This window comes from Chironomus tepperi, unplaced genomic scaffold, assembly GCF_022539635.2.
Source record: "Chironomus tepperi strain 1889 unplaced genomic scaffold, CSIRO-AGI_Ctep_v1 contig_364, whole genome shotgun sequence".
Lineage (NCBI taxonomy): Eukaryota > Metazoa > Arthropoda > Insecta > Diptera > Chironomidae > Chironomus > Chironomus tepperi.
In genome coordinates this window covers 3,031,037-3,316,670 of record NW_027226486.1, presented here as the reverse complement: position 1 = coordinate 3,316,670, position 285,634 = coordinate 3,031,037, and the positions used below count along the sequence as shown (strand labels likewise).

Genomic DNA, 285,634 nt, shown 5'->3' with positions numbered 1-285,634 from the left:
AATATTCAGTTCAATAGGAATTCCAATTCATTCATTAAATGAAAGTAATTTGATAAAATTGTTAGTCAATGGTATTTATATTGATTTGTATCAATGCTGTATGCTATATATGAGTACAGCAACTTGATAAATTTTTGAAATAATTCAACAAGTGTGTGGACATCCATATCTGACAATTTAATCCTATTAGACACACAAAAGAGTCAATTTTTATTTGCTAACAAGCAATCAATGCTAAATTTAGTCCAAAAATCCTTTAATTTCAAGGCATTAAAAGATTATCTTTACCACAAAATCTTAAACTTTTTTGGTTTAAACTCCACAATGTCTGACAAAGAAGAGCCTTGCCTCACAATTTTGGTATAGTGAAAAAAGACCATTATTTATTCATTGTCTGAGCAAATAAAAAAGTTTATAGTTTTTTTTTGTTTCGGTCTGTAATGGATTGAATAAAAGAATTCAGAGTTTGAGCATCAACTGTCTTCAAGTCAATTTATTTTCATGCTCTGAGGATGATGACGAGATAGAATTTGACTGATTTTTTTCAAAAATAAAAATGATAATAATTTGACATAGAATTTAAAGGAGCTTAAGACAGGCTCTTAAAAAAATGATGAATATTATGTCTAAATGTCAAGAAATTTCTATTAAATTGAAGAATATTCTTGAAAAGTAATGAAATTTTTTCGAGGAGAATATGCTAGAAATATATAAAGTTGAGCGATACAGCATGTTTGTTGGGACCAAGAGCGAAACAATCTCTTTGCCTTAGACTCCTTCAGTACACAAAGATCAATTGTAGGTACTGAGTTGTCCTTCTGTACTTTTAGAGCATGCTCCTTGCATGCTAGGATAAATGTTGACTTTTATGGATTTATAGCTTGTTTAAATATTGTCATATAGTTGACTCGAGTAGACAAAGAACCATTAGAGCTAGTCATGAACTAGACTTTAACTTGCCTTTAACTAGTTACTCGGATCAACCCACCTACTCGGGTTGCATTCAAAAATTGTCGAAAATTATCAAAAATTGTCAAAAAATTGTCAAAAATTATCAAAAATATAAAATTATGAAAAAATGAGAAATTATGAAAATGAAAGAAATTTGTATAATCAGGAATAGAATAAGTTAAGGACACTAAGAAGAATGTTAAAGTATTCAAAAAAAATTACCATAAGTAGATAGGCAAACTAGTATAAGCTCCATAGTTAGAATTGTATTAACAAATATAAAATCAGTAGCAATAGAATCTAGAGCCATAAGTTATTTCCATAGTCGAAAAATTTATTCATAAGATAATTTAACATGTGTCTTAAAATTACAGATGGAAATTGATAAGAATAAAAAATTGTAATTTTAACAATTTTAGCATTTAAGGAATCAAGAAGAAGCTCGAAAAATAAATTTTTTTTGTTATGTATTTTTTAGTTCCATAAATCAAATTATCAATGAAAAAAAAAATATTTTCTCTCAATAAAAAGACTTGATTATTTATTTGAAGCATATCATACCTTTTTTGATGGATTTTTCTTCCTTCACACAGCATGAATATCTATTATGTCTATATTTTATTACAATTTCTTTTCAGATATGGAATATATTTTTCACACATTTTTGTCATTCGCATATCTTGATAAAATATACTTTTCTTACCGTTTGTAGCAGTGATTTGCATACTTTGGTATCTGGAGCACTCACTCTGTGAGGTTGAAGCATCTGTTTACCTATAGCTGCTTTATTTGTACAATGTGATTACGGCTAGGGATTGGTTGTAAGCCTTACCTTTTGTAGTCTGATTGTGGAGCTGCCTTTGACAAGGAATCGGGGTTTTTATCTTATTCCACTAGTCTTATTGCGAGGGCAATGGGATTATTCAGATAATGTTTCGTCTTTAGAATGGATAGGTTTTTAATCATTTAATTCCGAGTGATATTACTTAGGGATAGATGTACATAGCTCGTTTTCCAGCGGTGTAGCTTATCAGCGAATACCACGAGAAGGTATGCACTTGACATTTGGTCAACTTCGGGAGTTTGAATTCGGCATCACCAGTTGCCCAATATTGAAAAATAATAGTGAATATCGAGTCATATTCAGTATCGAGACTTTGTGGATTGTAAGAGGTCTCAAGAAAGACCAAATAATGTAGAAAATAAGACGATAAAGTTATTAGCATTCCTAATAGGCAGATTCTAGGAGTATAAAGCCTATTTTAGACATTTTTTCTCTGCGGCAATGGACCTTTATGCCCTAGCCAAAGGAAGTATTGACGCAAATTCAGGTGATGATTTTGCGATGATTAGTTTTTAAGAGTTCTACTGTGGAGTGGGACTCGAACCCACGTCCTAAGATATACGGTCGCATCAACCACTGACTACGTTTCTAGCACTGAGCTAAAGGGGGGTTGTTATGGAGCGTGGCATAAAGCACACTTAAATTTTCTCCTTCTATCCACTGCTTATTACACAGCTTTTATCGTTGTATTAGATCATAGCAACATTTTTTTGATACAGAACTTGACAAATGATTAAAAATGAGGTTTCATATGATTGCCATCGTCTCCCTTTGTAACCAAATATTCTACATATATCCTTTGTGCACATGAATCACACTAGATATGCCAAATATCCTGAGAAACACCTTTTCTAGAAACATTTCACACAACATTATTGCTCCGATGTGTTACCATAACAAAGCATGGTACGGCATGTGTAAGACTTGACTATATATTCAAGGTAAATGTCTCAAAAAAATTGTGAATCGTGCAGAGTTGTTAAACACCAGATTACTCACAGATGCTTGATATATTGTTTTCATTCGGTATGAATTTCCTCACAGCAGCACAAATAAGTCTCACAATTTCCATTTTTCTTTTCTTTTTTTATTGAGTAGCATAAAATTAAATTTTTCACCTTTCAGACGCCACACCTCCTTCGCATACATGAGTAAGTGATAAAAATAATTTTTTTCATTCTTTTGAACTCTTTCAAGTGTAATCTTGTGACTCAATATGTATATGTATAAGTTCACATGTCAGCATTCATAAACTGTGATTTAATTCAGGCAATATTTACCATAGATTTATGCTGATAAAAAAAACTTGAATTTCGTGGAAAAATCAAAGCTTGGTAGATTTATTGTAAGCTTCTGCATCCGACATTTACTGAAAAATATGAATTCCTGTGTATGTGTCTTACATATTTTATAACATACTTCGTTATTTTTATTGAAATTGTGTTTTTTGTTTACTTCCTGCATGAAAATTTTCCATGCTTTTTTCATTTTTTTGTGAATTTTCATCGGAAATAAAAAAGACTGGAAATTGAGAACTGAGCTATATCCAAATTGTTGAGTTACGTAACATCCAGACGACCCCATCCCATCCACAATGAGATCTGTTGCAAACAAATTGAGATAATTTTGAATAAAGAGATACATCTCAAGATCTACAATGTCGTATACCTACATACATTCTATTATCTGGATTTAAATGCTAGTCATTTATGGAATTTAATGTTATATAAAGAATTCAATGGAAAATATTGTATGTTTATGCATAGACTCTGTAAAAGACAATTTTAATTTTTTTAACCTATTTGTCATGAGTGGGTTGTTATGGGGTGTAGTCAGGAGGTTAGAGCGGCCTACATTTGGCGTTCATGCTTACTTACTTAATTCCTTGGTTGAGGCGCACGAGGACACATTGTCGCGCATAGGAAATGTCTAAAGACAGCGGAATTCTTGGAAATCTTCTGTCAGTTCGAGATATTAAGGACTCTAGCGTTCTTTTCCAACACATCCAATCCAGGATTTCGTCCATATAACTTCCAAAAAAAGACATCAATATGGTGTTGAAACAAGAGGTTCAGCAGAGCTACGTGGCAGAGCTATGTGGCAGAGCTTCGTGGCAGAGCCTGCTTCATTTGAGTCGCTCGGGAAGGGATGGTTTTTCATTTTTTTTTGCATGGATCTTCAAAATTTAGGGGGAAAGTGGATGTACAAATTGAAAAATTCATTCCAAAAAGTTAGCTGGTTTGATCCGCAACCCACAAATCCGTCTCCCAATAAGATGCGTCTGATAGGTATACTGTGGATATTAAGTTTATTTCCAACAATTCGTATCGATCGCAAAAATTTGGGAAGGTTTTTGATTTTTTCATGACAAACTGTAGTAAAATGAAGAGTTTTTTTTCCAGCAAGGGAAAGGTTTGCCTCTTCCTCTTCCCCTGATACACTCTTGAGTAGTTCATTCATATTCAAATGGTTGAAATTTTGTCATGTTTGATAATTTTGATGACAAGTCGTTCCAAAACGTTGATTTACGTTTCAAATGCTATTGGAATTCTGCATGATTTAGCCGCTAATCAATCAGAAGCTTCCTAAAAGCTTTGCCTTTTATATTATTTCATCTGCAAACATTCCACATTACACATTATTTACGTTCAAACATATTTTCCATATTTTTACATTCATAAACGTTATGCTGCAAATATCCTTACGATTAGGCTCATATTATAAAATATTTATGTACAGTCATTTAAAATACTGAATTTTATTTCTTATTTCATGAACTTGTATTGTTATTGCTCACTAAAATATTCATTTAAAGGAAATGAAGAAAGCATCGCTCAATGCAAGGACGCAAGTGTAAAAACGGAAGTTAAGAAGACAAGTAATCTGAATGAAAAATCAGCTATGCGTGCATCGTCGAGGTTATGTTTTGAATTTTTCATAATGATATGCCATTCGGTTCTGATAAATTGCATCTCATTTTATCGCATTTTCCTAGATTTTAGATTCAAATTCTGTGTATTAATCAAATCCATTCTACCTACTTGCGATACAGCTATTTTTCAATCAATACACAATCAAATTTCATCATTCCATACCTTTACACATTATCTATGTATCACATCATGAGTGGAATTTTTCAACTTTAACCTTGACAAGCTTTCTATTTTCAATTTCCTCGATTTTCACCTTTACATGAATTCTCATTGTTAGTGCTTAATGCATATAGGCTGTTTTGGAACTGCAAAAAGGTTTTATGTCATGTTTTCTATTACAGCAAATGTGCGAAGCGAAACACATTATTCGTATGACATAGTTTCTAGAATTTTTAAAGATTTTAGAGATTTGGTATAGTGGAAATATAGGTCGTGGTAAAGGAATGATGACTTTGGGGATTTTTGGACTGTTGAGGTGAAGAAAGACAAAATTTATTTATTGATAAGTATAATTATGGAACTTCCAAATGGATTTAAACAATGATAATATTCCTAGAGTGCAAATAGCTTAATCTCAAGAGCAGAGTAAGGTATGAGAAACGCTCGTGAGGTTTCCTAGAATATTTAAAGTAAGCACGTTCTCGAGAGCTTGATCTTTGTCTGTTAGGGTGTGGAATGGGTCCAAATATCAAGACCGAGACCTCCAAAGTCTCAGTCTTGATCTCGGTCTTGGTCTCGGTCTTGGTCTCGTTCTTAGTCTCGGTCTCGGTCTCGACTTTGAGAATTTGTCGAAACCGAAACTTCGGGAAACCTTACTTCACCCCAGTAATCATGACATCCTATGAACTTACTACCTAAAGTCAACTTTAGATTTTTTTAAACCATTTTTGTTGCTTATGTCTGCTTTGTAATAAGTAAACAATCCACCAAATAAACCCAAACACTTCAAAGTAAAGCATTCACTTCTACGTCGCAATTTGAGTCGCTAATTTTAGTTACAATATTTTGTCAATACAAGGAAAAATACCAAAAAACCCCACAAACGTCATAAATGATATAATGTAAAAGATAAAATCGTATCGTATTCTATTTTTAAGAACACAATTAAATTTTTTTTCTTTTGACGGAAGTTAGATTGTTGTTGTTATCGGCGTATATATAAAAAGTGGGAAAAAGTTATTTTTTGTCTTCAAAAAATGATTTATTGATATTGAATTAAATCAAGTAGGTATGATAAAGAAATATAAAGGAATTTAGGGCATTTACCCGATTGGCATATATTTGAGTGTCGCAATAATGACGAAGAGAGTGCAGTATAGTTAGAATCAATTGGCAGCTAATCGGAAATATCAGTAGTTTTAGCCATGTGGCTCCTAATTGGTTTTAAGTATATACTTAACATACAAGAGCATACTCACATTAATGAGCATACTTAGAGCATGCTTTTTTCATACAAATAAGCATACTCTGATAAGTGAGTATACTCAAAATATGCTCTTTGTCTGTTAGGGTATAGTAGTTTGGAACGGCACGATTTAATTTCATTTTTTGCTTAACAATTAGCCACAAACAGCATTTTTCAAGAAGTCCGGGCACCTCAATAACTTGATGTCTACGCAGCCACATAGACACTACGTTTTACTGCTCAAGAATGATTCAATTAAGTTGAAAAATTGATTTTTGATCTTCTAATAAAATAACTTAAATTATCAATAAAATTAAGGACATTTCCATAACATTTCAGACCTTTCTGTCTTCTTACCCTCCTTCCCAACAAGTATGCAATGTGTAAATGACCTTTTAAATAATTTAAAAATATTAATATTAATTTAATGAATTTCAATAAAATTTAAATGTTTTCCATTTTCACAGACATATGCTTATGTCTCACAAATTTTTATCAAGCATAAACTCAATTTTAACGAGTTTTAAAAGATTTTTTAATTAAAAAATTCTTCAACTAAATAATTAGAAGACATCAAAATTTGCAATCTCAATTAAATTAAAAGAAGCATGTGATGTTTAAAAATTACTAAAAATGTGAATCGTTTTCCAAATAATCTGTAGTATGCTTAAGGCTTCCAAGTCAAATACAATGTTGAAAGCATTATGTCTAACATTTTCTTAAGGCTATACATTTCTTTTTACTTTCATTTTTCATGTCTGTAAGGAAAATGTGATGAGAATCAATCTGTAGAAATGAAAGACTGAAGGACTACAAACATTCGAGATGCTAAGGGGGGCTGATTGTGTGGTTGACGATGTTGTTGCTAGTGAGCTGATGTGACAGTGTTGTCTATGCTATTTTGTATGACGGGACATTTTGGTGGGAAGCCTCGACCAACAGACAAGCTATGGAATACCTTGGGTATAAGCCTAGACCAACAGGTAAGCCATGACACACAGTTTGGACAACACTGCGAAATGAACTTAAGTCAGTGATGAGCAGCATGTGTGTCGCGACACAAGTGTGTCGCCAAAATATTTTGGAAATGTCCTGAACTATATGCCGTTGCTGTCAAGGCTTACCACCAAGATGTGTCACAAAAAATAGGTTTCCCAACTCTGACCAGTCTCTGAATCAAGTCAACAATCCAAAAATACAAGAAAATAGATCAAAACCATTTAAAACCCCCACCTGCATCCCCCTTAAACTCAAAAATTCCACCACATCACCACATTCAAGTATCTCTTATCAAAACAGACTGTCTTCTTCCTATTTTCTCCATCATATGAGTTAATTTATTGAGATTCCTAAGTGATTTTCTCAATAAATAAGAAATTCTTATTTTTTCCATAGAAAATTTGCGAATGGATCCAAATCAAATCGGAATATTGGCAGTGTATGAATAAGGATTTAAAGGTGTATGTAACATTTTGGGATATAAAATGAAAACATAATCATTGCCAAAAAAAAAAAGTTTTTATTATTATTATTACGCTGTACAGCCGATCGCACACTTGTGGTGCTCTTAAAAGATTCAGAAAGTTTACTTCCGAGAAGGCTTTCTCTTTCCGATGGGTTCAGTTGTTCATTTGTTTATGGATGGTACTTAAAGTTTGTTTTGTTGTTGTTCTTACAAATTATCTATGAATTGTCCTCAAGATGAAGAAAATCCTATCCTATATTAATAATTCTGAATGGATTATTCTTGGAATTTAGTTGAAATTGAAATGAAGCTTATCTTTACAGTTGGTGTAGGATGAATGACTTAGAAAATGTCAATCTTGGGACAGAAATACTTGGGTGGAATCTACATACTTACATACTTGGCTGATTGTTCAGATGAATTACAATTCATGACTTACTTACCTTAGATTTCTCTTAAAGTTGGTTCTATCACTGGCTGCCGACTGGCAATTATCGATACCAATTGTAATTCTATGACTATCGATAGCTTTTCTCCATGAGATCTTGGAAATTCACAAAGAAAAAGAAGCCCTGGAGCTCCAATAGCTACACAATGTAGAACAGTGATGAAAGAACATCAGCTTAACGATGGCACAGAAAATTTGTAAAAAATAGGGGACAGAGCTTAGCAACCGAGTAAGATGGAAAGCTATTTGGTTCAAATTGAACTTAGTTCTACATAGAAGATGATTGGAGGATGTAATTAAGGAACACTTTACCTACAAGTTAATTAAATCACTTCTCTAATAGTGCAAATGCGTAACTTACTTCGAATTCCTTGGTTAAGGCTAACGCGGGTCAATTGCTTCATTGAGAGGACATCTTTAGCCAGCCGGCAAGTAAATTATTCGATCCAAAATCGATGTCAAACGAATGCCGGCTTGAAGTCGAATTTAAACTGAATCTGGCACCAAATCAATGTCTCATTGGCATGAGACAAGATTTTTGATCGATTAACTGGTTTTTGGCTATTTGAACATGTCCCTGGATCCAACTCTATATCAGTTCAACCATTTCTTCTCTTTTGATTATCATTTGTCCAATAGTAAGCAACTAAACGTGATTTTGATCATCATCCGTCCAAAATACATTAATTAAATGTGACTATGGTCATCATCTATCCAATAGTAACCAACTAAATGTTATTGCCAAAGCAAAGAATCCCAAATACTTATTAAATAAATTATGCAACATGATAAGATAATAATTGAAATTTATTAAGAACCATTTTCTCATCCAAGGATACTTTTGCTGAAAATTATTTATAATTTCAAGTTCAGACGATGAATAAATCACCTGAAAAAATACAACTTGATCCTTTTCAGACATAACTTTCTAAAGTCCAAATAAATGAAAAATAATACATTAATATTTCATAAAAGAATAGCATCATAAATTCATAAACATGCCCTAAGAGGTTAGTATTGAAGATTCAATCGACAAAACTTGTAAACTGTATCATTCGATTTGAATCTACTCAAGTTATCGTTTAAGGCAGGGCATGGGCAACCTTTATGGTTTTGAGGGCACACATTGATGATGAGTCTGGACGGTTCATAGCATTTTTTGGTGGCACATTAGTGTATCGCGGCACACATATTGCCCACCACTAGTTTTGAACTCCTTCAGAATAGGCATACACCAGTGGTGGGCAAACTGTGTGTCGCGGCACACTAATAAGCAGTGCTGTCAACAACTGTTTTTTAAAATGCCATGAATCGCATGCAGTGTACGGCTTCAGTAGAGGCCTAAAACCAAGATATGCCACGAACAATTAAAGGTTGCCCACCACTGACACAGACATTTATATCAAAAAGGAATGGATGATTGATTCTTCGAGTACCATAGAAGTCCTTTTCACTAGAAACAGCTTCAACTACAATCAATTTCCAAGTTAAAAGTGCCATACTTAAAAAATTGCAAAATTTATTGTTTCTATGCTCCTTACAACCAGCAATATGTAGTTATGAATCTACACAAAAATTCAATGCAAGTCTCCTAGATTTCCAACATCTGCCACTTAATTGGCCGCTGAAAAGGCAATTTTCCACATCCCATGCATGCTATTAAAGTCAATGATTATTCAGAATATCCTAAAATATGCACAGAAAATAGCTTATGGGTAAAATGGCTTTATAGCTTTGATCTTTAGTTTCTGCTGTTCCTGTTCACACTGCATGTGTCATTTTCCCTTTCTATATGAATAATTGAATTTATTGTCGTAAATATTTGTTGGATATTTCCTAGGAACAAATGTGGACCATCATATCGCTTCAATGTCATCTTTCGGACTAACTTTTCTCCTCATAACATTCAAGTTTCCACAAAAAGCTTTCATAAATCTACACGCATGAGCAGTTGAACTGCTTAGAATTTCCCCTGAACATATTCAACATTCAATTCTGTTTCAAGTTCAAGGACATAATTGTAAAGTTTCTTTAATCGTGGATGAAATTTAATGTGCTTTTTTTATTCCATGGACTTAACATCTGATTGATTCCTGCTTTAATGTTTATTTCCTTTGTTTTAAAATATTTTATTGCGAAGCTAAGCATTTATAGCTGGAATTTCTATAAAAATAATGATAAAATTCAATTAGCTGCATGCAAAATGTAAATATTTAGGTTGCTGATAAGGCATCGTTAATTAGGTGCAAGCAATTAAAAAATTAAGTATTGATGTGGATGTTAATGTGTCAGTTAATGGCATAGATGACCTGAATATGACTTGAAGTGAACGGGCTTTTGATGTGCTGGACATGTTATTAGAAGACCTTACTTACTCACTTACTTCCTTAGCTGGGGCGCACGGAAGCCCATTGCTGCCATTAGAGAACGTCTGTAGACAGCTCCATCTTTCTATAACTTTTGTTAGTTCGGGATATTGAGAACTCTAGCGTCCTTATCAGCACATCCAATCCAGAAACTGATCGGCTCTCGATATATCCCATAACCTAAAGATCTTCAAATTTAACTTTGTAGATGGTAAAAGATCTCGTGGACGACCAAATAACTATCAGAAAGAAGCTGTCGATGGAGACCATGTTGCATTTGGTATTGGTAATTGGCAGACGAAAACCAGCGATTGCGGCAGTTTTAGACATCATCTGAAGGCCATGGATCGCAATTGATCTTTTCAGCCAGCAAAGTAAGTAATTAACTAAGAACAAAGATTAGGCTAGACTGGAACTGAATCCAAAGTTTTCGAACTTCCTTTTGGAGTCTGACTCCAAAAAAGTTTAATCGTTAGAGATGGACTTTAGTCCAGTGGAATCCGATTCCTGGAATCCTGCGAATTCTGACCGAGACTACAAGCATAAAGAAACATGATGTCTAGTCTAGAAAGAATGCCAGTTAGATGTCAAAACTGAGAATTTGTACAAGCTTTGTGATAAAGCTACAACAGAGTCAGATAACATTTGGTAGACCAAGACGAAAGGAGTTTACCTAGACTCCAAGTCAGAGCATGGTTCCATTAAATAAGTACATCATATCTAGTTGCTCACTCGGAAAGGTAATTTAATTTACCAAAGTTTCAGTTCCAAAAAATTCGAGAACTCTTAGTATCGACATCAGAAAACCCTCAATTTCTACCTCTTACCTTCCTTTCCTCAATTTGACTATATCAAGTCTCGAAAATAGACAACTGTTTTTGGTGTGTAGGAATTAATTAACGAGGTAAGAAACAACTGCACCATTGAGACACATCAAACTTTTATTTTTCCCAAGAAGCTTGATTTTATTATGAATTAGATAAAAATACTTCATTCAGTAACACTAATCATTTGCCATCTTATGAATTAATTCCTCTATTGGTTTTATTCTATAAATAATAAATATCAAGGTAGCTCTTTGATAATTACTTTGAATGAGATATTCACTTGTCACTATGAATTATGGATTCCCCACGACATTTGAGATGAGGTGTCAAAATCAGTCCTGAAGGATTTCTTTCTTTTTATGCTGAAAACCTAGAAGCAATGAGTGTGGTTGTTTTATTGAGAAAAATGTGTGTAGGAATTGAAAACATTTTATTATTATCATGCTTGTTGATGGGGTGCATTTGGGGATTATATTTTTTTTAGGTCAATTCCTCATTAGAGCTTGAAGTCACACATGCAGTCATACTTTGAGCTAAGATACTCATTTTCTGTTGGTCCAAGCACAAGACTGCAAAAATGTGGCAGTGGCGGTTAGAAGTTAGAGTTTCGGCCTACCGACCCTAACGACCCGAGTTCGATTCCTGTTAAATCCTGCTCGAATTTGGGTGCTTTTTTGCAGCTTCTAGTCAAACAAAATTGGTTTGTGTATTCGAGACTTACAAATTGTGCCTTGATACATTGTATTGACATGCCCATGCTTCGAGTGACAGACATTTGCGCCACATTTGGAACATTTAGTCGATTTCGCACTTAAAGCCAATGGATCTAAAGTGTCATGTTGTTGCTTTGGTTCCAAAATGTCAATATGTACGGATTGCGCTAGCTCAGTGGTGGACAACTTGTGTGTTGCCAAAAATCTTTGGAAGTGCAATGAACCCTTATGTCAGTCGAGGCCTACCACCCAAGTGCAATGGTTGTCCAGCACTGTGCCAGGTAATTGATGCATAGCCAACAAAATGACTACACAGATTCATCCCTGATCTCTCAAAAATTGAAGCAATTCTGAAAATATAGAAGAATCCAAGCTAGTAGGAAGCTTTCCAGCGAAAGTCTCAAAGTGTTTTTTAATTGAAAATTAATTTACTCCTCACATCTTCTTTTACATTTCGAGGCTGTTTTTCCTAAAAACTTGACTTCTTTTTCATGACTTTTTATATTAATTCGTGAATATTCTCACCCTTAATTATTTGAAGAGCTTCAAGTGAAGCACGTGGATGTGAGAAAAATTTATTTACTCAAAAAATTATTTCGTAACGCGTACAAACAAGAGATTCTTTTCTTGGAATTAATGAATTGGATTTCTTAATGAAAAAAAAAATTGTAATTTATATCTTTTGAGAAATCTTGAAATCGGATGGAATTTGAGGAAGTAATAAAGTCAGAAGTAAGCAGTCGTTTTTTATTTTCTACCCACATTTTCCTCAACAAAATATCAACTTCAGTACTTCGAAGCAGCTGTTACAAAATTTATGTTTCAAAACCAAAAATTCCGATATCGGATGTAAAGGGTTAAGTGTCAGTGATGTTCTATGTTTATGGAAATTGATGAAGACTTCGAAGGATTCCCATGGAGTGTCGGTTTCGGTCTCGGTCTGTCTCTGTATCTGTCTTAGTTTCAGTTCTTCGATCTTCGGTCTTTGGTTTTCGGTTTTCGGTTTTCGGTTTTCTTCGGTATCTTCGGTCTCTTTGGTCTCGATTTACGGTCTCTTTGGTCTTCCGTTCTCTTCGGTTCTCTTCGGGTCGCTTCGGTCTCTTTGACTTCTTTGACCTCTTCGGTCTCTTCGATTCTCTTCGGTCACTTTGGTCTTTTCGGTTCTCTTCGGTCTCTTCGGTCATTTCGGTCTTATCAGTCTATTTGTTCTCTTCGGTAACTTTGGTCCCTTCGGTCTCTTCGGTCTATTTGGTCTCTTTGCTCTCTTCAGTTTCGTCTGTCCCGATCCGAATTCTTCAATCTACCATTTCAAAAGACGTAGTTAACAAACAACCCCCAAAAGCTTAACGACACAAAATGGGTTGTAGCTTGAAAAGTCGTGCAAATAATATCCCTGAAAATGAAATAAAAATCTAGAAAATTCACATCTTGTGTACAATGTTGCGGATACAAGTGAAAATACTTTCGTCATTCAATGTCATTGAAAATATTGCATGAAATGGTTCAATAGCAGCAAGAAAAGAAAATTTGATTTCCATAAAATTTTGTCATCGTACTTTTCTTTATTTGTTTGTTTTTTAAGGATACAGTTCATTCCTCACAAAGAAACTTGTCCTCAAACATGCAAATTTCTTCAAAATTTTGTCGAGAAAAATATAAAGTTTTTAGTTGGTGGAAAAACATCGTGAATTCTATCTGTATACTAGTCCTCACTCGACGTGCTTGCACTAGGATATAGGTGACGTTTGCTGTGAATTGATGGTAAGCGTGTCCTCACAGTCTTCACTTCAGCTCCCATCAGAATGTCAAATGAGTTATGCTGCGTTTGCTGAACATTACCTTCTATGTCGTGTTGTGTATTAGGTGTGGGAGACCAATCTGAACTTGATGAACTATCGGCGGATGTCAGTCTAAAAATAATCATCCTTAGCATAACCAATTTATTATGCTAACGGATATTTGTACTTACGTTCGGTTATAAATTGGGGGAAGTTTTGTATCATAAACCATACGGCTTTGTGTTCTCGGCACTGATGTGTAAACACTGGCGTGAATCTCTTGCTGATATATTGTATAAAGATCTCTCAACTCTTCTGAAATTTCAACTCTACCATCTACAAAAAGAGATTATATGTATTTATGTCAATGCTCTCAATTCCATTTCCTTTTTGTTTTCTTATACTTTATTTTATTTTTTTATTTACCTTCAATCAGCCTACGCTGTGTACTTATTATGTCCTCACACAATCTTCGTTGTCTTTCCGCCCGTAGCAATTGTAAATCCCTTCTTCGGAGTTCCGCTTGACGAGCCATTCGTTCTGCTTGCAATGATACTTTGTCTGCTTCTAGTTCATGAACTCGACACAATAGTGATAATAGTTCTCGTTCCTCATCGCTACTAATGCGATCCGGCAGTTCCTAACAGAGACAATAAATTAAATTGAGCTGAACTGAATAAACAACTTGGGAATAGTTTGTGAGTGACGTTTGGGAATTGGATGGAAATGTTTTAGAGCAGGAAGTGGTTTGTGGATCGATTCCTCCAATATGCTAAGGGACTGGTGGGCAGCCTGTGTGTAGCGGTACACTAGAACTGAATTTACATTGGGTAATCCTTTCAGAGGAGTTTTGGGTCAAATTCTTCAATATGGTAGGCGGTGGTGGGTATCCTGTTGGTCCCAGCATACTATCGCTTATGGCTTACCACCAAGGTGTACTCTGGCACACAAGTTACCTACCACTGTGCAAGAAGGTTTACCAAAAATCCCAAATGACACCCAGAATACGTCTATAACTGCAGGGATGCAGATCTACAGCCTTAGATAAGCTATATCTTACAGCCGTGATTTTTGGCTGAATCCTAGACACACCTCATTTACGAACCATCCCCAAATAAACATTTATCAAACTTACATCCTCTAATGCAACTCCACGCTTCCTGCAATCTTCAAGCTCCCTCTCCGTGTTGATACGTATATCTCGATATCTCTTTGTCTCCCTTTCAATGGCTGCCAACTCATTCCATGCATTCCTTAATGCTGAAGTACTTTCAGATTCTTCAGATGATTCATCTTCGTTGCCTTCATCATTCTCATTAAATTGCGTCTTCAATTGTGTCATGTTTGGGTCTCGTTCATAGAGTTTTCCTTTCCTTCCTTGCCAATGACTACACACAAAAAAATAAGACGAAAGTAAATGACTTTTTCTTGTTCGCAGGAAGTATATTTTTATGGAGATGATAAATATCTATGCTTAATGATATATTTTCAATAATATTCAGCAGTACTTGATATTGTTGTTTGTTTTCCAAAAAAATCAAGTAATCGGATCAATTTTTGATGAAATTCAATTGTAGCTAACTTACCTAATGACCATGTGCTGACGTTCAGCATCGAGTTCTAATCCAAGTAAATGAGATTCCGCCTCCAGTAAACGTCTTCTTAGTTTCATTTGTTGCTTAAATGTCAAAACAATTTGCTCGCGTAAATATTTTAGTTCTTGTTTTCGTTTTTGTGTGTCGGGATCTTCATTAATCAGCTTTTGTACAGCACTTCGGGGTCGATCTGAAAGCATTTTTGACTTTAATCTTCCAACTTCTTCACGTAATTCCGAAACCAAGTTTTGATAATGTTGAGTCGGAAATTCACGATTTTCTTCCAATAGCTGTGGATTTTGTAGTCGCGTGGTTATGTGATTTGCACGTTCAGCATAAACCAGCGTGTTCTTAGTCTCGTCACGATGTCTTGACTCTTTCGATACATGAGCAATCATAACAGTTTTACATTTACCACTTAATGCCTCTTTCAGTAATCGTGTGAGTTTTGAATCGCGGTAATTTACATATCGAGCACCTGCTGCTAATGCATTAATACAATTCCCTAAGGCAAGTAAACTCTTATTAATATGGGCGCCTTCTTGTAATCTTTTACCGCGATTCTTTGTCTTTTTTGCACGTTCTGATCCAGCTAAATCTGTCAAATATAATCGACCTTGCTTTGTTCCCAATGCTGTTGAATGGGTCACAGTAATACTTAATAAAGCATGACTTCGTGATGATGTCTGATTAGCAGCAGTCGGCTCAACAGTTCGCGCCTTATTTCCTTTAAGTAATAACGATATGACTTCATATCGACTTATTGCATTAATTTCAGATAATCCAGATACAATTTGATTGCCTTTGTTGTCTTCTCGCAACTCGAGTGGACCAGCTGATGGACGTAAAAGATCGCGAATGAGTTCATTGTAAATTTCCAAGTACGATATCGACACCTAAAAACATTGAAAAGTGAAAATGAAAATGAAAAATAAGGAAAACGGAAATGGAGAAAGGTCACGAGTTTGTGTAGCACGAAACATTTTATTATTCATTTCCTTTTTGTACTATTAATAATCTGTAAGAGTATAAATATTTAAGACAGCGTTAACTTTTTGACTAAATGAATACTTTAAAGGCACTTGAAAATATTTGGGTGAACTACATAACAAAATCCAATAATCAACGTTCACATCCATCCATATTTTATGGAAATTTTGTTCTACATTTATCGTTACGATTTTTGAGTACAACTGGGCCCTCATTTAAACTTTATTTCATGCAACATTAACTGTCAAAAGCTAAAGGGTTAATGTGCCCTATTAACATTCGCATAATTTTGACTGCCATATATATACATAAACACTTGTTGAGCTTTGAAATGGTACTTTTAATGAAATATTCATGTAATATGAGACAAGCTATTATCCCAAAATGTAGCATCATTCATGATTTTGTGAATAGGTATCCGGGCGGTATATATTCGAATGGTGTTAATAAAGTGACGACACAGCATCACATTTTGAAGCAAGTTGCAGTCTCTTGGAGAAAACAATCAAATCTAGTAGAAACAACCAAATTTGTCGAAAACATCCAAATTTGTCAAAAACAACCAAATTGGGAGAAAACAACCAAAATTGGAGATTACATCCAAATTTGTCAAAAACGTCCAAATTTGTTGAAAACATCCAAAATTGGTGAAAACAATTAAATTTGTTGAAAACATCCGAATTTGATGAAAATAATTAATTTTGAAAAAACATCCAAATTTGTCAAAAGCAATCAATTTTGCCAAAAATAACCAAATTTGTCGAAAACCGAAAACAATCAAATTTGTCGAAAACATCCAAATTGTCGAAAACATCCAAATTGTCGAAAACATCCAAATCTATCTAAAACATTCAAATTCTTTGAAAATAATCAAATTTGTCGAAAACATCAATTTTGACAAATGAATTCTTGGTTCTAACTTTGTTCTAAGAAGTCTTGTATCAATATTTCAATATGTGCGTATCGGGTTATGTACACACATGATAATGATGATATATGTATCGTCGTCATTCCTTGAAATTTACGGTCCTTAAATATAAAAACATTAGAATGTTCATGATCAAAAGACAAATAATATCCAAGGTAGCTAAAGTAGAAAAAATAGTAATAAATGAATTATTCAAGAACTTTGGTAAATATTGACCTAATAGATTAATTTAATATTGTTTTATTGGGGGACATTTTTTCCTTCTTTCAAACCAAACCAATAAAATATTGATATTATTGATGAAAATAAATTCATTTTTCATGTTTCTATTGACACTTCTAACGAAAAACTCAAGGATGTACCTTTTATTTGACGTCGTAGAAAAAATTAAACAGCTTCTAACTTATTTTTTCACATTAAATGTTAATTCAATTAGAAATTGTATCGGAAATCAGCTTTGATGGAAAACTCAAAGTCATGATTACGTTTGCGTAATTTCCTCGTCTTGATGATATTGATAGATTGGAGAAAAGTTTTGTTTTTTTGTGGCTGTTTACGAATGGCATGTTATTTCTTGAAAATATGTTTAGGCGTTAAGCATGTGTGATTTTGGGTTTACGGAAGTTTCGTTTTGGACAAATTCTCGAAACTGAGTCTGAGATTAAGAAGAAAAACGAGACTGAAACTGAAGCTGAGACCGAAATTAAGGCTGAGACCAAGACTGAGGCTGAGACAAAGACTGAAGCTGAGACCAAGACTGAGACTGAAACCGAGACTAAGGCTTGACCGAGACATTAACTTGGATTGAGACTACATGCCAATTTTTCCATACACTAAGAAGTCTTGGTCTCTGTTCCGTGAATCTTTATTTCAATTACCGAATATTGCAATTTGTTTATAAACTTAGTATTGACGCAAGATGACAGAATTCAAAGGAACGGATTTATAGTTCTAGGAAGGACAAATCGAAACTAAATATCATTGGTCGTCCTTAGATACTTGTTCACGTGGCGAAGCTAAAAATCACAAAAGTTACGAATGGTTTTTGGATTTTTTCACGCAAAATTCTAGAAAATTTAAGAATTTGTTCCAAAAAAGAGACACGAGAAAGACTGTCCAGCATATACCTTCTGCCTTGAATACGTTCTTGCTGTTCACTCGGAATACTCATCAATGTCGCGTTGATTGGACATCAATCAATATCTAAGCTCAATAAAAATTGTGATTTATGACGATTTTTATCATTTTTCCACGACATGATCAAGATACGATGAAACTATTGATGATTTATCAATGAAAATTCATGAGGCTTAGTATTAAATCATCTTCTAACGTCCTTTGTGTCAATGAATCATATCATAGCATACTTCTGGCATGATGTCAACATTGACTAACTAGATCAAACTTAACATTAAAGTTTTATCGACACTAATCCTTAAAATCATTGTTCTAATTCCAATATGTCCCAATAAATCTTTGAAATTTATATTACAGTTCATCACTAGCTTAATGACAAAAAACCCTGCAGGAAATATCTACAGTAAACTCAAATAGCAAGTTCCTTTGTTGTCATCTTCAATATCATAGCAATAAAAGAAGAGACATACCAAGAAAACTTCATTAGATCACCAAGAATGCTGATTCCTAAAATTCAATTTTCAGCTTTTGTTATTGAGTGATGTGTTCCATGTGTCATGTCTTAATAAATTGCATATTTTGCGACATTTCTTTTATGCTCGAAATATTCAATATCTCAATCATATTATTTTTGTTTGTTATGTCTGTCATTCAATTAGAACCTAAAATTGAATACGTAGGTATCTATTATTCCATAAATCGATCACTTTGAGTTAATGATTTTTTTTCTTCCATTTTTCTTCTTCGTTCTATACTCAAATACAGCCCATTCTTATGTATTCAATTGATTTCTCGCATAGTCCATATCTTCTTCATATCATTAATCATTTTTATATGATGAGCATGGCTTGACAGAAGGCTGTCGACTCATGAATTTTTTCACATTCTTTAATTTCCTTTGGTTCAGTGGTGGGTAACCTGTGTGCTGCGGGACTGCCAACATTTTCCAAAAATGCTATAAACCGTATGCCGTTGGCGGTTTTTGGTCGAGGCTTAAAACCAAAATGTGTCGCAACAAATAAAAGGTTGCGCAACATTGCTTAAGCAAAAGGCAATGTTCAGCAACGTGATACACAACTGGATGAATATCCTCATTTATCAACCTCATCACTCAACATTGAATATTCCTTTTAAAGGCGTTCAAGCAAATATAAAGACGAAAAGAAAAAAATTATGTCAGTATGTTATGCTGAGAATTTATAATGACAGGCATCATATAGAACCAGTGCGACATAAAACAGAACGAACAAACTTTTCTCTTTTGTGGCTTTTAACGTGTATGTGCTGTCAACCTTATTTTTATTTGTTGACAACAAGCACAAGTGGTCAAAAAACGGTCAGTATTAGGAATTGGCAGAACTTTTTCTTTTATCAGTAAACAACATGGGTCAAAAACATTTTTCAAGCAGTGCTTGTTTTTCATGCAACCAAAGCTACATATTGTCATGTAACAAAAATTGTCGCTGTTGTAAATGAAATTTGATTAGTAAGGAATGCAAAAATTGTTTAAAAATAGAAAATACTGGATGTTATTTTTGCGGATTTGGAACTATTTATAGCTTTTATCGTATTGAGTTACATACATAGTATTTTGGAAGGGATTATATGTATTGTAGATTGCTCTTGATTTACGTTTAGTTTCTATAGTCATATTTATATTTTTTGATGAATTTAGAACATTATTCATTCATTGTAGCTCAAAATTGCATCGAACTCGAATTTCATACAAAGTTTGGTCGACTTGCTTATAAAAATCCTAGTGAACGCCGAGATCTGCTCATTCTACTCATCACTTATTGGACGGTAATACCTGCTACTCAAGAAATATCAAACTCTCGCAATCAAAGACACAAAGACACAAAATCATGTTCCAGTCTGTCTATTTGCAGCTTGATTGGATTTTTTTCCACGGAATACATAAAAAGTTCCCTACAAAGTTCAATTTAATTCGTGCACTCAAAATTATATTTAGACCATCAATTTCAAATTTACAGAGTTTTTCGAGCGGTGCTATATAAATATAAATAAATTAATTCAATTTCCACTTCGATGCAAGATTAGAAAATATTAATGAACTCCTATTCTGATAATAGTTTTACATGGAAACGTCAATTGTCAGCATATATCTCCACATATTTACTCATTTTTCATAGTAATACTAAAAATATATCCTTTATCCTCTTAAATTACATTCATCGAACATTCTATAGATTTGTAAGTTGAGCTTTTTTTTCATCATGAATCATTCAAGAAGACATAAAGGTGTCCAGACAGATATAGAAGTCTTAATACAGAAGAAATTGACTTTTCACGTAGGTGAATAGCCAAAATAAATGGATAGACGATTTAAGAAATTCAAGAATATTCTATTTCTATCTGTAAGGATTTAATGATCTGTAAAATGATGTCCTGGGGTTCGTTCACACGTTTTGTAACGTTAATGCGTCAACCCGCCCACTTCTGCTCCTCTTAGAGCACTGATATCTAATTGTCGTGGCATACCTTAATAGTAAGTTACGTCCGAAGCCGCACACCAGTGTGTCGCAGCTCCATTGCCGTAAAGCATCACATAATAAGTGAACGACCCCCTATCTCATATTAACTGCTTCAATCTTAAATATATCGCACGTGTATTGACTTCATACATATAATATGTAGATACAGAGCACTTAACTTTGTTTACAATGTATTAAAGTCGGAAGCATAAAGCTCTATCTGCAACATCATATGAGATATGACAATCGATAGCAAATTTGATATGATGATGTTTATCGTAACTTGATATTCTATTTAGAGTTTTTCATAGAAAAATCATAAATAACTTAGGATAACAATGCACACGCATAAAGCCTTTATGTTTTGTTAAACACAGTAACCTATATAATCACGTAGCGCAAATGTTCTGGTAATTAACATAATACTAATATTTGTGGACGGTATGAATAAAAATTGTGTCAACGGAAGTTTTCCCTCTTTATGACTCGATTTAGTGTTCCTGTTTCTACATTTTTTTGGGACAACAGGACTTTGCGTGACCGAGTCGATGTTTTGCATCAAAACCGAAAAAAAATTTATATTTGGGGCAAAATGGCATGGACATAACATTGCAATGATTGTTTCTAGACTAATGAAATGAATTATTTGATCCACATACAACTAAACTACGTATTAATTCAAATGATATAAATTAATGAATTATGGACGAGTCATTTACTGTTTTTCAATCGATTCTAGCTTAACTAGAGGACCTTTTAATGCTATTACGAACATTATTTGTGACATAGTTAATAACGACAAAGCATATAAAGTCCACCAATCATAACATTACGTGTTATGTCACATGCGTGAATAGACACATATAGGCAATCGTAAAAGCGTTAAATGCACAAATAATGAAAGACATCTTTTGTTTAAATCACTGATTATATAAGATAAATGACTTTAAATAGATGAATGACTGTGGTTGACTTCAGTTGCATGATTTTCTGTTGAATTTATAAATCAAATATTCAATTTTGGTACTCAATGAAGCACAAGCTGAATAAAATTCAATTTTCATCTTCCTCATGCTGTGAATAGATAGCATTATTGATGAATGCACTCGTATTTCATGAGATAGAGCAGTGGTGGGTAAACTGTGTGCTGCGACATACTTGTGTGACTCTACAAAAAGTAATTGGAACCGTATGTCGTGTAAGGTTTTAGTCTAGGTTAACCGCCAAGGAGTCTCGCGAAAAACAGATAGTTCACGACTGCTTTAAACTAGGCAACCTATGAGTAAGGCACATTAGTGTGTTGCCAAAACCTTACGTCGTGCGCGGTTTTAGTCTAGGCTTACCACCAAGTTGTCCCGCGGCGCACAGGTTGTCCACCACTGCTTTAAACTGGGCAACCTGTGTGTCGCCAAAACCGTACTCCGTATACGGTTTTAATCGAGTCTATCGAAAAAGGCGTCCTGCGACACACAGGTTGCCCACCGCTGACTTAAATCTCTCAAAAGGTTACCCATCGAAACTTTCTAATTGTTATACAAAAAGCCTATTCGGAACCAAAAGTTTTTACTTTTCATTTCTCTTAATTCGTTTTCGTGCCTCGAATAACTTTCGTCTAATTGGCCATTTTTATTATTATTTCGCCATCTAAATGAACAATTTTCACTTTCTCGGAAGGAAACTTTTTTTTCCGATCCTTTTTCCTGTTCAAGCAACAAGCTTAATGCACACACAAATAAATAAACGACAAGCTACTTACGCGAAATTCCTGTGGATTTTCTGAATTCTCAACAAATTTGAAAATGTCGTCGATTGCCTTTACCATCAAGCCATCGCCATGAGATACGTCACTACCACTTGTTGAGGAGCCTGACGATGATGATGTTGCTGTGGAGGGTGTCGCTGCCTTCTTGGGATTTGGACCCAACATTGTATGTGTTCTGAAATGAAATTGCTGTAGCTTTTTATTGGCGATGATTAAGTTAAGGGTTTACTCACTTTCCTGTAGCAATCCCAAGTCACAGAACAGCATATGATGGAGATGAATGATGTAAGTAAACATAGTTGAGGATAAGCAATATTTCATACACAAGAACATTCTATACATACCCGATCCAGTCGCTCCATACGCAAAAACAGCAGCACTGATGCCATTAAGTACATCCTTTACCAAAGCAGCTGTTGTCTTTTGGTAAACAATCTCTTGACTTTTGGCATCATCAAACACATGATCAAAGACATAACGACGAAATTTATTACGACTACCACCGCCTTCGTCAAAAAGTATTGCTAAATTTGGGGTTACTTGTATACATGGTATATCATTTATGTCAAACAATGGACGAACACGTACTGCGACCTACGCAATAAAACATTGGATAAGTTGTTAATTATATCGCCGTTAAGTAGCGTTCAGTGCAACGTGAATTTTGTGTGTTATTTTTGCATAATTAAGTTGATTACTTGAAGGCTTTTTAATGTAGAATGCTGAAGAAGGGAAGGAGTGGAAATTTTTTATTAAGGATCAATTCCAGGAAGGTAGGATTTAAAACTTTTTCTTTACAAAAACAGCTCAAGGATTGATTATTGATAAGGTATCATGTTTCGAGGGATTGACAGGTGAATGAAATGAGATAGTAGCTAAGGATGTGGAACTGATTTAATCAAAATGATCTGGAATTGTTATTGATCCATAGAATTAAGAGATTTTGACAAGGAGCAAGCTTCATTGATGCAAGATATCTGTCAAATTATGAAATACTAGACGGAAGTGCAATGGATACCATAATTATGAAGGTAATCTGGATGGACAACTTGATATAATGTGTTCAGAATAGGGTTTGCCAAAATTAGATGCGCATAGATGCAGAAAACTGCAGGCCTGCGCATCTGGGCGATCCCTAGTTCAGAGCTTTACTAATTCTAAGGTTCTGAGAAAGAATTTACACTTCCTCACAACATAGCCCGAATAAGATTCGTACCAAAGTTCTACGAATTCCGGTCGCATTTTTATACCACTGAGCCACCAGGGGTTGTCAGGGAGCGTGACACAAAGCGCACTTAAACTTTTTAGAGCTCACTACACAGCTCTTGTCGTTGTTAGGATCACAGCACAAATTCAACATAATTTCTAGTTTATAATTAGACCTACGATCAAACTATGACATTTTTTCAGAACGTTCCATTAAGTATGTCATTAGTCAGGCAAAATGTCTAGTTTGGATATAGAAATTATGTTAGGTTGTCCTTGCTTATATAACGATTTAGCAACTCTAGTGTGAAACCTGCTTGTAAGCTTTAAAACCATTAAATTTAATGACAATTGCAAGAACCATGTCACGCAAAGTTCACACCTGAAAAGCATGTCGCGAACAAAAGCCATATTGACAGAAAGAAGACTCTAATCTCTATGCTATGTGCTATATTAATGAAAGAACATCATTATCTGAACATAACATCCACCTAGAAAAGAAAACTTTACTTTTCATCATCCCTAAAGGTGATAATATAATCTCGGGAGCTTAACAAAGCCTCGAGTATTTCTTATCTCCATTTCAGCACGTAATTATATAAAATTAAGAAGGAAGGAGTTCTTAGTATTTGTTAATAATGTAAGGATAAGAGACATATTCCCTAATTATCAATCTTCTATAGTAAATTAATGCCTACAAAAACAAGCACACGTGCGTATGTAAGTAAATAATAAACTAGAATACATACAACCAAACGCTCGTCAGAACTTCCATTTGACAAGGATGACGGAGTGTTTCCTGAAGACGATATATTGCTGTTGTGTGTCATTATTGTTTGTTGATTCCTTTAGAAAATTTATCAGCATGTAAAGGTTCAACAAACTGTAAGTCTTTTCATAAATACTCTTTTTTTTGTTGTATCCAAGTAATTATCCACAAATGACTGTTAGATAAAATTTTTCTTTTCCGGTCTTTATCCTAAGCAGATTGCTAAAATACCATGGAGAGAGAGAAAAAGTTTATCGTTTAGAACAAGGTTGTGTAAACTTTGTGTCGCGATACATTAGTGGATTGAGGAAATTTCACGAACTGCATGTTGTGTGTGGTTATGGTTGTGGTTTGTCACCAACATGTGTCGTGACACAATGATGTTTTGACAGTACTGAATAAGTACAGTGTTATCCAAACTGCGTTTCGTGGCACGTCAGTGCTTATGAAGTGCCATGAACCGCATTTTATGTACAATTATGGTTTTGGCTTATTACCAATGTGTACCGTGTCATAAAAAAAGTTTAGACAGCACTGTTTAATTACAATGTTATCTAAACTGCGTGCCACGGCACACTAGTGATTCAAAAACATCATGAATCGCATGGTGTGTACGGTTACAGTCGTGACACACTGTTTAGGTGTGTCGCAGCACAATAGAAGGTTGGACAACACTGGTTTAGGGCCGCAACACACTAATGATTCGAAAATGTCATGAAGCACATGTTTTATGTGGTTATGGTGTGCCATGACACAAAAATGTTTCGACAACACTAGTTTAGGACAGTATTTTCAAGTGTTGCATGCCGCGGCACACTAGTGAGTCACTGGAATATTCCGGAAATGCCATGAACCGAATGTTGTATGTGGTTACAGTTGTAGCATACCACAAAGATGTGCCATGCCACAAAAAAGTATCAACAACTCTGCTTCAGCTTGTAACAATCAGCAGCATAACTTCATACATCCAATTAAAAGTTTTATATACGGTATAACAACATTTAATCAAGGAAAAAGGCATAATTTTCTTATTTTCCTTAAAAGAATTAAATTTAATCGACTCGATATCACCACTGTGCATGAAATATCAATTATAGAGTTAATGTTTTTAAGGGAGAAAAAGGCAGCAGTTCCATAATAACACAATGAAAGTATAATCAGTCACTTTGTAAATAAATGATAATGCTTTATAATTCAATGCGCGCATATCCGTATATAAAGTAATTTTTTTTTTTTTTCGTTCTGCAAAATGCCCTCTGTTAGTCAGCAAATTATTCCTTTCGACTGATGACTTGTGAAATATCGACAACGGGAGGGGATATAAACAGCGAAAGGTATGAAAAGAATCCGTTGATTGAAAATCAATAGACATGTCATGGAAAATTAAATTGTTTGTAAATGAAAGTGAATTGAGGAAATAAGCTAATGAATAAGTACAAAGAATGTTATTGACATTGAATTGTGTTGTGGATAAAAAAAAGGGCGAGAATTAAGGGTTGCAAGTTGAAGATTAAGAGATAATTGGAATTATTGGATGAGACTTTGAGATTTTCTTAGATTGAGTTTTAGGGTTATTGTTGTTGGGAACTGATGCAGCGTTGTTCAAGCTTTGTAGCGCGACACACTGATGCAGTGAGTGGACCTTGAATTCTGTGTCACACTGGTACAAAAGGTGGACAACCATGTGTTCATGACACATGTTGGTTGTAAGACTCAACTGAAACATTAAAAGACATACGTCACACTAGCGTGTCGTGGCTTATAAGTTGCCCACCACTGCATTAGTGTGACACAGGAGGCCAGTGTTTTGCAGCCTATGTACCGCAACACAGAACTGTGACTTCAAATTTTTTTAAAAATGTCATGAACCACATGTCGTGTGCCATGTGTGGTTTTGACTGTGGCGTACCACCAACGCGTGGCATAACACAACAAAGACTGTACAACACTGCTTTAATTCCAACTTTTCAATCCTCAACTCTCTCTCTTTATTTGATGTGATAAGTTAACAACCTTCATAACTTTTAATGCTCAATAAAAAAGTTCATCGAGCACTTTTTCTTTCTTTACAAAAACACGGCCACTTCTTCTGCTGCTTCAGATTACTTTCTATTAAAAAAAAATCCCTCTGCAAAATTCTCAGACAAATCATATTAAAGCCATATCAAAGTATTAAAGTACAAATTTCATAGCACATGAACTTGAATGGATATAAATATTAATTTAATTTATTATAGTGTTATTTCTTGCACTCATTGCATGAGAATTGAGCTGGCAAGAGACCTCATTATTTACAAATCGGGTAATAGGGTTTTGTGCTTTAGATCTTAATTTCTATATTAAAATTATTTTTTGTCATGAACTACATAGAGGTAACATGAGGAAGAAATTTATGTAATGGGAATCATATCGCAGCAGTAGAAGTAAGAGCTGGATAGCAATCTGAGCAAATCACAGCTGTTTAATCAACTTGAATCTTTTATGGATAGATCCAATGCACAATTATTTAGCTATAGGATAATCCTGTATAGCACAAGTTGGATAATTGATTCGAAATCCGACATCAGGATGGCATGACTCTGACTCTGGTACTGGATTCGATTTGAATTCGGAACCATGTCAGAGTCGGGTACGGTTGCCCGAAGTCTACGTCTTGGGCAAATTCTCGATATCGAAACCCGGGCAGTCTCGGTATCGCCATCCGGAACTCTTGGAGTCACACTGACCTGGTACCAGATTTTTGATCAATTAACCGAATTGTATTATTCGGAAATGGCCCATATTTCCATGACATAACAAGAAACCCATCTAATCCTAAATTTACTTCTTATCTCTCTAAGTCTGCCAGACAAGAACAAAAGCTTCCTAATGAGCATCATAAAATAAGAAATGGATAAAATTGTGCTTTTATCTATCTCATCATTCAATCCTCTCACTCCATTACAAAGCTATTGACCGATATCCTCATCCTTTTTTCTCATTCAATTGAATGTTGTTGTAATTTTGTGAAAAGATTTACGATACACGTGGATAAGTAATCAAAATTACGTTCATTGTTTATCACAGACAATTTAACTTTGGTCGTTTCCTTCAGATTTTTTTGAGTAAAGTAATTCAATTAAATATTTTCTGTTGCTAAAGGATATATAATCATTGTTTTGGGTACTTGATACATTTTGATGGTAAATATTTTGGGTCTTTTTGATTGTTTCTGATCGAATTTCTAAGCTTTGGAAGCTTCCTCGTTTTAAGGCTTTGTTTGGCAATAGAACATTTGTTACAATTTGTTTTAGATTACACAGAATATTGGGGGATAATGGAGATTTGTATGATGTCTTATGAAAATAGCACAAAAAAATCTGTATAAATGGTCATAAAATATTGTGCAAGACGCAATAAGGTATAGCTAATTTTATATGAGAATTCGGAATTGTTGATTTTTTTAAGAAATTCGAAACTTCAAAGGAAAAATGCCAAAACGTAACTGCTGGAACAAAAATCCAGGTTTGTTTGAATTATTCGTGAATGAAATGTATATGCTGTCCTGGAGCTATCAAAGCTAATTGACGAAGACCAGTGATGAAATTATGTCATTCAACTTAATGTTGTAAAAGAAAATTTAAATAAATAAAGTCAGATATTTAAAAAAATCAGATAGAAAGCTTTTTGTTGTAACTTTTCATTGTAACTTAAGATTCTCATAGAAACATCCCTGCGAAAAATTCAATTTAGAAAATTCTAGCACCACGCCAACGGACCTAGCACCCACTTTTGTTTATTTTGGTGATTGCAGTGTGATATCCGAGAGAGAATAATGACTGTTGTTTAATGTTAATATTGGTAGAGACATCAGAGCACTTGGTATTAACAATTGGCAACTGATAGAGCTTCAAGCAGAAAATGTAATCTAAGAGAGGACATAGATCACAATTGTTCTGAACTAAGCGAAGTTAGTTAGTTTGGGGTTCGAAGGATAACCGAAAATGTCCTGGAGTTGTATTGATAAGAACGCTAGAGTTCTCAATATCCCAAATTGGCAGAAGTTAACGGAAGATAGAGCTGTCAAGACGTTCTTTAAAGGCGTAAACATGGATCCAATTGATTTAAGCAAGGAAGTAACTAAGTAAGTAAGTTTGGGGAATCTGAGATTAAATAATCAGGATGCAACCAGTTCAGTGCCTCGTGCATCTAGAGTTTAAAAAGAGCTCAATAGCTATCTTCATTAAGGCATGAAATTGACATTGCTCATTTATATGCAATTGCCAGTAACCCAAACGAAGCAAATGAAGAAGGCTTCAAATGGATTGAAATTTTGCTCCGAAATAGATGCTACACTGAGGCGAAGGAGTCGATCCCTATGAAGTTGTTAAAGGATCTTTCAGAACTCCTTTATTAACACCAACTGGAAGCCATCTCAGTGTTGCATCACTCAATTGTGACTACTCAAAATGATTAAACAATCAGATAGCACATCAAGCTTTTAAAAACAGCATTTTTAAACAATCAAATCAAAAGGACTTTTGTATTCAAATCAGGTACATTCCCCAGAGCAACGCCTTCCTCAAAACAATCCTTTTTCTTATTCCATATCACAATGTAACAACAAACAGAGAAAATTTATAATTTATGAATTGTCAATAAGAATCTTCAATGTTACTTAGTTGCTTTGAAAAGCATTTCCATGCTCTTTTGTTGTCATCCATGATTGTCAAAGTTGACAAAAAATATCATAATTGGTAATAAAAAAACAATCGTAAGCTGAAAAGAAGCTTCACAATTTCTCAAAATAATGAATTAATTATTATCAAATTAATTTTTACCACTGAGCATTAAATTTCAAGGTTCAAACTTTTTTTTACTATCTCCACATACCACACACACATGTCAGGGATGTAAAGAACAATTTATTTCTATTTTATATATATTATTTTGTAGTCAGACTTTGTATGTGCTTAATCGATTTTTATATCACGCGTCACTTATTAAGAAAAGCTTTTTATATTCCTCAATTATAATTTACTTTTAAGCCAAAATCCAATTTGGATGATTAATAAAACACGTCTAATGTGATACACTTAAGGACATACTTGATAAGAAGCTTTGATTCACACACAAAAATAATTTTTGAAACTTTTTTTTTTACTTTCAGAAAATAAAAACAAAAATAATTTTTCTTTTAAGGCTTTTTAAAGCTCCGACAACGTCGATATCACTCGCTATACTAAGTTTATTCAGTTCAATTACTATCCTTTTCTACTATGCATACCTTCACGCCACACAGAATAAAATAAAAAAAATTGAACTATTTAAGCTAGTACAAAAAAACTAGTTTGAATTTATTACATTAAAGTAAGTCAATGTTTCGTGCTTAAAAGAGCTTTTGGGTCAATCGTATGTGAGGTTCAATTGTGAATGAAATTGCGGACTTCCTTCATTGCATTCTGGTTGGGGTTTGTTAATGGGCTACTAAATATCTGCAATTTCCTGAATATTCTATGAATGGTTTTCGGTACTCGAGGTAAGGGAGGTTTCCCGATATTTTTAAGGGGAGGGGGGCTTTTGAGCTTTTTTTTTAAAAAATTTCCAGGGGCCGTACACTTGTTACGGTCCACAAAAACACGAATTTTTAAAAACTCTCCTCTCGCATTGTTGCATAATGTTTACTTTAAGCCATTCAAAATGCCTTTTTGTTTAAGCTGTTATAAAATAGTCGATCATCCTCTCCCTCCCCTTAAAAATCGAACGTAATAAGTGAACGACCCCTAGCAAATACCTAGTTGAAGAGCTTTTTTGTCAATTGGGGTTATGCCGACTAAATCCCTCTCCTGGCTTTATTCCTGCCATTTACAGATGAGCTTATGCTTGATGAATCTTTAGTACTGACTGTTAAGAGGAGCAACAACAAATAATCAGGAGATTGTTATTTATGTACCAAAAACCCACACCCCTTCAAAGGATTCAAACCTCTTCCAAAGAGGTTCTCGTACCACCCTCCCAGCCCCCTGCCCCTCTTTAATAACCCTAACAGGTAACGAAACCTCTTTAAGTACCGTAGTGGTCTTTCTGTTAGCACCTTAAGAGCTGCTTCGTCTCAATTAGCTCTCCATTGCTAATATAAGACTCCATTAATGAACGACCCCTTCATATTGCAATCAGGACAAAATACGCATTGAGCAAATTATAATTGAATTCTATGACACAAATTGAGATTTTGAAGCTGACTACGTCTGAAAAACGTGAGAAAAGGAACTAAGGAAAAGGAACCTTTTTTTTGTTGACAAAATCTTTTGCAAGATTTATTCAATAATTAGATTACTGTTCCTGTATGCTACGCAGTAGATGATGATTGAGGATTTACTCAAAACTCCCACAACGCAAATATTCTTGAGCGAAGCTTTATTGCGACATTGAGTAAATAAATTCGTGTGTAGGAAAAAAAATGATCAAAAAAATTCTTCTACGCATAAATGCATTGAGAATTTTCCAGCTTTGAGGAAATTTCGTAGGAAAATTATTTCTAGCACATAATTTTGAAGCTGTTGGATTTTAACCTTGATCTGGAATAAAGAGAAATTAAAATTGTAATTTTAATTCTAGGTAATGATCTTGGATGACGACGTTTCTGCAAACAGACAAAGAGATAAAGTTTAAGCAATTTATTTTGAGGAATTTCAGCAGTGTGATCTGCTTTTATATGGAAATAATCCGAGATTATTCATAAAATCTGACTTTTAAAACTGGGTCACCCGAGTGACATAAATGAAGAAGAATCCACCTCTGAGCTTTAAAGCTCTTTTATTAACACTAAACTAAAGAAACCTAAGGCCACATTCCCACAGTCTTGTGGACATGCAAATAACTCTTGGGAGGAAGCTGTCGATAGAGATAGTATTGTATCGGAAATTGACAACTGGAAGCCAACGATAGAGCCAGCTTCAGGCGACTCTTGTGGATCACAACTGATATGTGCGACCAGCGAAGTAAGTAATTAAGTAATGCCAAATTGCAACCACATGGAGTCGGCTTCCGAGTACTCGCGAGTGTCGCTCGGGTCAATAGCAAAATACAAACTTTAAAAGCTTTCAAAATGAATGAAAATTAACTGCTTCTCAAGCTTTATTTCAAAACTTTGCCCATTTCTGGCAAGGGCTCTTCTGCGAAGTATTTTAAATCAAATTATAGCAAATTATCTAATTAGTCCTATGTGATGATATCCTTTCTTTTGAATGGTTTGGTTGACAACAAATTTTACAGCCAAGAACCCCGAACAACGTCATAAATTTTAACCAAGTGGCATTAACCAATTGACGATTTTAGACGTTTTCATTAATTGTTTTCTTAACACTAAATCATAAAAGTATAAGAAATTTTCAAGCAGCATTTTCTTCTCTGTTTAAATATAATGTCATTTCGGTCCATGGTGACAATATTTTCAAAATTGTTTCATCGGAATAAAGACAAACTTTCATCCACAACAATAGAATCAATCCTAATACATTCCATCCGAATAATTCAGTGCTAATCTCGTCACATGTGAAATGACCCAAATGTCAGTTACAATCTGTCCCGAATAATACAAAATAGTTGAACTATCAAAAATCTGGCCTTAAACCGTATTTAAATCAAACACTGCATTAAGTCAGAGTTTGGATCAATCAACCGACTTGTCCTATTCTTGTGAATACTGTGAGTAATTCTCAGACCAAATAAAGGCTTTCTAAAAAAAATTAGAAGGTATAATATCACATGGCGCCAAAAAGCTTGCCCCACAATTCAAATAAAATGAAGAAGCAACATACTAAGCTAGTGATGTAATAATCGTTTAGAGCTGTTAGTGATAGAAACGATAATAATGAGATCTAAGCTTTCTTTTTCCTTAGATCAACAAAAAAATTATAATTCATAATCTGAAGGAGTTGCTAAGAAACACGAATATCAAAGGATATACATAATAATACATAATATTCCTAGAAAATCTCATTAAAATCAACCACAATTAAGTTTCCATAAAAATCTATTTAAAAATACATTAAGCATTCATATCAGCATAACACAAGCCCTGTAGGGATTCATAAAAAAACTTTTTTCCATACATGATTATAGAATTACTGTCAACTACTTCCATAACATCACATATGACGAATTTAAATATTTTATTTTACACATGCTGCCTACGACTTGATCTAGATTTTCCGTAACTGACACAAAAAAGAAGGTAATAAATATTTTAAAGTCGGTTCCAAAAAAGCTTGAGAAAAATTTTGTGAAAAAAGAGGCAATTCCAAAAATAATTAAATTAAGTAGCATTAAATTCTCAAAATGTTATAATTTATTCGTGGAAAAAATGTTAATGCTCGACTGTACTCAATGACCTTTGCCTTTTGGGATTCCTTAAATACAATTAAAAGAAGAAGATTGGAATTGTTTTAAGCTTTTTTACAGCTTGATGTTATTTTAATCTTTAATAAATTTTTAATTTTATACTCTTGGAAATTTCTGGGAAATGAATATTGTTATGCTTTACATTCTAGCGCTTTTATGTGCTGTACTGTCAAAGAAATACTTTCTGTTTATTTCTCAGTTGCTATGACGATAATTTAAAAGACTAGATTTTTATGAAAAAAGCCTTTAAGAAATGAAAAGTTCTTTAATAATTCGTTACTTTATGCTTAATTTTTTATAGAAAATATTATTTTATGCTTGACAGTCGCAGCTGTATTTTACAACTAGTTGTGCGCTTTATAAAATTATTTTCAATTACATAAAGCTATTTCCGAGTTGAAAATATTGAAGCTTCCAGAAATTTCCATTTAATAAATATTGGCAGCTGGGGAGTAACTAGATATTTATTAAGGGGAGGAAGGAAGAGGAATATTTGTAAATTTTGGGGGTTTTTTACGGAATTTTGTCTTGAAATATTCTAGGAAATTGAAGACTTTTCCTATACCTTCCTAATTTTAGATGTTTGATAATAATTTGTTGCTTTTGATGCATTGACATCCAGACGATATTTTTGACAATTTTTCATAAGTGACGTATTACTTTTTTTCAATTCTGCACAGTTACATGGCCTAGCGCAGTGGTGGGTAACCTGTCTGTCGTCAAAAACTTTTGGAATCGTCAAGAACCTTATACCATGTACGGTTTCGGTAGAGGCAAACCACCAAAGTGTGCCGCGAAAAATAATAGGTTTGTCCACCACTTGCCTAGAGTATATCAATGCAATGTACTTAGACACAATTTGTGAGTTGCGAATATACAAACTGAGTTAGTTTGACTAGAAACAGTGAAAAACAATCCGAATCTGACTAGACTTTGCTTAGGATTGAACCCGGGTATGCCGACACTCTAACCACTCGCTCATCTTTCTCACAGCCCTCAGCTTGTTATGCAACTATTATGCATGCATGGCACAATTTAAACAACACTAGTTTACAGCTCAACCCCAATCTTTCCACCCTCAACACGCTCCTGATCATCACTATTGAATTGCAACTTGTAAAGCATTTATTCATTAATGATGCATAACAGTTATCAACAATTCTAAAGCATATTTCAAAAATATAAATTTATTTTTTCCAGCATTGATGAAATGAAGTAGGTATTTATAGATGGGAACTTTTATTTCTGAATGGGAGAATATTTTTAACCTGTATAAAGGAACGAACGAATGCACAATTAGGCGTGGGATGTACTTTAAAATTCTAATTTGAAATTTTTAATGTACACTGCCTTTAAAGAAGATTACATCCGATCACAGACACAAAAATATTAAATTCTTGGGAAATTTGAACAAATATTCTTTTTTGATTCTAAAAATGTATTTTTTTAGAATCGGTAATGGAAGTTATTTGGAAGAGGACGAATTCGACTTGAATTCGCTCTGGTTGGTTAAAAACCGATTGAAATTTGGATGGAATTTTATACTTACTTATTTATTGTATCCATACTCCTATGTGGTGCTTAGGTTACAACCAATTTCTTCCCATTAGACTCTCTTGCTGGCTCTGTCACCAAGTTTGTAAAAATTCTCTGTCCGCACGTTGAGTTGACATTCTTTCATCACTGTTCCGCGCCATGTTGCTTTTGGAGCTTTTAGACGCCATTTCCCTTGAGGATTCCAACGGAGTATGGTGGAACAAACGTGTGTTTTTGTTCCAGTATTGGCTCTTTTCTTCCGAAGTGAAGAAATTTTATACTTCACAAGTACCAGCAGAAAAAATTCGTTTTGAACTGTGGCGAATTCAATTTGTCTTCAATCTCTGCTATTTGTCACCCAAAATGTACCAAATAAAGGATTTTTACCATTTTTAAATTCTCAAAATACCTATCAGCAATATGTCAGCTTATTTTTATTATGACATGTGTAAAGTTAAAAATAGAAGCGTAAATATATCACACAACCTCAGAAGTAGTGGGTTGTGATTTTAAAGTACCTTTTATTGTTAGAAACCATTTGTGGTTCGTTAAAATATAGCAAAAGCACCTACTTTTAATTTCGTTAAATTGTTAACCTCATCATTAACTTTATAAAAAGTTTGTAAGCTTATGAATGATTTTGAAGGATTTTTTGAAGGGTTTTGAATTTTCTAATTAATTAAGCAGTTCGTTGACTTGTAGATTGATTCGATTTTGTTAATTGATATTTCAATAAGTTGCTGCGATTAAAAATTAATTTATGATAATTTGAAAATTTAACGGTTTTCATAAATTTGAATTTTTGACGTCATTTTTTTGAAGAAATTTAAATAAAATTATTCAAAATTATTACCTACATAATAAAGGATTACATGCCTAATAATATATCATATACCTACATAAAACAGTTAAAGCATCATCATTTAAAGTCACATAAAAATGTATGATTTATTATTATTGGTATCTAGGTGATGTTAAAAAAAAATCTATTGTCGAATATTGTAAATGCTTAAATTTATGAACAACACAAAAAAAGCAGATCCTATTGAATGCTTGCAAATGAGAAATTTTGTTTATCAGCTTCACGTAGAATATCCTTCGGAATAAATCCTATTAATGCTCCAGCGTGCTCTTGAATTATTTTAATGCGCTCTTCTTCAACAATCTCTTGTCTGCAAAATGAATGTTGGCAGCACAAAAAAAGAGCACAAAATAGAAGATAATATGGAAATGAAAAAAAAAATAAGAAAAAAAAAGATTATTTGTCACATGAAGTGATACATAGAGTAAATAGAATGCTAATAACATACTTTCTCTTTTCTTCATCTTCCTCAATTTTACGCATTTTCATCTCGGTTGCCATCGCTTCAACTCTTTGAAGCTTTCTTTGTTCAAGCATCTCCTGTATAGCCTTGCGGTGTTCCAAAATTTTTTTACGCCTTTTTTCGTTTGATAATTGCTCAATTTTGTCACGTTCAGCTAACATTTGCAATTGTTTCTCGAAAAATATTTTCTCGTCATTCTCCTCCCGTTCCTTTCGTTGCTTCTGGTCCATCAACTGTTGCTCTAATATCAGACGTGCCTCAACGCGTTGTCTCAATTGGAATTCCAATTTATTTCGCATTTGTTCTTCGATTTTCTCATTTTCCTCGAATGCCCACAGTTCTTGGAGGAGATGCTCGCGTTCAGTCTTGCGTTCCTGTTGGAGATTGATTAAAATTTGAATATTTTGAAATAACGATTTTTGGAAATTTGAATTTGAAACCCAAACTTCCGAACCATACAACAGCAGACATCTAAACATTTGTAAGGTTCAAATCAAACAAGACTTCGCTTCCATTACCAAATTCAACAATATCAATGCCTTATCTGACCTTCACAGCCATTAAACAACAAAAACAAAAAGGAACTTTATGAAAACAAAAAACAAACCGTCACAGTAAGCATCGCAAATTAATAAAAACACATTTTTTCTTCATTCTGTTCAAAAAAAAGTTAGCAAAACAAACAAAGATGTCAAAATTCGACCGCACTTGTGACAGCGTTGAGGAATGGAGTTTCTTCAATTACCACAAAGACACATTAAAGAAACCAGATCCAAAGTGGCACTTTGATAAAAACGAACTCAATGCCATCGCAATGATTTACTATAAATTACAACGTGACGCTGGATGTGAAATAAGACAGAAATTGGAAAGTAAATCATTTGATACTGTGTTGCATAAGGCATTTGGTATGGCAGATAATGCATTGATTCAGAGAATGTTTGGTGCACTAAAAATTACAAGTACAATGTCACTAAAAAAATGGATAGGAGCTATGTCACTTTTTCTACGTGGTACATTAGACGAGCAAATTGAATATTGCTTTAAAATCTATGACTTGACAGGCAAGCGTGTTATACGTCGTGAACAAATGATTCATTTGATGAGAAAGTTTGTGTACAAGCATCAAGAAGAGGACGTGGAGGAAGCTGTTAAGGATTTAGTCGATATTGTAATCAAGAAACTGGATGCTGATCGTGATGGAATTGTGTCTTATGAGGATTATAAGCAGAGCATTCATAAACGACCGATGCTTCTTGAATGCTTTGGTCAGTGCTTGCCTGATAAAATGCATGTCTATGCATTCCTAATGACATTTACGGACAAAATAAAGTTTGATTAAAATTTAATCCTTGGATTTAATTTTAATCCGAAGATTTATTTAATCCAAAATTTTAATTTTCCCACGGCACATTTAAGCAGCCATAAAACTTTCCCACATAAATTATCACCAGACTTACAATTAATTCCGTTAACTCCTTAACCATTTTGGCATTTAAGCAGTCTCGCTTTTGTTCAAGCTCACGACAGCGTTTCTCTTCCTCCATTATTTTTCTGTCACGTTCCTCACAGTACTTTTTAATGCGCTCATTTTCTTCATCAACTTCTATCTGTCGTATCTTATCCATCTCGTTTTTGGCTAATTTAAATGCTTCCATTTCCCTTAATGTACGTTCTTTTGCATTTTTCCTTTTTTGTGCTTCTTCAAGCAATTCTTTTTGGATGAGACGAGCTATTTCATCCAAATATCCCTTTTCTTTAAGGAACTGCTCATAAAGAAGTTGATTTTGTTGATGTGCTGAGATTATTTGATTTCGTAAATCGTCACGAAGTTGCTGTTTGCGTTCCTTTTCCTTTTGTCTATTTACTTCCAATTGTCTTAAATGTTCAAGTCTAGCTTGCTCAAGGGCATCATTCTCTTGTTTTTCTTGTAACCTTTCCACTTCCTTCAAGGTTTCTCGTTCCTTTTTTTGTAATGCTAAGGATTTCGATACATAAGCAGACCTTAGTCTGGATTCTAGTTCACGTAATTCCTGATTATTCTCACGGATCTGTTGACGCATTTTCTGTTCATGGTATTGTTTCCGTCTTCGAAGTATTTCATCCTTTGATTGCTCTTGCTCAAGCTTCAATTGTTCAGCTTGTCTAGCTTTTTCCAATTCAATTCTTCTCAATTTTTCTTCCAATTCTCTTTCTTTCTGTTCCTCCTTGAGTAGTTGCTGTAGATGACGTGACGACGAGTTCCTTTGTATTTGTTGACTTGCATACTCGTAATCTTGATTTTTTCGATTATTGCTGACTGTTCGTGAGAATTCATCAAATTGAATTCGATGCTGTGAATTCTAATAGAATACGTGTCTTATTTAGTTTGAATAATTCATAGGAAGATGCTTTACTTACCATTATTTTTGGTTTCTGTCAGAATTTAAATGTTTTATAGACAGACACAAAATTGTATCAAAATAAATACATAACAACGGTTTCTATGCTTATTTTTGAATTTTTCAGTACTTTTCTAACGGACAAAACGGTTCAAAATTTGAAAAAAGTAAACAAAAGAATCATAAAATGTCTTAATTTAATTAAAACTCATTAAAAATGAAAGCAAGAGAACTTCTAATTGCATTAATCAATGCTAGTGAAAAGGCCGCGAACATTGCGCGTAAATGCAGAAGCAATCAACACTTGTTTAGTCTTTTAATTGAAGAGAAGACTGGTGATGAGAAGGTAAACAAATTTAATGCTTTTAAATTGCCTTTATTTAAGTTTTATAAACAAGGATGAGCTTAATTGACACAAATATTAAATAATTCATTCCAATTTGCATGTTTATCATCAAAATAACAAGATTATTTAATGATCCAGCAAAGATCCAGAAAACTATCAAGTTTATACTTCATTAATTAATTAATTTCTTATCTAATTGCATTTATTTAACAGAACGACCGTTTCTTCCATGACTTTAAAACACTGGCAGATGTCCTGATACAAGAGACAATTCGTTATGATGTTGGAAGTTTATTTCCATGCAGAAAGGACAGCATTAAAGGCGAGGAATCGAATAAATTTGAAAATGTTCTTGGAGATAAAGTTATAATTGAAATTGATAATAATCAGGAAAATACTTTTGAAATGCTACGAAAAGTGCTTGACAATAATGATGAAGCAGCGAAGGAACTAACTAATGAGATCCATAAAGTCGTAGATACAGAAGAGAAATTGAGCATATCCGACGAAGTGGAAATTGATTTTGATATTGGGATATGGATTGATCCGATTGATGGCACTGCTGAATATATCAATGGAATCGATGAATTAACAGAATTTCCAAACATCCAGAAAACTGGATTGCAATGTGCAACAGTTCTAATTGGAGTCTATGATAAATCAACAGAGCTTCCAATTATTGGAGTTGTTTGCAGTCCATTTGCAACTAAAGATGATGACAATTATGACAGTAAAATATTCTACGGTATATCCTTGAATGATATTAAATATTCAAATGTTCAGCCTCGAGTTAAGTCGAGGAAAATAGCGATAACATCATCATCAGAAGTGCATAGCAGATGCAGTTCTTTTGAAATTTCCATGGCTGCTGGGGCAGGATATAAAGCATTAAAAGTAATTGAAGGTGACGCAGATATTTATTACTTGAGTAAAGCTTCAACATTCAGATGGGATACGTGTGCATGTCAAGCTATTCTTAGAGCACTCGGTGGTGATATTGTGGAATTTAAAAACAGTATTATTGAGAAACAACCCATTCCGTTAAAATATCCTGATAATAATGAAGATAAATGTAATCGTAATGGTTTGATCGCTTACCGGGATGTGAATGACTTTTATAAGCTTGTTGGAGATTTATCGGATGCAATTAAAGTTTGAAACACTTTTATTGGATACTTATGCTGTCGTATTAACTGACAAGATGGATTTGCGTAAAATATTGGTGTCAATTTGTGTAATTTAATCCTAACGGTGTCCTGGAATTCAAATATTATGGTTTTTGACGGATTCTAAGAATTCAAAATTTTTAACGGTATTTTGAAATTTTGAATTTTCTAACGGTTTTTATGAAATTTCAATACTACCAAAAGTTCAAATTTTGAACTTTAAATTTTCACCTCTAAAGTTGCCAAATTTTAAAAATTAAAATGCCGTTAAATTTTTAAAAAAATTGTTTTGAAACAAAAACCTTTATTTTATTCAACATAATTCTTATTTATCTGTCATTTACAAAAGCGAGTAATTATTTTCGAAATGGTTTTCGCCATGCATCGTTTCCTATCATTAATCTAGTCATTATAATTAATCAATCATTCGATGTTATGTAATTATGTCCCCATAAATAAAATAGGACTTAACTCATTCCCAGACGATTCAAAAATGCGTGTTTTTATTATTTTTATACATGAAAAATGTGTTTTTAATAATTTTTTTTTATACAACTAGGACAACATAATATGTAGGAAACAGAAATAAATTTTGCATGTAGAAAAAAATTATCTCGATTATTTTCGGAATCAAAATTGATGGTTGGAATTAATTGCATTACGATTTTCCGCCAAAGCCTCCCATCATATTCTGTAAGCCGCTCATACCGCCTTGCTGTAACTGTCGCATCATATTTTGTAGTCCCGACATCCCGCCCATCTGTAAACAAATTGAATTTAATTTTTGATTAATAATGAGTGATGAAGATATAGTCAAAAATTAAGGATGAGAGCGCAGTTTGTGAATGATAAAGGCAAACTAGCAAGAAATTAGCAAGCAAAGTTCGAATTTGATTAATAACGGTCATAAAAAATTTGAAAAATAACCGTCAAAAAATATTTGAAAAACGGTTCAAAACGACAATTTTGAAAAATAACGAATTTTTTAGACAGAAAAGACAAACTTGCACAATACTGACTCATAATTTTGGCACAATCCAAAAATAGTTTGATTAATGTGCTAAAAATAATAATAAATCACATAACAGTTACCTGTTGAAGCATCCTTGGATCAATCATTTTGGCCATTTGTTGATTTAATTTTGCCATCTGTGTAGGATTTACGTTCTTAGTAACATCACCGCTCTTGAATAATCCCTTGATTCCACCCATTTTCTTTACGACCGCAGCGAATTTCGTATATTGTGAAATTAGATCCTGTACTTCACGTTCTGTTACGCCAGATCCTCTTGCTACACGAGATACTCTAGTCTTTTCCTTACTGAATAATTTAGCACCTTCCCGGTGATCCAATTCACCATCACACATACTATCCATCATTGTCATAAGTTTCTTTATTCGTGCCATTGACTCTTGTTCACTTCCTTTTGACATAAAGTCTTGTGAAAATCCTGGAATCATGCTCATAATTTGTGAAAATGGACCCATTTTCATGATATTCTGAAATTGTTCGTACATGTCACGGATTGTGAATTGACCATGCTTAATTTTCTCAAGCAGTTCCTCATTATCATCAAGTTTAAGTTCATTAACTTTATCAATAAGTCCCTCAATGTCTCCCATACCAAGTAATTTACTGATGAATGGTTTTGTCTTGAACGGTTCCAAATCATCAATGTGTTCACCAGTTCCAATAAATATAATTGGACTTTTTGTTGCAGCAACAGCTGATAAAGCACCACCACCCTTAGCATGACCATCTAATTTTGTAATAATAACCGAACCGACATTGACTTTCTCTTTAAAAGCTCTTGATTGTGCCTCACAAGCTTGTCCAATTGTCGCGTCCATAACGAATATAATATTGTCTGGATTTACAGCATTCGCGACAGCCAACATCTCTTCGAAAAGGGATTCTTCTTGCTTGTGACGTCCACTTGTGTCAACAATAATAAATTCAAATCCTTCCTTTTTGAACATTTCAACACCTTCCTGTGCAATCACAACAGGATCAACTTCTGTATAACTTCCGTAGAATGGAATGCGTGCCTTTGTGGCATTCTGTTTAATTTGATCGTATGCTCCAGCACGAAATGTATCAGCACAAACTAGACATGATTTCCAATTTTTCTTTTGATAATAGTATGCAAGCTTTGTACATGTTGTGGTCTTTCCGGAACCTTGAAGTCCTACAAACATAATGATATTCGGTCTACCTTTCACTGGTTGGTATGGCTTAACTCCTGAATCGACGAGCTGGAATGGAAACACAAAACATGTAAATTTGCTGTGTAATTGTGAAATTAATTAAGTTTACCTTCACAAGCTCTTTGAAAACAGCTGACTGGATCATTCGTCTTTTATTTAACCCGCCAGCCATCTCCTCAAAATCAATAACTGCTTTAACATTTTCACGTAATTGTTTAACTAATCTTATATTACAATCTGCTTCCAAGAGTGCAGTGCAAATCTCTTTTAGCATAGCATTTAAAACCTAGAAAAATTTAATTAGAAAGTGATGAAATTATATACAATTTTAGTAACTTAAACATCATTACCTCTTCATTGATGATTGTGGCCTTACTCAACGAGTGTAATGCCGTCGTTATTTTACGACCTAAATCCGCTAAAACCATTTTTTATTAGAAAATTTAATCTTAATCGTGAAAATTTCAAATTTTTATTTTTTTGTAAATATTGTAAATGTTGGCAACATGATCCGGTTCAAAAACGGTTCAATCGGTTCAATCTTATATTTGCTCGTATTTTATTGTTTTTCACAAGGGATTTTTGGTGTTTAGCGCAATTATCATTGAATAATGGATTTAAAACTTCACTTTGTCTGTTTTTGGATGTTTTTCAAGTCAATTATTTGTTCCTTTTCACAATTTATCGTGTGAGAATTTTACAATTGCATTTGAACGGTTTTGAAGCATTCGATACATTTGTATCGTTTTCAAAATTTTAAAATAATTTAATCCGTTATTTTTGCATTTCAATTTTTGCTTAAATTAATAAAACAAAGAATGCTGTGAATTCCATGAATAAAGTCTGATAAAACTTAATAATAGCTTCATGTTGCATAGAAAAATGCGCCATAAGGACCCGGTCAATGCACCAACGGGATATTCTGTACTAGTTTTGATTTTCTACTGGATCTATTGAAAATAATTTTTTTAAGTGGATTTTATTTATTTTCACCCATAAATAAGTGAAAGAAACACAATTAAAAGGCTGAAAACAAAGTATGAATAGATACTCTTACACCACTGGTACGTAAAAGTGCATGAAATAGTCGAGAATTGATGACTAATGCTTGTATACATAAATCTCTTTTTTTCACACCCAGAAAAAAAATTCATATCCCCTTGCTGTGCTTGTTTTTACAATTTATACTTAATTTAATCAATTATTTAAACCATTTTAAATAGATTCCACATATCAGGAGGGTAATAATAGTTCTCGTGTAGGTGTAAATACAATGGACGAAATTATAACATTAATTAAACAAGAATTGCCTGAAGGAAGGCAAAGTCTTAAAGATTCCTTCACTAATCTCGAACGAGTAGCTGAATATTGCGAAGATTCATATTATCGGTATGTTCTCACATCATAAAATGCAATTTATATGCTCCAATTAACTCATGCAATATAATTTACTGTATCTTTATTGCATCTCATTTCCAGTTCCGAAAACAAAAAAGCAGCTTTAGAGGAAACGAAAAACTTTACAACACAATCACTTGCGAGTGTTGCTTATCAAATAAATACATTAGCATCAAATTACATTCAATTACTGGATCTGCAAGCTAATAATCTTGCTGAAATGGAATCACAGATGAATCATATTGCCCAAACAGTCATGATACATCGAGAGAAAGTAGCACGACGAGAGATTGGTGTTTTAACAGCTAATAAGATTGCAGCACGTCAATATAAGATTGTTGCACCATCAAATCCAGAGAAGCCTATTAAGTATGTCCGAAAGCCAATTGATTATACATTATTAGATGAAGTTGGACATGGAATTCATCTTGGACAAAGAACAGGCAAACGAGCATCAAATCAATCAGTTAATATGATAGCTGTATCGGCATCAGTTCCACCGCCAACAACAAAACCACCAACACCACCAAATATGGGCGGAAGTGTACGATCAAGTACAGGCCCTAAAATTATTAGCAATACGGGTACATTAGGAAAATCATCACGCGGAGAATATCGTGCACCGCCTGTTGTAATTCCGCCTCAAGTTCCATCACATTATGCACCAAATTATCCAATCGGACATCCACGCCGACAAAGTAGTCAAAATTCAGATCGCGGACCAGGCTATAGTTCGCTACCAATGCCACCAAGTCAGCAAGTTGCTGTACATCTTAATACAAATCCACCACAAATGGTTCAGCCAATGACTCAGACAATGCAAAACTCACTCGGTATCACATATGATGATCGAAACAGCATGAACATGCCTCGTAAGTTCCACAAGTCAAATTCATGATTTTTATGGTAGTTAATTTAATATTGTTACAGCGCCTCCATCGCCATTAACGACTCACGAAATGCCAGAACCACATCACATTGGTCTACATACTTTATCAAGGAATATGCCTCGACCAGGATCGCAAAGTCCACCATTACCGCCTCCACCAGAGGAACAACATTTAGCTGATTTTGGACGTCCTCGAACGCAGCAGTCGAATAGTATTGTGGCTGCTATCGTTCCTGAGGATCGCAATCTTCCTGGCTGGGTTCCAAAGAATTATATCGAGAAAGGTATGGACTTAATCCAAAGTTTAATCCAAGGATTTATTTTAATCCTGGGATTTAACTTAATCCAAAAATTTGCTGATTCTAATTTTTGATTTTATTACTTCCAGTCGTTGCCATTTACGACTACTATGCTGATAAAGACGATGAGCTAAGCTTCCAGGAATCATCAGTAATTTATGTTTTGAAGAAGAATGATGATGGATGGTAAGGAACAAATTTTATTAATAAAATCACTGAATGTGCTAACAAATTTTGATGATTTTAGGTGGGAAGGTGTGATGGATGGTGTGACTGGATTATTTCCTGGAAATTACGTTGAAAGTTGCGTATAAAGCTCCAAAATCTAAAACTTTTTCACTCTATTATAATTATTGAGACATTAAATTTAAATATTAATATATCATAGAGCCTAAATATAATTCTATTGGAAGTGCATCACTCATGTGATCTATATATTTAATTTATAGACACACGACTATTGCATATTCTACGATATAGACATTACACATGTTGTAGCTTCAAGACAAAAAATCGATTTGCCAGTTTAGTTTTTTTGGATTATAATGATGAGAAGCAGTTCCCTTAAGAAGTTTAAATTGTTATATTCTAAGAAGAATTATGTGAAGCTTTAAATGAAAAACTTTAAAAAAATTCTATATTAAGGGTCGATTAGAAATGACGTCAAGCAAATTTTAAGTGCTGAGAAAAATTTAAATTTTCTAAAAATAAGCTGTTTGAAAAATAACGGTCACAAAAAATTTGAAAAATATGGCTCAAAACTGAAGTTCAAAATAAAAACGGTCAAAAAATATTTGAAAATTCTAAAGTTCAAATTTTTTTTTGAAAATTAACGGCTGAAAATTTGCTTTTCGTCAGTTATGATCGATTTCTAAGCATTAATCTGAAAAAACACAAATGATGTTCATTGAAAAATCAACAATAACGATCAATATGATTTAGAAAGTATAGTTTTTTATTAATTTAATAAAGTTCATCTAATCGAAAATAGAATCTAATGTTTAAAAATCCCCCAATTTTCGCTTAAATATATCGTATTATAATTTAAACAAATTATATAATTCAAGGAAAAATAAATGAATTCGTATTCACTAAAATAGAATTGATCTGTGCCTTAATTTAATTCCTTTAGTACGTTACGAGTCAGTGGGAATGGTAATCAAGTTATAATTTCGGTGCCTTATTAGTCAAGAACCATAAAATGCCGAATAGAAATCCTGGCGGACTTGTATGCTTAGTTCCTTGCTTAATGATCTCCTTGGCTTCGTCTAATGGAATTTCAACAACTTCAATAATTTCATCTCCAACACCGCCGCCACTTCCTTCAACTTTATCAGAGTCAGTTACTTCACAATAATATAAAGTCTGCAAAGAACCAGTGGTTCCAACACCGCTTCTAAACTGCATGACCTCTTCAATTCTGTCTACTGGAACGTCATAGCCGCATTCCTCTATGAGTTCTTCTCTTGCTATTTCATTCGTTGGCAGATCTTTGTCGATAATTCCAGCACAAAGTTCCCTGTAAGCATAAAAATAATTGATTAACAACAATGCACTCCAATTTGCATAAATCACGAAAATTGCAAACTAATACATCCACAACATGAAGAATTGACCTTCGGTACTTTAAAATAGTTTTGCATGCTCGCGTCACTAAAACGTCATCAAATTAAAATTCCTTACATTGTAATGGCATCTTTCGGTGGAAACTTTTGCAGATCAACCTTTCCTGTCTTTTCATACTCTTCAGCTACTAGTCCGTAGTAAACTGCCGGTCTAAGGATTAAAGTCATTTAGGACATTTACTTACAACATCCAGAAATTATTCATACCTGAATTGTTTGACAGCTATTAAGACATTCCTTGTCTTGTTAAAGACGATAATTGCAACGCTGTCATGAGCTCTAATAAGGTCTGGAATTGCATAATGATGAGACTTATAAGGAATTTGCACAAAAATCAATTATTAATTTGCAGAATTTTACCCCAATTCTTCTCTTTTCCATTTTGGATATAATACAGTCTGAAAGGTTTCATGTAAGGCGAATCAGCTGGAAGAGGACCAACACGAATATTCTCAACACTATCCATAATTATGTTTAATTCTTTTAAAATATATTTAATTAAGTTTCTTATGATATCACAAATAATAAACAAAATCTGGTAACGGTTCAAAATAATTAGAAAGAGACGGATGATATTTTGAACCGGTTCAATACATGTGCTGGATTTTACAGTAAACATAAAGTTGCAAATATATTGAGTTCTCCTTAATTACAGTGAAAATGGTGGCTGTTATAAGCAAAAATAAGAAGAAAACATTAAAGAAGAAGGGACCGGCTAAAACGGAATCGAAATTCATATCACAAGCTGTAAGTTAAGCAAATTGCTCATAAAAAATTCCATCGCACATGTTTATACAATAATTTTAATTTATTTCCAGCTTATCAACAGAAAGAAGTCAAAGGGAAAGAAAAAGAAGCGTCCAAAAACAAAGGGATTAGTTTATGTCAAGAACCTACCTCATGGATTCTTTGAAGAACAGCTAAGAAGTTATTTCTCACAATTTGGTGCTGTAACACGCATACGACTTGGACGATCACCAACAACCCTCAATTCAAGAGGATATGCATTCATCGAGTTTCGTTATCCTGAGGTTGCAGAAATTGCAGCACAGGCCATGAATAATTACATCATGTTCCATAGAATCGTCAAGACTAAATTCATCCCACCAGAACAGATTCGACATGATTACTTCCGCAGTAGTATTATGTCTATTAAAAAGGATGGTCAGAGAGTAATGACATCGAAAAAACTTCTCGCCAGACAGGCTAATGTTGAGAATACAAATAAGCTTATGACTGACGTAGATCAAAAGCAACGTGTCGATAAAGTTAGGACCAAGTAAGTATTATGAGTAATTCATTAAAATTTGTCGAGTCATTCTGGATTCAAAATTAATTTGGGTCTCATTCAGTTCCAATTCTAATATTCTATCTCATTTATTCCATCAATCTCCAGAGTAAGCAAGCAAAAAGCAAAACTGGCTGCACTTGGAATAGATTTCGATATAGATTCAGTCGCAAAGAACATGGGCGAGGAAGTAATAGCACCAAGAATTTCTCAACAAGCTATTACAATCGATGATATAGCTGATGAGGAATTAGATGGCGATAATGACGAGACATTTGATCCTTCTAAATTCAATATCGATTCAGGTGATGAATTTGAGGATCATGACTACGATTCAGACGCGTCTGCAAGTGACGAGGCATTAAACGAGGTAGAAAAGAAGACAAAAGCAATTGAAGCTGCAAAAACCGCCAGCAAAAAGTATAAGGAAACGAAAGAAAATAAGAATGGAACTGAAAAGAAGTCAAAAGTTGAGAAAAAGGCAGTCAAAAATAAGAAACCAGCACAAAAAATTGACGAATCTGAAAAGCCTGCTAAGAAATTGAAGGTTTCTGATGAGAAGCCAGTAGTTGTGACGAAACCTGCTAAAAAATCAAAGGTTGAAGCTGAAGAGAAGCCACAAGTTGAGTCCAAACCTAAAGTTACTAAAAAATCAAAGGTTGAAGCTGAAAAGCCAGTAGTTGAAGAACCAAAATCAGCAAGAACGTTAAGAGGAGCTAAGAAAGTTGTTGAAAAGCCACAAGTAATTGCAAAACCAGCAAAAAAGCAACCCAAAAAAGCTGTTGAAAAAGTTGAAGAGGAGCCAGAAATTGCTCCCGAACCAGTAAAGAAGCAACCAAAAAAAGTTGTTGAAAAAGTGCCAGCAGTCGAGAAAAAAGCTGCAAAGTCTAAACAAGTCAGTCAAAAAGAGCCAAAACTTCCAGTTGAGAAGAAATTGGCTGAGAAGAAGATTGTTAAAAAGGCACAAAATAAATTGGAAGGAGGCACTGAAAAGAAAGTCACAAAAGTGCCACAAGCAAAGGTAAAAGCACCTTTAACAAAAGCAAAGGAATCGCCCAAGACGAAGAAAGTTACAAAAGTAAATAAGAAAGCAGCAGTAAAATAAGAAGTAAAACGCATTTACAGATATTTTATTGGATTCATGGATTATTAAAGATAATTAATAAACAAATTTTTAATAGAACTACTTTATGGACTTTGTGATCCTTTTACAGCACGCTTAAATTTCATTCGACGATTTTGGAACCAAACTTTTACTTGTCGTTCTGAAAGATTCAGTGCTACAGCAATCTCGTACCGTCGCAATCTGGTAAGATAATTTGAATGATTAAATTCATTTTCTAAATCCTTCACTTGTTGCTTCGTGAATGCTGTACGTTCCTTACGATTTGATACTAACGTTGGTGATGAAACTAATTTTTCTGTGAAAATGGAAGTGATAAGAAAATTGAGAATGTTAGTTTGAGGAAGTTAATTATTTATTAGGGCAAGTTTTATTGCCTTCTCCATAATTTTAGGTATGGAGGGAACTTAGTAGCTTTATTGTTGAAATTAGGATTCGTTTTATGAAGCTACGTTAAATCAAGGCAATATCCTACTTGATCATAAAGTAACCCTTCATAGTTTAGTGGTAGAAGCTTATTGGAAGCATGCGTGCTGTCGAAAATCGTAGAATTCAAGATCAGTTCCTATCCGAGGAACAGTTGATCAGAGTTATACTTATTCCTGTCATTTTGTCAACTATCCTTAGTAATTTACACAGATCAGAGCTAGAAGCTTGAGCAATTTGCAATATCTGATCTCCATAACAACAAGACAATGAGCATAATTACCTTAATGAGCGTGCTTATATAGCATATTTACTAATTTACTTCCCTGACCATACAGATCAATTGCGATCCATAGCTTAAGAGAGTATACTCAATCAATGTACTTGAGTATGCTGTTTTGTCTGATCAGGTCTATTGGATCTTTGTGTATTACAGATCAAGACTCCTCTACTAGATTCAATCTAAGTCAATAATGATTTTCGTGAATGCTTACTAATCGGCTTCAAAATTCAAAAGCTAACCAAGCTCTAACCCCTTAAATCCACAAAATTCTCTAATCTATTAGCAAGATCAATGAGGTGTTCATAAATTGTATCACAAAAGAACTTTAAATAGTCTGCATTGCTACATTAACAACACATTTGACTACTCAATAACATAGTCTAGCCGTCGGGGTAATCCACATATGTATTTGCTGATTTCAATGCAAAATGTCAATAAAATTGTGAACAGAACTTATTGCCTGCAATAAAGACCATTTAATCTATTGTACAATTGCTAAACTGTCTGGAATGGTCATTGAGCTTTATTGTATGGCTAATACCTTAGGCATAAATTGTTATACAGGAACAACTGAACTACTAATATGTAGCTACAAGTTGAAAATCTATCAAGTGCTACTCGAACATATGTGATGGATTTTAGGAATTGATTCTATGTCGCATGCATGCTTCTAACACGGATATTGTCAGGGATTACTGAGGTATGTGATCAAATGTCAAGCTTAAGCTGCATTACCAGAGATAACCTACCTAAGTCACTTAGCTCATCACTGCTATTAAAATTTTTCTCACTCCCTTTAAGGCTTTCACTTTTCTTAACTTTATCATCTCCTTTTGGACATTTTACTGACTTCCTTTCACTATCCCAGGTGTCAAAATTCTCATATGATTCCATATAGTTATTATTATTTGTTGGCTCTTTTTGAGTCTTACTAGAGCTTATCAAACTATCACAATAGAACTTATCTACATCTGTACTAATCTTTTCAACCGTCTTTGACGGATTAACAGTTTGTTGTGGCACTTCAAATTCACAATAATCTCCTGATGTTGAAATATTTGAACTAAAAAATTCCTTTTGACTATCGCACTCGTACTTCTTAATCCAATTATTGTCGGTTGTATTTTGATAAGGATAGTCTTGCAAATTATGGAAATTTGGGTAATAATAATGATGATGATGATAATTTGGGTTGTAATTGTTATAAATATTTAGCGGTGTTTGTTGATAATTTGGTACATCTGATGGATATTCAGGATAATTAATGCCTGAATATGCAGATTCAAAGGATGCTGTTTTGTGCTGCGGTACACAATGCTCCTGATAAAAATCATTCCTTGTTATGTCTGATGAGAACATCTTAGAAATTACTTTTTTCACTGCTTATTATGACTATCCGATTGCGTCAACGAACTGATCTATTCTGAACAGCAGTCAGTCTTTTGAAATTTCCCTTTGCTTCTTGCTTTTCATGCTGTAGCCAATGAGATTCGAAAGATCCAGATGTGGGCGTTTTCTTATGATCATTTGTTTTTGTCTTCGGCACATGCAGCATAGATCTGTATGTGGTTTTTGAGTTGTTTTTGTTGCTGAGTGTGAATTTTGTTGGATACTTGCCTGTAATTCCTTATTTTCACAAAATCAATGCGGTTTTAATCCTTGTCAATTAATGAAAATCCATGAAAAAACTATAAAATTCAATAAAATTCAAATATTAAAAGTCCGTTAATTTGAAATTTAGTTCAATATTCAATATTAAGTTGAATTTTAAAGATTCAAAGACATTACTGATCTTAATGACCTCATTTTCAAGATATCCAGTGCTGAAGTCAGCAACAAACTCATGAATTTTTATGTCCCCGTCATAGAAATGTTTTGTCGTTATTTTATGATTAAATTAATTAATGAAAGATTAATTACCATTCTAATATGACTTTTTGTTCCTTACAGTGGAATATTTTGGAGATTCTGTAATTTTTGTTTTAACAGATTTTTTCGTCACTTTTGTGGGAAAAAAAGACTGTTTTGATTTCTTTTCCATCGATGACAAGTTTCGTTCTCTTAAAAAAAATGTATCGCATCATGTCTATGTGAAAATACTGACATTGGACACTAAAAAAATATTATAAAACAGACATAATCATGAGAAGTGAGAAATTTGTCATGAAGACAACGCGACTAATTAGTCATGAAGATGAGAATAAAGGGAACTACTTTATTTATTTAAGATTCTTAAGTTTCATTCTTTTTGACTGTGTTTTTTTGACTGTACAGAAGTTATTTCCTTTGTTTGACGAGTATTGTGGGTGAGATTGGGAACACTTGGGTTGATTTGTTGGTAGCTGGTAACTTGGAAGGTTCTATTGAGTATCTCGAACAGCACAATGTGTTTTCTTGGGCAATGAAGCTCTGACACGTCGTTGTATTGAAGGTAAGACGTTAAGTTAACCTGATGGCATCGAAACGACTCATTTTACCACAAAAAATGCTGTTCGTCGAATTATGTTGCTCGAGTATTGAAGTTCTTGATCTTAACTGTATGAAAAACAGTATAAGCTTGACTAAATTCGGCCTAAATGACCCAGATTTGTTATGTGTTCGACTTTCGGTACTTTGATAGATAGATAGAATAAAGATTAGAGTCCGTCGAAGACGTAAAGGCACTGCGATCTACGATCAGTTGTACCATCTAACTTTGATACTTAAACACACCTAATCATAGCAATCATGGCAAAAATTTCAACTGAACACTCTTTAATTTGCCAAAATATCAAACAACATCATAGGAAATAAACATAAAACAAACAAGCTATGAGCAGCACGCGATGGAAAAAAATTCACAACATAATAAATATTGCAAAAAAAAATGTCTATCGTAAATGACTCTAAAGAATAAGAAAAGACATCATATTTATGTAAATTTACGATCATTTTGCATCAAATGAATGGATGCTTTATTGTTGTATAAATATAAACATTAATCATAAAGGCACAATCAGCCGAGAAACATATGTGACAGACTATGCCGCTAAAAAGTGTTCATAAACAATTAAAAGTCTCATTCACGGTTACGCGATCGATTAAGAAAATTGAAATGTAAACGTTTTATTACTCAGAACGGAAGATCATTAAAATAAATTAATTAATATTATTATTATGAAGATCGTAAACGAATCTCTAAGGGAAATTAGTAGTGAAGTTCAAGTTGTATGCTGTTTTGATGCGCATTCTACTCCAAAGAGGAAGTTTTACCAAAGATCAAGCATATGATCCGTTTATTAGCTGTTGGCCTAAGTCTAATTGGATACTCAAGTGTCAATTTTGGTTAGCAGCGTTAAGCAGTCATCAAGACACTTCTAAATCATCCGTAAAACATTAATTCTTGATCACAGACTTGACTGAGAACAACTGAACTCACAGTTTGTTGGAAAACTGCATTCTCAATCTACATCCAGTACTCCCACAGCAACAGCCAGTCTAGCAGACAAAAGTCTGTCATTTCATGACTGAATCAATCCAAAACATACTCAATTTCTTCAACTTCTAATTCTCAATTTCATATTTCTATAGTTCCAGCACATACGCAATGATAAGTTGTCGAGTGATTTATGGATATTGGTAACCATTTAAGAACAACACATGAACTCACTAATAAGAGCTATTTGTATTAATTACGTAGAACTTATGACTGCTGTGAGTTTGAGAAAAAAAGGAGGAAAAATATTTATTTTGTTTCCGCAGAAAAAGCAAATAACAAGAAATTTCCTCTCACTTTACTCCTTTTGCTTCTTCCCATTCAGAACTTACACTTGAAAAAAGGACACGTGTTATGGGATCGTAGGATGTGGTTGGATTCATGTGACGATAGTAAATTTGAGATTTATTAGTGCCACAATAATCCACTTAAATCATAAGAATGTTCTCTAAATACCTAACAGAAATTTCTCTGTAAGCCAAAAGATTTCTTTTTAACCGTTTTTTGGGTTCAAATGAATTTATGAAGTGAGCCTTAAGATCTTGCATTTGTTGTCTTTATGTTTCTACATTCAAGTGGGATAATAACTCAAATGAAAGGTGTTTTGTCTTAGATAGGAAAGTGTTTATTGTGTGGTATGAAAATTTAGAATTATTAGGGATTAGAGTTTCGGATAGAAAAGCACGAGCTGAGTTTTATTCACCACTGTTGAGGTTTATAACGCAGTAATCAGCTATGAATAAGTATAATTAAAGAACATTCACTTGGATTTAAATTCACAAAATTGATAAACTTCCCCTTGTTGGAATCCACAAGAGAAATGGCGATCAAGAACTCCAAAACATACTTGACGCAAAACAATGAAGAACAGTTGTGCAAACTAGTTTACATTAAGTAAGTAATTATACGAATTTAAATAATAATAATGATGTTTATTCTTCGGAGTCTAAGCACACAATGAATATTTATATGAAGGGGCTTTAAGCTATGAAGGGGAAAACAGCTGATTCTAGTTCAAAATATAATTCAAATAATAAACGACAGTTGATATTATTCTCAATCAGAATTAAAGGTAGATTAGCTTTCATCTGTCAATTTCTAGTACCAAACGCAATACTGTATCGATAGTTCCTTTCAAGAGTTTTTTAGTCGTCCTTGAACTCTTTTATCATTTATTACTCGAATTTAAAGAATATTTGTAGTTTAACCTAGAATCATGTACATATGAGACAAAAAATTCTCATAAAATTTCGAGTAGCATTGCCAATAATTTTTGTTCTACATGCTGTCACAAATAAAAATTTATTAAACGTACCGAAAGTGTGTCATATTTCTGTTAGGCAAGAATTATTTTGAGTCACTAGAACAAAAGAGATTGCAATGTGAATTAGCCATTGTAATATGACGACAAAAAAGGACATAGAATCTTTGTCACATATGTTGACCGAATCCTATTGAAATATTCTTGTTTTGGTTCTCTTTTCTGCATGAAATGATATGCAAATTGAGTTTTTTGGTAATAATTTGGAATTTTGAAGCTGATTTAATTTAGATATGAATTTTAAGCTTAATATCAATCCATAATTTGTTTAATGTCCTTCAAAAATTATACCCAATTATCTAAAAGATCGCATTCCTTTAAAAACAAAACATAAACAAATTCCGTCAACTCTTATCTTTAGCCATAACTGTCCCTTATTTTCTTTCACATTGGATATCCTTTAAAAATTTATGTTTCCGTAAAAAAAGAGAATTTACGCTAGACAGAGCGTCGACGTCAACTGATCCTTTTTCTCATTCCAAGAATTTGACACCTTATGGACATGACATTTCTAGTATGCATATGAGATGAAAACTTACGCAATCTGAAAAACATAATTCATGTGTCATTTGCTTCCTTTCCTTTTTGGATGTTTTTGAATTTTTATGGATTTTTTAGTTCTTTTTGTTCTGATTTATTTTTGTTTGGAATTCCGAAAATGTTTTAGATTTCAATAAATTGCATAACATTTGCAGCAGATGACTCAGAAAATAACGGTTGAAAAATATTTGAATGGATATTAATGAGGTAATTATATATTGCAGTCAACTTCAGTCTTTATGTCTTATTCAAAATTACATTGAAAATGTTTGGATTTACTAACTGATTTTTAATGTAATTAAATTCAGGTTACTAGACTGAACTTACTGATTCTTCTAAAATTGACAGTCTTGTTTGTAAAACTTCCATAATTCCAGTTCTCATACATACTTCATAGTATTTTTCCTATAATAATAAAATCCATCCATCTATAATCCAATTATGCTTGTTTGAATATACTAGGAATTAATGAATGCTGGTTTTCTAGAAAATGTCAAGATCATCATGTCAATTTTGCAGTGGTTTTCAAGTTTTAATCCTTTTATAAAATTCATTGATGAAAGTTTGTTGCTGCTTAAACCACGAAGTCATCCCTTGTTCATGTTAATTTGAGAATCTTTCCAAAAATAGCAACATGAACTGCTTTAAAAATGTTTTCGGAATGTTTTGGACAGAGCTCGAAGTAGACTAGGATTTCAAATGGAGTCTAGTAGAGTTTTTCATGCAAAATCTGAGTCAACTTCGAGTTCTGGATCTTTAGGTTGTTTTTATATTCTTCTAGATCCTGGTACTCAATCAAATTACGTCTTATTGCCTTCAAAGCACTTAATCTAGTGACTCGGCTTATGCTGCTAGGGATTAAACTGAATTAATCCAAAGAACATGCTTTCATGGTACAGAAATGTCACTACGGTACCTAAAAGCGATCTCTTTGTCTGTTAAGCAAATGAATAATTTGACAGATTAGGACAGCATTTGTACTGAATTTAAATCAACTTTTTGACATATGTATACTCATGGAATTACTATGTGAGCAACGATTCAAATGTGCTGGGAATTAGAAACTTCCAGAAGTTATCTAAAGGCAGGTCCAGCTTCCGACGGTATTTAAATGCGTCAATGGGCTATCGTGCACCTCCACCAAGGAAGTAAGAAGTAAGTTTTTGACACACTGACCACAAACTAGAGCTACATATCTGCACTTACACCTTATGACTTGCCATTACACATTCAACTGACGTCATTCTAAAAGCTCAGTATCTAAACACATTTCCTCACTGCATTTTCCATCTCTTATCAAATAAAAAAAAACTTTTCTTAAGTATAAGGATGCTCAATTTTCCATCAAGTACAAGCATAATCATCCTTACTTCATAAATTACCCATTCAATATCGTTATGCAGACAATTCATGTCGTGATTCACGTAATATTGCCACATCAATGTTATAACGATATGTGTATGTTTGCACAACATACGATGGGAATTGAAAAAACTTGAGACTTTCGTGTTTGGTGCGAAAAAGAACATTTAAATATGTTGTCATGCTGATGCTTCTACGTAACCTTCAGCATCTCTAAGTAGGATAAACAGTCTTTAAGGAAAGAATTATTGGATGTGAAAATGTCTAGGAATGCTTTAATTCCAATGAATGAATGTGATGCGAAATTCAATAAGAGAGAGATTTAGTTATGTGTATCGGCCGACAATGGAAAAGGTTGAAAACCTTCATACTTCCTTTTTTCTCGTCTTGCATCCTTTTTGGGGGTTATTTGACATTGATGTCAATAAATTATGGGATTTTTGGACTGTATGTTGTGTTTGCAAACAAATTAGCTGTCGAATAAATCAGTGTGTGCTCAAACTATGTGCCGCGATGCATTAGTGTGTCATGAACTACAGGTCGCATGTGGTTTCAGTCGTCACTTACCACCAAGGTCTGCCGTGGCTCAAAATAGTATGAACCAGGGTTTGAGCAACACTTGTATAGGTACAGTGGGATGGGATTGGTGTTCCCACCAAAGTACTGGATTTAAGGATCATTAACCAATTAAAGAACTTAAAAATAGGAATTATCTAACTCCTTACTTACTGATGGACCCTCAACAGACAAAAAGCACGGTCTTATGTACAAAAATACCACTACAGTACCTAAAATCAGTCTTTTTGCCTTTTAGAGCACTTCCTGTTGGACGTCATCAACAAACCACCCCCACAACCCATCATCCACAAAAATTATTTGCTAAACTGAATGAGCGAGTAATTTAGTTACATAATAGAGATAGAAAAAAAGTTCCAATATAGTATGGAATGTATGTGAAGTTAAGCATACTGCTTATGTACTTACAATCATGAGAGATATTCACACATGTTGGCAACATTAATTTATACATTTTAGTCAGGATTTTGACTTTAGCTTAAAACCCTCAACATGAAACTTTTTACAAAATAATTGGTGTTTTAAGACGATTAATTATAAACTTTATGCTGGAAACTTTAAAGCATTAATTAAATTGTAGTGTGAAAGATTAATGAAAGTCACGATCGAAACCGAAAGGAATTCAGTATAATGATGCAATAATTGAAATACGTAAGAAAATTCCTCAATTCAAGCTACAATGTAATTGTACTTATTCATTCTGTTACTCAACACAGCTACAGACTAGAACAATAGGCGCTTCGTGATTGACGGTAATGAATAGATTCCTTCAACTCAAAAGGAGAAGAATTGAGATTGATGATGAAATTATTATTAAAATAAGAAGAGATTGAGAAGAGACGTTGTTTGTGGATGTAAGTGAAAGTAGATGATTTTGTCAGCTGAGGATGAAAATGGTTTAAAGAGGTATGAACTATTATTTAATGTTTCTAAGTCATCAATAAACAACTCCATATCCTTTATTGATAGATGTTCTATTTGCAGAAGTAAATGCTATGAATCAGTAAGTTATAAGTGACTCGGTGGAGGAAAGGTTTAGTCATTCGGTACATAATTATTGGAAGTAACACAGCGATCATGAGTTCGAGTCCTTTTTCGAATCAAATGTAGTAGAAACTCGACTTACAGCCTTCCTTCTATAGGCAACAGGCGGTAATATTATCAATAGAAGCTGTAGTTCTCCTGAGTGCTGATCTGTCGAACCTCAAATTATTAACCATTAAGCGTTCTACAGCAGCTCTGGATCTCAATGATCTGAACTATAGCCATAGCTTTCTAGGAATCAAATCAAATTTAAATCTTGTTCAAATCCGTTAATTTGTTTATAGAATTCAATTTATCAGAGTCTAAGATGTTAACCAGCAGGTCCAAAAGTATGTATCCTCTGCTTCTGAAAGACAATCGTTTGATTCTCACTAGAATCTTCTTAATACTTCCTAAAATTCACTATCGATACATATAAAACCAACATTCAAAGCAACAACATCAACAAGAACTTCAAAGAACCCATTATTCATTCTGTCGTACAAAACAGATTCCAATATTCTGAGCATGATGTAGATGAGAATTTAATACTGAACAAGACATATGTCAGTTCTCAATACCATGAAAAGCTTCTTCATTTCGTAGAATATTTATCTAAATTCTAGCCTTAGTTGGATAGCAATTGACACAAGAATTCTAAGCTTTTATTTAAATGATTATTGATTACATGCCTAAAACTAAGGAATTTCGGATTTGACACTCATGATGAGGGATTCGGATTGTGAATTTTAGAAAAATCGGAGGGTTGAACTTTTATGGAAATGTTGATGTATTGAAGGTTTTGATTGTTTTGAAGGTCTATTGCAGTGGTGGGTAACTTGTGTGGAGCGACAACCTGCGTGCCGTGACACATAATCGTCGTGACTTTACCATCAAGGTGCGATTCAGGTAGAACCGATTCCTATATTGCAGTTTCAACCTTCGTCTAACGTCGTTCGAGAACCGATTTCTATAATACCACGTCAGTTCTCAGACATAAAGCACCAGTTGTCAATCTTGGCTACAAACTCAAATTCATAGAACAACTCAAATTCACACAACATTAGATCCTCAATTCCTTACAATTCCTAATCCCTCACATGTAAATGACCCAAAATGAAAGAAAACCCTAAAACCGGCTCGTTCTAATTTTCCAAAAACATCCATAAATCATGTCCAACTTACGCTTTAAATACTTTTAACAGTTTAGAGAAATTACAGTTCAGAAAGCTTAGTTCGCGTATGGCTGGCAAAAATTAGTAACAATAAGTGATTTATATGAAAACTTTTTATTCAAATATTTTTAATGGACATAATAAATTTTCCGACAGTCGTTATTTTCAGTCGTTAACAATTCCTTTAACAATTCACAAAATTTTTGTTTCCTCTTCTTTTTTTTCGCCAAAAGTATCACAATGTGTAGCCAATTAAAAACTTTGTCGTTACAGAGATATATGCAGTCGAAGCTGTTTTGATGGTCAATGCTTCTTCTTTGTGTTGCTACGAAAAAAAAAGTTTAACTGCAAAGTGTCAGGAATGAATGATAAGAGAATTAGAGAGTAAATATTTCAATTACAGAATTCATTTCCTTATATAGCTGTGCATCTTATAGCTTAAACATTTAGTGTCATTTCATGTCATCGTAATTTAATTTAAGTCAATCTTGATGCTTTGATAAAAAAGTTGGAGATTCTACTGTGTTTAATTAGTTTCTGTAATTTGTAATAGTTTGGAAAGTTTAAAGTTTTAATTAGGGACACAGTTTGTGAACTACTTGGAAAAAGCTGCGATTGGTTGACCTAATGACTTAACATTTGGGTTACTTGACATCTGTTCAGATTGTCATGCGACTTTATGGTTTTGGAACTTCCCATACAATTTGAAATTTTTCATGTAACTTGACATGCGACTTGACATTTGTGTAACTTGTCATGCAACTTGATATTTGAGTAACTTGTCATGCAGCTTGACATTTGTGTAACTTGTCATGCAACTTGACACTTGTGAAACTTGTCATGCAACTTGACATGCGACTTGACATTTGAGCAGTTTGCCATGCAACTTGACATCTGTGTAGCTTTCCATGCAACTTGGGATTTGTGTGATTTGTCATGCAACTTGGGATTTGTGTGATTTGTCATGCAACTTGACATTTAAGTAGCTTGTCATGCAACTTGATGTTTGCGTAACTTGCCATGCAACTTGACGTTTAAGTAACTTGCCATACAACTTGACATTTAAGTAACTTTTCATACAACTTGACATTCGTGTAACTTAACATGCAATTTGACACTTGCATAACCTACCATGCATGGATTCTATGTCTTATTTCTGCCATGTTCTTCTTCTTTGTGTAAAGTTTAAATTTTAATTTAAAAATTCTTAATTAGTTCATGTTGTATTGAATTTCATATTGAGTAAAATGATACACAACTATCTAAACATGAACACATCATGTTTTAATAACATGGCAATGATAACTTAAAAAGTAATATAAGAAAACTTTTTCGACAAAGTTTGATACAAGAAGCATACATCAAGTGTTCATTAAAATGTAAATGAGTTCCTTCGCAATTTTGATGATTTCAGTAGTTATGTAACTAACATGCTCTTATTCAATCGAGTATAAAATAACGAATTTCACCAGAAACTGACTATTCCAGTTCCTCCTCTGATATATCAAAAGATCTTCATTAATCAAAAGAAAAAGAGGGAGGAAAAGGAATTTCAGGATCTGGAAATGACATGAGTATCTATCAATACTTTTTTTGTTCACATACTTCCAAAACACCACATATGCTGCTGTTGTTGCTACTTATATTGGAAAATTAGATATCATCTGACTGAACAGTCTTATACATTTTACTATTATGTAATGTTGTTGCCAAGAAATCAATTCAATAAATACATAACTTGCAGATATTATTGAGACCAAGTTTAAGACAGTAAGCAGAAATAAAGTTATGAAAGAGAAATAAGATTTCCTTGACTACTTTTGTAGAAGAAGATTCATTCAGTCTCATTGATTTAGTTTCATATCCAACTGAGATTCTTGATTTCAATTAGTTTGATTAAAAGTCGGAAGAGCAAGCTTGTTGAGGAATGTGCTGACAAATTTGCTTCTTCAAGATGTCAAGTGCACAACCTGAATTATGGTTAGCAGCACGTCACGGCAATAGTAATCATATGGTAACCATGCGACTTTGTTGTGTAATAGACTTGTGGTCGGCAACATGTGTGACATTTGCTGTGTGACAGTCATGCAGTTTAAACCATACTGATCTCTCGGCACCAACGTTGCAAAAAATTGACACTACGATGCTGTAGTATTGTCGTAAAATTGTATTGCAACCACATTGACACAGTCACATGTCACACGACACATGTCACACAACACTGTCACATGGATATTACACGAAACTCATTTGCTGATCGGAATTCCATCCTATAGACCAGTGGTAAGCAACCTTTTTTGTGTCATGGCCCATTTTTATGATAAACCACGACCGACCGAAACTGCACAAAACATGTGATTCATGACATTTCCTAGTGTCATCTAATATTGTGTCGCGACACACAGACCGCCCACCACAGCTATAGACTCTCCATATCTCATAAATATTTCAATTAAAATCCAATTTGAAATGACGAAATTTCCACGAAACAATTTAAAAGCTTTCCTATTTTTATTGATTGATAAATAAATAAATTGTAGCAATTTTTATCTCATTTTGTTTTTCTCAGAATCAAGTCAATATGGAATCCAAAGATTTTTTTTGATTGTTTGAGATCTGAATCCAATTTTAAATTCCACTTGAGTCTGTTTTGTCTACATTTGTAAAGATGTTGTTGATTTATTATATATGCTGTTTTAAATTATTGCGTTGAATCTTTTATGTGAAAAAAGATTATTTTAAGGAAGACATAAAGACATATTTTTCTAAACACAGTAAAGCTGCTTAAGCTTCCAATCTTGTTTGTCACTAAAGTCTGTCTTGTTTTGTGTATCGAAAGATTTGCTTTTTGGAGATCAAATGAAATGCATGAATTTACTGAATTTGATAAAATGTGACACAAATTCTTGTGTTGGGATGATTTGGGGATGTTCATTGATGACGTCAAGGATTTAGTGGGTTTGGATCATCGGGGTAGGTTGCTAGAGCATCCTACGACATCATAACCTCAATTTGAAAATTGAGGGACAATTTGATCGTGCGAACTAGGTTTTCTAGAGTATTAGGAACATATTAGAGCGTTAGCCACATCTAGTTTAACTGTACCAATTACAGACTTCAATTTCTCGCGCTGGAGAACGTCAATCCAAGCCACATAATGACATAGAGGGGCAAAGTCGAACGAGGCTCTGGTTAATACAGAATGCGTTGGGCTGACAAGCTACTAATCTTATCTACAAAATAGACTAATAAAATAGAAAGAGAATGATTTTAGGTGGTTCAAACATGCTGTCTACGTCTCTGTTGGGTACTGTGCCTTAAGTTGCTTTAGAAACCGGCCGATGTATACCATACGCTGTGTACCGTCATTAATAACCAGCCCATGTGAGAATTATTGAAGATTTTTCGCATATTTACAGCATGTGTATGTATATCCTCAAATACCAAAAGTTTTCAAATCAAAATATGTTTTTTATTCCAAAACTTTCCATTTCATTTATGGTCAACAACTAAATTACCCAGATTTCAACCAGCAATAAAAAAGCATGAATGTCCAGAGGAATCAATGACTGAATTCATAAATTTTAAGCAACATGTTTACATTCTTTTGTATTAAACTTATTAAATACACACAAAGGCATTCAAAAAAGGGCTTCAAACACACAATTTATTCAGTTCCAACTTTATCATTTGTGAACGAGGAACACAAAAAAAAAAAAAAACAGAATTGCCAACAGTGGAATACTAAAAAATATTTGCACACCGCAGCAATAAACAAATTTACAAAATTTTTGTTCGATAAACTTTCCAACAGATGTGCTTTTTTGAAGTTGTTCAAAAAATCATTAATTGATAATAAGAAGAGTAAAGGTACAAGCTGTTCATGATGCTGTTTTATTGGATGTGAAAATATGGTCAATGGTCGTGTATTGTTTGACCTTTCGAGTACCTTTTATTCGTGGAAGTAGCTTTTAACTTGTGATATTTGGACTGTCAATTATAAATGCCTGTAATTTGAGTTGTGAACTAGACGTAAGGGTGATGTCATGGTCAGATGGTTTCGCAGAACTAAAATACATGAGTCATGACATGACTTTGTTTGTTAGCATTTCGGAAGCCATACGGAGTTCAAGTGACCTTCCATTTGATAGGCGCATGAACTTCATATGGATTCTTCTTGCTATTTTGTGTCACTTGGATTAGTTAAAGGAGATGAATCCGGAACAGGAGCTAGACAAGGACGTAGTTAATTAAGAATCTAAAGGAAAATTGCCTTCTAACAGCGACTAATTGTCTATCTTTTGCTGTTTACGTCGCATATTGTGATGGTCAGAGTTTCAACTTAAACAGAAGCAGTAACATTGTGAGAAGAAAAGGCATAACCAGAAATTGCATGGATAAAATATAAAAATTTCAGATAATACAAGATTTTTGCCTTAAAATCTCTAACAATTGAAGAATTAGTCGAAATAAAGCTTATTTCCCCCTCTAAATGCATTTTCGGTCAGTACTGAGCAGATAATCATGCAATTGTTATATTAATAATCCGCTTTTATGTACGAACAATTGAAATAATATTATAGAAAAGCTATTATTGTAACGGTAATTTACGATGATAATCGTTTTAATAATAAGCATGGGATTCACTGTAAATTACGCAGTTAATTTTGTAACAGAAAGAGTGTTTAATTTGCTCATCCGGGCTGCACAATTTGTGCTCTGGTGTATCCTAGGACACAGCTATGTGACCATATGAATAGTAAGACGCGAAGTTGGGGCGTATTTAGTGGGGTATTAGGGTCAAACTAGAGCGAAGTTGTCCTAAAGGCATCGTAATGGATGATTTTGATCCTATTTGAATAGGCGAAAAATTGCACTAAAAATTGATGAAAAATTCACCTTATTGTGTCACTCGGTCTCAATATAAAGGATTAATTTCCAACAGTGGAATTTATTACAGCCCAATTCAAATTGCTCTCCATGTAAAAGAATTTTGGGCAATTTTTTCATTGCTCGTAAAGAAAATTTGGGTCACTAAACTTTTTCACGTGCCTTCCACGTTCTTCTTATCAACATGCTGGTCTGCTTTAAAAATATCTTAATAATAATCTGTTAAACGTACACACAGTCATCCCAAGCGGAAGTAATTCCAAAAATATCAGCCAAAACTTCTTCATCAGATTATGATAATGTTCATCTTGCAAAGTTTTTCGCAGTTAGCTTTGAAAAAAGTTTTTGATTTCATTAAAAGATTTCCTTTTTGTGTTTCTTCCTCTTTGACGCAAATAAAATGAATTTGGAAGTCGTTAACATATCACTAAAGGATGGAATTATGCCTAAGGAATTCTACTGGAACTCACTGCACATAGATTGGTAAAATTTTCTCATTTAAAATTCAATTTCAAACTTAATGAATTGATTGAAATGTGAAAAATTTGTTGAAAAATTTTCTATTATAGCTTGAATTACATGCTCGCCAATATCCAATCTAACGATCCACAAACCTTTGAAATGCACATTCCACAAATGCCATTACATTCAACACCGCTTTGTATTGCATTCATCGTCCAAAATACATCCGATACAGACGATAGAGAATTAAAAATATTCAAGCGAACATCGTGTGACTGCTCATTGAAGCATAATCGTGCTAGAAAGAATGGAAATAGATTCAAATGTCCACATCGTAATATTGCAGATCTACGACCATCAAATGTACAAATTAAATCCAATAATTCAATAGTATTGGATATGGTTTTTCGGTATGAGTTGCTGGGTCAACATGATATTACATTTCATATTGTGTGAGTATATGTAGAACAATAGATGTTTTGATTTTGGGGATGATTGGAATGGATTCTTGGAATTTGAAATTAATTTGGCTCAGTTTCTTGCATTCCTGTCTTTGGTTGCTTACCCATTGAATGTAAAGATCTATTGTGATGCTCGACCTTCCTCAGATGGCACCTAAAGCTGGTTCTGTCACTGGCTTCCGTCTGCCAATTTCCAATGCCAAATGCAATACCGTCTCTAACGACAGCTTCCTTCCAAGGCCCGAAATGACAAAAATACATTAAAACTGATTGATGATAACTTAATGTCCATTTGATGACTAGTTCTAACGTAATTCTGTCCACTCCAAATTCTCACATTCCCGTCCACAAACTAAATATATCCAATTCTTCTTCTACTTCCAATTAGCTCATCGCAGTATGTTATTAAGCTTAAATTAATAGCCTCAACATCCGAATTTAACCCAATGGCAATGTTATTGACAAACAAATTAACCCCTGTGGTTATTGATAACGCATCCTACACGCAACAAGTAATATGGCTATATAATCCATACTCAAGTGACATTGAGATAAAATTAATTAGTTATGATGCTAACTTAACGTTTCCTAATGACGTAATATTGGCCAAAAATCATATCCATACAGCAATTTTGGTCAACTTTTTGCCAACTTACGTTGGATGCTATGAAGTAAGTAATTAGACGTGACAAAAAAATTGACACCATAAAATTTAATGACACTTTTGAACTCTCTAGATGGAAATTGGAATTATCTTCAATGGATGTGAATGTAAAATGAAAATTTATGCTGAATGCACATCCTACTCAGCATGTAACAATGACTGTTCATGGCTCGTTCACAACTCCCCAAACAAAAATATTCCATTGCAATTAAATCCCTTTGTAATACATGGAGATAATTTGTGTATTGTGATTCCGCAAAATTGTATTTCGAATGAAAATTTAATTGGTTTACAGAATAACTCGAAACATTGCATTAAATATGAATGGTATGATTTTGATTCATTACATTTACCATGTAATATCACAATTGTGCCACATACTGGTTATATCAAAGCTGGATTTACAAAATTATTTCATATAATTGTGAAGTCGTGCGAAAATGCTGTGCAATTGCATTTGATACCAATGAAATGTAATATTTATCGATATGATGATGATATTTTTCGTGAATATTTAGTTCCTGATGGATATTTTGAGTATAATGACCGTGGATATTATGAAAAGGTGAGATATTGATTATATGTTGAGTCCGGTGAGCACCTGTTGTAGAAATTCTTTACCAATTCGGCATCCGGTTAGTTTGAAGCTGGGTTGAACATTGTACTGTCATCAAGTTAGCATGATGCTGTTCCTACTCTTCATTTTGAGTCTTTTTGGCACTTTCTTTATCTGTTAATTGCGATTATTGCAATTTAAAATAGACAAAGACATCCATAATCCGAGTGGCACAATCTAGTCGTCAGGAGTCAGCTTCTTAATCTAATTAGGAATTCCTATCATACCTCTATCGGAAAAGGACGGTTTATCCTAAGTAACCTTCTTTCTCAACCCTAGGATACCTAGAATATGGCGGGGAAAGATATCTTGGAGCAGCTAGGATAGAGTAGGCGGGATACCCGGCGATATCTAGAATAGAATGGGCTAGGATAACCTAGGATAGCTAGAATTGAACAGGTTGGATACCATAGGATACCTAGAGTAGAGTGAATAAGGTTAACGTAGGATAACTAGAATAGAGTGGGTGGGTTGCCCTATAATACCTAGGATAGGATGGGGTAAGGGAACCTAGGATAGCTGGGATAGAGTAGGAAGGATTCAGTTGGGTAATTAGGAGAGGATAAATGCATAATCTTACGGAGCTATAGGAAGATTGAACACTATAGACTATAGGTATCATCATACGATAACCAAATGAAATATGCCGCAATGTGTTACTCGGGCAAATAATCCATATGAACTATTATTAACTCATTATAATTCTAAAACCAAATGCTTCCCTAATCAATATGACCCTTAATGCCAGTTGAATACAATAATAGATTAGAACACCATATTGCATAAAAGAACTATTGTCATTCGATTAACCATAAATATTTTCCATAAAACCATTCAAAACTTTCTCTTCTTCTTCTTATCTCTTCACCTCTTCAAGCCACAACAATGGTCGCCAAAGTGTTTTGAACTTGTGCATACACTTTACATTAATATGAATATCAAAGTGTTGAGCTGTAATGAATTTTCTCGAGCTTTAAGCAGCTTAAATGAAAAAGGAGATAATTGTGATACCTTAATACATTGGATCTGCAACAATACTAATCCGTGTTGTGAAAAATTGAAAGAAACTCAAAGCAACACTTTTAATAAAGAAAAACTTTCAACATCTATGCTGCACGAAGATGATAGCGGAAAATGTTTGGTTGAGATGATAATCAGGTGAGTGCTTTTCCTCATTTTCATATTTTTTAATAACATGCAGGGTGGATTGGAGCTTGTTGCAAAATATAAGTTTTAGTGTTTAAAGTTTTGCGTCATTGAATAAAGTTTTTGTTACATAAGGTTGAATTAAATTGAATTTTTAGTGACATTGCGTCATCAATATGTCTTGTGGGGTCGAACGGTTATTACGTAACGCTCTTAGGAGAGGTAAGGGAGTTGAAGATTTGCTCGAGACTTTGGTACGTCTCGAGGAATGAGAATATTTGATACAAAAGGGTTGAAATTAGATTTTTGGTATTATGTACTAAATGAAGCCTGTTCTAATGCTAAGCTAGTGTCAAAAGATTATTAAAACATAATGGCGTACCTTATTATTCATAAGAACTTTCATTAGTACGCAAACGCATCCAATTACATGCATCTTACATAAATCATTAAAAATACATGAAATATAAGTAAATATGCATGTAGTGTTACATAGAACAGTTTTGAATTACTTATGTTAACAACTTGGTCGGAAGTTTTGAAGAAAATTATACAATTCTGCTACTTCCACTTCTAGTTCAAGGGAGATTCTGAGAACGCTGCTTCTTTTAGCATTATGTAATTTCCGAATTTTCCTAAGCTAGGGGTAAACTCTGAAGCGGTTTGGTTGTAGACAAACACCTCATTAGGTCATTAGTACACCCAAATTTCCTCACAAATTTTAGCAATCCATACAAATAAGAACCAACCCACTTTCCACTCTCAACCCTGTTTGGATTAGGACGAACCGCTTGGCAGTGTCATACGGTACTGGCATGGTCTGTGGCACTAGCACATAATTTTCCCCACATTTTAAAATTATTTTTATAATTTTTTCCAGCAACTGCATGGAGAAAACTAAATGCATGCATCATCAAAAGCAAATTCCAGATCATAAGAATTTTCTTCAAAAGTTTTCAATTGACATGACAGCTGAATGTCATAAGCAGAAATCAGAAAAGAGAAAATTAAATATGTAAGTTAAATTCGTGTTATTTTTTTGGTATTTCTTGAAGATTTTTTATTAATTAAATTCGTCTACCCTTTTCAGACTCCTTCAAATCATGAATAGCTTACTTTTTGAAAGTATTTCTGAAATATCAAAAGAACATCGCTTCATTCCCTCGTCATGGTAAAAGAAAAAGGAAGCATAAAATTAAATTTTTCTTCTCTCTTAACAACTTATGACATTTTTCTCACGCATTTACATGCTGAAAACCTATTTTTTCCATAACTTAAACAGAAGTAAAAATTTCGAGTGCATTTTTGCATAGTAATCCAAAACTTTATTTGTAAAGCATTAAAATTTGATTTGCTTTACTTCATGTGGAAAAATTCATAAGTGTCTTTCATATTGTATGCAGAAAAACATTGAACAACACTGCTCAATGAGCAAACGTGCTGTATTTATGTTGTTGTTGTATACTGAACAAGAAATTTTAATTATAGTTTATGCGTTATTTGAACCTTTTAAATGCCCGCGCCGCAATAACTTTGATTAACTGATGTGTTTAAAACTATGAGTCTGATGTCTAGATATGAATTTTGGTTTGATCGTCAGCCGAACATGAACAAAGTTGATTTATTAGAAACCTTTTGTTTCAAAAATGCGTTAAAAAGGAAGTTTAAAGATTCTTCAGTGGAACCAACTTATGACATTTTTCTCAATTTACATGCTGAAAACCTATTTTTGTCCAAACTTAGTGCACGTATAAAATTTCGAGTGCATTTTTGCATAGTAATCCAAAACTTTATTTGTAAAGCATTAAAATTTGATTTGCTTTACTTCATGTGGAAAAATTCATAAGTGTCTTTCATATTGTATGCAGAAGAAGAGATTGTGCTCTGAGCGAGTGCATATTTATGAACTAGCAAGAAATATTTTGAGTTTTTTTATTCAACCTTTTTGAATTGCATATTTGATTATTATGTGTTTACTATGACAATTGGTTAGATATGAATTTTGGTTTGATCTAGGGTAATGTGGTGTTGTTGAACAGAAACCTGTTCAACTGCTTTATTATCGCCCTATGATTCGAGGGTCCATTGCAAAATTTGAAAATTACGTTCTGAAATTACCATTATTAGACTCTCCAACGTAAGGCTTTGTATTAAAATCATGAACCAAAGTTTGCACCCCGTAGCAAAATTCCAGGTATCTATTAGGATCCCGATAAGATTAGTTTCGGGGGACAACTGAACGAGGCCATGGATCATAATTGATCTGTACAGTCAGTGAAGTAAGCGCGGTTCTTTAGGAACTTTTGTTTCCTTACTACTTACTAACTTACTTCGCTGGCTATATAGATCAATTTTGATCGATGGCCTTCATAAGAAGTTGTCTGAAATTCGCCCTAACGCTGGCTGCCGCTTGCAAATTTTCAATATTGATTCCTTTTAACATCGAGTACATAGGAACTCACTTCCAGTAATCAGAAAACCTGCAGCAAATCTGCAGCAAACCTGTAGCAAGCCTGCAATAAACTTTACTCTATTCTATGAATAAAATCAGTAAAAGTCAAGCTCTTCTTAAAAAATACTTCAAAAATTCTCTTTATTAAAGCTACACAACATAATGCACAATAAAATCACAACCTTAACGTTAAACTACAACTGATGAAAATTTCATTACATGCTTCCACTCCTGACATAATTTTCCCTAATATTCATGCATTAAATATGCACTCCATGCAAAAAAATTATTAGTGCAATTTATGTACAGCATGAGCATACATATGAAATAGCAAACATATAAAAAATTTAAATAATGTCAAGTGTCTCGACAATGTGTTTATTCAGTTACGGAAGAACCTTCTTATGAAAGTATGAATGAGCATGTTTGAGACAGAGAGTAATAGTGCCTGCATTTCAGCAACAATGTAAACTTTTTTCTTTTTTTTTTTGATAGTAAATTTTTTCATTTCCTTCTTTTGGGATTGTTATAAAAGTTTCTATTCAACGACGTAGTTCCTTAAGATTTTTACTCTCTCTTTATGCTGCATCACAAAAGAGACTTTAAGGTAAAATGTCATAAGTTTCTATCAACATACTAGAGATTGAGGGAATACTTGCAGTAATTTTGGATGTTTCTAGTCTTTCGGGAAATCAAAAACTTTTTTTCAGGGTTTTTATCCCTGAATGTTATGCATGATGTGACCTTGTAGATAATCCAGTGGATATCTAGTAGTAAAATATCACAAGATGATTGTAAGCAAGTATAATAGATTTGTCAATTTAATGCAACTATGCTGCAATTGCTTCCTTCTTCATTTCAAGTAAATATTTGCGTACTTACATAAAAAAATGCTTAAGTCTCAACTAAATGTTTGGATTTATGATGAAATATATAAACTAAAGAGGATGGACTTGTTTGAAGCTGAAATGTTTATTTGTTGTAAATTTCAATTTAAAATAAAAAATGAGATAAATATTGGATTATTTGTACATTTCTGACTATAATGTTGTGGAATTGAGTTTTTCTTTAGCAACAATTGTAGTTCTAGATTCTTCTGTGAGTACTGTGCATAGGGATGCCTAGACGTGCAAATAAGGGTATTCTGAGGCAAAATTCGGAGTGTCTGACTTTTGACAATTTCGACTTAAATTTTGAATGAATCTTGTACTTGAATATCAATTAGAAAGCGAATAGAAATGTCCAAAATCTGTTGACTGATTTGAATCTGATCTGAGACCGGATTTTATTGAATCCGACCTAGAGCCTGAACAGTTTTAGCTGATGTAAATAGAATACTCATTTTGACCCGAGTAGCACAGATACGTTGAATTACATTTTCATCTTAAAAATTAGTCGAATTTTGTTGTCACGGCACCATTCTGAGTAGACAAAGAGCATGTTCTTGAGACTATAATCAATTATTGGATTCAATTATATTGATCAATCAACTTATGCTCATTGTCTCTTAATGCATTAGGGCGTCTATGAGCTTTGCCGTAAAATTGACGATGGAACGATACTATAGCAATTACATTGCACTGTTCGGGTAGGGTGAATGGCAGAAAAACTCAACTTACAAGAGAAAACAAACATTTCGCTTAACAGCCTTAAGTGAAAATCTCTGAAAAACACTAATAAACAGCAAAACTCAGAACAAAAAAAACTTTCTCAAAACTAATGAAAAAGTAATTTTAATTAAAACCATTTCACGTAGACTTAAAAAGCATAACCAAGAGATTTCTAAAGAGATGTCATGGGAATAAATTTGTGGTAATTATTATAAAATTTGTTTGAAAAAAAAATCCGGAACCGCTTAAAAGCATTTAAATAATTCAAAATTGTATAAAAGTCACGTATTCATATTTTGAATCTCACAAGTCTCTAAAAATTCTTTGTTCCTTTCTCATGATTGAAAAACTATAAGAAGAACATCAGCAAAAAGTTTTGAGTGATGTGAAAAACACTTCTTATTTTGCACGTAAGAAGTTTTTATTATAATTTGTTGTTAAAGTGTCATAAGAAAAATTGAGGATTTTGAGCTTTAAGTTCTTCTAAGATCTTATCAATGATGATGCTGAATGAAGCAACAAATAGTAAATTAAAAGCTTCTGCTATCTGATATCTTAGCCTGAATAGCACACGTTGGTTGATTGATCCAAAATCCTACATCAAATCGACGTGACCCCCCGGTCGGAATGATTCTGACTTGGTAATTGATTCGCTTTAAATCTGGCAAAATGTCAGAGTCACTTCTAGTCTCAGATTTTTGAACGATTAACCTACTTGTACTATAGGAATATATTACCTTAATAGGGAACAGTCGGCAAGGGTCGTTCAGATCGGAAAGAGGTAATTACTCATGTTACTCAGCATTCTTCCATAGATGCTCTGTGATGGCATCATGGTCCAATGTGAGCATGTTCATTGTCTGTCCGGGCCTTATTGATTAGAGATTAGAGGCCTATAGTCTAAGACTAAATTAGAGTTGCACAAATCCTCTCAATTACACTATACCTTAGAAACCAAAGAACGTGCCCTTAAATCCAAAATAAGCTGTGTGTAGCTCTCGCGAGCTCGAAAACATCCTCTTTGCCTAGTAAAAATATTACATTAATACATAATTAATTCAAAATCCATACTATTTAAACTCATATTCCAAATATTTCTAATCTAATTCATACAAAATAAAAATTTACGTGTCATTGGAAGTAACACAACATGACATCAAAATTAAATATTTTTTCAATTTATTAGTTTTTAATCTCTCATCACTGATTAAAAATTTAGTATCGAATTAATTCAAAAATTATGCTGCTGACACTGGCTTAAATAAACATTCAAAATTTGGTTTTAGTTATCAAATTGGAAAATTATGAATAAAATTGTATAATTTTTAGTTCTGTGCTTCATGCAGCAATAATTTTATGTGGTTAAAATAAATTAAATTTTTAATGAAATAATCTAACCAAATGTATGAAAATTTCGTGAAATGTGATATGTCCTGGTCGCACAATATCGTTTTGATGACGCTTAAGCTTAGAAATTTGAGATGAAAAAAATTGTTTTGAATTTATGGAAGATAAATATTTAGTGATATTCTCTCTCTAGACGTCATATCCAACATAAATCATTCACTGTTTTACGGCAATGAAGAAAAAGCTTCAGTCTATAAATATACATTTCTCATACTACAACTACATGGATGGTCGTTCAATTATTACGTTACGTATAAGTGGGTGCTTGAAGCTCGCTTAACTGTCTTGTTACAAATTGTGCCTACAACTCACTCATACTTAAAATTTGAAGGTAAAGTTCTGTACTTCATTTGTGGGTATCAACTTGATTCATGCAATTGGAATAGGTTTGATTATTCGATCTTTATGATCCTTTCGGGAAATCATTACTGTGGTGACATGACAACTGTGATATGGAGTTTTAATGCGCTAAAGTCTTTAAGGTTGTTCAATCTTTCTGACAAGACATCTATGAATTCAATTGAAATAGAGCCTAATCGTCTAGACAAGAGAGACGCTTTTAGGTACTGTAGTGGTATTTTGTTCCACGACAGCATGCTCTCTGCCTGTTCGAGTCATCTCAATTTCAAAAATCCTCAAGTCCCAGACATCATACTTAAACGACCCCGATAGATGCGGAGATGAATAAAAATTTGATAAAAATAAATGTTGCAGATAAAAAATATTTTATTTGAAGAGAAATTTTTTCGTAAAAGCATTAGGATGAAGGCGAAAAAAATTTGTGTATATTTTATGCTATTTGCATAACATTTTTCGAAAGTCAACAAACGTGAAGCTTTCAAGATGCAGCAATTCCCATCAGAGTGAGAAACAACACATTTTTTTCTGTGCTGTTTTTGAAATGTCAATCATATTTTGTGTTCTTGCTAATACACATTCTCATGAGAATAAAATACTCCTGTTAAGGATATATATGATGTGTGTGAACGGTCTATGATAATTCCATCATATTTCATCTACGGCACCAACTGTTTATTTCTGTAGGGTTAAAAAAAAGGCAACAATTTTTTATTTTCTTTTCACCTTAAAAGCAATCGAAAAATTTCTTCTTGAAAAGACATGAATAACAGCATGTTGATGGCTATAACAATTCCATTTACTATTGACATAAAAATGATGGGGATCATAAAACTGTAGAAATTATTGATTATTGAATTTTTTGTTACCTTTAATGCATTAGGTAGTGCTTGGCATTTAAGCATTGACGCAGGAAGTTCTTCTCTTTAAAATGAAAGAAGATTGGTTCAATTAGAATATTTCCCTTTAATAAGCTTTAATGAGCTTAAATTAGTGATTTAATCCCGAACGACACATATTACAAAAACAAGTGACAGCCACTTACAAAGCAAGTTTAGTTCTTTTTGCCAAATTTGATTGTTTTCTCTAAATTTGGTTGTTTTCGACAAATTCGATTGTTTTCACCAAATGTGGTTGATTTCACTCATTTTGGTTGTTTTTGTTAAATTAAGTTTGTTTTCGACAAATTTGATAGTTTTTGATAATTTTGTTGCTTTTGCCAAATTTGGTTGTTTTCACTAAATTTGGTAATTTTTGTCAAATCTGGTTGTTTTCGCTAGTTTTGATTGTTTTCTCAAAATTTGAATGTTTTCACCAAACTTGATTGTCTTCTTACAATCTGATTGTTTTTGTCAAATTTTGTTGTTTTCACTGAATTTGGATGTTTTCGTCAATTTTGAATGTTTTCTCTAAATTTGTTGTTTTCATCAATTTTGAATGTTTTCTCTAAATTTGGTTGTGTTCGCCAATTTTGAATGTTTTCCCTAAATTTGATTGTTTTCGTCGATTTTGAATGTTTTCTCTAATTATTTTTGGTTTTTACCAAAATTGTTTGTTTTCGTCAAATTTGGTTATTTTTGCAAATTGATTACCACTTGCTTCTACGTTAACTACCGCTTAATTTACTTTGTAGCCATGATGGCATCACTTCAATATGTGTCAATCGGTGATTCTCACTTAAATTAATTAATTCCCTATTAAAATAATAATAATTTCTAATTAAAAACTTCAAAGAAAGACTTCAAGACTTTTAAGAACTGCATATTCTAATGCTCATCACTATAAAAATGACAAATTACCCTTTCAAGTTTTGAGCTTCATTACGTTGGTGCAACGTTGGCGTGGAAATTTCCTTCAATTCATTTTACTGCAAATTATGTCACGAGTCGCAAATTGTGACTCTATTGCACTAGACCACTACATTATTGCACTAAATTGAAACTAATAACATGCATCAATCTCTACACAAAACCATATAATCATCAAGTCAAAACCAACACATCAAGTTCAAGGTAAATTCATACAACAAAGTTTCTGGATGCTATTTCATAACATCAAGTTACAAAAAAAAAGAGAGCAAAACTTCAAATGCTTTCCATCATCATAAAAGTCTTTGTGTAAAGTTTTTCTTTCCGTAATAATACATGTCATAACAAAAAACATTCTCAAAAAAAGGTTTTTTTCATTTTGTGCTTCATGTATGACATTAAATGCCACTCGTCATTCAAATTTGATTTTCCAACCGGTTACATTGATTGAATGTTTTATTTACACAAATATATTCTCTTCATATGTTAATTTATTTCTGAATATATCTTGAGATATCTTTCAATAATGGTAAAATTGGGTTTTAAGGAAGGTAGGTAGAAGTAGTTCAATGATACGAAAGGGGTTGCTTGATGAGAAGCATTCTTGATGTGCAAATGAAATGAATAACATGGGATTATTGTAACTGATATTAAAATTGTATATTGTTGCTTGAGTGCTTGCTTGAGTATTAAATAATATGAAGACAGGTTGATGCTGCTTCTTTATTGATTTAATTTCTTGAGATGTTGAATAAAATTAAATTGGAAAATTTCTTGATTGGGGATGTGTGGAGGTATTGTGGATGGGAAATGTTGATTCCAACAAGTAAATTTGTATGATGGAACTATGATAGACATTTAGATATAATTGAGTGTCCAAAAATGCAATAGTCCTTTAGAATTTATGTATTCGAGCGTCAGATGTGTAGATAGAGGAATTATGGACTTCGAAGTTGTTGGAATTGGATTCCTATAATAGTATTTCAATGATGTATCATTGGGAGTGCAGTAGTAAAGGAAATACATTAAGTGTATGATTTTTCTGATGATTTGTATAGGACAATTCGCAATACAGTCGAGTAACCCTCGAAAGCTCAGAAGTATGAACAGTATGCAACTGGAAATCATAGGGAGTGGGTTTAAGTTAACTTGAAATCCGATATTCATTTCTGTAAGGTCAACAGAACTCGATGAAGCTTCCAAATGGAGTCTAGTTTATTTCAAAGATGTGAATAGACTGGCTAAGACTAGTGTAGGTTACCATTTAGTTCTGATTTTCATGCAAATTCGGATTTCGTCAGTTCCACTCTGATCCCAAACGGATGTTGTTCGACATTCTGATCTTCAGGGTTATATGTGCATCCATATTTCAATCTTCTTGCTCAAACTCAAGTTATGAACAAAAATATTGATATTTCTAATCTTTAAATCAGTGGGGAGCAACCTTTGCGCTGCGACACATTATTGTGCTGCCAAAAATGTTTAGAAATGCCAAAAACCGTGTGTGGTTTCGATAGTGGCTCACCAAGGTGTACCACAAAAAAGAAAAGGTTTCTCACAACTGCTTTAAATTTTCAAGGTTCTTATCAACATAAATAACTGCAACATTCATTAACTCTTCAATAACTACTTCCAGTTTTCCTTAATTTACCAAAATAAATATTTGCATATTTACATGTTTTCAAATGCTTTCCAAAAAAGTTTAATTAAGCACTTCATTTTGAATGGAAACTCATACAAAAAATGAATGCAAAAAAAAAAAAATTCTCAGGCATTTCAAACAAACTTATTATTTACACACATGAATGTGAAAATTAAAGTATCTTCATTATGCGAGTTCATTTCACATCTCAAGAGCGTGCTGTATTTACATTCCAGAAACATGAAAAGTGAAAAAAAATTCCTAAATATATTTAAAATAAAAAAGACACTAAAACCCGCGAGAAAACACACAAGAGGGAATTCGACATGTTTACATAGGCTTACAAAATTGATTCTCGTATATTTACATCATTTATTATTTACATATCATGTGTATGTTGGAATATTCAGGTACATTAGCGAGACAAATTGAATTTTTTGGGTTAAAAATCTAATTTTTGGATGAAAAAGTAAAGCTTTTTTATGTGTTTTAAAAGAACAACATTTTAAGGATGTAAATTAAATTCATGTAATAATATTTGGTGATGTCTTTTTGATCTATTTTAAAGAGTTTATCATTTAACCTATAAGGTAGATGGCGTAGAAATGGTGAAAATGTAGTTAATCTTGCGGATTTTCATTGAATTCAGGTCAATATCAGAATCATGCCGGCCAGGAGCTATTCAATGCCGTGTGCCTTCCTGGGTTGCTATTGAGGTCTATTAAGGGCTGCCAAGGCTTTGATCAAAGCAACACAGTGGATAAAGACTTGAAAACCAGCTTTACTAGGCAAATAGACTGCTATTAAATGCTGCATCCATATTTCTGTACCATGAAAGCATACTCTTTGCCTGTTAGGGCAGAGCTTGATGTCAACTCACATGTTGTATGGAGTTGAGTCGACTTGAGTCTTGAGTCGACCTTTCCATCCAAAATCTGAAGTCTCAAATCTATTCGATTCCTTACAAAATCCAAATCAATTTCCAGCTCTCCTCGAATCTATTTAAAACTCATTTACTTGAAGTGATTCTTGTGAACATAATATTAATAACCAAAATGTTCCTTAAATGTATTACATTAATGTTGCTAAGGTACATCACTACATACAAATGATAATAATTCAACAAATCTAATTTTCATATTTCATTGTGGTAAACTGTGCGTTAAATTATAACAATTTCCACAACTTATGTTATAAAAGCCATAATTAATCATATACCATACATTATGAGAATATCAAGATATGCTAAAATACAACAACAACTATGAACGTATGGATAGTAAAATTGTATTTTAGAACAATGCAATTGCAACATGAATGTTAATATTAATTTACTTGGAAAAAAAAATTATATATTATTAAGCATACATAAAGCAATTTGGTAATAATAGAAATTTGCGTTAAAATTTCAAGTATTACAAAATGGATTTGATTAAACATTGACCTCAAATAGCCGAGTACGCGCGGGTCTATACATGTTGCATTCTCGATAAGGCAGCTTTTTTTTTAACTTATTTTCGAAAAGGTAACTTAATATTGCATTTTGTTCTTGTATTATGACTACCTTGACTTGAACTCAACTGGATCGTATTCTTAACAATTAATTCCTTTGTTGGTCGTACAGATCGTCCTGATCGTACTCTCAGGCATTCCTTAAGATTGGATCTGTTGATGACTTCCCTCTGACAATTAACGATACCAAATGCAATGCTGTCTCTATCAACAGCTTCCCTCTATGAGTTCTTGGTGCTTCCTTGTCAATTCTTTGCGCTCTTTTACGTGATGGGCAATTTCTTTTGTGCCATGACGCACCTGAGATGCCCATTACTGACATATCGTAAAGCAAATAAATATAAAGCTTAATATTTAATAAAAATCCCGATAGACAAATGAAAAAGGCTCACAAACTTATAAAGTTCTGTGGTGGAACAACTTAGAGTGCTGATAAAGCAAAAGATGAAACATAAGCAAAATCATGACATAGACGTACGTCAATTTCCCTTTTGCATCATTGACTATGATGAAAGGAAAATCTGTAAAGTAATAAAACGTGTGAAAAAGGAAAATGTATTCAAATGGAATAATTAAATTACATGTTTACGATCCTAGAATCTCATCTCCTAAATATACTCAATGTCATAAGTATCTACACGTGACATTTATCCGAAAATAATAATAATACGCTTGAGTATCAGCTCGACACTTCCGCAAAAGTATTTTTTATCAGCAAATGTATTTTTTATATTTTTGACAATAACAGGTAAAATGTCATCAAAAAAGTAAGTCACAACAGAATATCACATAAAGATTATGGTTTAATGAGGACAAAAATGTGATACGTGATGTGACTGAGCAACTACAACAAAAAAATTTGTTATTGCGTTACTATGGCAATGACGAGAATTTCCAAAATAATAATCAGCATATTATTTCATCCTTACTCATTTAATATAGTCATGTTAATGTTATGGGATAACCCAAAAGTATCTAAATCATGTCATGTGCATAGATTATTATTTTTGTCTGTTTAAACACAAGCTTAAAGAAATTTTTTGACCTTATAAAAGAGCATAATGGCGATTATGAGAATATGTGAGGATGGTTTGTTGTGGATTTTGAGGTTGGATAAGGTTTGAGTCATGTTTGGGTATGGTTTTGGGATTTTTAATGAAAATATTGGATTGTCTACGTTGTCGCGTACTACAAATTAGAAGCTAAGATTCAAATTGAGGCTATAAGGAGTTCTAGTGGACTACAATATTCCCTATGACTTCCTAATTGCTTCCAAATGAATTATTGTGTCTAAGGAATCATATTGAACATTTTAAGGGTTCTCGGTGTCAAACCAGGTCTTCTGGGTGTTGTAAGTCCCAAGAAACAAGAATTCTTGGTCTCGGCAAGTCCAAAGCCTCAAGACTTGTCGAGATCGAGACTTCAAGATACCCTAGATCATTTGAGTAATTTTTATTCTTTCTAAAATTTAATTTGTGCTTTTATATATCTTACATGCTTCCAAAAAACAACTGTAACTAATTAAAATTAATAAGCTATTCCCGAGCAGCACAACATACATGCATAGTTAGCGATTCACCTTCCCAAACAGGCAAAGAGCATGCACGGTACCTAAAAGCAATCTTGGCTTGCAAGAATTTCGCTAGAAGGCAAAGATTATGCTCTCAAGAGGAGAGTATGCTAAGATCATGCTCGCGAGTATGATTTACTTGTATATTTATGTACAGCAAGCTCTTGTAAGCATGCTCTTTGTCTGTTATGATGATGTCTGATGTCAAATCAACAAAATGACATAGAGGTCCTCTAGTGGCACTGAAAAGGCAATGAACCTTGAATTTTTGACCCATTTTGATGACAAATATTGAATTATACAGGATTCGGCATGAATTTGCATCATTTTAGATGCACAAACTTGAAGTTTCCGTCAATAACTTACAGTTCTAAGGTTGCAGATCTGCAGTTGGAATATTGTTATAGTTCGGGGAGAGACACAAGCTTGCTTTACTGCCCTTGGTTGGAATTTACCAACAGAATCAGATGGAAAGGATTTTGTGGCAGCCTAGGCTCTAAGTCGGAGTATGGTTCCGGTAAGTAAGTAAGTAAGAACTGTAGTTTCGCACAAACCCTAGAAATATCCCAAATCATGTCGCTCGGGATTTATTCAACGCTTTATAATATCCTAAAGTTATAAAAACTACAACGAAATTTAATTTAAATATAAGCATGTTTTATTTCCATAAAATAAAATTACACGCTCAACCACATCAACAAGTTCATTATTCTTGTTTTATTTTACCATGATAAATGCCAAAATCGATATAACAAGCAAAACAATAGAAGCAGATATATTGTTGGCAAAACTAGAGTTACAACCATCTGTTATTTTATCTGATGGACAGCTTTCACAGTGTCCATACGAGCAAGTATCCGTACTGAAATCTGCCAAGCATCCTCGTACAACTGCCAGAAAAAAAGTTTGTTGTTGTTAGAAAATTATGGATTTTTTCCAGCACGTGGACTTACCTCTGCCGTCCGAATATGTTATTTTTACGCAATTTTCAGGACTCTTATAGCTTTTGCATGGAAGTGTTTCATTCAAATTTGTCTGCTCTTTACCACAATTCTCATCTTTGGCACTGTCACAATAGTAACAATTTAATCTCTTAATAGGAATTAATTTGTTATTTGATCCTTGACCAGATGATATTAGACATTCCGATGAAATTGAGTTATTTCGACAATTATTGATATCCGTTGATGTAAGTGATCCTTTACACCCCCTCTGAGTGCTACCATCTAATTAACAACAGAAATATTATCGTGAAATTGATATCCATCCGCAAATAAACTGACTATATCAATTACAGCATGACATTTTTCAGGGTAATAAGCATTAATAATTAACAATTTACCACTTTAATGGATAGTTGTAGATTTTTGAATTTAATGATTAATTTGGGAATGGATAATGATGAGGTCAGGTGTAGGCAGAGGGGTAGGCAGAAGGCATTTGAAGCTGGTTTTGGGATTTATGTCTTAAATGTCTCAGAAAATTAAAGAATTGTGTCCAAATATGGATGAATGATCCAGGGGCAAATTCAAGAGGTGAGGGTCTTGGCAGGGTAGTTTGACCATCATGGCCAATCCCCTCGGATCCTCTTGGATCCCAATATTCCCCTAGATACGCCTCTAGACATAATAAAAGGAAGTCATCTGTAATGAAACCCAATCGCCAATTAATACCACAGCTAATAACAATCTACCCAGCCTCTCTCTGCCTCCTACCTCTCCCTGTCTCTCCAGTGACCCAAAAAAAGAAAGTCAATAGATAATCATACCTGATATTTTAGCATAGCACTCTCCATCACTTGGCAACAAGCATCGCTCTGCTGATAATTCGTGTGGTTTTTGTGCACATTGTGGATTAATATCAGATTTACATACAATGCAACTTTCATCAGGCCTAACATTATTCGTGTTACAATTGCTAGTGGAACAAGTCAAACATGTGTTATTATTTGCAGAACATACAGTTTGGTCTGTCGTGGATTGATCAGCATAGCAGCCTTTCTTATAAACTTGGTCTAAAAATGAGAAAAACACAATTAATGCTGATTACTGCAACAATGTTAATATTGTCCTTACATCCATTAAATATCGTTACACATGCCTCATTTGCTCTGTGCCTTATACAAGACATTTTTGTTGGATGAATACAGTCCGTAGAGTTGTTGCATGTTAGACATTCCATTCTGTTATTTGGATAGTTAATGACATTACATTTATCAAAATCAGCACATGATACACAGTTTGTAGCATCAGTACATGTTGAATTATTTAAGTCTTCTAAACATCCACGGTACAAGTCACCGTTCATGAGTCTCGTGTAACAGCCTCTGTTACAATATTTAGTAGGCACAGCTTTTGGATTCAATACACAGTCCTTATTCGATATTGAGTCACAAACAGCGCACATTTTAGAACTGACAGATGTTATATTATTGCAGCCAGCAGTTCCACATTCAATACAATTTTTATAATTTTGACTACAATAAAGATTATTGTTTAAGGAAGAAGAACATCCACGTTCTATAACTTGATTATCAGCATTAAAAACTGACACACATTTCTCCTGTTGACCATGATTTGGACAGTAATTGATATTGTCATCTGATACTATTTGACAATTGTTTGAATCATGACATATGTGACATGATAGACGATTAGTAACTGGATACATAATTCCATTACAGAAATCATCTTGGCATGAAATACATTGGTATCGACTATCTTCATCGGTGCCACATGTACGATTTGAGTATGATGCATAGCAACCACGCACATTTTCGCCATAACTATTTAATCCAACATAGCAATTTGCTATGCAATCGATAACATCAGACGGATGTCTTGGTACGAAACAGTCACTTCCGCTACACTTATAGCACTTGAAACCTCTTCTCGATTGATCTGTATTACAGTTACTTCCTGATGTACATTTTGTACATGCTATATTTGTAAAATCATCACAAACATCTTGAGTACCAATTGCAGCATCACTATAGCAACCACGATAAATGACATCTTGTCTGTCAGCAAATATTGTGATGCAACCTTGTTTCTGCTGACTAAATAATGAACAACGTTTTGTAACTGTTGATGTTTTGCACTCATCACCAATGCAATGTCTACATGATATGAGATTTACAGGATATACAATGTTATTGCATAATGAACCATCACATGTTGTGCAATTTGTACAAACGGGATTGTTGCTTGGTAAATCAGATATGCAGCCTTTTTCTATGTAGTTCCAGTTATTTTCTGCAGGTATTAATCTTGAATAGCACTGATTTGTTGTGCATGCTTTAGTATTTGGCGATGAGTTGATAGACGTGCAGGTTGGATCCGTCATTGAGTTACATGATACACAGAAGTGCTTTTCATCTCTTGAATTTTGTAGATTACAACGATTTGTATTGCATTTTAGGCAGTTAGTGCTGTTTTGATTGCACATGGCAGAGCTTTCGACGGTCGAGAGGCAACCTCGTTCAGTGATTTTATCGTCTGCATTAAATATCGATACGCATCGTTCATTTGGACTCAATTGTTCACAATATTTTTCATCAATTGAAATTTCATCACATGCTGTTCCATAGCAATTCATACAAATAAGACGATTCTCAAGTGGATAGACGATTGCATTGCAAAAATCTTTATCACAAATTAAACACGTTTTTGATGCTTCCGTGTCAACATTGACTGAGCAGCTACTGATATTTTGATAGCTTGATGCACAACCTTTATGAGTTAAACCATTGATATCAACACCTACATAACATCCACCTGTTTGACAATCGACAACATTTGCCGGATATCCGGATGATAGACAGTCAAGTCCTACACATTGTATGCATTTAGTTCCGCGCCTTTCTCTCGCTGTATTACAATTGTTTCCGTTACATTTTGTGCATGAAATGTCATTGGAATCGTCGCATAAAGTTTGAGTTTCTTTGCTGACGTCGCTGTGACATCCTTTAAAGACGACTTTTGAGTCTAGATGGAGGAAAGAAATGATAAGTTTATTAGATGTGAATGGGGAAGTAATGACTGAGACTTTTAAGGGATGTTCATAAATGACGTCCAAGGTTTGTTTCAGGATCCAGCAGGATCCAGGTCACTTCCATATCTACAAAACAAGATCCAGTAGGATCCAGATCTCTTCCAGACTTACAAAACAAGATCCAGTAGGATCCAGATCACTTCCAGACCCTAAAAGCAAGATCCAGTAAGATCCAGATGACTTCCAGACCAACAAAACAAGATCCAGTAAGATCCAGATCACTTCCCGACCCACAAAGCAAGATCCAGTAAGATCCAGGTCACTTCCCGACCCACAAAGCATGATCCAGTAAGATCCAAATCACTTCCCAACCCATAAAACGAGATCCAGTAAACTTAAAGGTTAGTTACAGATGAGCAGGGGAAGTAAAGTCACACAATGGGCATCAAAGAAGAATTAAAGCTTGATAAATCCACTTCCACCTGGACATCACTTACAATCAACCCAATTTACATTACCTTCATTAAATATCGTCAGGCAAGCAGTGTCATTTGCAATGTAAGTCAAGCATGGTTCCTTCATCATATCTAAATCACTAACGTCACAATCACTTCCAATACATTTAAAGCACGTAAGTCGATTTGATGGAAAATTGACTGAATTACATCGTTCGCCTTCACACTCGACATAACTGCCGATCGAATCACTACATCCTCTCTCAATAATTTCATTATCATTAACTGCAAATCGACTATAGCATTTGCCTTTGCATCCAATTACTGAAGATGATTTTGGATTTGTCACGCAATCGCTATCAAATTTTGAATTACATGAGACACAATAGTTCGTTTGATCGGGTGACGTTTGTACATTGCAATTATCAAATTGACATTGAATGCAATAAGCTTGATTATTTGTACAATATTGTGCACTTGAGAGTGTCGATAAACATCCTCGTTCGGTTGTTTGATTTAATGAGTTGAAAACAGTAACACAAGTTTCGTGAGTGCCGAAAACTTCACAATATTTCGATGAATCAATATTTAAGCAATCACCGCCACTACAGCTCAAGCATGATAGTCTATTATGTTCTGGATAGACGATACCATTGCAAAGATCATCATTGCACTTCATGCAACTCGAAGTACTATTACCGCATAATGAAGTGGCATCGAGATTATTAGCACAACCTCTCACAGTCTCTCCATTTTCATTAACACCGATGAAGCACTCTGATAAGCAATCGACAATATCGCCGATTGTGGGATGAAAACAATCAATTCCCATACATTGGAAGCACTTGTTACCGCGACGTTTAATGACTGTATTGCATAATGAGCCTGAACATTTTGTACATTCAATATTATTAGGATCATCACAAATTACTTGAGTTTCATACGGTACATCGTCATAGCAGTCTCTGTAAATGACTTGATTGTTTGTTCCAAAAAATGTTATACATCCCTCATTATTAATATAGTTTGTGCAGATTTTATCCTTAAGCGGGCCATTTGAACACGAATCGCCAACACAAAATTTACATGACATTCTATCTTCCGGAAATATAGCATTATTGCAATTAGTTCCAGTACATGATTTGCAGATGCTGTTATTGCATTCTGTTATGTCTGCTAAGCATCCTCGTTCAAGATATTGATCGTATCCAGAATTTGTTGGACTAGACACTAATGCCGTCCTTGTAAAACATTCATTTGATGTGCATCGCTTGACAGTCTCAAAATTATCACCAATACAGGCTGGTTCGTCAATTGAATTACATCCAATACACGAGAATTTTTGAGTCTTTGAAGTATCGTTATTGCAGTTGTCAGTTGAACACATTAAGCAATTGGTGCTATTACTTGTACATTCATTTAGCGAATCTACATCACTTATGCATCCACGCGTCTCAACAGCATCAACATCAGGAGAATAAATTGTTACACATTTCTCATCCGGATGATATCTCGTACAATATACCACGTCGTCATTCGATGGCTGACAAAACTCATCGAGGCATGTATGACATTGAAGTCTTCCTTTTATTGGATAAAGAATTGCATTGCAATAATCGTTGTCACATGTGAAACATTGATTAATTGAATTTTCATCTTTTGAACAGCCTTTTGTGTCACCATAGTCACTTGCACAGCCTCTTGTGATAAGGCCGTTTTCTATGTGATAGGAAAAAAATGCAAATAAATTCATTAGATAATTGATCGATGGGGAAATTGGAATGATTCAGTAAGGGGTGAATGTAGTTGAGTGTGCGGAGGACGTAAGAGTGCTTAAAGTAGTTAACCCGAACAGCACAAGTCGATTGAAGGTCGAAAATTCAGTTACAGGCCGGTGTGCCTTTAAGTAAGTGCCGAATTCAGTTAAAATTCGAATCCAAGACCGAGTAATACCAGCCTGTTACCGGATTTCGGATTTATTGACCGACTTGTGCTATTTGAGGAGCAGACATAAGATATTGAAGGTTAAGATCTGCTTAAGAAGTTCTCTTAGTGCGATAATGTGTCACGTATGGAATTAACTAGTGATCAATAAGGCATACGACGTTGAAATGTCCCAGAATCTGCGCCAGGCCAACATAACTCTGACCTTTGGCAAGATTCAATGAAATCAGGCTTCAGGCCAGAGTTAAGTCAGCCTGTGGCCAGATTTTCAGCCATTTAAACGTCATGTGCTTTCCAGGAAATATCACTTGACAATCACACTTATAACTTAATAAATCATCACATATCATTCCACAAAACTAAATTCCCCAATTAAGGCTTCATCAATTTACCGTCTATTCCAATATAGCATGATGATTCACATTCAACTTCAGCAGCTTCATTTTCTGCCACATCTAAACACTCAGCACCATAACACAAATAGCATATTCTATTTGAAATTCGAACAGCACTAGCTACAATAACTTGATTTGTATCATTTAAGCAATTAACAGAGTTTAAGGCATCACAAGTTTCTCCATTTGTATCAGCATAAAGGCTAATTGATACTAGGACTATCACTAAATATTCCACATTCTTCATTATTGCACTTCTGTCATAATCTATGTCACTTGTCAAATACTCAGAATAACTACTGAGCCTGCTGTACATAATTTCATCACCTTTTATTGAAAATCTTTTCCTATAAAAATATTGGCACTTGACTTTATTGAATATAAAAATATTTACACATGATAACTCCCACTGTAATAAATCTGATGATTGATATTGTGTTGCTTCTCACAAGTAAATCATTCGGTTGTAAAAAAATGAATTGACATATACTTTGAAGCTTATTTTATGATACATCAAATCACACTTAAAAGTTATAAATACAGATTTAGGTGTTTGGTGCACGCCCTTGCTACTAGCTTAGAATATCAACATTTTTGTTTATTTATTCTGCATTGTTGTAGCCCGAGAAGCACAACTTAACAGGCAGAGAGGCCACTTTTAGGTACCGTAGTGGTCTTTCTGCAACATGAAAGCATGCACTTTGACTGTTAGGGACCAATGAAGTAGGCTCTGTCACGGAGCTTTTAAGGTTCCGCTACTGAGCTTCTAAGGACCGAAATGGAGCTTATTAGGCTCTCCTAAACGAATCATTAGCTATTCAGATCATTAAGATCCAGAGCCGCACCAGGGTGTTTTTACGGCTAATTATTGTTTAACAATTGAGGGTTCTTCAGACCACTGAACTCAGTAGACCAACAGTTAATAGTGGAATCAAAACCACTTCTTTGATGACGTTATTATCAGTTGATTGTCTTTATACTACAAAGAGAGACTGTGAGCCGCATTTGCATTGCCTATAATACGAAAAAACAGGTGAAAATGTTTCTCCTGCCGAGTCTCGAACCCATGACCGCTTGGTCGGTGACACAATAATTAGGTAACAAAGTACGAAATCATTCCACCAATGGGACACTTTGACTCACTTCATTGACTCCGCTAAACCTCTTATATCAACAACAAATGAAGGCTGCCTCCGTTTGGTGTCCATATGATGATTATTTCCTATTGATCCACTGTGAATTGTAGGGCGTAAATAAAGCGGCTGAACAGGTTTATGTTCCTGTCTAAAACGGCTGCTTCTGCTAGTTTCTTGTGTTGTTGCTCTACCTCTTTCATTAAGATTGCCTACAGTACGTCCTTACGACTGTCATGGCTCCGTGGCCTTGTGAATCTATCGCTACATGACTCCATGGCTTCGTGACTCCATGGATCCGTGGCTCCATTGCTCTGTGGCTCCATAGCTCCGTCTTCTTATCTTGTATCTCTCGGTACATAAGATTGTTTGGTTAACTTTATTGCATTTTCTCTGCATGAATATCTACAAGTTAATTTTAGATGAGTTCTGAATTTCCGACTAAAAGAGCATCAACAAAAGCTCATAAAATAAGATAAAAGCTGAAGCTTTTTCTTTTCCAAAAAATTTATATTCATCCATTGAGATGCATTAAATTATTTATCTACTCGTAAAATTTGTCTGGTTTTCCTTAAAACCACAAGTTTTATAACCAAAATTTATTTGGTTTTAGAATTTTTTTTTGATAAAAATTTTATTCAAGCCACAACAACTGGTTCTATATAGTTTCTATTATATGTGCTATTAGGAAAGTTAAAAAGTAAGTTATCATTTTGAAATTCGAATTGAAACCACATGAATGACTTCCTTTTGTTTCGGTTCCTTTTATAGTTTCTTGTAAATTATGAGAGAGATAAAGAAAGTTCAAGGAGGATGCAATTTAATGGATATCTGCATCATGATTGTACGTGATCGAGCGGAATATCATAATAGGATAGTATGCATTCTTACTGGATATCCTGGCAGAAGGATGCAAGTGTTTCAATGGACTCTTAAATTGCCGTTATTAAAGCTTTAAATATTTACTTATTTTTTGATTGGATTGGGACTGAGACGGGGACTGTGACTGAGACGGGGACTGAGAATGAGACGGGGACCGAGACGAAGACTGAGACTGAGGCTGAGACGGGGACTGAGACTAAGGCGGGGACTGGGACTGAGACCAAAACGGGGACTGGGACTGATACGGGTACTGAGACTGAGACGGGGACTGAGACTGAGATTGAGACGGGGACTGCGACTGAGACGAAGACTGAGACTGAGGCAGAGACGGGGACTGAGACTAAGGCGGTTACTGGGACTGAGACCAAAACGGGGACTGAGACTGAGACGGGGACTGAGAATGAGACGAAGACTGAGACTATGACGGGGACTGAGACTGAGACGGGGACTGAGACTGAGACGGGGACTGGGACTGAGACGGGGGACTGAGACTAAGGTGGGGACTAGGACTGAGACTGAAACGGGGACTAAGACTGGGACTGAGACGGGAACTGAGGCTGAGACGTAGACTGAGACCGAGATCGAGATGGGCATTGAGACCGAGACGGGGACTGAAACTGAGACGAGAACTCATACTGAGACTGGGACTGAGACTAAGATGGAAACTGAGACTGAGACGGGTACCGAGAACGATACAAATCACTGATGCTGGAAATTGTTGATCTTAGTCTCGAGAATCATTAATTGCAATCATATCTGACAGTATCTCTAAAGTGTCTAGCCTTTTTTACTGATTGGACCATAGAACGCATAAGCATAAGAACTCTGCTTAACAACGTTATGAAGCACCATGTGCCGTCCGTTGATATGGGTTCAATTTACATCAGATATTATTTGTCAATGCCAATGTCAACATTGTCGATGTATTAACAAGTCTGCACAGTATGTTCCACATTGATTGCTTTGTCTGGATGCTGAAAAGCTTCAAAATTTAAATCTTCAACTTTAACTCCCAAAACTCTTTTAAAATCCCAAATCAGCAAAAGCATTCAATGATTTATTCCATAAATCCATTTCCTTGATTCGTCACTTAATTTTAAGGATGCTCATTTTTATCCATTCTAAATTTTTTTGTGCCAAGGAAAAATGCCACATTTGCTAAACAAAATGATATGCAATGTAAACTGACAGGTTTTACTGACGGCATACATATATTACCCAAAAATTAGGTGACATAGATATGTAGACACATCATGATGGCATGAAAAGAGTAGAATCGATAAGGGTTAAGTAATGAAATTCAAGTCATTTGAAAGTCTTCATTTTACATGCTGGTTTAACATGTCAGGATTTAAATGAGAAAATTACCAAGATTGTATTAATCTGAATAAGAAGAAGTGCCATTTTTGGAATATTTATAGCCACAGTAAGCATGAGATCATTCACCTTAAATAGCACCCAATTTACTAAGTGCGTGACAAACTGGAAGCAATACATTACATGTTACTGTCACTTTACATTTACTCGAATATCAGCTTTTGTACTCTGTATTTTTAGACTAATAATCACATTTACCATGCTAATCTAGAAGCAAATTAGATCTAGAACTTAATTATTGCTTAATTTTCTCATAGTGCATTGCAGGGTTTGGTATATGTAGACTCGATTTTGGACAATATTCTGAACTGTACAATGCTCCGGATCATTAAGGATTTGAGGAACAACACGACGACATGGCAATGCTCCCCTCTATCCTCTCTCTTGTCTCTCTTTTGTCTCTCTTGTCTCTCATGTCTCTCATGTCTCTCTTGTCTCTCTTGTCTCTCTTGTCTCTCTTGTCTCTCTTGTCTCTCTTGTCTCTCTTGTCTCTCTTGTCTCTCTTGTCTCTCTTGTGTCCTTTTTCTTTCTTGTCTCTTTTGTCTCTCTTGTCTCTCTTGTGTCCTTTTTCTCTCTTGTCTCTTTTGTCTCTCTTGTCTCTCTTGTCTCTCTTGTCTCTCTTGTCTCTCTTGTCTCTCTTATCTCTCTTGTCTCTCTTGTCTCTCTTGTCTCTCTTGTCTTTCTTGTCTCTCTTGTCTCTCTCCAACCCCTAAATTTAAACCTCTAGTCCTTGATGTCCACTTCCTTTTTTCATAAAATTGAAATTTACACCCCTTAAAATTTAACTACATTGTTCTATGCCAACACTTTAATGCACGACTCACATCACCAGCAATACGCAAAAAAACACAGAATTTTCCATTTCATGTCACATCATATTTTCATATCTAGACGGGAAAAATTTTTGTTTTATCATGATCATATTTTAAATTTAATGGATCAAAAGTAATATCTATTTATTCACACACTTCTTACCATGCATTATGCTTATTCGCATGCAAAAAGCATTGTTCGGGTTAATTTAGATAGTGATAAAAAAAAGTATTTTTAAACGAACAAAAAAGCTGTGCTGAAGATGAAGTATCTCAGATGAGCATCATAAACCGTAAAGTGGAAAGTTTTTTTTTTTTCAAACAGTATGAAGCATGTAGGAAAGGGTGTTAAATGTAAAATATTCATATTTTGATATGCTATTCATCTCACTTATGTCTTATATATCTATGATAACAGCACAGATGGGATGATGTTGAGTGTATAGACACGTATGGGAATGTGCGTATGGAATTTACGTTTGAATAATAAGAAAATTTGAATTTTCATTGAAATAAAGGATTCAATTTTAAGTTTTAACTATTTTTAAAAATTTAAATTTGTTAACGGTTTTCTCAAATTTGAAATTTTTAACGTTTTTTTCAAATTTAAAATTTTAAAGAATTTTTAAAATTTTTAACGATATTCTCAAATTTTAAAGTTTTAACGGGTTTTAAAATTTAAAATTTTTAACGGTTTTCACAAATTCAAATTTTTAGCGGTTTTTTCAAACTTTTGACGATTTTCTTAAATTGAATCTTACGTCATCAGGTCCAATATTCAACCAAAAACCATAAATATCCATGAATATGCGAAGTAGAAAACACAATAAAACTTTAAGGCACAAAAAAAAAGGAAAAGTAGCCTTAAAATTTTTGATTTGTATGCTAATCAAATCAGACGGTCGAAAAATGACTTCTTTTTCTTCATCACCGACATCCTCCATTTCAGATACACAAAATAATATGATAAAGTAATTACGTTTATGAATATTTAATGTAGACCTCAATTTGTATACTTTTTTTTGTTGTAAGGATTCTATTAATAGGATATAAACGTCAGAGAGACTTTTTTTTTGTGGCTTTGAATGTTTTGGTTCCAGCAATGTGCGTATATACAGCCACAATAGACAATCTTCTTGATTTTCGTTTTGCATAACTTGATGGAATTTTATTTGCTAAATTCTGTGCCTAGTTTTCATTATCATCATTGTAATTCAAGTAAAAACAGAAATTCTGAATTTATCTATGCATCAGTGGTGTGCAACATGTGTGTCGCGGCACACCAATGTCATGGAAATGCCCAAAAAAGCAAACAAAAAATTCAAAAATAAAAAATACGTTACAAAATTAACGGGTTTTCAATTTTTGAAAGGGAGCTCCCTCGATGCCCCCACCGTCCCTGCCGAGTGCAGCCCCAATCGACTCAAACCACCAATCTGCACCCCGAAATGCCAAGATTCCTCACAACTGCCAAACAGACTTAAAGCACATCATTGAAAGATCTGGATTATTGTAGGCTGTATTTTATGTTCCATTTCACTCTGAGTCGATGATCCATAAAATCCATTTCCGCTCAATTCGAAACAAAAGAAATAAAAAAATAAGAGAATTGAATGTTGCTGCTTGAATTTTTGAAAGCCGATTTTCACTTATCAATTTGAAAAAATTATTTTTGCAATTCATTGGAGTAAACGACTTTAAGTGGATCTTTGCAAGGCAATTTCATTTTTGCTGAAAATTCAAGTGTGAGCAATTGTTTAACAATTATGGAATTTTTTGGAAAAAATTGAAATTTTGAATTGTTTGTTCTTAGATAAAGTTTTTCCATGTAAACCCGAACAGCACAAATCGTCTAATCGATCATAAATCCGGCTTCAAACTGGCTTGACTCTGACTTGGTACCGGATTCGATTAACATTCGGCATCATGTCAGAGTCACGTCGGAAAGTGTAAAGTGGCTGCCATTTGACCAAATATCCATCCAAATCACCCCACTAGTTACGTCAGAGTAATGCAAGATTTTGGATCAATTTTCCAATTTATGGTATTCTGGAGAGAGATTAAGTAAATTTCAATCAGTCAAATAGGTCTAGAACGAATTTATACAGATGGCCACAGTAAGTTAGCAGCAGATACTTTTGTTAAGTTTTTATAGATTTCCAATGATTAATGAATAAAATTATTAATAAAAATATATTAAGATAAGAATGAGTGTAAGCTGCTGATGAGAACACAACTCGGGCGGCAAATTGTGACCGTCACAGTGTTGACAGGGCCATTCTGCGTTTTACGATGTAGCTATAGAGCGATGCCTGAGCAATTGGAAAGAATATAGCAGACAAGTCGAAATTATAATTAGAATCTAGCGTGACAGTTGCTTCTAAGTAACTAGCAAGATGATTGCTGTATTCTTGCTCTAGAAATGGAGACACACTGAAAAAAATATTCATTCTTCCATACCAAACTTAATTATGCATGTGAAAAGTACCAAATTCAATCCGAACAGCACATTGTGTTTGCTAGGGTACTGCTTAGCAGCCATGTTAACCATAGGATGCGAAGTTACCCTGACGATACAGTGTCGGCTGATTCTAACCCATTTCTACAGCAAAAATGCAGTTCACCACATTGTGGATTCGCCGCTCGGATAATTAATTTAAATCTCCACAAAACTTACTTGATCATTTAGTTCCTTGCTAATTGCTAAGTTTGTCATGAAACAAAAACTTTTCCTTTCTCAGCAAAGCTCTGCAAAAAAAAATAAGCAAAAAACTTTTGATTTCCTTAGGCAGGTAGCCAACCATTAAATGCAATCCACACAGATTACACGCAAAAATGATTTTCATGGTGAAAATGTGGCACAAAAAAAAGGGTTTTTTCACATTCAGCAAATGCACCGAGCTGTAAATTAAGCGATAAAAAGTGTTAAGGAACAATTGAGTAAAAATTACGGATTTTCTTCTTCATATTTAACATAAATTTATTTAAGACCTTTAGTGTTGATTTTTTTCACATAACATAAATTGAAAATAATAATTGTGCTGCATGCTGCATGCTGTAAACGATAGAAAAATATCAGCTCCTTTTTTACATTATTTTATGCTAGAGTAATTCCTTTACATACTCAAAAATATAAAAATTTCATTTCATTTACTTAAAAACAATATGTTAAAAAAATTTTACAGCTATAAAAATTCATTCGGTTCTTTCATCATCACCTAGACGTCGTTAGAAAAAAAGGGGAAAAAAAGATTTTTTTCATTTTGTTCTGTGAACAAAATTTCATGCTTGGCGCAACATAAAGATTGCATTAATTTGAGTTATGTTTTAAATGTTCATTTATACTCATATGAAATACGTTAATTTTCATTTTGATTCTTCGTTCGTATTTGGGGATGGTTGTAAAGTGATGTGTACGTTTTTAAATTAAATCAGTTATATCCACCTAATTTAGTGATTTTTAGTCTAATTTAAGTTTTGGAATAGAAAATTTTGACTGACATTGTTTCTTCCTTAACAGACAATGAACATGCATACATGGAACATGATCAGGTTGAACCGAAATCTCATAATGAGCTGTCATTGTCTATTAAAGAAGAATATGAGCTATTCAACCCGAGTTCCAGTGTCACTAACTGACTATATTCAGGCAGAAATGGTCCCTATTTAGATATTAGCTTCCCTGAAACTAGTTATGTCATATTGTTGTCCACTCGGAGTATCATTGGATTAAAGGATGAATTTGAGATTAGGAATGATGTAATTTGCACGATTTGATACTGAGTCATGCATCTTAGTCGAATTTGTGAAAGTTCATATGAATTTGATGACATTTTGACAATTTAGTTTACCAAGTTACACGTTTTGCCATCAACACGGTGACATAGCTATATAGATCGTGTGTGATCCATTGCCTCCCAGATGGCATCTGACCCTGAATCAATCGCTTTTAACTAGTATTGTTATTTGCTACCAAAAAATACCTAAGCAATTTTCTAAGAATCAGATCAATGAACAATACATCAGCTAAATACAAGTTAATGACTAGTTCTAACGTCCGTTCGGTTAAAATGCTAAAAAGGACCTAAGGTTGTCGAATTCTTTTGAGTACCCTAACAGTCATCCTCCTGAGCACACTAATTTAGGTGAGTATTCTCATTGTATTTTAGGATATAAACTCAACATTAACAATTTCAAAGCTACACAATATGAAAATGAGCCCCACTTTCATACAACATTCTTCCTCATTCTATAAATAAAATCATTTATAACAAAAAGTGTACAACACAAAACGGCACAAAAACTGAGCTTTTACAAAGCACAGAAAAGAACATTTTTCATTAAATTTTTGTTCAACATTTTTAATAACAATTTTTTTTTGTGTAATATGCTTTATGGAACAAAACTAATTTTGAAACTAATTACATATATATCTGGATGTATGTTAGGAAGACAGTCATGTTCGTTTGATGTTCGTTTTTCAATTAAGAAAACCGAGAAATTCTGGGAAAAATCTTTTGCTTTTGAGCATTTTTGTCTGGATAGTTGAAGTTATGGAGTGGGATATTGAGTGATTTTGTGGAGGTTGATGATGGTTTTCAGCCTGGATTGGACGGTGAGGGGTAAAATCCCCGAAAAATATTATTCCCACAGCCCAGCGGGATAAAAACCCCGAAAACCGCAAATTTTTATATATTCCCTGCGGGATAATATTCCCACTTAGAAATGTACGTGGGATTATTATCCTGCCGGGAAAATATTAATCCCACATATATTTTCAAGTGGGATTTTTATCTTCCAGGAAGATAATATTTCCACTTACATTTCCAAGTGGGAATATTATCCTCGTGGACCACGATTAAAATCCTGGTTTAACTTAAATCCGGGAATTAAAAGAGTCCTTGTGTATAAAAATTCCACTTGTATTTTCAAGTGGGGTTTTTATCCTCAAAGATTTTCACGAAGATAAAAATTTCGCTTAGTAATTAGACAATTTATGATTGTTTAAGTAATAAAAAATCCCTAGAATTGTCATTGATATTTTCTAGAAATCTTAGTCGCTAAAGTCGGTGGCTAAATGTTCGCTTATTTTAGCGAATATTGTAGTATTGTAGAAGGTTTAATTCCAGATTTAGTTCGTGGAAGTGACTTGGACTCTACGCGGAAGAATTGTGTCAACAATACTATTTTATGGATAGGTAAGACAAGAAGGAAGTCAGAAAGGATTGAGGGGAACACTTGGCTGGAAAAGCGCAAGCTGCTGCTGACTGTGGTAATATTAGCGGCCATTGTAATACTATTAAAGAGCTTGGTAGACATTCAATAAGAAAACAGGCGCCAATAAAATCAAAAGAGGGAAAAGTCTTGTTCACTTTTGATGAGCAGACTGCTAGGTGGAGAGACCACTTTGAGGAAGGAACAAAGAAATGGAACAGTTGTTGAAACAATCGACAGTCCCCAAGCTTTTCCAATTAAGACGAAATCAGCAAGCATGAAAGAAATAGTTGAGGCAGTCAAGAAATTGAAAATGGTAGCAGATGGCGATTCTATTCCTTCTGAAATCCTTAAAGTGGATGCAAATGCCACGGGAAAGATGCTCAAGCCATTTTTTGATGAGATTTGGTTCCTAGAGCAGTGCATAGAGGATTGGAAAGACAGTCAGCAGAAGCTTGCGCTTTTCCAGCCAAGTGTTCCCCTCAATCCTTTCTGACTTCCTTCTTGTCTTACCTATCCATCAAATAGTATTGTTGACATAATTCTTCCGCGTAGAGTCTTAGTCTCTTCCTCGACCATAAACACAAGATCCAGGAGAGTCCAAGTCACTTCCATGAACTAAATCTGGAATTAAACCTTCTACAATACTACAATATTCGCTAAAATAAGCGAACATTTAGCCACCGACTTTAGCGACTAAGATTTCTAGAAAATATCAATGACAATTCTAGGGATTTTTTATTACTTAAACAATCATAAATTGTCTAATTACTAAGCGAAATTTTTATCTTCGTGAAAATCTTTGAGGATAAAAACCCCACTTGAAAATACAAGTGGAATTTTTATCCACAAGGACTCTTTTAATTCCCGGATTTAAGTTAAACCAGGATTTTAATCGTGGTCCACGAGGATAATATTCCCACTTGGAAATGTAAGTGGAAATATTATCTTCCTGAAAGATAAAAATCCCACTTGAAAATATATGTGGGATTAATATTTTCCCGGCAGGATAATAATCCCACGTACATTTCTAAGTGGGAATATTATCCCGCAGGGAACATATAAAAATTTGCGGTTTTCGGGGTTTTTATCCCGCTGGGCTGTGGGAATAATATTTTTCGGGGATTTTACCCCTCACCGGATTGGACAAGGTATAGAAATGGTCGAAAATCCAACACCAGATCAACTTGATACTTGTCTGAGACCGGATTTCATTGAATCTGGCCTAGGATGAAGTCATGCTGCTGTAGGGTAAGAGTTACCATGGCCTGGCGTCAAAATCACGCTGACTTGGGACTGGATTTTAAGTCAATTTTGCTTCTGAGAAGGGTTTTTGGAAGGTACTTACGAACTAGTAGCCTAAGCATCTGTTTCTTGACATTTCTAAGAATATCCTGTCCCCGATTGGCACACGGAGTAAAAAAAAGTCAAAAAATGTGGCTTCAAGCCGACATGACTCTAGCGTTAGGCCAGAGACAATGAAATCCAGCCCCTAACCAAACTCACACTGGCCTGAAGCCGCATTTATCACCTTTTCTACACCATTTGCCTTTCAAGCATCATTTCCAATAATAATTCAATTTCAGACACCAATTCATTCCACAATAATCAATAAGCATCCTCAAAGAAGCTCATCAAGTCCTTTCAAGACTTATTATCGAACAACATTCAGTCATTCTTCTAAATCCCCATTAAAGCATATTCTTGGAAATTTCACTGACAATTTAACAAGATCGATTGACATTTTCAAAAGGTCAAGTACACTGAGATTTTCTCTTGATAATCTCTTCCAAACATTTCTGTATTAATTCATGTCACACACATAATTTGCGTTCCATTGGAACGAAATGGATACAAAAATTGAATATTTGAAGACATTTTTTTTTGTTGGTTTGGATGTGCTGCTCGAGGCAATAAAAATCGTCTGGTTTAGATAACAATGCTTGGTTGTATTCAAGGTTTTGTTTGTGAATCATGTAATAAATGCTAATGATGTGCTGCACGATTGAAAATTGAAAATGGAATGAAGAATTTGTTTTGTGGATCGTGAAGTCAGTGACTGTGAAATTTAAGGATTTTTTGTGGATTTATTAAAGAAATTTGATCCAAAACTGCTCAAACTGCTCAAAAATTTGAAGTCACAACATCCATATCCCCAAAAATCTCCAACCTCACTCCACTCTGTATCTTTAATGATTCCAAATGTTCCATATAAATTAGCAATGCTGAATAAAATTTATCTAGCTATTAAATCGCTTTCATAAATTATATACTCGACCGTTTTATATCTAAATGCTTTCTAAAGGTACATAATTTATCACTATCATAACCCATCCAAGTCCATAATTCTTTCGCCATCCTGTATGCAATTAAGCCTCAATGAAAAATTCAAAATTTTGCTTTATGGGATCTTGTTTTGTTTTGTTGGCGAGATAATTTAATGTGTGTGTTTAGGATTTCGTATCTATGAAGGTTGAGACTTTAAGGAGTTATTGTAGCCGAGAGACATAAATGGAAAATGCTCAAAAATGACTACTTTAAGGTTCCGTTAAGAAGATTGTCGTTTGTTAGCATTTAACGGCCAAATCATATGACCACCATAAGGCTTTTGAATAGATCCAGTAGCCGTTTTATGTTAATCTGGCTAAAATTGTTTATTTTGCGTTAAATTATGCAATATTGAAGAGGATGGAGTCTTTGTTAAAATTAATTCAGACCAAATGTTGAATAAGAGGTCTCAATCATTTTAATAGTCGATTAGGTTTAAGCAGAGCTCGTAGTCGACTAAGATTTTGTCGGATTTCGAGGAATTAGAATTGACTTTTAGGATTGTCGAGGCACAACGGAAAATCCACTGGAAAAAGCCGGGCAGATGGTTTCTATGACCGGCACCCGACTTCAAGCTCTGGATTTTAAACGTAGATAATATATTCGACACCATACAAAAACAACACTGTCTATGCCAAATGTAAGTCTGTTCTTTTATCTGACTGAGAAGTGCCCCGAGTAGACAATTTGACATAATCCCTAGTTAATAACTAGATCTACGATCGGCTAGTGATATTTTCTTCCGGAAAGATCCGTAAAATATGTCAATTAGTTGACCGTAGGTTTAGTTATTAGCTAGACAAGTAATCCACTCATTTGTAGAGCTTTTATCAAAATTTATATCTAATATAAATATTTTGCAATTGCTGGTTAAAGTCACAAGCTCACCATGAGTGACACATCATGATTATGACGTCGTAAAACCATTTGTCGCGATTAAATCGATGAACAAATTGTAGAATAATCATCATTTGATAGCTGTCGTTAAGAATGCATTTATTTACAACGTCATCGTCATGATGTGTTGCTCTGGAGCGCGCACTGAGTTGTTTGCTGTGCTAAACCGATTCTTAAATTACAAATAGACGATTGTCATATAGCATTTAGTCTCTCAGGAAGTGCCAGTTTACCTATGTATGCTTATCACGTTCCTAACTTGAATTTAAATTGATGCAAATTAAATAATTCAGAAATGAATATTATTGAGATTCTGTAATTACGATCACAGGCATGTATTTCAGGATCTAATTATATATATCTTTAAAAAAAATGTACAAACACAATAAGCCCATTCAAAAAATTGTTCAGAATCATTAGCGAAATAAAAGCCATTATTTGAATAACAAAAGCCTGAATTCCATTAATGATAATTAATTACCATAATACTTGAAATAAGCAAAAGTTTCCTTTAAGCAGCATAAAAAAAATAATTTTTTGCCCCTTTAACAACTGAGCAAAAAAAGAAAAATTTTCTTCCATTTGAGAGCTCAACAATCGGTATCACTCGCCCACTTTGTAATACAATTTTTGTTGACATTCTCATTTCCTTTATTCAGGCAGTAAAAGCTGAATGTAATTGAAAAGAAAAGGAAAATTTTCCTTCTTTTAATTTCTGCTAATAGAAGAAGAAACTTATAGTTCTGCATCATTATGCAGTATAAGTTTTCATCTAGTTCAGTGGTGGACAACCTGTGTGATGTGGCACAGTCTTTGAAATTCTTGGATATGTCATAACCTACATGGCATGTGCGGTTTCAGTCCAAGCTTACTACTAAGATGTCCCGCGAAACACAAAAAGTTGCGAACCACTGATCTATTCATCTTAAACAGTGGTGGACAACCTGTGTGCCGCGACACATTAATGTGGTGCCAATAATTCTTTGAAATTTCATGAACCTTGTTTCATCAACCGGGCTTACTACTAATGTGTGTCGCGACAATTTAAAAGTAGAGCACCACTGATTTATTCATCTAAAGCAGTGATAGGCATCCTGTGTGACGCGACACAGTAGTTGTGACAACAAAAATTATTGGAAATGCCATGAACCGTTCGTTATGAACCAAGCTTATCACTAAGATGTGCCACGAATATTTAAAGGTTCCCCACCACTGGATTCTTTTCATTCATAGCAATTGAATTGTGCTAGTGTTGGATGGAAGCAAACCGAGAGAATTTTTATACTTTTCACCTTCTTTTTTCATTCCTTTTGTGCTAATAAAAATTATTTAACTTTGAAGAAAAGTTCCTCACTTTTTTATATCCTTTTTTTTACATCTTATTTAACACTTAACAGATAATTTATACATACAGCTTCATTTTTTTGATGGAGTTGCTCACTATGTGCGATAATCTTTGTACAATTTTTTTCTACAATTTTTTTTTTAAATAACAAAATTTAAGCTAAGCTTTAAAAAAGTTTATGTTCAGCATTAAAAAAAGTTTCCAGAGGCTCTTGTTTAGGCAAGTTAGGGATGGTTAGTTGGGGAGTGGGACATGAGTTGAATGAGCTAAACTGGTCATACATTTTCTTCTGTTTGATAAGAACCTGGTTTTAGATAAGAATAGAATAAAATTTTGAAAAAGTTTATTAAATTTTTGTTGAGTTTTTGGTTAGCTTTAAATTCAGGATTGTTGGGGGGATTGGAAGCTGAGTCGAAATCTAAGCTGAAGTCACTTTGTGCTAATAGTTTACACAGGAAGAATGAAATCTGTAGCAAGGATGTAGCCAATGATGACTACCAATCTTCTCCCTACCCTGAATATGCCTCTACTAATTATCTAAATTGAACATTCAAAATTTGTGCGACTATATACTCTGAACATCATAAGTTAGTCTCAAAAGCAAGTCTACCCGAGAAGTTACACTCTGCACCGTGTCTGCCCCGTGTCTGCGTGACTCTAGTCGAGTTAATGAAATTCGGCCTCAATTCATCTTTACCTAGGTTTCATCCTAACTTGACTCTGATCTCAAGCCAATTTGAATTTTATCCCAAGATTACTTGATTCTAGTCTCAAATCAACTTGACTCAAGTACGAATCCAACATGACTCTAGTATCAAGACAGAATAGAGTTTCATTCTAAAGCCAACTTGATTCAGATCTCAACCTAATTTAATATTGGTTTCAAATAAATTTGATTCTAGTCTCAAGTCAATTTAAGTCTGGTCTCAAAGCAAATTGACTATTGTCTCAAGTTAACTAAACTCTAGTTTTAACCCAGATTGAATCTTGCTTGACATTGGTTTCAAGCCAACATGAATCTGGTCTCAAGTCAATTTGATTATGGTTTGAGGTTGAATTTCATCGAATCTGCCCTGGAGCCAGAGTGAAGTCAGCCAGGGGCTGGTTGTTTTAACAATTCTACACTTTGAAATGAAAAATGAAATTTGCCACATTATGCCTCTCCATTATCTGATTAATAAAAATCAAAAAACTATAATCTAACTGTAAATCCTTCAATCTTATTACAAGATTATCTCATCAAGTGAGACACTCCCATCATAATTCTTTATATTTACTTACTCAGTTACTTATAAAGTCATTTGTATGGATAAAATGTATCATAAAATTGAATTCTAATTTACTTTATTTAATTACAGATTTATTTATTTATTACATTAAACTTCCTTTATATATATTTCCTTGTACTCATCATCAATAAAGCAATCATTTTTATGGGGAAAAAAGGAAGAGAAAGTTTCGAGCTGATAATTATTTTTAAGTATTTGCAACACCTAAGTTTTAATGCGCAATTTTTCAAGACATTCTATCCAAACAAATAACTATTAATGGATTTACTTTATATAGTTCATTAAAAGTTTCATTTTTATCACCATTTTTGATGCTCTCGTCTTCAGTTCTTATGTATGTCTGTATATAAACCATTTTTTTTTATGCTTTACTTTAATTTTTTCATTTATTTTTATTTTAAAAAGTGTGTGAAAAAAGCCATTAAAATATATCCAGTTCCAATTTTTTATACAAATTAAATTTTTTTCTAATTCATATCCATGTTTTACGATATCTCGTTTGATAGTCAAAAGGACTTTGGCCATTATTTGTGTTGACCGGAGTCAAATCATCAGTGACTTTAATGCTGTCATTCAAATTAAGACTTAAATTTCCCCTGTTGACATGTCAAGATAATGATGTACGTTGACCATTACCATTTAAATTTCTTGTTGTCGCCCATCGTTGACTACTATTTGTTGTTGATTGTAGTAAGAGATTATCAGATGTTGTGACATTTGTCTCATCATTTCCACTTTGTATCGTCATATTTGTATTGTTGTTGTTATTATTATTAAATGAATTCATCGAGAAATAAGTGGAATTTGTGTTGTGATTACACTTTGACATTTGCAGTGGCACTCGAACGGAGCCTAGATTGTGATAAATGAAAAAAAGTAAAGGAAATGATGATAAAAAATTACAAAAGTTCTCGTGTTATTAATCGAAGGACTTAAGCGCATTTTTGTCATAGCGATCAGTAATTGATTAATAAGTCACTTTCAGACCTATAAAACAAGATCCAGGTCACTTTCAGACCTAAATAACAAGATCCAGTAAGATCCAGGCCATTTCCAGACCTAAAAAACAAGATCCAGTAAGATCCAGGAAATTTCCAGACCTAAAAAACAAGATCCAGTAAGATTCAGGTCATTTTCAGACATAACAAACAAGATCCAGTAAGATCCAGACCATTTCCAGACCTAAAAACCAAGATCCAGTAAGATCCAGGTCACTTTCAGACCTAAAAAACAAGGTCCAGTAAGATCCAGGTCACTTTCAAACCTAAAAAACAAGATCCAGTAAGATCCAGGTCATTTTCAGACCTAAGAAACAAGATCCAGTAAGATCCAGGTCATTTTCAGACCTAAAAACCAAGATCCAGTAAGATCCAGGTCACTTTCAGACCTAAAAAACAAGATCCAGGCCATTTACAGACCTAAAAACAAGATCCAGTCAGCCGAACAGACGACCAAACATACAAAGCGTCTTATTAAGCTACCTTTTTGAAAATATTTCAAAAATGCGCTAAAAAAATGTAATTATAAGCTTCATGTATTGATGATAGCTTTCAATTTTCTCATTTATTGCTTCACTGAGCATCTTTCCGATTCTGATTGAAAATTGATAATGAAAAAATAATTCCAAGATTTTCTTTCTTTTTTCTATTCATCCAGAATAATAGGAAAAGTAAAGTTGCTTCCTTTTACAATGATGAAGGAAATATTTTTAAATTGAAGATTATTATTTTATGTTTTTTATTGCCTTAACATTTCCTTCTTGACCTGATTTGAGCGGTAAAGGAAAAGAAAATCAACTTTGTTGTTAGTATTTGTGGAAATGCAGGAAGTCTGGAATACTGAGTAAGTTTGATGAGTTTTGACAAAGCAAACAAGTGATAGATTGGCTCATTTGGTAGTTGTTTGAAAGTAAAGCTTAAAGTTGACTCTTATTTTGTATGGAAAAGTCGATTCAAGTTTACTCAATTTCATATAATATTGGAGTCATCTTCGAACTCTATTTGAAAGTCATACGGAGGTTTTATGTATGTGTTTATTTGACAGACTCAGTCACTCATCTGAAAATTGTCTGAAAATTGCAGAATTTCCCAATTTTCAATTGAGTTTCTGATGATTTTGGCTATTTTGAGTTACTCTGGATAGCTTGTCGCTTCTAATCGAATGATACAAATGATAAGGCTCTGCCAAGGTTTCTCTAAGGTTTTTTTGTGACGCTTCCATGTGGCATTCACATACATGCTAGAAGCCGCTTCCATTAGATGAGTGGTACAACAGATCATCGATCGCAGTGCCATTGCTATAAGCAAAGCCTTCATTATATTCCATTTGATGCTAATAAACAAACTACTGTGGAGCCTTAAAACCTCCGTGACACAGTTTTCTTTATTCATTGTCATTCAATAATCATGTCAGAAAAGCTTAACATGAAGTTAAATTCCATTCTTTCCTTAATGAAATATGCTGTAATTAGTGGTCGTCTGTATGCTTATTTATAAACTTGACTTTTCTGAAACTTAACATGAAACGTCAAGTTTAAAGCAACAAATACGATCGACTAATTGCAGTCTTTCTACCAGGCAGTAAGTATATCAGAGCCAGAGTTTGAAGTTGACTCAGATTTTGTATGGAAAAATGGACTTGAATCGATTTGATTCCATACAAAATTTGAGTCATCTTCAAGCTCTGGAGCTTACTCACATAATTGAATGAACTCAATTAAGGTAATTAAGCATGCTCAATTTAGTAGACATACTCATGAATATGCGTCTTGGCTGTTCGGATCTCTTTCACTCGGATTTGTAAGCACAAACTTAACAAGGCTCAGAATTTGGAACAAAGCTTTGAAAATACATCAAATAATCAAAATAATCCATTCTAGAATTCAATATGGATTAACTTTCATTTCATTAAGCAAAAAACCAAATTTTGAAGAATCCACAAATCACAAATTCCTCTACAAATCCCCGAAGTTAGCAACAATATGCCAATTCACTTGAATTTACGTAAAATATCTTCATACATATTATGAAAGGAAATTCAAAAAGAGCATAAATTGAATCTTAATATTTATATCTTCATGTTGGTACTTGAAATTTGATACTTAAAAGAATTTCTATGTGCCATAAAAAAAGTATCAATTCTTGGTATGAAAAAATGTATAAAAATAAGAGAATTATACTTTGTAAAAAATCCTCTTAATATCTGTAAAATGTAAAAATATCTTTACATAAAGAATTTTTTGAACCAGTAAAGATGAACATGTTGTGTGTTACTAGAGGCTAGAGGACATTTTGGAGCAATTGGTAACAGGGTCGTTAGCGCCCCCTGAATAGGGAGAAAAAGGAAAAAGAGGGGGGTTGGTTGGGGATTTTGTGGGGGTTTTGTGGAGTATAGGGTGAATGATAGTTTGTAGTGTAGGTTGAATGGTAGGATGGGTAGTAAAGTGGGGAGTCGTTTGAAGGATTGAATAAACGGTCGGGTGGGGGGTAGAGTGATGGGTAGATGATAGAGTGGGGTATAGAGTGAAGTGTAGGGTGAATGGCAGGGCGTGGAGTATAGGGTGAATGGCAGGATGGGGGGGTAGTATGGAATGTAGAGTAAATGGTAGTGTTTTGGGTAGAGTGGATGTTAGTCTGGAGTAGTAGGATGACAGGTACTGTGGATATTAGGGTACAGGTAGTGTGGAAAGTAGGGTGAATAGTAGGATGGATTGTATGGTGAATGGCAGGATGGATTTTAGGGTGAAGGACAGGATGAGGGGTAAAGTGGGCGGTAGAGTGGAGTGTAGGATGACAAGTACTGTGGAGTGTAGGATGAATAATAGTTTGGGGTTGAATTTATGTCCTTGTCTTTGAGTTTTTTTATGAATTGCAAAAATTTTGAGAATTTTCCACGAAAAATTGTTGCAAATTGAGGAGTTTTTCCAAAAGAATGATTTAGGGGTCAATTCCTTCCCACCCCAGCAAACTCTTCTGCTTTGGAATCTGCCATGGATTAATATAGGCTTTGCTCATCTCAATGACATAATCTCTTGAACATTTCCAGGATTATTTCGAGTATTTTTGAATATTTTTTGATAATTTTCTCGCAATTCTAAAAATAAAGCTCTTTTGTTCTAATTTACATGACATAAACATTCAGCTTGGTCTGGCTTGCTCCCGTATCTTCTTCTTTATGATAAAAAGTTTTCCGCTTCTAAATTAATTTTTTTATGCATACATAAACTTTACATTTAAATTTTTTTAATCGCCAAGTTTTGTTGCTCAAAAGCAGAAAATATGTTTTTTTTTTTATTTTTATCCACAACAAAGCCTTAAATCCAACTTTTATTTATTCATAAAATATGCTCGAGCTTTAACAAAATTCTAAAAAAGGAAGTAAAAGATTCTTCTTTCCGCTGTGCGATGTTATTGGACCACAAACATGATAAAATAAAGCTTAACAAAAAAATAAGCATAAATAAGGTCTTTTTTCCCTTTTTTTCTTGAGTTCGTCAACCGTGGAAACTCGAAGCATCCGTAGAATTTTGAAGGTATATTGATTTTTTTATATCAAGTCTATAGATGACGACTTTATTTTTATCGTGAAATAAAGAAAGTTTTTCGATATAAATTTATCAATAGATTAAAACTTTTTGAAATTTTATTCAATTTTTGAAGGGGCTGATTAGTTATTAGGTAACATGAAAAATTTTCATTTTGACCCCTGTTGCTTAGGACATACAAAATCTCAACACCACTTAACCCCCTACCCAAGAATGTGCTTTTTAGGCAAATTTTGTAGAAAATAGCTGAACTGTGATAAGCAATAGACCCAAATTTGTCCCAAATCGCACAAAAGTCAGTTTATCGATATCCAGAACTCGGGAGATGTCACTCAGAATTGGTGCTAGAATCGGTTTGAATCCTGCCCCATACCAGAGTAACATCGGCGTGGTTTTGGATGTTGGATCAATTTCCCGTATTGTTCTCTTCAGAATTGCAGAGAATTGTCTTTCTTAAAGCATTTCGTAAAAGACTTTACACAGTTTGGAATTTATTGATGCAATTTCGATGTCTGGCGCTGTTGAATTCAAGTTGTTTAATAAATCTTACAAAAACGGATTTAACAGCAATAAAACTGAAACTTTGGAATTGATGGAAGTGTTAAAGAGTCTGACTTGGTTACAATACAATTCTATCACGTTATGCTTCTAACAGACAATGAGCATTTTTGCCTAAGCATGTTCTTTATCTGTCCAGAGCGCTTTACAGCATATGGACTTTTAAAATAGAATTTAAGATTTCAGGATCAAATCCCGAGTGACACACATGGAATATACTAGCCATGGAGCTTTTATAGCATCACAAAAGTCGAATAGAAGCAATTTCCATTTGATGTTAATAAAAGTGCCATAGAAGACCCTCAAAAGCTCCTAAGACAGAGCCTTCTCCATTTATGTCACTCTGTAACTGAATAAAATCTCAGATCTCCCATCACATACCTTACTTAAAGCTACGCACACTCTATGTCTCACAATAAACATTGCAACTACCTTCTGTGTGTGCTTTCAAGGTCTCATAAGCACACTGTAAACATTAATGTATTCAATTTATCAGTCATACGTGTTCTTAATAAACAAAAGAAGTGAGAATAGCATAAAGAAAAGTCGTGATTGACAATTTTTACTGTTTCATATTGTACTTTAATCTTTTTATAGCATTTGATGGATGAAAATCAGGTTTGAGGGGAAGGAATATTTTTTTCATGATTATCAGAGTGTGACATGTGTGATTTATGAAACCGTGGATTTGCAAAATTGGGAATTTTATTTAAATTAGGCATTTTGTTGGTTTTGATGAAAATAGCTAGAAATATCGCAGGAAATCAATAATCAGCTCTTAATTCATTTAGGATTTAGAGACGGAATTGAGACAGGAGAGTATCCAGAGGGTATTTCGGTACCCATCCGACGCAATATTGCACAGTTGAGTGTTTTAAGCCAAAATCCTCAATTCCGCATCAATTTCGCGTATCCATCAAAATTAAGACGTCCACAAATCAATACCAAAACTTTCTCAATGAAATCCTTTTATTCGTCTTTTTTCCAAAGAGTTCCTTTACTACATGAAAGAACTTCCATTCCATTATATGAAAACAATATTATCGTTCAAAAGACGAAATTTTGTTCATTGAAATTTGATATGATTTCAAAGCAAGACTTGAATCAAAGGACATAGTAACGTGAATGCTATCTGTGTCTATGTTACAACATAAACTGACTTTGATCTTTGAAAAAACTCATAAACCTTTCATACATTGGATTGTTTGAAGACAATGTTGTATCCTTTAGGAACGCGGAAAAGTTGTCGTCGTCGGAAAGATGCTTGGTGAAAATTTTATGAGAAAATTGTTAAGTGATTGGGGATTATTTATTGATGACGTCTGAAATGACGTCTGTCCCTAACTAGTACGAATATCACAAGTCGGTAAATCGATCGATAATCCAAATCTGAGCCGACGTGTGGCTGACTTGATCCAGAATCCTAAACAGGCATGGAGCATGCTTAAATGGGAACGTAATTCCAACACGTTATCATGAAAGCCGTCACATAGAACTAAAATCTCTTCACGGTACCATGAAAGCCGTACTCACATGGGACTTTAATGCCATTACGGTCGGTACCATGAAAGCCATGCTCACACGGGACTGTAATTCAATCACAGTACCATGAAAATGTCATCACGGCTTTCATGTCCCTGTGACGGTTTTCATGATAACGTGATGGCATTACAGTCCCATGTGAGCATGCTCTTTGTATTTTGGGAATTCTTTTCGAATTCCACACAGTCACGTCGACCGTTAGGCTTTAGCATGGAGCAGAGTAACGCGAGCCTAATCTCGGATTTAAGCCGTATCAAGCACCAAATCAGAGTTACGTCGGTCTGGTGTCAGATTTTGAGTCGATTAAACGACTTGTGCTATTTGGGTAGAATTCGTCCAAACAATGAGGATCAGTGGTACACAGACGTGCATTTCCTGCATTTATGATGAACAGACCTGTCATTTTGGACCAAACCCTGCAAATAACCCCCACAAAAGCCCCCCAAAACACCCTCAAATCCCCTCAAAAACAATTTCAACTCACCATGTGATTTACGATGACCTTTTGGTGAGCCAGAGCACGAATATAAAAAGGACCTTTCCGTATCTATATGTTAATTTTAAATTTTTAAAGAATTAAAAAAAGAAGAATAGAAGGAAAGAATCGGGAAGAGAAAGAATAAAAAGAAAAAAAAAACAGCGATACAATTCTTTGCTGTATCAAATTTTTTCTTTAAAAGGTGATTGATAGGCGTTTCGTACTTTTACCATTTCTTACAATTCGATGGTGATCGGGTGACCCAGAACATGAATACCTCGATACAACTTCTCGTCGTGTTAATACTTCCGGACCGACGTGAATGAATGGACACCATCGGAAAAATTGTTTAAAGCCTCTTCGGAATCTGTAACAAAAAAATGTGGAAGGAATTAGTATAAAGGAACATAATTATTCAATTAAGGACATCTGTAGTTTAACTAACTGAAAGTAAAAATCTACGTGACTTCATAAACTAGCATTAATAATGGAACCTGACTTCAATTACTGATTAACCCAAAAAAAAGCCTCATTAAGGAACAATAAAAAAGATTTCAGCAGTAGATATCTAAATTAGTAAGGACAAAAATGTTTGTTAATTGATTCGAATGTCTACGACAGACAATTAAATTTGTATTCCCAGGATAGCATTGACTACGGTCTACATTGAGTATATACAGCATTGTTTCCATTACTTAAGTGCTCGAAGGAATCGCATGTAACAATTTTCACAATAAATTTTCATTGCATAAGTTCAAGGCGTTGCATTTTAATTCCATATACGCCCACTGGACATGAAGCATGCAAGATATTCAAGTGGAAAATAATGTCGCTGTTAGAAGACAGTAAGTGGAGTTATTATAAACTTGACATTCCATGGCTACATTCTACGAATGTGAAGGTTGCAACTAGCTGGAACAGACAAGTAAAAGAGCTCGAAGTAGGCAAAAGAACTCCTCGAAGGAAGCTGTCGATAGAGACAGTATTGGAATTGGTATTGGCAACTGGCAGGCGGAAGCCGGCGAAAGAACCAACTTTAGGCGACATCTGAGGGAGGCAATGGATCACAGTTGATCTGTACGGTCATCGAAGTAATTAAGTGGAACAGACAAGGAAATGGATCATGAGTCAAGACTGCAAAGCTTCATTTCTTACATTTTGCATGAGCAGGCTTGCAGGTTTGGGCTGCTCAATCTAGTTCGTCCAAGACAGCAGGCCTGAGCTTTTGGTCTGCTGAAGGTCTGCAGTTTTGGACGATCCTTAGAAATCTGGCATGTTTATGGACTAGAGTGATACAGTGATAGAGCTAGCTTCAGGTGCCATCTAAGGAAAGTCATGAGTCACACTGTATGACCAATGAAGTAAGTCGCTTAATACCCTTAATATGATTATGTAAAATCCATTGCTTCCAACTACCCAACTGTAACTAATTCTTACAATTCTTAAATTTTTAAAACAAAAAAATCTCTTTAAAAACTTTCTCATACATGCAGGCATTTCCAACAAATGCTAATTCTCAAAAATTTAATCAAATAAAAAATTAATCTCCAACTAAGTCTGCCTGTAAGTCAGACCATCCGAAAACTTCATTGCATAAAATTTTAATACAACATTCGCTGACAGGTCTGAAAAGGCAAGCTTCCGTTTGTTTTCGTTCACTCAATGCAGTAAACAACCGTCATGTAATTGTGAAGAAGAAATGGAATAAGTTTTGTGAAGGAATTGTCCTTAATGTTAAGCATATCCTCAAAGTTAAATATTTTATGCTTGGTCATTGCTTATGCTTAAGGAAATTTCATATATTTTTTTTTTCGGCATGAAAAGGAACATAATTATTGAATGTCAATGAAAGTCTTTCCTTACGGCACAATTAGAACTGACATAAACATCATCATCGTTTACATTTCACATCCCTTAAGACACTAAAGCAAGATTCTTCTTTGTCATGCTTATGAATTTACCATAAGCTTATGTATATATGCTTTCTTTTATTTTGCTGTGGATATGGGAATGTACATCCATTTCTTCTTTTCATCTAGCACTCAAGCTGTTTCCTTCCTCGTCGTCCGAAATGACCATGTAAGCTGAAGTCAATCGTGCATTAAAATGGAACACAGTCTATTTTTGTGCTTTGGAGAGGAATTGTTTATGAATGATGTCAATTGTAGTTGGAGTGACTTTAAGGTTAGAATCTATCAAAAATCTCAGGTCTGTTGCTTTATCTCAAAGATCAACGTGTGTCTTGCCCCAGATCAACGTGAACCTTGCCCTAAGTCGATGTGACTCTTGCCCCAGGTCAATGTGACTCTTGCCCCAGGTCAATGTGAATCTTGCCCCAGGTCAATGAGAATCTTGCCCCCAGGTCAATGTGACTCTTGCCCCCAGACCATATGAATCTTGCCCCAGGTCAACGTGAATCTTGCCCCAGGCTAACGTGACTCTTAGGATCAAGTCGACCTAGGGCCGCATCTTCAGTCATTTCTGCACCATGTACTTTTCAGGTATATTGTCCTATTCATCACCATGAAGGCACAACTTCAATTTAGGCTGATCACACAGGTAGGTCAATTTTGCAACAAAATTTTAAAAATCGCTCGAAAATGAGCAAGTCTGAAAGGAACATCACTCACGAACAACCCCCAAAAAGGATATGCCAAAAAAGACAAAATACACAAAAATAATAATTTCTTTCTTTCCTTTTTTTTGTTCATCCTCATAAATTTAGTTATGTTCTGTCTCACATTCACTATTGATTCAGGGAATTATAAACAACACAAGAGAGCAATTTTCATTGGTAATACAAGCATTTATTTGGTACCATAACAATTTATAGCAACAGACATTCCATAAGCTAATTGAAACGAGAAACAGTTTATGGTAGTTAGCCTCATATACAATAAAAAAGAGTTTGTGGAAATGTGAGAAATGAGTATAACATGAAAATTTATTGCTATACGTGAGTTTTACTTGGAAAAACTTAGAAACTTGCTTTTGCTGAGCATGAACTTTTTTTTTTTATAGAGAAATGAGATGAAGGAAATTACAAATTAAATGCAATTTATCGGATGTTTTTCAATTTTATAGGAAAATGAGTTAAGATGTAGGATGGGCTAGGCTATAAAAATTTAAGTTGGAATTGATTTTTTAATTGCTGTAATCATCAATGTTTAAAGTAGAGATTTCTAGACTGAATGCGGAGGAGTGGCTTACTATGCATTGTTGGTCTAGGATTGCCTGACGAAAGCTCTCTTTGGACTGTCACTAGCCTGGTATTAAATTCTGAGCAGCTAAAGTCAATTTCATGCGTCAAAATGGTTAATTTAACAAGGACGGAATCAAGATGTAGATACACTCCTCTTGATGACTATTCAATACTTAACGCAAACAGTGTTCATTAGTTAATCAATCAAAAATTCGATTCCAGTCCAGCATTACCCAAAAATGATGCTGGATTAGGCTTGATCCGAACTGGCATCATGCCAGAGTCACGACAATCTAGTGTCACAATTAGGATCGATTGACCGTCTTGTGGTATTCGGGTAAGAACTTATTTACTTCGCTGGTCGTACAGATAAGTTGCAATCCATGACCTTCCACAGAAGTCGTCTGAAGCTGGCTCTATCTCTGACTTCTACTTGCCAAGTTCCGATACCAATTGCAATACGACTAAGAAGTTAGTGACGAGATAATACCCAGTTGTTACGTAGTTTTACCCACTCATTCATATAGAGTTGCGTTGACTTACCCTAACATACAAAGTGAACGCTTTTAGGTACCGTAGTGGTATTGCGGTACCATAAAGGCAAGTCCATTGGATTATTCATACAAAATCCGAGTGGACATAAAGCTTTGATCATTTTCATTCGACTTTGTAAATGTTCAGAATCAATATTCAGAACAACCTGTCAATCACCATCAAACAGCCCATAAAAGTAATCAATATCACTTTCCGTGTGATAAATAATTAAATTTAGTAGCTGGTCAAATAAACAAATCAAGCATATAATTATCATACCTTAACGGAATGAATTAAATATTGTCATAAAATCATTTCTGCTTGATATGCTTGTTTGTGTCCTTTATTGTACACATTTTTTAAGAGAATATTGAATACTGATAATTTTATGGAGAATTGATTAAGGTATGATAAATTATTCCAAGGCATACTAAGTATACCTTTGGATATTTAATATTGTGGACGTGTCATTAAGGGGGCTGTTGGGTTATGACGTAACTTAAAAATGGGTTTTTTGAAGCTACTCGACAAAAGATTTCTGGCTATGCTGCTGCTTCTGAAAGAGCAGATTTAATCTCAAGTTAAGGAATATACGACAATTACGTAAAACGTATGTTAACTTCGGTGACAGAACCAGCGTCAGTGTCAGATGGAAAGCCTTTTGTTACACCTTTAGCTCCACATAGGAATGCTCCACATATGTAGGCTACATGATCACATTCTAGCTCTCGTCTCTTTTGTCTCTCACTACATTTCAAGTTTTTGATCCGTTCCCTAATCCTTCGATGCCCAGAGCTCCAATTTAGACTTAATCTCATACATTGCTGGATTGCCCCCACTAGGCTATTGTTACGTAAGATATAAACGGTCCCTAAGACAATTGAGATTGTGTACTTATGAAGCCAAATACAGAGTTTGAAGGACTTAATTGAGGAGACATCCAGACAAAACTTTTTTGGAATCAGAATTAAATTGAAGCCACTTGTGTAGATTTGCAGTTGTTCCTTTATAGAAAATAGCACATTTGTGCTGCAAACTGTCACTTTTTTTTGGCTCCATTCATCATACCTAAAGCCCTCCCACAAATAATAATACAACAAAAGCATATTCTTCCTCAAAAATATCATAATCTTAAGTGCAAACATAGCACGTTCATGCAGTGCTAATAGCGCTAAAATAATACATTACACGTACCAAGATTTCTTCTTTAAAAACATTTTTTGAAAAAATATTTTCACAATTTTCAGCATAACACTCGAAAAAGCATGAATAATGAGAATGCATGAATGAGGATTATAAGCATGAATATCCTCACTATGAATGTGCTTTTTTGAAGAACAAATGTTTGATTAACATCCTTAAAATGGAATAATAAATATGTATAAACATATTGTTGTGTGAAAATGCATGCTACACGAGACGAGATGAGGATAAAGATGAGGAACATTCAAACAAAAACTCTCTATTCACAACATGTAATCCTTGAAACACTAATGAAAAGTGCAATAAATGCATCAGTTGTTGTGTAGTGTCTGTTGATTACTTGTTCTGCTGTGAATAATTAATTTATGTAAAATAGAAGGCTTTTTTGGGGAACCAGATTCTTGAATCAGGATATATATACAAATTCTAGTGACTATCCGGGAAGTCCCGGTCTCGGTCTTAATCGAGACTATCTGGGAAGTCCGGGTCTCGTTCTTAGTCGAGACTATCCGGGAAGTTCCAGTTTCTGTCTCGATCAAGACCACCCGAGAAGTCCCGGTCTCGGTCTTGATCGAGACTATCCGGGAAGTCTCGATCTCGTTCTTGGTCGAGATTATCCGGGAAGTCCCGGTATCGGTCTTAGTCGAGACTATCCGGGAAGCCCCGGTCTCAGTTTTGGTCCAGGCTATCCGGGAAGTCCCGGTCCCAGTCATGATCGAGACTATCCGAAAAGTCCCAGTCTTGGTCTTGGTCGAACCTTTCCAGGAAGTCCCGGTTTAGGTTTTGGTCGAGATTAACCGAGAAGCACCGTTCTCGGTCCACTATCTTCCTTGAATAGCATAAGTCAGTGATGCGAACAATAATCCGGCACCAGACCAGCATGACTCTGAATTAAAACAGAGTCCGGCACTAGGCTATCAAGACTCTTCATTAAAACAGAATCCACTACCAAGTTAGTGAGCCACACTGGTCTTGTGCCGGATTTTTAATCGATTAACCGATTTGTGCTGCTCAGTCCAATAAAGAGGATGACTTTATCCATTTTAAAGGTAGCCAAGGGAGCTGCTTTGACAATATCTAGACATTTTACCAAAAACACCAGACAACACCCCCAGATTGTATCCCCAAGCAACATCACCTCCATTCAGTCTATCTCCAAAAATGGTTTGAGAATAAATTTTCATTCATGTCCTTCTTATTCCTTTATCTTTCTGTGTATTTCCTTTAAGTAAGCACCATAACAACATATCATTCTTATCAAGCCACATGTCTTGTTTTGTAATCTACCTTTAATTTATGCTGCATACTTTAAATGAACAAAGTACGAGTATCTAACTGCTGAAATCTATTTTTACAGCACCACTTGTTGATATTAAAAATTGCCACAACCTTAATGTTTATTTATTTTTCGATTGAATAAATTGCAAAATCCATTGAGTAAGTCCCAAAGGCATAGAATCAAAAAACCGCAGTACAGACAATTTTGCTAAAGTTGAAAAGCATTAAACAACCACAGAACAGATATAAAAGTATAAAATAAGACACTTACCTATCTGAGTATATGCAATATATAATTGGATTGTACATTGAGTTGCTCATCGCAAGCCAATAAATGCCCAGATAAATTTCCTGAATATATGGGTATGTTGTTACCGATGGATAGTAAGATGTGATGATGAAATAAACATTTTGTGGTAGCCAACAAACGGCAAATATCAAAACGACCATGATCATCATAAGAACAACCTATTGGAGTAGAAATGTAAATTAATGTTTATTAAAATAAATATCAATGGAAATTGTGGGGACGTTCATTGGTGATGGATATTGTAAAATGCGATTTTTGGATTTTTAAGGGATTGTTTTCAAGTGAAGACTACTTTGTGTTGCTCAAAATATCAACATGAAATGCATACGAAGTCCTTAATGACTCCGAAGTACGTGTAGCTTTGAAGTGGCTGTCATCTGACTGTCTTACATTGGACAATGGACACAACTGATCAAAAATAATGAAAAGATGTTCTAAAATTATCAAAATTATTGATCAGTTCTTGCTCCATGGAACATTTCCGTTGAACATCAAACGGCAAACTGCGATCAATCTCATTATTTGTCTTCAAAATGAGACAAAAAGTGTCCTTACGATGCCGTCAGGAGAACTTTTACGTCATTTGGGCATTTGACCATCTAAACGACTGCGTTGCTGTGTTCTAGCAGTCTTGTTGTTTCTTTTAGGGAAGCTATTAAGTCTAGACCAGCTTTAACTTTATGTCAAACATTATAAACAATCGAGCTAGTCATGTAACGTCATTTATTGATGACATTCAAGACATTATTGGAAATTGGCAAGCGGTAGCCAGCCATAGAGCCTGTTTCAGGCGACACCTGACGAAAATTATGGATCACAAAACCCAGCGAAGTAAGGCAAGTAAGAAAAAATGGAACATGGAAGTACAAAACCCTTCAATTTTACAAAACATCATTAGCAAACGCCCCCAAAAAATGCAGAAAAAGAGAGAAATGAGAAAGAAAATGTGAGATGATGATACGGTAATTTATTCTATTACATTTTCACATTTAGTATTCATGTTTGGTATTCAATGGAATTCAAAAGAGAAGAAAAGAAGGAAAAAATGGTAAATGGTTGAAAACAGGAACATACAAGAATGGCATGAAACATATTTATTGTAGATAATTTCCACTCAAGAATTTTTCATTTAGTCTTCACTTTTAATTTTCTCATGTTGTGTCTTGTTGTGCATAGATAAAGTTTCCCACTTCTATTGTTAACAGCTCCTCATTTGTATCCTGGATTTTTTTAAGCCATTAGAATTATGAGTATGAATGTAAATATCTCAGCCTCATTTCTGTTAAGCCACAAAGAAGGATTTTTTTGTGTTTTGCAAATTACAAACCAGAGGGAAGTAAACCACATGAAAATTTGGAATTTCTCACATTTTTTGCATTTTTCATGAGGTTTTGTAAAGGTTGGTGAGGAAGTGAACTATAATGTGGGTAGTTTTGTGTTTAACACAGCTCAAGGTTGATTCCAGTATTATGGTAATTCAGGGAAACTCGATTTACACATTTATAAACGTCAAATGGATGAGACGCCCATTTAGAAGCTATTTGTGTTGCTCAAAGAATGAGAAATGACAGGAATTTTTGATTAATTGTTGGATTTTGTACATATCTTGTTTTAATACAACGATAAGAGCTGTGCAATGAGCATTTTATAGAGAAAATGGCTTAAATAACCATTACACCGCACTATAGCAACTCCCGATAGTTCAGTAGGTAGGAGCACAGGACATGAAGTTGAGAAGCGAGTGGGTTTGAATCAACCTCGGGCTTTGATGTGGGAAAATGTGCATTTTATCAAATAACTTGGTATTCCAAAAGCGCACGACGTAGAAATTTCCGAAAATCTGGCATCAGGTCAGCGTAACTCTGTCTTCAGGGCAGATTCGATGAAATTTGGCTTTTAGAAAAGTCCAGAGTCAAGAATTACAGAGATAAGACAACCTGAGGTCAGATTATCGGCAATTTCTACGCCTTGGAACTTTTGAGATAGGAGTGAGATATAGAATATTAGATAAATCTAATTTCTATGTAAATTTGCATCAAATTGACTCTTAATTGTCAAAAAATATTCAAATTTTGGTCAATAAATTAGGTATTGATGAAGCGCAAGTCTTGATTTAGTGTATCTTAATTGCGATCACAAATTATGGTGGTATCCAAATGACAGCCACTTGGCACTCATTTGGATGCCATTTGACAGCCATTTGGACAGTTTTCAATTTTTTGCTGTACCTCACAGTTCATCCAAGGCTGCAGACCTGCATTCTTGTTTGCAAATTTCTCTTCAAATTGAAACTTATCGACTCAATCTCAACAACTTTCCATCCCCTCCATATAGTTTCAAAGTTCCTCAACGACTACCACCATAAAAACTTATTTGATTGCAATAAAAACTTATGCCTTGAAGCGCTCATTTGTTGAAATTGAACGAAGTTTTAAAAAAAAATTAAAAATCTATCAAGAAATTTTTTCATCATTGCAGAAAATAGCAATAAAGGAACATTATAAACGTGAAGATATTTCAAAAAATTGAGCATTGAATTGGATGCGCATGAGATAAATGAGAAAAAATCTTTTTCTGGAATTTTTTTAATTAAAAAATGTTTTTCTCTTATTGGAAATTGAACGATCAATTCGTGACGTAGTTGTGCGTATAGACATTCAGCATTGACAAAGTTTCTGGTGATAAGCAATCTTGATGAATAATTCATTGGATTTTTTATGTTCTACAAGAGAAAAATCTGGAGTAATATTCATGGATTGTAGTGGGAGGGGGTTTCTATTAGGAAATATGGGGTATTTATGATGCATTCCTGTTGATGTTGTAGATGTATAATTTATATGTCTTATTAAAAAGCACTTTGAATGCAATTCATGTAGAAAATGGTGAATAAATTCTTTAATAAATAAATAGTAAAGCATATAATCAGACAGTATGAATGCAGAAGAGCTGAACATCACACAAAATAATTTTCAGGCAACAGTTGGACGTCTTTTGATTGTCTTAGACTTTCTTGGATCTTTATTTTCCCAAGCGACACATCATGACAGTGATGTTGATAAGATAAATGCATTTACAATGTTATAGGAATGTAGTGTTGCTCGGTTCTTAGTTGGTGCAAATTATGATGGCAGCCACATCACAACCACCACGAGACTACCACTTAAACACCACATGACAGTCACTTGGACGAAATACGAGTGCTTCTTGAACGCCAGTTGGAAGCCACATGACAGGAAATTGGGCGTCACATGACAGCAACTTAGAAGTTTACATGACAACCACTTGGAAGTCACATGACAGCCACTTGAACCTCACATGACAGCCATATGACAGACCATTAGAAGTCTCATGACAGTCACTTGGAAGTCACATGACAGACCATTGGATGTCACATAAAAGACAATTGGACGCCACAGGACAACCACTTGGATGCCATATGACAATCACTTAGATGCCATATTACTTGGACGCCACAAGACAGCCACTCTAAATTCTACTCTACAAAATCCTTCACTCTGCTTTTATCAATTGTCATCATTTCCTTGAAATTCATAATCAATTCCAAAAATCTGCTTACTCAATTTCGTAAACAGAATTACGAAAGAAAATAATCCAATTTTCAACAAAAAAAAGAAAGCCACATTCTGTTTGTCTGCTCGAAAAAAAGTCAGCATATGTGCTGCTTGGCAAATGTTGCGTGACTTTAAATTTCATTTCCTACAACATTGATTCTGACAGTTTGCTTGTTATAAAGAAAAAATGTTGTGTAAAAAAAAGGCTAAATTAATTTTAATAATATTATAAATCTTAACACGCAATTTAATACAGTAGACTATGCAGTCATTTCAATGTGTTACTTGGTGGTTCAAGGGTGGAATTACGAAATAATTTAATTGTCGTGTGGGAATGTGGTGTGTTGGACAAATGAAGGTAAAGGTGGGATATTAAGGTCAAATGTGAATGAATTTTTTGTATGGTGGTGGAAATTATTCAAAAATCTAGCGGAAAAGTGTGTTTTGGTCGATAATTTATGGAGCTGCTGGTTCCTGAATGGCGAATAACTAGCTCTAGACGTTGCATTTGATGGAATTTGCATTAAAACTGCTTTTTATTCCGGTTGAGTCAACCGTAAATGCACATGACATAGAAATTACCAAAAATCCGGTTTCAGGCAAAAGTTCGAATCCTATTGCTGGTCAGATTCGATGAAATCCGGCTTCAGACCAGATTTTATTGGAGATGAAGCCAAATTTTTGGTTATTTTATGCTTCATGTGCTTTCTGGGCAAGGTGAAAGCAATAAATCAAGTTAGTTCATGTCTAGCACTTGCATAGTATTAAGGGAATTTCATTGCCAGAGCTCAATTCCGACTCGTATTTAGTATGTAAAATTCGACATTTCTCCATAAAAAAGTCTAATCGACTTCCAGTTCAATTTACCAGAGTAGCAGACAAAGCCAGATAGAAACAGATCAGTATAAGCAAGTTTCTAAGTCAAAGATACCTAAACTCGTCTCCAAATGCCAATTTTTCCGAGATTTCCAAAAACATTTCCACCCACAACCTCCTTAAAGCTACATAAAAAACAATACGAACCTTTCGTTTACTCTTAATATTATCTAATTGTCTTTGTGTACACTCTCCAATACTTTGTGATCCCCAAAGCTCAAGACCGACACGTGTATATGTATACGTCATCGATCCAATTGGTACAAAATACGTAAGAATCATAAAAACTACATTATATCTAGAAAGGAATAAATAAAAAGAGAAAAAAAAGATGGAAAAAGACAATAAATATAAAAATTTATGAAAAATATTACGATTGAAAATGAATATTTTTAACAATCAAAATCAATAATGGTTGTGTCCATAAGCGAAACGTGTTGTGGAGGGGTTGTGTTGAGGCTATGTGACGTTTTCAGCATGGGATGAGGTCATTTGGGTCTTTTTAGATTCATTGCAGTTTTGAAGATCATAAATTACCCGACAGATGTTAAAAATGAGAAAATCAGAGTCTATAGGTTAGGTAGACTCTGATATGCGGTCGGATTCGGTCAAATCTGGTTCACAGTAGTGTCACGCCGGTCTAGGTTAGTTACAGGATGAAGTATAAGGCACAATGTGGTCGTATAAGCTCCTCTTCTCCGTTGTGTTAACTGCAAGACGAGAATTCACCATAAATGCCCTAGAGACGTCGTCTATGGCTGATATTGACCCTTTATCATACCTATGCCACCCAGTCAATTCACGTCTACCTTCACCTCATCTCTAAATGATTCCCACAAGTAAAAATCAATATCAATAAAAAGTATTTTAATATCTTATGAAGAATAGACTCGTGCATAAATTTCCTTCTGTTTCCTTCCAGCACAGGAAGTTCATATAGGCTATATAATATAAAGAATGCTCTTCCTTGAAACAATTTCGAAGGATATCCACTCCATAACAATATTAGGCATTTAAATTGCTTCCTATTCGACGAAATTTATCTTTTTTTTTTGAAAAATGCCGAATCATTCAACACGAGCCATGAAAAAAGTTCAGTAATTGAATATTTTCAGCACTACTCATACTATATCATTCAGCACTAACAGATAAACTAGTTTGAAAATTTACTGTTTGTGTAAATTCATCCAGAATTATGTGATGATAGTAAATAAAGCATTCACAATACGCTCTCATCTGTAACATCAGATAAAATGACTTTATTTAATGATTTCCACGAGCTGAGAATTTTTTTTCTTTTTTTTTGTGAGCTTGGGTGAAGTTTATTTACATATTGAGGGAATCTAGTGATGACGTAGCTTAATATTAATACTAGAGGGAATTTATAGTGCTGAACTGCAGTTTACGGAAGCATTTTGAATCAGAAAATGATTTGAGACCACCAAGAAGCATGATTTAGCCGCCAGGTAGTCACTAGGGTGTTCTTGCGTTGTCCTGTTGATGAAAATATGTCAGGGTGTCTTAACAACTGCCTGATACCTAATTTTAACCTATTTTTACAACAAAAAATTGTGTAAATTTGACATAACATGCTGTTCGTGACTATTTATTGATCCTGTAGTGTCCTCAGACTGAGAGTGCATTCAGTAGCATGAGAAACTAGTCCAAGTTGATTACTTGAACAACGCAACGTGTTTGCTACATGACAGTATTTCCGACACGATGTTTTCCTTGACGGCTGATGTCATGAGTATGTTTACGGTGGAAAATAAGGTTTTCCGCATTGAACTGACAGGGTCATAGGGAGCTAACCTCTAAGGGGAGTAGCTTTATGCTACCTTGAGTGGCATAAGTTGATGTTTAACTTGACTACGATGGTCTAATAAACTCGACAATCAATGACAAGTTCCACTGTACAACTAGACATAACGTCGTCAAATCACACCCTATTCCATTCATTGACATCATTTCCTCACAACCCCTAATTTATTTAAAGTTCTCTATTCATATATTTTCCCCAAAGTCGCGCGAGCAGTTTCTCCTCGCATCATCTAACATGAATTAGACTATAATATTTATATTTAGAGAATAATTCAGACTATGCGGAATAGAAAATATGAAGAATATTAAGAAAATAGTGCTAGACTATAAGTCGGGTAGGATTTACATAGATGAACAGAGAAATTCAATTCCCAGAACCGATTCGCTTATGGATATTTTCTTCATTTTCTGTAATACCAGAGAAAAAAGGGCTGAAAAAACAAAAAATCTGTTTTTCGAGGAACGGATTTTTATCTTTTCATAAATAACAATTTTTGGGCGGGAGTATCATGTCTTATTTTGATGGCGGAATAAGCATGTTAAATTGGATGTGAAAACATTTTGTGTTTAGTCATTTTTTCGGTTCAAGTTCCATTGGGAAATGGATTTGAGGAAGTTTTTAAAGACTTTAAGATGCAAAGTTTGAATTTTCAAGCATTTTACGGCATTTTAAGCCTAGTCTAGCTGTTTATGGCAGTTAATATCAGTTTTTCGGGTGTAATATCATCAAAGCTGCCATATTGACAGCCATAAAGCTTCACAATCTTAACATTTCGACCATTTAACATGCTTTATTCTGATTTCTCATCACCATCATAGCCGTTACTCCCTCCACTACCATATTTATGACACATTAATCTCCTTACACATATTCTTGTATGCTATGATTTGTTTCACGATCTGCATCAGGCCATTCCGCATAACACACCACTCTATCTTCCGTTGGTATATCAAATGTTGTAAAAAAGAAGAAATTTGGACATGATGAAATTATACCGATGATCTGTAGGATTAGAGGCATCGTTAAACACATGAAAAATATTATTAAATTGAGCAGGCTTCTTACCCATATAAGCACAGCTATACAAAGTGTTAACTTCTTCCCCATTCTAGGTTTTAAAGGATTCATTATAGCCATGTACCTGTAAAGTGCGTAAAATGAGATTAATTTAATGGGTAAATTGAAAAAGATAAAGTTGTTAAAGGAAATGCTATAAAATAAGTCAAGGTGTGGGAACTTTTAAGATTTTCAAGTTTGAAAATTTTCAATTCTTTCAAATTCTTTCAAATTCTTTCAAATTCTTTCAAATTCTTTCAAATTCTTTCAAATTCTTTCAAATTCATTCAAATTCTTTCAAATTCTTTCATCAATTCACAGCAAGTTGATCACACCTTGACAGTAAATGTTATACGACACAATAAACAATCACACAAGACAGCTTAAAGCCGTTTATTGTATAAAATCCATGCACGACTAACACACGCTCCATGCAATTCACATTCACATCATATTAAAGCGTATCTCATACAGTTGCTGACACTGCCAATATTTCACGTGATATTGACGGAATTTCCATTCGATAAGGTGAAAATCCGACATGTTAAAACGTCACTGACGATAGTCATCAATTTCTACAAGTCAATATATGTATTTATTACATGCTTCTCCGACATCTTGATAAAATTCAAGGAAAATCAATCTTAAACAGCATATATATCGACAAGATGTGAAATAGAAAAATCTTAATGCATAAATTTTACTTTTTTTTACGCTCATTTATATTGATTTAAAGGCTAAATAGGAAGAGATGTAAGATGTATTTTAAGTCTATTTTATTGTTTGCATTACGTGAAGAATATAAAATGTTCTCAAAAGTGTTACATTGCAGAACCTATTAATCTCACTTCCATTCCTTATTACATCTTTTAAAGTTTCTCTTATTTCTTACTTATTATTGTTGTAGGTGTTTTATTACATCTGTGGATATTACTTTTACTATTATTGCAGAGTGAAGGGGTGGAATAATAAATTGATCAGGATTTTAATGCCTTCTTTTCAGACATGAGGTATCAATTGTGAGGATAAGACCGTGTAAAATGGATTATTTAAGTTACTGTGAAGGATGCTGTGCTTGGAAGCATGGTCTTAGCAGTATAGCACAGCTGTCTTATAAAAATAAGGTTTGAAGAGGCTAGTCTTATGAGTTGTAGGCACTGCGATTGTTAATCTGTTGTTTCACATCCTTTAGATTTTCAGGATCTAATCTGAACCATTTGCAAGCTCTGCACATTGCAAAGACACGAGTACGTCATAAGACCTAGTACAGTACAGTTGTTAAAATCCCAAACTGGCAAAAGTTACCAAAAGATAGAGCTGTCTACATACGTTCTCTAAACGCGGCAATGAGCTCCCATGCGTCCCAGCCAAGGAAGTAAGAAGTAAGTGCGCTATAAAACCTGATGGACCCTTCAATATACCCAGTTACAATTCATTCTTGTAGTAAATCCTATGGAATAAGGACTCGTGGAATCATGGGAAAGGAGCTGTAGATTTAGATAGTATTGCATTTGGAATCGCGCAAATGGAAGCCAACGATAGAGCTGGTTTAAGATGACATCTTAGCGAGGTCATGGACATTTATCCCAATTGATCTATACGGCCAGCAAAGCTAGTAAGTACCTTGTATACCTAGACATGTCCTGGGATTGAACTCAGGATCTGTAAGACCAACGCTCTACCATTTAGACCTTACTTACTTACTTCGCTGGTCGTACAGATCAAGTGTGATCCATGGCCTCCCTCAGTTGGTTCCTGAAGCTGGCTCTATCGCATTTAGACGACTGATGCCATTTCACCTTGCCCTGTTAACTAACATGATTTGACTTAGCTACCTAGCATGATTCTACACATTTTATCTTCATAATAAGACTAATCACAGCACTTGCAACTCTGGAAGAAGAGCTTATCATCAGATTACAATTTAATATCATACAACATTGTCTTTGCGCTACGAGAGCAGCCTGATGTTGCACACTAACATCACAACTAACCCCCATCAGCCCATATGAGCTGAACATCATCCATTACATCAGTTCATACACCCTATAAAGTATGAAAATTTATGACTGAGACTTATCAATATTTGGGTCAGCATCATAACTTTTTTTCAAGATAATCTCACAGCTCTTTGAATTCCCAATCGGCACCCACTAAAGAAGAGAAAAGGTTTAAATTTAATTAAAGTATTAATCCATATATGCAGCGAATGTAGGCCAATACTGATTTATTGTAATTCTCCATTGTGAATATTCTAAAGATAAATCTACAGATTTTTCACGAGGGATTAAGAGACAATGAACTTATTTAGAGGAAAGCTAGTTGTGTAGCAAATAGACACAGTTCTATAGCTGAATTGAAAATGACCAATTAAGCTTGATTTACAGCTTTAATGAATGAAGGAAATTAGACTGTTTTCATATGTCTTTTATTGGATGTAATCAAAAGTTCTGCATGCTTCAATTTATATAGGAAAAGTTTCTCCAAGAAGCTAAAGGTTGCTTCATTTTAAATAACACAAAAGTGCTTTCATCAAGGGAATTACTGCCAAATTATGCTTATTCATAAAGCACAAATTTGCAGTATTTACTTACAGGTACAAAAAAGAACTAGCATAGATGTTGATGATAAGGTAAGTGAAAAGAACGCATTTTTTAGAATGGGTCGAAAGCAGTCATTACGGTGGCATCAGGGCAACTTTATGTCTTGCGGTTAATACAATGACGTAGCGGTGTCCTAGCGAACATGAAGTGTTGCTCGGGACTAGCTTTAAATTAGCATTTTGAGATTTACTGATCATAGTGCAGCCCCACATCTACGCTTATCCGTCATAAGCCCTATAGCCCTACATTTAGTACCATCAAGTGGAAATTACCTACGTATGGCTTTCAAATGGCTGTCACAGGTAGGTAGATCGCATTTTGCATTTATATCGCTCGAAAATTGGAAGGAAATTGGAAGGAAATTCTTGATGAAATTCAAGGTTACGAATGCAGACGAGCCTCAATGCAGACGGACCTCCATGCAGACGAGCCTCAATGCAGACAAGCCTCAATGCAGACGAGCCTCAATGCAGACGAGCCTCAATGCAGACGAGCTTCCATGCAGACGAGCCTCTATGAGGACGAGCCTCCATCAAGAAGGGCCTCCAAATGGAAGCTTGTCACCTCTAATTTTACGTAATGTAACCTAATTTACTGCTCCAAATTTTCCAAGCAGACACACAGACAGACAATTCATGAAATTTCAATTACCTCCCCAAAAGTATATGACAAAGGATCTTGCTGTCTAAAATTAACTCAATGCACATCACAGAAACGACATGATGGTAAATATGACAGTAAGGCATTTATTCAAGTCAAGTCGAATTAACGTCATTTGTTAAAATTAAAATGCATTTACAAGATGATAAATCTCAACTAGACGGTATATACAATACAATACAGCAGTCAATGTTGAGGATGAAATTTTTCTTTTAAGTTTTTTTTTAAAACTTTATTGCTTTATTGTATTTTACGGTACGGTTGGATGGAAGGAAATAAGAAGCTTAAAACATCAGATGAAGATGGAAAAGGAAGGATGTTGCATTGTATAGTTTGATACCGCATTGAAATATATGACCGCACGAAGATGTAAGATAAATTGTAAGCAGTCATTGTAGATTGTTAATTTGATATGAACTGTTGAGAGCTACTCCTGTAAGTTCATTAAATGAATAAAGAAAATTAGAAAATTAAGTTCAAATTGCAATCTGTTTCCACTTCAGTTGCTATTAAACGGCACTAAATCCACTCCAGTGAGCATTATTGCTTTTGAGTGCACTGTTAAGAGTCATCGATACGATTTATTGCACTGCTTATCAATTACTGTAAAATTATTAATTTTGTAATTTTAAAGCTGTTTAGCCTCCTAAAAAGTCAAGTCTTTACTTTGAAGTCAACAGCAGTAACAAATCATGTGTAGTAAATTGAATAATTTTCTCAGTGAACGCATTCATGTGCAGATAATTAATTTCATACACAATTTGTATTGAGATTGTTTGTACTACATTGTTGACGTCAGGGAAATGGAACTGGAAGATGTTGGCAAATGCAGTCATTTGTAGAATGTATAATCATGTAAATTGCTTAAATAATTAAATTATAATATTTTAAAAGCTTTCTTGAAATTGCATTAAGGAAGAATGAGACGCAGAAGCTTCGCTTCAAAAGTATATTCAGTAAAAGAAAATGACGCAGAAATTTTGCATCAAAATTGCGTTCAGTTAAAAAAGTGTCGCAAAAGCTTCGCTTCAAAAATGCGTTCAGTAAAAAAATTGAAGCAGAAGTTTCGCTTTAAAATTGCATTCATTAAAAAAGCAAAAATTTTGCTTCAAAATGGCATTCAGTAAAAAAGGTGTCGAATAATTTTCGCTTCAAAACTACTTTCAGTAAAAAAAGGACCCAAAAGATTCTCATCAAAACTACATTCAGTATAAAAGTGACGCAAAAATTTTGCTTTAACCGTGCATTCAGTGAAAAAAAGATGCAAAAATGTCGCTCCAAAAGTGCGTTCAGTAAAAAAACGCAAATATTTTGCATCAATTTTCGCATTTCTTCATATTTAAAAAGCTACAATTTAATAAAAATAAGTCACAAAAGTTCAAATTTCAAATCATATTTTCCCCATTGTTTCTTAAAAGACTGTCAATTAATTCATAACAAAAAAGTATCATGACACAATAAAATGTAGAATAAAATAAAGAAAAGAGCGAAGAGCATGACTTTTCATAATTCATAGCTGCTTTTCTTTTATACAAAATATGAATTATTAAGTAGCACATCTTTTTATAACATCTAAAACCTTAATACGCTCAGTAAATATTTATTTGGAAATCTCATCCAATAATTGAGATGATTTTTTGCATCATTTTACTTCTCCCAACAGTATAGGAAGTTGAGACACAAAATGTCGTGATTTTTTAATGCACGCGTCATTAGGGATTATTAACTGAAATTTATATTGAATACGACATGAGTAGCTTTTCCACTTTTTTAGAAAGTATGGAACAGATTGATTGCGGCAACACTTTTGAGAACGTCGTTCCTCCTCATGCTGTATATTTAGAAATTTCTCTTATTTTTCTGTCATGTATTTGTCAGAATGTGTCCTATTTTATGACATTCTACTGCTCATAGACTTCCTGACATGAGAAAATTTATTACTTTACGTCAGTTGAGTGTTTGGAAACTTTTTTAAACAAGTCATTTAAGCTTTTTGTCTTTGTGTGTCGCTGATGAAAGATGTGTAAGAGTAATTGCGTCATTACTTATTCCGATCTGTGCATAATTTAGGGATTATTTTAAAATTACGTCTTTTTAAATTGATTTTGGTGAGGAAATTTGATGACGTAATGGATTTTGTGATTTGGAACTCAGTAATAGCGATGTTGAGGCAGGTATCATTGGTTCAAGACCAAGCCACGGAAAATAAAAGTCCTACATTGACAAGCAGCTCAAGACATAGCAAAGAGAATTAACAGCTTGTACTACATTGACAAGAAGTTCAGGAAGCCTCCGACATCTAGAATTTCATAGTAATCTCACTGTAAGCAGCTAGTCTTAGGACCTGTACTGTAGAACTACCAATCCTAGCCTCATGCCTCTCAAATAAATACATTCAATTCATTTACCCGAAAAGCACAATGTAGGCAATATTGCTGCGTTGACATTAGGACGTGGAGGTGTTCTTATAGCATGGGCGAAGCTTAATCGAATAATTTGTCCAAAAAGAGTAGGAAGATTGTGTCAATCCCTGCCTGACAGCATAAAAACGTCGCTAATTGGTCAATTTTGATGACAAAATATTGGACCAAGTCACCCAGGTTACCCCTCAGTTCCTATCCTTATCCAACATCACTTCCTTCAATTTCCACCGTCATAATCCGTCCCCGGAACTGAATTCAAACAGCATAATAATTTCACAATGACAAGAATTTAATTTTCCGGTGAATGACAAATTTAATGACACAGACAGCAAAAAATAGTGTAAAAAATTCTCAGACAATGCTGAATTTTAAGCTTCTTTAACATTCCTATAGAAATAAAATATTGAGAACAAAGAAGCATCATTCCATGAGATTATTTCATTCAACATTTTTATAATAAAAATAATTTCAGGAAAGAATTTCATTTTTTTTTTGAGTTGAAAAAATACTGCTGAATCATAGGAACTGAAGATTCATGTTTAATTAATTTAATTTTACTCCAATCAATAAATTTCAACCCTCAAAGGAGAAAAAGTTCAGTTTTGCTGAACTATTGCCAATAATGTTTTTTTTTTTTTAGTATAGTTCGGTATGGGGACTGTTCACTTATCACGTAATGCTTTTAGGTTCTGTTCATGAAAAACTCATGCAAATTGAAGAATTTTTACTAAAAACTTTTGGGAATTGTCTCAAATGGCTTGGGATTGACCCAAAATGGTGGAAATGAACCTAAAAGAATGTGGATTGATCAAAAAATTGGGAGTTGATCCTAAAGGATGGGGGATGATCTAAGGAGTGAAAGTTGACACAAAAGAGTGGAAGTTAACCAAAAAAGTGGAAGTTGACCTAAAAGGGTTATAGATTGACCCAAATAGGATGAGGATTGACCCAAAAGCGTTAAAGTAAACCTAAAAGGATGCGGATTGATCAAAAAAGTTGGAGATTGAATTAAAAGAGGTAAAGGATGACCTAAAAGGGTTAGGGTTGAACCAAATGGATGGAAATTGATCTAAAAACGTTCAAAGTGACCCAAAAAAGCGGTGGTTGATCCAAAGAGTTAGAGGTTGGCCAAAAAGGATGAATGCTGACCCAAAAGGGTTAGAAGCTAACTCAACAAGGTGGAACATGACTCTAAGTAGTCAGGATTGATCCAAAATAGTAAGGATTTATCCTCTAACACATCCAATCCTCCCTGTTGGTTGAGATTTTGTTACGTCTCATCCAATGAATATGTTTTGGATAAGACTAATCAAATGTAACGCGTTACATAACAAGTGAACAACCCCCCAAACTATTTTCCATTGTTCAATCGCTGAGTCTTCAAAAAAAAATCCCTCAATTGTCTTTTTCCTGCAATATTTTTCATCTAATTAATTTTCAAACTTTTTTTTTCGTTCTCATTAAACTTTATCTTTTAATCCCAATAGAATTACAATTTTTTATATCACTCTGCATCATTCAAATTCATTTATCCAACAAGCATCGCACATTAAAAACGTTCCTTTCAAGTAATTTTCTGCATAATTAAATTTTTCGTGTTAATTATTCATTACAAGTTGCGGTTTTAAACTCGTTTACGTGAATGATATGAATGTTGATTTAATGAAAAGCTTTGCTTATGTTTACGGCATGTATCATTCGGATGTGTTTAACGTTGTAGATAGTTTGATGGAATCGATAGGATGAGAAGGTGTAACTTTTAGGTAACATTTGGGAAGCTGTGTAGTTGAAGAGTAAAATGGCTGTAAAATCCTAATTACTGGAACCATGCTCCGACTTGGAGCCTGGGACGCTAAAAAATGATTTTCATGCTGGCTGTATCACAAAGCTTGTACAAATTCTCAGTTTTGACATCTAACTGGCATTCCCTTATTGCCGTTCGACGCTATGTTGCTCTTGGAGCACCTGGACGCCTTCTCAATTGTGGAAAATACTAATTGACACTCTAAATCGGTGTTGTCAAAGCTATTTTGTGTCACGGCACACCTTAGGGGTAAAGCGCGACTGAAACAGCACAAAACATGCAGTTCATGACATTTCCAATCACTAATGTGTCGCGGTACACAGTTTGGACAAGACTGCTCTTAAATGTTATTCAAATGATAGTCAAACGGACAATGTCTAGACCAAAAAATGTCTTAGGCTAGCCATGCCTAGGTCTAAATGATGTCGGAGCTTATGTCTCTGTCTTGACACAGTCAGACATCTATGTATCTAACAACTCTGATTTCAATTATTACGTATGCTTGGATTGTGTGCAGATAATGATTAAATTTGTGCTGATTGGACATGATTGGCATGATTGGCTCAGGAGCCGACTGAGGGAGGCCATGAATCACACTTTATCTATACGGCCAGCGAAGTAGGTAAGTAAGGACATGATCGGCTTGAGAAATTAAAAATAATCATGCCTTAACATAGAATTTTTGTTTCCTGATCTTTGCTAAGCACACAAAATATCTATTCAGACCCAATTCTTATCATAACTAGAACAATTTTCCAGACAGAATCAATACAAATCTAGGTTAGTCTGCCATGATGTTTTACTGCGCCAAAACGCCAAAACAAAGCTATATGTCACGAACACAACGGGGTAAATATCCCCGGAAATCCGAAGAAAAACAAAAAGGCTGCAATAAATTTGATAAATTTATTCCTCTAACCAAATAAATCCTCCCAAAAAATTTTATTTTTTTTTAAAGTCATTCGAATGTACAAGATTAGCTTGATCATCGTAGTAGTTGTACGAGTCATCATCCTGTGAATCAATAGCTTTATTTTCACCATCTCCACTTCCAGGTTCTTCGTCTTCATCTCGCAATTGCGTCATGTAATGTCCTGTAACAACTTGTTGCTGCACAACTTGACCTGGAACAACTTGTTGTTGTACAACTTGACCTGGAACAACTTCCACGGACAATTCACTACCTAAAAATGCTGGAGTTTGACCTTGTATGCTTTGAACTTCCTGTACAAATGCTAAGCGAGTTTTAAGTAGACATGCTGTTGCCATAGCTCGATATTTTATCTTAATTTCATTCAATTTTCTAGCAAGCCACATTTTGTATTGGATTTTATAAAGTTGCTGCTTAACAACTTCACATTGATTTGGACATTGAGGATTTAAGCGACATCGTCCAGTACATACAGCATCACAAGGCTCATAACAACGTGATTCACATTTTGCATAAAGTGGAACAGTCTCACATTGATCCATATAACAGCATTGCTTTCGTTCTTGTCCAACGACCATAACTTCTGGTCTAAAAAAGATGGCATGCGATTGCGGTTCTATCACAATTATTTCCGGTTCTGCCATATCAAGTCGTCTCGTTATTTCATCTATTGTCATAACTGGTGTGGTTTGGGCCAAAATTATTGGACATTTTGCACAATCTGGCATGGCTGGATTCATTGGACAAATTTTGTTACACAAATCAACCAACATTTGTGGTTGGGCCTGTACGACTGGTATGCATTTTTGGTAGCATTGATATTGAACGTTACCTTGAAAAAATGACGAAAATTTCCATATTGGTCGCATAGATGTTGTTGCTGATGCTTGGGTATGAAAATTACAACTTATTGGGGATATCTGTTGGTGGTTTGAGGGGAAGACATTGGCATTAGATTTAGTTTTGATAGGATTTGGAGTGCATTTTTATGTTAGTTTGTGGAAGAGCTTGTGAATAGATCCGAAAAGCACAAGAAGACACATGACGTAGAAATTGCTGAAAATTCCGAAATAGTCCAACTTGACTCATGCCGACTTGACTCTAGTCACAGTCCGACTTGACTCTGGATTTAACCTGACTTGATTTTAGCCTCAAGCCGACTTGACTCTAAACTCAGTACGACTTAACTCTAGCCAAAGGTCTTCATTTAAACCTGAGGCTGAATTCAATTGAATCTACATGAAGCCAAAGTCACGCTGATCTGGGGTCGAAATTTCAATAATTTATACACTATGTGCATTCCTGGAAGTCGGGGAATGAATCAAAAATGAAGCACCAGACCGACATGACTCTGGCATGGTTCCATATAAACTGAATCTGGTACCAAGTAAGACATGACTCTGATTGGATGACCCAGACCAACATGACTCTGTCATGACCAAGTCAGAGTCATGTCTTACTTGATAGCAGATTCAGTTTATGTCGCGCCAAGTCAGAGTAATATTGGTCTGGGGTTGGATTTTTGGTCGATTAGCCAAAGCCGTTTACAGAGACAGCAGTTGGTTTGTGAAATTGGGACGTGGTAGTCAGCGATAGAGTCTGTATAGTCAACAAAGCTATTAAGTATCAACTATTTAATGCTATTCAAGTGAATTTGATTCAGATTTTGAATGGAAAAGTTGACTAAATTCGATTCTTTATGAAATATGAGTCTACTTGGAGCTCTAGTTTTTAGGAATGTTATGCAACATCCACCAACTACCCACAAAATCATTTAGCAACCATAAAATAATTGAAATTAATTTTTAAAATAACTTTTTCTTCAAAAATCTCAATTTTTAAATAATAAATGCACTCCAAATGATTCAAATCAATTTCAATATTCCATTCAGGCACGTTCCCAGCAAAATCACTGGGCCACTCAACGGAAATTGATATTTACCCTCATTAAGTAAATTATCAGTATTGCAAAAAGGTTTTTATTGTAATTTATCATGATATTGTATGTTCCTTAGCTCTGCTATATTCAATATAATAGATGAAGTAGCTAAGCAGCCTTATCGCACACGATTATTCCAAATTTCCTTGCCAAAAAAATAATATATTATTTGCACAAAAAATTTCACTTTTCAACCGCACGTCTGTCACGCGAATGCCAATTGAAAATGTATTTTTACTTTAAATCGACTGGAAATGATTCGAAAAGGTTTATGCAAATAAATTTAACATATTGAATGACTGTTTACATGAAAATGTTTTAGATTTATTGCATGGCTATCCATTACTTTAATGTGATTTAAGACCGTGTAAAGAGGCCGATTTTGAGTGAAAAAAAATATTAAAATTGAAGCTTTTAGTGGTCATTTATCTTTGATATTGCCGCTTTTTTGCTGCTTAATTATTAGTGTCGGGTTTTGGATTTAAAACTTAATGTGTGGAAGCTGTTGAAGAAGATATGCTATTTATGTTGCTGTTAAGTTATTGTAAGTATTAGACAGAATATGAACTCATCATATCTGAATTCATCTCCAAATTCATTACTGATGATACAAAATCCTCAACCCATAATAAGCAATTCTGATATCAAACATATAATGCGCAATATTGGCAGCATATTTATATAAAATCATCATTAACTTAATGTCAAAATTATCGTTTTTAATAATACATTAAACAGATTAAAAGAATATTGATTCCATTCCAAACTTTTACCATCATTATCCCTTGAAATTACATACATTGTGATTTTTAACGATCTTTTCAATGAGTCCAATATTGGTACATAGATGCATAATATTCATATTAATCATGTTTATGTGAAAGTTAAAAATTTATGTCCCTTTAAAAATTATGTGAAGCTGTGCCAATATTTGCTAGGATTTATGAAGCATAAATTTTGTCTTCATCTTGCCATTACTTACTTGCCAATTCCATAGAAGCCACAAGAAATAATTTGCCTAAATCATACCAAAATGTTTATTTTCTTACAAATGTGTGTGTTTGTGTGTAGGATGAACATCAAGCAGAACGACTGCAGTAAAATTGATGATAATGTATTGAATAAATACACAAAAACCTAATGCAGATATTATTTGAGTATGAACATTTGCGAAAATGTAAATTTTATACGTAAACATATGCAGAGACTATATTTAGAGTACATAATTAGTTCTGTTTATTTGGATATGTAAATTAGCTTTAAATGTATTTACATTTAATGAATAAAGTGAGGTAGAAGATGTAATTTTCTGACAATTTTTCATCAGCTGAATATGTACTTATTTTAACAATAGCAATTCTGTCAATTTACTTCTTACTTTGTTGGCCGTACAGATCAATTGTGATCCAAGACCTTCCAAAGATGTCGGATGAAACTGGACCTATCGCTGGCAATCGCAAGCCAATTTCTAATGCCAAATTTTGCAAATTACTATGACTTATACATTCTAGATCCTTCCTTTCTGCTCTCAAAAATGGAAACTACAAAGCTATTAAAACATTTTAGATTCGAGACACATCAAACACCATTTTTGGAAGACTTTTTAGAACATTCAACTCTCAAAATACTGGATTTGAACTCAAATTCAATTAAATATGGAACCAACCTGTGTAAATGATAATTAAATCCTAATATTTGAAAACCATAACTCCAAACAATCATAACTACCGAATTACCCCTCAAGTCACTGATTAGCACTCAATATGCACAATATTACACACAATAATGCATCATCCTTCAAATCCATAATGTTCAAAATGTAATAAAATGTTTCTATTTGATGAGATTATTGTGGCATTCACAAACTGAATTATGAGTTGATTTAGCAATCATTTCCACATCAGTGACTAAAAAGTACCAAAAATTTAATTCTTCTTTGTATCAAAACAGTTATTTTAAGTAGATTCAACAACTGAAAATTAAAATGTAAGCCAAAATGTCGGTTCCAACAAAAAAGAGAAAATTATCAATTCCAAACGCGATTGCCAACAAAGCCAAAATACAGCGTTCAATTTGACTTGAAATGTAAACAGCATAACAAGCATAATGATAATGTTGAAAGCAGATAGAGGATTTATTGACATTATATAGCATAACATACAGTAAATCTCCATCAAATCGCATCTCTCTCTCTTATTTTGAGTAATTCAATTCTCCTTAATTCATTTCCTGATTTTTTTTCCCTTTTTGTCTTGTTTATGTTAGTTCGTAAATATGTTTATATGAGATGCTCTATTGTAGTAAATGATGGAAGAAGAATAAAGGCAATAAAAAATAAAGAAAATATATCTTTTGAGCATATATTTTTGGGAAGTGGAGTGGAAATGTGTAGTTTTTTCTTTTACGACTTTATGAAAACTAGAGTTTACGCTTTATACATACTGATTTAATGTTTTTGCTCCAATTGCGACTCGTAGTTTTCGATTTTTTTGGGAATGAAGGAACCTTGAGATCGAAATAAATGGAGGATGAATGAAATAGATTTGGTATTTTGAGTAAAATTTTGTTCAAATCCTTCAATTTTGAGGAAAAACTGGTTTTTCATACCATAGGTATAATCTAGTCCTATCAGACAATCAGCGTATATACTTACTTACTTCGCTGACCGTACAGATAAGTAAGTACTCACTTTTGTGAGATGGACTCTTGACCATGTTCATTATGCGCGTATTATACGCGTATTATGCGCGTATTATGAATTGTGCGGATAAGGCCAGGTACCAGATTTTAGATAACTTAACCGACTTGTTCTATTCGAAATAGGTAACTATTACACAAAAATGCTCACAATTCCCCACATAACTCATCTATTCACTCCCCAAACTTACTTTTCTTTTCTCCTATTTTTATCGTACCCAATCAACATTACTTGCCTCAAGGATATTAAAAGAATAAAACACAAAATTAAGATCTTATCATAGAAAAGAACAAGAAAATAGATGATAAAATGTAATGTGATGAAAACTTACATCCTCAATAGGTAAACTTTTTCATAATTGGAAAATTGTTGAGGAACAAAAAAAAAATGTTTTGTGTTAAACATGCAGAAAAAGCTTTAAAACTTTACGATTCAACAATTCCACAGAGAGAAAGTTTTTCGAAACGTAATTTAAAGAACATGGAGATTGAGTGAGAAAAGTTGTCCTGTTTTGGGTGAGAGAGAACATGGTCATTAAAGATCCATTTATGCTATCAGCACCAATCCTAAAATAAATCTCATATGAACAATAAAAATTACAAATTTTATGGACATTTCATGAGAAATATTTAAATCATAAATTTTACTTTCTTTTGTTCTCTGTTCTTTACTTTTGCATTGTTACTGGACAGGGGTTTTTTGGACATTATGTCACTCAAAATGGAGATGTTATACATTCAAGGTCAACCTACCAGCAGAGGCATTTCCATTAGGTGTCCAAAAATCCCAGTTTCGACGAATTCTTTAGATTGAGATTGAGACTGAGACTATAGCTGAGGTCGAGGCCGAGGCCAAGATCGAGATAGGGACTGAGACTAAGATCGACACAGAGACTGAGACTGAGACAGAAGCTGAAACTGAGGGCGAGATTGAGTTTGAGGCTTAGTCTGAGACCGAGACTGATACTGAGACCAAGACCTAGTCTTGGAAGTCTTGGTCCTGAGAACTTTTTAATGTCTTTAATTTGGGATTTCTGTCTAAAAATCCTTGAAAATTGAAGAATAAGACAGAATTGACTTAAATATTCCTTAACCAAAATTTGACTCTTGTCCCATAGCAATGCATCCCTGTCCTCCATCAATAAAAAATTACATACAATCTGCTAAGAATTTCTATTATAGCCACCCTCAACACCTTACTATCCCCCAGAAATGAAACGTCATTTTTGCTCCGTAAAGATAAAACAGCCACAACAACAAGCTATGTGTTGAGTAATTTGGAAATGACATCTTCATTTTTCACTTCATAAAAGATTCTTTTGTTGGGAAAATTTATCATTTTTTTCTGTTTAATGTTTCAGCTACCTTATAAATGATGTTCATGAGTCATAAAGGTTTTTGTGTCCAGAAATAACTTTACTGTTTCAGCTATTAGCTCCGGCTATTAGATGACGGTCATTTGACGTCATGATTATTGCATCTAAAAGATTTTTCGCTCAAGATTCACTTAAGTAACTCTGATATTATTCGAATTCAAATTGTCCATATGAATCCATTACTAGACATATCCATGAACCCATCAATGTCATCTCTTCCATTTCATGCAAATTCATAGAAATTTTTATCCCAATTAAATGCCTTTTAAACATTTTTTTTTGTTAAAATTAAAGCAATTTCACACAATTTCGTCCCATCACTCAATCATGTCAACTCAGTCATTGTATGCATTTTTATTTCACTTTATAGTCAAAGAGCTATTCAATATATAAACTGAAAGTGTAAATGAATTTCAGAGAATTCACGATAGTCACTTTGTTGAAATTTGTTTTTAAAAATGTCAATATATATTCAGGCTATTTGTATCTCAATTATTTTAATTATTTTGATGCTTTTGATGTTTTAAGCTTCAAAGAGAGAATTGTTCTGATAATTGTCAAGCTGGTATTCGATACTCGTTATTTAAATGATGAAAGTGGATGGAATGGCAACTCAAGGGCGATTTATGGTTGATTTTTATAAGAGGGGAATTGAATATTTGAAAGGAATTGGGGATATCATGGGATTTTTGTATCAAAAATGGAGAATTTTGTCTTAAACGAAGAAAAAGAGTGGGGGGAGCGAGGGGGTCTGGTGGATGTCAACCCATGCTCCTCTCCCTTATGCACATCTATGCCAACTATTCAGAAAGTGTTTCCCTTAATTGCTTTGAATTTCAAGTCTTGTTGTTAGAAGCCAGACGACGTAGAAATGTCCAAAAATCCTAGGTCGACGTGACTCTGGCTCTGGGCAAGATTAGGTTAAATTCGGCCCAGCCCAAAAGTCCAAAAAGTTGACTCAGCTATGGAGTCGCCTCACAAAAGTATTGTCCGGACTTTAGTGGAAGCGCCTCCAAATTTTGGAGTCCTGCCAACTCTGCCCCTAAATCCTGTCGTCAGAATACCCTCAAATCTTAGCCGGACGAGGCTCCCTTCACGTTTTGCCATCAACGAGGCACCATTCCTTTGTCCAAGCAACCACATTATGCTACTCAGTAGAATCATAACCAGCTCTATTCATCTGTCTAAAAAATAATTTTTCCACTTTTTTTTTATTATAAATTAAATCATCCTACAGAACTTAATTATTTTGCACACATTTCACATAATTTATTATACCCAAGTTTCCATAGCAATTAAAAATATTCTGTTCCTCATTCCCATTTTGACAGACGAAAAAGTTTATAAAAGCACACTAATTACCTTTGTGATTTAAAAGCATCAAAATTAAAATTTGCAACTTTTATTTTACGCGCTTAAAATTTGCCATTTTGTCCTTCATAGTCACAAATCAAATATTTAACATTATGACTTCATATGTTGACTGTTCATCAATCTCTTAATTAACATTGCAAATGACATGACACTGTTGGTAATTTAAATCAAAAATTTTTAGTATGAATAGGATTTATTTATGGTTTTAAGTTACACTATAATGATGTATTCAAATGAAACAAGATATTTTAATTAAACTCATAAATTTTATGGAACTGATGGCTTTGATGATGAGGATTATAGGATGGGTTATGGGTGCTTAAGGTCATGTCACTTCACGTTGAGTGAATAGATTATTATTTAAGTGTGATTTTTACGAAATTCTAGTCTACAATGACAGTCTATGCAGTAACTAAATGCTGTTATTGGAAAATGGGCTTAGGAAGCTACAGAAGAGGACATGAGGTTCTTTCCCGGGTTACACAAAGCGGTTAATCGATCAAAAATCCGACAACAGGCTGTGACTCTGATTTGAAGTCAAATTCGACCTGGAACCAGCATCATATCGACTTCTAGTCGGGTAAATCTAAACAAATATGAACTAAACCTAATGCTGCATCAAATTAGAGCCACGCCGGTCTGGGCTGGGTTTTGAATCGACTAATCGTCCTGTTTCGTCGTAGTAATGGTACAATATTGACGATAGAGCCATTTGAGAGAGGCCATGGTTCACAATAGATTTGTACGGCCAGTGAAATTAGTAAGCAATGGTTTGAAAGCACCATTTACGGCGCCTTTTGTGTCTCAATGCTATATTAACTTGAATGGCTCTTTAAAGCTGTTTCATCCTAATTAAAGTAAATATTTATAATTTTGATGAATTAAAGGACATGAAGTTGACACTCATCCATCAAGTATCCCTTTAATATCCTTCAACATTCTGGATTTCATTCATTCATTCCCGATTTCATCTCGCCACGCGTTGTAGATTCAGACAAAGATAAACATTTACCTTTACGCATTCACTCGAAAAAAATTTAATCGCATTCATCCCCTTTTAGTCAACAATATCCATACACACATACCAAAAAAAAAGAAACATATGCTTGCACATCCCCAATATTTATAATAGGGACACGAAACTTAATTACCTATCGATAGCAATGGCCATTAATGTAAATACTGAAGCACATATACTAGTATTTGCAACAAATTGTGATATTTTGCAGAACAGCGTTCCGAAAGGCCAATTTGAATTCAACATGTATACAAAGTTGAGTGCGGTATTTAATGTAGATACCATTGCATCAGCTATTGATAAATTTACTGTAAAGAGAGTAAAATGTAAAATTGGAACTTTATTAGTTTTGTTTGACTTTGGATAGGTGGATGAATATAAATGATGGATTAATGGTAATTATGGATTGTTTATTATGCAATGTAGCAGGTGGATGAAGCAATTTGTAGGTATTGTTGGATATAGAATGAGGATTGTTTATACATGATGTCTGGTTTTTGAGGACGATGTGGATTTTGGGCCGTTTTCTTGGTATACATCAACTATCTACCTCTATACTTGGGTGTCCAAGCATTTACTTCAATCCAGGGTATGCACCTACCATTAATCTACACCTAACCTACACCTAACCTACACCTAACCTACACCTAACCTACACCTAACCTACACCTAACCTACACCTAACCTACACCTAACCTACACCTAACCTACACCTAACCTACACCTAACCTACACCTAACCTACACCTAACCTACACCTAACCTACACCTAACCTACACCTAACCTACACCTAACCTACACCTAACCTACACTTAACCTATACTTGACCTTCATCTACCCCACGCCTATCAAGTGGAGATGCCTCCACATTAGAGTCTGGCCAACACTAGCCTCGACATCATTTACAAACATCCCCAATCCCCATACTAGAAATCTCATTAAAATTAATAATTAACCAAGAAATTCCAATTCAATAACACCCCAAAAAGCCCGCATCACATCTGCATGAACAGCTCCAAAATTACTCAATGAACATCAAAACTGTTTGCAGTGTAATTAAGAACCAAATCCAAAGAGGCTTATACTTAATAACACTATGATACCTTACAATACATACCTATAAAATAATTTGTTACTGTCCTCATCCGCTTATGAGCCAATACTATCCATATAACGACAAGATTGCCAACTGTTGCAACCGCAATCATGCCAGCAAATAGTATGCTCCATACTATTTGTCGCCATACTGGTAAAATGTAAATATTATTCAGCACGTCTCTGTAACAAAAAAGAGAAGAGAAAAAACATGAACAATTTTTTTTTATCAAGAGGTGGATTAATGAAGTTATGTATTTTATGGCTGCACACTTTAATGGATGTTGGAGGAAAGTTTTTGTCTGTGTTTTTTAGATGTGAGAGCTTTTTTGGCTTTAAAAAAGAGCTTTTTTTTGGATAGTGGTTAAGTTGAGGGTTGGATGCTAGGATCCGAGCTTCCGGTAGGTGTTGACATGACTTGGTGCCGATTCGACTCAAATCTGGTGTCACCTGTGCAGGATTTTGGATCCGATTTGTACTATACGAGTCAGATTTAAAGCACAATTTAGGGTTCGGAATGCAAAATTAAGGTTGTATCCAGAGTGTGGCCGTCTCAAATTCGAATTCTTCGACATTCGAAAATCGAACATTTCGAACTTAACTTATTTTGAAATAAAAATTTACGTTACGAAGAAAAGTATAAGTAACTGTCAAAAAAAATTTTAATTTTAGCGACAAAAATATTTTTTTTGAAAAAAATTAACAGTCGTTTTTGAGAAAGCCACACTCTGGTTGTATCTAGCAGTTTTATAAGGAATGATCATCCGAAGGTTGTCAACTGGATCATCAAAGGCATTTTGAACGCCATAGCATCCCGTGACCTTCAATTTCTCACGAAGCATACCATTTAAGATCCTTATTTGTATTTTAAATAGATCAATTCTAATGAAAACATTTAAAAAGACTCCATACACCTAACAACTCGTGACATTAGACACAAAGCCTCAGAACAAATGCCTCCTATTGTAATGGACACCCAGCAACAAACTAAATTTTAGGACTTCTCCAAAAAAAAGGTAGGCACTCAAGTGTAACAAAAAAGAAATCCCATTGTGAGAATGACTCATGAATATTCAACAGTTCATTGATTGCTCTTTTGACGCCAACTTTTTTATCTTCCCTCTCACTTGTTTAAGCATCAAAAAAATTGTGATAGACCCACCCCAAAAAAAAAATGGCAATTATTTTTTGAAGTGATTAATGCCAATAGAGCATTTTGAATTCTTACACAGTTTAAATAAGGTCAAATGTTTGCTGATGGAATGAAAATTAATTGAATTTCTACCCACGAAATTTATGTGTTAATTAAGGACATTTTTTTTGAAGGATGAATTCTTAAGAAAATAACCTAAAAATTGCTTCAGCTTTTTAATGAACTGAATTTTTTATATCAAACACACTTATTAATTATGGGTGATAAATTTAGCAACAAGGCACAGTTACCCAGATATAGAATATTTATTAAGTAAATGTTTTGCTGGCATTTGCTGTTTTTTAAGAGTCTTTCTGAGGGATAATTCGGACAGTCCATTAAGTGCGCACAATGCGTATTATGTATACGATGCGTATTATGCATACGATGCGCATAATGCATGCAATGCGCATTATACAAACGATTCACGTTATGCATACAATGCATATTATGACCACGGTGCGCATTATTTACACGAAGTGCGTTATGAACATGATGCGCATTATGCACATAATGCCCGCACCGTGCAACACAGTGATGATTGATTTCAAAACAGTTTTCTATCCAAAATTGCATTGTTCAGGATGTTGAGGCTTAATCTGATTTAAATAATGCAGATTCTAAGAAATTCACTGTTCAATTTTGATACAGAACTTCAATTCGAATCACCAAAGAGAACAGAAAAGTATTAATGAAAATCCAATAATTCAATCATAACAAGACGCATACTTACTAAAGCTTATAAATTTTCCAATTGAAAGAGATTATCGAAAGCTTTTCTTTTTTAATATTCCGGATAATTTATAAAATCAATTTAAAATAAATTGAAAGAACATTTAGCACCATAGGCAATTTTTAATATTTATTCTCTTTTTTTCTAATAAATCTTCTTATTCCTTCTTATTTCCATCTACATTTTCTATGAGAATTAAATCCAAACGATAAAGTTTTTCTGAGCGATTTTAAAAGAAGAAAAAGGAAAAGCTTTTTGAATCACAAATGAAGTGAAAAATATCTCGGAACAGAAATTTTAATAATTGTTAAGATATTCTATTGTGTTCATTTTATTTATGGTATGAATTTAAAATTTTATGATAAAACTTTCTCACAGTTGTTCTGATTCAATTTAACAATTTGTTGTTGTAATTTATTCTAAGCTTGAAATGAGCTTAGAGATTTTGGAGTTTTGTTTGTTTTTCGGGCGGCACAAAGTGATGAGCCACTGTTTTTGCAAAAAATGTTTTGAAATCAATTGTCACGGTCCTGTCAAGATGCAGTCATAAGTGTAGAATCCTATGTCTATCCATGAACAGCAAAAATGAAGAAGGTTCCTCCCTTTGTTTAATTTAATCATTAAATCAAAGTTTCTTATGCAAAAACAAACCATTTTTCCTTCTCATAGTCTTTACTTTAATGTATGTAAATGTTCCTCCCAGGAACAACATCCATGCCATTCATATTCATATATATCAAAAAATATATAAAAGAACTCGACGATAAAAATAAAATAAAATATCTGACATGAAAAAATCACATTTAATTTAAAGTATAATATATGAATGTGTCATCATGCTTCTTTTTTCCATTTTTTGCATGTGGATATGAATCCCTTGATATATGCTTGAATCTCAATCAAAATGAAGCATGAAACTTCTTTTCATCATCCATTAATTGAATTAATTAACTTTTTTTTTCATACAATAAGTTGTATTCATCCACTTGAGCAGTTCCTTTGCTTTCTTTAATGCTTGTTATACAAAACAACAAAGCATTTATTTATTATTATGAGCATACGTACAGTTATTGTATGATTTAATAAATATGTGGATTAAAAATACATAATTTATGTGGGTATTAATAATTTTCTAGGTTGTTGGATTCATGAATATGAATTAAATATTATATGAGGATGTTTACATTAATGAAGGATTATTTAAAATTAATATTTTTTTCTGTATATTGTTTATTTTTTGGCAATAAGTTATGAGATTGGTGATGAAATAAAGTCACGTAAGTGTTGCTTTGGGTTAAAGGATATGAGAGAATATGTGTGACGATGGGATCAAATTTACTTTAAGATTTTGATAGGAGATTGTTCTTTGTTGATATTAAAAATATGTTTTAAAGGAGAAATTGGGGTTATAGCTGTAGTGAACGGAAGATAATCTTAAATTATTATCTCGAAAAGCACAAATCGGTAGAATGATCCAAAATCAGGAATCTGGAAGACGTGACTCTAATTTGGTGTCGGATTGGGTTTGAATCGATCTAAATTAAACACTAGGAAGGTGAGGACATCACTCTGGGTTGATGTCGGATTACGATTTAATCGATCCAAAATTCGGCTCCAGAACGACAACACTCTGCTTTTATGCTAAATTAGGTTTGAATCCAAGACTAGGAAAGTAAGGCTCTGGCTTGGTGTCGGAGTATGATTTGATCGATCCAAAATCCGGCACCAGACTAGTAAGATACTGAACTGATGCTGAATAAGGCTTAAATTCTAGACGATACTAGAGTTACGCTTGTTGAAATGCTGGATCGAAATCCAGGAATTCCCCAGAGTTACAAAATTGATGAATGAACCGATCTTGGTTATTTAGGTACAAAATCTGGTTTGAATCTAGATTCCCAAACGAAAAATAGCGCCTAAAGTCTCCAAAAGCTACTTGGTGCCGAACAGTGATGAAAGAATGTCTACATATTGTGCGGATGGAGAAATTTTTCTAATTAGGTGACATATCCAGAAACAGAGTCAGATGGACAGCTTTTTGTTGTTACTAGAGTTCCACATAAGAACATGATCTCAGTAAGTAAGCAAGAAAAATTTGATATCATATGAAATGCCCAAAAATGACCAAAAATTATCAAAACTGACCAAAAAGCTATTAATCTGCTCAACAAATTTAGTCTCTGACAAGAATTAAAACCATAGATTGCAATTTTGTTGTCCATCCAGATTGCCAATAGACTTATAAGATTGCATTGGTAGGTTTGCATCCACATGATCTGATTCCTAAAAATCAATATTCATGCTTCAACAATCACATTGAACTTGGATCCATGGCTAATAAAAATCCTTAAAAATTTTATGCATTTGAAACGTTTCTCATCATCCCTTTCAAGCCATATCAAATATTCTCATATACATTACATCATCTCCAGCCATCAGATGTTCACATCTCAAAAAATATGACACAATATATTGAAAAATAAAATGAAAATTTCATCTGCCACTGATGTGGTAAAAAAAATGACAAATTGAATCTTATTTCCTCGTCTGCATACAACTATGAATATGATGGAAGTGAAATATGTATGTTTGTATCTATAAAATAATAAGAAGAGAGCTTTTTTATTACATTTTGTCTAGGAAAGTCTCTTTTTATGATCACATTAAAGAACGGCAATATGAAATCGAAGAAGAAGTCATGAATAAAAGTTGTTCATCATCATTTTGTATTTCACACTCTATTATTCACAGTTGTGGGCAGTTTGTTAAGCATGGCACACTGACAGGCTGGAAAAATGCTTCGAAATGTCTAAAAATTGACGACTTTTGAGCTACTTTTTGAGACTTTGGAGCTAAAATGTCGTGTCATGGTTACACTTAGGTTTGTCGTGCTACTAAAGTCTTTGGTGTGAAATGACACAGGCAAGGTTCCGTTTTCAGAAGTATTCATTAAACCAAGCTCCATTACCGAGTTCTCGACTTATTTCCATACTTATTTACTTCGCTAGCGGTACAGATCAATTGTAATTCACGACCTGCCCTTGATTCCACCTGAATCAAGCTTTATCGCTGGTTCCTGTCAATTCCCGATTCCCAGTGCAATTAACATCATATTCACCACCAAACTCACTAATCCAACCCCAAAATCATAACTTTAACACAGATTCATCTCATCCTCATAATAACCTACTAAAAAATAATCTTTTATTAAGTTCAAGTCATGTGTGAATGTACATAAACTTTTATGGCGGGAAGTGCAAAAACTTTCCGGCATTTTCGGAAGCTTTTCTTTCCATCTACGCGTGAAAAAACTTCTTTAACCCCTTTTTTTTCATTTATTTCACAAGTTTGTGGCACAAATAAAAGGCATGGAAGTGCCAACAAGAAGAAATGAAGAAAAAAATTCCCCATACGATGTTTCATTCCTTTTGTGTCTACACAACAGAGGCTCGGAAATATGACTGTAAGCACATATACACAAAAACACAACACAAAATATGAATAAAAAGTTTTGTTACAATGTTTTGACATAGTTATGCTGTACATCCCCAGGCAATTTTTAAGCAACAAAAATAAAAATTTAATAAAATTTATGAATAAAAAACAATCACAAAAATTGAATTTATTTATGCTTTATGCTTCACTGCTATATTATTTAGTCGTGTGAAAACGACATGGAACAGTATGGAGTGGACAGCATCAAATGAGAATAAATTATGACTAATTGTCATCTAATTAAGTTTTAGAAATTGTGAATACTTTTTTTTGGACACATAATGAACCGTTTCCTTTTATCTTATTTCCGTAATGATAATCAACAAAACAGCAACACATGTTTGACATTATCACTTGATAAAAATAAACAGAACAAGTTTGAATGACATTTGTAAGCGGGTTTTGGTGAATTTTATAGGAGTGTCATGAATGGACAATAGGTTCAATACCAATAGGACAACGTATTGGTAACTGCATCACTACGTCACCGCATGAACGGCAAGACGCGAATTTACCATAACGTCTGATTATGACTCTTTTTTTACAGTGAAAATTGCAGTTCCGCCTCATTGTGTCGCTTAAGATCTAGACACCATTATTCATTCTTAAAACTAATTGTTTTGGCCATATTAAGGTCCCAGTTTAGTTGGTTATTTGATGTCAAAATATAGATTAGTACTACAAACTATGATTCTAGGTACGAGTGTAAATATCGACGACAAATTCAAACATTAAGAGTGTAAAGTATTTGAATTTAGGTCTTCTTGAAGTCTGGGTTTCGATGAATTTTCTAGACCGAGACCGGGGTTAGCATCTCAATCTCGGTCTCGGTACCAGGAGCCCTTATTTGAATGTAAATTGGGATTTTGCCTTTGGCTATCAAATACGAGTAGAAGAGAGTGAATTTAACTTCCCGAGCGGTACGAAATCAGTCTTTACTGCGCCATCAAGGCAATTAAGTGTCTTACTATTGATTCGGCTTATTGGTAGTGACCCAGCAATCACGTTATTCTGTTCAAGCTCATACAATTAAGTTGTAATTTAGCAAATATAGTTCAGTTTCAGAACAAAGTTTAATTATAGAATAAAATTGTCTTAAAAAAGCAATTTTAATTTACTCATGAGACATGAACCATTTATGCATCCTTAATATATAGATTTTAATGAACCTTGTTGCTTGAATATTGCTTTAACCAAACTTATTTGAAGAATAATTTGATTACAAAGTTGCAGTACAGCAGAATGATATACTGCATGATGTAATTGCAAAGGTGTATCAAATTTATAAATTAATTACAATTTCTTACAGGTTCATGTACAGCACATGAATCCAGAAAAAATCTCAACTAAAGTAAATTCACAAGAAAAAATTTCAATTTTCTGAATGTTCATTTCAGTATGAAAATGTTCCTAATAGTTTCATTACATAAAGGTTCAATCAACATACTCATATCATATGGAATGTTGAATGCTGTAAGTGCATTCGTTGAAAAACTGATTACAGCTACCATGCACATGTATTGTTAAGCAGTAATGCAATCACAAAATTTCTAAAATTTCATTTCAAGAAGCACTTGTCGTGTAGAATATTATCAGACAAATAGACAAAGAACTGTTCACATGCTTCATATGCTCAAAATTAATGAAATAAGAACGAGTAAGTTTGAAAAAAATTAAGGTAAACATAACAAGAATTCAGTATACGTGCAACTTTCATAATGAAACTTCAAATTTTGTTTGTTTTCCTTCTGTATATCCAATTTTTAGCAGCAGAATATGCACCTTCGGTAAGGTTAAAGAAATATTCTAGTCATAAAGCCAAATCAATGTCAAAAGCAATTAATGAAACGTTATGCCAAGAGCAATTGGATTTCTTTCATCAATCCTTCAAACGAAATGAGATTTGGGCTTTACTGTGTAAGTTCAGTGATGAAATCTTTTAAGTTTTTGAGTCGTTCATAAATGACGGATTGTGATTTTTTAGAGGAAGATGGTTTGGCCTTAAAATTGGTGACATTTCAATATTAATGTGGAATTCTGCTATTTTGACTAGGCAGACATACCAGGTTCCTTATTCGACTGGGTTCATTGTCTGACTTTCAACGATCTGATAGCCAGATTGTCTTAATTGAACTAATAATTCTTTAACTTCCTTGCTGTTTGATTGTCGGACTGTCTGTCTTCTTGTCTACCTGACTACTTGAATATTTAACTCACTGACTGCCGGATTGCCAGATTCCTTAACTTCCTGATTGTCTGATATCCTGATTACATTAACTTCTGACTCCTTGACTCTCTAACTATTTGACTGCTTTACTGTCTATCTACCTAACTGCCTGAATATCTGACTACTTCAATGCATGACTCTCTGACTGTCAGAAAGCCTGACTGTCTGATTGTCTTATTTTCTGGCTGTTTGAACTTCTGAATGGTTAACTGCCTGACTACCCAACTGAATGACTGCCCAACTGGTTAACTATCTGACTACCAGACTGCCTAATTGATTGACTGCCTGTTTGACTAAACGTTATATTGGTAACTGTCTTTTTAATTACCAAATTGATTGACTAACTGCCTGATAGCTAGCTTCTTGACAGTCCGAATGACCATTCACAATGCTGAAGTTGGTCATTCCTGACTGCCTGACTTGCTGACAACCTAGATCTTTGACTATCTGATTGATTTGTCGTCTATCTGCCTATTTACCCGCTACCTGTCCTCTAATAGCCTGACTGTCTAACTCGTAGAATGTCTAACAGCCAGCCTGTTAACTATTGATATGCCTAACTTGATAGATCAATTGACGTCATTTAAGAACGACCATAAAAATAAATTTAACTCAACAAAAACTCAATTTTCAGTTTTCGATTCGTGGTCAAAAATCCAATCAGGATATTTTGCTGGCAATTACATCGATTTGGGTGATTATGATCAGTGTATAAAATTTCAACTTCCAACAACTCATGTTGGTACGATAAAGGGAAAACAATGTTATATGTCATTTGAAGCGATACCGGAGGCCTCAATAACTGAACATGATAACGCAATAAACAGCTCATTCGATTGGACTGTAATGTGAGTTTTTTTGTGTGCCTTGATTGAAATTTTATCACCAAAAAAAATTTATTTTTTATTTATTTTTATAGTTCAAGAATCGCTAGATTTTTGGATACACATCTGATAAATTCAATATGCATGCCGGCATCATGCTCAGTTGAACAGATCATTGATTTTATGAACAACGACTTTCGATTGTTGGAAGATTTTATTGTCGATGGTACTTGTATGGAATTGGATGATGTTACTGGCTTACAATCAGTTGATGTAGCATTGATGTGAGTTGCATAAATTGTTTGAGTGGATTTTTTTTATTATTGAAGCATAAAAACAAATGCAGGGAGTTGACGGGGATTATATTGATGAGTTTATGCTTTTGGGGAGGGTTATGGGGTGCTGAACTAAGGTGGAATTGGATGTGCTACAGTCAGTATAAGCCGGAATTGGGGGAATTGAAGGTCATTTGAGTTGACTCGGCTTAAATTGAACCTAGTCTTGTATTATCTAGAATTGACTTGAATCAAGTCGATCTAAATTAAATCAACTTCGAGTAAATGGATTCTGATGTTGGTTCAAGTCCTATTTAGTATGTCAATTGGTATCCTAGCTAGAATTTAAATGATTCTGAAGCCTGTACTACAAAAATATGTTTAGTTATCAATGATTCTTCAGTTTTAAGTACTAAATTACTCTTAAGCCAGATTTGGCTCATTCCTGGGTGAATAACTTACTGGATTTGTCTAATCAATGTCTAATTGCATGGAAGACTGATCGCATTAGAATGTCACTAGACGTCCTAGTAACTAGACAAATCATTAACCCGAAATAGCAAAGAGCGTGCGCTCAAGAGCAGATTAAGCTGAGATCAACGCTCACGAGCATGCGCTCATCCAGTATATTTCAGTAGATAATGCCCTAGCTCTTGAAAAATATTTTTGCCGGCTAGGGTGGTGTTTTTCCCTTCTTTTTCTACAATCTTGGTCATATCACTAAGGCAACCCTGTAAATTGTTGTAAAGTGTCTTATGTGTCATACCCAGGCCTCCTCATTTCCATTATCACTCCCAGGATCATTTAATCTTAGGACAAGATCTAAACATACCAAAAGACACATCTAAACAGGGTAAACAGTGATACCTCATAAATCCAACTCAAGCAGAACAAATCAATCAACAAAAAACCCAATCCACATCTCATAATCCCCATCAGCATAAAAAGCACAACTCAAAATTACTCAACAAAAATCCATCATTCCCGTTCATGCATCCAAATCAAATAAATCAAATATATTTATTTTTTTCACAGTTTGATATTCGGTGTATCAATCATGTTGATGCTTTTGAGTACAATCTATGATTTATTTATGCATCAAAAATCAAAGGAGCCAAACAAATTGCTAATATCATTCTCCGTCTATACAAATGGCAAAAAACTGTTCGACATGACTGAAAATAAATCCACAATCAATTCACTTCACGGATTACGTGCATTGTCGATAATCTGGATAATGTTTGGACATCGTATTACGAATCAACTTGGTTTACCATATCGAAATAATAATGAATTATTTGAGTTTTATCAACAATGGTACAGCGTTATTGTTTATGCATATTCAATTGCTGTTGATACATTCTTTTTAATGGGTGCTCTACTCTTAACTATGTCAACATTACGTGCTATTGAGAAAAATAATTTAAATATTTTACGGATGATATTTCATCGATATTTACGATATACGCCGGTACTTGGTGTTGCGGTGTTGTGTACGATAGCACTTCCGAGATACTGTACTGGTGGACCATTGGAATTTGGTGATTTTCGGGAAAAGTGTGTGGATTATTGGTGGTCGGCGTTATTGCATGTGCAGAACTATGTCAATCCTGATAAATTGTGTTTGAATCATACTTGGTGAGGATATTTAATTAATGCTATGGATGTTTCAAGACATCCAGTCAGATTTTGCTCTACAGGAGCAAAATATTTGAAAGTTTAACGATCGAAAAATATTTGAATTTTTAACGGCTTTGAAATATTTGAATTTTTAATGGTCAAGAAGGACATTTCAATGCATAACGGTCAAAAAATATTCAAATTTTAAACGGCCAAAAAATATTTGAATTTTGAGCGAAAAAGAAGAATATTTGAATTTTTAACGATTATGAAATTTTTGAATTTTTAACAAATGAAAAGAATTTTTCAAATTTAACCGGTCAAAACGCAGTTAAATTTTTAACGGCCACCAAATATTTGAATTTTTATCGACTAAATATCATTCAAATGCTCAATTTTGTAACCTTCTCTGAAATATCCATAGCATGCCCATCCTAACTCCATCCATCATGTATTCTCTAACATATTGATTTTCTCCCATTTAGGTATCTCTCAGTTGACTTCCAACTATTCGTTATTAGTCCCTTTTTAATCTGTGGTATTAAGAAATACGCCAAACTAATTCTAATAATACCAGTCTTAGTCATTCTATGTTCCATATACATCTTCATGATCTCTATTGTTTTTGATGTTCATAAAACGCCGCGTACATACGACGAAGGTGAAATTTACCATAGATGGATTTATCATCCAACTCATGCCAGGTAAGTCAATAGAGGATTAACTTAATGATTCCCTTCATTATATGTGCTTCTAATTTTAGAATTCAGTCATGGCTTATTGGGATGTCACTCGGCTATTTATTACACAATAAGCGAAACGAAAAAGTCAAAGTCAATTGCATTATTGATTCATGTCTGCTGATTATATCCATTCTTGTATTAATAGTAATCATATTAAGTGCACATATTTTTTCAACACCGTACATTAGTAGCAGTTCAACGATTCTATCGAATGCAATTTATATGTCATTGCATCGTATTGGATGGGCATTAGCATTGGCATATATTATATTTAGTTGTGAGAATCAACGACGAGGTTCAATTATACGATGGTTTTTATCGCATCCATATTGGAAGCCAATTGGAACAATGGGACTTAGTTTATATATTACACATTTGATTTATATGATGTTCACAATGATGAATACGAAGCAAGTTCCATTTTTCTCGTTTTGGACGACTGTGAGTATTGAAGGTTAAGGTTCCGATTGACATGTGAGTGGCATATGGTAGTTGGATGGTTGCTGATTGATGGGTAGTAAAATGTGATTGACTTGAAGAGCTGGGAAAGTGATGTGTTAAGTGTCAGGCGTGTGAGTCGGTTGTTTGGTGTCTTAAAGAACTAAAAAGAGTATCTTAAGGCACTTCTAAGCTATTAATGGCTACTGACTTAAAACAGTTTAAGCTCCAAAGTGTAAATAACATGAACATCATGTGAATATTTGTCATATTGGCATGTTTTGGAATAATTGAGGTAAATCGGCCTCTGGTAGGAATCAAACCCACGTCCTCATAACAGAAGAGGGTAGCAGATATTCGGTCTGATGCTTAACCGGTCGACCGCCGAGGTCTTATTCGCGATATGACAGATTCACCTATACATACTCAAGATTCCACTCTAGTTCGACACAAAAGAGCATCCTTCAAGTCATGCCAAGTCACTAGCCCCAAGATATCATAACCGTACCAAACCAGCCACCAACCATTCCAACTCCCACTACCACATACTGTCAACCGGGACTGTTGAATTGAACTTGATTAATCTTTATCACCTTGTTATTGTTTTTTTTTTTTGTTTTATAGCTGCATACATTCTCTGGTGATTTATTCCCATGTATTTTGATTGCTACGTTCTTTTATTTGGCATTTGAAACACCATATCTGCTTATTGAGAATTATTTTTATAAAAAGTTCAATAAAACTGAATAAATTATTATTTTTTGGAAGGAGTTTCGAGGGGTTTTATTGGGAATTTGAATTTGGGAGTTTAAATTTTATTTCCGCGAGGATGTATGGATGCTATGGAAAATAATGAGCATGCAAGGCCAGATTCGATGAAATTCAGCATTAAATCGGAGTCAAAACTACCTGGAGCCGGATTTTTCGATCATTTCTATGTCATGTGCTTCCCGGGAGGTATAGTTCTGTTTTGATAAGGGACAAGACAACCTCGAAAGGCACAAAGCGTGAAAAATTCGAAAAATAATGTGTTGAGCTCAGTGTAAATGTTGAAGAAATCAATTAAGTGCCTCGTTGGTGGAATAGGCAAGGGGCTAGGCTCAAATTTAAAAAAGTAACACGAAGGTTGTCGGTTCAAATCCCAAACCAATTTCTAAATTATAATTTTATCTTTAATACTTGTTCTTTTTTGGTAGTTTAGATACTTTGACTGCTTAATGCAATGAGATTTAGCCTTAATTGGAGCTCTAGGAATCGTTGGATATAGGAACAGATCAAGAAGTTGAAGTATATCCTAAAGATTGGAATATTGATAGGACAGATCTGAAAATGTCACAGTGTGCCTAATTTTACCATTCAAATAAGAAAAAACCGTTACATGAAAACCTAACCAACCCCCACTTAAATCAATGACATTCCATGCTATTTTAATTTAACAGTTGCCCGCACAAAGAAGGATATAAATTAAAGGATATTGTTACAGATTTTAATTTTGAAGTCCTCAATACTTGTAAGGCTCAAATTAAAAGAATCGTAATCGGATCAAAAAATATCTTCGATAATTTCACTAGAAGGGTCTCTAACAATTGTGTCCAAATTTAGCTAGCTGAAGGCAATAAACCCACATTCAATCCTTTCCCCTCGAACACAATTCCAACAGCTTTAAACCATTAAAAAGTTTTTAGAAAGAAATTTTTCGGTATCGATTTTCTTCTTTAATTAAATTCCATACTTTTCCAATTCGTACGTAATCATTACACAGCAGTTCTTATTTTACACAATCATTTAGAGTAACTTAATATTTTTTAAGAAAAAAATTCAATTCTGGGAAGAGCAAAAAAAAAGCACTTTTCTTGTATCGTCTCATGAGATTATCACTAAGCGGATTTGAAAGCATCTAAAGTGTCAAAATCTAAGCACAAGAACCGTCAAAACAGAAAAATCAATTACTTTAAAAATATTTAATCTATTTCACAATTTTTTTTTCTGACATGCACTTCCCGTCTTCAATTTTTTTCCACTTTTTGTCAGTCGATAAATTAAATGGGTGTGTTGGAAGTAGGGGTTTCAATCCCGGGATCCCGCATCCCGGGATCCCGGGATCCCGGACGTTTTTCCGGTCCCGAAATCCCGGGATTGGAGAAGCTTCAATCCCGGGATTACGGGATTGAGAATTTATTTGATGTTGATACAAAAACTTCAAGTTTAAAGTTTAAAATTTTAATAAATTTAAGAACCACACGTTTGAAAATCATGTCTAATAATAAAATATAGTAGTTTCATCCACAATTTTTGAAGTTAAAGTTAAAAATGAGGCTTTACAGTATCAAATAACAAAAATTGATTGAAACTTTCTTTAAAAATTCATATTAAATTGTTAATAATTGAAAGGCCAGAAATTAAATTTATTTGTTTGTAATTTCTTAAAATTCTGTTAAGGCGTACCAAATTTCTCAAAAATTTAGGCAAATTCTGTGTTAATTATGCTTTCTTGATATCGGGATTTCCCGGGGAATCCCGAATAATCCCGAGATCCCGAAATTTCTATTCCCGATCCCAAAAATCTATCATAATTGGGATTTTGAGAAAGCATGATATTGACATCTTGATTTCGGCTTTGAAATCACAAATCTTGGCAATTTTTTGTCATTAATTTGTTTTGTTTACTATTTAGAACACATTTTTGTGTACTGGAAATGATTTTTTCATCCTCAAAATTTCTAATAAAACTATTAGTATTACATTTGCACTTGAATTCGACTAAAAACTTGATATTTTTTTCATCATCCAATCCCGGGATTAATCCCGGGATCCCGGGATTGTGATTTCAAATCCCGTAATCCCGGGATTGAGATTTTGTCCCGGGATTGAAACCCCTAGTTGGAAGTGTGAAAAAGATGGCTAATATTTCGAATAAATTGACATTTTTTTTGTTGTTGTTGGAGTGTGGATTTATTGCAAGGTTGACAGTCGATTAAATAATGAAGGTGTGCTGCAGACTCTCTTTTTCGTTCGCTAATTTGACAGGGAAAGAAGGGAAGATTCTTGATTTTTTTTTTGAGTTTGTGACATTGTCGTTGTGTATTTGGGAGGTTTGGGAGCGTTTGATTTTGAAATATAATTCTTTTTGTGAGCTTTTGGATGGGAAGGTAATCGCAATGGCACTTGGGAATGGAGATGCCCAGGATATGCATTCCGAATTGCACAAATCGATTAGTTGATCAAGAATCTGATCCCAGGCAAGCGTGACTCTCATTTGGTACTGGATTCAATTTAAGACCGGCACAATGCCTGAGCCATGCCGGTCTGACTCCGACTTATTGCTGGATTCGTTTAAAATCTGTCACTATGTCAGAATAACAATGACTTGACGCCGAATTTTGGATCGATTAACTGATTTTAACTTAACTGAATTTCCGGCGTTACTCTGACTTGGTGCCGGTTTTGATTTAAATCCCAATCCATGCCGCAATCACTTCGGCATGCTGTTGGATTTTAAATCGATAGACCAACTTGTGTTCCTCAAATGGTAGATACACCTTGAATTGAAAATGGTAGATACACATTGAAATTATTGTAATTCCTCAACATTTTGTTCTATACTATGTCATCGTTTAAATGGGCGTTAAAATGTCACGTGAGAAATGAGACTTTCATGTCAAGATGTTTCAATAGCACTTATTTCAAGGAAATTTCAAATAATTCTTAAAATGAAATCAAATAGGACATTCATAATATCTTTAAAAGCTAGGATAACACTTTTCATTTGAAACTTTTAATTTATTTTATATCTTAAAACTGCTACTGTAATATTTTTAATCTCTAGATATATGTATTATTCTTCTAATGTTTAAACTTAAATTAATGTCACCCTTTGTAGACCTAAAAAATTGTAATTAGCCAATAATTTCCAAGAACTTTGAAGTTTCTTCAACGGCTTTATGCCACTGAAACTTAAGTAATATAAACTTCTGTAATTTATAACGTTGATCAAAGGTTTTTATGCCTTTTTAAGTGTAACTTAGACACTTAAATCGGCTTTTCCTTTGTTTGAAAAGAAATATAATAAAATAAATAAATAATAATACTATATCAAGGTCATTTATGATAATTAAGAATTCGGAGACTAGAAGTCTTGAGACGTATTCTTGAATTTCAATCTCAAAAGCAATATTGAAAAGCTACTTGCCCGGAAAATGAAGTCTTAGTCTGACTTAACTCTGACCTGAGGTCGATTTGACTTTGGGCTGAGACCGGTTTGACCTTGGCTTCAGAGCGACTTGAAATTGGTCACAAAGCGACTTGATTCAGGTCAATTTGACTCTGACCTTGGGCCGCATTACATTAAGCCCCGAAAAATGGTTCTCAGACACCCTTACCACAATCAACAGCAAGGACTTGAATCTATAACTCAACTTTAGTGTCATATAAATCAAATAAAGCAGCAAGTAGGCAAAAACTAAGAGAAAATTAAGTCTGCCTAATTGACCGATTCCCAATTTTCTATATTGCCGATATAAATTTACAAGAAAAAGTATAACTGACAGAACATCAATTAAACAGGAACTAATGCCGAAATAATTGAATAGATATTGCCAGTTCTCTCCTATCAATTTGAGAGCCATTTATACCAGCAATTTAAAAGAACAGATCTATTTGTTATTCCGACAGAAATGAATGCTGTTATTTTAATCGACGGTCGGGGCCATTTTGATGTAAAATTTTGTTAAGGTTCATAAAATATGCAAATCAATGAAGTATAGAATACTCGAGATCAATAATGGACTCCAATTTCATTCAACTCATTTAAATGTTATATCCATTTTGACTGCCAAAAAAAAATATCAATTTTTGCATAGCGAAAAATCCTCACTTTACAATAAAGAATGCTTGAATAGGTTCAAATTTCGTGTGAAATCTTCATCCTTATAACCTTTTTTTTGGAGATCATTTAAGGGATCAATTAAATTAATGATGAACAAAATGAAATTTGAGGGAATTGAAAAAAGATGTAAATTTTTATGTTTTTGAGGCTTATTTTTAGGAGGGAAATGGGGGGGATTATGAGAAGATTTGGGCATTAAGGATGGTCAATTTATTGGAAGAATTGGTGATTAATATTTAGAATGAGATTTGAAATTGTAGGCTGTTAGAGCAGTATTGTCCAACTTTTCGTGTGGTATGGTACAACTTGGTGATGAGCCACGACCGAAATCGCACTCGGCATGTGACTCATGACACAGTTTGGACAGCATTGAATAAGAGAATATTGCAAAATATTAAGTGGACGGAGAGGAGGGGTCGGTAGATGCCCCTTAATACGTTCCTAATTTAGAGCCTAAAACGAAAGGTTAAGAACGGTTCAAGGTGTAGCACATCAAGCACAAAGCGAGTCTCAATTAATAAACACAACATCAGACAAAAACCACGAAAAATTCCATTCTGATTAAAATTTTATAAATTCTTAATTCATCAAGCGCTCGTTCATCACTTCAGCTACAATATCCTGAAGAAATATTTTAAATTTCATGAAAATACCGACGACCAAATCAATTTACAAAGCTCATTAAATTTTTACAATTTTCTCCTTTAAAGTGCGCAGCGCATTATGTGAAAATAAAAAAAATATTTATGAAAGCTTTAAGATTCAGAAATTTAATTCAAATTTACTGAATTTTATGAAGCTTATTAAAGTAAAAAAAGTCTACTCACGTGGAATTTCCAGTTGAATTTCCATCCAATTCGGTGCTGGTTGCATAGCCTTCACTAGTATCATAAGGATATGTCACATTATCATCACTATTATTATTATAGATGTCGAATGACAAATTATTATTCAAATGTGAATAATCTAAGGTTGTCATGATTTGTTATTTTATATATTTTTGCTCTAAACTATAATTCTTAATTGGATATACATTTATGAAAAATGTCTCAAACTTTTTTCTATCACTTGATATAATCCTAACCTACCACATCTCAATGGTATCACATGTTGATGAGGAACGACCAAAAAAATAAATATTTTTCTTGTGCTTCACGAAAAAAAATAAAAAAATTAAATTAAAAAGTTCGTTGTGTTAGCACTTTTGCCATTTCTGTGAGCATAATGTGCTTGCGGTCATTTGAAATGAAATTTTATGGGCAGAGCAACAAAAAAATTTCGTTAGGAATGGGAACAACACAAAAAAGCACCACACTTTAATTTCCGTCGCACGAGATGAAAAATGTCATTAATTGCTTGTTCAACTTCTTCCTACAACTTTCAGTTTTGCTTGTTCCACATCCGACAAATGATCAACATCAACAGCAGTCAGATAGTAATTGTCATAGCTGAAAATGAACAGAAAAAAATAGCAATTAAAAGATGGTTCTGGGGATTTATCATTTAAATTAGTGGTGGGCAACCTGTGGGGTGCGGTACATCCTAAGAGGCATACAGCATGCTTTCTTGGTACCCTAAAAGTCAAAAAGACCAGTACGGTACCTAAAAGCGGTCTTTTTGGCTATTAGGGACATTTTGGAACCACCGAGGTGTACCGCAAATGACACAAGGTTGACCACAACTGAATTTGAATTTTTCGCAACATTAACCATCATTTATCTCATATAATGTCCCAACAGTTATTCATCTCCTCCCCACACAGAACCTTTTGATGATGAAAAAGTATTTAGCATCCACGCCTCAAATATTTTCCATGTCTATGGCCTAAAAAGCCCAACGAAATGGAAAGAAGAACTTCTTCGCATCAAACATTTAAGGACCATCGTCACTATGTCATAAGCGAAGGAGTGGAACTTAATATAAACTCAGTTAATTTTCCTTTTGAGTGATTTCTATGTTAAGCGATATGAGATTTGTGTCAGAGATAAAAATTAATGAGTAGCACTTTAGCTAGTGCCAATTATCAGAGAATGGAAAATATTAAATATTTAAATATTTGTTAAATTTTCTAGTCACGCACTTTTTCGTTTTAGAGGAGTTTTTGTGATTTTAGTAATTTTATGAATGTCAATCATTCATAGATTCTTGAAATTGAGACGGAATCTAGACAAGATCTAGACAATTTCGGATATCCTCCTGGAGAATTAGCATTTTGGACATATATTCACAGATTAGTTGACTGTCTTAAGAGACCTATAGGGATGAATTTTGTCATGGAATCTAGACTTGGCATTATCCACCGAAGACACTATCCGCAGTTGCCATTTTTAGCCGATGGCCCATTTTGCAGGTCGTAAGGGAATGATTACGTCGCTAAATTAACGGTAAGACGCGGCGATCAACCTGAGGGCTTCGTGACAGATGATTCCGACCCATTTTTATGGAAGGAAATCCATATTGTTCGCTAGTGGTTCGCAGAATTGTGCCGCCCCCGCTAAGCACTTAAATAATATCAAGAACACCCCAAAAATCCAAACAACAGAAAGTTAATCAAAACACCTACAATTTATTTTTTACTCATCAAACAAATCCGCAGACTTCTCAAGTAATTCAAACACCAAGCAATTCATAATAAATTATATAACATTATTCAGTCATTTCTACTTCCATGAACCTCTTTCGTCATTAAAACTGTTGATTTCATCTCACTCTGCGTAAAGGAAGTTATATCCTTTGATCATGAACTGTGAAAAAAAAAAATTCTCATTCACTTTACTAGGAAACGAAAGCTAAAGCTCAAAAGACAACTAAAACCATAATTTGAAAAAAAAATGAATTTAATGTCTGTGCTCTACGATGCAAATTTAATTAATCAAGTCATTAATGCTGTCAGTCACTACAATGTTTTATTCATTAAATCCTATTCTTTGTTTTGTATATCTACCATGTAAAAAAGGAAGGAGAGGAAGCAAGCGTCTCTAGTGACATGATATTATATAATGAGGATGTATAGCAATAAGATGATAAAAAGGACTTGGTGTGAAGTGTATTTTATGAATTATTCATATTTATATCATTTTTCATGCTTTATGCCTAGGCAAAAGATTTATTCACTAGAATTTAGTAATAAAAAAATATTTTTTTATGTCTTTTTATGCGTCCATCTGTGTAGGCAGTGTTGATGATTTAGATTTTTTGAGCTTGATATAGATCATCAGTTTTTGGGAGGATTGTGGCTCATCTGGACGATGATTGGCTGAGAGTTTATATTGATTAGACTAAGTGTTACAATCTAACCTTAGTAGGGTCACAACCAGAGGTGCAAAATCAGGAGAATCCGGGCTAAAAGCCCACTATCTGGAAAATATTGTAACGATCATGTGCTGCTCGCTCCTAAGGTGGCTACTCTACTTGAGCTAGAGTTAGAGCTTGCTAGAGCTCTTTAAGAACCAATGACAAGCTCAAAAGTCCCGAAAATGCTTAATTAATCTCCATGTAAAGCTTAATGGCGATTTATGGACTGAAAGTTAGCTTCAGTTAGCTTTCAATCAATTTTTATCAACATTTAAGTAGTTTAGATTATTGTTGATATTTTGTCTAGACTTTAGACTAACCTAACAGCTACACAACAACACTGAACTATATCATATCATCATTATCATGTATATCATCCATAAAGGACCAACTTTAATTCAAAATATAATGAAGAATGAATTTTTAAATCAACATTCATGTCTCAAGTGACAACTTCTTATCCCACAGCTACTTCTAACCCCATAGTTACTTCTTACTCCACAGCTTAAGGCAGCCTTTCGTGACAAAATTTTCTAATCATATTTTTGGGTGTAAATTATTACACAAATATATATATTTTGTCTGACCTTTTCTATTACATTGGAAATGATTTAGTCTTTTTTATTGAAATCTAATAAATTCTATAATAGATCAATAAGATGTCAGATTTTGATTGGAAAAAGTTGATGGATTTTTTGGAGAGTAGAAGGTGACATTGAAGGACTTTGAAGAAGAATATTTATGAGAAAATTGACAATGATTCTTCTTTTTTTGAGGGAGATTTAATGCGGAGATGAAGAATTGGTGTGTTAAAAATTCAGAGGAATAATAGAAAATCACGAAATTGACTTCAACAGGATGTCTATTAAGTTACAAAGTTCAGAAAGCTAATTCATCAATTTCCAGGCAAAGTTGACCCAATCCGGGTTTTGCCATCTATCAATCCAACTTTCGACAATGGCAAATGGCCAGTCCTTATCCACAGGTTGTCGCCTTTTGCAGATGGTCATCTCGAGACGGCTGCAACCTGCGGAAGAGGTCATCGATGGAAGAAGGCACCCTGGAGTAGAAGAGTCCCTATGCGGATGACGTGATTCGGCGAGCTTTCGCTTATTATTTATACCCGCAGAGTTAGCATTCTGCTCCCAGATATGCCAGAGCATTTCAGAGCAGCCCAGCCAATCCCTTACTAAATTTGTTCATCCACAAACCTCTCAAAAAACTTCAATATTATCAGATCATCCAAAAATACTTCTCGAAACTTTGTTATTAAAAATTTTCAACCCCTCGAACAAGCTGAAAGTATTAAGGAAATTCGAGTACAATGCAAATATTTCATCATTTAACCTTTGAATTCTCTTCATCTCCAAAAAACTTTATAATATACTTTTCTCAAAAATTGAACTTTTCTAACCCAAATGTTTGTTTTTGTTGCTCCTTTCGATGAATCATATAATAATAATCATAACTGTAAAATGAGGATCGTGTTTTGAGAGTAAATTTCCTCATTCTGACACCAAACACGTGTTTTACCAAATTTTAAACTGTTGCTTGACGACGAGAATTGAATGTTGACGGCTGTTTGTGTTGTGTCTTAAAACAGCATCAATAAATAATTATTTTAAGGCTGGATTTTCGTGGAAATGATGAATTTTCGATTATGGCGCAGTAAAAATTGAAGATTTTTAGATAAACCTGAGTGGTAAAATGTGAGGAATAGGAAATTTTGAAGGAAAATTGAGTCAAAGGCAGCAGTCATGATGGTGTCAAGGTAATTTTGAGTATCAGGCAAAGTTGAGCGGTAAAATATAAGGAATTGGAGTTTTTGAAGCGAAATTGAGTCAAAACTAGCTGATATGGTGCTATCAGGGCAATTTTGGGTCTTGCCGTTAAAACAGGGATGGGAATATACCCTAGACAATTCGATGTCCTGTATGGGATGCAGCACAATGATCGCAAGAAGTAAGGATGCCCAAAAAGCAACGTTATCGCTGAAATTCATCCAAATTTACAACAAAAATGAATCTTTGTGCTTCTTGCTGTTCAGAATTCTTACTTACTGGGGTGTTTGGGTAATTACTAGACACATCCCACTTCCTCCCATCCAATTGCAATCCATTAGAATGAAAGATTTAATAAATGAAATTTAATAACGCTGCAAAAGCCAAAAATTAATTTCATTCTTCCCACTCAAAAATTGAAAGTGTTTAAAATTGCTTCCTCAAATTTATGTATCCTGCAATATGCATTAACTTTGATGTTGTAAGGATAGACTATGCAGATAGTAACATCATAACCATAATAATAATGATGATAGTTTGAGGAAAAGAATGAAAAAACTTTTCAAATTTATCGTTCCTTTTCTTTTTTGCTTTAACACAAGTCTATGTGCTGCTTTTTTACAGCCACGAAACTTTTTCAGAACTTCATTCTTTTCAGCTTTATACTTATCCTCACAAACTATGTAAATTATTCCTTACTTTAGTGCTATAAAAAACAATTTTGCATAAATCAGTTTAATTTTTATGAATTAATCAAGCTTTTAATGTTATGTACATGAATGATGGTGTTGTGGTGCAGGGTTGGAAGGTTGGTCTAGCAGTAATGTAGTCACCTCAAGTATTGTGGTGTTGTAGACAGAGCTGGAAGCTTGCACGAGCAGTTAAACTGTCATTCTTAGCTTAATGGTGTTATCGACTGTGCTGGAAGCTAGCCCGAGCAGTAAAACTGTTAAACCGAGCATGATGGTGTTGTAGACTGAGTCGGAAGCTTGCTGGAGCAACAATTCAGTCACCTTGAGCAGCACAATAAGACAAATCGTCTTTTTTGCCTCAAAAAAGAATCAAAATCAGCGGTTACGGTGTCGTCAAGGCAATTTCGCGTCTTACCGTCAATTTGGCAATGCACCCAATCGGACATGGTGTCGTCAAGGCAACCTCGCGTCTTGCCGTTCATATGGCATGCCAGCCTATCAGACACATCATGCTGCACAAGCACTAGATCACTAAAACCTTCAAAAGACCAACTCTGCGTCTCACAACAAAATATGCATCCATATTAGCTTAAACTTTTTACATTTATTGCTTTGTGCTGTCGAGAAAAATATTTTTCTTTGAGATTTTTTTTCTTCAACATCATCTTGTCATGCTTGGCATCTTCAAATGCAGCTTATGATGAAAATGCAATAACTTATATTGTCGTCTGTGAGAAAAATTTTTTCTCATTTTGTTCTGAATTTTAAATTCAAATAAAATCAAAGCTTTAAGATTTGCTCTTGTCGGTGCTAGTTAAGTCAATGAAATTCAAATTCAAAGTAAATTCGTAGATTTTTTTTCTATTTGTTATGGCAATAAAAGTTAAAATAATTCCATAAATTTTCTTTATAGATTATGTAACAGCGTGATGGGAGTGGGTTTGCGTGTTGTGCATGTAGAGTCTGTGAGAAAAAATTGAAAGGTAACAGGAAGAAAGTTGGAAATTATTTTGTGACAAATTGTTTGTAGGCTGGAGGAAGCAAATCTTGTGTGGGAATGTGTAGTGATGTTGGATTTGGTATGGAAATAATGATAGTTTTGGAAATTAGAGCTGAGATGGGATTGGGATCGAGAATTTGTTAGAGTATAGACATCGACAGTTCTTAGAATGGGTCATGAGACAGAATTTCGGACTACACATTGTCCTGACGGCACCGTGAAAACTAATTGGAACTTATTTTTATGGCAAACCTTAGCAAATTTGCTTTTACGGTACAGAAATTCCACTACGGTACCTAAAAGCGGTCTCTTTGCTTATTGGGGGACTGTATTCAGTTCGCCGCATTGTGCTGCTCGGATAGAGGGAGTTAGTAGTCAAGACAAGCGTTGAATGGAGCTCTTAATGGGTTCTAGAGAGTCCTAGATAGTCCCAGAGACTCCAAAAACAGTCAACATCTAACAAAATTCTATTTTTAAACAAAAATAACCAGCACAAGAATTTGTCACTTAAAATCCTCTCAAAAAAAGTCTCATCAATCAATGTCACAAACTTAGCGCGTCACCCTCTGCACGCCACCCAGAAATCTGCATGAAAATTGTTGTGTTAAATGTCGAATTTAATTACTGATTACATTGATCCTTATACAGATACATAATATCTCAGATGAAGGAGTACTAGAAACAAAACATTTGTTAACTGTGCGTGGCATGCAAATTAATTAATATGAATTAAATTGTGATTTACTTCTGAATAATCTGCTGAGTAATTTGCATGATATTATTCTGGGAATAGTAAGTTTATTGTTGGAGGCTTGTCGTAGGAAGCTCGAGAAAAAAAAATTTATGAATAAGTTTTACATAAAAGCAGAAGCGTTAATGTTGAGGATTAATGTTCCAGTCAATTTTTAGATTGTGTCAGTCTGTTTAAAGGTTTCAATCAGCTTTAATTCACTTTGGGGAATTTTGAGAGTCGATATTTCTGTGACGAAGTTATTGAACGATGGAAAAATTGGCTCTTGACAGGTAATTTATGGGCTTTCAGGGATGAATACTTCTTATGTTATTGACTGGGGAGTACCTTTGGTGTTGTTGGGTTCATTGCCGTGTGTAGAGAAGGTATGAAGTCGGTTATTTTCCTTTTTGTATCAATTGAGTGAATTGAATACTGTAGCTTCCTTTTCTATCCATTTCAAGAGTCGTTTGATCTTTCTGTTGAATAAGTTGCTTGCAATAACTCATATTAAGGTCTAATACAGATTTAACAAAGCAGGAAACGTTGTGGATGGTAAAAGTTTGCTAGAAAGACGCTAGAGTTTCTAATAATCCAGACTGACTTAAGGTATCGATAGATTCAACAGATTTCTGACATTTTCTATGCTAGAGTTCAGTCAGCCTGTCGCCAGAGTTAAGTCAACCTAATGTCAGAGTCAAGTCAATCTCATATCAGAGTCAAGTCGGCCCCATTTTAGAGTCTAGTCAGCATCATGTCAGAGTCAAGTTAGCCTCATATCAGGATCATGTCGGCCTCAAGCGCAGCAATGGATCCATATGCACTCCAGTCAAGAAAGAGTAAGCATATATAGATCTAGAAACAGGAGTGCACGAAGCAACCTTGCAACTTAGATCAATACCAAAAATGACACAACCACAACAAGCCAACTTCCGCACTTCTAACACGTCATATGCCGTCATATCCAACAAAAAATCCCCACAAAAATTCGCATTGCACGTAAAATTTCCCCATTCAAAATATTCTTCATTTGAGTCCTTCCGACATTGTCTATTCGTAATAACATAAATTATTCCACTAGGTCAATTACTTTGCATATTTCCAAACCGTTCCATCAGCATGGTAAAATGTTTGACATGTTATTTTCACATTAAAAGCCTTTTAGCGCTCGCATGGAGAAACGTAAGTAAAAAAAAATTGTACGACTATTAAGGAGGTAAGATAGCACATGACATTGTAATGCAAAAAGTAAAAACATTTATTGATGTGTCTGTACGAACGTGCCTCATTTCTGGGTGTCGTGATTATAGGACATAAAAATAATAGTTTGCAATAATAAAATTAATGAGAAGGCCAACAAATTCAATGTATGTTTTTTATTCCACATGGAAAAATTTATATTCGTACAGCTGATGTGTTTGCAGAATGGACAAAAAAAATAATTTTTTTCTGTTCTAAGAAAATTACGCTCGTGTGGGCAGGAGTTACTGACATAGTTGGGATCAATAAAATTTTACTTTTGTGTTGTGATTGAGTTGAAAGATGTGGAAAAAAAATTGTTAATGTGGAAATTTTGAGACTTGAAGGAGGCTGGAGTAGGTTTAGTCATGTTAGGCCGTATTTCAGCAGACTTAGAGGGGCTGGATATGTTATTAGAAGACCTGTGAAAGTTTAATGATGTAAGGTCTTGAAGACTGACTTTGCGGATGTCAAGACATCACGCGAGGGGCCAATAAACTCAAGGAAAGAAGCTGTTGATAGAGGCAGTATTGCATTTAGAATCGGAAATAAGCCATTATTTTAGAGGACATTTATGGGAGGCCTAGGATTACAATCTTAATTCTCTATGGCATTTTCCTGTTCTTTCTTCAAGAATGATCCAAAAGCAGCTACCATGGTGCTGTTAGGACACCCATAACACCATTCCCTCTTAAAAGCGTTACATAATAAGCTAGTAGACTCAAAATTAGTAAAAAGTTTGATAAGTAACGTGATTTTGAGCACTATTGAGCCATTTTATGGTATTAACGAACTTCATCCTGTTTAGCATCCAAAAGGTAACAAAAGGTAACAAAAGAATTGTACAAGATATGACTTTTTACATCAAATTTCAAGCCCTTAACTCAGAATAATGATCAGCTAATCCTTGCACACCATAAATATGAGCAATCTCCATAAAGTAATTACATCTATTGACGAATTAACACTCAAATTCCCATTTCTGAAGCTATCAACAGCAATAAACATAATCAACATCAATAAACTCTCCAAACAATTTCAATTTACTCAACTAATTTCAATTTAACCATTCAATTCCTCCCTCCTTTCCCTTCAATTCCACCTAATTCCACTCAATATATAATAACATAATTGCTGCTAGTCTAAATATTGAAACATCATTTTCGACAGTTTATCAATATCAATAAAAATCACTCTAGCCGATTAGATCTATGTTCATTCATAATATGTATTTGCCCTTTTATTGCTCTCTTGTTGCTGAAATTGAAGTTTGTTTTCCTTTTATGAGTTATACTAAAAATTAAGGCTAATTATGTCATGGTAGGATTAAAGCAAGGGTTGTACAAACTTTTTTGTGTCATGGCACGACTTTGTGGCCAACACAACCGAAACTTGGCCGAAACCGCACAAGACATGCACTTTATGGAATTCCTTGAGCAGCTTCGATGCCATATTAGTTTATCGCGTCACAAAGTATGGACAGGACTGATTTGCGCGATGTAATAAATCATATTATCGTTGTTATATTTATTTTGATCGGTACCGGAGGAGTTTATTAACGTAGTTTATAGTTTATTTAATAGTGAGATTTATGTTGATTTGTAATCATGTTTATAGCTACTATCAAGCATTTATTGGGATCCATTAACTCGAAAAATCGACTTTTTGACCATTCTCTTCTACCCCTCTTTCTGGTTTATTCGCGAGTCGACAAAAATACGTTATAATTAGTTAATGTCTAGTTGATGACTAGTTCTATTGGTATTTTGTCCAGTCGAGATTTTTTGAGGCATAACACAGTCTCAACTCCACTCCTTACAGTTTATTTTAAATTTAAGTTGCTTTCTTTGTACAAAATGATTTCGGAGATGGTCGATGGTAAGCCTTAACATGCATAAACTGACTGTAGGGCTACTAGCCTTCAGACAAGGTGCTATAGATAGGCTTTTAAACTATCCTTTAATTTACTTATTTCGGCACATAGCTCGGTCGTCAGCGATGTATTTAACGATATCAAGAAATACCACGAGAAAGTGGAGGCACTTGACATTTGGTCAGCTAAATGGCAATGGTCTAGTTGGTTAGGAAGTCGGGCAATCAATTAGTGGCTAGGGAAGTTGCATTGATATATTCTGAGTCATGCACCTTACTGACATTTGGTCAGCTTCTTAGTGAGGCTTCGACTTCCTCATTTTCCCAATAATGTTACGTATTTATTGGACGACTCCTTTCAGGTATGTATTTCAAGTTCCAAAATTAAAGCTAAATTTACAATAAAAATTCACCCAATTTAATAATGACTTGTTCTTGCTACTAAGCTTTTGTTCGTCTCATGCCTAATTACGGTATTTCCTAATGATATTTTCAGTTTCTTCTTTGAAAAATTTTTACCTCAATTTTCTTTTTTCGAAAATAAAAAGATCCAACATTTAATTAAATTCCAATTAATCATGAGTGACTGGTACGTAGATACATGTGAATGTTATCATCGGAACAACTTGTAAGTATTTTTTTTATATTCTCTTGTTTCTTGCGAGTAATTACAAGAAAAATTTTTGCCAGACTTTTTTTTTCTTCATGTGAATCGATAGTATGACTATTAAGACTTGGAAGAAGCAAGTCATGCTGATGATGTCCTGGGGTTGTGGTGAGTTTTTATATGTAATAAATTTCATTTTTATAGAGTCTGTTTTGACATTTTTTCGTTGAAGAATTTTAAGATAAGAAATTGAAAGGAATTGGCTATGTGCTGAGGTAGTTAAAGGCAGTTGAATGATGAACATTTGGCAAAAAAATGGTGATGTAAATTTTGGCAAAAAAAATTATTTGTCCATCAATGTTCAAAGATTTTGAAACAATTGGGAATCGAACCCACAATTTGATAGAAATTTTGACTTATTCGTCATATTAAGCTTGACATAAATTTGATTTTTGCTGATTTGTGTTAAATTGACAATTTGTCATACAATTGGAAATAATTCTTAAATTATATAAGGACGCATTATCCAGGATGAGGAGAGGACTGTGTGTGTGAACTAACCCCATTGTGAGTGTTGGCATGAAAGTTAACATTTTTGAGAGGAAGGAGAAGAAGGTTGTGATCCCTAAAGAAGGTTGAGGGGTTTGGTAGTGGGAAGGAGAGGTTTGGTAGTATTTTGGGATTGTAGTCTTGAAAACCCTGTCAAATTGGCGAATTTGGTCCAAAATACATATAAACCCTCCTAAACACGCACCTGACCTTCCACTATCTTCCAAAAATCCTTTGTCTTACCCTCCAATTCAACATAATCCAATTATTCCGCTATTTCAAGCTACAATAACTATAATCCACCAAGTCAACAATTCACCAGTCATTCCCACATCCCACCATATCATTTCCCTATCCAAACATCATAAAGTCTATAAAGGAAGTCAGTAAATATGTAATTAAGTCTCTTTTCTGATATCTCATTTGAATATTCTCAACTCAAACAAAAAGGAACTTCCATCGTCCTCTAATGTACCGAAATAAGAAACTTATAAGCATAAACAAATTACAGAAACAAAAAGAAGAATGAAAATAGATTTGGTAAAGTTTAAACTTCTGGTGGTCTAGGGGAGAATGAAAGATATTAATTTGTTCATTTGTGGTTGATGTTCTCCTAACTGCTCACAACAAAATTGTGTGGCAAGAGGACTAAAAATGATGTAAATAATAATGGAATTTCAAAACTTTTTTTTATGAGAAATTTCTTATTAAATTTTATGTTGGAAGCTCCTTTTTTCGGGTATCTTATTTCAATAGTTATTCATATCTTAATTTAAAATCTTTTTATCTGAAAATAATCGTTTTTCTATTCAGCTAAAGCAGCTATAGAACGGGTTGATGCTTATTTGAAAGCATTTTTATGTTCACATCGTTACATTATCGACAAAAAGGAGATAAAGTTTTGTGACAATGACACTGTTTTGAATTGTATTTGAACTCAGATGACATGGATTAGAGTTTTTTGAGTTGAGTGGATGAAAGTGGATCAGAAAATAAGATTTGAGAATATTCTAAGGTATTGTTCGGAGAAGATTTGGATTTCAACCGTCAAAAAATATTTGAAATTTAACGGTCAAATTGAATTTGAAAAATGACAATAGATAGAATTTTGATAGAAAAGATTTTCATTGCCCTTCAGCCTGTTCTACACAAGCATTTACTCCTCGTACTCGTGCTGCATTATGGCTATCCTAAACCATCAAAAGGGGTAGTTTTGAGTGTTACGCCTGGTGAAGCCATCCTCGTCAAACACTCACTAGCCTCAAAACGATAAGGATTTAGATAGATCTTAGAGAGCCTTTAGATGTTCTTAGACTAGCATGACATTAGATAGGCAATAGATAAGTAAACGAATCCTCCCAATCCACACATCCTGCTTATAAATATTCACAAAACAATAGCAAATTTTAGCCATTTTTTGATAGTTTTCTTACGATAGTATTACTCTATTGTTTTGCCTTATAGATGTCATTACATGAAAAGCCCATTAGAATTATCTAAATAATGGATGACATCTTATATGACTTAAATCCTTTGGGATTAAACTAAAGCACGACTTATGAGTTCACAAGAGTCATATTGTTTGATAAGAATACATAAAATTGAAAGAAGATATCCTTTTTGCGTTTTTGTTTGTTGTGTATCAGATTTAAGCAACATAAAAGGGGAATTGGATGAATAAAAAATGTCTTATCATTTTTTCTGGCCTTCGGGATTTAGCTTTTGTTCTTGGGATTTGGATGTGAAAAATTTATTAGACGACCTCAAAGTGGCCTTTTATCTTTCTATGAATTTAGGGATGAATTGAAGTTAAGGCTAAAAGATCAAGGGAGAAATACTGTGTGAATGACGTGGGAAATTCAAAATTTTTAAGGATTTGAAGTTTTTTTGTTCAAATTTTGAATTTTCGTTGAGTTTTTCGTTCAAATTTTGAACTTTATTATTTTTTTGTTTAAATTTTGAACTTCCGTTGAGTTTTTCGTTTGAATTTTGAACTTTCGTTGAGTTTTTTGTTTAAAATTTGAATTTTTGTTCAAATTTTGAACTTTCTTTGAATTTTTCATTCAAATTTTGAACTTTCGTTGAATGTTCGTTCACTTTTTTGATTTTTTTGTGAATTTTTGGACAAATTTTGAAATTCTGTTAAAATTTCAATTCAAACTGACATTTCTAGCTCCTAAATATCCATTCCAACTTATTACAACCCTCATTAAAATTTCAAATCTCCAATTAACACAAATTCTTTTTCACATCTTTCAGACATAAACATCATTCATACATTTTCACCTTGTACAAATATTAAAGGGCTTTTCCATCAATTTTCTGAGGCTTAAAAAGCATACTTTGTACCAATAAAAAGAACTCAAATTAGAATCTAGCATTCAAAAATCCAATATTTCTTTAAGCCTATCCCCAGAAGCGTTGTTGCTGTTTTTCTTTACTAAGCAAACATTCAAGTCTCATGCATGAAAAAATAAATCACAGATTTAAATGTTCATAAAAAGTGTATTTTTTGTCATAAAGTAAGACGTGTTGTGGCAGGTCAAGAGCAAAAAAAATCTTTCAATTCCCATTTCAGCTATAAATTTTGTAAAAATAAGACTTTTTTATTCCAATAAGTCAACAAAGCTAATCAATTGAGGAAACAGATTCTTCTGAAAGATTGATTGATGCGATTGAAATGGAATCGGATTTTTTTGGGCGATTTTCTTACTTTTTTGAATAAATCCTTGAGTTTAAAGATGGATTTTATGTAAAAAGTGCCTTTTATGGATTTGAGGGTCACCCCGTCACCTTCCACACTATAAAAGAAATCCATGCTGGCCGTACGCCTTTAATCTTCATAATTAAATCCACTTTCAAGTACATCTGATGATATTTTCACTGATAATAAATTGCTTTTAATGCATTCATTACTGCTGTGTAATGATAAGACCTCCTATACATCCACGAAGCAGCATAGATGTAAAAGATACAATTATCTGTACAAACTTTACCCGTGCTATCTCAACCTTCTTTCATGTACAAAAGTAATAACTATAATTAGAGCATTAATGTAAAGCTTTAAGAATGTGTGAAAAAAACTTAATTAGTTTTTCTTTATTTTTTGTTTAATTCTTTCATGTGTTGATATTAATGATGATATTTTTCATGCTGATAGAAGGAAAACACATCTTAAATTGGTGAAGAAGTTATGATGGAATTTTCTTTGCAGGGATGGTAATCTTGATGTGAGGCTGATGAAATTGTATGGATCTTTGCAGAGTTGCGAATTCATGGTCAAAGTTCAAAATTAGTCAAATTCAGTGACAGATTGTAATGTCGTGAGTACGTGCAAGTCCTTGTCACATCGACAGCATCCTACATGATAATAATTATTGAAAAATCAGTCTCTGATAGGATTCGAACACGCGCTTTTAAAGCACAGTAATACAGATATTCAGTATATTGTCTAATCACTCGACCACAAAGGCCTGACTCTCGCACTGGCAGGATTGTCTACATATGGCTCAATTTAGATTCAATCAGACACAATTGCGTCACCCTATATCATAGGATAGTTGTATAACATCAAAAAGATGCTAAGGTTCTCTAATTAATTCATGAAGACTAGGAATTCGTCCAGTCACTTGGCACTTGATGTCACAAATTGGTTGAACGATCAAAAGTCCGGTCCCAAGCTGTCGTGACTCTGACTTGGTGCCGGATTCGGATCAAACTTGAATCCCAGATTACATCAAAGTCACATTAGCTTCGTATCAGAATTCAAATAGATTAATCGATTTATGATATTCGAGTAATCATCCCTTTTGCGGATGTAGGCATGATTTCTATTAAATCTGACATTTAATATTCTATAGAAACTTTCATTACTACTAAGAAGATCTCCAAACATCACAACAAGATTATTGAACTCAAACCACCATCTGTGGAATTTGAAAACATTTCCTATATCTCTATAGAAGTGTACAAACAAGCATAAGTTATAGTAACACATGATGAAAGCAGTATGTAGACATCAATTTATGTCAGTTTATGCATAAGATAAGGAAGGAAAACTTTTAGATACATCAAGCATTAATTAATGATAATAATTTATGAAAAAAAATATTCTTTTGATGAAATATGGAATTCCAACAGTCAGAGGAAGTTCTGATCGTTAAGATGTTACATTTATATTATATACCATTCCGATAGCTTAAAGGAAATTCGGAAGCATCATTTAATGAAGAAAGAAAAAAAAAAGTACGAAATATTCATTTCCGTTTTTTGCTTGGATATCTCCAACAAAGTTATAATAAATCAATTTTTCATAGGAAAAACGAGAGTAAATATGGAATGTCGTTGTTTTTTGGTCGTGTCTGTGAGTATTGTAGCTCAAAAAAAGTTTTGTGTTGTTTTTTATCTGTAAGCTGTAAAGTTTTGTGTCGTGGATGAGATGTTTTTTGAGTTTTTATGTTGTGAATTGAGGAGTTGAGGTGGATGATATCGATCTGATTGGGGATTTGGGGATGCAGTCTATCTGACTTGGTAGCTGACCGAATATCGAGTGTCTCGCCTTCCTAATATCAGCACAGGTTATTCACTAGAACTCTGTTACGCTACTGTGTTGACGGCAACTAACGAAGGGCCCCAGATGGCGAGGTAACAACGGTGCCTTGAAGTCAAGTAACGAGAGTGCTTCAATATCAAGGAACGAAGCTTGCCTCACGTCAAATAACAAGAGTGTCCCGATATCAAGTAACGAGGGTGTCTTGACGTCTAGTAATGAGAGTGCTCTAATGGCAAGTAATGAGAGTGCCCTGATGACAAGTAAGGAGGGTACCCTGATGTCAAGTAAGGAGGGTATCCTGACGTCAAGTTAGGAGGGTATCCTGACGTCAAATTAGGAGGGTACCCTGATTGTAGTTTGGGGTAGGGTTGGGGTAACGTTCTAACTGGGGAGTTAGAGCGGCTGTCGATCTGACTCAATGACTGACCAAACGTCAAGTACTTTACCTTCCTGGTGCTACTTCCTGTTTCCCCTATTAACACTGATTCAACAAATTGCCTTTAAGTGCCCAAATTAGACGTCATTCATAACTGACCCATCAAATATCATCTCAAATATTTGCCAAATCTCTTTTCACCGAAAAGCCTGTAAACCTCATAAATATTTAATAAAAACTTAGTTCTGCATAAAATGAGACCACCAAGTGTGCTTTAAATTTTCATTAAAAAAAAATCTTCTTTACTTCCTTTTTTCTCCCACCACAAATTTGGGATGCTTTTTTTTCTCTTAATGGTTTTTAATATAATTTGTAATTAAAAATACCAAGACAAGTCTACAGGCCTTCGAGCTATTATCAGTGCTTGAAAGATCATAATTCAACATAGAAATACGTAAAAAATGTTTATTGCTTAAAGGTATTTTTTTTGTGGGGTTTCTGAAGAAATATGACCTGCCGTTACAATAAAATATTTTGACTTGCTTTGCTGTACATATATTGTTGCTGTTGCTGTAGCATAGCAACTTCCGAGTAACATAATGTAGTCGGTAGTGGGCGGCTATGTTGCTGAGTAGACGGAAAGTAATGTGGATGCCCTGTTGGCTAGTATTGAGGATGCCCTGATGGCTAGTATTGAAGATGCCCTGGTGGTTAGTATTGAGAATGCCCTGATGGCAAGTATTGAGGATGCCTTGATGCCTAGTATTGAGGATGCCCTGATGGTTAGTATTGAGGATGCCCTGATAGCTAGCATTGAAGATGCCCTGATAGCTAGTATTGAGGATGCCCTGATAGCTAGCATTGAAGATGCCCTGATAGCTAGTATTGAGGATGTCCTGATGATAAGTAACGAGGACATCCTGACGGCAAGTAACAAAGAAGCCTTGACGACAACATCGTGCTGCTCGGTTAGCTATCTAACCTCACGTGCAGATTAATCTTTGTGGTATATTATTAATTTTTCCATTGTTTCCATTATATCTGTACGCATTGAAACACAATATGTTGCCTTACGTCTTAAATGCTCTCATCATTGTAATCTTATCAGATAAATAAGAATGGAAATGATTTAAATGAGAAAAATTTTCCATTATTTTAGACGAAATTCAATCGCATTTTATCATTTTTCAAAAAGGGAAAGCCCAAAGCATTGCCAAAAATGCTTTTTTTTTGTTTGCTTGAGACATAAAAGCCATCTCCGAACCGTATTTATTTTGACAACGAAATTCGATGCTATTTTGATCTCATGAGAGCGGTTTTTGGGAAAACCTTGAAGAAAAAATTTATTTTCATTTAAAAAGGATCAATTTTACACCTCATTAGACGGAGAAGATTTAGTATATACATAGCAACAATCAACTTGAAGATTTTTATGGTTTTTTAAGAGCCACTTTTTTTGTTATTGTAATAAATACTTTGAGGTGTTGAAAGTTTCTAGTGGAATTTTAGGAGAAAATTTGGAGCAAATGATGCTTAAAATGTTTTTTTGGAGATTTTTATGAATGAGAATATTTGTGTGTGGGAGATGCTGAATAGAATTTGAAGTATCGAGACATATGTAGACGAATTTGTCAATCGATTGAGCATTTTATAGAGTGGCTGTTGATATTGATATGAATTTAAGCAGAATTTAATAATATTTTGTATTTTTGAATGAAATCTATTCTGAGTGGTTCTTACAATTCCAATATATCTTGAGTGATTGTTCGCTTATTACGTTTTAGAGGTAAAGAGGAACAAAGGGATTATTGAGGGGAGAAAAGCGAAAGAGAAGGGAGGGGGATGGAATGTGGGGTGTTTGTCACCTAGTGTAGCCTGATTTTTGTCTTACAAAACCCTAGCAAATCAAAAAATTTTATCTAAAATAGAGAAAGTCGACTGACGCATCATATGCGTCCCTAGATTTGCGCTGGGGTAATTGAACCAGTAGGTAAACTGAGGGCTGGGTTTGGGTTGGAACATCAAGAGATTTGGAGTGTTAAATGACCAGTTCCATAGCAAATCGAATGACTTTGAGGAGAGTCAACTACCATGACACATCCGTATATACCCGCCCCGGGGTAATGGTCTAAAATTTCGTACCAAGAGACGCTCCAGTGACTAAAATACCTCAATACTTCCTTCATGTATCCAAGAAAACACCTCCTTTTATTGAACAACTGCACGCTTTCAGCTTCAACTTTACTTCATCATTCCATGATTCAATTTGTAAGCTTTAATGATTCCACGAGGCTCTCAATTGTATCGTTTTTCGTGTATGTACTTCACATCTTATTTCCTTTTTTCTTGACACAAAAGGACCATTTCTGATGAAAATATATCGCATGTATTGTACGATACCCAAATCGTATCAAATCTCATAAAAATATTGTATTTCTCAAAAGAAAAAATTCCCTAATGTAATAAAATTTTATAAGGGGGCATTGGTTGTCGTTGGAAGATTACGGTTTATGGACCCAGATCTATTTTCATTGAAATTTGTGAGAGACACTTCCTGTAACATTTCTCAGAAGGTTGGGGTTATTGGCAATATATTTTTTTAAATAATATCATAAAAATTCCTTGAATAATAAAGAAAGTTTGACATATTATTAGATTATAGAGATTTATGTTCTTTTTTTAAGCATCGCGTGGGGTATGTTGAAGAGAGGAATTGGATATTTCATCAATATTGAATCGATGTTGTACAATTTGGGATCAAATTGTTATATTAGAAGAAGGTATTGACAGGAGAAAGGGTGAAGGGGGTCAACAACTTTGGAGGCATGTCACCTGGGTGGTACGGACTCTGGGACCGTCAATAAGTGAGTTAAGATCAGATTGGTGAGACAAATCAACAAAAAATTCAAATTCACCCAAAATTCCATCAAAATTACATCTTAATTCCCTAAAACTACATTCCCAAATAATCCACAACTTTAAAGTCCACATCCTTAAAGACAAAAGGTCACCTTCCAGCACAACTCCTTTTTAAATCAATAAATTCCATCTCAAATATCTCAAACATTACTCAGAAAAATTCCTACAACCGGATATTGAGAATATTGAATGCGGAAGTCAAGCACGAGTAGTGTTATTAAATAGAACAATCTCAAAAAAGTTTGAGATAAAATCAAGTTTCACATTCAACAGGATGAAAATATTCAACAAGTTGGAATTTTTATTTAAGGTATTCAGCTATTCACCTATTCAGAATTCAAATATCTTTTGTTCTCAATTGAATCTCTATGAACCTTTTTTTATAAAATGGCATGAGATTTCATTTTCATGACATGATATTGTTTGGTGCTTGACAACTTTAATGTTTATTTAACACGTTTCACAGAAATTTACTGGCGTGACAGGCTTCTGTGTTATGTGATGGATTGCTGGAGGTATAGATGGGTGGTATGGGGATGGATTGGTGAGGTGCAGCTAGATGGTCTGGGAATGGACTGCTAAGGTGTATCTAAATGATCTTAGGATGGTTTTCTAGTGTATTTATATGTTTTGAGGATGGATTGATTGGGTGTAGTTAAATTGTCTATGAAATGGGGTAATTTTCGGACTTTATTGACTGTTTGTGGTACCCGAACCTACGTCAACTGGGAGTTAGTGACATCCTAGGGCATCTTATCTGTCTTGACTCCTGTCTCAGTCAGTTAAAGGTAGAATTATTTAGAATAATTGAAACTGAGGATAATAGGATGAGATGGAAAGTACACCCTAGGAATGCTACAGTAAAATAGAATGATTTATCCCGAATAGCCCTAGAAATTGATCACAGAAGGCTTAGGTGGTTCTGAGTAGACATGTGTTTATTTGACCAGATGTACGTCTACATCTTTGAAACTTCGAGTTCTAACCAACATTTTCTCATTTTTAGACCATAATACTTCCCTCCCAGCTCTTATTAAGATTCATAAAATCTAATTCTCTCTAATTTACACCCCATAACACTCATTACCCCCTAAATACATCCTTTTCAACAAGTACATCAAGTAAATGAATCAGCTTTAACGTGTCTCAAGTAAGGTGTTACTGATTATAATGTTCATGCCATAGACACTCAACCATCATTGTAAAATTTTCATTTTCTTGATTTATGTCGACCCTAAGGACTATCTATGTAGTTCAACAAGCAAAAAATAAGAAACTTTAACAATTTTCATCACCACAACTTAACAAATTTCCTTTAATTTATTTTCCTTCTTTTGGCATAAACTAAAGATTTAATATTGAGCAAAAGCAGGAAAAGGGAAGTGAAATCAATAGAAAGAAGAACATGACATTTATCACCACTGAATAATCTAAAGGGACGAGATATTGAAATGAATAAGAAGAAGTTTTAATTAAGATTACGAAAGCACTAATGACATAACGAATGGCTTTAGGATAAGTAAATGAGTTAATTTAATTATCCTTTTTTTTTCAAACCTTATTTAATTATCCTGGATAAAAATGCAAATTTAAAAGTAGTCCTTGAGTAGTCGTATGAAGGTTTTTTTTTTTTGAAAATTAGATTTCCAAATGGAACCGCATTGAATAAAAACTTTTTTCATTTAATTTGAATATATTAAAAACTTTCAGTGGCTTATACCTTTTTTTATTTTATTTTTTTTTATGGAAATTAATGAATAGAATGGAAATTTATATGCTGGATTTTTGACATTGGTTATGTCCTACGATACATATTCTATATGTATAGGAGAATTAAATGGTTTTTAAAGCTGTGGAATCAATGGTTCTATTTAAAGTTTGATTGAATGTGGGTTTGAAAGAGTTTTTATGTGGAAAATTTAGAATTTGCAGTTTGAAAAATAAATTAAACTCACCAATATGTTACATAGTTCTAAGCTGATTGCTTTATTTGAGCTTCTAGTAACTTTGTATTACATTTTCTTTATTTCTTAGTTCTTTGCTGGATCTTAGATTCTTTAAAAATTGTAAAAATTCAATTTTCCTTAAATTTCATCTCTTATGTTCAAATTTTCTAGCTCTCTTACTCTTTTCCTCTACTATTAGACCTTTATGCCTTAATTTTGATTCATAAGATTGTCTTAAATACTTAATTTAATTAAAAATCACTTAAAGTCACTCAAAAATGCTTTTCTCAGCTTAAAATTCAAATTAACTAATCCGACAAACTTGAAGTTGACTCCAACTTTTGAGCAACTGATCAAAATAAAATTTGAATTCCAAATGACAGTTTAAATAGTCTTCATCTTATTTGTTAAATCTGATAAAACTTCGACACAATATGGTTGTAACAGCAGTAATAACTTTAAAAAACTTAATAATAAACCCTATTAAAAATAAATGAAGCATAAAAGAGGGTATTATACGATACTGAATCGAAGAAAAATGCCAAAAGCCCTTCAAAAATGAATCTATTCTTACCACACGACCTTATTGAAAAATCTTATTAAAGAGCTTTACATCTCCATCTTAATAATTGAATTGAATTTTTTCTTTTTTTAAGCAGAGTTGGGAATTAGTCGATGGTAATCGGGGAAAGCCCGATATCATCTACAATCAGTAGTGAACAGAGACCGGCCGACGTCGGTGGAAGGCCAACAGAGACCGACTATTGATCGAAAGCTGATCAACGGCTGCCGACCGACTGGCAACCGACTGGCAGAACATGTCAATGGTCGCCGATCGACTGCCGAATGAAGATGTCAACGGCTGTCGATCGACTGCCAGTGTAATGTGTCAACGACCACCAACAGCGGCCGACCATCGTTGACTGCCCATTAAACTCGAAGACAAAGCATGACCAATGAGAGTCGATTCCCAACTCTGATTTCAAGAGTCCCTTTCAAAAATGACTCAGCATTATCCAGAAAATTGTGAACAAAAAAAATCTCTTTAACAGGACAAAGAGAAACATGAATAAAGACTTTTGTTTGCCGCCATCAATCATTGTCACAATCTGCTTAAACAATCCTTGATTTTTCCGAGGATTTCTGGGACAAAATTAAAAGCTTTTAAGGAGGAAATTTTTATGTAAATGACATGAAAAAATAAATGTAACAAAATATTTGCTTTTTTTTATCCCGACCGGAACGAAAAGTTCGCTTTAATTAATAAGAAAATCGAGCTTCCATTGAATAAATATCATCAACAGAAGCGACACCGTAAAAAATTTACGATGAATCAGAAGAAAATAAAAAGTTTCAGTTTTTCTTATCATTTTCCTTTTTTCCCATGTTCAGACACATTCAATATACGATCATTAATTAAAATTTTTTTTGCGCTTATTTAGTTCCTCTTTTGGGTATGAAGACTCTGGCCAAGAATTAATGAGTCGTGAAAAATTGGGACATTTTTGTGTTTTTGTTTGTTTGCTTATGATATGTGCTAGCATTAACAGTAATCTGTTATGGTATTACAATGTGCTTATCGACTGTAATTAATAGAAATAACAAAAGGAAATGTGTGCTTTGATGAATTAATATTTGATGTTTAATTGAGGAAGGATTAATAAGTTAATGTTCGTTAATTTTTGAGGTTATGCTCTATAAATGCAATGATGTGGAAGAGAAAATGTTTTTGGGAATTTTAATTTATTTTGTTATTCAATAAAGCTTTTTTATGAACCCTTAGGGTCTGTGTCTTAGAGAATTTCCTGATCTTTACAACATAGTCGCTAACCCAAAGAGCATACGGCTTGGAAATGGATGAAATTCTGGCCCCAAGGAGACTTGACTATGGGATAAGAAGCGAAACTCTTCGAATCTAGCCTGAGGCCACAATATCACCAAGGACAGAGCCTAGTTGGCCTTATGCCGGAGTGTGACTTTGATCTTAAGCCAGATTGGATTTTATTGGGCGTCAGACTAGAGATAAATCGGTCTCGGACAGTTATTTGGTAATTTCTTCATCATTTTTGCGGAAAAGACTCCACATCATCACTGTGTAGAGAGCAAAAAGTCAAAATGAGGCAAAAATTGAAATTAAGTTGGATTTAACCCAGTGTGTAGCTCAGGTTTTGAGATTTAATCAATATTAACCTGCTTTTATAACAATTGCGTCGGATAGCAGCACACTGCTGCAAATTTCACTTTTTGTCTCCAAAATTGGCCAGTTTGTTGTGCCAAAATTCAGAATTAGTTTTGATAATTTTATGTCCTTCTATGGTGTTCTTTATTGGATAAATTTGGAATAAATTCAATTAATTTTTTGTGTCAAGTTAGAGAGTAACCCTCAATGAACTACTTACAATTTGTTTAAATAACACCAAATTTCAACCCTTTCTCACTCTTCACAATTCCTCTGTCTTTTCCTCCAAAACAATTCCATTTTTGTGTTATCTTTAATTTTCCTTCAACGCAGAACAAACTATTATTTCAGTCCAAGGGGCAAAAGAAGCACGAAAAATATTTGCATTCATTTTCTACCTCTTCGTTCTTAATGTCATTCACTTAAATGTTTCCGTAAACCAATTTCACTTTCTAAAATAGACAAAGGGGTTGGTTTACTAATTACGTCTAGTAACAAATGGACTGTGTGACACTCCCTACCCTACTCTTCAGATTTCCAGGGGGTACCTATCAGATGGTCCGAATTAGGGGATCCACTCAAAGAGATTCTCTCATGAGGAACCGCCCCAAGGGATCCACCTAAGGCAGTCCATTCCCTTTAGAGCGTTATACGTAATAAATGCACAACCTCAAAGCTTATAAAAAGATATTTTATTAGGAGTCATGATTGTGAATAAATTTTATTGCCTAACCTTTTCCGTCCATCCCCAAAAGCAGAAGAATGTTGGTATAAAGTGTAGCAAATTGCCCCGAGGACAAGAAATGGGGCGACATTGGCATGTACACATAAGTGAAAATAGAAAGGTTAAAGTGATTGATGAGTAGGTCATATAAAGTTTGAGAATACTGGATACGATTGCCATAAATTATTAACGTTTAAATAAACCCATAAAAGTTCATAGAATTTGATGATAAAATAAACAATTCATTTGATTTATTCGCTTAATAATTTTCTTTTTAAATTAAGTGCCTTTATGATGATGCTGAATATTTCATCCGGTCATGCTTCTTTGATAAATTTTGAGATTTTTAAAACAAAACAATTTTTAATGGATTGCCGATACAATTGCCAAAATAAATATTTACATTAGATGTGTGTTTTAAAAGAAAACCAAAAAAAAATCAGCTTAAAGAGCTGTAATTGAGAACGATATTCAGCATAGCCATAACACTAAAAGTACATCTAAACATTGCGCAATCATTTTTTTCATTTTTTTCCTTGACTTTGAAGAATTACTGCTGATTAATCGTGAACGTAAATGCGTTGAATTAAGGTTTTTGGGGATTGTTTGACTTGAAATTTTATATCCATTGCTTTATGGGTTTTTATGTATTTTTCTGAAGGTGCGTAATTAAGAGGTAATAACAGTTAAGGGGATAAGATGGTGCAATATATTTAAATCTAAGAATTGAGATGGATTTTGATTGTTTTTCAGGATAGCTAGGTGTTGACTAGGTGTTGTAAGATTTATCATAGAGTTTGTGGGTTAAAGTATGAATTTTAGAGTTTTTACAGTCAATTTTATTATGCTTTATATTGCAAAATATTGAAGAATGCCAATTCAAGGGTTTCCAGAAGTCTCGGTTTCGACTGATTCTCGAGATCAAATCTAGAAATCGAGAATTCTTCAAAATCTCGACAAATCACATGACCGAGTCTAAGAAGTCTCAGTTTTGGTCTAAAAAAAACTTATCCAGTTCAATTTTAATTAACTCTTAACTAGTTTAAAACAATTTTAATTATTAACATCGCTCAAATTCGACTCTTGTCGACAAGACTCGAATCAGCGTAAGTCTGCTCTATTCTACAGAATTCGACTCATCTGAGGTTAACTCTAGTCATCAAGACTAGACTCAGCTCATGTCAAGAGAACTCGATTCACCTCAATAAATGAAACTATAAACAGTTCAAGTCTACTCCGAGTAGGGTTCGGCAAATATTCCAAAAGGATTTTGTCCAACGCTAACTCCGAGTCTACTAATTTTTTGATCGTTTTCTGACAGTCTCGAGTCAATTTGACTTCGATTTCTGAATTTTAGAGCTAGGCTAAAGGGAACTATGAAACAGAATTGGAGCCAAATGGTACTTTGAATTACAGAAGGTAACAGGTTATCGAATCCAATTCAAAGCCAGAGTCATGCTGGTCTGTGGACCATATTTTACATCTCATAATGATGTTCTATCCTAAATAGACTTGGGATGATATTTAAAATTTCTAGCAAATCATGCTCTTAATTATGGTCATTAAATCAACATGTGCTTTGTATATTACATAACATAGAGTCAATGAAACATGGAGAAACCCTAAAGGCTCAAAAATTGCTATTTCCAAGCCGTTTGACATAGAATGATTCTCAGAACATTCTCAACATCTATGATATATACAGCTTATGAATCATTTTCTAACACAAAAATTCTTAGAATTCTCAATGACGCACGTGTGCCTTAAATTCCTTTGAACACCAAACTCAAACAAACTCATAGAAAAACCTATTTCTGTTTATCAAATTCATCTTCCAAGAACATTCTTACAAAATTCTAATTTTAAGCCTATTTTTTCCAATAAACATCGATAAAAGAGAATTTTTCTAAAACATTTTTAATAAAGCAACAAAAAAGCATCAATCTGAATCATATCATGTCCTCATTTTATATCTCACATTTTCCTCGAACTTGATAGACATCCTACATAAAAAACACAATCGTACCATGAATAATTCCGTTTTTTTCATCTCTAATAAAACAAATATTCAAATTTGCAAGCTTCAATATTGACGAAGATTGATGGCTTCCAACAGTTTTTTTTTCCTTTTCATTCTTTTCTATTTCATCAAATTTTTATGCCTTTTTTTTTTTGTTATTCATTGTGCCCTTTTGAGCGATGATGATGAGTATGAGAGGGAAAAAAGGATGAGAATCAGTGCTGGGCAACATTTTATTGCTGTGGTCCATGTTGCTGGCCATTTTCACCGAAACCTCACATTACATACTGCTCATGCCATTTCCACTAGTATGCCGCGACACACAGGTTGTCCACCACTGCCATAAATGAATCTCAGTTGTCCAACAACATAAAAAATTCAATGCAGACATGACATTGAACAAATATTGAATTGAAATTTTTACTTGTTGCTTGACACGCTTAAATGAGTCTACTGGCTATGGCTGTTGAAAAAAAATATATATATTTTTGGAAGTAATGTTTGAGCTAGTGAGTCGAATGTTGAGTTTATTTATAAATAAATATTGGATTATTGTTCACTGTTTTGGGGGGGTCGTTTGTAAGTTACGTTCATATGATTGAAGATGTGAATCAATTCTACGGATTTTAAGTCGGAATTGATAGAATTTGGTCTAATTTAAGAGCCACGTCGACCAGGGGACATTGTTTGTCGATTTTTTATTTCGTGTGCCTTTCAGGTCTCTAGAAACTAGCCCAAAAAGTACAATTCGATTAATCAATCCAAAATCCGGCACCAGAGCCTGGAACGGGAAGGAAGAGGGAGGAAGAGGGAGGAAGAGGGAGGAAGAGGGAGGAAGAGGGAGGAAGAGGGAGGAAGAGGGAGGAAGAGGGAGGAAGAGGGAGGAAGAGGGAGGAAGAGGGAGGAAGAGGGAGGAAGAGGGAGGAAGAGGGAGGAAGAGGGAGGAAGAGGGAGGAAGAGGGAGGAAGAGGGAGGAAGAGGGAGGAAGAGGGGAGAAAGAGGGTGGAAGACCAACTTGACATCATCACCAAACAACCCCCACTATTTAACCATCACAAACATTCAGCTCCAAAATCACATTTGATGCTCTTTTAATTTGCAAATATTTTGTCACCTTCCACAAAGTTCTGGGAATTTTATGTCAAAAAAAAAAAGTAATAATTTCCTCGCGAGAGTTTAATGATGAAATGTAAACAGTGTAGAGTTTGTCATGCATAAAAAATGTCGATGTGAGCTTTGAAAAATGAATGTTTTGAGTACTCTTTCATGTGAATATGTATGTATGCCTTGATCACATACTACAAAGTGGAAAAATTCATACTCTTTTTTTGTGCTGTTATTAACTGAAATATAAATTCGGAATTAAAAGTTGTGAGTGTGAAATGAAAAAAATTTTTTGTTGAATATGGAAATTATAAAACAAGTGTGAGTTATTTAAAAGTAATACCAAAAAATGTGAAGCATTATGAGAATTTTGGCGGGAAATGTCTTTCCTGTAGAAAGTTTTTCGTATTTCATCATTTCCATATTGAAAAATTCTTTGAATTTATTTGGTTTTAAATTTAATTAACATGATTTTTCTCATTGCCTGTAATTTTTGTACAATTCGGTAGGTATGATGCTACCTGGCAAGGGCGCTGCCAAATCATTTTAAGGGGGAATGTAAGCAAATTGAATTTTTTTTGGTATAAATCGCAACTTTTTTCACTAAAAACTCTAACAAATTGAAGATTTTGTCCGGTTGACCCTCAAACTCACCACTCCATCCTCTCTGAATGACTCAAGGGATTGATTTCGAGCCAGATCCACAAATATACAGTACTATACAGTTCTGTGCTTTTGAAGTGTCTGACCTTGTGTTTGACATTATTTCGAAATGCACACTTCGAGAAATAGACGGAAAATAGTCTACACAAGCCAGCATGGCTCAGCTTTCGAGTCCAATTCGACCCAAAACTACCCATCAAGACACCATGATTCCATGAATTTTTCAAGCCATGTGCCTTTCGGGGTTAACCTCACTCACTACTTTGAACTTGAGCTACTCAACATTCTTCTCAAAAACATTGACTTAATCCTCAACTCTCAAGTCTGTCAAGCTTCTTTATAATTCACGATGAAGCACATGACTCAGAAATAAAAGTAAATCCTTAAAAGCTGTTCAAGTATCAAAGTCTTCAAACCCCCTTTAAAAAAATTTGCATCGCAAGTTCATTGAAGTGTCTTTTTATCAATAAGTAGAAATTCACATGATTCATGTCTGCATAAAGCTTTTGAGTACACAATCATTTAAAATGTTATTAAAAAATGTAATTTTATACGGAGAATATTGTTTATTGGTTTAAAGGATTAAAATAAAGCAAGAGCAATATCAAAGTCATCAATAGTCAACGGACGATGTGTCTTTTTAATTGGTATTTTTTAATTAAATTGGATTCTTGGTATTTTGTTCTGTGTTTCTGGTCTTTCTGGTCTGTTTCTGGTATTTGTGGATTTTCTGGTTTTGCTGGTTTATCTGTTCAATCTATTCTATCTGTGCTTTCTTGTCCTATCTTGTCCTATACTGTCCTATATTGTTCTATCATGTTCTATCATGTTCTATCTAGTCCTATCTAGTCCTATCTAATCCTATCTAGTCCTATCTAGTCCAATCTAGTCCTATCTAGTCCTATCTAATCCTATCTAGTCCTATCTAGTCCAATCTAGTCCTATGTAGTCCTATGTAGTCCTATGTAGTCCTATGTAGTCCTATGTAGTCCTATGTAGTCCTATGTAGTCCTATGTAGTCCTATGTAGTCCTATGTAGTCCTATGTAGTCCTATGTAGTCCTATGTAGTCCTATGTAGTCCTATGTAGTCCTATGTAGTCCTATGTAGTCCTATGTAGTCCTATGTAGTCCTATCTAGTCCTATCTAGTCCTATCTAGTCCTATCTAGTCCTATCTAGTCCTTTCTAGTCCTATCTAGTCCTATCTAGTCCTATCTAGTCCTATCTAGTCCTATCTAGTCCTATCTAGTCCTATCTAGTCCTATCTAGTCCTATCTAGTCCTATCTAGTCCTATCTAGTCCTATCTAGTCCTATCTAGTATTATCTGTCTATTCATTAGCATTCCAATCACATCTTAATTTCTATTAGATTTTAAATGTTATAAACTTGACATAAGCATAATAATAATATGCATTAATGTCGATACACAGAAGTAATTCAGACATATCACATAAATGTACATTCAAATGTCTCCTTAAAGACATGTTTCAGGGGCATGTCCTTAGGATGTCATAGCTCATTCATAAAAATGCTCACAAAAGATGAGGATCTCCTCAGAAGTACTCAAACACCCCTGACAAACATATAACGACAATTTGTAAAAGTATAGCATGTGGGATTCCAATGGTTTTAATATTGCATAAAATTCTTCTTAGATTAATTTTCAAACATTCCAATTCAATATCCAATTTGAATCCTTTTTCCATATATTTTATCGATATAAAAATATTTTTAAAACAAAGTTTTGCTTAATAAAATCTAATTTTCCCCCAGTTTTTGGTGCTTATTCAACTCTACCGTCCTCAATTCTGTTGCTTATTCAAAACCATCAGTAGTGGACAACGTTTTGTTTTGCGAGGCATATATTGATAGTTAGGCTCGACCACGCCTTGCGGTTCAAGGCATTTCCAACAATTTTTGGTGGTTAACTAGTGGGCCGCAGCACACAGGTTGTCCACCCCTGACCTCCATCGTCAAATGAGGGTTCGTAATTTTTACCCTTTTCAATACACAAATTAAAAAGAGAAAATTTCATCCAAAAGAGAATGAATATTAAGAACTTACAGAGGTTGCGCCCCAGCATAACAATCATAACGAAAAGCAGCGTGATTAAAGGAGTGACTCGAGAATCACATCTGAATGTTTAACATTTGAGAAAATGAAAAGTTAAATAATTTTTCTGAGCATTAGGAATGGCAAGTCATAAATAAAGTTTCTCTTCCTCATTCCTCCTCTATACTTCCTTTCATCTGAACTCATGTCATGTCAAGGATGAAATAAAAAAAATATGAAAAAATTATCTTTTTTTTTTGTATCATCCTGATGTGAAGGCATTCATGTTTGATGTGTATCATCATAACATATATCATGACTATCGATTCTAAAGGTTGACTCATGGAAAAAGAGACAATGAATGCGTTTAAAATGTCGTAAATTGATGGAGAGTTGACGATAAAATTTATGGAAGTTGTATGACTTTTATGTTTTGTGAATGGAACTGGAAATGTGAAATTTTGATGAACTTAGAGATGATCGTTAGGACTATATAAAGAGATGTGTTTAGGACTGTTTTGAAGTTGATTATTCATTATCTGAATAGATGTCCCTTAGAGACAGTCAAGCACCTAAATGAACTTTCTCATGAGTATACTCAATCAATATAATTGGACATGCTCAATGTTATAAGACTACTCATAAGTATGCTACTTATCAATTCGGATCTGGAATGACATTACACGAGTTTTCGGAAGGGTACGAATAAAGGTTATATCGAGAACGTCATTAGAATTGGCTACCCCAAACTTAAACTTATTTTCTAATCAGCAGGACTTTATGTTCAATTCAAATGTGAAACAGAGAAGCCAGACCAGATCAATCTCCACACTACATTTGTAACCGTTTTCTTCCCGAATACTCCACTGATTCGGATTTCTTAATGATATCTCAAACAGAATTGGCAAGACTTTAGAAGTCCGGACTACAAGGCGCCTCTGAATCTGATAATTCCTTCTATGAAGTCATGTCTTAAATATAATTGCAGTCGTCTCCAATAAATTCTAGACTCCAGTAGAGGCACCGCCACAATGAAGTCCTGCATACAGTGATTTCATATCAGCTAAATACTTATTATTGTAATTCAACCCAATTCTTCCCGCATAGTTCATTTGATATCCACAATTCGAATTAAGTTTCTTCAATCTCCACGAATTCCTGCAGTTTGTTTAAAGCAGTGGTGGTCAGTATGTGTACCACGACACTCCTTAGTGGAAACTCACGGCCGTACAAAAAATGCGGCTCTTGGCATTACCAAGATTTTTAGCGATACATTAGTGCCCCGCGACACAAAGTTTGGGCAACACTATAAAGCTACAATCGACAGCAAATACACTCAATTTCTTCCCGTCATGTTCAAATATTCGTGGAAAATTGACATATTTTATCAGATCTTGTCAAAATATTCAAATTTCGTGCTACATATTTTGGGTCAATTGTATATGATGTCTATTGAACATACTTCCTGCTTATCATTTCTCAAAATATGCATTATTATTCCAAATAAATGTTCAGCATGTCAAGCACCCCAATAACATCCTAATACATAAAACATTCACATCATTCATGTACAACACCACTTCCTGTCTACATTTGCAATGCATTTGAACATTCCAATTACAAATAATTGATACAATACAAGAATCGTATTATACTTGAATTACATTTATTCACTACAAGACACCATTAGAATTGAACACGAAAATTCAAAAGAATTTTCATTCCACTTTCGAAGGAATAAAAACAAGTACATGAAATTCCATTATGCATAACTTCAACAGCATCACTGAAAATTCATGAATGAATGGAGACACAAACTTCCATTTCCAAGATTATCATATGTATACAGTACAGTACATTTGGGAAAATATTTTTAGATATATTGGAATGAATTTTTGTTAGGTATTGACATCATACATATCACTTGCTTATTCTTTCACCGTAAATGTCAAAAAAGAAGTCGAAGAAATTTTTTGCAGTTTATGCATATCAATGATATTCACGGAATATGAACGGTTATCATTGATATCATAATGAAGTCAAGTGTCAGCATCATGTTGATGCTCTATTGGAATTTTATTGATGCTAACTTTTATAAAGGAAGAAGAAGAAAAATTGTCAATTGGTTTAAATTTCACTTGCATAAATGTGAGAGACGACATCGAGCTATGTCATTTTAACGAGCTGAAGCTTGCTTATTATTTTTTTCAAAAATATTACTGGTATCGTAAAATATTTCTGTCATTATTGAATGAACGAAGACTTGGAAAAAGGGAAGTCGTTCCTAGTTGACGTCCTTCAAAGAAATTGATTTTTCTTTGGTACTTAAGTGCAGCTATCGTAAGTTATGTGCAGTCCTAGACGATACAGAGACTATTTATGTGTTTAATGCAAATGGAAGGCAAACGTAGTTTGAAATTGTGAATATGGAGACAGATACACAATTATGGATACAATGACAAGCTTGACCTCATATAGAGCCCATATTGAGTCTATATAGAGCTCATATGGAGTCTATTTAGAGCCTAGCATTAAAAATTAATCAAAATGGTCATCAAAAATTATTAAAATGTCAAGTCTGCACCCTTTTAAGTATTCCATAAAGCTGCCTTTACTTTCTTAGTGAAGCTCGGGAATAAATCGAACTATTTGTCTCATGTCACATCTTCCAGTGTCCTAAATTCTCTATTTTAAGCCACTAAGTTCTGAACAGAATTGGTTAGCAAAGGTTCTTGATGGTGAGTCCGAGATTTCCCGAACTTGGTCTCGAGATTTGCTTCAGGTCAAGGCTTTGGGAGGTCCTAGTTGGCATGACTTTGAGATTCCGGACTCTAAAAGTCCAAAAAAGCACTTCCGCTCTAGGAAGCTTCAAGAAAAAGTAGAGTCGTCTCGATATGAGTCCAGACGCTACTGGAACTCCTTACAAAATGTAGTCTTGTCAACTTTGATTCCGATTCACTAGATTCACTCATTAAATCCGTTCTTATTAAGGTTTTCCATAGTCTTGGTGTTGAAAAATTCTCGAGACTGAGATCGAGACCACGCAGGACTTGATCTTGATCTCGGGCATCCTTGTCTTCTATGCTATATGCACCATGACTCTTCTGTTCTTGGCCACCCTTCCATCATTTTCCATTTAAGATACAATCAAACAATTTTATGACTTAACGTAAAAATCTCAAAACTTCTCATTAAAACATCAAATTTATAGCATTAAATATGCAAACAAAAATATTATCTTTAATTAAGACTGCAGCTGCTTAAGATTTTAAGAAGTAAAAGAAAGTCAACAGACTTCTCGTGCATAAATTTTCCCCCAAAAAAACCCTTTTTAACCGTCTTTTTTTAGCTTTCAGCGATGTGTCAGCACCAAAAGCTTCATTATCAAGCTGTTCTTAACCTTGAAGTTTCTGTCATTGACCTGCTTAAGATTTTTGTGCATTGTTTTTCAACATACTTGGTAGTTTTCCTTCAATTGTGTATCTTTTTAATTTAATATATGCAAATGTGTGTTTGAAGCTGCACAGGATTCTAAAGGAATTATGAAAATTAATCCACATCTCCTTGGAGCAAGTAAAGTTTTTAAATCCTCAAACATGAATGTTGCAAAAAGTTTTTTTTTCTGAGCTTTTCATCGTTAAGTAGACTTGACATTTTAACAATTAAGAAAAAAAGTTCAAATGTAATGTAAAATAAGAAGTAATAAGAAGGATGTCAACTTTATTATCAGTACATTTAACTTGGGAAATTAAAAAGTTTACCTGTCAAGTATTAAACTTATAAGATGAATGTCGGCATGGCAGTAATGAGGTCCTGATGTAATAAACTGTTATGTCATTTAGTCAGTTCAGCTGAGAGGCTTAGACTGACTTATGTTCTGTTTGTTGAGATCGACGCACACGGAGGTCGACGCATACGGAGGTCGACGCATATGGAGGTCGACGCATATGGAGGTCGACGCCCAACGGAGGTCGACGCATACGGAGATCGACGCATACGGAGGTCAACGCACACGGAGGTCGACGCATACGGAGGTCGACGCATACGGAGGTCGACGCATACGGAGGTCGACGCATACGGAGGTCGACGCATACAGAGGTCGACGCATACAGAGGTCGACGCATACAGAGGTCGACGACCAACGGTGGTCGACGCACACGGAGGTCGACGCCCAACGGTGGTCGACGCACACGGAGGTCGACGCGCAGCGGTGGTCGATGCACACGGAGGTCCACGGAGGTCGATGCACACAGAGGTTAAGAAATACGCTCACAAAAGATCCCATAATTTTATCCAAATCAAACATTTTACGATCTTTCCTAAAACATTTCTGGCACCACTGCACCAATTATCAACAATTAAAAAGCATATAAAACATCCAAAATGCCATTAAACTTCTCATTTTCCCTTCAGCAACACAACAACAAAACTCCTAATTAATTAAATAAAAACTTAAAATTTATTATATCTTTTCATTTCAACAATGTGTCCTTAAGTCTCTCTCACATTACTTTTCCATACAGCATGCAGCATGTTATTTAAGTAATTAAAATCACTTCATACAAAGGAATGAAATAAAAAACTTTTTTTTTCTCTGTGATTTTATTAAGAAAGTTTTTAATTTTTTATTTTTGCTGTCAAGAAGTTTCCAAGTCTTCTTGTTATTTTCACACTTGATACACATCGCAAAGTGATATGAGAAAGCAAGTGTATGTATTATAATTTTATTCACACATACGGTGTGATGATAAATTGTTACTGCATGTGAAGCAGTAAGTTGTTTGAATTTTTTATAGTAAAATTTAATTTCAATTAAGTCATTAAATGTTTTTATAATTATTGAGTTATTTTCTATATTGCCTTTAGGAGTTCCGAGAAAAAGGTATGAATTATTAAATAATAATAAGTTGCTGTTAAAGGCGTTAAATTATGGATCAATAAAATTTGGATCGGTTTTAAAAACCAGAGTTTGAAGTCGGGTTAGTCAGAAAAATGAGTCAACTAGAGTCTACTATTCCTGAGTCAAGTGAATATCAAGTTCTTCTTGAAACATCAAAATATTGTAGAATTTCGTCAAAATTGGAACCTGAGGGCATCCTGAACATGCTCATGTGTTCATAGTCATTAAGATAAATATTTCGAAATTAACGTGTAGTTCAAAGATCAACTGAAGCCGTAAGGATGGAATACAAATCGGTTAGTCGAAATCAAGACTTCCCAGCTTTACTCTCAAGATTTGTCGAGATCGAGACTTCGAAGAATTCCTTGAAGTCTCGGTCTAGGTCTCGGTCTAAGTATGGGAAAATTCATCAAAATCGAGATTTCAGAAAGCCTAGTCAATTCGTGATGGATACTCAAATCGATTATTCTTCCATAAATCTGGTCCCATGCTGGCATCACTATGATTTAGTACCAGATTAGAGTTCGTGACCTTGATATGATACTGGATTCATACCGAGCCTAGAATCAAGTCGGAGCCATTCAGGGCTATGCTATTAAAAGAACCAGTCTAACAAGACATAAATGAGTATATCTGGGGTTAGTATTGGAAATTGAGGAATCTCTTTGCTAATTTTAGAGTGCCTTCCTAATTTCATTGACCCACTCAATAATCCAACTGAACTTCTAAATTCAACAACTCAAACAATTCCAAAAATCAAACAAAACAATTTCACTAAAAACTCCTACTTCCTATAATTCATTCATAAGCTTATCATCAACCTCCAAAAAATCATTTCTCCTCTCAAATCAAGCATAAAGCGATCAAAAATTCATCACAAAAATGAGGAAGAAAAATGTAATAAAATTTTAATGAGCTACAAAGTCTCAAAATTGTACTTAATTGTGTGCTCTTATTAATATTTTTATTATTAAAAAAATAATAAAATTTGAATTAATTTGAGATGAAAGGAGAAGTCATGACTTGTCGTTGAGCTTTTTAAATAATAATGAAATAATTTTCATACGTAAATTAATTAATTTTTAAAGGCAAAATGTTGAAGATGAAGGATGAAGGATGGAGGATGATGAGGAGTCAGGATTGAGAGTGATTTAGGAATGGATTTGAGGAAATTTTTGAATTTTTCTTATCAAAGATTTCAGCAAATTTAAGAAGTTATTTGGTCGAACACCTGGTTTTGACTAAAAATCTCACTTCCTTTGCTCATGAACTTGACTTGAATGACACAAATCCACCATTTGACAAGTCTGACATTTGTGGAACTTGGCATGAAATGTGGCGAGTATGTTACTTGATCACAGCTTGTTCCACTCGGAATATGGAACTTACATGAAGCTTAAAGTTGCCTTTGTATGATTCGTGTCACTCAGCTGCTACCCGGAATAGGTCAAATCGGTTAAATTATCAAAAATCCGGCTCTTAGTCGGAGTGACTGAGGAATGGTATCGAGTTCGGATCAAATCTGGAACGATTTTCGAGTCAAGCCGGCTCCTGGCTGATGTGACTCTGGCATGTCATTAGATTCGGTTCAAATCTATCAGCAAGTCAGAGTCACGTCGCTCTAGAGTCGAAACTTAAATCAATCTGCAAGCATGTGCTTTCTGGGTACTCATCAAATCACTCTAATCTCCTGAGAACTCAATTAATAGATCCAAAAATTCATACTAAACCCTAATCATCAATTTAAAATCCCTCAGTGCTAAATTAATTATTTCCCCACAGAAATTTTAATTCCTCATGCTCAATTAATTAATTACACGTATTTATTAAAACTTGATATTCAGCAAAAATCAGTAATCAAAAATTAATTTTATTCAAAAAAAAAAAATCAATTTTTAAACACCTAGGAGGTAAAATTAATTTACTGCATGTGCAAATGCTGTATTGTATTCAAAAAATCATGTGTGCAGTATAACGTGAGATAATTATAGGTTTTTTATTATATGCGAGCTTAATCATCACTTTTATTCTCTCCATATTTCGCTTACTATTTTTCGATATCTTATTCCATATGTGCGATTAGATGCTGTGTTTATAGATTTGTATGGGAGTGTAATTAGGTTGATATTTGATTAATTTTCTGCTCTTTTTGGCTTGTTTCTTAGATAGTTCTTACAAATCTGAACTGTGGATAAATTGGAAGGTTAATGGAGGCCACAGAGAGTACCAAGCGAAAGCCACAAGAAAGGTACGTGAAAGCCACATAAAAGCCACGTGAAAGCCACATGAAAGCCACATAGAGGATCAATGAAAGATACACGAAAGACACATGAAATTTATTCGAAAGCCACATGAAAGTCACATCAATGCCACACGAATGTCACATCAATGCCACATGAAAGCCACATGGAGGCCACAATAAAGTGACACGGAAGCTACTCAAAAGACACGCTGCGACATTAAGAACCCACAATTTTCTGTCACTTGCCACCTGTTCCCCACCAATCTTAACTTCCCTACATCCATCTCTGCATCTACAGCATCAAATCAAAATCAGACGAGAGATTTACTGCCTCAAATAGGAAATTCAACCTGAAATGTTTTTCTTATAAATACTCAATGAGATGATTTTGTTTGCATTGCCTGCTGCTGACTATTTCTCTCTATGTTAATTTATAAATAATGTCTGTAATTTTACGTAAATTTAAAGACCATTGTAGCTTAATTAAATTTGTTGTCACATAAAAATAATAATATATTATTAATGTAATCAGTGTCAACAGCGTAAACACATATTGAATTATTAATTTTTATTTTTTTTATTTCCTTCCTGGAAAATTTGTTGCTCTCGTAATTAAATGCTTGCGGGTGATAATTTTTAAAAAAAAATTATTTTATTCAGCATCTGGCAACACTGTTATTTGATCATCCTGTTAAGTGAATGAATTATTGTTCGTGACATTCAATGGCAAGCAGATATTTTTTTTATAAAAATAATATATAGGATTTGCTGCTGCATTCATGGCACGTGCGCTAGACAATGAAAAATTTTATTGTCTTAATATTCGTATTATCTCGTTTTAAATAAGTTGGATAGTCTACGGTCAACAACTATGATGATGAATTTATGTTAAACTTATACTCTAAATCAGAATTGTAATGTTCAGGGGCGATGCCTAGTTCTTGGAGATGAGTTGAAGTAGGACTCTCCCCACTTTCAGAACATATATAATGCAATGACTGTTGCAATTACTGTTGGAATCACTGTTGCATCCATTGTTGCAATGACAGTTGCAAGAAATGTTGCATTGACTGTGGTAACAACTGTTGAATTGACTGTTCTGCAATGACTATTGCAACAACTGTTGCAACAACACTTGCAATGATTGGTTCAACAACTGTGGCAGATACTGTTGCAATGACTATTACAACAACTGTTGCAATGATTGTTGGAACAAATTTAAAATGCCTGTTGCTTCAATTGTCGCGTTGACTCTTGCAACAATTGTTGCTTCAACTGTCGCAATTACTATTGCAACAACTTTTGCCACAATTTTTGCCATAAAAGTTTCATCAACAGTTGCAATGAATGTTGAAATGACTCTTGTAACAACTGTCTCAGAGATTGTTGCAGCTACTGTTGTAACAACTGTTGCAACGACCTATAACACTCCTAAAGAAATTTTAAAAAAATTCATCCACTTCTTGATAACAGAAACTGTAGATAAAAAAATATCTTCCATTTTTTATCATGCTAAATAAATTACAATAATTACAGAGAACCTGAGCACTCAACAATTTAGAACGAATGTAATCGCATTTTCTGTAAATGAATGGCAGAGAACAACATTAAATATGTCTGTTTTAATTTTCATGATATGTCAGATTTAATTATACAAAAAATTGTTCACAGCATAACCTATTTTTTCTGTGCTATAGTACGAGCCGAGTCGGTGATTAAAATTTGTTTTCATTAAGGATTTAATATTCATGCTTTTAGTTATTTTTTTTATTTCTGTTCTACATTAAAATATTTAAAGTACCTTTTTTTTCCTCTTTAATTCCCTCTTAAAATCATTTGATTCTCTATCACTTTTTTGTGTGACGCAGACATTGAATAAAAGCCTTTAAATTTTCTTCATCGATTTTGCCGACAAGGATTCACGATAATACGATACAAAAATAATTAACGGGTATTAGTGCGGGGGTGTTTTTCTAATTTTTCTTAAAATAAAATACTTTTCGTAATAATCTGTATTGTTAAGTAGTTGTAAACATTTTTTTGGAGCTTTTTATGCTCGAATGTTTTAATTAAACTTTTTTTTAATTAATTAAAAATGATAGAATTACCCAAAAAAAACTTGCAAAAAACACCGAAAAAAATGTTGTGAAATGATTTTTTGCTCTATTTTGAGGACGACATTCTTGAGGATTGTAGGGAAATTATGCAGTGTTTAAGAAAAGAGCGAGGCGACCCCCTGAGGTTGCTGGGATTGTATCCTAATCAAAGTCTTAGTGAGAGGTGGGAGGCGGTTATAGTTTTGTCTAAAAATAACTTCAAGAAAATTGCAATATTTTGTCTGCATAAGCAAGTTAGCTATCCTAAAATTAAATCCGTCCCTCCCACTCCTCCTTGGAGGTTTCTAACACTTAATCTTAATCCTGTGAATGTTTTATGGAGAATCATTTTGGAGCCATTACTCCAGGGCGCAATTATTCTAACCAAAAAGTCACAAAATAGCAAAAAGGGAAAGGAGAATCGCTTATCAACCACTACTCCGGGGCGTCAAAAAGATCAAGATGCTCATCTTAATTCTTGCATCAGGGCTGCATCCAAATTAAATTCCATAATCCCCAAATAACTTCTTATTCCTAACATCAATTAATATCATAACAAAATAACACAAAAATGTTCATAAGCATGACACAATAACACAAATTTTGTTTGTGGAAACAGTCATTATACGGACAGTGAATTTCCGTCACATAAAAAAAGCATTTTTTTTTTCCTTTTGAATGGACAATATTAATTGTTTACAATCGAAGTCATGTGGCTGACGAGTGGAAATACAAATGGATCTATAAAAAGCAATTTTTTTTCAAACATTACTCAAATAATTCACAATCATCATTGGTGGTCTGACTGACATATGGAATAATTTCCTCATAATAATGCTGATATCTTTATATTCATCGTTAATGCTACTAACTTCTGTTCTCGGTTGGAATTGGAACAATACGAAAAATAAACATTAAAGAAAATGAAAATTTTCTACAAATAGCATATCAATTTGACAACTTAAGCTTCATGGGATTTTATACGAAATAGCTTTGAACGAGCTCTTTTTGATGCATCTTTGCAGAATAAATGGTAATTTCGATTAGACTGATACTTTAATGATTATTTAATGTCAAGGCTTTAAGTAATTTTAGTTTGAAAATCAGATGATTCAAATCTTCTTAACCCGAGTAGCATAAATGAATAAGGCTGTGGACGGAGCCTTACTAGACGGAGTCATGCTCTGGACGGAGTATTGTCCTGATCGAAGTATTGCCCTGGACGGAGTCATGCTCTGAACGGAGTATTGCCCTGGACGGAGTATTGCCCTGGACGGAGTCATGCTCTGGACGGAGTATTGCCCTGGACGGAGTCATGCTCTGGACGATACACTAGTTTTAACTCAAATAATTCACAATCATCATTGGTGGTCTGACTGACATATGGAATAATTTCCTCATAATAATGCTGATATCTTTATATTCATCGTTAATGCTACTAACTTCTGTTCTCGGTTGGAATTGGAACAAGACGAAAAATAAACATTAAAGAAAATGAAAATTTTCTACAAATAGCATATCAATTTGACAACTTAAGCTTCATGGGATTTTATACGAAATAGCTTTGAACGAGCTCTTTTTCGATGCATCTTTGCAGAATAAATGGTAATTTCGATTAGACTGATACTTTAATGATTATTTAATGTTAAGGCTTTAAAGTAATTTTAGTTTGAAAATCAGATGATTCAAATCTTCTTAACCCGAGTGACATAAATGAATAAGGCTGTGGACGGAGCCTTACTAGACGGAGTCATGCTCTGAACGGAGTATTGCCCTGATCGGAGTATTGCCCTGGACCGAAAATTGCTCTGGACGAAGTATTGCCCTGGACGGAGTATTGCCCTGGACGGTGTATTGCTCTGGACGGAGTGTTGCCCTGAACAGAGCATTGACCTGAACGGAGCATTGCCCTGAACGGAGCCATGTTCTAGAATGAGCTATGCTCTGGACTAAGCCATGCCCTGAACGGAGCCGCCCCAGAGCCTTCTTCATTTGTGCCCTCCGGGCAAACACTAATAAATTATTCAAAAATTCAGAATTAATAAATTTCAATCATCCAACAAATAAACATCAAAAATAATCAATTAACCCGAATTCAAACTAATTAACAAATCAATTTGTGTTTGCTTTCCAACAGTCATATTAATGTATGTGGGTCGTAATCCTGATTATTAGCATTATCAATCCATCAAAGAGAGTTTCATTAGAGGTTGTTGACTTGTAGCAACCGAATTAATTAAATTAGGAAAATTAAAATATCGTTCAAAATGACAGGCATTATTTATAAAGTCGATTAATCCTTGCAGTCTGTAAATTGACTGTGAATACCTCAATAATATGAACTGTAAATTGTAATATTGAGAATTTATGAAATGATTTATGATTTTTATTAGTTTGAGTATAGCCCGGAGTTGCTCATAAATGATGTGCATTTAAAAATTGCGATTAAAATGTGATTTTCAGACTTGGCGTCCTTTTAATCATGATAATTAAAATGTAGCACCTCCAAAGGCGTATCTTGGAAGGGATAGAAAAGTCTCAAAATTCCTCTGAACCTACAACTTCTGATTCTTCCTGATATTTTGAAAAATCCTACAGAAATTCATGTTCCATTTTTGCTATTTGCTGATTAAATTTCTAAATAAGAGATTAGCCCACTCTATCTGTCTATTTGTCAACATCCTACTATACTCTAGACAATAGAACTCTCATATGACAAATGCTTTTCCATAGCAGCTTATAGATTTAAAAGAGAATGGAATGAATGAAATTTCCAATTCAATTTCGGGATGAAATTCATTGAATATTTCATGACACATAGCAAATCCTGAAGAATTTAGTAGCTTTTTTTTCAAAATCTTATTTATGTCATTAGATGTAAATGAATTGCGTTAATTTGAACAGTTCATGGACATTTGAGATTGTTTAGCAGTTGTGGGCAACCTTTTATTTTTTGTGGCACATTGATGGTAAGTCTCGGGTGAAACCGTAGTCGATATACTACCCATGGAATTTCCAAAACATTTTGGCAGCACACAAGTTGCCCACCCCTGCTCTACAGCATTCAATTCCCAAGATTTCTATATTGAACAATAATTCACTTTAAATTTGCAATCTTTTTTGACATTTCTATACCATTATTTCGTCTTACAATAGATAAGACACAGTTGGTTGCTTACAGATACGATAAGAAAATTGTTGAAAAAATTTATGCCAGAAGCATTAATTTTTATGCGGCAATAAATTACAAAAAAAGAACGTAAAAAAAAATTTTTCAAGTTCAAAAAATCAGGCATAGAAATATTTCCAGGCGGATATTATGTATCATTAATCTTCTATTTTCTTTTCTCTTCTTCTTCCATCAATTTGTGATGAATTCATAAAAAAACAATATTAATTCCTTTTTTATTTTTGATTGGAAAATGTGTGTTATGCTTAAAATGAAAATAAAATAATAAAAAAAATTTAAAATTTCGAATGAATAATTTTTCAAGGTTAACAGCTCTCGACACGCACGATGAAGTTCCGATAAATCAAAATAGAGTGAAGGAGAAAATGTTTATTTAATAAAGTATGCATAATTCATTTTTTAGACTATGTGGACCTTCGGTACCGAGAAGCACCTGTTCTCAAAAGATATGAGTAGAGTGACGCAGGAGCGTATTTAGAAGAGGGGGAGGGGATCTGGGAGTTGAACTCTCCAATTTTTGGAAAAATTTGGGACAATGAGACTCTTATTGGCATGAAATGACCCTCAAGATATAGCTCGAATAATATCGTTAAGGTACCAGTTCCTGTCTCGGTCTCAGTCCCCATCTCGGTCCCAGTCTCGGTCTCAGTCCCATTCCCCGTCTTAGTCTCAATCGCAGTCCTGTTCTCAAACCCGGTATCAGTCCCAGTCTCGTTTTCGTTCCTAGACCCGTCCTCGGTCTCAGTACCGATTTCGATTTCAGTCCCGATTTCCAAACCAGTCCCGATTTTGGTCCAAATCCCAGTTTCAGTCCTGGTCTTGGTATCAATCCCCGTCTTGGTCTCGAATCTAGTCTTTGCACCGGTCTCAATCCCAGTACTGGTCTCCGTTCCGTTCTCAGTCTCTGTCTCTTTTTCGGTCCTAGATTCACTCTCAGTCTCAGTACCAATCTCGATTCTAGTCCCGATTTCGATCCCAGTCCCGGTTTCGGTTCCAGTACCGGTTTCGACCCCAGTTGCAGTCTCGGATCCAGTTCTGATGTCGATCTCAATCTTGTTTTCGGTTTAGAAAGTCGAAATTGAGAATTTGTGAAGCTCAAGATGTGACCTGAATTCACCTCATTTTCATGACCCAGAATTCTACAAGATATAACCTCACTAATGAGTTATACCCAAAAAATAGCACTCAATAAGTTCCTGAAAAACATATTTTATAACAATTCTCTTTAAAGAAAATCATCCAATAATTCAATCACTTTTGTCCGATCTTTAAACACCTCCACAGAATCAACACAAAACAAAAATTTCACGACCTTGACACCATCCCATATACTGCCCGGAGATTACAACTCGATAATAAACAAATCGTGTATTTTTAATTAAATGCTTTTTAAAATGCTACCCAAATGAGATGTTTGTTTATGCAATCGAAATTTAAAATTTTTTTTCAATTTTGTGGCATCGCTAAAATGTGTTCAACACGAACACAGCCGAGTCGATAAGAAGATAAAGTATATTGGGAGAAAAATTCTGTTTTTTTCGATGGTTCGAGGAGATTAAACAGAGATAAGTGATGGTAATTAATGCAAAAATAAAAATTTCTATAATTCCTGTATTAAATTTTTGTTCAATGAAATAACGATCAAAAAATGCTTACCTTTTTCGAAAATATCTGACGCTTCTGCTTTGCTGGAACTGAATATTTTTTCCCCAATTTTTATTTGCTTTATTTTTAACACTTTAAAACTTTTTATCTCTTCTTTTTTTAATTTATGTCAAATTTATTTCACTGTAAGTAATTTTAAATGTAATCATCAGCACTATTGTATTATTTTTGTCACTTTGAAGGGATTAAAGGTGATTATTATTGAGTTTGAACCGGGATTTGAACGAGATGAACGAGGAAAAATTTTGAATTTTTGTTTGTAATTTGAATTCACGAAGATTACTTTGATTTGGATTTTAGTGATTTTTAAGTAATATCTAAGCAGGTATTTCAAAAAATTGTGAAATTTTAATTATGCTGATGTATAATAAAGCCTTTTCTATCTACTTAGGTGGAGATGGGTAACTCACTCTCCAAACCAGAGGGGAGGCATGGTGACACAGTTTCCATAACCGAGAGGAAGTGAGTAATCTAAGTTCAAACTAACCCAATCGGCATTCTTTGAAATGTTGCCACCGGATTTGACAAGTGGCTGCCACTTGGTTCCTAGTATACTACTATGTCGTGGCCGTGGTGGCAACATTTCAAAGAGTGCCGATTGGGTAAGAGACTTTCGGACAATTTATTTCGAAACATTCTAGCAAATCAAGGAATTTTGCAAAAATATAGAGGTATTGACATCACCAAAGAGTGTCTCAAAATGGGGAGCAGAGTTGCAAAACAGACATCTGTGACAGGCAAAAACTGTGCAATTTCTTAATAATGAATATTGTTTTCTTTAAAAACCTTAAAATTGTCAAGAAATTGAACGTTTTTTGCCTGTCACGGGCTCCTGTTTTGCAACTTTGAAGTTAAGTTCAATTCAATAACTCCCATCACCCTCCTTGTCCTCTGACATCGCCCTGCACAACACTCATAAACACTAACATCTAAAAGAATTGTTCATTCTCTCCAATTACTTCATTATAACTTTAAAAGACTCCTAATCAACTTTACATTATTATAGCTTCAAATATGCACTAAAAATATCCAAGTCCATTCAACTGCTAATTAAACATTTTAAAATTTTTAATAACATTTTAATTAAATTAGACCAATTTGTTAACTTAAGTGAAAAATTGAATTTATTTAATAGGTGCTAATTTATTTAACACATTCGACAATATTGACGTTAAATTGTCTCTCTTTTTTGGTTTAAAATGAAAATTTGATTTGGAAAGTTCATAATGGGGGTCGTTTGGTTGTTAGGGAACTTATACTTAGACAACCAAACGTAGTATACTTAGAGCCAAGTGGCTGCCACTTGGCAAATCCGGTTGTTTTCGCCAAGTGGCTGCCACTTGGCTCTAGTGCCGATTGGGCGAAGAATAGAAAATTGGCAATCCTGACCAATCTCCTCATTGACTTCTTCTCCATGTGATGAAATTGGTTCAGAAAACTGGAACATCCAAAAATTCCAATGTAAATCACGTAATAAGCTTGCCCGAACAACACATCGCGTTACATAGGACTCCGTTACGTTGCTGTATTAACAGTAAGAGACTGAATTGCAATAGAATCGAGAAATTTTGACTCAAATTTGAGTCGAAGATGCGATTTTTTACATTGTGACGCTCGGGTTGGCTGGTTATGACTCTAACCAGATATAACCTATTGTCCATCACTTGAGAGTTTGTAATTTACCAACAATTGTGTCCATACCCTCTAATAATCCCATCAATAACATTGAATATCCAAAATTATCGATTTATGTCCTTTGTATCATAACAAATTATCAGTCTAAGAAGCACTCATGAACAACAATAGCAAGAAAAGAATCAGCAATTCATCACTACATCCACAAACCTCGAATATCCATTAATAACAACTCATTTAAATTGAGCCAATAATAAACAAAAATTCTATCGTTAATTCTATTTCCATCTGCCAAAAGTTTACACCTGTCACGAAATAAATTTCCTTAAATCTGAGAGAAAAAAATCATAATGGATACAAAATGTTCGTGACTATTAAATTTAATGTACCCCAAAGTGCTTGTAATTGGATAAATCCAATCAATTGTTAAGGAATGAACGCAAATTTTTTTTCGGTGACAAAAACTTAATTTTTCTTCGTTAATTTTCCTCAATTATCAGCCTTTTCTTCATCATTTCACCATTTTCATGATGTAGAAAAATATTTTTTTTTTTTTGAGAAAATAAAAATTTTCATAGTGAATTGAAGGTTTAATCGTAAGTGATGTAACTCATTTTTTGGAACTGTACTGAATGCAAAGTGCAGTAATTTGGATTTTCAGCTTTGCAACAGGTGAATTGAGTAAATATTCTGCAAATTTGTTATCATTTAATAGCTGCAGCTGCAAAAAATTTTACAGCAAGGCCATAGCCAGAAATTCAACATAGGGAGGCAAGAAGGATGGGATTTTTGCCATGAAAAATCCAAGCAAATTGAATATATTGGTCATTCCTCCTCTCTACCTCCTTAACATCTATCAAACACCGACTCTTATTTCTAAAATGAGGTATAACTTAGGACATGCACCAAGTTTAAGTGTATACCGAGAAGTTGGTTCTGAATTAAAATACACCCGTGCCTTACCCCTAACAAACAAAGAGCATACTCTGAGTATACTCATTAATGTAAGAATGGTCTTTGTATGTTAGGGTACAGTAATTCCAAAGGCTATATTGCCAAGCCGTAGTCAGCAATAGAGTCAGTTTCAGGTGACCTGTACGGCCAGCGAAATAAGTAATCAAGTATATTGCTTTGAAGACTCAGAAATTGCATTTTTTGAGGAATATTTTGAACTAGTTTGTCCTACAGGAGTTTTGTTTAGACTTGTTCGTGTCACAACTTGATGATACGCCACAATCAAAACCGTGAATCTCGACCTATTCTCACATAAAGTAAGTCAGTTAATGAGAGTATGATGAAGTTAGATGTTATTTATAGTTTTTATGTTCACTATCGAATCTATTTCGGGCAACAGCACTTGAAAAATGCCTACAATAGAGCAACAACTAAAGAATTCGGTTTTAATCAGTTTTGATCAGCATTTCATCCTTGGGACAGAGCAACAAACTTGTAAATTATGATTGTTTAGAAAGTAAGCAGGAGAGCAGGAGAGTTGGTTAGTCCTAAGAATTCCTGGATTGCATGTGTTGAAAAGGACGCTAGAGTCCTTAATATCCCGAACTGGCAGAAAGTTTCGAAAGATAGGCAACGGGCCCTCGTGCGCATCAGCCAAGGAAGTAAGTAAGTAAGTAGAGCTAGTTTCTAGCTAGATATCTGAAGAAGGCCATTGATCATAGTTGATATGTATGGCCACCGAAGGAAGAAAGCAAGCAGTAAGAAACTAGCTTCAAAAAACCATCAAATTACAAACCAGAGTGTAGCTTTCTCAAAAACGATCGTTTATTTTTTCCAAAAAAAAAATTAATATTCAAATTTTTTTTGACCGTTATTTTCAATTTTCTTCGTAACGTAAATTTCTATTTTAAAATAAGTTGAGTTTGAATTTTTCGACAATCTAATGTCGAAAAACTCGAATTTGAGACGACCACACTCGGCTACAAACATTCACATCACTTGCAAACAACCCCCAAAATCCAAAGAAAAGAGGAATAAAAAAAAATTGTGAATTCTCATCGCTTTTGTAATGTAAATTTCAATCTCAGTTCAACTCAATATTATTGGAATTAATTGAATTCATTCAAAAAAAGAAGTAAAGTAAATTGTATAATCACTTGATTGAAGCCACAGACTTTTCATAATAAAGCACGAATAATTTTTTGCACTAATCTTTTAATTCTTTATCAACAGAAAAGGAGCAAAATCCAACATATATTTTTTGTTACTGGCTGTTTGCGCATTGATGCTGTTGTAGAGAAAATAAACGAATATATTAATAAATTGAACTTTTTTTTTTGTGGATCTTGGAAGAGATTTATTTTTATCATTTTTAGACAGCACATAAATAAATAAATTTTAACGAGAATTTTATGTAGAAATATGGATGGACTTCTTCTTGCAGTCAGCGTCATCAAATGAAAAAAGTTAATTGACTCAAATTGGAATTTTGTTTTTTCTTCTTTTTTTCGGATGGGTCAATAAAGTTTTTATTGGCCACAATAAAGCAATTTATAAATTTTTATTGGTGTAGATTGATAATATTGAAATGTAAATATACTTTTCAATCATGTGACTGAATATGAAGTTGAGTTTTGTTTTTTTTTTTTAATTTTTGATTAGTTTGGAAGATTTGATGAAATAGACTCAGGTCAACCTTGAGGAGCAATTTTTGCTTAAATCAGGGACGTATTCAGGAGAGAGGGGGACATTTGGAGGTCAAAGCCTTTCTTACAAAATTTTTGAATTGTTAGAAATTTTGGGAGAAAATCCAAAATCCAAAGAGCTTCCTACCTTCCCCAATCCCACTTTCCATTGCTTCTGTTGAGACACGTCCCAAGCGATACAAATGAAGCTTATCTGTGTGATATTCATGTAGTTGTCAAATTGAAGTCAACTTCGATTTGATTTTTAAGAACTTTAAAAGGCGATCAAAAAGCTTTAAATTTAAAGAAGACTTGAAAGTTCCATGAAAGAGCATTCATTTGTGTTGCTCATACTTGTATCAGAGGTCAACATTCGCAGTGCTTTATTGGAACTTGTCAAGAAATTTTTCTAATTTTTAGTGAAATTTTTCAATTTTTGTTTTCAAGAAAACCTTGAAAATTTTAGTCAAAATTGGGGTTTTTGTACCTATAAACTCTTCATTCCTTCACTGCCTAGTCCCTTGACTGGTAAACAACTCAGTATTTCACTGCCTAATCTCTCACTACTTAACTTGCAAGTAAATCACTACTTGATTGGTAGGTCTCTCACTACATGACTGCCTAAGTACCTCATTACTTAACTGCCTAATCCTCAAACTACTTCACTCCCTAGTAACAACTTCCACTAATCAATCATGTTTGATTCAATACAAAATTGAATTAAAAAGTTATTACATCAATTTTTTTTGTAGAATTAGCGAAATTACTAGGTAAAATGTATTATTTACATCCAATTATTATCAAGTTATTTCAATAATTTCTATAGACTTCCTAGAAATTGTTATATATTTTCAAGATATGTACATGGCAATTTTCTCGATGCTCAATGGTAATTGAAATTGTGTATATATTATGGGAATCTGTTTGATTTTTTGTTTGTGATTTTTTGTTTAATGATCTATTAAGAATGAAGGTCAGAATTTTTTTTGAAAATTTTATTGAATTTTTGCAAATTTTTGGGATTTTTTTGAAAATTATTGAAATTGAAAAATTTATGAAAAATGCTAGATTCTGATGTTAGGAGCTAGAAATTATGTTAATTATATTGCAATCTTCATTAATTTTTGCTAATTATTAATTCCTACTGTTTTATTGAATTTCAACAGATCTTTTCAAGTTTTTGCATTTTGTAAAATTTCAACCTTAGAATTATTAGTTTTTCAATGTTAAAAAATCAATTAAAATTATTAATAAATTGAAAATTAATTTTTGAATTTAAAAACCAATTTTTGGATCATAAAAAATAATTTTTAATTTTAATTTTAAATTTTTCAATTGCAACATCAATTTTATTTTTTTTTAAACCTAAATTTAAGTGTTTTAGATTGAAAAGGTGATCGTTTTTAATCTTTTTTTAACATATTTTGATTTTAAAAATCAAATTCAAATTTTTTTAAATTTTCATTTTTTTTCTAATTTCAATACATTTTTTTCAAATTTTCAATTTCTTTCAAATTCAAAATTCTTATTTTCATCCAAAATTTCAAAATTTCAAATAATTTAAAAAAAATTCATCAAAAATTCCAGTCATAACTAATTTTTATTTCACATAAACTTCAAAACTGAATAGCACAAAACTGCAAGAAATCCACTCCATATTCCGACCTTGGATTCTTTCCAAAGATATCTTCAATATTTTTTTTAAGAGAAGGCATTAAATTCTCACAAATATTACTTCAGTAATCGTTATCAACACGCCAATACAAATTCTGTCCGTCTCTCTGTTTTTGACAAGACAAAATAAAAATTATCACAAATTTTTTACTCCAATTATTTTTACACCAGAATTATACACAATTATCAAAAAAATTACGGAAACATATATACAATGTCTTATCACTTGATACACACGACTGACACAAGTTTTCCGCTTTTTATTACATTTCATTTGTTATTTTTTTCTCTATATTTAATGATCATCCACAAAAGGAATTAAATCCTATTAAAGATCTTCTTATATTCAGCACTAACCGCAAAACGGTACTGTTGCTCTCGCTTCAACAGCTACACGACAACTGAATATGTTATAACATGAAATATTCTGACTTGTTTGTGTTTTCATTTTCATTTTTTTTTTCTTCTTTCGTTCTTTCTTCTGCTTTAGTTCTCTTCGAGCAGAGAAAAAAAAAATATTAAGCATGAACAGCAACAACTTTCATTCAGGAATTGAAACAAAAATTGTTCGCTCTCTCGATGATTTCATGACGATTTTTCCGACTCTCTGTGATTTTTAGTGATTTCTCGAATATAGTGCGCACTACAACACTGTTTTCTTGTTTATAACACGATCTTCTTAGATTGTATTTTCAGATAGTACTCATTATCTCGACCATAATGCGCATACTCTCTCATTTTTCAACAACAATCTCATATTTCATATTTTCAATGAATTCAATATCAAAAAAGGCTGTAAAAGCACATGGGAAAGACTCGACTATAATAGCATTGAAATATTGAGTTAGGCGTGAGGAAATAGACATGCAAATTTTTTTTATATGAATTATTTGTTTTGCCATTTGATTGAAAAACTGGAACTGAGTTCCCCCAGTGGCATAAACAATAGTTATAAAACAATATCCTTTGTTGAGCTCAACAGATTTATTTATAAATCCATCCTGAATTGAGTTTTAGATGGATATGCGGGCATGTGTCACTGCCTCGTCGGTGAGTTTTATTTTAATAAAATCTAAATAATAAGCAGCACAAAATTTTTTGGGATGTGAAAAAGTTCTTCCTCTTTTTTGGGTACCTGCATGAGAACTTCCATCATGATATAAAACATCTTAAATTATTATACTTATGGATATACTCAAACCACTGTTTTCATACAGTTTCTAAGTTTATTTTATGGCTTATACGTCATGAAGTTGAACAGACTTGATTCTCTTGATGAATGAAACTTTATTTTTCAAATTGTTAACAAGTTTTAAGAACAAAAAAAGGTTTGCGAACTAAACATTGTTGGTTTATTGATCTTATTTGTTGCTTGCTGTAGAAAATTGCTGTTTTTGGAACAATTAAAGTTTGATGGTAAATTGTGGATTTTATTCATGGGTCAGTGAATTTTCTTTTAGAATATCAAGCATGGATGGAGTTTGCAATCAAAATAGAGCCAGTGTGATTATTAATAGAGCTTTAAATATATTACTTACTTACTTACTTCGCTGGCCGTACAGATCAAGTGTTATCCATGGCCTTCCTCAGTCGACGCCTATTACCAATTGAGTACTTAATGAGATATATTAAAAATCTGATAGTGTGGCCGACGAAGGCAAAATCACCCATCACGAAGCCGCTAGGACAACTTCACATCTTGTCAGTAATACAGCGACGTTGGGATGCCCTAGCGAACAACTTGTACTATTTGGGTTAGTTTCTTGACAAGTTGGCTCATTGACGCATTCATGCAGACCTATCAATAGTGTCTCCAGGTCTGTGTGACTCTGAATTTGAGGACCCTGGTCGGTGTGACTCTGGATTTGAGTATTCAAGTCAGTGTGACTCTGGATTTGAGGATTCAGATCGGTGTGACTCTGGATTTGAGGATTCAGATCGGTGTGACTCTGGATTTGAGGATTCAGGTTGATGTGACTCTGGATTTGAGGATTCAGGTCGGATTCAACCACATTGTGCCGCTCATGATACTTGCAAGACCTATATTCAGCAACTAAAGACTTATTATTCATCCTACAACCTTTTTATTAAATTCATAAATTCTGAAAAAATAAAGCTAATCTAAAAATACTCAGCAACAACATTTCCCTTACATCTGCAACTGTCCAAATGACAGATATCAAAAAAAATCCACAATAACAAAAAAAAGAAGGTTAAAAGCTTTCATTCAATTTCGAACAAAAGCCTGCTGAATGAAAAAAATACCACAGAATATATAAATCATATCTGTTCACATGATAGAATGAATTTTGATTTAATTTAACATTATCCAGATGAATAAATTCACATGCCAAAAAATGAGCATGAAAAGGGAATCAAAATTCGCTTATTCAAGACTATTTTCAAATAAACAAGATTCTTTTGCATGCTTCTTTGTTATCGAGAACTTTCAATTTTTTATCCTTTTTATCCGAAAATTCCAATGACCTTGATCTATAGATTTTCAATAACATGTAAAATGAAATGTCCCGAGTGGCATATGTTAAGGAGGGTCCGGCATGAAGCTTTGCCAAAATTCTGTCTTACTTAATTACATCGCTAGCCGTACAGATCAACTGTGATCCATGACCTCCCTCACATGTCGCCTATAACTGGTTCTATCGCCGGCTTCCGCCTGCTAATTGCCAAGCTAAAATTCTGTCATTGCCTTCAAGTCGACTCAAGTCGTTTTTTGAATATTCGAGTCTAGTCAACTTCGAGCTCCGCTTCAAATGGAAGCTGTCTATGTCCTATTCGGCAACTATGTATATAGAGCCTCCTTTGTGACAGACCCTTCTTCATCTGTATCCCTCGGATATGTGGGTTGATCATGCAATACTCACACGAAATACATCTTATTGATATAAAGAATCTCTCTCTTAGCAATTCAAATCGGAACAATTTTTTTTTTGTGTGCTTTTATTTCTAAGACGGATAGATAAAAATTCCTCGAAAATATTCAGATTTTTGCTTTAAAAACTTTTGTTGAATGGAAAATTTTTTAACCAAAAATATTTTAATGGATATTCGTTTTTTGGGGGGTTATGGGAATGTTTGGAGGTTATGTAATGGATTATGTTTGGAGGTTATGTAATGGATTAGGAGGGTCAGGAAGAGGGGGAAGAAGGGGGAAGAATTGCGAAGAATGGTGAAGAATGGGGAAGAATGGGGAAGAATGGGGAAGAATAGGGAAGAATAGGGAAGAAGGAGGAAGAAGCTTTCGATCCCCTAGGCTCCCCTAAGACAATGACTTCATAACTGTACAGACCCCTAACAAAATCCATAACTTTTCCAAAAAAGATCAATTCCAATTCCTTAAAAGCCATTAAATCTGATTCCGATTGAATTTACCATAATCATAATTAAAACCACAAATCCGAGGTTCAACAGCATCTCCTTATAATTTCAATGTCAAAAACATTCATCAATCATTGTTACGATGTAACTTGAACTGTTTGTCTTTTATTTTCACCTCTAGATACATCCCCAAAATCATTGAAAATGACAATATGAAATTTCAGCCCACACTGACTTTTTATTATTTCTTGTTGTGACGACGAAAAAATTTACATTTTATCTCAAATGACGCATGATTATCCTTAATATTATGTGTGGTAAAGATGATAATAAAGTGTCTTTTTATTGATTGTCTGAAGGTTAGGGTGGCGTGAGGAATATGAATTGGATGAGATAGTGTTGTGCTTGTTTTGACTGAATATGTAGGTTAGATTGGGTTGGAGATTTGTGTGTTTTGGTTTGTAATATGTGCTGTTTATGATTGATTCCTTCTGGACCTTTATGATGATGAAGTGATGCTTTATGATATCCGAGAAAAGTAAAACAAACTGGGAAGTGACTGGGGAAGCCCCTCGAAGGAATTATGGTGCTCTATGGGAATCATGGTGCTCCAGGCAAGATGTCTCGGAGAAATTATGATAATCCGGAGAAATCGTGATGCCCCGGGGAAGAATAGACTCTCCAAGAAAATTGTGGATACCCGGGAAATTCGGAGAAATCATGGTGCTCCGGGGAAATGGCTACGCTCCGGGGAAATCATGGTAAACTGGGGAATGCATGGTAAACTGGGGAAATCATGGTGAACTGGGGAAATCATGGTGGTCCGATGGGAATCATGGTGTTTCGATGGGAATCATGGTGCTCCGATGGGAATCATGGTGCTCCGATGGGAATCATGGTGGTCCGATGGGAATCATGGTGCTCCGAGGGAAATCATGATGCTCCGGGTTACATCTTTCATGCTCATTTTACACTCCTGAATCTTAAATGTAATAAATTCAATAAAATTATTAATTCCAAAATCTTCCTCAACACCTAAAACATTTAAAAATTCATCATTCACTCTCATCACCATGGTTCATCCCACATACATCAATTTCTACTCACACGAGTCTAATTACAATTAAATACAACAATACATCTTTCATCACAAGCAACTCTTATTGAAATAAATGAATGTGAATCAATATAAATAGAGTAGAGTTGCTGTCTTGACATTCATTTACATTCACTGCCGATCAATGAAGTCTATTTGTTCTTTTCTTTTTTGTGCGAATGAGGAAATTATTTTAATGAACTTCAAATTACTTTTCTATTTGTATTCGAGTGTAAAATTAGTTATTGGATGGGATGGAACGCTACATTAGATGACAAATTTAATTATTTTAATTGTTTCATAATTTCCCGTTGATGTTGCTGCTTATGAATGATTTATTTATACAATCTTAGAGGAAATGAAGACATAGAAAAGTTAAAATTAGAAGAAATTGCACTTCTGTGACTGAAATGTTCTGTTTATAGGTCATTTTGGTGCTTTCATGCATGAAAATTGGACCATAAGTTCACTTCTGTGTTCATTGACATTAAAAATTGTTTCTAAAACTTTGTATCAAAGACAGCTTTGTTGTTGCCATCACAAACTCAACACCAGAAACATACTTTAAGTTTCAAACTTTTTTCATCCATTGTGGAACAGCTTTTTTGTGCACAATTTGAGAAATTTTTCAATATTTTTTTTGCAAAGGATTCTAAAAATATTTATAACGAGGGGGGAAGCAAAGTATGTTTGTAGATAAAAGAAGTTCTAGACAATTTTGTCAATAAATATGTGATTGTGTAGGCTGAATACAATGCCTATAAGGAAAGAAGAGGAGAATGATGTTTGATCATTTCGTTTGTGCAACCAACGCGAGTGATGCAATGTGGGTGAGGGAGATCATAGGAAGTTCTTAAGGTCCGGTTACTTATTTAGTCACTCAAACCACACTCCCCTATATAGCTCCTAACAAAATCTTCATGGACAATAATGAATTTGCTTTGCATGAACTGTAACACAACTTCAAAAGCCACTTCAATTCCCTTCTTATATCCCCTTCAACCCATCCTCTCCTCTTCGCTCCCATCCTCTAACCCCATTCTCTTCCCCTTCCCGTCCTCTTCCCCACATCAGCTTCTCCCAATCCACTTCCCCTATCCCCTTACTCCCAACTCCTACCTCCATTCTCTTACCATTTTCCTTACTCTCTTTAAGAGCGTTACATAATAAGTGAACAGCCCCTTATGTACTCCGAATTCTGTATAGGTTCCAAATAGCCTAAATGGCTATCAAATAGAATGCAGGTATTGATACCTTACTTCAATGGTGAGCAACGTTTCATTTTTCCCAACACATCTTGATGGTAATCCTCAATCGAAACGGTACAGATCATTCGATTCATGGCAGCAAATTTGGCGGCACGCATGTTGCCCATCAATCAGTACTTTATGAGAGGATGCTTTGGTATATTTAGCTCCAAAGATCTTATCAAATTGACGAATCTTTCCCCAAAAGTGGTAGGTTTTGACTCCCCAACCGACCCTTTCCTCATGTCTTCTCACCTGAATACACCCCATTTGCCTTCATCCCAGCATTCAAAAAAAATTAGGTCACGTTCTACCATAAGATGATCCCTAACAAATATTGATGCTTCAACATCAAACAAACATCCGATAAAAGAGCATTTAAAGCTAAAAATGATGGAAACAAATAAATTCTTCTCTCATTCCATCTGGCTATGAAAATGTCATTTTGTGTTCAATTCAATAAATAAGACTTTCAGTTCCATCAAGTTCAACTGAACCATTTATTTTGACTATTATTTTTAGATTGTGAAAAAACGAAGAGAATTTACGAGAAAAAAACAGAAGTGATTTGAAGATTTAATGTACTAAGAATCGTTATAGAATCGATTTATACGCTTGGGAAGGATAATTCAAGATAAAAGTTTCTGACCTTAATTCTTGTCTTAAGTTAGTGCTTTTGGGAATGTTTTGTTGGTGACAGAGAAGAACTGTGATGTGATCAGTAACAGAGCCAGATGAAAGAGCTTTTGTAAGTCCAAGTCGGAGCATGGTTCCAGTAAGTAAGAAGGTAAAGATAAGAACTGGGAAGGAGTCAAGACTTCAGCTTCTGGTGACACAAATCAATATTAATAAGGAAAGCAGGATTCGGTCAGGAACATCTGACCGGCATTTCCTGCAAATTAGATATAGCTAGCAGTTTAAGGCTGTTCCTTACAGATCGTCCAAGACTGCAGACCCTGCAATTTCAGATGAACCCTAGAAGATAGTCAAGGATGCTTACAATCACAGTTAGGAGTCAAGTCAATTTTCCCTGCAAAATTCAAGTCAACTTTGAGATCTACTTAAAGCAATTGCTGAATATTGCAGAGTTCCTTAAACGAGTCACGTATTTAGTAGAGCACCATCAGTTCGACGTGTTGATGGCATAACGAGAAGTTGCATTGACGATACCGTCCCCTAACAAGCAAAGATACTGCTTTTAAGTATCGTAGTGGTATTTTTGTGTCATGAAAGACCATGAGCTCTTTACTGGCTCTTCATCAAACTCTTTACCTGTTAGAAGTGTCTGCTGATATCAATCACATCGTCACATCGTGCCACTTGCAGCTATTCCCCTAAAAAATGATCAAATCAGCTTAAATTCACACAAATCCGACATTTTCCACTCAAATTCTCATAGTTACCCAAGCAATTATTTACAATCATCTCAACCAAAATCAACAGTACATAAAACACATGCTGAATTCCCTTTCCGAAACCCATAAATTCACATAATACTTAAAACTAAATTTAACAAATAAAAATCTTCCATAAAAATCTCCAGAATACCAAAACTATTAACATGCATCCATTATAGACGCATAGCTACAGCAACATCCATCAACTGTTTTTATAGCATTCAACGAGAATGCAAATTCCTTGAAAAACTTTTTCACGAGCATTCTTTTAAAACGGAAATGTCAGATTGCGACATCCGTAAGCAACACATTTTTAAGTCATTCAGCATTTCCCTCGCATTGCATTTTCATCAACGTATGAAGAATGAATAGCTGTTGTTAAATAAAGGAATGTGAACTTTTATGTGATTGAAAAAATATGCTCAATTTTTATGGTAAGTATGAAAAATGAAAAGAAATAAGCCAACTATCATGTGCATCATGAGATGCAGGATGTTGATTACGAGATACTCGAGCGTCATGTGAATTAACTGTCAATTTTTGAGTTGTATGACTTTGAATGGATGATTTATAGGAGGAATAATGTGTTAGTAATATAGTTAGATATCAATCCTAGTCAACAATAAAGACAATGGCTTTTAAATCGTGTTAATGACATTGTTTTATTGATTTATAATAAGAATCTGCTGCTCTTATGGCTTTTATGTATTGTTATTGTTAAGGCTGCTTGGTAAGAATGCTAATTATCCTTAGAAACTAGCACACAGTTTGAACAACATTGAACTTGACCGTTAAAATCCTCGAACAGATAATGAAAGCACTCACATGCTACCATGATTGTATCATAGTTGTGCTTATAATGGTGACATTCCTGAACAGCACATCGTATATATTCAGTAAGTCACCGTATTAACAACTACCCTGTGTTGAGTTTGTCCTTAATATCCCGAACTGGCAGAAGGTTTCGAAGGATAGAGCTATCTTCAGACATTCCCTACGCGTTGGGTTTGGCACAGGCCTAAGTTGAACTCTGTTGAAATTGTCAATTTGCCATAAAGCCGAATAATCTCCATAGTTCAGTGATAAAAGCATACGACTGTAAATCGTAGAATGTGGGTTCGAATCCCACTTCAGAATCCGTTATTCAGAATTATCCTTTTTCTGTTAGGTCAACACCCCGACACCATCATGATAACTGATTTTGACCCATTTTCACAACAAAATCTGCGATTCTTAGTATTATGCTGCTCTTTACTGTCTGTTAGAGGAGTCAGTTCAAAGCAAGTTCCTGATTACATAAATTCATCTTGATTATAAGCTTCATTATAACTTAGTTGCATTATGTTGGAGTGCATCGCAGACCCGAGTGAAATATCATCATATAAAGGCCATTTGATCATCTTCAAGGCCTTGTGATGAATTTTAGGACGTAGCAGATGCCATGACTGCATTGTATGTCACCCAAAAGATTCATCAACAGCTTAGTCATTTGCACAATTAGAATTTAACATAAAAATCTCCCAAAAATTTCAGATTCCACCCATAAATTACGTTTAATACCTTTGTGAATACCTACACTCTTCGTATTTCAGTTCCTATTTTAAAAGAAATATGCAATTCTTCAAAAAGTCAATGTTGACACTTACTTATACAGCTTACAAAATTTAGGTCAATGGAATTCACATGATGAAAATTGTAGATTTCCTCGCTTGCGCTCGTTTTGTGCATACGTACATACATACATCCATGCTAGAATTATCTAATTTACTCAATGATTTATTATTATTCTGCTCAGTTGCAAGAATTAAATTCAGTCTTTTTTTCTGCACTAACGCTGAAATTATTTACGATACAGTAGCTTATTATATTGTTAGAAGGAAAGCAATTTTATGGATGTTATCCTTATAAACATATCATAGTGGAATTGTAGTTTTTGATAAAGTACATCTTACTGGGTCGTGATAGCTTTACAATATCATAAAAATCTCCTTTTCTGTGTCTGCGTTGTGTACATACTGCTGCTGAAGAATCAACAAAAGAGATTTAAAAGCTTAGGATTGAGTTGTTTAAACTTAAGCTGTAAGAAGAGAAAATTTTTCAGTTTACACAAGATTTATTTTGAACAATCTCAAAGGACTCATCATCAGTGGACTCATGAAGTAAGATTTAGTGTTTGTGAGAATTTATATAGATTAACAGATTTTAAAATATCTAAGTGCAATTAAGAAGATTATACCTAAAGGTTAAAAAACATTGAATCTAAAGATTGTATTGAAAAGCATTGAAAGGTCAATTTGGCAAGCAAGATTAGTCAATTTAACAAGCAAGAATAGTCAATTTAGCACATTGTGTTCGCTAGGGCATCGTTTCACTTTGATTCATGTCAAACAATTGAGTGATTTACTCCGGTTCATTCATGGTGGCTGAGGATTTTGGAGTCTCGGTCTCTGTGTTTTGGTGTCTTTATGTCTTAGTGTATCTGTGTCATGGTGTCTCTGTGTTTTGGTGTCTCAATGTCTCAGTGTCACAGTGTCTCAGTGCCTCTGTGACTCTGTGTATCTATGATTCTGTGTCTCAGTGTTTCAGTTTCTGTGTCTCTATGTTTCTGTGTCTCTATGTCACATTGTCTATGTGTCTCAGTGTCTCTGTGTCTTTGTATTTTCGTGTTTCAATGTTCTATATCTCAGTGTCTTATGATTTGCTGTCCTGGTCTCGGTTTTTGTGTTTTGTAGCAAGGTATCTAAGTGTTTCGATCTCGGTGTCTAGGTCTGAAAAACTCAACACAATTCCTTTTTAAAAGATTATGCAAATCGGATGACAAATCAACTTCCTTTATTTATGATCAAGCATGAAAAGAATTATACAAAAGACAATCCAAATATTTTATTTCTAATTCCTCAGGACACAAACATATTCAAAAAGAGAGTTTAGAGTTTATAAAACATCCTATGAGCATTCAACAGATGAATAAGTTAATTCCCAAGAGTATATTTTATATGACTTCAAAATGGTAAAAAGTTGCCCAGAAAATCTCATTTCCAAGTAAATGAAAAATTCAAAGATGAACAAAAAATTCCCAACAAAAACTTTTTTTTTTGTTTGATGAAGACTTACTGAGTCTAAATCCAGCAAGAAGGAGAAAAAAGTTTTGAGTTATTTTCCCAGAAAATTCTTCATTCAGCTTTAAGACAATATTTCCTGGACTTTATCTTTAGAATCCAATTTGTTGGGTACGGATGAACAAAGTCCACTCGACATAGACACATTTAAAGGAATTGAAAATTTTCCACTATTGAAATAAAGACGAGGAACTTCTTTCACATGAAAAAAAGAAGGAAGAATGAAAATCTTTTTATTGTGTCTCATTCTTTTATCGCAAACTTTCTCACTTCAATTCTGTTTATACAATTTTCAGTGACTTGAAAAAGCATTCAATTTCTCTTTTTATTGTCATTTCCTTTTTGCTTTAAAAATTTTTTTATTGCTGTTATTTTTGAGGGTAATTGTGTTAATGTTCATGAATTGTCTATTTGTCTGTTGACCTTGAACCTGCCGACTTGTCGGTAGAGTCAACCTTTTGTGGAATATTCGGCCATTTTTAAGCCCATTTCAACTGAATTTGTGGACTAATCCAAGGATTACATTTAATTCAATCTCTGGATTAAATACTCTATTCCGGGCAATATCTCGTCTCACGGTTAATGCGGTTATTTTATAGTATTCTATCGACTATATTGTCTATTAAGTCTATTCGCCCAAAGAACTCTTGGAAGGAAGCTGCACTTGGTATCGGAAATTGGCAAGTGGTAGCCAGCGATAGAACCAGCTTCAGGCGACTCATATTATAGTAAGTCTATTCGCCAACTAGAACCTTCGTCCATTTTTATCATTCATGTCTTCGTACATTTATTAATCGCCTTTCTGTTTATCAGTCCGTCCTTCCGGAAATAAGCGCTTTTAACCACAAATCTCCCAATCTTCTTCACTGATTTTCCTATCTTTCACAAGAACTGCAAATGAAATTCAGTGAAAAAACAGAAAAAAAGAATAAAATAATTTGATAAGTCCCTTTTAAACGCATCCCATCTTGAGCAATTTTCTTCTTTGCTGAGCTTTAAAAGCTCAGTTCATTACAAACACTTGCTCATTTAACAATGCTTTGTGTAGTCATTTATCATAAGAGAAAAGGGTCTTGTTAATTTAACTGTACAGCAGCCCGACACAAATGGGGTAAAAGTGGACTTCCGACGTTCAAGCATCTCAATTTTTTGAAAGATTTTAATTTTAAATCCTCTAGGGTGCTGTGATGGATACGGTTATACATTTTCATTAATATTTTCCCAAAATTGACTTGATTAAAACCTTTTGGATCCGGATCATATGATGAACTGTTAACGAGCTTTGTGGATGATTAATTGAATTATGGTTTTGGATCTAAGATTAAAGCATAGGAACGACCTTTAAAAATTATTGTGGACGAATTGTTTTTTCACAGAATCAATTGAAGACGTGGCTTCCTCCTCGGTATTGTTTTAAACAACGATGCTTCCTTAAAATTAAATTCTTTTTGTGGTATTCGTGATGAAAAAGTTTTCATTTTTTTTGGTATGAAGGAAGACCATTGAACGTATCGTCTTCATTATAAATTATTCGATATCAGTCCAATGTACACTTCTGGAATAAATAATTATTTTTATCGGGAATGTTGTGGTGCTGGGAAGTTGGCAAAGTCAAAACAAGGAAGATGACGATCCAAAAAAATTCCAACCCACTAAAGCACACCGATATAAGAACCACTGAACCAGATTGTATAATTTAATCAATTTTGAACCTTTGTTCCTTTATAGTAAAGCTCTTTAAAGGATTGCAAAAAGGATTCGTTTCTTACCGAGTGACTTAAGCGCATTTTTGTCCTAACGATCAAATATTGATTGATTTTAGATCTTCAAATTGACTAACGGTTTTGAAAAATTTGAAGTTTGAAAATATTATTAGTAACGGTTATTCAAAATTCAAATTTTCGAATTAGACTTTTCATTCGTAACCAACTTCAGGTATTTTTACAAATGAAATATTGAATACAAGATTTAAAACTGTGTGATCCGCCGAAAACTCAATAAATGAGCTCTATTCGATGTCTGCAGAGCGAAACAAAGTAACAATACGACCTCCAAACTGAGGATGCTTCCATTTGGTGCTAATAAAGGATGTTTAGCAAAGCCTTAAAAACTCCGTGACGGAGACCTTTTCATTTGTGTACTCGGGCTGATTCACAAATTTTCAACAGTAGCCGACCAGACAAAGTGCTTAATTAAGCTGCCAATTTTCCAAAAATCCCCTAAAAATCACAAATTTTATCACTAAATTTACATCATGACCTTTTTAGCTTTTGATCATAAATATCAAATTTTATTCCTTAGAATGTCACATCCTGAACAACAATTAACTCCTACTCTCTAATAATTCTCATTTGAAATGTCAGGAACCAACCGAGAAGATAAAGGAAATAAAAAATCAGAATTTCAATTAGGAAGAATTTGAAAAGACACTGAAAAATATTCAATCTGAAATAGCTCAAAGCTGTTCAAAAAAAAATGTTAATGTGTCAAAGGAATGCTGAAATACTGAAGTGTCAATAAATCATTGAAAGTGAAAATAGAATAACAGAGACCGAAGTCTACCGCAAAAAAGGAAATGATTTACTCCTTTGGGGGTATGTCTATGGCATTAAAAATAATCACTTTGAAGAAGCCTTTCGAGCGCAAAATTAAGGAACGAGAGAAAAAACTAGAAAAGTTCTAAAAATGGAAACGAGGACCCGAGCGGTACAAATCATCCAAAATAGGTCCACATCAGCCAATACCGTGCCTGCATGTGCCTGCAGTGACTGCATGAACAGTATGCCGTTAGCAGTTCCGGTCGAGAATTATGATCAAGATTTGCCGTGAAACATCAAAAGTTGTCCGTTACTGCTTCAGGGCAACTAAGTGTCTTACCGTAACTACGGCGACCTAGCGGTGCCCTAGCAAAGACGTTGCACTTCTCGGGAATCCTCACCAAAATACCGTTGGTTCACTGATTTGAATTATTTATGTCACATATTTTTAAAGTTTACTTGTTATTCATAATGGTTTGGGGCCATTTCCTTTAAGTTCAATGACGACTTTAGGAGGTTGATAAAAAGTTTATTTTGAGGAAATGCATAGACAGTTAAGGCGTATTCATTTATATTCGAAACTGTTGAAGATGTTGTGATAAGATTGGTAATTTTACATAAAGGTCAGTTCGAGAAACATTGTACTGATTTGATGGAATATGATTGAACTGAAGAGAGCTAGACATTGAATTGAATCATTCTTGTTAGCTTACAAAGTTATCGATTATCAAGCTTATCAAGGATGGTAAACTAATTTACTCAAATAGCCTGAGAATCGATTTAAATTTGTATGAAATGTTATACTTCACAAGCGCCAGCAGAAAAGATCCAAGCGAATTTCAATCAATTTTAAATGAACCAGAGCGAATTCACGTCGAATTTGCCCTATGCAACTATTGATTATTTTTGATAATTTAGATGAATTCCACACCCTTCCATCTTAATCCATTCAACCATAAAATACCAAATTTTTCATTCCATAATCAATTTACATAATGCAAAAATTCTTGAATAAAGTCCTACACATCTAAAAGCATGCATGAGAGAATCCTTTCTACGTATTTTAATTATTAAAGGTTGAATAAACTTCACAGAATTGCTGAATTTCTGATTGAGAAAAATATTTTAGAAATTCATTGAATGAGGAACTAAAAATGGCAAACAAAAAAGAAAAATTTATATTTTCCATCTATGAATGTGATGATAAAGACATTTCAACAGAAATAAAACAAGGAAGAGAATTTCATTCATTAATTATTCAGCAAAAGAGTAAAAGCAATAAGTCAACGACTTTCAATGCAAAAAACATGAGAAACAGAAAAAGTCTAAATTAAAATTGCATGAAAAAAAGAGTCTGTGGTAAACAGACAGCTATTATGTCAGACAGGAAAAAATACTCGAATGTGGAAAAACAGAGTCAATCGGATATGATGGAATGTTTTTAGCAAAGAGTGTGAAAAATGAACTCTTAGAAAGAGGATGTTCATAGAGACAGTGAAGAATTTGGTTTTGGGAATTGGCAAAGAGCAGTCAGTTTTAGAGCCAACAAAGAGAGGCTATGGAACACAATTGATCTCCACGGCTAGGAAAGGAGGTAAGGTGTACAGCGACTGCAAGAGGATTCTTGAGAGAAAAAGTCTTGGAAAATCTTCAGACTGAGATTGGAAGTCTTGGACTCGGTCTCGAGAGTCTTCAAACGGCAGCGCAATCGATGTCAACCCATGTGATCATCTCAACTGATTTGCTCAATTAAATGGTTTATTACATTCATATCCTGACTATCCTAAAGCAATTCACGCAGAATTCATATTGTTGGGTACTTAATCAACAGATCCGTAGCAAATGAGCCAAAGTAATGGCTCTTTAGTCGACGAATCCAGCATCTGTGACGGAAACTCAAAGACTCTCTGTAGAATCATCAAAGACATCCTCTTCTGCCTAACCAAATTAACCAAAATAAGTTCAAGTTTACCCTTCAAATTTTCTATCCATATCCGTCAATTAAAAATAAATCTCAACCCTCATAATATCCAATCAAAAAAAAAACTTTGTGCTACTTTTTCAGTCATGACTTAACTTGAACTCGTTTAACAAAGTGCTAATTGATGTCAAACTGTAAAAATAGAAGAACCCGAAGTTCAAAAAAGAGAAAAAAAAATTTTATTTAGTTCATCACACACGTAGTCACTCATCCTATATATGTCAAAAAAAAAAAAAAAATCATAAACACGTATATTAATTGAAGTGAATAAAGCTGTATACTTTGTGTGAAAATGATGAGATTAAATAAACATAACTTAATTAATTTTTCATGATTGATTTATTTCGAGAAGTTGAATGAGAGTTGCATGAGGAAGAAAAGAATTGTTGTTAGTTATAAGAGATTGAGTAGCTGAATATTTGAGTTGTTTGGATGTTGTGGAAAATCAATTATGAGAAATTAAGGCTTGATACTCTCTCTTCATAGCAAAATTTGGATTGAAAGTATAAAAGTTTCATAAAAGTAATGTTTTAAAGGATATCAATCCAAGCAGCACAAAACGGCGAACCGCTTATTACTGTTAATATGACGAAAAAGCGGTCACATAGCGAAAACGTTGTGATCTTCAGCCAAAAGTGTGAATTTCATGTTAATCACCTCTAAGCCAAAGGAACTGATCAAAATGATCTGAAATCAAGTTTAGGATATCAGAATCTAAACCAAATATAGCATTGAGTCGCCCAAGAAACTTAATCAGAAATTCATCCTTGAATTTGAGTTGACCACATAAGTTCAATGAATATTTTCAGCACTCGTCATCATCTTCTGTCAAAGGAAAAAATAGCAATACATTATATCTAGAGCATACATCTGTCCAACGAGTACAGAAAGTTTTCTTTTTAAAAATATCGATGAATAATTGATTAATGTCAATAAGAAATTGGAACAGTTTTACATGAAGGTCATTTGTGAATTACTTCAGGCAGTGAGAGGAAGGGGATTTTATTAAAGTGCTGTCCACTTTAGTTCTAGGGATAGCTTGAAGTTTCTAGGTTATTTTATGATATTTTGTGGAGATTGAAGTCGAATTTAGTTCGATCCCACCTCAAAACTCCTTTCAATTCCACAAACAAACCAAAATTAAACAATTTCCATTTCCGCATCGCATTTCCTCAATTTAATGCTCTTTAAGATCTTTCCGTTCCTCAACTACGATAAATAAAAAGTTCTCTTTAACTAACATCCCACATGAATTCAACTTTTTCATTGTCACACCACATTCTATTGCCCAAAAAAAAGAAGAGAGAAAATTAAATTTTATTCCCATTCAGAAATAAAACAGAATTTTATGCAATAAAGGAATTTTATTATGCAGCATATAAGATAAAGCATATAGGAATTTTATTTCTGGATGAATGATAAATTAAATTTCAATTTGTATTCAAATTACATTTGTAATAGATTTTATGTAAGTTTGGTTTGGAACTTTAAGCATTTTGTAGTGAGACAGGAATGGAGTTAGTCATTCTTATGTATGGGAAATGTGTAATTTAGCTGTAACTTCCTCAAAACTCTTTAGTTTGCTCCATTTCTATGCATACTATCTTATCAGGTAAAGAAAGTGCTCTCAAGGGCAAGGTAAGCCATAAAATGAACTAAAACCAGCAGTTACAGTGTTCAGTGAACACAACAACGTAGCGCAACTGTAGCGACTATGTTGTCCCGAGTAGCACAACACGACAATTACATTCTTGCCTTGCAAATTCCATTAAAAACAACATTACGTCACCGTCAGAGCGACTACGCGTCTTGTCGTCAATATTTCGACGTAGCTGTGCCTTAGTAAACACATCGTACTATTCGGATGTGCATCTCGGGCTTTAATCTACCTAAAATTCATCATTTATCTCCATTTCCATATTTAAATAAAGCAAATACAATGTATATATCAATCAAATTGCAATCAAGATACGCATGTAGCATGCAATCATATAAAGCATAAAACTCATTTTCTACAAGAACAGACAATCATCTCCTTTATGTAATCTGATGTGCTGAAATACTCTACAGCTTGAATTAAACGAGTAAAACGGTATGAAAAATTATCAGTGAGTTTACATTATTTTTTATTATCTGTCTTTATTTTAATCGAAAATTTTTTCATTGAATAATATTTAATTAAGAGGATTCATGGATGGGGATGCGTTGATGAGTGACGTCAATGGAGGAGTGGATGAATTTTTGGTGGATTCTTATAGAAGTGACTGTAATTATTGAGTTGGTGGGACAATTTATCTAAAATTATAATCAAAAGCACAAGCATAATTCTTAGAAGGTAGTCATCGTAAGTGTCAGGTTCAGACGCCAAATAAACATAGCCATGCGTCACATGCTTATAAGCTATAGGTATTCAAAATGGAACCGAAAACACTTTTTTGAATCGAAACAGATGTTTAGCCGGCAACGTATAAGTTAGCTTCATTGCTGAGTCAAGGAAGGCTCTAGTGAACTCAAGTGAACTAGGCTAATGCAATATAAGCAACAACCTTTCATTATTTTCCTTGAATTAATAGTCCAGGCATTAAATTGTAACAAAATTTCACTATTCGCTTTCAAACGAGGCCAACAATAGCCATCAGCACACCTCCAGGTCTTGCCACCAACGCGAAACTTAATGATGCATTAGCAACAAAATAACGCTGTGTAGGAAGCTTTAAGTAGCATTTCCTACATCAATTCATTAAAGTTAGTGTGAATGAAAATTAATTCCATTAAACGAAAATATTTAAATAAAAAATTCTGAACTTTTATAAAATTCAAACAATAAAAGATTAAATTCTATTAATAAAATATTATATGCTGTACATTTTTTTGTGCATAATCAGCTTTTTAAAATCAATTTTACAATCTGAATATGATTAAATTTAATTCCATAATGAATACTGAAAGGCAGATGGTGCAGAAATGGCTGAAAATCCGGTCCGAAGTCAGCGAGATTCTGACTTTAAGCCAGGTCCATGTCGGTTTGGTCCCAGATTTCTTGACCATGTCTACGTCGTATGCCTTCTGAGCTACAAAAATGCAGAATACAAAATAACATTAAATCATGCAACCCCAAAGCTTCTACAACCCGCAACACTTTCATACACTTTCTTCATACAAAGCTTAAAGCAGCAAAAAAATACAGAAATTTATTCTACTTGTCATGATATTTATTCAGACAAACATCAACAACATGAGGAAATATGCAAACATAAACAATGTTATCGTATCGCAATTTTTCAAGCCAATTAATTTTGTTAATCATTTTTGGAAAATCATGAAATGAAATATATTTAATATGATGTTGCTATTTATATAATTAGCTTGAAATTATCTACGTGCATATTTTGTGTATGTTGGATGAATATCCCGAGCGGTGAAGGTTGAAGTGTTGCAGTCAAGATGACGAGGCTGCACCTAGAATTAGAGGTGCCAAGTGGCAACCAACTCGAACAATACTCCATGTTCGCTGGGGCATCGTTATATCGCTAAATTAACGTTAATATGTTAATTTCCTTGACGGCACCGTCACAGCGGATTTAAACCCAATTTAGTTGCAAAAATGCAGCAATGTGTTGCTCGGGCAATTGAAAAATTTAGTTGTATTGATCAAGTAGCAGTCACTTAATTCTAAGTAGGATAGAGCCAAGAACATCAGGCCTTTCCTGTATTTTGGATGCGCCAACCTCCAGATTTAGACTACATAGACTTATGGTCCTATATAATCATTTAGAATTATTGTCCGGTCACAGACTGATGGCCTATGATTTGAACGAACCACAGTTCCATGCATACTGCTACTTAGTCGCCATAGTTTCAACATTTCAACATGTGTCGATCGGAAAATCCCTCCCAAAATAATTTAGTCGAATTATCTTAATTAAATTCTGAATTGGCCACAAATTGTATTTAATTTTAATGGATGGATGCTTGTTCAATTTCTTGGAATAAAGTATTATATGCAGTAAATTTGAATACCTTTGTAAGTAGAATTGAATTTAATTTACTATTATTATAATGAATTTACATAATTCTTAAAGGAATAGTCATGCTTAAGACTATTTTAGCAAGAGGTGGTTGACCTATTATTTTGCTAGGTTTCTTACTAAGGTGCCGTAGCAAACAGGTTGATCACCACTGATTTAACGAATAATTTAATACACATGTATGTATTTCAGGTAGCTTGCCCAATCCAGTTCAATTTAGACATCAATATTGCATATTCAACACAATATTCATCCAGAATATAGCAAGACATCCAAAATATATTTTCATAATTTTCACCCAAATAAAATATTTTTTGAATATTTTTCACATTCAACATGATACATGCTGTCATAATACACATCATGATATGTTTGTACATTTGCCATAGCTATACAAATATGAGGCAGGCAATAAAATCAGTAAGAAAAAGAAGACATAAACTGAAATAAATTTTTGTAAGGGCACGGTTTATTTGCCATATGAAATATCATCTTGTTAATCAAACAACCACATTGGAATTGAATCCAACCTAGGTAGTTGGAAAAAAGTTGTAATGAGAGTGGTTTCATCATAATATTATGCACGATATATATATATGAAACAGAAGTAAGCTAATATAAACAGTTTACTTCTTGTTATAGAATAACAAGTGAAATTTGTATTTAAATGATGAAGTATGTAGAACTGAATTTATAATTAAAATTGACTTTTTTGTACACAAAAAGTATTTAAATGAGAAGAAAAGTTTAAAAAGTTTGTCTTTGAAAATTAGGATGTGTGTGAAGTATGAAGTCACTGAGAGCTCTCAATTTTGATAAATAGTTTGAAACTTGATTTGCATATATGTAAAGTAATCAAGCACAAATCGTCACAAATAGTTTATGGCAGTCGAGAGACAATTTTCATGGTAAATGTCATAACAACTGTCACCTTGATGCCATGTGGCTGTCATCTGGCTACCATGACGCCGTCATGTGACCGTCATGTGACCGCCATGTTACCGTCATCTAGCTGTCATGTGACCGTTATGTGGCTGTCATGCAACTGTCATCTGATTGTCATGTGATCGTTATCTGACTGTCATGAAAAACTTGTGTCAATTTGGAGAAAATTTTTGATTCCTGCAACTGACTAAAACAGTTCAATGTAGTCACAGGTAGTCATTAGATTCATTAGAGCAGTCATTAGATCACTCCTACGTCATGTTTGTAGATGTGTCATGTATTATGTGTAGATATGTGTAGATGTTTCATGTGTCATGTGACAAGACTTGAAGATGACCTGACAGCACCATGTCCGTTGTTTTTGGTCCATTTTTTCACCAAAAAATGAAATTTGTCGCATCATGTCACTCAACATAAGCTGCTATGATATATCATTTACAGCATTTTACATCTATATTGCAGTCAGAATAAAAGTATATGTGAAAATCAGTCAAAATATGCTCTGTAGCCAGGGGTAAACAAATCAAGTGACAAAGTCTATCGCTTTTGTCATTTTTATCACTTGTTATCTACATGTGTAGCTCGCCCTCCATCTGTAGCTTAAAATTCAGTCATCTATAATTGGTTTGAAAGACTAGATTCCTTTATTTCAATCTTCCTGGTCATAAATTCTCAATTTTGATACTTAATTATCATTACGTCCTTAAAAATAGAAATTAACAGAAATTTGTGTTAATTTTAAACGATTTCTATCCAAAACGTGCAGTCAAGCTAGCAAGCAACTTGAAATATCCACAAAATTCTGAACAAAATCGAGCTTCAAATAAAAATGTCAATATTTTCAATCAAGCATAAAAATTGTGAATTATGAAACCTTTCTACCCCATAAGCCATGATGTGTTTGTAAATAATGACTTTTTCATTATATAAATCGACCATATTAAAAATAGATTTTTACTTCAACAAAAAAAAAAATATGATGAAACATGATATGAATTTGTAATATTTTTTATAAACCAATTAGAAGCATGCTAGCGTGTGGGTGCTGGAGTTATTTTTAATATGTCATGCATTTTCAACCCGAAAATATTTTTTTCTTCCGAATGAGCAATATTAGGAAAACTTCTGGAATTTTATTAAAAACGAGATTTTATATCAATTTTTAGGAAAATGATATTTTTTAAGGAACGGAATTTAGATTTTATTATCCAATCTAATGCTAATCCTAGGTGCCTTTTGTAAAACGAACTGAAATTTATGATCAAACATAAAAGTTACAAGAGATTTTTTAATTTATGACTTTACATTTGAAGAATGAATGCTTTCTCATATGAGAGGAGGAACTGAACAGGAACTGAAATGCATCCATTATCTAGTGACCTTTTGGGAATCTCTAAATCGCTAGAAAAATGTACTGTGCATCGTCATAAAGTAAATCAAATTGCTTGAAACTTAATCTTTATGATTTAAGGGTTTTTGGCTGTATTTTGATTAAGGGTCGGAAGAAGGAGCTTAATATTATGATTGTTTATACAAAATTGCGTACAAAAATATGAATATAGAACTAAATCGAGACTATAAGAGAATTCTTCGAAGTTTTGGTCTCGTCAAACCTCAAAACTTGGTTTCGGTCTCGAAAATCAGTAACCTGAAATTATTCCATTCTAAAAATTCGATTTAAAATTGCTAAAAGCTTCTCGATCAGCTTAAATTATTCATGGCTGCCAATTGGTTGCTATTTGACTTCCAAGTGTCAATTTTTATGGCAGTTAAGCTTAAATTTTTTGAGCTGTCAACATGAAAATTACCACTTGGATACCATTTTGCCCCCATTTGACTGCCATTTAAATCTTTTTCCGATCGAGCTTGTTTTAAACTATTTTTTGTAACTGTCCTTCTCCTAACATTAATTCAACTCATTTGTTACATCTCCAACTTTCTCATCAGAGATTCAGAAGTATCCTCATGTTATATTCTGTACTACTTCAATTGAAATAATTTGTAGTGTCTGAAAAATAATATTATTTAGTTTAAAACTGATGCTTTATAGTGATTCAAATGTAAACATTTTATGAATATTTATAGACAGAGCTCAAGCATCAAGTAGAAGCTTTATAAACTCGAGATAAAGTTGATTATATGAAAATGAATATTGTAACTCTTTGGGAAGCCTCAAAACAAAATAAAAAATTTCTAATCTCATTGTGGATCAAGTATTAAGTATCAAGTAGAGATAATGAAGTATTTTTCATTATTTGCTAATGGATTCTAGAAACAAACTTAATATTTTGTTGCTTAGATATTTAAATCAAGGATGCGAATTAATCAAATTGTCTAAAATTACCAAAATAGTTTGAAGCTCGGCTGGATCTTCATCTGAGTCGTTCGGGAAAATAAATCAAAGCAATTAATTTTGTTTTTCTTGATAAACTCTAGAAATTTTCCAAAATCTTATTAAACATCATAAAGGAATCAAACAAAAGTCTTCAAAATTATGAAAACAATATTTTCAATTTCATAATGTCACATTTTTTAAATTACACCAAAATAGCAATAATTCTACAGATAATGCTCAATCAATTTCAACTTACAACATCATCGACTGTAGCACATTATTGTTGTACATTTTTTTGCGTTTTAAAATGATCATTTTTGAAAATTCTCAGTAAACTTTAGCGTACATTTACTGGTAAAGATGAAAATAAACGAATGAAATTGCCATTAAGTTACGTCATTCGATACGACAACATTTTCCATATTCTGGTCCAATGGAAATGAATTTCAAGGGTGAAAATAATAAAATTTTTTTTTGCCATTTGAAACTCGAAAGAATTTAAAATAAAAAAAAAAAAATGTTTAAATTTCAAACTAAATGAATTTATTACAAAATAAACAAGCTTAATGAATGAAGTAAAGGCGATGTCCTGCTACGAACAGTTGCGATTATAATTTATGGATAATTTGCTAACAAAAAAATCAATGAGGTGGGGCTAGAGGATAATTTTAAAGTCAATATGGCAAATTGTAAAGTTGAAATGTAATTTTAGCTTTGTAGAGGAAATGAATGGAATTAAATTGATAGATGTTAAATTAGAAATAATAGATTAAAGAGAAATTTAATAATTCTTAGAATAATTATAGATTCAAAAGTTCATTTATTAAGGGATTTGGAAAGTTAAATTGGGTCAAATTATGTTCAAAGCTTATTCCTCTATTTAAAGTATTTTTAAAGAATATTCATCTTAATTATACACTTTATTTAGTGTTTTGGTCAGCTTCATGTCTGAAACAATCAGCAAAATGCTCAAACTTAAAGAAATTCTAATCATTTGGAGCTTCAATATTGAAAATATATCAACGGTCGTTTGAAATTCAAATTTTATTTGCACCTAAACATCAGTTGATTCTCCCCTTTCATATTTCCAGGCACCTTCATGTAAATATTTAGTTTGTTTTCAATCTTCATTCAATAAAGTGCAATAAATATCATATTTATTTACATTTTGATGAAGTTATTACTTACCTGACAGAAACTTATAAGTTCCTTCATTTACAAGTTATAGAAATCAAGTCATTAAATCAAAAACACATGTTTCAAATGAATTTCACAAGAAATTGAATAAATTTCACATTTTATTATCATTTCATTTATAGCAATTGAACGATAAAGCTCCTTCTCTCCATTTCAATCAAGCACAAATATTGAACGCACACGTTTATGAATGAATGTTGAAAGGAAGGAGCTGAAATATTTTTTAATTTGCACACACACAAACTTACGTGTTCATTGAATATGCTTATAAATAAAATATGTATGATAATTGTATATTAGTAAGTATCTATAGAGATTTATGAAAATTATTCCTCATTTTTTAAAATTCCACGAAGAAAATTGAAAATTAAACAAATTTTTTTCACCCACTTGACTGCATACTTATACACAATAATTCATGCTAATGACACAATTCAATTATGGTCGTAAATTTGTATTTTAATAATCCCTGACAAGGAAATTTTCCATCGAGTTCTTTCCCACTTTTCAAAAGCAATTTTGAGTTCTTTTTATAGAGCACAATGTGGATTTGGAAATGGGGGACGTTCAATAGTGACGTCAATCATAGAGCGACGCAAGGTAGATGATTAGATCCTTTTGAAAATTATTTGAACTTCCAGGTGGAGCCTCGGGTTGCTCTAGTATTTCCTTTCTATTTCAAACATCTCTAGACCATCCATAACCTCAAAAATTAGACATCCCCAATGAACAATCCCCAAAAAACTCCTTCATACTATGGAAAAATTCCTACACGTAACAACCTCAATAATCATAAAAATTTAGATCCTTAAATTTTTTTATTACAATCTCCACATGAAACTGCGCAATTTTCTTTATAAAATCCAATAAATTGATGCTTGTTTTTTTTTTTGAGATCCAAAATTTACATTGAGTAATTTGCCTGCCTGGCTTTTCTAAATCCTGAAAACTTCTCAACCCATAATAGATAATCAATCCAACTGTCTGTGTTACTTTCAAGTCCTTTAAAGTTTTCGGCTTTTTCTACTAATGGTGCTTCAGCCAACACAGCTTTGGCTTCATCTAACGTAAATCTGTCGGCATTGTAGGTTGTAAGATGTGTGAAGAATCTGTATTGATGAGAATATTGGAATTAATTAGTAATGTTATTGATGCTATTAAGAGATTTAAGGTTTGTTGTAGGTTTGTGTCATTAAAAGTAGAATGTTGATGGACAAGGTAGGGGTGACGCAGGGTATTAGACCGTCAAGCCACACCCTGCTTCTCCTAGAATACGCCTTTGACACAATGTTGCCTCTGGCACTTGTTTGCTTCTGTTATCCTTGAAATTGATCAAAATGTCTTGATATTGATCAATCTCAGTAATCTACTGCTAGATCAAGACACATCCTCTAATCCTCCCAAATCAGCTCTTACAATTCGAAATTCAGTGACTTAATCAGTGTTCAAGCATAAATCAACACTTTATAATAAGCACAAGAAGCTAAATAATTGATCACAAAACCCTGTCAATCATCATCACCTCAACTCACCTCTCTAAACTTATAACACCTTGAACACGTTCGTCCCATTTTGAAAGAGCTTCAAGTAAAACAATCTCTGGTTCTAATTCCATCGTCTTAAAGCACATCATCATTGCAAAACTGTCAAAATCAATTGGCTGTGAGGCATCTGCAATCATTTCATCAATGACCTTATCATCAACCTCCATACCCATTGTCTTAAACGTGCTACGTAAATCATTTGCATCAATATAACCGTCGTTATTTTGGTCGAATAAGGAGAAGCACTGTTGGTTTGCGATTAAAAAAGGATAATAAAAAAATTTGAAAATAATTGAATGAAATTGATATTTTTGGAAAAAAAAAAACAAATTGTGTGTAGGATGGGCCAATATTGGCAATTGAAAGTGAACATTCTGAGAATACAATATACTTAATTTTAACCGGCAGGTATCTTAAATATCCATAAAAGGCAAATTTACATTTAACATCCTACACACAGACATCAATTTCACTTTCAATCCTCACCTCCTTTAATTCGTGCAATTTAATTTCATCTAAATCCTGAATGTCAGCTGGATCATCGGCATTAACTTGCTTTGGTGGACGATATGGTTTATTATCACTGTAAAATGCCTTAATTTTCTCCAATTTTTCTTCCATTTTCACACAGGGGATTTACACCAAAAAACTTAAATAAATCTAATCACTTCCACCTAGCTCTTACAAGTTAATTACTGCGAATGAACGTGATGTTGCGGAATGAAATGGCTTTTATATCTCGCTCGTTCCAAATGTTCGATCGTTGGCACTTTTTTGGCATGTTGAATATTTTTTTTCGTCGTTGTATGCATTACTCTGTTGTCAGGGGTGGTGCTAAGGGACTAAGTTGAGGGATTTAATGAACTACGAACACTACGATAATGCACCAGTAGTGAATAACCACTCGGGTCACAGCTTGGACTCGACTAAAACCGTACATGGCAAACAGTACACAGGCTGCCCATCACTGAATTATACCCTCAAAGGCTAGTCGTCTTGACTATGAGTTACTGGAAATGAAAGTTCATCATCTTGATGTCCCTCTTTTAGCAGTAAAGAGTTTGATCAGTGCAAGACCAGAGCAACATAATACTGTCACAAATGCAATGTTTAGTTGCCGTCCCGAACAATAAGTTTGCCAGAACATTGCTACGAAGTCGTATTAACGTTAAGATGATTCAAAATCATCCAAATTGTGCCTTGACGGATGATGTTGACCAATTTTTCGGAAAAATGCGATTTGTCGACTTGTGCTGTTTGGACTTGTTGACGTATAAGTTATCAAAATGAAGTAAAACTGCTCTAACTATATCCTTATAGCTGCTTTGGTCCATATTTATGGCGAAAAATTGAATGCTTGGAGACTTTCAAGCAACCATCAATTTTAAAACTAGGAATATATGGATTAGGACAGTTTTCTTAGAATCAGAGGCCAAAGTCAACTCGGAATTTACATGGAAAAGCCGACTCAAGTCAACTCAAGTCGACACGATTCCATACAAAATTTGACTCGACTTTGTATTCTGCTTAGAATGTTCCATCTCCACCTCTGTCTAAAACAGGTACTTGATGAAAACGGGCAATGAATTTTCTTATAAATAGAGGCAATTTACATAGACATTTAAGTGTAGCATACGATATTTTGGAAAATTTCCCGCTTTAATGAAAAAACGCGTCATAAGCGTTGATCACATTAGTCGCATAAAAAATACACAAGCGACACAGCCGAAAAAAATATTAATTTTTTTTATATCGAGATGCTTGCAGCGCTGGAAATACAGTTGTTGAACAAAAAATTGTCTGAAAAAGAGATGATGATATAGATATTTAATTAACCTTTAAAGTTGATGATTTGGAAGGTTTTTTGTGTTTTTGAATTGAATTTCGATTGATTTATTGAAATTGAGACTTGTTATAGTTAGAATGTTAACATAGAATATTGTAGTAAGCCATGAATAGTTGAAGATTGCAAGTTTGAATGAAATAAACAATGATTCAATTGGCTGGTTGACTTAGTGAGCCAGATAACCGACCAGATATCGTAATTCCTTCTTTTTGTAGGTTCTGGATCAAACCCTGTTTTGAAAAGTATCCATAGCAACTCTAACAACACCTAATACTTACCACTATCTCATCCTACACTAAAATTTTCCCAATTTCTTTTAATATCCAACCTTCAAGTTTAATTCCAAACATTTAAAAAGCCATAAAATCTTCCTTAATTTTAATTATGTTTACAACATTGATGAAGTTCTTAAAAACCCACAGATTAACATTTTCCACTTAATTATCTGCTCAACAGTCAAGAAATCTCACAAATTTCCTAAATTATCGTTGTTCAGTCATTTGTAATGAATTTACTAATCTGATTTACTGCAAAAATATTTTGTAATGAGCATCGTTCTCATTCCATTAAAGCCTTAAAGCGGATTTCATTGGAATTGACTACATTTTTGGGGTTGTTATGGGGCGACTTCTCGTTCTTTAAATGTACGAATCTGTGTCACAAAGTAAGCTTGACTATTGAGCGACAAACAGTCTCCCTTAAGGACAATAAGGAAGCCATTAATTCGAAAACATTTCTTGTTATTGCTTTTGACACCTTTCTCACTGGAATAGCCATTATTATGCTCTGTAAAACTTCAAAACAAACACAAAGTAGTTTCTGTGTCAATTCAAGTCATTCCTTAAAATATTGAAAATCAGTCACCAAAATGGCTATTTATAGATTCCAAAAAATTTCATCGCCAAGTCATATTTTAATTATATGAAAAATGGACAGATGTTTAAAATAAAATATTCACCGTACTGAGTTAGTCACGGGAGATTTCACAGCAAATTTGAGATAGATAAATCAAAGGCTTATGAATGTGTATGAGAATTTTTTAATTGACATGTCTCAAATGCTTGAACGGCAATCACAACATATTCAGGACAGACAACTTCATTTACGATTTTTCTTTTCAAAATATGTTCATTCACACATTATATTAATTAATTTATTAATTATTTCCATGTTAAACTTATTTTCTCTGGGGTTGCAGGGTTGGAATTGTGATTCTTGGGTCTTTGTGATGCATGAAATTGTTGTTTCTATGTTATATACTCAGTCCCTGCACAGCAAAAGCTGTGTGCTTAAGATAATCACTATCCGAACGCACAACAGTCCTCAAAACGTATTAACGGACATTTAAAATTCAAATTTCATTTGTTCCTATAGTTAGCTGACTTCCCTTTTATAGTTGCAAACCCTTTTCATACAAATCTTCAGTTTGTTTACAATCGTCAAACAGTAAACATCTGTTTGTTAAAATCAACTTCATTTCTCTTGTTCTGTACACTGTACAACATTAATTTAACTAAACCAGGCTCCACAAGACATTTGTGCATAAATTCAATATCAGTCGCAGCATATATACAGTTAATTATTTGTGAAATTTCAACTCTGGATATTTAAAAATTAATATATCTATCAACATATATCTTCATTCATAATATAAATATATCGACTTTTTATGGATCATTTGCTTATTCATGGCTTTTTAATGCAATAAATTGCCACTAATTAGCAGAAAATTTTAATAATTAATAAGTTCAGTGATGGATTAACATATGCTGATTGAATTCAGTACAGCAAACGGTAATTCATTTAACGGAATTGAATTGATTACGTCGTTAATTAAGATGGAAATTTATTCACCTACAAATGAATTAGGGCTTAGTCGTTCGAAAATTCAGTGTCAGAAATGTGATGTAATTGGCTTTTTTCTCGTTTCCTGGATATTTAGGATAATATTTAAATAGTCTATCTTGTAAAGTCCTAAAAAACGAACATTTTGTTGTATAATATGTTTAATAAAACATTATAATTAAGCCAAAATTTCAAAAACAAACTCGATTTCTGACACTGAAAATTTGTTACTTAATCTGAGTTTTTGGACAAAAATGCTTTTAATTTTATGAATAATGAGTTCTAAGGTACAAAAATTGGTCGTACTTGTTCATTTTTCAATGCTCTACAATGCAAAATATCAAAAGTAAGCCTAAAACATGTTAAAAGTAGTTAAATTAATGATTTTTTGTAAAAACGTTAAGAAAATTTTGAATTTTTCCATACAAATTTTTCGGTGTTTACAACAACAAAAATATTCACAAAAATTCGAAAAAAATTTAAATTAATAGCTTAATTTGTTAATTAATGAACTGGAATAGAACTAGAGGCTGTATTTATGTTGCCTTTTTGTGTTTTGGTACTCAGATTATTTAACAGTAGTCGTTTTTTAAAGTTTTGAGTGATTTTAGTAAATGGAACCTTTTTTTCGTCTAAGCCCATTATTATCTGATGGATTTTAACGGACAAAAATTCAAATTTTGTCAGTTGCTTACGTATTTTGCTTACGTAAAATTCCAAACAGTTTCCATCCCTTTGAAAAGTAAATAAACAAACATTTGGATTGATTGGAAATATCTGCAGTCAGCACAATTAATCGAATTAACAAGAATTTGCGACTACAAATCTGTCCATAAAGAGAAATTCAAGAATCAATTTAAATAATTCTCAAAAACCGTTATTTAAAAAAAAATCAAAAATTTCAACCGCGGGGAAATTCCTACGCTTCTTTGTTTTCATTCAGAAGAAATTTGTGCAAAAAGTTAAATCATAAAATTTAAAATATCAAAAATGTTCAATTTCGACGGATCTTTTAGGCGACTGCCTATACAATCGTTAGGAGGATCGTCTGTCGAAACAGATAGAACTCAATTAATTAAAAAAGCTCAAATAGAACGAAAGAAACGCGAAGATTTAAGAATTAAACATTTATCAACTATTAAGATTCAGAAATTGATTAGGTAAATAGACATTAAGGCATTATTCCTACATTTTGGAACTAAATTTTGTGTTTTATTACAGGAGTTTCCATCATAGACAGGTGATTAAGCGACAGGAACGAGTAAATTATGAAAATTACTTAAAAACAAATCGATTGGAAAATTTTCAAGACTTGGAATTTCTTCTTAAGCGCTTACTTTATTTTTACGAATTGGATGACAGTGCAAAACTGGTAAATAGCATAATTTCTCCTATGAGTCATTCGGAATTAGATTTTTTAATTTTGCTGGATCTTTTATTTTTCAGATCTCGCTGTGTCAATTCATTATCAAAAATATCAACAAATTCTTGGAACTAGTTCTTACGTCAAATGACGAAAATATCAAAATTCAATGGCAGTTCCGCGTAAAGAAACTCCTTACGATATGTCTGAAGCAAATATTTGCGTCAACATCATCGATAGCAATTCCAATGAGGACAATCGAAATATTCACTTCCTATGAATCAATCAGAAAATTAGCACCACCGGATGTGAATGAACAGGAAATACTTAAGTTCCTTAAACGTGAATTTTCATACATGATTGAACAAAATTACTTTCATAATGTTCGTAAAATGCTGGATGAGAAGATTAATGAGGATACTTATGATGAAATTACGACAATGCCGAAGACCGAAATGTCCAAAGTAATATTGGAGATGATTGAGCGGCCACTAAAACTTGTGAATGACTTGAATTATGATGAAGAATTTGACTCAAAGATACTCGCTTCCTTTGTCATTGAAATTCTATCAAAAGACTCAAATTATACAATCTGTAACTTTATCATCCCGTCACTAGCATCAAAGCCGTTCTTTCCATTCGTTAAATTAATCAATTTCCTATACAATGTCCATCAAAAAGTCACCAGAACTGACAACAATAATCGAGGCGAAGGTGGAAAATTGTTTAAAAACATTAAATTCAATGGATATCTCCTGTATGCTATTCTGCACCTGGATGTCAACTATCTTGATCAAATTATCAATCGTAATTTACTTCAACAGTACCTAACACTTATTGGCACCATGACAAACTGCATCTATAAACTCCCAAAAGCAAATGAATACACAAAATTCAGCAATTTTGACGATTCCGACGATAATATTCGTGATACAAACGATAGTGATGATAGTGACGATGAAAATACACAGGATGAGGAAATGCAACCACAATTTGAAAGACTGATTTTATTGGATGTTATACAACAGATAAATGATGAGAGTCGTGTGAATGTGATAGTGAAGAATATTGATTCTGTTTTGAATCTTCCGGATGTCATCCATAGTATTTGTGTCATTGCTCATAATCTCATGATTTATAACCGTGCTGCAATGAATGAATATCGGTGAGTTTATGGGATATAAAGTTTGTTGGGTATTTGACTAAGTTTGGGGATATTTTTAGATTACTGGATCTTCTAGCATTCAAGCCAAAATTCATTAGAGCACTTTGGTACACTTTATTGACTTCCAAAACAGACAACGATCAACTTTCCATCAGCATTTTGTCTAGAGGCATAACAATCCGTAAGTTACACATTTCAAATAATTTAAAACCGTTAATTTTCAAATTCCTCAATGTTTCAGCACCAGATCAAAGTGACAAAGTAATTCCAATCCTAGCTGCATTCTGTGCTTTACTTGGACGTCTTCTGTCAACACTACATGACGGTGAATTCTATTACTGCAGTTTTGGCAATGATGCACATTCAGACATGTCAGATGCATCAACTGAGAATATAGAACCGATCGCTAACAACGCAATGCCTTTCCACATTAAAGATATCATTCATATGTGCTTAACATTAAAGGAACTATCAATTGGACTTGTTGAGTTGGCATTTCCAGAGACACGATCAGCTATTCGTGACCATTATAGGAGCATATTGTTAGGCAATGAGTCTGATTATCAGGACAATGCTGTAATTAATCAGGAGAAGACAATTTGGACCCAGCTATTAAAAGTTTGTGTATCACTTTTGAGACAATTCCATACGCGTGACTTGAGATGTGGCTTTTGTCCACCAGAAAATTGGATAGCACCAACATTAAACATCCCACTTGATAGACCGAATGACTTGACATTTTCAAGAAGACGTGGACCAAGACCATTTCAACCAATTAGAGACTTTACGAAAAAGGATCTTGAGGAAGGTCCACCAATATCAACAAAACAAATTCGTTCGATAACAATTTTAAAGGAAATTCCATTTGTAGTTCCGTTCAATAAACGTTATGAAGTTCTTCAAGGTTTATTGGCAGCGGAAAAGCTCAGAAGTCAAGGTGACATGCAAGGATTTCTTCAAGGTCCACAAACTCACATAACTGTCCGTAGAACTCATTTGTATGAGGATGCATTCGATAAGTTGTCACCTGAGAATGAGCCGAATTTAAGGACTAAGTTCCGTGTCCAAATGATCAACGAGCAAGGCTTAGAAGAAGCTGGTATTGATGGCGGTGGAATTTTCCGTGAATTTCTCAGTGAGCTGATTAAGTCGTCATTTGATCCAAATAAGGGATTCTTTATACTTACGAAGGACAACATGCTGTATCCTAATCCTAGTGCCAGTATTATCCATGAGAATTATAAGCAGCATTATTATTTCATTGGACGTATGCTGGGTAAGGCACTTTTTGAGAATCTTCTTGTGGAACTTCCACTTGCTGAATTTTTCCTATCAAAACTCGCTGGACGTCATACGGACATTATTGATGTCCATCAATTGACATCACTTGATCCGGATATGCATAAGAATTTAATGAAGCTCAAAAGTTATACAGAGAATGACTTTAAGGAACTTGGACTGGACTTTACAGTCGTTTGTGATGATCTTGGTGATACGCGTGTTGTTGAGCTAAAGCCAGACGGTTCCAATATTACAGTCAATTCTACGAATTGGATTGAATACATTCAGGCAATGGCTGATTTTAAATTAAATCGACAAATTCACGAACAATGTAAAGCATTTCGTCAAGGCTTAGCAAATGTCCTTTCAATATCATGGCTATACATGTTTAATACAAAAGAACTTCAAGTCCTTATATCAGGTGCTGAAATTCCTGTTGACGTTGAGGACTTGATGAAGTTTACAAGATATGGCGGTGATTATAATCCAGAACATGAGACAATTAAGATGTTCTGGAATGTCGTGAGGAACTTTAATGACCTACAACGACGACAACTGCTTAAATTTGTCACAAGTTGTTCACGTCCACCACTGTTAGGTTTTAAGGATTTAGATCCACCATTTTGTATACAAAATGCTGGTGATGATGCTGATAGATTAGCAAGTGCATCAACATGTATGAATCTTTTAAAGCTACCGACATATGCTGATGAAGTAACGATGAAGGAAAAGCTACTTTATTCAATACAGAGTGGAGTTGGATTTGAGTTAAGTTAAGGAGTCAGATAAAGAATCATTAAGAAATTGCGCCTGGATTTCTTTTGGATTTGTGTGATGGTCAATAGTGGTAAAATTAATTTTATGAACATTAAATTATTGATTTTTAATTCTTTTTTTCTTGGATGATAACATGAATAATGCAGAAATGTTATGAATGAAAAAAAAAAAGATGAAATAAATATATGTTTGAGTCAGTAAAATGCTCAATTATTTAGTATTATTTCCGTTTACTTTCATGTTAGGCGGAGATACTCATCATTACATTACACCGGGAACTGTTTTTTAGTGCATTTTTTGAAGAAAAGGGAGCTTAATAATACACTTTGTTTGAGGCAGCGAAAAAGCAGCATTGGGAACGACCTGGGTTCGATCCCATGGAAAGTCTAGTTGGATTCGGGTGCTTTTTCGCTGTTTCTAGTTACACGAACTCGATTTGTGTGATTCGCGACACACAAATTGTGGCTAAGTACTTTGCATTGATATACGCTGTATGACCCGGGGTATACGTTGCATTAATATACCTTGGGTCATGCAGCGTACAGAGTTGGGAAAAGCAAAACGTCCAATAGGACTAAAAAACAGCCATCACGACCAAAAAACGCCATCTTTCATGTTCATCGCATCGAAATCAATATTCAGGATATAAAATCAAAAATTAAGCTGTAAAAGTCTGTGCCTAGGTCTCTTAAAATTGAAATGTAACTCACAAAAACCCCGAAAACACAAAAATGCGCTTAAGTCACTCGATTAGGTCGAGTACTTTTGTAGCCTAATTTACAAGAACCGATTTGTCGAGTATTTCCCGTTCTTGTTATGCTAAACAACAACAGATTCATATCAATTATGCATTATTCAGCACATAAATATTTAAACTTATATGGACAGAAGCAGAAGCCTCGTCAAGAAAATGTCATCCTATCTTAAGACAGAGAAGATATATGTCTGCTGTAAAGCATTCCTTGGAGAGAATTTATGAGCTTAGATGTTAATAGAGACGGACAAAGTGGCCACTAAAGCACTTCATGAACATTACATACAATTCAAAAATAAATGAGCATGAGCTCTCAAACTGACTTAATGCTGTGACACACAAGTATTTTTTTTTATAAGAGGCTTGTTGGTGTTGATTTAATTCCAAGCTTACATGAATTGATGCTAGAGACACGTTTTGAAGATTTAGTTAAACACCTGATTTAAGCTTTTAAACGACAAGGCTTCTGCATTTTGTAAAAAAAGGCATTGATAAGTAATTACATATTAGGAATTACAACTAGATCGGACATGGATGGACTGCGAAAGGAGTATGGCTGGTGGAATGTTAATGCTATAAATGGAACTATAGATTGTTATTAAAAGTCAATGGATATAAGATGGTGTAATGACATGGGGCAGCATGTAACTCTTGTATATCCTGTGACACAGTCATGCGTTCGACAATTGCAGGTTGCAGATAGTCACTCCAAAAATAGTAATTCTTAAGATTCGGAGATTTGTGATGCCATTTTGGATTGGATGAGGTCAATCGCAACAGCTAACAATTCCCGATGTCTTGGCTTCAACATCTAGAATCGGCAATTTTGGATAAGATCAAATCAATCACAACATCAAGCACTAACTATTCTCATCGTCTTGCCCTCGACATTTAGAACCAGCAAGACTCCATACTCGGATCCCCTCCAAAATCACCATGAAAATAGAACGAAGCGATAAGAATATGTCAAGAATTCGTCTAGTCATGAAACGTAATAGAAATGCCTAAGGAAATAACAGAATTGATCTAAATACTGAAATAAGGAAGCCTAAACATTTATGCCTGTATATCCAATCCTCACACATTCAAAAGAATCAAAATGATATCTAACAATGTTCAGCACTACACCTTCTCATAGAACTTACAGGAAGTTATTTTATTTTCATGATATTTCTGTTCCTTTATATAATCACATCCAAACGTATATTTTTCGCATAAATAATGAAAATACAACATAATTCGTATATACAGAGATAATATACATATTTTTTCTGTATATACACAATGAAAAACGTGCGTTGTGCAGTATTGTGCAGAGATTCTCTCAGAGAAACTTTTTCACTCACATGGCTGAGAGGATATTTATAATTTTTTTTTTTCGCAATATTTGAGAATTGAGAGCTAAATTCTTGGCATGGAGTTTATGTTTTAAATGGATTTTTTCGTTCGTCGTGAAAAAAAAGTTTTTATTTTGTGTGAAAATTTAGGATTTTTGACTGGTTTGTTGAGTTTTGAGTGACAATTTAGGTCTGTGTCGATGTATAGCAGTGATTAGATTGTGAAATCAATGGAGACATTGAACATAAAGTAGGATAGGCATCAAAAAGAGTAAAAATTGTAGAAAAAAAAGATTCAGTAGGAAGATTAATAATTCAGCCATAAACACAGAGAAAAATGCCATAAATCAGCGATATAAAAGTCAAGCAATGCCCAAAAAGGACATAAAATAGCCAAAACCATCCTATTGACAAAAAAAGAAAAAAAAAAGTTTTTTATTCAGACTCTCGACGAAAGAGTCAATGAGAATATTCAAAAACAGCACTGCACTCATTTAGCCTTCTCCATATCAAGTGAGCGTAAAACCAAAAAAAAAATTAAAAAATTTTTCATGAGCAGCATGAAAATGAAAATTCGTCTCATTCCTCATTCGATGGAAGAGCTTTGCAGTTTTTAGATTATTTTTCGGTTTCTTCTCTGTCAGTCGCAGCGACAGCACATACAAAAAAAAAGAAAGAAAAAAAATAAGAATTGCCTTTCCTTTCAGTTTCAATTTTCATTTCTTATAATTTTTGCGTTTGCGAGAAATTTGCAACCTTAAAAAAAATATTTAAAAATATTCAAAAAAAAAAGTTAAAAAAATTTTAAAATTTTATTTAAAAAAAAAAAGGGAAGAAGAATTTGTTCTGTGTTAATTAAAGTGCACTTAATAGTTTAAATGTTAGTTAGATAACGAAATTAATTTCAATCCTGGCCCCGAGATATGTGATTGTGATTTATTGCTGCGGGCGGTGCTATAAGATGTGACAGCAAGAAAAAAAAGAGAGATATAAAATACTTTTTATGAAATGTAAAAAAAACAGGCAGAGAGGAAGAAGAAAGGAATAAAATAATATTTGTATATAAAAATCTGTGTGAAAAATTAGAAGACAATTAAGCTACACAACAAAAAAAAAAAATAAAATAATGATGAAAAATCGATAAAATGATCATAAAAATGATCGATGCTGGATCATGCATCGTAACAAATGGTTTCAGTGCTTTGGATGTTATGACAAAATAGGATTGGATTATTTAAATGTTATGGATTACTATGAGACGATGGACGATAATTTGTAAGTAGAACAATCAGTGGAAGATTTGTAGGGTCCAGTCGCCAAAAAAAGGAAAGGAAAGAAAATACAATTTTTTTTTATTCTCCTTTTCTCTCTCATGCGGAACACTTTTATTGATTTTTCCTCACTGGGACAAAAAGAAGAAAAACGGCAAACGGCATACAGCACATTGGGATCTATAGCATACTCATATATGTATGAGAAGAGAAAATAAGCTTTTTTTGAAAAAAGAGATGTGCTAGCATCTCGTATGTGTGAATGAGAATTTCTTTTTTTTTCATTTATTAATTTTTTAAAGCTGGAAAAAAAGAAATTTTTTCGTGCTGCGGTCTTCTCAATTTTTTTTATGTATTTTTCTCGCTTTCAACATCTTCGAAAAGGAACCAACCTTGTGTGTTTTTCTCATAATGAACGAAATTTTCTCACCTCACCTTACAAATATTTTTTTTTAAAAAATTTACTCAATTTTCTCGAAAAAATACAAAATTTTTGAAAATATTGTGAAAATACACGACGGGGACGCATTGATTGAAACGCATTTCTTGGCATAGACCGTAATTTCAAATAGATTGACCTAGAAGTTTTCTAGGTGCATTAATAAATTTCAAGTGAAAGAAAAGAAATTGCCTGTAAATTAAAAAGTCATATTAATTATTGGGCGGATTTAACAGTGATGTGTGTTGATGTTATGATGAGATTATGTGATACTCTAGGTTTGAAATCGTTAACTGTCCTGAAACAGATTTGGAAGAATAAACATTTAAATAATCATAAATATTGCTATAACGAAAACTTAAAAAGTCATATTAATTATTGGGGATTTAACAGTGATGTGTGTTGATGTTATGATGACATTATGTGATACTCAGGTCAGAATCAAATCGTTAACTGTCCTGAAACAAATTTGGAAGAATAAACATTTAAATAATCATAAATATTGCTATAACGTTCATTTAAGATTTGAATAATATTTATTGTACATAGTTGAAAGCCCCTTTTTCATATAAAAACTCTTTCTGTTTTTGACAGAGCTCGAAGTTTACTCGGATTTTGTATGATAAAGCCGATTAAAATCGACTTGATTCCATTTGAAATTCAAGTCGACTTTAAGCTCTAGTTATTAAACTCCATAGAATAAACATCGAGCTCTAGTTATTAAACTCCAAAGAATAAACATCATTCTCAATATTTAAATCCGTCTGGATTTCTTAATTACATTTACACCGAGTCACAATTACAAAATAAATAACAAGGATGAGATACAGCATTCATAACTTAAAACTAAACTACAAACAGTTTCAATGTTTTTCGTACATAAGAATTATTTTTAAATACCCAACCGACCTTCAAGAAACAAAAAGATGCCAAAGTTGACAATCTCCTCCCGTCATTACGACATCTTAGACGTCATAGACATGAACAAATGGGTCAGATCGTAGAAGTTAAAAATACATTACGTGACCCTGACAGTGAAAATTTTGTGCTTACATTTTTCTATTAAAAACATCATGTAAGAGTGTAAAAATAGGATAATCCATAGATTTGGAGAAATTCTTTCCGAATTTATTTCCCGTCCGAAGATGAGAAAGTTCGTATACCTTGATTCTGCTACAAAAAAAAATAAATTTACAAGAGAAAAAAATTTACATCGCTAAAAATTCTCCATTTCTCTCAACGTCAACATACAGGCATTCCTAAAGAGCAGCAAATGACAGCGTTTTTTGCTTATTTTCTGTCGTTCTGCTGCTGGCAGCATCCATATAAATTTTTTTTCCTCATATAGCATACATTGCTATCGTGCTGGCAATTTCATTCTTCCTTATTTGGTCTTCGAACATAGCTAATGTTTTTGAAAAAAGTTTTAATGTTATTCATTGCGATTGGGATGGAAACTCATTGAGAAAGAACGGGGTTTGATGTGCTTAGGAATAGTTTTAATCTCGATTATATAAAGGGATAAAGTCTATTGGCAATTCAGAAGGGATATTTTTTGGATAGTTGTACAATAGATGTGTTGTCATGAATTGAAGATATTCGATGACATTAGGGATCCTTAAATCTCCGAGCAGCATAATGTGTCGGTCCAGTGCTTTCAAGGTAAATTCGCGTCTTACTGTAGCGTTGTCGTAGCGAATAAATTGAGCTGTTCGGGATCTACAGTCGACTAATGACATTTGTTCATGCATGCTCCTAAAAAAATGTCATTAGTCGACCGTAGGTCTAGTTATTAACAAGACAATATGTCACATTGTCCATTCGAGATGATGATTCTAGTTCTCAGCATCAAGACACACTCTACTGCATACTATCTCAAATACCAGTTAGTCATAAGCACATTAGATGAAATTTATTTCATTTTCAAAAAATGCACTTCATCACAGACATTTTTGTATAAATTACGCGACTCTTTCTAGAAGCGAGATGAAGAATTTAATTCCCACAAATCACCTGCGCCATAATGAATATGACATTTAGAAAAATTTTATCGAATTTATGTGCTAACAAGCCTTCTACAATTTCATACAATTATTTTGGGTACGAAAAAAAAAAGAATTTATTGCAAATTAAAAATAAAAATCCTCACTTTCATTGCCAGACATTAAAAGAAAAATATCCGTCTCTATAAAAAAAAATACCTACTTATTATTATTTTTTATTTTGCGTAATTTAAATATAATTTTTTGATATGTATGTGCAACTGTACATGCAATTAATTATGTTTTATTATGAAAAAGGAAGAGATCATATTTTTTCAGCGAGAATCGACCATTCCCTTTTCTCAAAAATCACGTGCTCAATATTTGTGAGCGATTGAGAGAAAATGTGTCAATAAGAAGAAGCAATGGGATATAAATTTTCGTTTCTTCTACGTCATTCATTCTCTGTTATTTTCATTTTATTTTTTTTTTCCTACAAACCATAAACTTGCACTTTCCGCGACCTACCTCACTTTACCACACACATAAAAAAAATATACAAAAGAAATATTATTTTTCTTTTTATCGCAAATAACTCGGCAAGGTAACGACATAAAATGGTATGGTAGGAACGATAATGCAAGAAAATGACATGATTCGAAAGGATTTACTGTATTATGCCATTCTAGAGGATCGCTTGGTTAGTGATATCCATTTACCAATAGAGATTGATTATACGAGATAGAAAAATCGAAACGAAGGCTGCCAAGTTACCTTATGAGTATCATGTAATGCTAATAGAAGATAGAAATGAGAGCCCAAACGTGTTCAAAACTTAGATTTGAAAATTGCATTCTTGATCCCAGAGGTCGGACAACTCAAGTAGCAAAGCTTGTGACTTTTGTCTCCTTGATCACTTGTCATCTTTGGTGAATGCCTCACGTAGAGGCGCTATATCCTCCACTCGGAAATCTGGATGCTCCATGTCACCACATAGAACCGGCTTCCATTCGGAGCCTTCAAAGATCCGTGATTAGTCTCTTCATTTGTGTCGCTTGTCAGCTTAATTTTAAACATTGTAATTCAAAAGTTCTTTGATATTCATACGGATATTGGCTGAGTTTGGTAGAATAAGGATGTGTGCGTCTCTTAACGTTCATATTAATAATTTTATGGATTGTCGGGTGTCGCATACACCAGCTAAGTTTCCTGATGATCGTCAGGGTTTCCAGCCAAACAATCGGTCAAATTGCAAATATTTGCTTTAAATTTCATTCCTTTTCTTTTCTCAAACAATGACCATCATATTCAAATGACCCCCCCTCAACAAAATTTACATATTTAAATGCTTCTCGCTCACATGAAAGGTGATAAAAATTATTTTGTGACTTTTAACATTTTAATTGTGAGGAAATAAATCTGAATTTAAAATATTTTTTTGTGCATTCTGCAAAAAAGGGGCAAAAATTTTAATTAAATTTCCTAATGATTGATGCTGATAAAAATAGAAGGAAAAAAAATCTCATTTTAAATGAGGAAAAAAAAAAGAACATTTGCGTTTTTCAAATAAAATTATTTATTGATGTGCAGCATCATAAATTAACTCTTTGAGCATCTGAGAAATAAATGCAATTGAATTTTAATTGATTTTTAGTTTTAAATTAGGATTTTCAATGACTTTTTCAAAATAGGTATTAGAATTATGACGATGATGATTCTAGAAGGTTTTTCTTGCTCATCAGGTGTATTTTTGTGAATGAGATTCATGGTTTTGTAGTTTAAATGTTTTATTGAGATTTAATTTTTCTGGGAAAGGAAGTCATAAATTTTAAGATACATAGCATCAAACACTTTCTTTGATAAATTACATGTCTATTATTTTGTATAGCATTTATAGATTTTTATGTAACATTTAGATGACTAGAATCATTTGGTTTCTGTCGTGATGCAAAGTTGCTTGATCAGAACATTATAGAACATTATGATCAATTGTGTCGTTCGGCAACGTAGTGGTGGTCTGAGCAAATACCCCTGTTCTGTTCTGGCTCTACGATTTAATTAGTAACGAATAGGGAAATCATAAATTTCAATTGCATCTCAGGCAATGTTCATGAGCAGAGCTCTAATTGCACATTATATTTGAAAATCAATTTTTCATACAAAATTCAACTTGATATCGAGCTCAAGCCCATTTTCAAACTGTTCATATGTTGCAAACAATAATTTTGATTTACATTTTTGTGCATTTCAATTCTGATCTCTAATTAGTAATATTGAACAGTTATGTTCTAATTATGACTTAATCATGTCTTACACAACGCAGATGCCAATAAATATTGAATATCACTTTCGTCAATAATCGATATTCCATAAAGTTGTTCCAATTTAAAATTCTTGAAAACATCCCTAGTTCAAGTTATTTCGTCAATTTATCAGGTAGTTACAAAACAGAAAATCCATTATGATATTGAAAAATGTTAGTACAGAAGGAACCTTCAAAAGCAACATGACAAAAATACAGTTAACCTCGAGTCAGCAAAAGAAAAACAACAATTCCTGAACAATCACAATGAACTTAATCCACCTTGACCATTTTCATCGCCGTAAACTAATTGCGTTTTTGAAGGTTCCTTCTGTACTAACATTTTTCAATATCATAATGGATTTTCTGTGTTTGTTCTACCTTCAAAATAGTCCGAAATAACTTGAACTTGGGACTGTTTTCAAGAATCTCCTAAATTGTAAAACTTTATGGAATTATCGCATTATTGACGCAAGTAGATATTGTTTATGGTGGCATCTGCATTTGTAAGGCATGACTTTAGTCATAATTAGACATAACTGTTCAATTTTACTATTTATAGACAGAATTTAAGACGTAGGAATTGGTAAATCATTATTTTTGTCAGATATGAATATATAATCATTACTAGAGTATGAAGTCAAGTCGAATTTTGTATGAAATACATGATTTCTTACAAAAATCAAGTCGACTTGGATCTCTGCTCATAACACATGGCCATAGATTCAATTGAACTGAATTATATAGATTATTCATTACTTTGTATTATTCGTAGCTCAAACAGAACACCGTGTTCGTTAGAACACCGCTGTGTTACTATCCAGGATCAAAAATCTAGTACGACTGGTACCAAATTTGGTGGATCGATTTAAATCATCAACATGTTCCCTAAAAACAAAGAGCATGCTCACATTACTGAGCTTATATGCTCTTTGTTTCTTATGGGTGATCTTCGAGATAACTAGACATAAGGTAGACAAGCTTCAATCTTATTCAATTCGAATGTCTTATTATATTTAGATAACTGCACCTTGCCAAGCATTCTTTAGAATTGAAATGACTTTCATAACAAAAATTACATTTATCTGCCTTCAAAAACCTAACAAGCTTCTAAACATCTTCATTGCCACAAAATTAATCATCTTTAGTCCCATTAATTAACAATAATCCGATAATAATCGATGTCATGACAATAATATTAAGATCAGCATACTTTAAATGCGTTCATGCAAAAATGCTCTCTGTTGAATTTTTTGACACAAGTTTATCTCAAAAATGCAGCACAAACTCATTGAATTGAAATCAGGCAAAATTAAAAAAATATACACAAATACAGCCAAAGACAACCTTAGCAAGAAAAAAAAGTTTATTTTCTTATATCGCATCACTGTGGCGTCATTGTTATTCGATGAATCATAATAAACGTCTAAAAGACTTTGAAAGAAGCTCAAGAAAGGAAAATCAGGCGAAAAAAAAAAAATATTCAATATTCATAATTCTTATGTTTGGCTTAAATATCGATATTTCACGATTTTTTTTTTCAAAGTGCCATTGTTGAAATGTATAAAAAAATATTTATTCTCGATTTGTTTTTAAAGCTGCTGTTGATTGATGATTTGTAACTAAATAATGTTGGCTTTGAGAAGAAAATTCTGAAAAAATATATAGGTAATGAAATTAGTTCAAGTTTATGTGGGATAAGTTATTGAAAGTATTGAGAGAAAAAAATTTGAGGTGATCAAATAGATGCGAAGATAAAAATCAGGGTTCGTCCAAATCAGCTTGGTTTCAGACAAAAAAGTCTACATAATCCATAAGGTACAGCCCAAAACTACAGGATTTCCCATCTAAAATATAGTTATTGCAGGATTGTGCTTCCAAAAGCTGTCTAAATCAGACTGAATACAGTCAGAAGTATAATCTCAAGATTTCTGGAAATGGATCAAAATCTACAAAACTTTAGACTTTTATTAACAATTCCAATATGATTCTTAACCCTTAAATTTATGAAGCAATAGTAATCGATGTATTTAAAATGAAGTTATGGGCAAAATTCTTGTTAATAGTCAACTTAAACTCTTGTTAATAGTCAACAACTCATAAAAAACTGAATGTCGAGAGCATTTTAATGCACATTCTATATGGAGGCTTAAAAATTTCGATCATGCGATTTGTCGGAACTTTCCCGAAGAATTTCCTTGAAGTCCTCAACGAGGATTGTTATGAGCATGCTCTGACAGATCGACCTCCATTTGACTCGAAACTCCAGATTCTGAGTTCTTAAGATTCGATCAAGATCGTGATTTATCAATATTGTCTGATCCCTTCTCATTCTCGAGTCTGTATCGAAGTTGAAACATTAAAAATTTATATTTCCCACTACATTACAGTCAAAAACCACTGAAAAAGAAATTCTGTAAGTCCAGCACGAATAATCAACACAATAATTGCATTCTGATCCAGTACATTTAAATATTATCCATCCAAATTTCCATCCAACTAAACCTTAACATTAGAAATTCAAAATATCTACCAACTAATCCAATAAACTAGAAATGTTATCGAAAAACATGAAAAAGCAGCAAGAGAGAAGCAGCCCATAAATCTACCCAAAAATTGTCTCCTTCACCTATAAAAAAATAATTTTTTTTTTTTTTTTTTGAACTTATTTTGCTTCCGTTTGCCAAAAATCTTTCCGCATCGACTACTATACATTCTATTTCATTAGCATTAACGAACGAGTAATTTCTTTCATATCTAACGTGTCACATTAAAAACTATAGTTAAGTAGTGTCAAGAATGAGAGAGAAATGGAATAAAAAGGGAAATGACTGGCTGTACAGCTTGATACGCATAATTATGACAGTCAATTTTTCACAGTCAAAAACAGACTTTTTTTAGATTTTCTTTTGATTATCTCGTCATAAAGTAAGAAGCACGTGGCACATAAAAATAGATACGTCAGTTTAGTTAGTGTTTGGCAGTGTTGTTGACTGACTGATTTAGGTGGATTGGTAGGAATCTGAATTTTGGGTGTGTCTACATTTATGTAAATCGGATTGGACTTATTTACTCTCCTTGGCTGGGGCGCACAGGAGTCCATTGCCGCGCAATGAGAACGCTCCTCTATCCTTCGAGAGCTTCTGCCATTTTGGAATGTTAAGGACTTTAGCGGCCTTTTCTACACATTAAATCTAAGAATTGGTCAGAATTTCATTGGACTCGACTATTGCAGACCAAGGAACAGAGTTTGAACTGAGACTGTTTCAAGCATAGACTCACTAGAAACTCAAATTCCAGCTACTCTAGGCTACCTTTACAGGTAGAGTGTGATATCCCGGGTAAAGTGTGATACACGGGTAGGTGTGATATCCTATAGTGTGGTATCCCGGGAAAGGGTGTATTCGGAGTAGGGTGGGGTATCCCGTGATGGTTCAAAATCTGGCTTCTGAACTAGTTTAATTTAAATAACTAGATTTGTTGATAATATGATGTAGAAGACTCACAAAATAACTCGTAGCCAAGTCGAATTCGAGCTGTGATTGTTTGTTAGCATGTCTACAATCTAGACATATATCTGACTAGTCTGAGATTATCTCAGTTTAAGAAATGATCATTGGAATCAGATCCTCTCACACGCAGACAATTTGACATCTCCTTATGCCTTAAAGTCCAGTTTAGGTCATTGACCACCACATCATATTATATAGTCAATCAACATCAAACCCAGCACCTGATTCAACAACTCTGCCTTACACGACCAAGAATTTTTAATTTCTTCTTCTATTATCAATGAGAAAAACGACAAGTCAAATAGGATAGCAACATAAATTTATTGCCATTTTCCATAATTCTATTTATTGTTCTCTTATTTTCATTCCTTCATTCTCCTTTGATAATCTATAGACATTTTTTTTCATCTTATTTCACATTTTTTCTCCTTCTTATTATTAAAGATCGTTACCGAAATTGAGTAGCCATGATGACGACGGTACGGATTCACGAAAAAGAGAAGTGCCACAATTTGAACCCATTCCACATGATCACGATTTCTGTGAACGCGTTGTTATTAATGTAAGTAGGAATTTATTATTATTTTTGATATTCATGAAGATTAGTATCATATTAGTGAAAGTATCAAGGAATTAGTTTGATTATTATCATTTTATTGTAGATTTTGAACAATTAGATATTTGCATAGATGTCATTTAGTTACATTGATTCTTTCATAATGATATAAGATTTTGATTCAAGGAATTTGAACTTTTTTGGTTGTGGTGAGTTTTGTGGAAGTACTTAAGGAACTTGACGTTCCTGTGATTTTGGAATAAAAAAGTATATTAAGGGACATTGATACAATATGTTAGTGTTTCTGCTGATTCAACGAATAAGATAAAGTTACTGAACTATGGTTCTATAGAAAATTCTTGTAAGAACATGGGTTTTATTCCTAAAATGATTAATTCTGTATATGAAAAAGGATGTGGTTGGGTTCAATTGAATTTATTAATTTTTTTATTATAAAAATTCTTAAGATCGTCTTGTGATCCAATAAGCAGTCGTGCACTTATTGCGTAATGCTCTGAAATGGGTGATAAGACCTCAATTGATCTGCAATTGAAGATCAGTGTTTCTTAAACTTTTTTAAGCTTGACACAATTAAATTACATAGTTAGTGTCAATTATTTTAAATTTTTTGCAAATAATTTCTTAGTTTTGGTGATGCCCTAGTGCAGTGGTGCTAATAGTAGGGTATAGTTTAAGAAGTACTGGTACGGGGTTAACTGGTTTGGTGATTGAAAAATTGACAATATTTTTATCATGAATAAACTAAGTATCGGCAGGTGAGAGCTTAATTCTCGGTTATAAGGGTGTATCCTTGATTGGGGACTTACCTAGTAGTTTTTTGAGGTAGGGATCCTTTTTGATGGTTTTTTGAATTAAGTCTCATAAATCCTAGAAAATAGGGTTTGACTCTTATTACCCTCCCTGTCTAAGCCTTTGCCCTAGAATGTATAAGAGCAACTATATTCTGGATTTTATTAAAGGAGATCAATTGCAGACGAACATAAATAAAGGTATAAGGCCTGGTTAAAGGAAAAACATTCCATCCCACAACCAAAAAGTTCAATTGCCTTGATTAATAATTTTTAGTAGTGAAAGCTACAACAACCCATATCCAAAGACAACTCAAAAAAAAAAACATAAAAAAATCAAATATTATAGGTTAGCGGCTTGAAATTCGAAACCCAATTGCGAGCATTGAATCAATTTCCTGATACGCTGCTTGGTGATCCAAATCGCCGCATACGATATTTTGATCCGCTCCGCAATGAATACTTTTTTGATCGAAACCGTCCGAGTTTTGATGCGATACTTTATTATTACCAAAGTGGTGAGAATTGAAACATTAATTTATATATGTGACAATAAAACAAATAATAACGAATAATTCAATGTTGTGTGATTTATGGTTTATTGAATGATGAGCTGATAATAAAGTAAGAAATCTTCAATAAATCACAAATAAGTCTGACTTCAATATTGCTATATTAAAATCATATTTTTTTCTTTTTTTTTTTGTTATCTGCTTGCACTTTTGTAACTTTTTTTTACTTTTTTTAATGATTTTTTTTTATTCACCACACCAATACTTTATATCCACCACAAAAATACACAAAATATGAAAAACAAATTTTTTAAAGGTGGCCGCTTGCGAAGGCCTGTCAATGTTCCATTAGATGTTTTTAGCGAAGAAATTACATTTTACGAATTAGGTGAACAAGCAATAAATAAATTCAGGTAATTTTTTGTGTAGATCATGCACGATTTATATTTAAAAAATATTATATAAATATATTATATTACATATTAAGTGTTTGCAGCTTATTTAACTTTTTTTATATAATAATCCACTCGAAAATAGTTCTAAAGTTATCTTTAGGATATAATATCTAGCCATTAGTTAATTTAGATGATAATATGGTTAGCGAATAGTTCATTAGCCGAAAATATATGTAGAATCATAATTGTCATTTTGTGCCAAATATTAAAAAAATTATTTCAAGGATCACATTTGGCTATAAGTTGCGATGATGACAAGATGAAAATTAAATTTCACATCTCGATGTCTTTTTTCTATTTTTTATTCTATTTTCTCTTAATTGTGAAATTAATCATTGAAAATGTTAACATTGAGATTTGAGATGTAAACAGATTTTGATATAAGTAAAGTGTCTGTTGTGAAAGATTTATAAGAAAAATATTCACGTGATCTTTTGAATTTTGATTTGTTTTCCTTGTTTTTGGTGTGATTTGAGGCTTGTTTCTTTGGAGTACGACATGGTAATTTACTAGAAAAATTTAGGGTTCGGTCAAAAAATTGCAAGCCTTCAATTTCTGAATTTTAGATGCGCAAGCCTGCAGTTTTTAACTGTTCCTTAAAGGCAGTCCAAGGCTGCATTCCTGAAATTTTAGACAAACAAAATTTTTTGACTTCTCGACATTATAGGTTCCAATCAGAGCTCGATTTCAAATTGAGTCGACTCAAGTCGAGTTCATTTTTTGAAGTTGACTTCGAGCTCTGGTTCCAACAAAGAGTTTGAATTCGGTTTAAACTATTTGAATTCGAGGCGACTTATCCATGCAAAATTCAAGTCGACTTAGAGCCTTGCTTGGAATTTCAACATCAGTATTGATTTTTAAGCAATACTGATACTGAAATTCCTCTTCACTGCTATAGAACAAAGCAAATTAGGGACTTATAGCTTATAGAATTTAAAAAAACAGAGTTTATAGACAAATGCACGAAGGTAATTTAATGTCTTTGACTATCAACACTGTTTAAAATAATTTCGAAATACATGAAAAAGTTGGAGTATTCCAGAAAAGCGGGAAGCCAAGTCAGAAGATCTGGCCAATCAAGCGGGAAGCCGGATTTCACCAAATTCGTCTCGACTCTTCAAAGTCACCCCAGTCCAAAGCATTGACACTAAATTCCGGATGATCTTTGTATCGGATGAAAATTTTTAAGATTCAACGCTTTGCCCTAACTTGAGGATACAATTTACCAACTTTTTCACGTCATGTGCCCTTTAAAAATCTTCAAATTCGAATAATCAGTAATTTGTATGTATCCACCAAGAAATAATTACTCAAATCTAGCCGAGTGGACAAAAAAAACTGTTAAATTGTCGTTAACTAGACATTGGCGTTTTACCGTATTTTTGTCCATTCGTGAAGGGTTCAGTCAACAGCCACAGGCCTGAATTCCCTTTATTTTGGAGACACAGGCCTGCAGTTCTCGACTATACCTTAAAGTTCGTCCAAGTTTAAACGCCTGCAATTTTTGTATGCAAGCTAGTACTTTTGGACGATCTATACTCAAATCAAAAGGAAATCGTCAAATTTCAAACCTCAAATACATTAAAGATCACAAATATTTTCTATTCTAACCTCAAACTTCCATTCCAACAGAGACTCTACTTATACAAAACTAACCAAATATCACATAAAATTTATTTTAAAAATCTTAAAATTCACTTTTATAGAAATAAAAAAAAAATGCACAAAATGACTGTTTGTTATCATAGTGTTTCCTCTCTGATGTAGAATCTTTCATAAGCTCTCATTCTATATTATTGTTTTCTTCTTCTCTTTTTCTCCTTTCCAACACTCATTCTTCTTACCTCCTTCCATGATATTTTCCTTAAAAAAAATCTCCTCCATGCGTCCTCACTAACACATATAAACATACATACTCATACACACATACAAAAACATTCTCATGTCATATACTGTTATGTTACACTTTATAGAGAGGATGAAGGTTTTATAAAGGAAGAGGAGCGTCCACTACCGGAAAATGAACTTCAACGAAAAGTGTGGCTGCTGTTTGAACATCCTGACAGTTCGCAGGCAGCCCGTGTTGTAGCAATAATTAGCGTATTCGTCATTCTTTTATCAATTGTTATCTTTTGCCTTGAAACATTACCCAAATTTAAGCATTATAAGGTTTGTAAATACTTTTTTTTTGTTCTCGTTCTCCTTTTTGTTCCTTATTCGTGCACAAGAAAGAAAAAAAAGCTTTTTTTTCTATTTTGGCACAATTTCTGTTGTATTTTATTGATTTTTTTATTATGACTATCTATAAACGTATATCCCCAAAAACCATACTATGTTATAAAGATCTTTAGCACGACAATAAAAACGACAAAGATAGAGGAGGATGAAGTGCCCGATTTAACAGATCCATTTTTTATGATTGAAACAATATGTATTGTGTGGTTCACATTTGAATTCATTGTGAGGTGAGTTTATGAGATGGAATTTATATCCTCTTTGAGTCATTGATGATAATTGATCTATGAAAGGATAGTGAAGGCATTTTGAGTTGTCAAAATTGGCAACAATCTTCGCAAATTCTGTCATTCTTTTGGAAGGTGAAATTGATTTTGAATAATTGATAGAAAATTTTGGATATAGAGTCAAGTTGAGTGATGATGTGGACTTTCAGTAGAAGCTCAATTGAAGATTTTTGGAGAATTTTAAAGGTTTTGTTATGTCAACTATAGTAGACTGAACCTACAGTTTAAAGCGGGATCAGAACCACTACTTTGATGACAATATTATCAGCATATTGTCTATAGTCTACAAAGGGAGGCTGTGAGCCGCCTTTCTCCTAAATTTGATCCGAAAAAGGACACCTGTAAAATTTCCCATGCCGAGTCTAGAACCCATGATCGCTCGATCGGCGTTGCAATTATTATGTACCGAAGTACTAAACCATTCTGCCACCGAGTCACTTCGACTCACTTACAAAGACATATAATTTGTCAAATAAGAATCTGAATAGAAGATGTTCTAATGTTGGTATCACTTCCTGGGCTGCCTAAAGTGTCTTGAGTTCTGAGATCGGAGCTCGGAGTTCTGAAATCGGAACTCGGAGTTCTGACATCGGAACTCGGATACTGAAACCGGAAAGTCTCTATCTCGGATTCTTTATCTAGTTGGCATGCCACTTAACCGATTTGCGAATATTTCTTACTTTCTTGCTGTCTTATTGATTAATCTAACCAAAGATGGAAAAGGACTAGAATTTCATATGGAACACAGTAGACTCGAGTGAGCTTTTGTTTTCAAAATATGAGTCAACTTCTGGTTCTGATTCTAACTAACTACAAATAAGAATCAATGAATCTATTGATTTTTGTGCAGATCAACTGCGATCCATGGCCTTTCTTAGTTGGAATCTAAGCTAGCTATATCGCTAGAATCAAAACATGCCTCTAAGGTTCCTAAGACACAATACTTTCAAATATCCATTGAATACAGTCTTGCCCAATACGAAAATTATTGAATAAAAAAATTATTCAATGCAGTCAGCATTTATAACTTCTATTCACGGAGTCAGCAATTTTAATACAAACTACTGAACATTTTTTTTTTTTTTTTTGAGAAAAAAAATTCTAATATTTCTGCCAGATGATAATATTCAAGGATTTAACACTTTTGGCACCATTACAGAAAATAAACTGGCATCTATTTCTAATTTAATTGGTTGCGACGACTCCTTCTTGTCATTGCTTTTTTTTGAAGGAGTTGAACAAATAATGTTTAATGTATTTGTAGTGTTAGGAATGGAAGATGGTATTGGTGTCTTTTTGAAGGCTTCTAATGGAGTCAAGGAGTCTCTATGCATCTTGGAAATGAGTAAGAGTACAGTTTTTGGTTTCAATATCCTCAAAAATGCTCAAAGTATCCCAAAACCCTCAAATTGTCTGAAATATAGCTTGAGGACAGCGCTATGTCGTTCTGGTGCCAAGTCCTGCTCAAGTTCTGGTCTAAACCGACTTGATGCTAGCCTGACGTCGACTATACTTCCAATATTCCATTCTTAATCACATCTCATACCATAATAAGCGATACCTATCAAAATCATCACTCAAAACACCATTTACGACACATCCATGTGTCCAATATTTCCATCAATAATCAACACTTCGTAAATAAATCAATTTTCTGATATTGACAAAAAGCTCTGATATTCATATTCCATTCCAATTTGAGATAATCAACATAATCTTATTCTCATTTTCATCTCTAGAATAATTTCGTGTCCAAACAAGCTTAGCTTCTTCAGCGATATGATGAACATAATTGATATTATTGCAATTATTCCTTATTTTATAACACTTGCGACAGTTGTTGCAGAAGGTAAGATATTTCTTTGTGGATGTGGCATGGTACCAGAGGAGTATTGGGGGATTGGAGGCTGGATGACCTCGAAGTCCTCTAAAATCTCTAGAAACGCTTCTGTCCCGATCAGCACAAGTTATCATGGTAGTCAAAGCCTACATGGCATTCAAGTGACAATTTCTATGGCAATTACCATAAAAGTTGGCTCTTGGATGCCATATGACAGTCACTTGGACGCCATATGACAGCCATTTGAACGCCATACGACAGTCGCTTGAACGTCACATGGCTGTCACTTAGCTGCAATATACAATTTGTGCCGATCGTGTCTACGTGCCTACTTAATCTAATCACAATTATTAACATCCTATAAATTTATCAAAATTTGCAGAAGAAGACTTAATGTTCTTACCATTAGCACCCGTTAGTGCTCAAGAGAAACTGCCAAGTCAAGCGATGTCACTCGCCATACTTCGTGTCATTCGACTTGTTAGAGTCTTTCGTATATTTAAATTATCACGACATTCCAAAGGTCTGCAGATTTTAGGACGTACATTGAAAGCATCAATGAGAGAATTGGGATTGCTAATCTTTTTCTTATTTATTGGTATGCACATGTTCCAACTGCAGTCGAAACGTTACGGAAATAAATTTTTTTTAATATGACTTTTTTGCTCTATTTTTTTCAAGGTGTCGTCCTATTCTCATCTGCAGTATACTTTGCAGAGGCTGGAAGTGATAGTTCGTTATTCAAATCTATACCAGATTCATTCTGGTGGGCTGTTGTTACAATGGTATGTATTTTATTGATTTTTCTGACCATTCTATAGCCACAAGCTTATATACCATAACTTTTTATTCATTCCAGACAACTGTTGGCTATGGTGATATGACCCCTATCGGTGTGTGGGGCAAAATCGTTGGTAGTTTATGTGCAATTGCTGGAGTGTTAACAATTTCACTGCCAGTGCCTGTAATTGTCAGCAATTTTAATTACTTTTATCACCTCGAAACTGATCAAGAGGAAATGCAAAGTCAAAACTTTAATCATGTTACTAGTTGTCCATATCTTCCCGGTGCATTAGGTGAGTTTATAAAATTTGAACTTATCTTGTCTGTGTCTAGTTGTAAATAATCTTTGGGAATCAGGTTGTGGTCAGAACATCTGATTTTGAACTGGAGCTTGTTGCTATACTGGGGTGTGATCTAGGGATAAAGCTAAGCCAACTCAACCTGAATAGTTGACTCAAAATTAAAATCTAGATCAGCTGTTCTTAAATTGTATCGTGGAACATGAATTGTAACACGAAGTTATAGTTTAAGAATTACCTTGTCTAACTATTAATTAGTAATATTTTAGATGCACATGATGTAAAAATGGTGAAGAATCCAGCGCTTTATTGACATGACTCTGGTAGGAAGCCATAATTGAAGAAATTCAGCTTCAGGTCAGACTAACGTCAATCTGAGCCAGATTTTCACTTTTTCTACGACATGTGCATACCGGAATTGTACACAGTTTTTAAATTTTTTGGAAATTTATGTCTTTTTGACGTCTTAATGTGTTGATTTTGTGTAGTTTACCAAATTTAGGAATTAGTATTTAATGTATCCTAATTTAGTGAATTTTTTCCGTATTTAAACTCGAACGACACAAAGAATGCGATCTTCTAGAATTGATAATAAGTCCATATGAGTTCCATTTAGAGTTTATAGCCAGAGCTTGATTTTTATTCAGATTTTGTATGGAGTCGAGCTCTGTTTGTAGCACTAGGGACTAACTATCAATTCTATACGGTCGTCCATTTAGACATGGAGCTTCTAAACTCCTTTTGGAGCTCACAGATAATCTTAGAAGATACAAGGCGTAAAAAAATCAAAATAATCCGGCATCAGATTGGTTTGACCTTGATTTAGGCTCAGATTTCATGAAATTTGTGTGCAAACCAGAGTCACGCCAGTCTGAAACTGAAGTTTTTGACTTTTTTTCTATTGCTGAGTAGCTTTCTCAGATAGTATTTCAAGTTGGCCTGAAATGCTCAAGTATATCTGATGAGCCATGATTATCTTATTTATTTAACAAAAAAACTTTAAATGATCTAGTTTGATGCATGAAACTTCAATTTTTCTTCTTTTATCTATTAAAAGCTTTTTAGCTTCATACTTTTCAATTTTATTAGAATTTATCTTAAATTTTCCTTTATAAAAATATTATTCTTGATAATTTATTGACTTAAAATTAAGTAAATTTTTTAATTTCCAAGAACAAAAGTTGTTCAATTTTAAAAATGTTTCCATTTCCAGTTCAACAAGGAAGAGAACCAAATTATTCAAAATCGCCATCAGAAATTGATTCACTCGAATCATCACCAGGAATAATAAGTGATCAAACCCATATTGTTCCATTTTTAGGAGCATCTTCGGAACTAAGAAAACAACAAATGAAAAGTCAAAATCAAACTTATCAGGAACAAAAGAAAATTTTAGCAGCTGGCATCGAAACTGATGTCTAAATAACTTAAAATTCGCGCTTTTTTTTCTTGATAAAAACAACAACAATTTAGGCACATTTAATTAATTTTTTTAGTAAGGAAAAAAAGTTTTTAAAAAAAAAATTAAAAATTTAACCAGAGTTGATCTTATAATTGAAGTGGCTTAATTCCAAAATATAAAAAAAAAACACATGATATTGATGCGTAAATAAATATGAGTGAAATTTAAATGATTTAGAAACATAAAAAAAACGAAGAAAAAAACAGATAAAAAATCGTGACAACAATTCCACTAGATTTAAAGAGAATCTTCCCAATTTTTCTGACTTTAGACTTTAAGGCGCTCGTTTTAATTTTCTAATTATCAAAATAGTAAAAAGAAAAAAATATATATCGAAACTTCTGATAAATTTCGCTTAAAGAAAACTAAGTTTTCAGTCAAATTTGAACGCATAAAAATGACAAAAAAAAAAGTTCCTTATATGAATTTAGTTATTTTTTTTAATAGTTAAATTATAGAAATGTATGATATAGTATGTAAATTATATTCAGTTCTTTTTGATAAAATCAGGAGAATTAATTACTGTACAGCACGCTTACATTTAGGGCTATGAATAATAATAATTAATAATAAAAAGTCAAGACTCAAGACTCGGGCTGCATTTTTAAAAATTATTGCAATAATCTGCAATTTTATTTTAAAAATAAAGCTTCTGAGGCTAGCTTAAATAAAATAAAAAAAAATTATTATGGGGAATGTTATTAAAGTTTTCTAGTTTTTCATCAAGACGTCCTTAGCAAGTTTAATATGTTATATTTATAATAAAAAAATGGAAATAATAAAGAGATGCCAAGTTTGGAATATCTTAAACCCTTACGGACAAATCGAGTTGAATATTGAATGAGTTTTATGATGCAATATTTAATTTTGTAGGCTTTATATTAAAATTGATTTAATAGCCTATCATGCCTATGAATTATTAAATTGAAACTTACAATGAATTAGCAGCAAATACAAAGTTGAGTTGGGATATATACTTTTTGCAGAGGTGATTCATGGGAAATAGAATGGAGCCAGAGCAGGACTGTTTAGTGTTTTTATGTCCAAGGTCAAACCAAGTGACCTTATATTCGTATGGAGATAGAAACACAGACTTCCGTGTCTTCAACTCTGGGTCAGAATGAAGCCAGATATGTTAGCATAGATTTTATGCTAAAAAGAACCATTTCAAGGCTTTTAATTGATCAAAAAGGGCTTATGCAGGAGCTGCATTATGGAAACCTTCGCTTTAGCTAGGGACTAAGAATTTTTGAGATTGAGGCCAAGACCTAGATGTAGGTATAAAAAAAAATGTCTACCTATCCAAGCTCACTAATTATTAGGGTTTTCAATCTTCGTGACCCGTAACACAAAATGACCATATTCATCTAAATGAGTGTGATTATGAGTATACTCAATCAATATAAATGAACCTAATCATGTACATGCTAATTGTTAATTCGGAAAATGTGATGAATCCCGTTATTTATATCGAAATTGCATACATTTCTATCCCAGTATTGAAATCTAAAATCATCTGCCTAGACACCTTATACTAGACAATTCAAGTCGACTGGCAGCCTAAATCTGTTTAAAAACAATTTGACATAAATTTTTGAATATGTTTTGCAATAAAACATGATTTATGGTCAGATGAGCCTAAAACAAAGCTCATTTCGATGATAGTCAGTGATAGCCTCTGCAACTAAGTCATTTCAACTCACATTTAATATAATTATACAGAATTCAAAGTCATTTCGGATTTTGTATTGAAAAATCGACTCAAATGGACTCGATTCTATACAAAATTCAAGGTGACTTTGCTACGTAATTAATAAAGAACTTAAAATTATAATTTCTCATAAATTAAAAGGAGAATAAGCAGTATTGTCTCTTATTTTGTATAATTTTAATAAATATCACTCATGTCTTCCAAAATTAATTCTTCTCATTAAGTAAATTAAAGCTGACAAATAAAAATTGCAATAAAACTCATTCAAAATTCACTCAAAAATTTTACGTTAAGTACACAACAAATAAAGTCCATCCTCGTATAAAATATTAGCAAAAAAAAATAAATTCTGCCAAAAAAAAAGTTTAAATCACAATTTTAATTTAGTTAAATTTTTACAATAAAGAAAAAAGTTATTTTGCATTGCCAAAAAAATTACCTGAGTTGCTGAATTGTTAAATAATTAATATAATGAAAAAATAAATAAAATTTTCTTATTATGCGCGAAATATAAAATAATTTGTTAAAAAGTTCATAAAAACATGAACAACAAAAAATATCAAAAAAAAAATGAGAAAAATGGCAAATTAAGCAATTTTTACTACATATTTATTAAACAATAATAATAATAATAATAACAACAAGATTCTTTGAAATCTGATAAAAAGATTAATAAATAAATAAAAAATAATGTTTTTATAAAAAAAATGAAAAATAAAAATGAATGCAAAATTCCATGATAATAATTCTAAACAAACTCGCCATTCATAATATAGTCAATCACAATTTTATAGATAAAAAGTGAAAAAAAAAATGTTAAGGTATAATACGAAATCTTTTCAAATTAAAGAAAAACAAACAAAATAAAGTATAATTATTAATGATTCAATTTTTGCCAACCTTTCATGCTCAAGTCGAAGAAATTGTTTGTCTAATGACATTAATCATTGATTGAATGGGGTTTGAAATTTTAAGATTTTTGATTAACTTTAAATGTTTGAGTTATGCATAGGGCTCAACAATTGCATGGAAGTACGTGCATACTGTTTGCAAGTCATGCATACAAGTGCTAGAATTTCATGTAAATCTAGTTCTTGGATGCATGACTTGTAAGCACCATTCGCATACTTGAATGCAATTGTCGAACCTTAGTTAAACATTAGGGTTTTCAAGATGGAATCGACTTCAAATTGTGTCGATCTTGATCGCAGCTGATCCCTTGCTTGATCAATCGCCTCTAAGAATAAGAAATTGGGTAGAACTCAAGTTACAATTTTGGTGGTTTTTTAAATTTCTAAATAATGTAAAATGAAATTGTTGATTTCAATTGGGGTCACAACTCCTTGTAGGCGTGCCAAGTCTAGGGAAATGTCATTCAAGCTTCTAGGGCAAAAAAAAAATATTAAAAATTTTAAAAATCACAAATTGAATTAAAAATATGTGTTTTTTATGATTTCTTCTATAGAATCTGATTAGAGGGCGTAGTCAACAGGGGAAACAGGGGTTAGATCTCCTCTTTATTGAAATCTCCGAGACAAAAGTTAGTCTGGTTTTAAATTTGAACTTGCAAGACTTTTTTGAATTTCAGAGAATCTTCATGTTTTGAGAAGCTCTGGCATTAGAGATCAATAAAGTTAGTTTCAAGCAACGTCTATAGGAGTTTCTGAACTGCTTTTGATTATTTTGGTCAGTAAAATAAGGAATTAAGTAAGAAAAGTCTTTAAATTGATTTCAAATACATCAGACCTTAAAGTTCCCTCCATCTGCTGATAAACTCTCTCAAAGTCAAATTTCATCTTCTTTTTTTACATTCTTTCCTTTATTTAAATCCTAAATTGTTTAAAAATTATTTTTTCAAAGCTTTTTCTCAAATGAAAATTATTCATGAGCAATCTTGAGGCATTCAAGACATTTCAATTCATTACAATTCATAAGAAACTTTTTTTTCGGGTCTTCTTTACTTCAACCCCAAATCATTCTGTCATTAAACAAACAAAAAAAAATGTTTCTTCCCTAATTCTATTCTCCCCTTTTCTCTTTATCTATATTAAAACTTTACTTCAAAATGACGATGAAGCTTTTTCATTCTTCACCAAAAAAAAAAAAAAAAATCAAGAATAAAACTCATAAATGAATTTTTTGAAGCTTTCCTAAATGTATAAAAAAAGAATATTTCTCAAAATGAAACAAGAATCAATTACTATAAAGCAATTTATATTGTATTTCAAATGAAAAAAAAAAAACATTTTTTAATTAATATCAGATGAATTTTTTCGAGTGTCAAATCTTATTTATTTATTATTCTGATTATTAAAAAAGAAATTTGATTCATTCTTTATCAAAAAAAAAATAATAAAAAAATAATAAATTATGTAATGTTAAAAAATGAGCAGAACTTGACGTCTACTCGAATTTTATATGAATTTCCATACAAAATTCGAGTTGACTTTGAGTTCTGAAAATGAGGAATCAAATTTATTGTGATTGTGGCTGGGAAATGAAGGCTGAACAAGCTAGGAACGAAGAAATTAGCTTTTAATGACGAAATTAAGACCTTTTCGATTTAAGTAAATGAAATGAATTAAAAATCGTTAAAATTAAAAGAAAATTTTAAGCAAAAAAAATCAAGAAAATTATCAGAAAAAGTCTATAAATAGCCAGCATTTCTCAGTCATAAGCATGATGAATAAATTCAAAAAAAAATGAAGATAAAAAAATACTTAAAATGCATTTTCAAGACTAAAATGCCAGTAAATTATCAAATGTTTTACTTGTTATCAGTGCAAGTATAAACGTTGTAGTGATTTGTGTTATGTAAGTACAGAGATTGAGTCTGGCTTAGTCATCTTAATCTTTGAAGATGATGTGATCTGAAATTTATCGAGAAAATTCATAAAAATTTGAATTAAATCTATTGAAACTCAATTATTCAGAGTTCGAAGTTGACTGGAATTTGACTAGGACTTTATGTAGAGCCTAGTCAACTTGAGTCGACATTTTAATGTAAAATCCGAGTCGATCTCGAGTTCCGCAATCATACAATTGAAGGAATGATTAAGGTAGACATGTTGTAAGCTCAAATTACAAATTTAACGAATTTGTTCATTTCCAGAAAGCACACAGAGTAGAAATTGCCAAAAATCCTGTCCCAGGCAGACTCGACTCTGGATTGAGACCGGATTTCATAGAATTCAGTCAAATTTTAGACTTATGCTTGTCTAGCGCACGATTTTGAGTCCTTCTAAGACAACCAGCGAGACTCTGACTTCTCAGAGTGTTACACCAGTCTGGTGCTGGATGTTGAATCAATTAACCGACTTGTGCTATTCGGGTATCCAAAACTAAATGAATCTTCAATCTCACATCAACAAAATCACTTACATAACACTTAAATTCAAATCAAAATTCACTGTAAAGTAAAAATAATAGAAATTTTTACTATAAAATTGACCAGCCAGTCAGATAAAGTGATTATCTTTAGCATGAAGAAGAAAAACTATACAATTGTGAATAAATAATGAGAAAAAAATGAAAATATGAAAAAAAATAAATTCTAAATGCTCAAACTGATTAATTTAAAAAAATCTAAACATTTTGCATTTTGTAATCAATTCCTTTGAGTTTTCAGTGCTTGCTAGCTGAGGCTTATTTATCTTCAAAGTATTATTCTATTTCAGAAGTTGAAGTCGAAGACACAGCGTAGAAATGTCCTAAAATCCAACCTCAGTCCGACTTGAGTCAAGATTTTATCAAATTTGAACCAATTTTAGAGTCATGTTGGCTTGTTGTCGGATTTTCAGCCATTTCTATGACTATTGTGATCATTAGGACCAATCAAAATATGCCCGAAATTGGCAGTAAGCCGCAATATGCCTTAGTGGAGCTCTAGATCTCAATGATCAGATTTGGATGTCATATGGCAGCGAATTTGATCTCACAGAAATGCGGCTCTCGTTTGACGTTAATAAGAGCTTTAAGACATTCCATACGCGTGTCAATGGGCCCTTGTGTGCTCCAGTCAAGGAAGTAAGTAAGGAGTAAGAGTTTAACGGAGCCTAAAGAATTCTCTTGCGGATGTTTGTCACTCGGGAATGGCCACTCGAGAGAGCCACTTCTATGTGGCCAAATAGAAGCTTTCTAACGAAGACTTCTTCATGTATATCCCTCGGAATACGACACTCCAAAACAAAAAATATTATGCTGTGTAAGTAAGTTCTGATAATTATTCATTTAGTTGTTATTTAGACTTTCTACAGTAAAGACTAAATTAAAGTCATGTGGAAATTAATCAAATTTATTGTCATAGCTTGCCTAGCTACAAAAGTTCTTTCTCGTTACGAAGATAAATTTCCGAATTTTTTCTGTGGAACAGTAGAAGATTTAAGTAGATCAGTTAAATGTGAAGTTACAGAAGTAGAGTCATCGAACAAACTAAAAAAAATATTCGAATATTTTGGTTCATATGATTTTTACTATGAAGCAGTATACAATGGATATTAAACTCAGTTTAGGAAGCAAATTTCAGAATACAGCGAACTTGAGTTTAAAAATTGCAGTCTTGATAAGTTTCCTGTTGGCAATTTTAATCCATTATCACACATAAAGTCCATTACAGCTAAAAATGTTGGATTATCATTATTGAACAGAGACAGCTTTAATTCCTTTACATCTCTTGAAATTCTTGATTTGTCATTCAATAACGTGACAGAAATCGAAAGTACAGTACTTATAAACCTTAAATCACTAAAATCATTCAACATTTCGCATAATCAAATAGAAAGCATCAATTTGAATGCTTTTGATGACTGCAGCACAAGTTTAAGCATTGTTGATCTATCTCATAATAGAATTCAAACTATAGACACACATATTTTTGATGCTTTAGGCACAAACAAAAATTCAAGTCTTTATCTTGCATTCAACAACATAGAGGAAGTTAAACAATCCGCGATATCTTCAACTGGAAGCAAAACATTAAATTCGCTTGATTTGAGACACAATAAAATCAAAAAATTCAGCTATAAGTGCCAAAGTGTTGATAACTTGCTACTGAGTGATAATTATTTGGAAGAGATTGACACATCAAGCTGTGAATTTAAGAACTTGGACATTAAAAACAATTCATTGACATCTGTATCTCTGATGAATGTGAAGTCACTTCAGATTTCAGACAACATTAATCTGAAGAATGTAAGCTTGGATTTTAAATCCCTAAGAAAATTAGGAGCTGCAAATATTCCATTAAAGATAGTCACTTATGAGTTACTGCATAATTCGTCACAATTAATAGAACTTGATGTATCAAACACATTCCTCGGAACTCCAAAAATTGAAACCTTTTCGGAAATGGCCTTACTTGAAGATTTGAAGTTAAGGAACACTGGATTAACACATATTGAGTACGGCATGTTTGGTCATCAAGTTTATGTCAGGAATTTTGACATTTCTTATAATAATCTTGGATACATAGACATTGAGATGCTGTCAAGTATGAAGTCACTCGAGTCCCTCGACATCAGCGGTAATAACTTGACATATTTTAATGATGTCAATGACTTTAAAAGAAATTTCCCAAATTTAACATTGATTGGAATTGAAGAAAATAATTGGAACTGCTCATACCTGACAAAAGTCGTCAAAATTTTCTATGAAAATTCAATTTCCATTAAACAGCCAGTTGTGCCTATAAAAAGTTCATCAAATGTTATGGGTATTGGATGTACGACAACTTCAAACCTTAAAATTAAGCCTATTGATCCTGATCATGCAAAAGATTTAGTTTCACAGAAATTAAATGAAATTATCGAGCAAATGAATGCAGACAAAGTCAGCAACAACAACGCAAAATACGATGGTGACATAATCAGAGCTGAATTGTTTCATTTACAGCGGGAAGTGATTGAAATTAAATCAAAATTGCTGCGAAGTCAAATTACAGAAGTAATAAACAATAAGAATGACTCAAAAGGAGTTGATTCGGCAGTTATTAAGCATATCGAGCAGCTCACAAATTTCACATTAGACAAACAAAAGTTGACATATGATCAGCTCAAATTAGAACTTGACAAGCTTCAAGTTGAACTGTCCAAAAACTTCATCGAACACGACAAATTTGTACAGAAAAATAATTTGAAGGACTTTCACTTTTCAAATAAGGAAGTCGCTAACTTTGACAATTTTAAGTCATCAAATGAAGGCAACAACAATCCTGGAACTACAATTGTTTTGCTTACAATCGTTATCACTATTCTGACTGTAATTGGAGTTATGTTTGGATATAAGAAACTCAAGAACTTGCTATATAGACGAAATGAGACTCCAAGTGTTCTGGCAAGATCAACAAATACAATGAATACGACAGTTGAGATTCCGTTTGATGGTAGAAAGTTCTAAGTATTTGTAGACTTAAACCCGATCCGCATTTATCAAAATATTGTCATAATGTCGACAGGGCGAATCAGGGTTTAGAACTAAGTTGTAGTTAATTAAGTTATTTCCGTCAAGGTCGCCACTTAGTTTTAAGGAAACCTTCAAATCGGCTCGGATTTCGCTTTCAGTTGACTTTCAGCTATGATTTTGAGAATGATGCGTATTTTTGTCCAGTCTGCATGTGAAATTTTGATATTGTTTTAATCTAAATTGTTTAAAATTGTACTGCAATAATCCAAGTTGGATTATCCAACTATACAGCCTCATAATTTTGGACGATCGATGGAACTCGACTCATTTTTATTTCCAGAGTTATTTACCCGAAATTTACGAAAATAGACATTAAAAATCTGTACAAAAAATTACAAGCAATTATTTCTAATTTGATGGATTAATTCATTTAGTTTGTCACAAATAAAGTAAATTTTTTAAATATATTAGAGGCTTATTAATGGATTGTCAACCAATTTAAGATTTCAAGCTATTTTGTTTCAGTTTCAATTAATTTATAGAACAATACTGTCATAAAGCAGTGTTGGTCAACATATGAGCCGTCGAAAAATCTTAGAAATACCATGGAGCTCTAATCGGGTGTGGTTTCGGTCGAGAGAGTTTGTCCACTTGCTTGCCTATATTGAGCTTGCATAGCTTAGTTAGCTATTTAAATCATTGAGATTCAGAGCAATGCTTAAGCGATTCGCAGCATGATGGTGAGCCAGACAACTGCATTCAATAGACCTACAGTTTAGAGTAAGATCAGAACCACTCCTAGTGTCAGCAATTTGTCTTTATGATTCCATATGATTCAAAAAAGGACAGCTAAAAAGGCAGTTTCTCCTGTCGAGTCTCGAACCCATGACCATTTACTCGCTATTACTACAGTTAGGTACTGAAATACGAAATTATTTAGCTTCCGAGCCTCTTCAATTTAACAAGCTATAAACTCCCCTAAATCATCCAAACCATCGACATCACTTCCATAAAAACCCATGTCTATGTCCATTTTTTACTCTAATTTTATAAATCATTTATAAGCATATTCATAAACAATTTTGTAGCTCATTTTATCATCAACAGTCGTTCCATCAATTTTTTCAATGAAAATAATTCAGACCTTTTTTCTGTTCATTTATTTATTAACTCAGTCAAAATTTCCGGTGTTAATCGCACAAATTGCTGACAACACAGCCAATAATAATAATAATGGTGTTACGGCTAGTCCAACAATTGTCAACGTGACAAATCAGCAAACAATTGAAAATTTTAAGCTTAAAGGAAATTTGACGTGCATTCATTTCAATTATGATCTGATCATGACATTATTTAACAGTACGGGTGATATTGAAGATTTTATGGCAACATCAACGCATGTCATGTGTCTGTGGAAGAAGATTAATGGATCATTTCAAACGGAACCGCGTGCATTTACGGATGTCCGTAGAATTGAAATTCGAAATTCAACAATTTTTAAAATTCCAAATAAAATGTTTGTGAATTTTTCAAAATTGGTGATTTTTAGAGCACGTGATGTAAAGTTACAGGAAGTGCATCAAAATGACTTTGCATCTGCTGACTATCTTTACTTCCTGGATTTATCAAAAAATGAAATAAAAAAGCTTGAAAATGGACTTTTTATGAACCTCAAAGGAATCAAGGAAATTGACATGTCATCAAATAAAATTGAAATTATTGACGATGCTGCCTTTAATGGAATGGGAATCAATTTAACGAGAATCGATTTAAGTAACAATAAAATCAAGGCATTTAAGGAAGACTTTTTCCTTACAATGATATCAAATATTACACGGAAATGGCTGCCATTTGATATAAATCTAAGGAACAATCAAATTGAAGTCATTGAGTCATCAAGCAGGAACGCAACAATATTACCGGAAATTAATTTACAGCTTAGCGGAAATAAGCTTAATAGTCTTGAGCTTTTAAAAATTGAGTTATTTGAAATTGTTTTGAGGAATTTTACACTTGAGAATCTTAATGTCAATGCCAGTTATGTCTATGCTGACAATAATAAGCTAAAGACTTATCGTGTTAAAGGAAAAACTCGAGTTTTGAGTCTTCAAAATAATTTAATTTCGAGTCTTACTTATGATGACTATCTGTCAGTTACGAGAAATGTCTTCTTATCGGGAAATAATCTTTCATGTGATGCCGTAGCTGATTTACTTAAGAAAGTTGTCAACTTGGAAATTCTCGACATTTCAAATAATCCAATAAAATCACTGAATATTGACATGTTTTCTGAGCTTTTGTTGCTGCAAAAATTGATATTAAGTAACACAAGTCTAACGGAACTGCCATTTGGTGTCTTTTCTCATCAGCTTGGTCTTAAGGTTCTTGATGTATCCGGCAATAATTTATCCAATATTGACTTCCATCTATTTTCATCCAATACAAATTTGGAAGTGCTGGACATAAGTGGAACTAACATCTCGCAAGTTAAAGATTGCAAAAAAATTGGTGAAATTCTTCCAAAATTAAAGCTACTCGGTGTTGATGGCAACAATTGGAAATGCACTGCATTGTCAAAATTGAAAGTCTGCCTTAATACACAGCTGATAAAGCTAATGCTGCCTGACCAGCCGACTAAAAATCAATCAAATGTTATGGGCGTTAAGTGCATTTATGACCAAAATGACACAATATCGACGACTCCTGCATCTATAACATCCACAATATCAGTTGACAATTATGTTAATGAAATTATGGATAAAATACATGAATTGGATGTTAAAATTGTGTCAACAAAACCTTTGGAACAAAAGGGAATAACAATGTTGGAATTAATATTGAGCATTTTATTATCAATCTGTGGAACATTGTTGGGTCTATTTGCATTTAATAAAGTTAAAGATTATTTAAAAATCAATCGATTCCGAATGCCGAGAATGTCGCGAAGAGGCTCACCTGATACAATCGTCACATATGACAGCAATATGGTACGTTAAAGTGTGAAATTGGCATATCAAATTGTTAATGAATAGATGCTAATTATAAAGTGTTGTTTTATGCGAAGTTATAGCTGATTTTAATGAAAAAGTGAATAAAATTGATATAAAATCTGTAAAAATGGCTTTAAAGTTTTGAAGGCTGTTCCATAACTGGGTGGCGAATCCTCCGAAGCTGGTACTGTACGGTACTTTATAGGTACGGTACGATACTTCATAGGTACGGTACGGTATTGAATTGGTTCAACACTCGAACGGTACAGTGATACATCTGGTATGACAAATTGCTATACCTGAATAGTACCATTCCTGCATCAATACCTCCCCAACGCACTAATTTTAAGTGGTGGCATGCACTGTATCCTACCAGTGGTGTACCTTCTCATACCGTTCCATATCTGTATCGAATCATTCTGGCACTAATACCGTACTATTGTACCACTTTACCATACCACCACAGTGCTAAACCAATGGTGTACCTTTTCGTACCGTTTCACTACCGGAGTAATCTACCGGAGTACACTACCGGAGTACACTACCGGAGGCCTCAGCAGTACCATAACAGTTGTTCTAGTCGCTAAATTTACATTCATTTGTCATACACACACCAGGGTATCGTGATGAATAGTTTAGGGCATAGCGACTAGTTAACTTCACCCTCAAGCTAGAGACAACAATATACACAATCAGATCATCGTCCTAAACGAAAAATAGTTCAGACTACACACAACGGAATAATCAATAAATTCAAAGCAATTCATTATCAATTTAATGTTTATAGCAACTTTATAGCCATTCATGCAACACTATACAATTAAAAAAAAATCTTAAAAAATTACATCACGTGATGCATGACCCAAAAAGATAATGTGATTTACATAAAATGACTACGTCAATATGAGTACCTCAACAAAAAATATACTAAGCCAGTCAACTTTCAAGTGGAAAAAAGATAAAAATTTTTAAAAATAGAAAGAAAAAATGTGTAAATAATTTTATGCTCGCGAGGAAATAAGAAGTAAGAAAGGCTTAAGTTAGAATTTTTTTTGGGAACATTTTGGATATGGATGAAGGAGAGTTGGGATTGAATGATGAAGGATTGATTCAATTTGACCTTGATAATCAGAACTCAGAACTCAGAACTCAGAACTCAGAACTCAGAACTCAGAACTCACAGAACTCACAGAACTCACAGAACTTAGAACTCACAGAACTCACAGAATTCACAGAACTCACAGAACTCACAGAACTCACAGAACTCACAGAACTCAGAACTCAGAACTCAGAACTCACAGAACTCACTCAGAACTCAGAACTCAGAACTCAGAATTCAGAACTTCAGAATGGACCAAGCTAGACCATTGGAAACGCCAGAATCAATGAACATTCCCACATCCTTGCCACAAAACAGCCAATCAAAAAACTGGATCTATCAAATTTCAACTCATAATCCTCCAACCACCTCACATTACAATGCTAAAAATCGAGTCAAAACAAAAGTTCTGCTCATGCGCGACTCTCAATTGAGCTGAAAAACTACATAATCGTCTCTCGCATAAAAAACTCACTTGAGTTGCAGCAGTCGATGATGAAAAGTAATGATTAAAGCAACCAAGATTTTTATTAGGAAAATTTTTTATTATTTTTCATTTTAACATCAATTTTCGAACCTTAAGGTTCAGTTTCTGTGTGACTTTTCGATTCTAATTTTGGAATAATCAAAAATGGATCAATTTGAGGATTTTATGAAAATGGAAATAAATGTGAACCTGGCAATCCAGCACAAGTAAGTGTAAACATTTCATAATAAAAGTAAATATTTAATGACTTTTTATGCCTTTTTTTAGTTTCTATAAGTATGAAAGATTACTTGGAGCACTTTCAACATTCTTCGGACCGACTTTCTTGTATTTATATGCTATTCCAATTCTATCAGCCATCAATATAAAGCTATATAAAAAATTAATGATTGCATTACTCGCAAGTGACTTTATCAATGCATTATTAAAATGGATATTAAATGAGGATCGTCCATACTGGTTTGTACACGAGGCGAGTGGATATACAGACCTAACGAGACCAATCCTATACCAAACAGAACGAACATGCGAAACATCAGGCGGGTCACCTTCTGGCCATATGATGTTGTCGTCATGCTTCATGTTCGTGTTATATGACGAAATCAACGCACAAATCGACAGCAATGTCTCACAAGCTTATAGAATACAATTGAGAATACTCAATAGATTTATTGTCATTGGCACATTAACCTTAGTCGCAATCTCACGTATGTACTTCTCAGCACACTTTTTACATCAATGTATACTAGGATGTGTTATTGGAATACTTGTATCAAAATTGGCATCATCTGATGTTTATACAGACAATATACTTAAGTATCGTAAACGTGACTGGTTGATGATTACTGTTGCTATGACAATAGCTGTTGTAACAATTTATTGGGGACATAAAGTTATTTCGGGAAACCCTATGAAGACTGTTCATTTAGCATTTAAACATTGTTCAAATCCATTATTTCCCAGTCCGGAGACAACTGTTGTTTTTTCTGCCTTACGATGTATTGCTATAACATGTGGATTGATGCTTAGTGCTCCGCTCGAGAAAAGGTAAAATGATGTTATTGAATTTTTTATTAGAGATTTGTTGACTTTTTGTAACAAAGGAATTAGGGAAAGCTATGAAGAAAATTCCTCGAATTTCTTTAGAGATGTCATTGAAGGGTCATTTGAATAGAAAATTTCTGTCATGTGTGAATCGTCAAAATATGTTTGGAATATTTTATTAATGAAAACTTTTGGGATTGATCCAATTTAAGTAAAAGTGAGGGCGTAGAAATGAGGGGGTGGCTTTGGGGTCAATGGTTTATATTACCTTGTCGTACAACTTTCAAAAATAATTAAAATACTGTGCAATTAACTTAGTAATAATTCCCACCCAAGCCTGACTGACTCATAAAATCCGTCCGAAGTCTGCTTTCTGCCAGTATCAAAATTGCAAAATCTCAAAAATTGCTAAGTATAGTTAATTTATCCTTGTCAAACCCGAAGAACATACGTCGGTTACTTACTTACTTTACTTCGCTGTCCGACTAACGATCAACTGTGATCAATAGCTTCTCTTAGTTGGCTTCTTTAGCTGGCTCTATCGTTGGCTACCCATTTGCCAATTACCAATACCAAATGCTACACTGTCACGCAAGTCGGTTAATCGATCTAAAACGTGGCACTAGTGAGGATGATTCTGACAAAGAGCCGGATATAAAACGAGTTAGACACGATGCAAGAATCACGTCGATCTGATTAATAATTTTTCATCGATTAATCGTTTCGTGTTATTTGGGAAACTATTTAAGGAGACCAAGGATGTAGCCATCAATAAGCAAAAGCAAATTGAGGAATATTGTCAAAAAAGTGTGTCTTACCCCAGTCCCTCCAATGGATACGCCTCTGAACCAGTATAAGAAGAAATGTTCATTAAGTGGGAAACCCCTAATGAATTAAAAACATATTCTCTACAAATTAGCTGAGTTTCCAACTCGAAAACTTCCAACTATACATTATTAATGCCATATGATTCTCCATGACAATGAAATTTTTGCGCAGTCTGCAAAACTCAAATGACTCACAAAAATGTTAAGTTCAACGGGAATTTCCCACAAGAAGTGAAATATTTTCAATTTCTCATGAAATCTTACATTGAAGTTTTGAAATATCTTCGTATAAACTGAAATGATGCTATATTGTCTACCTAATGTAGTGGTGGACAACCTATAAGTCGTGGCACACCTTGATGGAAAGCTTCGACCGAAGCCATACACTGCATTCGGTTCGTGGCATTCCCAAAAGGTATTGACGGGACACTAGTGTACCGCGGCACACAGGTTGCCCTCCACTGACTTAATATCAAAACTTCAATGTCTCAATATCTCTAAATTCCTTACAAAATACTAAAAAATTTCCAATTATATATTTTTAGGTCAATTAAATTAAACTTCAAACGAAGTATTCTCATGACACCTGTACTCATTGCATTGCAGTCATATGCCATATCGTATACACCGAAAACATACAAGATAATTATATTCTATAGCTATACATTCGTCACGTACGCACTCTTTCAGTTCCTGTATCTTTACTTAATATCCAAATATTGCGTGAAAAAAGACCCCAAAAAGGACAAAGAAAATTAATAAAAAAAAAAACTTATTGTGATACTAGTCAAAAAAAATTGAAAATTATTGTAACGGATAGAAAAATTTAAATAAATTTATCAGAACCATACATCCATCATACTCAGATTGTATAGTTTTAAAAAAATTATTTTTATAGCGAAATTTTTAAGTTGTAATGTAAACCATTTTGTCTTAGTTAAAGTATCTTAATTTACGCTTAATTTGATTTTAAATGAGTCATAGAACATTTATAAATGATTGGTGCTTATTATTAGCAACAAATTGAGGACATAAGTGCAATTTCTCAGGTAATAAAAATCAACGCAAAACACGTTTGGTTTTCATTCGACGCAATAACATGACAATCATACTTGGACACAATTATCACATTCCATTCACAATTATTTATGGTCTACATGTAAATGCGTTCCTAATAATCATGTAAATTTTAAACTTATATTAATTTTTTTTTAAGAAAGTCATAATTTTTACATGATGTGAAATGATAAGTGTGTAAATAGAATTAAAACTCAAAGTTCAGTCACATCGAATTTAGTTCTTAGATGACTCTTTATGTCCTGTACCATAATATTTTTAAAGGAATTACTTTAATATTTTTCTACGTGACTTTTTTGTGATTTCAAGGTGAAATTATTCATTTTTTTTAATGTAGAGCGCAACGCGCACGATCATCAAACTCATCGAGCAATCGAGACTTATCTTTACATTTTTTTTTTTGTGTCATTTCAGATTAAAAAACCTTCAAAGAGCTTTATATACACAACATAGAATATTTAAGAATATATAAGATGTTAATGAATCGTGTCCATAAGTCATATATGTGCAAAATATGTAACAAGTCAACAGGAATTAAAATCTGTAAATGTCAAAGGGCATTCTATTGTTCTAAAAATTGTCAGAAAGTTGATTGGAATGCACATAAAACAGATTGTTGTTTTAAACTTGTCGAATATCATCCAACACATAAGACAACAGTCATATCAACAAATTGTGATTCACATACATCAGAATGTAACAGTACAGAACTAAATAATGCATCGAATAATAACAATAATGATATATTTTTGCAACAAAATAATGGTTTAGATATAATACATGTAAAACATCCACATACACTTATGCAGGAAGGTAAAGAGCTAAATTTAAGAACGTTAGAGCGAGAAGGACGTGAATATGATCCAACACCATTACAATATCAACAGCCGCATGTTTCAACCTATACTGATGAAAGTACAACGACATCTATAAATTCACCACAATCATATACTTCCAATAACACCGTGGTAGATGATTTTGAAGAAAATTTGTTCAATTCACTGATGTATTCGGTCGTGGACGAAAGTACGGAGCAAGAGATATTGAAAAATTTAAACATACGTACAGAAGATTTATTGGCAACTTATACACTGGATAACGATATTACTTCATCATTAACCTCTCAAACCTTTAAAGAATACGTGCCAAACTCACAGTCAGAGGAACAATTACTTAGTGATAAAATATTTGATCAGATACAAAATCAAGGAAGTTTTGAATATCAACCAGAAACACAAAAATTATTAAGGGAAACAAAGGAAAATTTAGAAAAGGAACTTTCACTATTTCGTGAAAATCATCATTTTCATGATACACAAGAGACAATTGAGACAACGTCAATTGACAAAATGCAACTAGGTTCAACAAATCAAAAGCATGTTAATCATGCGACAACACCAGATTATAGTCTTATGAGGTAAGTTTAAATCTGAGTGAAAGTAGCTCTCGCGTTAGTGCAAAAAAAAAAAAAGTTATGTGACATTTTGTGTTTCTCTCCATGCAAACATTCAGGAGTCCCGAGGAACAATTGGCACTGGAAGAAATGTGCTGTCATTTAATACGTGATTTAAATGAGTATGGAGTTTGCGTGTTGGATAATTTTTTGGGTGAACAAAAGGGAATGAAAGTACTTGGGGAAGTCAAAACAATGTACTCAGCTGGATTATTTAAGGTACGATTCTCTTGACCTTTACCAATAACTTTTGTATTGTGCCGACTAAAACGAATATTTAATTATCATTCATTTAGGATGGTCAAGTTGTAACATCAAAAAATAAATTTGATCATCGACACATTCGCAGTGATAGAATAATGTGGATTGATGGAAAGGAACAAGGCCTTATAAATATCAAACATTTAATAAATCAGGTACGATGAAGAAAAAAAATCAATATTTAGATTTTGCGATGTGAGAGTTTGTTAAAGTAAATAAAACTAACAATCTTGTGTATCTTACTACCGTGTTTCCATATAGGTTGATACTGTGATAACATTAGCAAATCGAATGAGAAACAATGGAAAGCTGGGACAATATAACATACGTGAGAGAACGAAGGTAATATTCATAATATAATTTTTACATTATGTGTACTAATGGAGGGTTGTACGTGAATGACGTCTAGTGTTTGAAGGGTGGAGGTATTGATAAATAGTGATGGGTGCATTTAAAGGGAGTGGGTTCCACTAAAGGGTCTAGGTCTCGATAATGGGTATGGATGCCGTTAAAGGGTGGGTACTTCTTAAAGATGGATCCCGCTAAAGGGTTCGGCTAAAGGGTGTAGTCTCGATAATGGTTGTAGGTCTTACAAAAGGTTGTGAGTCTCGCTAAAGGGTGTGAGTTACTCTAAAAGATGTGGGTTCCACTAAAGGGTGTGGGCTACGCTAAGGTGTCTGGGTCCGTCTAAAGGATTTGGGTCCCGCTCAAGAGTGTAGGTTCAGCTAAAGGGTGTGGGTCTCGCTGAAGGGTGTAGGGCCCCACTGCTGAAAGGTAAGGGTACTGCTAAAGGGTGCGAGTTTCGCTTAATTTTCCTAGCTGTAATATTTGGATCCCGGTAAAGGGTGTGGGTCCCACTAAAGGATGTTGGTCGCGCAAAAGGATGTAGGATATAATAGGGAAGATATCCCAGAGTGACTGGCCCTTAAAATTGAACACGTCAATATTGTACGACAATTTAACTGTCTTTAAAGACGTTCAAAACCAAAACAGCACTTAAAACATCCAAAACTCCCACATTCTATCTAGACGTCATTCATACACAACCCTCAGTGTATGCCAAGTACGAGACAACTGTTTTTATTATTATTTCAACTGGAATTTGCGATAAAAAAGAGTATTATTTTTGAAAACACAGATGATTCCATTCTGGTCCAAAACAGCACACTTTCTTTTGACTGTTCTGTTTTCAATTCCTTTTTATAAAGTGACCTCACATCATCATAAAGCGCAGTAAATAAATCGCTTCTTGTTCTTATTCATCACATATTGGCTATATGCTGTTGTTGTTGCTGTACATAAAGGAATGTAAAGAAGACTTAAGAATCGTAGGATATTATAAAAAAAAATTAAAGTGAAGTCTCTCCAATAATTATAATGCGTACGTGTGATTCGCAATGTATCGTAGAATAACTAACATTGAATCAAATACAGTCAGTATGTATATCAGAAATAGTATAGTCGATACAGTACAATGCGAAAAAGAGAAACATAATGATGAATCATGTACATATAGTGTATATTTTATGTCTTTACATTGACTGCACTAATACAAATAACGGTTTGTTTATATTTCTTTCTCCTTCATACTGCTGGCTTTTTAGTCCGACTGAAAAGTCACGTACGCTTTGCTTTTTGGTACTTTACTTCTTTTTCTCGGCATTTATTTTTTTTTTTTTAATTTGATGTAAAAACAGTTGAAAACTTTGTGCTACGTGCAATCACATGCATCAAACATAATTCATCTCTTAGATCTGTCAATAATTGTAACTTACCATTTTCCATGTAGGCTATGGTCGCGTGTTATGAAGGAAAAGGTTCACATTATGTGAAGCACATAGATAATCCAAATAAAGACGGTCGATGCATAACATGTATTTATTATCTCAATGTTAATTGGGAAGTACACGAGGATGGCGGTCTATTAAGGTATTTCCGGCACAAATTCTTAGTAATCATGACACATTCTTAACCGAAAACACATTTTTTTTGTGTATCAGAATATTTCCCGACGGATGGGTTGATCGTGTTGCTGATATTGAGCCGATATTTGATCGTGTAACATTTTTCTGGTCAGATAGACGTAATCCACATGAAGTACAACCGTCACATAGGCGACGATATGCAGTAACACTATGGTATTTTGATGCGCACGAGCGTGAACAAGCCGTTAGGAGATATCAAAAAGACTGTAAGCAAATTTTGAATTTGAATATAAATTTGGTCGATGCTAATCATAAATTTAACTTTATTGTCTTCTGTTTATCCAGGTGAAAAAGTTCTGAAGGCGGCGGCGTGAAATTCAATTATAGATGTGTGAATGATGAATGAAGTTTCAGTTTTTTTCAAAAAAAATGATGATCGGTTTAATCTCATATAATTAGTTAATTAGTCATGCTAAGTGATGGATGGTGAAGTTTTAATTGAATTATTAGAAATGAATTCCAAAAATGAGTGGAAAATGGACTGTTTAATTAACTCGAAGAATATATATTGGGAGATTGTTCATGAGTGATGTTTATCAACAGCTTATCACGAATAATGTGAAATTGTGGGTCACAAGACTGATCGGAGTTGATTAGAGATTTGAATGAAATCTGAAATCTGGTGGTTCTAATCTTATAAGACACAGAGGCTTCATAGTGACATCCAATTGGAAGATTTAATGCATTTTAAAAGTCATGTTATGTCTTAACTGAGTGGCTCAATGCAGTGAAATGGATTTCTTGCTATTAAAGTGGATCGAAATCAATCATCGACAGTGCTGTTTGGGCAGTTTCGATTCAAATCATTAATACGGCGACGTAGCGATGCCCATTGTGGTAACCGAGTATGTTACCTTAACTGAGCAATGCAGTACGGTTAATCACCAGTTGATCACATTTATCGTCGCAATAGTGATCAAAATAAGCCGTCAGAATGCCGTTAGAGCAACTTAGTGGCTTACGCGTACCCTAGAGGCAATGGCGTGCTCTCAAAAGCAGAGTAACTTAAAAATGTGCTCAACTAGTATAATTAATTGCGTATAAGCGATGCCCTAGCAAACACATTATGTGTCCAGGTAGGTTGCGTTACCTGAGCGGCACAAACAACATTTAAAATCATAAAAGTGGCTCGAAATCAGCCGTTATGATGCCGTCAGAGCAACTTTGCGGCATGCCATTAATAAGTAGGGATGCCTTACCGAATACGTTGTAGTGTTCGAGTTAGTCTCTCCATATTGCTTGGATTTGAGCCATAGTAAAGAAAAAACCATACAAAAATAGTATTTTGAAAATTATCATAAAGCTTTAGTACCAAATTGTCTATCCTAGACCCTACAAAAACCGTGAAATTATTATTTACATACATTCGATGGCCGCTCAGATCAATTGTGATTCATGGCTTTACTAAGATGGCACTTGAAGCTAGGTTTATTGTCTGTCAATCTCTAATCTCTAGCAGACAAAGCGCTTGAGCTCAAGAATAGAGTAAGTTGAGAGTTAAGTTGCCCAGCTAGTATATTATTTAAGTAAAGCAAGCTCTTGAGAACATGCTATTTGCCGGTTAGTGAATGTCAAGTGCATCCCTGTCTCTGTAAACAGTCAAAATACTAGAACATCACAAATGAACAATTCTCCAACAAACCATTATTATCTTATTGGCTTTATATTTTCTTATAAGAATTATTTAATGTAGCATAACTTGACTTAATTAATTTCAACACGCAACAAATATCAAAAAGAATTGATTCAATTTAATTGAATTTAAAACCAAACAAAAATGTAGAAATTATTATTAAAAATGTTACAAAGAAATATACAAAGTCATACTGATAAATGATGATTACCTGTTTAAGTCACTTAAAGTGATACAAATTATTTGTTTAATATTATATATTATAATGTCCAAAATGACTAGATTTAATTGAATCTATAAAAGATTTATGTGCAAAATTTGAGTGTATGTTGATTTGTAAATTGAATGACAAAAAAAAAAATAACAAAAAAAAAATCAAAACAAAAATAAAAAGATGATGAATATCAGACAAAAACACATGCTAAGTGTGTAGCAATCAAAACAAAATTCCTTAGTGCGTTGTTCTTTATTCAACACGTTTTTTTTGTGCCGCAAAAGAAAGAGATTAACGTGTTGTTTTCGTGTCAGTACGTTTTCATAATGATCCTTCTTTTTTTCAGAAACGTGCATCTCATAAAATTTGTAATTTACATAGTTTAAGAGCACATTGTTGCTTATGTTTGCCCTGAGGCTGTGTTATCATCTCTTACAAAGGCACGGCTATGTGGTAGAGAGAACATACATACGTTCTGAGACAATAAATATGAAAAATATTGGCAATTGTCACAGAATTGTCTGTAAGACTTGCTAAACAAGCGTCTGTCACAGGTGCCTGTTTTGCAACTCTATAAAGCTACAATCCTATGGATCATAAGTTACATAAGGATGTAACATTAATCAAAAAGTCCAAAAACTATCAAAATTTATCCCAATATGATTGATCAGCTACAATCTAGGTGACAGAGCCAACAACAGTGTCATATGGAAAGCACTATGTTGTAACCTAAGTTCAATATAGGTTATAGTAAGTAAGTAAGATTGATCAGCTCTCATACTCTTGGTGTGTCTCAGTGGTAAATTCTTTTGAAAATGCCATGAGTTTGCATGTCGTGCTGTGGCATCTTAGTGTACCTCCGATTTCGTTTGAAAATGCCATGAATTTGCATGTCTTTTGCAGCTTTGGTCGTTGTTAACCATTAAGGGATTGGTCAAATCGTATGCAAATTGTGTGTCGCAGCTCAATGTGCGTAAGTTTTTAGAAACGCTATGAATCGCATGTCGTTTGCAGTTTCGGTCCTGGATAGCCACTGTGACAGTAATGGCTTATCTATGTGCCACAATCAACTAGTGTGGCCTATATAAACCTTTGAAAATGGCATGAACTGGTTTCAGTCGTGACCAACAACCAATATGTTCCATGCCGCAGAAAAAGGTCACCTACCTCTTACCTACCTCCTGGTCACACCCATAAAATAATCATCAAATTCAATTTTATTTTCTTACTCACATCACAAAGTTCTGCAATTTTTTTCTTTCCCTACTTTTTTATTTGAAATAAAAAGTGTATTTTTAAAACATATGGGAACGTGCAAAATGCAAGTAAATAACTATTATTAAGGAATGCATGCCAAAAAATGTCGGAGCCGTGAAAATTAATTTGCGATGATTGTCGTGATGATTGAGTGACTATTTTTGAATAGTAGGAAATAAACAGCATTTGTAATCATTATGTAAGGTGATTATTGGCTATTTTGAAAAGAAATAGATGACATTTGGTTGGAAGTAATGGAAAAATGGACATAATAAAGTGATAGGGGATGTCTAGGCGATGCAAAGTGAGCTGCATGATGCGAGAGGCACTGTGATTGTGAAATTGCATGCTAGACTAGACTGGATCTTGATCAGCGGTTTGCAACTTTTCATTCTTCGCGGCTCTAGTGTGTCGTGACACACAGGTTGCACAGTATTAATCTAAATCAACTAAAAATCAAGTTTGAAGTAGATATGGCAACAAGCCAAAGTGGACGACAATATCAGTCTAGTTATTAACTAGGCATTATTTCAAATAGCCACTAGGGAAGTCAACACATCACAATTTATGCTTATTTGTCATTACAGTATTTATTTGGTTTATTTTCCCACGTGTATTCTGTTAGTAATGCCAATTTTCAATTTGCTAACTAGATTAGCCTAATTACAAATCCTTATCACACTCGTGTCACCATTATTTTGAGCTTTTTATCAATTTTTTTGTAGAGTTATGACATAATAGCTTATTTTATAAACTTAGCTTTTAAAAACATTCTTACTATTGATATTTACATTTGTAGCAGCCGGTGTTTTGAACAAAAATTTGCCGGTAAATATTGAGTTAAATGGGTTTTTCTCAGTATATGACTATTATTTGTTATTTTTTCGATAATTGTTTGAGGCAGAAGTGTAATTTGGGTATGATTCAGCAATTTGGAACTAAATCTGAATCTGGAAGCTATATTAATGCCTTTATTTGGCAGTCATAAGGAAGCCTAACTGGGACAGCTAATATAGACAGCCTAACGAAGCTTCCAAATATTCTTCAATCAAGGAGCTTTAAAAGAATCTTAAAAGCTCCTTAACTGATCATTCATCATTCGTTCCGTCGGGATTATCAAGCATTAATCTTATACATTCTAAAAATAAAACAACAGATTTAAATAAAAACTGAATTTATTTAAAATTAAATATTTAAATAACTGTCGTATCCAAACTAGTCATCAGACTATAAAACTTAAGTGTGATATAAATGACATTGAAATCCTCCTTAATATATTTATCACAGAGATCTTACGTGTATTTTATGCAAAGTAAACACAAAAGATGCGCTTAAATTCATCGGCACATGGACATAAACTCGTGTAATTTTTCAAGAGTATATTTGCTTTTTTGAATGATCTAATTTGTCGTATATTGTACACATCAGAGCGAACTTCTGTTGATGAATTGGGAAACAGTTTTTTAATTACTCATCTGACTATTTTTACCATTTTAATACGTGTGGATTCTCAATGAGTGTAAGATGAAATCTATCGAAATGATCACGTAATACTTTGTTATTGGCTTAATCTGACACGACTTGGAGTTACAGGCGATTACTTATGAATCGAACAAGCTAGCATGTTCATCTAACCAGTAAATTACAGGTGAGTAAGCTCTCGAGTATGATCTTGTTATGGATGTCTCGAGTTTTCCATACAAAATCCGAGTCGACTTCGAGCTCTTGCTTACTTACTTTGCTGGTTGTACAGATCAATTGTGATCCATGACCTTTTTTAGACGTCTCCTAAAGCTGGCTCTATCGCTGGTTTTCGTCGGCCTTTTGCCGATACCAAACGCCATGCTACATCTATCTAACAGCTTCTCTCTATGAGTTCTATGGAATTGGCTGGCAATTAGAAATAATCGGCCGATGGACCTGATTTCTCCGATTGCAGCCACTTCGGTCAATTATCGGTACAGCTTCTCTGCTTGAGTTCTTAGGCCTTCCTTGTCAGCTTTAAAATTTGACTTAAATACCTTATTAAATGGAAGTTCCTCAGGTCTACTAACAACATGTTCTGCCCAACGGAGCCTGTTCATTTTTCAAATAAGATTTTGAGCTCTGCTCTCGCAAAAAATACCTCAAAAATCAATCTTTTATTGCTCATCCCCATTACATGCTTTCATAATGCTTGTTTACTCAAAATAGCCACGCTTATCTTTCATAAAAATGCTAATAGCATGTCCCATTA

At 33.7% G+C, this 285,634-nt stretch overlaps 18 protein-coding genes across 27 annotated transcripts; 10 read left to right on the top strand and 8 right to left on the bottom strand.

Moving 5' to 3' along the window:
• Window positions 1-13,574: 13,574 nt before the first annotated feature.
• Window positions 13,575-29,668, bottom strand: Kif19A (Kinesin family member 19A). Its single transcript, XM_070646747.1, has 9 exons — window positions 29,633-29,668; window positions 24,593-24,834; window positions 22,978-23,231; window positions 22,632-22,812; window positions 15,317-16,221; window positions 14,866-15,118; window positions 14,157-14,370; window positions 13,922-14,066; window positions 13,575-13,862 (listed from the first exon to the last, which is right to left on the bottom strand). Exons 2-9 carry the CDS (start codon window positions 24,671-24,673, stop codon window positions 13,655-13,657), a joined length of 2,241 nt encoding a protein of 746 aa, XP_070502848.1. The 5' UTR covers window positions 24,674-24,834; window positions 29,633-29,668; the 3' UTR covers window positions 13,575-13,654.
• A 5,834-nt stretch (window positions 29,669-35,502) lies between these two features.
• On the bottom strand, window positions 35,503-38,310 carry LOC139095374 (meiosis-specific nuclear structural protein 1-like). The gene is made up of 4 exons (XM_070646708.1): window positions 38,256-38,310; window positions 37,316-38,197; window positions 35,841-36,229; window positions 35,503-35,702 (listed from the first exon to the last, which is right to left on the bottom strand). Exons 1-4 carry the CDS (start codon window positions 38,256-38,258, stop codon window positions 35,573-35,575), a joined length of 1,404 nt encoding a protein of 467 aa, XP_070502809.1. The 5' UTR covers window positions 38,259-38,310; the 3' UTR covers window positions 35,503-35,572.
• Window positions 36,375-37,197, top strand: LOC139095427 (calaxin-like). The gene is made up of 2 exons (XM_070646776.1): window positions 36,375-36,469; window positions 36,526-37,197. The coding sequence occupies exon 2, from the start codon at window positions 36,544-36,546 to the stop codon at window positions 37,195-37,197; it is 654 nt and encodes a 217-aa protein (XP_070502877.1). The 5' UTR covers window positions 36,375-36,469; window positions 36,526-36,543.
• An 84-nt stretch (window positions 38,311-38,394) lies between the features above and the next one.
• Window positions 38,395-40,360, top strand: Ipp (inositol polyphosphate 1-phosphatase). The gene is made up of 2 exons (XM_070646703.1): window positions 38,395-38,582; window positions 38,796-40,360. The coding sequence occupies exons 1-2, from the start codon at window positions 38,454-38,456 to the stop codon at window positions 39,738-39,740; spliced, it is 1,074 nt and encodes a 357-aa protein (XP_070502804.1). The 5' UTR covers window positions 38,395-38,453; the 3' UTR covers window positions 39,741-40,360.
• On the bottom strand, window positions 40,021-42,469 carry Srp54k (signal recognition particle 54k). The gene is made up of 4 exons (XM_070646702.1): window positions 42,307-42,469; window positions 42,066-42,242; window positions 40,841-42,004; window positions 40,021-40,508 (listed from the first exon to the last, which is right to left on the bottom strand). The coding sequence occupies exons 1-4, from the start codon at window positions 42,382-42,384 to the stop codon at window positions 40,407-40,409; spliced, it is 1,521 nt and encodes a 506-aa protein (XP_070502803.1). The 5' UTR covers window positions 42,385-42,469; the 3' UTR covers window positions 40,021-40,406.
• A 406-nt stretch (window positions 42,470-42,875) lies between these two features.
• Abi (tyrosine kinase Abl) lies at window positions 42,876-45,180 on the top strand. The gene is made up of 6 exons (XM_070646731.1): window positions 42,876-43,020; window positions 43,180-43,345; window positions 43,436-44,226; window positions 44,285-44,527; window positions 44,632-44,728; window positions 44,790-45,180. The coding sequence occupies exons 1-6, from the start codon at window positions 42,996-42,998 to the stop codon at window positions 44,854-44,856; spliced, it is 1,389 nt and encodes a 462-aa protein (XP_070502832.1). The 5' UTR covers window positions 42,876-42,995; the 3' UTR covers window positions 44,857-45,180.
• A 296-nt stretch (window positions 45,181-45,476) lies between these two features.
• On the bottom strand, window positions 45,477-46,709 carry LOC139095400 (uridine diphosphate glucose pyrophosphatase NUDT14-like). The gene is made up of 4 exons (XM_070646732.1): window positions 46,528-46,709; window positions 46,375-46,456; window positions 46,226-46,318; window positions 45,477-46,061 (listed from the first exon to the last, which is right to left on the bottom strand). The coding sequence occupies exons 1-4, from the start codon at window positions 46,631-46,633 to the stop codon at window positions 45,707-45,709; spliced, it is 636 nt and encodes a 211-aa protein (XP_070502833.1). The 5' UTR covers window positions 46,634-46,709; the 3' UTR covers window positions 45,477-45,706.
• A 49-nt stretch (window positions 46,710-46,758) lies between these two features.
• LOC139095265 (axoneme-associated protein mst101(2)) lies at window positions 46,759-48,638 on the top strand. The gene is made up of 3 exons (XM_070646561.1): window positions 46,759-46,914; window positions 46,986-47,446; window positions 47,564-48,638. Exons 1-3 carry the CDS (start codon window positions 46,828-46,830, stop codon window positions 48,558-48,560), a joined length of 1,545 nt encoding a protein of 514 aa, XP_070502662.1. The 5' UTR covers window positions 46,759-46,827; the 3' UTR covers window positions 48,561-48,638.
• On the bottom strand, window positions 48,365-50,932 carry LOC139095266 (homeobox protein MOX-2-like). Its single transcript, XM_070646562.1, has 2 exons — window positions 50,037-50,932; window positions 48,365-48,876 (listed from the first exon to the last, which is right to left on the bottom strand). The coding sequence occupies exons 1-2, from the start codon at window positions 50,644-50,646 to the stop codon at window positions 48,644-48,646; spliced, it is 843 nt and encodes a 280-aa protein (XP_070502663.1). The 5' UTR covers window positions 50,647-50,932; the 3' UTR covers window positions 48,365-48,643.
• A 29,141-nt stretch (window positions 50,933-80,073) lies between these two features.
• LOC139095470 (proprotein convertase subtilisin/kexin type 5-like) lies at window positions 80,074-86,390 on the bottom strand. The gene is made up of 6 exons (XM_070646825.1): window positions 86,141-86,390; window positions 83,847-85,523; window positions 81,432-83,342; window positions 81,125-81,370; window positions 80,310-80,582; window positions 80,074-80,246 (listed from the first exon to the last, which is right to left on the bottom strand). The coding sequence occupies exons 1-6, from the start codon at window positions 86,388-86,390 to the stop codon at window positions 80,074-80,076; spliced, it is 4,530 nt and encodes a 1,509-aa protein (XP_070502926.1).
• A 10,314-nt stretch (window positions 86,391-96,704) lies between these two features.
• Window positions 96,705-207,472, bottom strand: LOC139095278 (tachykinin-like peptides receptor 99D). Of its 10 annotated transcripts, XM_070646579.1 has the most exons (14): window positions 207,301-207,472; window positions 207,140-207,194; window positions 204,904-205,016; window positions 201,131-201,313; window positions 157,574-158,194; window positions 140,337-140,497; window positions 139,353-139,527; window positions 122,404-122,479; window positions 122,204-122,340; window positions 119,664-119,814; window positions 115,030-115,226; window positions 108,766-108,908; window positions 108,548-108,610; window positions 96,705-102,272 (listed from the first exon to the last, which is right to left on the bottom strand). In XM_070646579.1, exons 5-14 carry the CDS (start codon window positions 157,723-157,725, stop codon window positions 102,028-102,030), a joined length of 1,500 nt encoding a protein of 499 aa, XP_070502680.1. In that variant the 5' UTR covers window positions 157,726-158,194; window positions 201,131-201,313; window positions 204,904-205,016; window positions 207,140-207,194; window positions 207,301-207,472; the 3' UTR covers window positions 96,705-102,027. The 10 variants fall into 10 exon arrangements, with proteins under 10 accessions (XP_070502680.1, XP_070502678.1, XP_070502677.1 ...); XM_070646577.1 differs by having other exon boundaries at window positions 204,886-205,016; window positions 207,140-207,472; XM_070646576.1 differs by having other exon boundaries at window positions 204,886-205,016; window positions 207,149-207,472.
• LOC139095319 (nose resistant to fluoxetine protein 6-like) lies at window positions 147,451-152,632 on the top strand. Its single transcript, XM_070646643.1, has 7 exons — window positions 147,451-147,651; window positions 148,596-148,809; window positions 148,881-149,069; window positions 150,096-150,698; window positions 151,166-151,384; window positions 151,444-151,864; window positions 152,486-152,632. Exons 1-7 carry the CDS (start codon window positions 147,453-147,455, stop codon window positions 152,609-152,611), a joined length of 1,971 nt encoding a protein of 656 aa, XP_070502744.1. The 5' UTR covers window positions 147,451-147,452; the 3' UTR covers window positions 152,612-152,632.
• Window positions 207,473-230,372: 22,900 nt separating the features above from the next.
• Window positions 230,373-232,562, bottom strand: LOC139095236 (myosin regulatory light chain 2, ventricular/cardiac muscle isoform-like). The gene is made up of 3 exons (XM_070646523.1): window positions 232,336-232,562; window positions 231,838-232,094; window positions 230,373-231,414 (listed from the first exon to the last, which is right to left on the bottom strand). The coding sequence occupies exons 1-3, from the start codon at window positions 232,468-232,470 to the stop codon at window positions 231,210-231,212; spliced, it is 597 nt and encodes a 198-aa protein (XP_070502624.1). The 5' UTR covers window positions 232,471-232,562; the 3' UTR covers window positions 230,373-231,209.
• A 3,901-nt stretch (window positions 232,563-236,463) lies between these two features.
• LOC139095373 (ubiquitin-protein ligase E3C) lies at window positions 236,464-240,329 on the top strand. Its single transcript, XM_070646707.1, has 5 exons — window positions 236,464-236,700; window positions 236,762-236,912; window positions 236,987-238,068; window positions 238,128-238,249; window positions 238,310-240,329. The coding sequence occupies exons 1-5, from the start codon at window positions 236,531-236,533 to the stop codon at window positions 240,124-240,126; spliced, it is 3,342 nt and encodes a 1,113-aa protein (XP_070502808.1). The 5' UTR covers window positions 236,464-236,530; the 3' UTR covers window positions 240,127-240,329.
• Window positions 240,330-242,817: 2,488 nt separating this feature from the next.
• LOC139095558 (potassium voltage-gated channel protein Shaker-like) lies at window positions 242,818-263,019 on the top strand. The gene is made up of 11 exons (XM_070646949.1): window positions 242,818-243,492; window positions 252,168-252,285; window positions 253,438-253,606; window positions 253,917-254,013; window positions 256,029-256,224; window positions 256,399-256,520; window positions 258,317-258,426; window positions 258,800-259,015; window positions 259,099-259,202; window positions 259,277-259,493; window positions 260,713-263,019. The coding sequence occupies exons 1-11, from the start codon at window positions 243,392-243,394 to the stop codon at window positions 260,919-260,921; spliced, it is 1,659 nt and encodes a 552-aa protein (XP_070503050.1). The 5' UTR covers window positions 242,818-243,391; the 3' UTR covers window positions 260,922-263,019.
• A 4,156-nt stretch (window positions 263,020-267,175) lies between these two features.
• Window positions 267,176-269,538, top strand: LOC139095469 (chaoptin-like; the record flags this gene model as incomplete). Its single annotated transcript, XM_070646822.1, has 1 exon — window positions 267,176-269,538. A coding segment is annotated over one exon (1,890 nt), but the record flags the coding sequence as incomplete, so codon positions are not given.
• A 637-nt stretch (window positions 269,539-270,175) lies between these two features.
• On the top strand, window positions 270,176-276,379 carry LOC139095468 (uncharacterized). Its single transcript, XM_070646821.1, has 4 exons — window positions 270,176-272,062; window positions 273,076-273,085; window positions 273,915-274,694; window positions 276,064-276,379. Exons 1-4 carry the CDS (start codon window positions 270,199-270,201, stop codon window positions 276,275-276,277), a joined length of 2,868 nt encoding a protein of 955 aa, XP_070502922.1. The 5' UTR covers window positions 270,176-270,198; the 3' UTR covers window positions 276,278-276,379.
• A 30-nt stretch (window positions 276,380-276,409) lies between these two features.
• Window positions 276,410-281,188, top strand: Hph (HIF prolyl hydroxylase). Its single transcript, XM_070646948.1, has 8 exons — window positions 276,410-276,567; window positions 277,010-278,012; window positions 278,108-278,267; window positions 278,345-278,464; window positions 278,571-278,651; window positions 280,099-280,238; window positions 280,310-280,500; window positions 280,580-281,188. Exons 2-8 carry the CDS (start codon window positions 277,069-277,071, stop codon window positions 280,606-280,608), a joined length of 1,665 nt encoding a protein of 554 aa, XP_070503049.1. The 5' UTR covers window positions 276,410-276,567; window positions 277,010-277,068; the 3' UTR covers window positions 280,609-281,188.
• The last annotated feature ends 4,446 nt before the right edge of the window (window positions 281,189-285,634 follow it).

Coding starts and splice junctions, on each gene's coding strand:
- LOC139095373 (XM_070646707.1), top strand. CDS start 236,531: ATGTTCAATTTCGACGGATCTTTTAGGCGACTGCCTATACAATCGTTA. Junction 236,913..236,986: donor TGGATGACAGTGCAAAACTG/GTAAATAGCATA, acceptor TTTATTTTTCAG/ATCTCGCTGTGTCAATTCAT. Junction 238,250..238,309: donor GTCTAGAGGCATAACAATCC/GTAAGTTACACA, acceptor TCAATGTTTCAG/CACCAGATCAAAGTGACAAA.
- LOC139095266 (XM_070646562.1), bottom strand. CDS start 50,646: ATGTTCTCATCAGACATAACAAGGAATGATTTTTATCAGGAGCATTGT. Junction 48,877..50,036: donor TGATGAGCTAAGTGACTTAG/GTAGGTTATCTC, acceptor CCATTTTCACAG/AAAAATTAGTTTCATCACCA.
- Abi (XM_070646731.1), top strand. CDS start 42,996: ATGAATAGATACTCTTACACCACTG. Junction 43,346..43,435: donor TGCGAAGATTCATATTATCG/GTATGTTCTCAC, acceptor TCTCATTTCCAG/TTCCGAAAACAAAAAAGCAG. Junction 44,729..44,789: donor AAGAAGAATGATGATGGATG/GTAAGGAACAAA, acceptor TGATGATTTTAG/GTGGGAAGGTGTGATGGATG.
- LOC139095468 (XM_070646821.1), top strand. CDS start 270,199: ATGAAAATAATTCAGACCTTTTTTCTGTTCATTTATTTATTAACTCAG. Junction 274,695..276,063: donor AGTGCTCCGCTCGAGAAAAG/GTAAAATGATGT, acceptor ATATATTTTTAG/GTCAATTAAATTAAACTTCA.
- LOC139095265 (XM_070646561.1), top strand. CDS start 46,828: ATGGTGGCTGTTATAAGCAAAAATAAGAAGAAAACATTAAAGAAGAAG. Junction 46,915..46,985: donor CGAAATTCATATCACAAGCT/GTAAGTTAAGCA, acceptor ATTTATTTCCAG/CTTATCAACAGAAAGAAGTC. Junction 47,447..47,563: donor GTCGATAAAGTTAGGACCAA/GTAAGTATTATG, acceptor ATCAATCTCCAG/AGTAAGCAAGCAAAAAGCAA.
- Srp54k (XM_070646702.1), bottom strand. CDS start 42,384: ATGGTTTTAGCGGATTTAGGTCGTAAAATAACGACGGCATTACACTCG. Junction 42,243..42,306: donor CCACAATCATCAATGAAGAG/GTAATGATGTTT, acceptor AAATTTTTCTAG/GTTTTAAATGCTATGCTAAA. Junction 42,005..42,065: donor TTTTCAAAGAGCTTGTGAAG/GTAAACTTAATT, acceptor TTTCCATTCCAG/CTCGTCGATTCAGGAGTTAA.
- LOC139095278 (XM_070646577.1), bottom strand. CDS start 157,725: ATGACAACCTTAGATTATTCACATTTGAATAATAATTTGTCATTCGAC. Junction 122,341..122,403: donor GTATAGCTGTGCTTATATGG/GTAAGAAGCCTG, acceptor CTAATCCTACAG/ATCATCGGTATAATTTCATC. Junction 108,909..115,029: donor TATTGCATATACTCAGATAG/GTAAGTGTCTTA, acceptor TTTTTGTTACAG/ATTCCGAAGAGGCTTTAAAC.
- Kif19A (XM_070646747.1), bottom strand. CDS start 24,673: ATGACACACAACAGCAATATATCGTCTTCAGGAAACACTCCGTCATCC. Junction 23,232..24,592: donor GTTCTGACGAGCGTTTGGTT/GTATGTATTCTA, acceptor TTTATTGCGTAG/GTCGCAGTACGTGTTCGTCC. Junction 13,863..13,921: donor CCCCCAATTTATAACCGAAC/GTAAGTACAAAT, acceptor GATTATTTTTAG/ACTGACATCCGCCGATAGTT.
- LOC139095558 (XM_070646949.1), top strand. CDS start 243,392: ATGCATCGTAACAAATGGTTTCAGTGCTTTGGATGTTATGACAAAATA. Junction 243,493..252,167: donor GAGACGATGGACGATAATTT/GTAAGTAGAACA, acceptor TTATTATTAAAG/ATCGTTACCGAAATTGAGTA. Junction 256,521..258,316: donor ACATTTGAATTCATTGTGAG/GTGAGTTTATGA, acceptor TTTCATCTCTAG/AATAATTTCGTGTCCAAACA.
- LOC139095236 (XM_070646523.1), bottom strand. CDS start 232,470: ATGGAAGAAAAATTGGAGAAAATTAAGGCATTTTACAGTGATAATAAA. Junction 232,095..232,335: donor AATTGCACGAATTAAAGGAG/GTGAGGATTGAA, acceptor GCAAACCAACAG/TGCTTCTCCTTATTCGACCA. Junction 231,415..231,837: donor GGTGTTATAAGTTTAGAGAG/GTGAGTTGAGGT, acceptor TCATCAATACAG/ATTCTTCACACATCTTACAA.
- Hph (XM_070646948.1), top strand. CDS start 277,069: ATGTTAATGAATCGTGTCCATAAGTCATATATGTGCAAAATATGTAAC. Junction 278,652..280,098: donor ACATACGTGAGAGAACGAAG/GTAATATTCATA, acceptor TTTTCCATGTAG/GCTATGGTCGCGTGTTATGA. Junction 280,239..280,309: donor GAGGATGGCGGTCTATTAAG/GTATTTCCGGCA, acceptor TTTGTGTATCAG/AATATTTCCCGACGGATGGG.
- LOC139095319 (XM_070646643.1), top strand. CDS start 147,453: ATGAAACTTCAAATTTTGTTTGTTTTCCTTCTGTATATCCAATTTTTA. Junction 147,652..148,595: donor TGAGATTTGGGCTTTACTGT/GTAAGTTCAGTG, acceptor CTCAATTTTCAG/TTTTCGATTCGTGGTCAAAA. Junction 148,810..148,880: donor TCATTCGATTGGACTGTAAT/GTGAGTTTTTTT, acceptor TTATTTTTATAG/TTCAAGAATCGCTAGATTTT.
- LOC139095470 (XM_070646825.1), bottom strand. CDS start 86,390: ATGAAGAATGTGGAATATTTAGTGATAGTCCTAGTATCAATTAGCCTT. Junction 80,583..81,124: donor GTGCTATGCTAAAATATCAG/GTATGATTATCT, acceptor GTTGTTAATTAG/ATGGTAGCACTCAGAGGGGG. Junction 80,247..80,309: donor AACATATTCGGACGGCAGAG/GTAAGTCCACGT, acceptor TTTTTCTGGCAG/TTGTACGAGGATGCTTGGCA.
- LOC139095427 (XM_070646776.1), top strand. CDS start 36,544: ATGTCAAAATTCGACCGCACTTGTGACAGCGTTGAGGAATGGAGTTTC.
- LOC139095374 (XM_070646708.1), bottom strand. Junction 36,230..37,315: donor AGGAGTTAACGGAATTAATT/GTAAGTCTGGTG, acceptor AATCTCCAACAG/GAACGCAAGACTGAACGCGA. Junction 35,703..35,840: donor GAAGATGAAGAAAAGAGAAA/GTATGTTATTAG, acceptor TTCATTTTGCAG/ACAAGAGATTGTTGAAGAAG.
- Ipp (XM_070646703.1), top strand. CDS start 38,454: ATGAAAGCAAGAGAACTTCTAATTGCATTAATCAATGCTAGTGAAAAG. Junction 38,583..38,795: donor AGAAGACTGGTGATGAGAAG/GTAAACAAATTT, acceptor TTTATTTAACAG/AACGACCGTTTCTTCCATGA.
- LOC139095400 (XM_070646732.1), bottom strand. CDS start 46,633: ATGGATAGTGTTGAGAATATTCGTGTTGGTCCTCTTCCAGCTGATTCG. Junction 46,457..46,527: donor TGGAAAAGAGAAGAATTGGG/GTAAAATTCTGC, acceptor ATGCAATTCCAG/ACCTTATTAGAGCTCATGAC. Junction 46,062..46,225: donor CCGAAAGATGCCATTACAAT/GTAAGGAATTTT, acceptor TTATGCTTACAG/GGAACTTTGTGCTGGAATTA.